A 209,850-nucleotide genomic window follows, 5' to 3' on the forward strand; every position below is an offset into this window, starting at 1 on the left:
ATCGGCATTGTTCCAGTATTGTATGCCTTTTTTTGTATTGTGTGAATATTTTCATGATCACATGACATTTACTGCGTGGTTGTATTGTAGATGATCCCGTTTTTTTTATTATTATTTTTCTTCGAATGCAGATTCATTGTCATTTTCATTTTATTATTTTGAACAAGAAAAAAACAGGGAAATTTTTTTTAAAAAAAAATTTCGTTAATAATGATGCTATAGTATTTGTATATATATATATATTATAGTTATGATGTGCGAAAAAAAATCCATTGCATTTTAGTTGATTTTCTTAGTTGTTATAGTTTGCTGAAATGCAAACAACAACATTTCTTGATCATTTTTTTTTTCTCAGGCAAAATTCTTTGAATACAACAACAACAACAACAACAACAGTTTAGTTGGTACGAAAAAAGAAAAAATTGAGGATGAGAATGTCAAAGATGTCAAATTTTTGTCAAAATTTTCATTTTCTGCTTTCATCACTCGCACACACACACACACACACATTAGGCACAAATGCATTCTATATTCATCTTTTCCGGCTTTTTGAATTCAGTTTTTTTTTCTTTTCTTAATTTCTAGTTAAAGATTGTCGAGGCTGTCAATTGTATATTAAATTTTAACATTCGTTTGTCAATTTCATTGCATACATTTTTTTCAGCTTTATTATTATAATAATAATCATCATTATCAATATCATCATCATCATCATCATCATCATTTATATTAAAATTTCCTTTTTTCCGTTTGACTTTTGTAAAAAGATTTTGCACATATTCTAAGCCAATTTTACATTCAATGTTGACTAGATTGAATTTTCGTTTTTTTTTTGGATTTTTTTTTTCGTTGCCGAACATTGATTACTATGTAATTAATTGATTTTATTTTTCCAACTCTTTACAATGGTAATTCGATTACACCCACACACACACACACACTCGGTGATGATATCCGAAACACGTAAACGTATCACATGTCAATTCAATGATAAAATTTTTTTTTGTTCCATCATTTTGAAAGGCGTTTAACAAAGCTTTAAAAAAAATTACAGACAATAATCAGCGATTTCGAAATGATTGATACAAAATATATACAGAGGACAAAAAAAAACAATGACTCTTTGCATACACACAAACACAATATATTACAACATGGATGAAAAAAAAAGAAAGCTTGGACAAATATTTGTCCAAGAAACAAAATCATCATTATGCTACCGTAGACAAAAAAAAATTGTTTCACACACACACACACACAGCAAGTAATAGTGCGAGAATATTCTACAAACAAATTTGTCGATTAATTTTTCCGCTGTTGTTGTTGTTGTTTTTATCTCATAACAATCCGAATAAATGATTGTTTGGACATGGTATTTATGGTTTTATTTTCACGTTCCTCTTTCTATTATGGTGTTGTCTTGTGTTTTGCCTTGTGTTTGTTTGCATTACTTTTTTTTTACTTTCGTACCCCCAAAAAAAAAATTGAATTCTGAATAACGGTGATCAAAAAAAAAAAAAATCATTCATTCATTAATTCATAGTTTTCGATGGAAATTAATTGTTGATTGATTATTATCATCACAATTAGAGAGAGAGAGAGAGAGGTAGAAAAGAAGAATATTCTAATTTTATACATGAAAAAAAAACACACACACACACACACAGTCGTACAAATAAAACATTTTTTGTGTTTACATAAATTTGTGAAAAAAATGGATATTTAACTTTGAAATTTTATTTTTCCATCAATTTTATATTCAATTGTGAAAAAAAAAACAAAATAAACAGTGGCATCAACAACACTTTTTCTTTCTATTCTTTCTATTAGTACTGATTAAACAATCAATTCAATTTGCATATTCGTATTTCGTATATAATGATGATGATGATGATGATGATGACAAAATGATGAAGAATTGAGACAGAATAAAAATCAAACAAAAATTCAAATGTCATCCAATGTCGTCCAAATTTTCAAAATCATCAGTATATGTCCTACAAAAAAAAATACAAAAAAATGTAAATGTAGGCGGTATAAAAAAACAAATGGGTAGAGATAAAAGATTTTTTCTTTCTTCATAGAAACACATTACTGAATTTGTTCTTTTATGGTTTATTAAAAAAGATATATCAGAGAAAACACGAAACACACACACACACACACACGCAACACAGAGAGAGAAATCTTGGGCTCAAAATTCTGCAGATGATCCAAAATTTGTTTTGATGCATTAATTTATTTTGCACCAATAAATTTTGTTTTCTTTTTTCACTATGAAAACAATTTCATGATTTAGGATGTGATGTATGTATGTATGTGTGTGTGTGTTTTAGATTTTGTTTAGTCATCACCATGATGGAACGGATCTGGTTTCTTTGTTTCTGGTTTATTTGTTGATAGTACCATTCTTTCTGTTTGTTTAGTCATTATAGAATCTATATGACACTTAATACTTTTTAAATATAATACAAATACTTGTATATGTGTGGGTGTGTGTGTGTGTATATATGCCAATCAACACCATAAACACATTTTGTGTTCATGAACAAACATGTTAAATGTATTTGTGAATTTTTGTTTGTTTCCATACTCGTTTTTTTTGTATTGTTTTCTTTTTTTTCATTCTATTGTTTTAATCTATGCACACACACATACATACATTTTTTCGTTTTACTACTAACTACTGGTTCCACCTTTATTTTATTATTTTTTTTACTGGATTTTAACAAATCCACCAAAAATAAAAAAAAATCCATATATATGATATAATGTTGACGGTAGTAATAATGATGTGTATGTGTGTGTGTGTGTGTGTGTGTTTTTTTAATTTTGAGCCTCTATGATTTTGAAAACAGAGACGTGATTCAATGATGTTACAGTATATGTATGTAAAACATTGCAATGTGATGATTTGTCTTGTCATCTTCAGATAGAATATTTAAAAAAAAAACAGAATCTCAAACACTTTTTTCTTTTTTTTTGATTAGTTTTTCGTGTATTTTAAATATCAATTTTATTTTTATTTTTATTTTTCTCATTCAACACTTTTTTTCCTACCATCAATGAAAAAAAAATAACATAATGATGAACATAATCAATCCGTAGAATGCAATGGAATGAAACATTGCTGACAGAAATAGCTTAAAGAACCCGAATAATAATGATTCAAACAAAAAAAAAGTTTATTTTTTCAAATTTAAATTCAAAAAAAAAAATTCTCATTGCATTTGAATTTGTGATTTTACTTTTGGATTTTTTTTTTTTTTGTTCATGGATAATAAAAGTGGTATTTTTGTCTGTTTCTTTTTGTTGGGTTTTTTTTCTCTCGCTGAACCTTGTGATCTACATTCAAAAAGTTAACACATGCCATGATCTTATGGCATGTTTTTATGTTGTACATGCCTGTGTGAATATATGACGTCTTTTTTCTTCTTTTTCTTCTTTTTTCGCTTACATGATGATACGCCATTTTCTTAATTCTAATAACATTTTCTTTGGAAAAACAAAAAAATAATTTGTACAATATGACATTTGATAACTTTGAAACTGATTCTGTTTTTTTTTTACATATCTCGTCATCATTTGAGAATTCTGGATTCTGAAACAAGAACAGGAAACAAAAACCCCCATTATTTTATTTTTTTTTTACTTCTTGATATAATTTAAATGTTCTTAAGATTCATATGATTCATCAAGATGTGATTCTTTTTGACTTGTACTTTATGCGGTGAAAAAAAAATTTTTTTTTTCTTTTTTCAATTGTTAAATTTGCCAGAATGTGTGTGTGTTTTTGACATAACCGACCGGTTTGTAAAGATTATCTGATGTTTTTGTTGTTGTCGTTGTTGTTGTTGTTGTTCAAAAACACATATACATTGTCACTGTTATTCCATGAATCCGTTTGTTTGTCATTGAGATTGGATGGATTTTTTTTTTGTTCCAGTTAAATTTTTACATCATTTCATGTTCTTTGATACAAAATACGAAAAACAAAACAAAACAAAAAACTTGTGATTGATCATCTGAGCCCAAATGATGGATTCTTAACATACACACACACACACACACAACTTTTTGTTCAATAACATAATAATAACAAGAATCATTGTGCCTGGTGTGTGTGTGTGTTTGTGTGTATTTTGTACCAAAATTATTATGGCTCCATTTGTGTGTGTGTGCAGGGTTTTTGTCTATTTCTCTCTCTCTTTTTTTTAGCTTAATCTGCCTGATAAGACATTCTTCACTGCAAATAGCATTTGATTCTGATTTCTCGTGTGTCTGTTTTTTTCCCCATTTTTTTTCTCGATTTCAAAGATTGAAATTTTTTTCTCTTCTTTATACTTCATTGTCGGCCATCTTAAATTATTTTTCACCGTAATTTTTCATTTATTAATTATGTTTACCCTTTACTCTATTTTGATATTTGGAACAGAAACTTTTTGTTCTCTTCATTCATTCAAAGAGAGAGAGATAGATAGAAAACTTTTCCAGAACAATTAGAATGGCACATTGTAAAGGCCATAGTGGAGGCAAATATAATCTCATTTTTCTTTTCCTTTTTTTTTGGTTACATTTCATTATCAGACCAAAAATGTTTTAACTGCTCGCGAAATAATCTAAACATGCACACACACGCACACATTTATTTGGACAATGGACAGTTTTTTTTCTTTGTCTTGTATGCATAGATTAAATTCGTTCAGACACCACCAACACCACCACCACCACCACCACCATCACTGCTAAATAAAAAAAAATTTAGGTTAGAAACAAGGCAATCTTTTTATTTGTTTCTGAGGTTTTAGCTTCACCATTCTATTTCCCTAGAGATAGATATAAATGAGCCACTGAGTGAAAACACTCATTACAAAAGAAAAAGAAAAACGATGTATAGTTTGTGAAAAGATGTTCACATTTGAAATACAATCTTTGAATGAAGAACCAAAAAAAAAAAAAAATAGAAGAAGAAGCCCAAACAATCAATCTTCGATACCATTTTCACTATCAAAAATCGATCAGCAATCGTATAGAGATTGAATTGGTCGAATGATATTGATTCGTTTGAGAAATATGTGTCTCTTTCTCTCACTGTGTGTGTGTGTGTTTGTTTCTGATTTTTATTCTGACAATTTTGTCATTGGATTTTTTTTTTCTTCTCTTTTTTCATTGAGCCATTCTCATATGAACAAAATAAAAACAGACAATTTGTATGATGGTATGTCGTCATTTGTAGAAATTTACCAATTTATATTTAGTGGTTGATTTGATTCATATATGAACGGTGATAATGAAAAAAAAACACACTAAACTTAATATCATTTTTTTTATTGTTATCCAGCTCAATTCACATTTGATACATACATTTACTGATTTGTCGATCATCAATGTATTTATTTGTAATGAATGATAATCATGTTCAATTTTGATCAAAGAAAAAAAAATCTAATTAAATAATTATATATACTGGAAGATGAGAAACAAAAAAAAATTCACCAATAATAAAGCCTAATTATTATGATAATCAGAAAAAAATAATCAAAACAAAATATTCCGAACTGAAGAAAAATCTTAGATTCTGTTCTGATACACATTCTGAAGAATATTTTGGAAAAAAAACCAAACAAACAACAGCAACAACGAATTCATTAATGATGGATACGAAAAATTCGAATGAATTGAAAATTCCAAATTCGTGCACAAGTAAATGGAAATTTGTTTTTACGTAATCCAACAAACAGCATTATGAAAAGTAGACGTCAAACAACAACAACAACAACAAAAAATGTAATGAAAACAGGAATTAATATAACGCAGCTGAAAATTGGATTTAGAGTTAGTTTAGTTACATTTGTATATGTATGTGTGTGTGTGTGTGTATCTTCCAATTGATGTGTGATGATTCTTGTTTAGATTCTATTATGGAACTCCTCTATTTCTTTCGTTCTACAGAATAAATACAATCAACATCATTATGATCATGAACATCAATATCGACAAAAAACATTGTGTGTGTGTGTGTGTGTGTGTGTGCCTCTATTCAAATACAGACACATACATGATACATGCAAATGATGATGACGAACGACAATGTCTATGATGATGATGATGATACTGATGATGATGGTTATGGATCTCAATGATTCGTGACTTGGAACAACTATCAATTTTTATCATCAACATGTTTATAAACAGAAATATACAGAGATGTATACAGGTAATTTGAATTTTTTTTTTAAATATTCCAGAGAATTCATCATTCATAGATGGCGTTTATATTATATTCTTGAAAAAAATATTCCTAATTAGGTCTAACATACAAGGCAGTGGTTTTCAACTATTTTTTTTTACACATTTGAAAATTGGTTAATAGAAAAGTTCCATGTGAAAGTCAATGTGTCATATTAAAAGAATAGTTTGTGATCCAAATAAAAACCGAATGGTTGAAAACCACTGCTACATACCATACAATAGAATATAGTATATATATCGTTCCAGGATCAAAATATTTTGAGCATACTCATCGTGGTCGTCGTCTTCTTTTTTTTCTGTTCAGTCTTGTCGTCATCAACATCAATTTTGTATGTATTCTTTTCTAACAATAGTCAAGGCTTTCCTACTTGCATTTTTTTCGTATATATTTGATCCATATACAAACTAAACTAAAACTTTCAAACCATTGAGATAATGGATATGATGATGATGATGATGAAGATGAGAATGATGACTACAAAATGATACTGAATGGTGTATTGTATTTTTACACATTTATATATACGTGTATTCTATTTGATCCATCATATATCTAATAATATTACAGATATACCATATATGAAGAATCAAAAGTAAAAGATGTATATATCAATATTAGAATGGATGGATAGCTGCATTTTGGGAAATCTCCCTATTTCCAATCCTAGCAAAAAAAAAAAAAAAAAAAATTATTCCTTTATTACTACTAATGTTGACGTTGGTGTAGCCATCATCATCTTCATTTTTTTTAATAGTAGAATATATCTATATGTTCAATTCAATTATTATATCGACCTCTTCCTTTTTTTTTGTTGAAATAATCAATTTTACTCATTCCACGTGCATATATATACATACACTGGGTATAGTGTTGTTTTCATTCAATTTTGACTATATTATCATCATCATCATCAACTGTTTTGTTGTTGTTTTGTTAATATACATTGTTTTCATTATTTTGTTCACTGATCATGTTCGTTATCTATTCAAATATATATGTAACCACTACTTTTTTTTTCATTTCATTTTATTTCTCAGTTTCCAAGATATAACTATTTTTCCTCCACAACCAATATATGACAATATAATTTTTTTTTTTTTACAAATTCTGGTACCAGAAATTCCAAAATCCAATATTTGAAATAGAATTGCGCTGGCGCTTACACACGCGTCCATGTACAAAATATATCCATCCATCCATTTATTATGATGATTTTTTTTTCTGTTGTTTCGTAATGATAGTAGAATCATATAATTTGGTGGTAGTTGGTTGATTGGTTGGTTGGCGTTTTTTTTTCGCTTACTTGCTTGTTTGCTTCATTCTTTTTTTTTTTTGTTTGGTTTCAACACACACGCTCACGCTCAGCATCATCATCATCATCATCATCATCGTCGAAAAAATAACAATAATAATAACGCGCGTGATATAAAAACCCATGAAATTTTTGAATTTACTAGGCACCAGAATCTATGGAAAGATAGATGGATAGAAAGAAGAAGCACCAACAGCATCATCGTAGCAACATTTTCAAATTCGTTTTTTTTTTGTTTTGTATGTTATCTGTGCATGTCAGACGCCAACATAACAATAAAAATTGACAAACAGTCAACAACCCATGGACCGAGAAAAAATATAAATAAAAAAGTTGTCCATTATAAAACCTATGTTTGGGTTGGTGTGTATATGTGTCGTATATATGGTCGATCGTTCGTTCGGTTTTTGTGTGTGTGTGTGTGAATATATATGTGATGTGCATGAATGAATCAAATGTTTCGATGTGGAACATAGCGCGCGTACTTTTTCATCATCATCATCATCATCATCATCATAATCATCATAATCATCATCGTCATCATCATATATTTCAAATGAATGAATAAAATGGCAACAAATAGTAGAAAATTTAATTCATCTCTTTTACAAAAAAAAAACAAACAGGCAAACAACAACTAACTATTGAATATTGAATTCGTCATCAGAATTTTCTGTCATCATTATTATCCTATTCATTATGACGCTTGTTATTTATTATTAATGCTGGTGAACATCCTCATCACAACGACAACATTTTCGTCGTCGTCGTCGTCGTCGTTGTTATTGTTGTTGTTGTTGTAGTCGTAATAATTATCGTAGCTCTTCCCGGGAAACTTATTAGAGAGAGAGAGAGTGAGAGAGAAAGCCAACCTGGAAGTTTTTTTTTCCTCTCCTCTTTCTTGATTTTGATCTTATATTGTTTGCCTCCTCATGTGGTATTCGTGTGTTTCGATTCTTGTTGATTTTTTTTTTGGTAATAATTATAACATCTTCATCTTCATCATTATCATCATCATCTTGTCTGATGTGTTTGTGGTCATTATAATTGTAACATTTTTTTTTCTTCGATGGAAATGGAAAAAATTGTTTATTTTTTGTTTTATTTCGTTCAAAATCTGACATTTTTGAACAATCGAAACAAAAAAAAAAACAGAATGATTGATTATTTTTGAAATCGATTCTCTGTGCTTTTTATTTATGTGTGTGTATATGTTGCCTGTTTTTATTCCATGTTGACCATTAAGAATGAACACATCATCTATATATGTAAGTTGAACATCGTCATCATCATCATCGTTCAAAAAAAAAAGAAAAAAAAATTGACCAATTTGATACTTGAATAAATCTTAGATCAAACTTTGCATCCAAAATTTTTTTTCCTTCGTTTTTTTCTTGTGAATGTTTGATTTGTGTGTGTGTGTGTGTGTATGGGCATCAAAACGACAAAATTGAAAAGTTTTTGGCTCTCTTTCTCTTTCTGGTGGTTGCATAAACATCATCAATAATTTTTTTCTTCTTCTTGTCGTATAAACATTTGTGAGTGTACAATTTTTTTTATTTTTTATTTTTATTCATTTTCCAATTTTTTCGCATTTTTTTTTATTTCCATGTTTGATGATGATGCCAAAATACGAAAAAAATATATGATTGATTTCAGATTATTTGATATTATAATTTAAAAAAAAATCATAGAATCATCATCATTATCATCATTAGCCAAAGTTCATGAAATGCAAAAAATTTTTTCAATTAGAAATTCTTTTTTATTCTGTTAAATCATTGGATCATTTTATTTTGTTTTTTTTTTACTCCATTATTTAGTTCATTGAATAAAATTGTATTTTTTTTTTGTTCAATATGACCAAAAAAAAACAGAAAAAGTACAAACATTGCAACTACTTTTATCTCTTCTAACTATTATTTCTCGTTAGCCGGACAATTCATTTGAAATCAATCAATTATTCACAAATGGTCACAGCCTCACAAAAAAAAAACTTGGAACAAAAAAAAACACAGCATAAAAATAAAGTATAGAATATAGAAATACATTGTGTCTGAGTGTGTGTGTGTGTGTGTGTGTGTGTGTGTGTGTGCACGCCAGGAAAACGAATAACCAAAAAAAAAAACAAAAAACAAAAAACATTAACAACAACCAAATGAATATTATCTATAAATGAAACAATGGACTATAACGATAACGAACATTGATGATGATGATGATGATAATAATGTAGAGAAGAATTTCAAACGTTTCATTTTCAACTCATTTATACTTTTTTTTTGTTTTATTCTATCCATTCACAGTTGTTTCTTTCGTTCTTTCTTTCTCTGTATTTTATTCTTATTTTTAATTCATGTACATCGGTATACCACTAATGGCAACACCGACACACACACACACACACACACACACACACACACACACACACACACACATTTACGCCTATTGATCCAGATATCATAGAATTTTTCTTTTTATTTTTCATTTCTATTATATGTTGGCGACAAATGGTGACCAAATTTTTTTTTTGTTCTCTTTTCGCTTCATTCATTCATTCATTCGTCGTTGTTCATGATTATTGATTTTTAATTAATTTTAACTTTTCATTTATTTTACTGTTTCATTTTCATTTTGAAAATTTTTTTTTTGTTTTTGCTTCTCTTCTGGTGAATTTAATTTAATGTTTATTAGTAGAAGAAAAAAAAAATTTTACACTTTGTAAATGTATGTGTATTTCTATTGTGCTAGATCAGTAAAGCTAAAGCCTGATTGATTGATTGATTGTTATGAAATAGAATATTAGTAGATTGTTGCTTTATTCTGGACATCCAATCCAATAATAATAATAATAATAATCTTCATTATATTATATGATGATTGAATTTGAATCCTGGATCATTTTTGTTTTTTTCACAATGATAATTAACAATAAAGATGTTTGTTTTGTACGGAATCAATGCCCAATGTTTACCAATATAATACATCCAGTCATATAATATTCATTGATCGGTTTTTTTTTCGGTCTCGCTTGAAGCATTCCCATTCTCCAAACATTCAGATCAGTCGCTATTTACAAATCAAGTTTGTTTTGGTTTTTGTTTTTTTTTCTTGTTCATTTTTATTCCAAGAATTTATCCATTTATTTGCCATTACCATCATGATTCTTGTATTTCATCAAGAATTTGTTGATATTGTTGTCATCGTTTTGATTTGTTCTTTGTTCATTCATATCTAGACTTTTTCAAATACAGGAGGATATGAAGAATAGACAAGAAATCCCAGGCTCAAAATTATTCTTTGTATATGAATGTGTATGTATGATGGATGTTCATCTCTGATGTAATTCTCAATCTTTCATGATTTTTTTGTTTTGTTTCAATAGCCCTTTTTGTATAATATAAGTATATTCCAGAAAATGAAAACAAAACAAAAATCCTAAAAGACAAAGTATGGCTCATTGCAATAAATTCAATACAATTGAAAGGATAGATGATAAAAGATTATTATTTTGCTTAATCGATTTTTCCTGTTTTTTTTTGTTTTGTTTTATGTCTATTTTTGTCTTTCATCATTTCTTATCTTATCTTCTTCTTCTTCTTCGTTTTTTGATGTTTGTGTGGATGTACATTTTTCGTTGTTGTTGTTATTTTTGTTGAATTTGTGTTTGATTAATATTATTATTATTTCATCATATTTCAACTAATTTCTATGAATGTATGAAACAAATCATCATTATCTTTATTTGATTGTTTGTATTTATTTTTCATTTTCGGATTTTCTTTATTCTCTCTTCATACACACACATACACACAATTCTTGTTCCATTCGCCATTTGTATTGAAATTCTTTATATTATTCTGGATAAATATTTTTTTTTTTGTTTGTGTCTAACATCAGTAATAGTTGCACAAAACATGATTATGTTTTTTTTTCTCTTTTCTTATCATATTCTTTCAGATTTTTTTTTTTTTTTTTTTTTGATCGATTACTTTGTAACAATCAACGAACAGTCATCATTCACAAGTTGTGAATCACAACTCATCAACCTTTTTTCTCGCATTCTTATATCTGAATATATATTCAGAATTTCATGGATCATTTCACAGTAAATTTTCTAAGATCATCATGATCATCATGAAGATCCATATGAACTGTGAATTCTGTTCAAGCATATCTGTTTCTATGTTCTCAATAATAATTATTCAGTTGAAAAAAATGAAGAATTTCTCACATAAACAATAATTATAAATAATGGAAAAAATTAACAACTCGTTCCATATAAACAAACTGGGCCATAAAAATACACCATTCATTCATTCATTTTTTTCTCCATTTTTCGCATTTTGTTTCGTTTCGATAGATATTTTCAAATTTCATAATTTGATTTGTTCAACATATTTGACTAGGCTAGAGATGTTTTCGAATCTTTTTTTTTCCTAGTCAACGTCATCGTCGCTGTTGTTTGTTTTTTTTATCACTATCTATCCCATTATTCTGCTTTGGCCCCGTCTTTTCATCATCACTGCCACCAAAAAAAATATCGCCTTTTTATTCCAAAAAATAAATCTAGGAAAAACCACCACATTAATACACTAGTTATGGCTAATTCAATCTTTTTTTTTTTGTTCGCCAGCTTAAATGAACGTAATTGGCCATTTCTTTTTCTGTTGCTTCAATGGGGCTCATATCAATGATGATTATAGACCTGAGCCTGGGAATTGCTTTTTGGTCATTTTGTTTATTATTTTGTTTTATTTTTTTTATTTTATTTTTATTTGATCTTCATCACATTTTATAGCTTTGTTGTTGAATTTTTCATACCATTGGCAAAAGCAGTGAAAACGAATGTGTGTGTGTGTGTGTGTGTGTGAGTGAGAAGAAATTTAATCAAATAACATCCTGAATACCGTTATCTAATATAATGTTGATGATGATGATGACTGGGTGCCATAATAATAATTGCTTTGATGACGATGATGATGATCATCATCATCATCATCATCACCCATTCCGGCCTTCCATCATCATCATAATAATCAATGTAGATATATAAAATAAATAAAAAAAAATATACACGATTGCCAGTTTGAATAATCAAAGATTTTTATTTATATTATTTTAATGTAACCGAATTTATTCAATGTTTTATGATGTATTCCTATTACTATCATGAAATCATCATCATTATCATCATTGATTTTATTCATCTTGTTTATAAATGATTATGATCATGATTATCCATGAATATCCAATAAAAAATATTTGATTTGCCTGAACAGATTACTTATTTTGATTGTCCTTTACTTATCTTCATCATCATCATCATCATCATCATTTATTGCATTGATTGAAATTTTTTGATTTATTTGTTAATTTATTTTTTTTCCGATTTTTTTCCACATTTTCATGAAATGAAAAAAGTTTTGTGTCTAGTGTGTGCTCGAATTGAATCTCAATTGATTGTCTCAATAGTAGCTATGACAATAGATCAGTAGATCATATGATGATGATGATGATGATAAAGTTGAAAATGGTTTTTCGTGTGTTTGTGTGTGTGTGTGTGTTCCAAAGTTTTTTATTTATTTTTTTTTTTCATTAGATTTGTTTTAGAATTTTGCCAAAATTTTTTTTTTCGTCCATTGTTTTTATTTTTGCCATTATAAAACAAAAACAACAACAACAGTGGACAATTTTTTTTTTGATGTTGATGTTGATATTTATCCATTACAGAGACACACACACACACACACATACTCAAAATTCCACATTTAATGATCATTACATTTATATGATACACACACACACTTTTAATGGTGAAAATAAAATAGAGAAAAAAAAATCCCAATTTCTGCTAATGTCATCAGTATTTTTTTTTATTTTTTTTGTTTCATCTTATTTCGTATTGCATTGATTCTGCAAAAATATCTATACAATGGAAATTGTGATTTTTGTTTCATAACTTTAAACTATTCATTTATGTGTGTGTGTGTGTTGTGGAATGAAATTGAAAACTTTTGGTTTGTTTTCTTTTTTTTTTTGTGTGTTGGCAATATTTTGATTCCAATATCTTTTTTGAAAATGTTGAATTTTTTCTTCATATTTTTCAAAAGACAAAACATGCAAAAATTGAATTTGAATTCACAAATTTATTCGTGATTCTTTTGTGCGATACAAACAAAAAAAAATATATTCTTTTTTCGTCCATTCACTGGAATAATAATACATTTCTCCATATATCAATGACACATTTTTTTTATATATATTTCTAAATTCTATATGTTCTATATTTTCATTCTAACCACGATCATGAATCGATTGATTGACTATCAAATTTGTTTCTATAACGTTGTGTTCTTATTTCATTGCGATCAATCAATCGATCAATCGAACAAAACAAAATAGAACCGGAATCAAACAAAAAAAAATTTTTTTCCCTTCTCATTCATTCATTTATATATACAAAATACGATTTTTTTTGAATTTTAAATTGAAATTTTTTTTTTGTTGTTGTTTGAATGATTAGCTCCATATTCATATTGATTTGTTTTTATTTTCGATATCATCATTTTGATTTCAATTTTTTTTGGAGGGTGTCTTCACCACAAAAATGATCCATTACTCTCTCTCTAGCTCTATTGAGTCGATAAAATTATTGATCACTATTCACTAGTCAATTATTTTTTTTTCATTTTTCAAATTAATGGAAAACATTTCAGAAACAGTGATCATGACTATACAGCACATTAATATATATACTAAGCAAATCAATGTATGAATGAATTTTCGTTGGTTTTTTTCCCTATTCTTTCCAAATTTTTGTCAAAAAAAAAGAAAATACCCATTATAACAAAAGTTTTGCTATTTTGACTTTTTTTTTGTATAAATGTTTTGTTCCGTTTATTCGTTTCAATTTTGAAAAGCATCTAATAATATAATAATAATGATATATATAACCATTATATTCATTATATGGCCATAACTGATCTAATTGATTATCATTATGGAAAGTGAACAACAGCAAAAAAACCAAAACCATATGCATCGACAATAATAATAAAACACATGAGATAATGTGATCAAGAGAATTTGTAGATGAGATGGAAAATAGAAAAAAAATTATTCTTCATATATATCGTGATAAAATAAATAGAAATTCATATATGATGATTCACATTCGTTATTTTTTTCCAGTCATAATTTTCCCCTTGCCATTTTTTGTCTATTTTATTATTATTATTATTCTGAATATTGCTATAAATGGATGGATATAAATGAATTAATAAACTTGAACTAAATATTGAGCATAATATTGGCCATTAATTGTCTGCTAATACTACGTAGCGTTGCTGTTTCCATCAAGAAGAAGAAGAAGAAGAAAAACTCATTCTTTTTTTTTTTTTTTGGTCTTTTTAATCATAACTCGTCATTATGATTTTTTTTGGCCATTTAATGCATTATAATGAATGAATGATACCAAAAAAATAACGAATACATACACGGTATATATATATATGAAAGGTTTACGTCATTCAAATAACAACTTGAACATGATTCATTGCATTGATTCATATATATGTATAATAATAATAAATAGGCAATGTCCATGTTGTTTTAGTAGTAGGTGTATGATAATTGTTAAATTTTTCATGTTAATGATGATGATGATTATGATTTTTATGTTTTGTTTTGTTTTGAGAAACTATAATTATAATTTTTATTTTTTCATAATTATCCATTATTAAATAATAATTATTCTCATTGAAATCCATAAGGATCATAACGTGTTCATGTTTTGTTTCGTTTTTTTTTTTTTTTTTTTTTTTTTTTGGTTCGTTTTCATGGTTACCAGGATTTTTTTTTGTTTGATATATTTTTCTAGCTGGTTAAATTTGTGTTTTGTTTTATCAAATAATGATGATGATAATTAATCTAATGAAGTAATAATTTGTTTGTTTGTTTATTTCTCATTTCAATAGGTGGTCACACATCTTTGGTTCATAAAATTTTTTTTTTGTCACCTGTTTCGTTCATTTTATTGATTGATCATATTTTTTGTTTGGATATGAAAAAAAATAAAGAAATGATGATGTTATATGAATTATGGCGATTGTTAAAAACATTTGAAACATCATCATCATCATTATCATTATTATCATTATTATTATTTATTGTAATATAAAATAACACGCACAAAAAACATTCAATTTCACGATCATCATCATTGGGATAATATTGGACAATGGTCAATATATGAAAAATTGTTGAAAAGGAAAACAAAAAATTCCATAAATCTAATATTTATTTATGAAAAAAAAGAAAGTGAGAACGGAAAGAAAAAATTCTTCCACCCAATAATCACCATTAACCATCATTATCATCATCAACAACAACAACGAAGCTGATCAATTTATTATAAATTAATAGCATCAATAATAATAAACTAGAAAATATTTTAAATATGAAAAAATCCGGTTTTTTTCGCGGTGTACTTGATGGTATACGTTCGACCGTTGGTCAACAATCATCATCATCATCATCATCTGGTGCAAAAGCACTATTGGAATCTGAAACTGAAGAAGTTTTGAAACAATCACATTTTAAAATCAATACGGTAGGTTTGAAAAAAAAAAATTTTATTATTATTTTATTCATACTGTAATGGTCAAGTGATATGTGTGTAAAGAGCTAATTGAAAGGTTGACCAAATGACAATGTACATATTATTACATAATAGCGTCACTAGCTAATCATACAAGAAAATTTTTTTTTTTTTTGTAAAACTGAATTATCAAATTTATCCATAACGAATTTAGAATTGTAATTATTATTATTAGTGTCTACTGTTAATATTAATATTTTTATATTATCCCTTGAAATAATATTTCATTTCTACACTAGATTTGTGTTAAGCTCTCATACAGAATTTTTTTTTCACAGCGAAAAAAAAATTCTGTATATATTCAGGGATTATGTTTGTATTTTTTTTGTTGTTGTTTTTGTTCCAAAAAAAATAACAGACAGATAGTTCATTTTCTTGTTACATCCATACTTGATATATTCATTCTGAATACCTACATCATCATCAGTTTTTTTTTATATAACATTAATTCTACAATGAAATCTTTATCTTTGTCCCAAAGCAATTTGTTTCTTTTCTGTTTTTTCGTTTTTGTTTTTGTTCAATTCACACGACAACAATAATAACAACAACAACAACAACAGCAATAATAATGATGAAAATATTTAGACAAAAATGACAGCTACTTCAATAATAATGATTTGATCCAGAAATGTGAAAATGCACACACACACACACACAAAAAAACTTTTTTCTCTCTCTATGTCTCACTGATCAATCTGATGGTACCTTTTCTTTTCTTTTTTTTTGTTTTTTGTTTTCGATCAATGACTGAATATCCAAACAATCAGCCTAAATACCAATTAAATGACGACATTTGTGAATTTCTAAAATGTCAGCATACTTTGCATATGGAGAAACAAATAGAAAACACATAAATGCGAACAAACACACAAACACACACACACACACACACATAGAGAGAGATAAATAGAATTTGATAAATTTAAATTCAATTCACGATTAGGACAAGTTTTGCATTTCTATTTTAAACAATTTTTTTTCTCTCTTCACAAAAAGTTTTTGTTTTTTTTTTCTATTCAAAAAAAAAAACAAAAAAAAAATATTTCACCAATTCACCAAAAAAAAAACTTTACATCTTATTTTGAACGAGAACGAAAAACGGCTATGTCATGGAGAAAAGATGTGAAAAAAAAAACGAAAATGCAAAATCCAACACAACCTGGAAGGGATTAATTTTTGCGATAAAAAAAATTTCATTTTCATCGATTTCTATTCACACTAAACTCTTAGAGATTATGTTGATGTAACAAAAATTCCAACGAAAGACATATAGAGCGAGCGAGAGAGCGAGAGAGAGAGAGAGAGTGAAACCAATAATTGGATTGGATTTAATCGGATAGAAACTATTTTCTAATTGTTCTCATTTGTTTTTTTTAAAAAAAAAAACGAATACTAATGACGGCAACCACTTACTTTGTGTGTGAAAGCAAATATGAAAAAAAACAAAATAACATGTAGAATAACATGAGAATCCCTTAAAAAAGGGAATCTTGATATCGATGTCAAATCCGTATGCGAACAAACTTTTTTTTTGAATGGTTCAAACTCACACACACACAAACAAACAAAATTTTTTTTCTTCTTCTTCTGCCATGTCAAATTCAATTAGGAAACATTTACACATGGGTGTGCGTATATATGTCATTGTTGTTATGATGATTGTCGCATCAAAAACATTTCCGGACTGTATTGGATGATTTTTTTTTTGTTCATCTCTTGACTTTGAATTGGACTAGATCTGGTGATTACTCTTCCCTCCCCTTCCCACCAGACATGGCTTAGTTTTGTTTCATTGATTTTTTTTTGTTCATCTCTTTTTAAAGTAATAGCACTTGAATTCATTCAATTTATTTTTTTTTTTTCGTTCTTTTTCAATTTCATTTATCATTTTGATCTGTATTCCATTAGAAATAATAGTAATCATCATTATTATTACCTACCATATATATATATCTTAAAGGCTGTATTTTTTTCCCCTTTGGTTCATATTGAGTCATATTGATGTAAGTAGTTGGGCGGTGCAAATTCTTTTCTACCTTTCTATTACAAGCCAAAATAAAAAAACTAATTGAAAAGAATTAGAAATAGAAATTTATTCACTGTGTGTATGTTGCTTGTTGATGATGATGATGATCGTTTTTTCAAACTTTTCACTCTCCTATTTCTTTCGTTCTTTTTTTGCTATACTTCACTTGATGTTGATGATTTAAAGTGATCTATAATTTTTTTTTGTTCTCAAAATCATAAAATTCATGTTTCTTCCTGTAATAATAATAATATAATATATATCGATAAATCGATTGATTGATTGATTGATTGATTGGTTTCTTTTTTCAAAAAAAAAAAAATTTTTTCTTTCACCATCTATTTTTCACAGAAACCAATCATCAAATTATCATATTTCAACTATTTTAACATAAATATGTTTATAGAATGAGTTGCTTGTTGTTTGAAACCTGATTTTGTCTGGTATAACGTTTTCAACCAAGTGAAAAAAAAACAAAATTCAAAACATCATCATCATCATCATCGTGGTATTAATTTCCAAAATGATACATTTCGTTTACATATTTTTCATTTTAAAATTTTTTTTCCTTCTGATTATGAATAGAAATTCTGAAGTTTATTTTTTTTATAAACATTATTTATTTCATTAAAATTCAAAACATATTTTGATCATCAAATTTTTCATATTTTTTCGCTGTGACGTGTGTGTGTGTGTGTGTGTTTGGTTTGGATATTCTGTTATTCTATTATTATGTTTATGTCTGGTATTTTTTTCCGCTATTTTTGCTTGTTTATTTTTTCTGCTGCTGCTGTTGTTGTTGTTGTTGTTGTTGTTATTGAATACTTTAAACGTACCGGATGTTTCTATTTATTTGGTAATAATAATAATAATAATAATAATCGGAATCGTTTCAGGAATATTATCAGGAAGAAATGTAGAAAAGAGAAAAAAAATTATCATTAAAATTTTTCATGCCGAGATCAAGATAGTGATGGAATATTTTGGTAGTTGAATGAAAAACCGTTTTTAACATTTATTTTTGTGAATTGTGGTGCATATCTTTTTCCAATTCACATTTTTTTTTTTTGGTTACCGTCTTCTCTCTCTCTCTTGGTTAATAATATTTCAATATTTGCAGTTCAAGAGAGAGAGAGAGAGAGAGAGAGAGAGAGAGAGAGAGAGAAAAGAAAGGAAGTAAAGAAAGAAGAAAAGTAAAAGTGAAATTCTTTCGAATTTTATTTTTCAATTCATATCTCATCATCAATTCTGGTTTTTTTTTCATCTCTACTGGTGCTTTGTACACACACACACATACATACTGTGTAACCTAGGTATGTTTGTGATAATATTCGTATGGGCTTACATTTTTTTTTCATCCTTAAAGTCTAACAAATACCAGATTCTATCATTCTCATACTGTTTGATTTTTTATTTCTTCCTCATCATCATCATCATCATCATTTTTTTCCAGTGCTACAAAGCAAACATGAATAAAAACCTTAAATAATAATAATAATAATACAATAGCGAAAACAAGCTGAGAACAAGTGATACCACACACACACAAAAGATCATGGTGATCTCAAAATAGAAATAGAAATAAATATAAAAATATGGTGAACAAATATCGATCGTATCCATTTTTTTTTTTTCGTTCCATATCTTATATGGATCATTATATCATAGATTTTGAATGATATACCAATATACTCGAAAACACACAAAATAAAAATTTAACAGAGATACAACATTTGAAGAATTTTACCATAGAATTTATTCTATTCTTTCTCTTTTTCTTTTGCTTTCAAGTTTTCCATCATCATCATCGACCATCTACGAACGAGTTTTTCTTTTTGTTGGTTTTTCAGTTTATTTATTTATTTTTTTCTTGCATTCATTTTTTTTTCATACATATTTCACAGAATTCGATCAAATCTGTTACATATATCAACAATAACCAACTACTGCTACTACTACTACCGTCACACGGAAAAAATTAGCCTCATCATTTGAAAGGGCGATTTGATGCAGCAAAAGTACGAATTTTATTTTCAAACTAATATGAAAAAAAATTTTCTCAAATTATTCTGCATCAAAATTTGGGCTACTTACGTTTTTTTCCCCCCTTTTTTTTCTCAATGCATCGATTATTGATGCTGTTTGAATGCCAAAAAAAATAACAATAAAACAAACTTATTATATCTGAGACTGACTGATATCACATGAGTCACTTAAATCATCATCATACAACATTCAAAATGATTATGATGATATTTGAAAGTGGCAAAAATAAAACAGAATGTGAACAAGTGAAAAAAATAATAATAATAATAACGAGAATTCATACTAATGGACGTGATATTTATGGTGGTATGTGTGTGTGTGTGTGTATGTCTGATGCATTATTATTAGTGATTCAATGGCATGGTATAGAATAAAATGGATATATATTCATTTTATTCTCTTTTTTTTCCATTCCAGATATATAATAAATATATTCCATTCCATCTAAATAGCTAATGATATAATAATAGAGAGAGAGAGAGAGAGGGAAAGAGAGAGAAAGAATTTGAAAGGATGCTACCAATTATGATGCCCTCGCGTACAATTAATGATGATGATTTTAATGATATTAATAAAATTGTGCATTGTGCATTGTGTGTGTGTGTGTGTGTGTGTGTGTGTGTGTGTGTGTGTGTGTGTGTGTGTGTGTGTGTGTGTGTGTGTGTGTATGTGTGTGTGTGTGTGTGTGTGTGTATTTAAAGAGTTTTTTCTGTTATCTTTTTTTTTCGTACTCGTTATGGTTTCGGTTTTTTTCCCACTCTTCTCACTCACTCATTCACTTGTTATTATTATATTCATGCATTTTATTACGTGAGCTTGCATTTTTTTTGTTTTTTGCATCACTTTAATTTTCATTTTGTTTTCAATTGTTTTCAATGTTTATATATTATATTATTGTGCATATAATGAATGATTTTCAAACACTCATAGAGAGTCAGATTCTATTTTCCGATTTGTTTTGATAATTTTGCACTATTTTTGTCACTCTCCCTATGAAGGAATATTTTGATGTTTTTGAAATAGAGAGAAAAAAAAATTTGGATAATCATTATTCAATTAACTTGGAAAAAAAATTCCAAAAATTTTATCACCAATCATTCATTGATGGGAATTTTTTTTTTCTTCTATCTCATTGCACTTTTTTTTCATGGAAAATGCTGCATTGACGAACAAGTTTTTCTTTCCTTTTTTCCCTACACTTTTTCAACTCCCAACGATTTCCTTTCAATAGTATATGCATATTTATTTTCGGGAAATTTAACTTCCGTTGATTTTTTTGTTGTTGTTGTTGTTGTCTTGACTATTAGAAATCATCACAATCTATTATGTACTTGGATCACATTAGTTAGTCAGTTGATCATTTTCATCATCGTAATCATAATTCAAATATGGACATCAATTTTTTTTTTTTGATAAATTTCTAGATTCTGGTCATATATTTCTACTCATCATGTGATCCACATCATCATCATCATCATCATTCTGTCATCATCAATGTGTTTGTTGGCAAGAAAGAAATATGGCAGTAAAAAAAAAATTTATCTTTCTATGTGTCCATTTTTTTTTTTTTTTTTTAGTTGAAACGTACAACAACAACAACAACAACAACAAAAATATACACAACTCATACAATCATATAGACAAGATACATGGTTGAGAAAACTAATCTATGATGCGTTTTATTCTGTCCACAGACACAAACGAACACACACACACACATACACACAGTATGGTTTCTATCAAACTTTCATCAAATAAAATGTTTTTCATTGATATCCACACACAACATACAACGAAAATATGGATGTATAGAGAGAAAAAAAAAATCTCATCGTTTATGTTATTGGTTCAGTGGTTCACATTCTACATATAAAAATATGTTTTCAATGATAGTCTATCAAATATGGTTTTCTTTTTTTTTGAACAACAACAACAACAACAACAATTACCACACCATTTTAGGCTATTGGTCAATAAGAGAGAGAGAGAAGAAAGAAATAATTCGCGAAATTCTTGGTTTTTTTTTACTCTTAGTTATAGCGTCAAATATTATATATATATTTGATTGTCAATACAAGAATATACTGTATATATGTGAGAATTGAAAAAAAAGATAGAATAGAAAACTTATAAGAATCATTTTTTCGGGTTGTTATGTCCAATGTTCAACCGAGTGTGTTTGGAACAAAAACAACAACAACACACATCAACCAAGGCCAAACCATACCCAAACAACAACAACAAAAAAAATCGACCCAAAAAAAAAACACCCATGTACATTATTTTCATTGCTGATCATTGCATAACAATAACACACATACACACACACACGCACACAAACTGCCATCAAGCATCATATGAGAGAGAGAAAGAGAGAGTGACAAAAATAAATAAATTCCATTACCAAGAAACTCATATGACCACCCTAAACACAAAACACAAGTGAAAATGAAATGTACATTTTAAATATGAAATAAAAATAAAAAAAAAATAGCTTCTTTATAATCACAGGATTGAGGTGTGAAACAATCAAAGTAAAATTCTTATGAGTGAGAGAGAGAAAAAAAAAGATTATCTACGTCATTTGTTATTACGGCCATCTTGATTATATTGATGATGATGATGATGATGATGACGATATCTAATATATATGCAAAATAATGAAAATAACATATAATGGAAAACAAAAATACTTGTTACATTACATATAAACAATGTATAAATAATAATTCCATTTTGTTCATTTTATTATGATGATGGTGATGATGATGTTGATGATTGTATTTTGTTCGTCCCATACTTAAACTGATAATTATGATTATGATGATGATAATGATGATGATAACTAATATAATCCAATTTCATTAATTAATCGGGTTGCATATAATTTTGGTACGCTTTTTATCCGGTTGGACACACATTTACACAAATAATGAAAAAGAATTTAGTTTGCAAAAAAAAGCTTTCTTTTTTTTCTCGTTGTTAAATGCAACTGATAACGATGATCCATACACATACACAAACACAAACACACTGGACATTATTTTCATTGAACCATCATTGATTGATCAATTTATTTTAATTTTTAATTCACAATTTATGAATTAAAGTGAAAAAAAAAATACATTGACCATTGTAATTTTGGTTGGCATTTTGGTTCTATTTTTACTACTGTTTCAATATCAATGTTCCAGTGTGTTTATGACACACATCAACACACACATACAAAAATATCCTCTGTCTGAAATCATCTGCTGTTGATGTTTACAACGACCGACTATAGTATAGTTGATTATTATCTCACAAATATAAGGGCGACAAAATAGACATTATTATTAGAATTAAATCCAAATGAATGAATGAATGAATGAAATTCTACATTTTCTTGTTGTTTCATTTAATGATTCGTAGGTTTTTATTGCCACGATGATGATTTCATTGCTTGTTTTTTATTCAATGTTCCATATATTTATGGGTTTGGAATTAGTAGAAATGTTTGTTTGTTTGTTGATTATTATTATTAGATGTGTTAAATTATTATGATGATGATAATTTAACCTTTTTTTCATCTTTGTAGGCAGCATAGATAAGATAACAGAGATTCTATTGGCTTTTTTTCAGAATTTTTCAGGTTTTTTTTTCTATCTATTATCGAGATTCTCTTGTCATCATCATCATTTTCTTATTCAAATTTTTTTTTTCAACTACTACTACTACCACTGCTACTACTAGTAAAACTGATGATGATCATCATTGTTTGATGATGATAATAATAATAATAAAGTTCACACATTCATGTGTCGTTCATTTATATTTAACTTATTTTTTTTGGAATCTAAAATATTCATTACATACAATAATAATAATAATTATGTTCGATTGTCAAAGTGGAAAATGTAAGTGAGAAAAAGCTTTTCACTATTTGACAAAATACGAATATTTTTGAATTGAATAATAATTTGAATTGCCAGAATCGTACACACACACACACACACACAACAAACTTAGACTTGGTTTTTTTTTTGGTTGAAAAAAAAAATTTTTTTTGAGAAAAAAACTTTTCCACACAAAATTCTTATATTAATGAGAAAATTTTTTTTTTTTTTTCGTCCACATTTTTTTTCAGCAATTCCACAATGACATCAATGGGAAAAAAAATGTGAACAAGAATTTAGTGATGAAATTTTTTTCAATAGAAAAAAAATTTTCATTATCACCATGATCATAATGTTTGAGGATCATCGGCATTCGTTTCGACATCATAAATTGTTATTACTTTTTCGATTCTAATCGAATCTTTGTTCCATTCATGATCAGAATTTTTTATTTGTTTTTTTTCTCTCACTTTTTCTCACTTTTTTTTTGGTCCATGACAATTCATTTGTTTCCATCACCAATTCTTGAAATGGTGACCATTTTTTTTTTGTTTTGAAAATAATACCAAAAGCTAGACATTTAGTGTACACACACACACACAATACACATAAATTTTGAAATCTTTTTTTTTATTAACGATTTTTTTTCTTATTTTGCAATAATAAAAAGAAATTCGAATCTTTATTTTTTGTTTTTATATTTATAAAAATATAAATATAAATAAAATTTGACTAAAATTGCTGTTTGCAGTAACCAATTTGGGTCATTGTTTATCTTGATTATTAATAATAACATTGCAATTTGCAATCAACAAACTATTGACCGATAATAATAATATCGATGCTTTTTTTTCACTGGACATTGAATATTTGAATATTTTGTTACTTTTTTTTTCTTATCAAATTCATTGATTATTTGTGTGTGTGTGTGTAAATACAATTTCATTCATTCATTGAATCAAATTGTATCGATGTATTGATTCTTGTAATTTATTTTCATCATCAATCGATCTATTTACAAACACTCTCTTGGCGCAGTATTCTTTTTCTAATATCAAATCAAATATATTATATTATATTCATTTAATCTTCAAATCATTCGATTCTCAATTTTCATCATCAAAATAAATATATATTGTGTTGAACATTTTTCGGTTCCATGAACATCGTCATCATCTAACAATATGTGTTGTTCATCATTTGTTTTTCTCTTGTGTTTTTTTTTCTCTATTTTTGAGTGAAAATGAGATTTTTTTTTTTTTGGAGATGGACAGAATTCCGATGAACACACACACATGTAATATATTGGCTGCAAAAACAATTAATTGTTTCAAGAATCTTCTTCTTTGTTTCTTTGTTTCTTTTTTTTTTTTTGTTTACTGCATCCGTTTGGCACCATATAGTATAGTATTATATTTATTTCTGGAATTTTGCTTATCGCATTTCATTGAATTGAAGTGAATCGAAAAAAAAATTTTTTTTTACCGTTACAATTTCAATGACAATCGCTATGTTATTAAGAATTTACTTCATAGAACCTATTCAATAATCGAAATGATGATTCGTTTTAATTTCTTCTTACCTAACTTCACTTTGTTCACTATGTTGTTGTTGTTGTTGTTGTTGAAACATCCTCAACAGTACAGAAGAAATTTCCAACCCAATGGCTCTCTGTCTGCAGACTATTTATTGTTGTCTTTGTTGTTGTTATTCTCTCTTTTGATGCATATGAGTTGATTGTTTCTAACCATAAACAATCAACAACAATGATGAAACAAAAACGTTATTGGTTGGTAATTCAAAAACATAAATGGCTAAGGCTACTTGTTTGTGTGTGTGTATGTGTGTGTTGTCGCATTTTAAGAATCTGGTTATTGTTTTAGCTGGCTTACATACATCTTATACACCCGTGTGTATATTACATGATAATAATAATTATTTCCTATGGGAAATCTTGTCTTCATGTTTTTTTTTCTGCTCATTCATTTTCTCTTATGACGCTTTTTTTCAAAGTCCTCGAGCATATTTTAGTATATTTTGGTTACCATGATTTTTGTTTTATGCTCTTCATGATTTCTTCGGAAAAAAAAACATTAACAATGCACTTTTTTTCTGCTGTGCATTGATAAAAATGGAATCAAAACCATGAAAATAAGATATGAATCTTATCATCTGATTGTTTTGTCTATTTATTTTCAATGAAAAATTTTAGCTCTAATTTTACTTTGTCAATTTCATTCAGTTCTGTCTATTTTTTTTTATTTTATTTATTTCTATATATAATTGAAATTGAAAAAAATTTGCTGAGAAAACAACAACAACAACAGCATAGCAGCAGAAAATCTCAACATTTAATTCCCATTGTCCCCAAGTTTCAAATCCAAAGTTTGAATCCCTTATGGCTTTATTTTTGTAACATTATTAGTTTCTTGATTTTATTTTACACATTTGACATTTCTTTCTATTTATTTATTTTTGGTAACTGAATTTAAGATTTTATATCACGATTTTTCTTTCATTGTCTTTCTATTTACACCCACCCACCCACGCACACACACGCACAAATTTTCTCTGAAAAAGTAAAATATTCTTTTTCTCATTCATGAATTTTCATCATATATTCAATTTTATTCTTTTCTAGAATTTCTTACAATTGTTGTTTTCGTTCTTGTTCTCGTTCTCGTTGTTGTTGTTGTTGTTGTTATTGTTGTTTTCCATGAACGAAAACGATGAATAAATGAATATAAATTTTTTATTCTATTCTGTCATTATCATCATCATCATCATTATTATTATTGATTTAAATTGTTGTATATTAAACAAATGATGACGAATAATAATGATAATAATGAAAAGAAAGAAATTTCTATTTGATTCAATGATGATAATGGTGATGGTAAATTTTTCTTTTCTTTTTGAATTTTTCTAATATTTTTCTTGTGATTTTCAATTATGAAAAGTGTTTGTGCGTGTTTGTGTGTGTGTATGTTAATTTATTGATTTTTTTTCTCGTCATCATTTATCGCTACACCACCACCACGAAACACACACACACACACAGGAATAAATGACATCGATGATGATGATGATGTTGATGACAATAAATGAATTCTACGGTATTGTAATAATAATCGATCCTAGATGTTGTTGTTGTTTTTTTTTTAACTATTTTATGTCATCAAAAAACAAAACAAAAAAAAACAACAACCAAACGAGAATATAGAAAAAAAACCAAAATCAATGTTTACTGTCAACATTGTTGTGTCATAATAGAAAAAAAAAATCATGTTTATAATCATCGATTGTGTGTTTTTCGACTTTTTTGTATATGATCATCATAATGATGATGATGATGATAAGAAAAATGTAAATTTTTTTCTCGGTCCATATAATAATAATATATTTTCGCCGGTAATTTTATTTCATTTTTTTTATTCTTTATTATTATTATCGTCATTTTCGGTTTAATTTATCCAGTTTTTTCCCTCTACTACTGTATTCGAGTGAAAGGGAGGGGTGGGGAATTTTTATTAATGATAATAAAAGCCATATAATAATGGCAACTGAAAAAAAGGGGAAGAGATAGAAGTCTAGAGGAACAAAAAAAAAACCTAAACCAAAATGATAAAATAAAACACAAGCTATATTACTACTTTGACACAAAGTTAGGACAAGACAAGACAAGACAAGACAAGATAAGATATGACAAGACAAGATGAGAAAAGAATAAAAATTTGATTTGATATATACCGTATTCATGTACGGAATGTATGAATGTATTGATCATTTTTATTATTATTATTATTATTTCTTTTCACCTATTGTTAATACTGGCAATCAATTGTATCACGTCAATGTTATATATATATATATATTTGTTTATTTGTCACATGTCAAACTAAACTGTTTTTGTTTGTTCTTGGTCATCATCAATAATCATATGATAACACATTGCCATTCTGGATGTTGGTAAAATATTTTTTTTCTTTTTTTTACTTGGAATCCCAATATGATTGCTGATTCATTTGAACGTAATTGAGATTGGATTAGATATTATATACTAAAGACTAGACTAGACATTAACGATTTCGAAAAAAATTGAAAATGTAAAAAAAAACAAACTGTAGCGTATTCGATGACTACATTTATTCAACTGAATATCAAAATGCAACTCATCCCCACTCATCTGCTCGAATCGGGGTTAATCATTAATGACGTTATGACGCCACCACATTTCTCCCCCCAACCCAAACCGGAGGACGTCAAATTATATGGAAAAGAAGAAAAAAAAAAAATAATTTTGAACAATCAAAAACAAAACAAAACAAAACAAAAAATTAATAATTTCAAAAAAAAAACAAAAAAAAAAAAAAAAAAAAAAAATAATTATGAAACCCTTCTAGGGCGGCCACGCCTACGGGGTAACCGAATCGTCACATGTTTCTCCACCACCGCAGGTTTCAATCTCTGGATACCAATAACTTCCTGGCCATGTTGAGTTTCAACTTTGAACGCTCTCGTTCCTCGATCAATGACTTTAAACGGCCCGTAGTATGGTCTTTCCAGAGCTCTTGTATTTTCTTTACGTACCCATACATATTCTGCATTAGCCAAATCAGGTGGAAGATACAAATTATCATCATTTGATGGTCTGGTTGCCATTGATCGGATATTTTTCATCTTTTCTTTTAATTTATTTATGAATTCATACTGAGACATTGAATTGATTGAATCATCGTAGTTGTTTACCAGATCAGATGGGACACTTATTTGGCATCCATATATCATTTCGGCAGCTGTAGAATCGAAATCTTCTCTATAAACAGTCCGGAGACCTAATAGAATCAGTGGTAAAGCCAATTCCCAATCATTATTGTTCACAGCCATGATTGATGCTTTCATTGATCGATGAAATCTCTCTATCATACCATTCGCCCTTGGATTGAATGCTACTGTTTGAATGTGATCCGTACCAATAAGATTTACGAATTCTTTGAACAATTGACTTTGGAATTGTAATCCACGATCGGTTGTTATTTGATCGGGTACGCCATAACGTGCTATCCAGTGTGTTAATATACATCGTGCCACCACTGGTGCAGTAATTTCTGGTAACGGTACAGCTTCAGGCCAACGTGAAAATCGATCAATCATTGTTAGAACATAACGATTTTGGTTGGAAGAATTCGGTAGAGGTCCTACAATATCAATATTAACCTGTTGGAATCGTAATTTCGGTATTTCAATTTGTTCGGGCGGCACTCGAGTATGACGTTGGATCTTGCTTGATTGGCAATCGAGACAATTCTTGGCCATCTCGCCTACCTCTTTGTTCATACTAGGCCACCAATATTTACTAGATACCAACCCTCTAGTTCGTCTAATCGACGGATGACATAACCCATGTACCATTTTGAAAACCATTGGACGACATTCAGGTGGACATACCGGTCTTACTCGTCTATCACCAACATGACACCACAATTTTACATCAGAAAATTCCAATGTTTTCAACTGATCGCGATACTCAGTTAAAATTCCATTCATAAACGACGTATTCTTGATTTGAGAATCCGCGATAGTTCGTATTGAAAATGGCTCAACGTTTTCAACTTCAATACGTGATAATGTATCGGCTACAACATTTGACGATCCAGCAATATATTGAAAATCATTCGTAAATTCTAAGATATACATCATCATACGTTGCTGAATTGATGTTCTTTTCTGATTCGTACGAACTGTCAATGCATTTATCAATGGTTTATGGTCAGTTAATACGGAAAACGACCGACCTTCTAGGACATAATCGAAATGGATAATTGATTTATACACAGCGAGCAATTCTTTATCGAATGTGCTGTAATTCCGTTGAGCGTCATTAAGTTTCTTTGAAAAGAATCCGATTGGTTGTTTGGATCCATTACGTAAAACTTGTTCAACTACACCGCCAATAGCTACATCACTTGCATCTGTTACTAATTGTAACTTGGCATTTGGATCGATACAAGCTAATTTTATCTTCTGCTTGAGAACTTCTTTAATTTCGGTGAAGTCTCGTTCTGCATTTGCATTCCACGTAAGATCATTTGAATCACAATTCTTTTCAAGATCATGTAATGATGCCATTAATCTTGCTGCGCCTGGTATGAATCTACGATAAAAATTTACCATACCTAGGAATCGTTTCAATGATTTTTTAGACATCGGCTTCGGAAATGAATCAATTACCGTTAACTTTTCTTCAAGCATACCAATACCATCGGGGGAAATTTCGTGTCCGAGATATTTTAATTTCTCTTTGATGAATACACATTTATTTTGATTGATTGTAATTCCATTGTCGTTCAATTTCTTCAAAACCTCATCGAGATCAGTAATAGCTTTCTCTATATTTTCCGAAGCTATAAGAATATCATCCAAATACACGAACACGTTTTCAAATTCACGAAAAATTGAATCAACAAATCGTTGATACGTGGCTGGCGCATTAATTAACCCGAAGGGCATACGTGTATATTCAAACAACCCCCACGGTGTCGTCATCGCCGTCTTTTTACAATCATCTTCCGCTAACGGAATCTGCCAATATGCTGTTTTCAAATCAATTGACGTGAATACTTTCTTCCCATTCAAATTGGCAGAAAAATCATGTATATGATGGATCGGATAACGATCAGGAACCGTTTTAGCGTTCAACGCTCTATAATCACCACAAATTCTCGTTGTTCCATCCTTTTTCGGTTGTATTACCATTCTACTTGCATAATTGGACGAAGATGGTCTAAGGACACCCATCTTAACCATTTGCATAATCTGCTCTTTAGCGGCAGTAGCTCTAGCTATTGAAACACGTGCTGGTCGTGCGAAAATCGGTTGATTATCCTTTAGGACAATATGATGTTCAACATTATGCTTAACATCTAACGATAAATTCGGTTTACACACATCGGGATACTTTTTCAACAATGATTTTATTCGATTATCTAAATTGTTATTTGAAACCAACGCAATATGATAAATAGCTGTTGTACGTTTTTGACCTTCAACTTCCAATTTTGTAACATTATCAATCAATTTGTTTCGCCTTATATCCGGAATAAGATCATATTTTGACAGAAAATCAGCACCAATAATCGGATAATCTGTATCAGCTACAACAAAATTAAATGAAAATGACCGTCGTAACTTTAAATCGGGTTCGTAAAACGTTTCTCCATAACTGTTAATTTTGGTACCATTCGCCGCCACAAGTTCATAATTGATTGGTTTTGAAATAATGAAATTTGATGATTTAGGCCAAATTGATATCACCGAACCAGTATCTATTAGAATCCAACGTTTAGATTTATGATCAAATACAAATAATCGAAAAACAGGCCCACCTATAGATGAAACAGGACTTGGTTCCATCTGTTCTAGTTTAAATCGTTTGATGACGATGGTACCTGTGTTGATGATGATTGTTGTGCAATTGCACTTGTTCGTTTGAATTTTCTGAATTTACATCGTTGCGGATCATCACATCTATCTGCCTTATCGTAATATCGAAAATGTGAATAACAATATCTGCCACCTGGGTTGTACTTCGGTCGGCGATAACGGGATTTATTTGAATCCGACGAACGAGATGATGATGATTTTCTCGGTCGATTCATTGAATTTACTTGTTTTTTATCATTATGACGTGTCATTAGTTCATCTGCAGATTCCACAATACGACGTATACGTTCATCAGTTAAATCCTCGTAATTAATGTTTTGAAAAATTGTGGGAGCAATGTTATCCGGTAGTAATTTCGACCAAAGAGACATAACCACTCGTTTATCCAAAATACCCTCGGCCCAATTAACCATTTGTCTGTATGCTGCCGAAGGTCGTTGACCAAAATCTAACGACGTCTTAGCCAGAATCTTGTTCATTCTTTCTCCTTCAGTTGGCTTATACGCGGATATCAATGCCGATTTCAATGCTTGCAAATGTCCAGGAACGTATGGCATAGCATGTACATATTGTACGCTAGCTAATTGATCTTTATTCAAAGCCCGAATGATATTGAAATATTTCTGCTTCTCATCAGTAATACTCTGAGCGCCAAAAGCCGCTTCACAAGATAAAAACCATCCATCAGGATCATCAACCCACAATGGTTGTAATTGTACGTTTGAATTTGTTGATTTTGACTGTCGTAAAACATTAGCCATTTCAGTCAAAGCTGATCGTAACTCGTCCGATGATGATGATGTGACACTTTGTTCTTTGCTTTTATTGACTTCTCTTCGCAATTTAAGGACTTCGCGATTCAAATTATCGATTACTTTCATCATTTCATTCATATTTGATATATCACCAATCGAATCTGGATCAGTCTTTGTTATAACGTTTTTCGAACTGCCGCTTGACATCTTTATACTTTTATTTCGATAGTTGAACTTTTTAAATATGATAATCACAAATTTAATTTTCATCCGAACGTTTAAAAAGAAAAAAAAATCAACGTCGGTGGTCACCAATATGTAGCGTATTCGATGACTACATTTATTCAACTGAATATCAAAATGCAACTCATCCCCACTCATCTGCTCGAATCGGGGTTAATCATTAATGACGTTATGACGCCACCACAAAACATTTTTATCATCATCATCATCGTCATCATCATCCATTAGAACTATGGCCATCCAGAACATTCAATGTCAATATTGTGTAATATAACTTGATTCTTTTCAGTTGAATGGTTAGTGGTTGGTATGAAGATGAAACTTTTTAATTTTCGATTAGTGCTTCCGTTGAAAAAGATCACACACACACACGAAGCATTTACTGAGTAAACAAACAAACAAACAAATTCGATTTTTTTTTCATTCAATAATTTTGACAATAAATCATTCATCAATCATTTTGGCCACAGATTAGAATAACTGGTCAAATTAAATTCTATTGAAATTTGATTGCACTGTTTCTTAAATGAATGGAAAAGTGAAATTAAAATTTGTTCAAATAGTCAAATATAAATTGCATCATTTTTTTTCTTCCATTCATTCATTCATTCATTCATCATTTTTAATCGACGATAACGATGGAATTGTATTTCAAATGATGATGAAGCGTAGACAATTTTTTTCTATAGTTTACACATATTTTCAATTTAAAATTTGAAATGAATCTGCTGAATGAATACTATAATTGAATTAATTTGGTTCCATTTTAAAATTATTCAAACAACAAAATTATACATTTTTCGTTTTGGTTATATGTTTGGTTTTCAGTTTTCGTTTTCTATTTTTTTTTTTTTCGTTCATTCATTCATTCATTCATTCATTTATCAAGATTCAAATATATTGCTTTTCATTCAACAATAACGACAACAACAACAACAACAGCAAAAAAAAAAACAAATTTAATTTTCCATTTTCTTATTTAGGCCACATTTTCAATTCATCATATATTCACTAATTCATTGCGTTTTGCTTTTTTTGTGATTGTGATTTGTAATTTTTTTTTCTCTTTACAAGAAACAAAACAAAACAAAAAAAAAATCATATTTCAAATGCAAAAAAAAAATCAAGGCCGTAATGGCAACCAAAATGCCAAAAAAAAAACTGAAAACAGAAAAAATTGATGCTATGATTATAATGGAAAAAGAATGGATGATGATGGTTGGCCTGAAAGAAGCGCACATATATGAAATGAAAAATTTTGATTATCTCAATTTATTTGCCATTCTTTCCGATCCATCTCATCACCATCAGATTCTGTGTCTGTATGTGTGTGTGTATAGCGGTTTTTTTTCTTGGTATCCCTGCAGCGATGGCAGTTTTTATTTATTGGTCTTAAACCCAAAAATATATAGTTTTTGAAACTTCATTTGTCCTAAACATTCAATCATAGAATGGAAAAAAATCTACAGAAAAAAGTTAATGTTTTTTTTCTTTTTATTTTTATTTTCATTTTTTTTTTTGAATCCCAAGAAAAGGAGGTTGACATTTTTGTTGTTGTTTGCCGAGAAACAAACAAGTAAATACATACACAGAGAGAGTGAGTAAAAGAAAAAAAAATTGAAATATTTAAGAAACAAGACAACAAAAAATAAAATATCATGGCCATGTTGTTGTTGTTGTTGTTGTTTGTTGTTGCTGTTGTTGTTGTTGTTGTTGTTGTTGTTGTTGTTGTTGTTGTGTTGTTGTTGTTGTTGTTGTTGTTGGCTATAATAACTATTAATCACAATTTATGATTAAACTTTTGGTCATAGTAGCTGTAGCTGTGTGATTTAGCAGCCAGCCAGCCAGTCAGCCAGCTCACTGTCACGAAGATGTAAAATCTACAATGTAATGATTTATATTTTTTTCGGCATTTTTTGGTTTGTCCAGTCAAAAAAAAAAAATGACTTTGACTAAACTTTTTCTCTTTTAAAAAACCAACTTTATTATTATATCGGTTTTACTAACCATGATGATGATGATGATGGAATATAAACAACAACAACAAAAGTTTTTTATTTTTTGCTGTCTGTTTTGTATTTTGTTTTCATTGAATGTATAGATTTACATACGGTAGATAAATAGATTATGACAACAGATAAAAAATGAATGATTTTTTTTTTGATATAGATGATTTTGTCATCATTGTTTTAATTTCTGTGTATGTGTAAATGTGTGATTACGTAAAAAAAAAATTTCTAGCAAACATGATTCCATCATCACATTTTTTTTTCTTTGTTTGGATCAGATTTTGGAATCGAAATTTATATATTATAATGAAATTCCTTTTCATCATCTATTTGTGTGTGTGTGTGTGTGTGTGTGTGTGCATGTAAAACAATATAACCAATGTCGATGAAAAGAGATATTGGTTATCTGTCAATCAAATTATAATAATATGATTTATTCAATAAACAACGATAACTGATAATTGTTGATATGAATTTGGAATTTCTCATCATAATGAATATACAATACAAATGCAATAAATCAATATTGATTCAATCTGGTGATAAATCTAAACGAAAACGAAATTTCTTACCATCATTGTATACAGTTGTTCAGTTTCATTAATTCATGATTAAAATTCTTGTTATTTGTACACTGTGTGTATGTGTGTGTGTGTATCTAATAGATTAAATACATGATGATGATTATGATAAAATTCTGTGGTAGAAAAAAAAATTCATTTAACAAAAACTTTATTATTTCTGATTATCTAAGTCAATAAATCAATTTGTATACACTTACACACATGCATCTAATCAATCAAATTAAATCCAATTTCATTCTCTGTAATTTAATCTTCAATTTTATTATTATTCAAGAGTAATATGATAAGATGATTTAGTAGTATTAGTAGTAGTGGTGGTGGTAGTAATTTGATTATTGAATAAAATTGAATCATTGCTATACAACATACAATTCTGACCTTTGAATGGATGTTTTTTTTCTTGTAATTTGTTTTTCTATTTTTTTCACTATTAATTTTCATGTTTAGTCTTGAATGATCGATTATAACTCTTTTTTTCATACATTCACATTGGATGCAAAAAAAAATTGCAAATCGATTTTTTTTTTAGATAGAATTTCTGTGTGTTTGTACGTGTGTGTATTCACTATTTATCAAAAACTAAACTAAACTAAATGAATGAATGAATGAAAAAAATTGAAAAACATCAACCACGATGCATGATGATGATGAACAATTTTTTTATTTTATTTTTTTCATTCTCATAATTTCTTTTGTCATTTTTTTTGTTCGTATTCCTTTTCTTTTTTTTCTTGGTTCTTCATTCTGAATGATTCTATTTTTCAATTCATTTATGCAATTTTTGTTTTGTTTTGTTTTGTTCTATTCTGTTTTTTCGCTATTAATATATCGATGAGAAATGAAAATAAAAAGAAATACTGTTTGGGGGGAGGATATCCAAATGCATGCATGTATGAATGTATTTAGTTTGATGCAAACAGAAAAGCGTACAAAATGAAAATGAAAATGAAAATGAAAAATCTACATTTTCAAACTCGTTTCTTTCATTTTTTTTTCTTCGTCATTCCATTCGTTCTTTTTTTTCATACATTCTCATTCTCAAAATCACATGATTATTTCCATACATGCCAATAAAAAAAAGTGAAGAATAAAATGAAAAATTCTGTTATTAAATAAAAATGAAATGAATGCAATAACAATTGATGATGATGATGATGATAAAAAAAAATCAAAATAATAGAAAATAATAATAATAATGGATCATAGAATCATATATGAATTCTATAATTCTATATATGCGAATTTTATTCATGTTTTTTTTCATCGATCAATTTCGTTATTGATATTTTGTTTGGACCATCCCCTCCCCCCACTCTTCCCATCAAAAATTCATCCTGTTTTTTTACTCTTTTTGTTTGGTATTCACTTTACCATTTCATGGATCATGGATTCATATTTCATCATCATCGTTATCGTCGAATGAAAATGTGATGTGGATGACATTTTTTTTTTGGCTCCCCATTCCTTCTCGTCATCATATACAAAAAAAACACCAATGTTCGAATAAACGAATATCAATTTAATTGATTTGGTTTTTTTTCTGTTTGTTTGTTTGTTGGTGTGACTGTGAGAAAAAAAAACAACACAACACAACACAATACGATTTATATACTAAGGAATTTTATTTATTTTTTTGCTGTCATCATTGCTAAAAACGCAAAGAATCAAAGAAACAATATACAAACTTTAAAATGTGGAAAAAAATTCTCTTTTTTTGACTTATGATACTCACACACGCAGACAATTATTGTTGTCATCATATGTATTCCAGGATTGTGTGTAACTGTGCCGAAAACACGAAACAATCATTTCCAAATTGAATGAAATAATACCAATGCCATCCAATTGTAATGTTTTCTCAGTGGATAATGCTATTGGTTGAAATTTTTCACTTTTCAGAATAAAAATCTAGAATACAAAGAATAAAATGACGAGTAGGGAAAAAAAATTTTATATAACCGATCTTGCTAATGATTGAATCAGAATTTGGATAGAAATGAATGAATGAATTTTCTTATTCTTATTCTTGCTTCATTTTTTTGTGTGTGTGTTTGTAGTTTATGCGGTCAAGCGATTATTGTTCGATCATTAGCTTCTCAGCTGGATTTTTTTTTTCGTTTGGTTCATTTCTGCTGAGACTATCATTATTATTATTATTATTACAACATATAATATTGTTTGCCATCATCTTGTCCATCATCATCATTTTATACATATTTGAGAAGCTTGTATCGTACAAATTTCAACTTTTTTTCCGCTTGTATATATGCTTGTTTAGAATCCCGACTGTGTGTGTGTGTGTGTGGTCACATGAATCTTGTTATTTTATTTTGTTGTTTTGATATGTTTTTCTTTATGATATGATCCATGTCAGTAGATGTGGTCAGGCCATAGAAATTGTTTGTTTTTTTTGGAAAAAAAATCTTGATAAAAATATTGTCACACTACTACCATAATATAAAATTACCATACATCATTGCTTTGGTGGGCGAAGAATTTAAAAAAAAATTCAATAGAATAAAAGGTTTTGAATCAATAATGGCCACATCATTCTTGATCACGATTGAATGATTATTCACAAAAAGATTTTTTTTGTGTGTTTACTTTGTTGAATGTATGTTTTTTTTTCTCTTACAACCAACTGGAACCAAAAAAAAAAAATATCAATTAGCAAAGCTTGAAAAGATTTTCTATGATTCCAGGACTAATTTTTTCGTTGCCACATTCATTATTTTGTTTGATATACATATACAAAATCATGTTTCACATGAAAAATCAATTCACCTGATTTTTTATAGATTGAAGTTTGGTTTTTTTTGTTACTCTCATTTTTTCATTGAGATCATAAACTTTTGCCTATTGGGCATCATCATCATCATCATCATCATCAAACAAAAAATGAAAAGAAAATAGAAAAAAATCATCATCTATCGCTTGAACCAAAAGAAAAAACTGTAATGACATTTTTTTTTCTTGCTTCAAGGTTTTTATTATCCACATAATTTAATGAATAATAATTTTCTTTCACTCCCAATTAATCATCAATTCGTTCATTTTAATTATAAACACCCAAATAACATAATGACGAAATAATAATCATAATAATAATGTCAATGGTTTTTCTCCCCATTAGACCATGACTGAATATGAATATGATAAAATTTCAATTCAATATTTTGTCTATATATAATGAGTGTATGGGTGTTTTTTGGTTAACAAAAAAAAAATCATCTTCATTTACCACCAAAAAAATAGATCTGATACTTGACATGAATTTTGAATAAATCGAAATATATGAATTCCATTTTAATATGATTTGGTTGTCGTTTTGTAGAAACATTTTTTTTTCATTGATATTGGATATTTATATATAAATCTATTAATTTCAATATTGTAACCATTAAAAATTTACTTTTGGTTCGGAAAAGATTGGAAAAAATCGAAAAAATAAACCGAAAAAAATTATTACAAATGGCCAAATGTTTGATATTCATGTATCGTTGTTGTTATATGAATATTTTCCGGTCAAATGTAATTTCTTTTCCCTTCACTCACACACACACACACACACGCAAATACAATTTACCTTTGAGAATTTCGAAATGTCAATTGGATTTTTTTCATTCATTCATTCATTGACATTTACGAATGAAACAAAAAATTATGTGATTTTTTTTCCACTACATTAAAAAAAATTGTTGATACTTAAATAGTCATGTTTTCTCTCATTTCACCAGAAAAAAAAGACAGAAATGAAATGAAAAGTCAAAATAAAATCAAAAAAAAAAAAAAATTTTTCTACTTGTTCGTGTGTTATTTATGAACGAGAAAATGAGGCCTGACATTTTTTTTTATTCTGACATTCTTTCACACATCAGGTATGAATTTCACTCACTGAAATGAATGGATGGACTTTATTATTGGTTCAAAAAAAAAACAAAATGCTGAAAATCCTTGTACACCATTTGTATGATGATATTTTTTTCCTGGTTGATGTTTTTTTTTTTTTTTTTTTTTTGTAAATTGTTTTTTTATTTCTCTCTCGCACCCATAATAACAACACTATAGTGACACTTTTTTTGGTAAGAATTTTTTTTTTAAGACAAAAAAATATGAATTTTTTTTCCAAATTCCTTTCCATTGCCCATCATCATCATCGTCATCATCATTGTAGTTAACGGATGCGGAAAAATAGCAGTTAGTTATGTTTTTTTTCTGTTTGTTTGTTTTATTTTATTTTCTGGTTTTATCTCCTTTTTTTCAAATAATGTGTGTATGTAAAATTGAATGTAACAAACCAGGTTAAAATAGAAAATATTCAACAACAACATTGATGAAATGATGCGATGAAATTTTGTTTTTTTCTGTTTTTTTTTGGTTGTTTTTATATAGATAAATGTTGTTTTTTTTCTGTATACGTAAAATGATGTTGTTTGAACATTTTCTGGTTGAATGCTCATAATCATCATCATCATGGTCGTTATGGAGAAGAAGAAAAAAATTCTGTTAACGAGAATATTAAGTAATGGTAAAGAGAGAGAGAGAGAGAGAGAGCACTGGTTAAGCATTCAAGTCTTTTTACCCATGGCCATAGCAAAAAACCGAAAAAAAATGTACAGGTGTCTCTGTTTTTTTTCGTTGGATGAAGAATAAAAAAATTTTTTCTTCGACCGGGCCCAATAAATATACAGGAAACTGTGCATGAGAAGAAACCAGAAGTTGTGATGATGGCAAAATAAAAAAAAAAAAACTTTATGCTGAAAAAGTTGCATGAATTTTCTGTTGATTTCAGATATACGTTATTTTTTTTTATTTTACATTTACAGCAAGAATAACGAATAATAATAATAAACGGTGCTAAACGCACACACACACACACACAAAAACACACGATATTTGCATACAAAATTAATTTTTTTTTCTTGTCCAAACTTGAAAATAAACAAGAAGCAGAAAAAAAATGAAATAAAAAAATCAAATACATCCTTTGTATTCTATAACTGGAACCAGACTCACACACACACACACACTTACATTGCACATAAAATTGCCAGTGTTGAAACACACGGATTATGATGATGATGGTGATGAATTCATTTTCTCACTTATTTTTTTGGTCATTTTTTTCTACATAATATTCATATATATATACAAAGCATCAGTTACTCGATTTATGAAATTATCATTATTTGTACACTTTCTTATGGTGACAAATCATCATTATTCTGTATGTAAAACAAACAAGTTTGTAAGAAATGGGATTAATTTTTATAATGAAAAAAAAATGAAGAAGAAATTATAGAGAATTCAATGAAAGGCAAAAAAATCCTTGTGTGTGTGTGTTACTATGGCGAATTTGTTAATTCATGCTTGTTCACTGTAATTTAATGAAATTGAAAAGGGTTAGCATTTTCTTACGAAATTAAATGAAAACTTAGATTAGATGAAAAAAAAAGAAAACATTCAAAGAACAAGTTGGATTTTTTTTTCCTTTTTTATTTGGAAAATGCCAAGAAATACTATAACCGACCGAATACAAGAATATATATTTTATATATATCTAGACTGAAAAAAGAGTAAAGAAAAAAAAATTTTTTCATCCATACAATTTCATTCATTAATGGTTCGTGATGATCACCATGATCACATATTTATGTTCAACAGAATTTTATTTCTTTTTTTTCTTCCATCATGATTATAATGATGATGATGAATAGTAGAATTTTCATTGTCTAGACTGGCATAAACAAACACCCACACACACACACCCATACACACGCAAGCACCCTTCTTTATCGTCATCATAATAACAGAATTATCATTAAAATGAAATTCAAATCGGAATAATCACCATGCTTTACACATCTAATTCTTATTCTATTGTTCACTAAATATTTGATATTTCTAAAATTTCGAAAAGAAATCGATTACATATTCACCATTTATCAATCGTTTTATTGAAAACTTTTTTTGTTTCGTTTATTTGTTCAAACAAGAAATCTGATATACATTACACACATATTCTATAAATAAATTCACCTACTAATCTTGTATCATCATTCTTTATTCTTCTTGTTCTTTTTTTTCCTAAATAATTTGTAGATTGTTCAACATGGTTTCCCATATCAGCCTACATCGATTGCATTCGATCCAATACAACGGTTAATTGCAATTGGATCGAAAAATGGTTCACTACGAATGTAAGTCAAAATGAAACAAACAAGAACAACAACAAAAAAAAATTTCATAGGAATGAGAAAACACACTAGTTTGATGAAAACTTTTCTTTCCAATTTGTTCAACCAAAAAAAAAAACCGAAACAAAATCTCATCTATCTATCTAATAATGTATTACCTAGAACAAAACAAAAATGATGATGATGATGAATCCAGATAAGTTCACAATGACACCACTATCACAGTATTCATCATGATTATTGATGATTCAAATTCAGTGTTTGAACTAAAAATAAAAATAAAAATAAAAAAAAAGAAAAGAAATTCCGGTTTAAAGTTTCAATAATTTATTTATCGTATTTTTCATTTTTCTCATTTTCATTTCTTATAAACACAATGATTGACATCCATCGTCCTCGTTTTTGGTGTGAATCTTATCAAATTCCAATCAAAATGAATAACAACAACAACAACAACAACAAAAGTCTGGGACGTCCAGGAGTCGACATCAGTCTTCGTCATGTAACCGAATTTGCTGTATTGCAAATCATTTTCATTATTAATGAGGTAAATTTATAATGTATAACATTTAAATTGTAAAAAAAATACTAAAATAGTGAACATGAGAGGATTCTTTTCTATAAATAGTGGTAAATCCAACAAAACGAAAAAAAATGATTGAAAGATCCATTTGGAATAATAATGATAACATGATTCCCACACACACACACACACGCACACAAACACTGGTGCGTTTTTGGGGATAAACTGAAATCCATCATGGCCAAAGATTTCGTGATTAAGAATAGAAAAAGAATAACCTCAAAAAATTGTGCATTCGTGTGTGTGTGTGTGTGTGGCCCTTGTATGAAAATATTCATATTAGTTTTTTTTTATTTGATTAGCTTTGACAAACAAAAAACAACGGCTAAGTAGTCAAAACGAATTTTCTCTTGCACAGGAAAAAAAATTTAACGAGAAAAATTAATGAATTAAACCAACAGAATAGAGAGAGAGAGAGAGAGCGAGAGAGATGATGTGCATTCCAAATATGACACACGCGATGGCCATGATATGATATCCATATAATAATGTCAGAGAATCGGTTTAATTTTTTATTATAATCATTTAACAACAACAACAAGTATAACCAATTATATTATCAGGTCAAGAATTTTTTTTTGTTTTGTTTTTGTTTTTTCATCATCATGATTCATGAAACAATGATGTTCATCTTTTCGATTCTGGAATGTTTATAAATATAAACGCTAATAATAATGATGATCGATCCATTCACATAGTACATTCGATAAAGACGCACACACACACAGATTGTTATTTTTTTTTGTCGCCTTTTTGATTGTTGATTTTAATTAACAGTGAAATTTTTTTCTCTCTTTCTCTTTTCTACATTCGTTTATAATTAATGATGATGATGATGATGATATCTATGAAATTTAGGGCCAATTAATAACCGTTTGTGCCGATGATAGTATTCATCTTTGGAATCTTCGAAATAAATCACCAGAAATTGTCCATTCACTCAAGTTTCAAAAAGAAAGGTATTATTATTATTGATATTTTGGTATTGATTTGCAAAAATTTTTCAATAATCTTTCATTTGTATATCATTAGGATTTCTTATTGCCATCTAGCATTTCAAAGTAAATGGATGTATATTGGTACAGAAAGAGGCAATGTTTATGTTGTCAATATCGACACATTTGCCATGTCTGGTTATGTTATAAATTGGAATAAAGCAATCGAAATGTTTGTTATAATAATTGCATATATATTCTTAAAAGACTGATTGATTGATTTATTGATCTTTTCACTTTTTGTTTGTTTGTTTGTTTGTTTGTCTGCATAATGATAAAGATCTCGTAAAACACATCCTGGTTCAATCATTCATCTAAGCGATTGTCCAATTGATTCAAATAAGGTAAGCACGATTATCATCATAACAAAAACAGCAAAAAATGATTGATTGATAAATAATTTATTGAATATTTGATCATCATTATCATACAAATAGCTATTAATTGGATATGAATCCGGTAGTATTGTTTTATGGGATTTACGTAATAAAAGTGCCGATTTTCGTCATAATTATCCGGAAGGAATACTATCCATTTCATGGCATAGTGAAGGTAGACAATTTATTTGTAGCCATGCTGATGGTAGTCTTAGTACATGGAACCTTAAAGCCGGTTCTAGGCCTCAATCATCAATCTTTCCACATGGTTTGTGCAAAAAAAAAAAAAAAAAAATTTCTCATTTCTAATATTCAATTATTCATTAACATTTGCTTTTTTTTATTAATGGCAAAAAAAAAAATCAGCCAAATCAGGTGATCCAAAATCCGAACTATGTTCGAAAATACCAAAAGTTGAATGGCGTACATCACGTACTGGTGATGCTTATATTATGTTTTCCGGTGGTCTTATTGTTGGCAATGGTGGTGGTGGTGGTGGTGTTGGTGGTAGTGATAGTGCCAATACTAAACAAGTATTGACTGTAATTCATGGCAAATCAACAACAGTTTTGGAAATGGAACATGATATCATTGATTTTATAACCTTGTGTGAATCGCCTTATGAAGCTGATTTTAATGATCCATATGCCATAGTTGTTTTACTTAGCAATGATCTAGTGGTAGTTAATCTTCAACAACCTGGGTTAGTTTCCAAATTGTTTTTTTTCTCTTTCTTCTTCTTTTTTTTTGTCCAACAACGTTACTATGACAATAATTTTTTTTTCAATTATTCTATTCAATTGTTTTCATGTCTATATATATACAAAAAAAAATCAACGACAGTTATCCTTGTTTTACGAATCCATATCCAATGGATTTACATGAATCACCGGTGACCTATTGTTATTATTTGGCAAATTGTCCACCTGATCTTATACATGCATTTTATACGGTTGGACAAAAATCAAACAAACGTAGTGGTATGTTGGAACGTGATTGGCCCATAAATGGTGGTGAATGGGGAAGTTCAACAGTAAGCTATCCAGAGATTATAATCACTGGGTAAGTTATTGCCTTTTTTTCATTTATCTAGAATAATAATCTAGTATAAATGATCAAAGATTATCATCATCATTTGATTTAAAATATGAACATTTTCTTTCACTATTCAATATCTAATACTATCTATCTTTACATATTTATAGTCATGCTGATGGTTCATTAAAATTCTGGGATGCATCGGCAGTAAATTTGCAAATATTATATAAACTAAAAACAGCCAAATTATTTGAAAAGCCAAGACTCATAAATAGCAGCCAAAGTTCTAATAATAATAATAATAATCAAAATAATAACAATAGCAACAATAATAATGTTGGTTCCAACAATAATAACAACAGCAACAACAACAACAATACGACAAATAATAACGGAACGTCCGAAATGGAAGATTTATTTGCCATTGAATTTCTAACATTTTCTGCTGAAAATCGTGTACTATGTGTTGCAGGAGCTTCGTCACAAGTGATTGTATTCCGTTTCAGCAAACAAGAAGCTCAATCTGAAATAACAGTTAAGTTGGTTAACATGCACACACACACACACACACACACATTCGCACAATCACAGAAAGAAAGGAAATTCCACCAATACAATTGCTTAATTCAATCAACTTGATTGTTTTTGTTGTTGTTATTTCGAAGATAACTTGGAACTTTTTTTTCGCTTCTCTAATTTCTTTTTTTTTCTTTTTTTTTTATTTCATTCTAATCAATGAATAAATGATTGGAATCAAATTCAATCTAGGTTATTGAAGTGCCAATGAATTATGATGAAATTGATCCACAATCGGATAGCGAAATTTTATCTGGTGCCTCGGCATTATTACATAAAGCCGATACACATGATCCTATGGCTTATTATCCATTAAAAGCTCGCACAGGTCATCATAAACGATTATCCGGTTTTCAGGCCGAAGTCATTTGTCTTAGTCCTTGGATTGATCGTAAAACACCGCCATATCGAATAACATCAATGAGTTATAATATGCACGCTAGTCTGTATGTATAATCATGATTGAATGAAATTATTCAATTATACATTTTTATTGCAGTTTTGCATATGGTACCGAAAATAGTTTAGTCATCATTGATCTTGTTCAAAAAAGTATCGTGTTAAATGTTTCCACTGCATCACTTTATGGTATATATATGATATTGATTTTAATTATTGTCTAATGAGATAATAATTAATTAACTAATCATTGTTGTTGTTACCAATAATTAAAAAAAAGGTACAAGTGATCCGTATCAAAGAACAAGAACAAAACGCTGTACATCTGCAGGACCACATTCAAAAGAATCAAGTGATCATAATAATGAACATCGTAATGATGTTGATCGTTGTCGTTCACCAATCACCAATGAAAATGTGAGTAATTCTTTGAACAAAAACATTTCTAGATTTACAAATGATGGATAAACAAAAAAAAAAATATTTTGCTTGCTTGATTTAATACTTGATCATTTGGAATCAAAAAAAAATGATGATGATGATGAAAATAATTATATTGACATTTATTATCATCATTAATTGATTGATGAAACAAAATTCTTAATTCTGAATATATATATCTCTTGTTAGGCATGTGCTTAACAAGAAAACTCTTTGAAAACAAAATGTAATACTTGATTCTATTCTATTCTTTTATGTCTTGTCAAAAAAAAAAGAATAAGAATAAGAATCATCATCAGCTACACGCACACACATACATACATACATAATGCATAATACAATGAAAAATATTAGAATCAAGTGAATGTGAATGAATGAACTCAATTGTATGTCCATGTATTGCTAAGATTATCATCATCATCATTATCATTGTATTCTACATTATTATTATTATTATTAATGGCTACTTGCAGCAAGTAGTTGTCAAATAATCTTAATGCAACAAAATTAGTACAACAACAATAGAATAGAACAATGATGATGATGATGATGATGATGTTTCAAAAAATATGAAACATAAATTGCGCCGAATCATTTTTTTTCCTTTCTGGATAGAATTGTTGTTGTTGTTGTTGTTACCATTATTATTATTATCATCATCATCATCATCATTGCTATTGATCGTATCGTTTTTTTTCTCTCTATTCTCTAACATTAATAGCCTAGTTTTCATTTTATTTCTATTGATGTTTTTCTTTTTCTATTCTGTCTTGAACACATGATGTTTTGATGACATTGATGTGGTTGCACATACATTTCTATATATATATTTATATATATGTGTGTGTATAAATTATATATTCCATTGTCCATTTTCACCATTCGACCAATCCATTATACAGAGAATAAGAATAGGAAGAGAAAAAAAACACGATATGCTTAACAGTTTCATTCATTCATTTATTCTTCAAGTTAACCATAGTAGATAACAAGACGGATGGTTACATAGATAAATTTAGCAAAAAAAGAAAAATAAAAAACAAATAAATGTTACTTAAATACGGGAAACAAAGAAAAAAAAATATCGTCACTAGAATTGTCAAGAAAGAAAAATGAACCTAGAAATGTATGTACGAAAAACACTAAATACTAAATATAGCAAAAAAAAAGAACAAGAATTGAATTTCTTGAAAGTCTTTCTTGACAATGTTTTTTTTTTTTTTTTTTTTTTTTGATGATAATGATGATTGGTGTTTGAATGAAGCCAAAACAAAAAAAATATAAATTTTATTACAGTAGAAGGAGTATGATTCTTCTGTGTGTGGGCGTTTTTGGTGAAACTTATAAATGCCATGTTTTGGCCAGAAAAAAAACGAATTTCTACAATTCATTTTATCATCAATATTATTCCATCATCATCATCATCATATATACATGTATTACAGTTATACACATTTACGTCTCTATACATGCAATATTTTTTTTTTTTGCATATTATTTGAATAATCAAAATGTATCAATTTCACATTTATATTTTGCCATCATATTTTTTTTTCTCTTACCCCGTTTATGTTGATTTTTTCCCCTATTTTTTTCGCAATTCAAATTTTGAAATTTATCATCGCATCACACATCACATTAATATTCTATATATTTCAATGATTTTTTATGGATGAAAATTGAAAAAATAAATGCTGAATATAAATTCAACCATTGTTTGTCAACCATAACAACGACGACAACAACGACAACAATATAACAGGACCCAAATAATGGTGAATCCATTGATTCAACAACAATTCTTGATAATAATAATAGTTATAAAGATCGTTATTGTGATGAAGAAATTGAAAATATAATTAAAGAGCTGTCTAGTCCAGAATCACGATTATCGTCTTCAGAAGATTCTAATTCTGAATCAAAATCATCATTACTTAAACAATCATTATCATTGGATACGAAATCTTTTACATGTTCATCGAAATCATCAATAGCCGATAATGATAATCTCAATGATGATGTTAATGATGATGATGATGGAATAATCCAAAATGAATTATCAAAAGAAAAAATGAAAACATCATTGGAACAATCACCAAAGATGATTAGGAAAGAAGATGATCAATTGAATGAACAATTTAAATCATCATTGGAAATGCCAAAAGCACCACCACGACGTAAACATAATAATCGAAACAAAAATATAATGGATTCTAAAAATGTTGAACAGATTAAAAATGAATCGGATTTTGATTCGAAAAACATTGATAAAAATGATGAAGATATTGATGGTGATAAACTGTCATTACATTCATCACAAAAAGAATTTTTACCTCAATCATCATCATCATCATCATCAATGTTGGTACATTCAATTTCATTAATTGAACCATCATTGTCATCATCATCATCATTTAGTGATTGTAATAATCGTACAAGACATTATGCCGGATGGGATACATTTAAAAAATATCGTAAACATAAAATTTTCGATCTCCGTAATGATGCTCATGAAACAATTCATCATGGTAGTGGAAGTTTTATCTCGTTAATCAGTGAGTCCCAACCATTTTGTTTTGTTTTGTTTTATTTTTGTTCATATTTTTTCCCACCATTATTCTGTCTAATTCTATGACTTTCAAGTCTCCATTCTATAACATAACATATATATCTTTATAACGAATCTTTACTGCTTATTAACTTTGAATTGATAATGTGAATTTTTTTTTCGTCATTGAATTTCTGTGTAACCAAGCAAGCAAATTTTATTGATATCTATCAATAATTTACAATTTTTTTGCGAAAATTTGTCTCTAATTACATTACATTATTACTTTGCTTATTTCTTTCTTTTTTCTCTTTTCCTCTTTCTCTCTCTCTTTCTTTCTATCTATTTTTTTCTGATTTTTTCTTTTGAAATCATTCCATGAAATCTTTTTTTTGTTCAAAGGATGTTTGTATGAGTCCAACGACAATAGGCGGCAATCGTAATTCAGGTTTTCATCATCATAGTTCATTATCATCATCTACGAATTTTGATGGTTCATTGGGTGCTACAGGAAGTGGTGGAAGTGGTGGATGTTCGCCGTCATCATTAGGTACGGCAACATCGACAATACTTTCATCAACATCACCATCGGCAACAGCGTCATCGTCCGCAGCTGCTGCTGCTGCAACGTCAGCCACATCAACATCATCATCGAATATATCACGTTCAAAAGCGATTCCACAATCCATAGTGAATACCGAGCTGAAACGTTCACGTTCTCAAGGTACTCGAAACAAGTTACAAATGATGCATACCATACATCAGAGTATGATGATTATGCCAGCATCAATTGCTACTGACCATCGTGGTGATCACCATCATCATACTGATGCGTCCGACAGGCTCATCAATTCGAGTAGTATAAATCATATCGGGCTTCACCATCACCATCATTTACATCATGGCGTCCAATTAGGATCAGGTGGATAGTAGTTGTTGTTGTTGTTGTTGTTGTTGTTGTACTTGTTGTTGTTGTCGATGTTGTTGTTGTTGTCGTTCTTTGTTGTCGCTCATTGATTGTTTTTTGTTTCTTTCCTTTTTTTTCCCACTTTTATATTTTGATACAATCAAATCAAATCCATTATGTAGTTGTTGAAAATCCTTTTCATTATTAGTTAGTAGTTCTGTAAATGTAGTATCAATATAGATTGATAAGTTTTTTTGAAATCGAAAAATTGATTCCATTTTTGTTTTGTTTTGTTTTTTTTTATTTTCATCCCGTTTCTTGTTTTAATCGAAATTATTATTCTATATCCATCCCTATTATGATGATCAATATCAACCTTTATTGATGGCTTAATTTCAATCCATCCACACATCTTTAGAATAGATAACATTGAATCCAATACCATGTTTTTTTTTGGAATTATAATTGTAGTTTTTTGTTCCCAGTTGCATCATATCCATTCATATTAGCAAAGCTATGTGCTAGTATTATGATCACTCTATATGTGTAGTTATTATTGCCCAAATTGTCAAAAAGAAAAAAAAACAACAACAAAACCAATTCCTCACTCAATTTTAGGATTCAAGATTTTTTTTTCTTTTTTAATAATCACAAACAATAGTATAGAATCATCATAATCCACAATAGATGCATAATAATAGAATGCAAGCTATTTAGCTAGAATATATGAATTAGATGATGATAATTTTTTATTCATAAAAAAAGCGGAGTTGACATACACACACCCACACACACACACACACATACTCATATACCATACATATATATGCATAGAATACAAAAAAAATTGAAGAAAAAACAAAGACATGAAATATTTTCGAATCAATTGTTCCTCGACATCGACATTTATTTTTATTTTTTTTTTTTTGATCAAGATTTCTTTTTTTTTCATTGGTTTTTCATCGATCATAGTTTCGTTTGATTTTATTCTTTCCTTCCTTACAAAATAAAAGCGACAAAGAGAGAATGATAATCAAACGATTAATCAATCAATATTAATTAGCTCGAATATAGTGACTACCGATTTTGATTCAGCGATTTGGTGAGCCTTTTGTTGTTGTTGTTGTTGTTGTTGTTGTTTACTTGTCGAATCATGATGATCATTTGTGTAAAATACCAAAAAAAAACGGAAACGATTCTTTAAAAAATAATTATTCAAACTTTGTCTTACGATATATTCAATTATAATTGTTGTTGTTGTTGTTGTTGCCGTTGTACTCCACATCAATTTGCCAATTTTCTATTTTGACTTTGATTCTGATTCTTTTTTTTCTGTTTTTTTTGTTTTGTTTCGTGTTTATCGATTTTGATTGTTCTTATTCATTTGTTTTTATTGTTGTTGTTGTTGTTTTGCTATTATGGTTTTTATATGGTTTCGTTTTGTTTTGTTTTTTGTTGTTGCATATATTAAGCCTGAATATAAAAACAGCCAAAAACAGACCAAAAAAAAAAAAACATTTCGTTTTGACATTACAAAATTATGAAGAATTGCCAGTGTGTGTGTGTGTGTGTGTGTGTGTGTTTTTCCCATATATTCATTTATTTATTTGTTATAATAATGAAAATTTTTTATACTGAACGGAAAAAGTCAATTTAAATTTTTAAAAGTATCCTAAAAAGCTTTTTTTTGTGATTGAGTTTGTTTGTGTCAAACAGTTTCCGAGTGAATACGATCGATATTTTAAATTTTTAACTTTTTTCCGATTTTTTTCTTTTCGTTTTGCCATTTTTTGTTGCATGTTCATTTGTTTTTTTTTCATTCCTTTTGGCCGTTGGCGTATATCCCCACGCCAATGCATATGGATGGATATAGATTTGCAAAATTTTCCAAATTCAAATTGAATTCATAAAGGCGAAGAAGAAATGAAATTCACGTGAATTTATTTTTATTTTTTTTTTTTTTTGCAAATGGCCATCATGTCCAGAATTGGACAAAAAAAAGCAAAAAAGAAAAATGACATTTTTTTCGTTTGTTAAATTTTGATCCAGAATAGAATTAATAAAAGTTATTATTTAGAAATGAAAACAATTTTTTTTCCATTTTTTCCGTTCCATTCATTCATTTATTCATCAATTCAATAATGTTGTTATAATTTATGTTAGAATAAATTCTTGTTTGTTTGTTTGTTTGATTTTATTTAATATTCTATTTCATTCTATTCTGTTCTGTTTTTTTTCCCAACTTATTCCTTTTTTTTCATCATTCTTGTCAAGCTTATTTGATTTGTTTCGTCTATATTTTTTTTCACCCATTCTCTTGTCATCATCATCATCATGTTTTTTTTTGTCCGTCATTCGGTTAGTTCGGTCAGAAAACGACCACTCATTCATATCAAACCAGAAAAAAATGTTGAAAAAAAACGTCGATTCTTTTCATGTCCAATACCATTCATTGTACCCATACAGTGCGGCTCTTTGGCCAAAAGATATTGGCTTTTTTTCCAATGAAAATTTTCTCATAAATTTTTGATATCAAGTATTTTTTATTTTCAACAAAAAAAGGAAGAAAAAAAAATAAAAATTCATTGAATTCATTGTGTGTGTGTGTAGTAAATTTGACCGACTGACCAAACCATTACGATGATGATGATGATGATGATAATGGCCAAAAAAATGGAAAATGGAAGAAAATAACTTTTTTTTTCGCTGGCTTTCCAATTCCAGTGTGAGTGTGCGTATATAGTTGTCATGAAAAAATTGCTTTGTTGCGCCTACTATTCGGTGGATGCATCTTTCATTTTTCATTAAAGTATTTTTTTTTGTCTGTTTGAAATTGACCAATGGCCCTTTTTTTCCGTAGATAGATGAAAATGTTGATGAGAATGGACGCCATTTTTTTCTAGTTTGCCCTTCATGACTAACTTTTGTTTTGTTCTTTCTATTGCAACATTGAGTTTCACATTGTGTGGAATATTGGTCAAATTTTTTTTTTGCTGGTCGATCGACGATCCATTTAAGTGTTTAGAAAGGAACAAAAAAAAAATTCTCTTTTTTGGATCCAAAATGTAAAAAAAAAAGAAAAACACAAATTCCTTCCATTCTATTCGTCATATTTGTATACATGTGAAATATAGAGAAGAATTTTCAAAATGTTTGGCATTCTGTTTTGATTGATTCCTTTCTATTTGAGTGTTTTTCGTTTTCCTAAATATATAAATTCACTTTTGACTCATATCATGCATGTAATTTTCCTACTTTTCTCCGTTGTTGAATGAATTTAATACATATATACATATGAAAGTTTGCTTGCAGTTAAACTGAAATTTTTTTTTTTGGGGAAAAATAAAAAAAAAATGAGAAAGTTTTGATGTATGCATGAAATGTGTGTGTGTGTGTGTTGTTGTTGTTGTTGTTGTTGTTTGGTGTTTGGTGTTTGGTGTTTGGTGCATAGGTGTTGGATCGAGTGTCGATTTATCGGTATTCATTCATATATGATTTTGACATATTCTTGATGTTGTTGAATTTTTTGAAAATAATAACAATAATAATAATAATAATAATAGTATTTTTTCGCATGATTTGTTATTGATCACTAAAAAGAAAAAAAAGAAAAATGTCCAATTTCTCTCTCTCTCTCTCTCTTTCTCCTTCTCGATTCTTTCTCTCTATCTCTCTCTTTTCTCTATCTTTCATTTCATTCTATTTTTCGTAACACACACACACACACACACCTACACACAACGCTTTCACATTCACACACACCTGTCCACAAGAACAAAAAAAAAATAAACATTTATCCATAATAATTCAACTATACTACTAACAAACAACTGAATAACATGAATTTGGAACAATAATAATAAAAAAAAAATTTAAAAATATTAGGAAAAATGAACTAACAACAACAACCAAAAAAAAAACACTCAGCTTTGAAAAGAATTTTCTTTTTTTTTGATTTATATATAATCAAAATTAATATTCGCTTTTTTTTATGGCTAATAACTGATCACATCACTTTGTGTGAATATATATAGATATAAATAATTTATGTGACGATGATCGATTTGCTTTGAATCTGATTGCTATTGATTTTCAGCTTTTTTTTTGCTTTTTTTTTTTGTTCTGAAATGCAACTCTTGTTGTTGTTATCGATTTTTTTTCTTTTCTTCATGTTTTGCATGGCTTTTTTTTCACACTACTATAGTAGTAGTTTTGCCTGTTAATCATCATATATTTATTATGTTTGATGTTTGAGAATTCCTAGTATATATCAAATTCTATTCCTTATTTCCATATATGTAATCTAATGAATGTCTTTTCAATGGTTGTTCTATTTAGTCAACCTATGACAAAGACAAACCAAAAAAAAAAAAATCTTTTCTCTCAAGTTCATTCCTTTTTTTCCTATTTATATATCTTTTTTTTAATGAAAAAAAATGTGTATGATGATGAATATAATAATGCTAATCAAATGTCATATATTTATTTATTATTTGATTGATTTATTTGGATTCGTGAATGTCATACATTCATTGTAGACAAAATTGAAAGCTTTACCCGATCACGAAGCTCCAGTATGTCTAGCCTGGAGAATGTTGGCAGTGAACCAGTTCAATTTTTGATATTTGCCAATACTTATGTTCTCAAAACTGGTATGTTTCGATTGGTTTTTCTGTTGTTGATAATTGATCTTGTTTACTTTTTTTGAATGATGAATTTTGTCATTTAGATACTTGTCCCAGTCCAACACTTTGGGTGGGTACAAGTTGTGGTACTGTAGTTGTCATTACATTGACAATGCCCGATAGCATGGACAATCGTGTTCTATGTTTGCAAACTGTTCTAGCAACACCTAGTCGTAAGTGTCAATCATATTTGAATCAAAGAATGATTGGAACTAATTCATTTTTTTTTTTACATTCACAATTCATTTATAGCGACCATATTTCGTTTGAAAGGTTCAATATTGAATATTGGATTTCTTGATCTAAATGGGTGTAGCCTACCATTATCTGCTGATTCATGGAAAGATAATAATAAACGAAATGAAACTTCAACACCGACAAGCACTGGTGAATCAAATAAACGTACCGGATCATTGACTATCACTCGTACAGGTAGTGGTGGTTCGGCAAGCAATCGAATGACGAAAACATCGCCCACATCTAGTACAACCGATGTACGAGATTCACATTTGGTCGTGTTAACATCGGAAAAACAAATTCGTTTGATTGTAATGCCTCAACAGATTTGTGCTCAAAAAGCTGTCATCACTGAAACATCGTTTGCTGTACGAGCTGATCTTGTATTTATTAAGAATCAAGGTTTGAATCAAAAATATTGTTTTTCTCTTATCTTAATTCATTGATGTTTTTTTTCTGCATTCATTCAAAATCATAGATGCTTATTGTTTAGCAGTATATCTGGGCACCGGCAACATTGTAGTCTATAGTTTGCCAAGTCTACGTATCTTAATTGATAATGATTTTTTACCATTAACTGATGTCAGGTATGTGAATTTAATTAATTTCTCTTGATTTTAATTTACAAATTTATTTTTCTTTTCTTTTGTTTTTTCATTTAGAATTGCACGAACAATACTTTTTAGTGTAAATGGTCATGGAATGTATCTATCATCACCATCAGAGTTGACAAAATTCACAATATTGGCATCATTCTGTGACAATTTACCCGATATGATTGGTTCAGTATATACTGGTCCAAAAGAATTACCCGAACCGCCCAAACAATCATTTTTAAAAGGTTTTTTTGGTGGCACACCGACACCATTAGATCGTGAGGAATTGTTCGGTGAAACGAATGCCGGTAAAGCGCCCAAAACAATGGCACGTTTAATACCAGGGTCAATTGAACATGCTAAATCACAATCCAGTGCTATTGGTGGTGAATTTGCTAAATTAAAAGAGGTAATATCAACAATTCTTTGTGAATTTCTTTTATTCATATTTTTTTTCTAAAAAAAAAATAGGGCCTATCCGAACGTGGTGAACGTCTTGGTAAATTAGAAGATAATACAGCTCGTATGCAAAATGAAGCTGAAGCATTCAGCAGTATGGCACATGCTGTTATGCTCAAATATCGTGATAAGAAATGGTATCAATTCTAAGAATACCACACCAAAAAAGAAAAAAAATTCTTCAATCTCTCATTTTCACTATTTATTCAACAAACGTACAACGATCAAAAAAAAATCAGCCATCATATTTATATACATTATAATCACCATATATTCATATATGGTGTATATGTAACAATCGGATAAGAATATGGATTATTTATCAACAATCTCATAAAATCATTTCATCATCATCATCATCATCATCATCAATCATCATTCAATCAATCAATCAAATGTTTTTCAAGAATAATTTAAATGATGATTTGTTATGAAGAATTTGAAAAAAAAATATTCATTCAATTTGTATTGAATTAAAGAAAAAAAATGGACAAATTAATGAATCACATGGTGTTGTGATGAAAATGTTTACAGGAAAATGAAATGAAACAAAACAAACGAACAATGATGAAGATGAATATTGGAAAATTTTGTTATTAATTTGTTAATTTTATCATCACTTTATAAATTATCGCTGTTGATGTTATCGAAAAATTTTTTTTTTCAAACAAAAATTTTAAACATTTTCTCTTCATCATATTATCTACTATTCTTGCGTTCTCTCTTGGAAAAAAATAATAATAATAATAATCTCATCTTACCATCCTATACATATGCTTATTATTATGATTTAATGTTATTTCAATACAGAAAGTATTTTATTTTATGAACAATTCAGTTACCACACACACAAATACACACATAAATACAGGACAAGATAAAAGAATTTTCAGTATTCACAAATGAAAAAACATTACACAAAAAATGGCTAGATTGTGATCATCATCGTCATCGTCATCATTATTTAAACGATTGCCATATATATTTGATTTATTTAATTAATTAGTGAAACAAACAAAAAAAATCATGTCCATATAATATTCATTTACGTCATCAACGGGATGTTTTCTTGTTGTTGTTGTTGGTGTTTGTTTGATAAAATACCAATATAACACAGCAAAACAAAGTAGTGAATAAACAAACAAACCAAAATACATTTAGGAAATATATAACTACATTGATTGATATATTTTTTTTCCTTTCTCGAAATTTCCTTTCAATAACACCAAAAAAAATTATTATTATTATTTAAATTCCATCTCATTAGCATTGTCATGACCAACGAAAAAAAAAAAATAAATAAATAACTAAGTCAATTATCATTGTGATGAATGATTGGAATTCGTCTCTTTTTCACTTCGATTTTTTTCATTCATCAATTTTTTTCTGATTTTCAGTCTTTCTTATTCTGGCCATCATCATCATCGTCATCATCATAGTGCTCATCACACACACACAATACATGAAGAAAAATAAAAATATTGAAAACAGGAAATCAAATTGCCAAAACAAATCAGAAATTTTTCCTTTTTTTCATTTTTTTTTGTTTTTCTCTTTCATCACGATTTTATACATTAAACAACATTCATTCATTCATTCATTCATACTAAATCTGGATTCATAATCTGATTGAAAACAAACCAATATAATCAAAAGTCAATGGCGAAAAAAAAATTATTATTATTATTGAAAAAAAACCAAATTTCAAACAAAAACAAAAAAATTAACAACGTAGTTTATTCAAAACAAAATTTGTGACAAAAAAAAACAAAACAAAAAACAACCATCATTATTATTCATTATGTAATGTGTAATACAAACATACTACGCAGATGCATAAACATACATTCACTTCCTAGTGACACACACACACACACAAACAACAGCAAATTATCAAATTATTTCGAAATTTGAACCAAAAACAATATATAACCTAAAATCATTCATTCGATTAATTCATTTTTTTCAATAATCAATTTCTCATCATCATTATCATCATTGATTTTCTTCGAATTCCGTTTATTCGTTTTGATTGACATCATTCATTCATTCATTCATTCAACATTGAACAATTTTGAATTTAATTTCCTTTGAATTGTTTTGCGTTCTAAAATCTGGATTTTACGTACAAATCATTTTACACATTACTAATTACATTCTCATCTCTTTGATCACATTATCGATTTTTTTTTCATTCTATAAATACAACAATCTAGCATCAAAATATACTTATATATATATAGATTATAATTATTATATATCAGAATTTGTAATCACAAAAACCAAAAATGGATCGACCGACAGACAGAATCAATCAATCAATCAATCATATATGATATTCAATCAGATAAATATTCTAATTATCATTATAAATTCATTTGATTATCAACATTGTTCGCTTTTTTTTGTCTTCAGATTTTTTTCCCATTGCTTTTTTCATTGTCGTTGCTGTTACATTAATCATGATCATCATTACCATGAACACACACACACACACACATGAATGAATTGAATTGAATTATAGCAAAAAAATAAAATAAAATAAAATGAAAATAACATTGATCAGTTAATTCAAGTGAGAATGAATTTTTTGTTTGTTTGTTTGTTTGTTCATTATTGGGTTTTTTTTCTCGTTCTTACTCAATTTATGTATTCACAATATTCAAGTACAAGGCCCATTTAAAAAAAATGATGATTATCTAGATCAAAATATGCTGTATTTCAAAGGAATAAAATTCAATTTGCCATTCAAAATTAAAGAAACAGATTATTATTATCTTGTTCTCTTGATTTTATATATATATATATAATAAACTACGATGTTCCATAACATCGTAATGATCATATATCGATAATACGTTCGCAGTCATGATTGGGAATCGGACACTATTGAAATATTTGTGGATAAAATAAAGCTTTATTGATCAAGTATACGCAGATCATAGATCCCAGATACTCGATGGATAATGATAATTTGGGATGGGTTTATATACTAGATTACAATCAATTAGAAACATTAATTAGGTTATAACATTCATTAAATCAAAGTCGAACATTCCATTTAAAATATTCAAACATCACAACTTTGATCATTAACATTCCAAAACAATCATGTTTTGGATTTCCAACGTTACATCCCCTCGCTCAAGAGGATGCTTCGGCCAATTCGGGTGTGGTTGGTATTTGGCTCTGTTGTCATAACAGCAATGATGTTTCTGGCAAATCGACAATAACCAGGTACTTTGGAAATATTGCACGGATAGGGATTAAACAGGTTGATACTTTTTTGGGGACTAAGGTTGATTCAGCATTTTTAGACGGACGACCCAGAGAAAACTACAATTCGAACAAATTTTATCATTTTTTTTCATTTTAACAATCCTTTCAATACGAGTTGAATCTTCTTCATTACATTACAATAAATCATCAAATTTGTTTCATTTTTCACATAATTTTTATACAACTTTTTTGACCAAATTTTCTCGATGCAATTAACGAAACATTTTCTTAAAAAACCAAAAAAAACAAAATAAAAACAATATCACCAACAATCAGCTAGAGGTGCATTTTGCCCAACCTCTCTATATAGCCCGGATTGAAGGTGTCCATAAAAATATCACGAACAATCACCATAGATTGAACGTGTCCGAAAAAAACGTTGAAAATTTTCGTAATTGCCATCAAGATCTTCAATAAAATCATTGCATCAATTTCACATTATTATAAAACAAAATTCTTCTTTTTTATAACTTCATGATTCATTTTTCTCGTCATATTGATTGCTTTTGAAAAACTTTGATTTTGGTCGGTATTCGACCCTCGTTGATATCACTCATATTTTCTCTGGGTTCCGGTGGAACTATTGGACGAACAAATATCGACGATCTTCTTGAGCCAAACATTTGAAATCCATTTCCCAATGGGAGCGCAAGTTCGAATCTTGCTGGCTTATAATAAACTACGATGTTCCATAACATCGTAGTGATCGTATATCGATAATACGTTCGCAGTCATGATTGGGAATCGGACACTATTGAAATATTTGTGGATAAAATAAAGCTTTATTGATCAAGTATACGCAGATCATAGATCCCAGATACTCGATGGATAATGATAATTTGGGATGGGTTTATATACTAGATTACAATCAATTAGAAACATTAATTAGGTTATAACATTCATTAAATCAAAGTCGAACATTCCATTTAAAATATTCAAACATCACAACTTTGATCATTAACATTCCAAAACAATCATGTTTTGGATTTCCAACGTTACATATATATATGTTTTATGAAACCAAAAATGGAAAATAAAACATATGAAAACATGAATTTTATATTTTTCAGAAGAAATTTTTCTGAAAAACAAATATCATATATCAGTATAAGTTTTTAATCAGTAATTATTTTTGTTGATAACAAAAACAAACTAAAAAAAAAAATGATTGATTGATTGATTGTCAAGCTATATGTGTGTTTTTACATTCTACCCATGCTATTGCTTTATTATGTTAATGATGATTGATAAAATGGGTAGCCTAAATAACAGATCAACGTAAAAACGTATTGATGTTATTTTTTGTTATTTCTAATCTATCACTCTATTGATTGATGATGACGATGATGACAACGATGATGAAGATCCAGTGATAACCCATTGATACAGTCACGTTTTTTTTTGGATATTGTTGATGATGGTGATGGTGATGATGATGATGATGATGTTGATTTCAAATAAGATGAATTCTTGTTTGAATAAAAACAAAAAATTTGTTCAAATCTAATTGCGCATGCGAATTGATATTTGTTTGTTTGTTCACAGATTTCACAATCACCATTTTATTCATTTACGTTCATACCATTATTGTAAATAATGGTATTTTGAAATATTTTAATCATCATCGTCATCATCATCATCATCGTCACCATCTTTGTTTTACTTTCATCCAACCATCCATCCATCCATCCATCCATATCATCATAATTATAAAAGAACCATTGGACGATTTCGTCAATAATTTATTTTCAAATAGCAGCAATAACAACAACACGACGACGACCATTACAACAACAACAACAACAACAACAAAAAATCAATGAAAGGAAAATCCTTCAATTTTCAGTTTTGCTGTTATTGTTGCTGTTGTTGTTCTGTTTTTTGTTTTCTTCATAATATATATATGAATGAAAATATAAAAGAAAAATGTCCAATAATATGCCAACATAATATGTGTATATTTTGATGATTAATTTCATACTTATAAATAATTTTTCTTTTTGAAAAATAAGAGAAAACTAGAAAAGATTTCTTTTTTTTATGATTATGATTTTTTCATTGTTCCAGCAACAAGTTGTAATCATCATCATCATCATCATCATCTATACACTTGAAATGCACACGAACAAACAAGAGAAATAGAAAGAGAAAAATATCATATCTGATTGGAACAAATAAAGAGATAGATAGATTTTTTTTCTCTTTTTCTCCATGATTTTTTTTTCGTTTTGTTTTCCTACATTCGTTATCATCATGATTATTAAATCGATTCAAATTGATTGATTGAAACACATAGACATATATATACAGTTTTATTTTCTTTACTTTTTTTTTATCGATAATGATGATGTTTTGATGGTCTAACATACATACAAACAAACACATGCACACATGCACACATGCAATCGATTTAATTGTGTTCCAGTGAATGAATATTTGATGTGTTCCATGTGTCATTCATAATGATGATCAATCTGAATAAATTGAAGAGCAAAAAATCTGTGATTTCATCAAATTAAATTTTAAATTTATTTACAACAAAAAAAAATTTATAAATTCTATTGCTTCATCGAAAGAAATTTAGAGAAATAGAAAAAAAAATATTGAAGCCTCGAACATACACACACACACACACACAACCAAATCAAACATTCACTTCATTTCAATTTGTTTCGTGGAATTTTCATTTGTTTTGTTCATCAATCACCGTTCGATATAGAAAGGAATTTCCAGAATAAATAAAAACAGGATATTTGCTCATAATTCCGTTTTTTCCCCTCTTCTCAATTCGATTTCAATTCATTCATTCAGAAATTGTGAATTCAACAACAACAACAACAACAACAAAAAATTTCGTTATTGACCAATCACCCACCAAGCATATTATAAATTTTTTTTTCATTTATTTGATATTAAAATTGATTTGAATGTCATTTTTTTCCTGTGCGTTTGTAGATATCTCATTGTCCAATGAAATGTCTACACAATAAGTGATTGTTTGGACATCCTTTTTTTTGTGGTTGATGACAGTTATTTTATTTTTTTTATTTTATTTCATTCTTTCTGTATTATCCCAAAAATTTGACGTTATTCATATATTCAATCGATCACATCTACAAGTTGCAGCCCTTTTTTTGCAGTGAAATTTTTTTTTCATCCGAATTGGAAAAAAACCGCCAATAAAACGGCAATAAAACGACAAATTTTTCCATTATTATTATTATTGAACAACAACAACAACAACAACAACAACAAAATTGTTCAACGAATCTTATTCAATTCTAATCAAATATTCTAATACAAAACCAGATCTACAAAACAACAAAAAAAAAATGAGAAAAACAATGCGATTAAATGGGCAAACAAATGCCCGAATTAAATCATCACGTTCAATGATTGATAATGAAAATTCAACAGGAATTTTATCCATTTTCCGTTATTATTCAAAATTTATGTTAGGTTTTTCATTATTCTCATTATCGATGAGTATTGTTCTATTATTCATTGGTACATATGCTTATTATGAAGCACATATGATTGGTACAACAACAACAACAACAACAACAACAACATCAACAACAACGTCCAATATTGATACAAACAATGAATCAAATATAAATCTACAATTTTATCGTTCCATTATGAATTTTTATGGTATAAATGAAATCAATCTATCGATGTTATATCGATTGGAATCCACTATAGCGATTGATGATCATCAAGGCAAATTACATAGCTGTAAGTATTATTTAATCAATTATTTTGTTACATTAAATTCTGAATTTTCAATTATCAATTGATATTCAATCTAAAAATAAAATAATCATCAATCAGTACATTTGGAGATTGAAAACATTTCTGAAACAATTCTATAAATAGCTAATTATTAACGATTTAATTTATGCAATTTTTGTCATTTTGTTGTTGTTTTTGTTTTATTTTTTTTTCTTTTTTTTTCTTTCATGGACAAATTTATCATTAGAATCGATGAAAAAAAAAATAAATGTACAATCTGTACAATGTTCATGTAATTGTAAATGATTTCAACGATGAAGAAGAGGTAATATGAAATGTTTTCTTCGAATGGATGAATGAATGAATGAATGATTGAATGATTAAATTGAATAGATTGATAAATGTTTATGAACCTGGGGAAATTCCTATCAAGTTCATTTTTTTTTGTTCAAATATAAAATTATTGAATCAATTTCATGTTCAGTTCAGTTTTTTTTATTGTATCACATTAATTCCTAGTCAATCCAATTCTAGCAACTACCCATGGTGTTTGTTTTTTTTTTTTTTTGATTCTTTCTACCCTCTTCACAAATAAATCAAACAAGTTATTCGTACGAACAAATAGTGGTTTGTGAAGTGGTAAAAAAAAACATTTTAACAGAATGTTTGTTTCGAAATTTTAGCATCGAAAACAAAAATTGATTTAGGAATGATATTGACCTCGGTCAGTTTTTTTTTTTGCTTTCGGATTTATTCATTTTTTTTCTTATCTTGTGTATCCCACTGTCTCTTGTGTTTTTTATTCATCATCATCATCATCATAAGCATCACACATGTTCACAAAGGTCTCTCTATGTTTTTTCATTACTTTCACTCTCTCAAATGAATGTTGTCAATCGATTGATGAGAATGACAACAACAACAACAACAACAACAACAAAAAACAACAACGAAACGATAATGAAATATTTCAAAAAAAAAAAAATTAAAATCTCGTTTTTTTCTTTGCTCTCTGTCCAAGACATTCACATGCATCCAACCATTCATTCAATACATATACACGGCACACAAAAAAAACAAATAATTAGTTTAGCATGAATTTAGTTTGAAAATACGTCAAAGAGAGAACAAAAAAAAAATGAAAGCGAGAGAGAGAATATTTTTTTTTTATAAAAAAACGACAACAACAATTATGATTATGAATCGAAAAAAGAAAGAAAAAAAAGTGCTAATAGTGGAACATTGATTATGATGATGGACAAGTGCAACCATTTGATGATGATGATGACGATAATGATAATGGATAATGAATATTGAAAGATACAGACAAATGAAGAAAATTGAAATGTAATTACGTTGGCAATGAAAATTATTATCATCATCATCATCATCAAAATATCTAAGACTGACATTCATGTCTGTAAACACATACACACATAACTCTTCCAATTTTATTTTCACAATAATAAAAATAACAATAACACTATTATTAATACTTCAACAACAACAACAACAAACAACGAAAAAAAAAATCAGACAGGCATTGAGAAAAAAAAATGCAAAGATAGTGAAAAGGAGTAAAAAAAAGGATCCAAAAGTTGAAAATGAAAATTATTGAAATTTTTGGCAATGAAAATTATTATTGCACACACACATGCATACACAAAGAGAGAGAGAGAGACAAATGTGAAGCAATGAAACTCAGTCTTGTGTATCCTTGTTTTATCGATTTTTTCTTTCTTTCTTTCTGTTCAATAAATATATTATTATATATTATATATACCGTGTTATAATGCTCAATACTGAAAACATGGATGAACAAAAATTCAACTTGAATACACAGAAACAGAAACAGTTATATGCAGGTATAAAAAAAATGAAAGAGAAATGAAATGAAATGAAATGATCTGTAAATTCATCGCCATCATCCTTGACCTGATGGTCAATTGTATTGTTTTGAATTTTCTAAGGTCTGTCTGTCTCTTTCTTTCTTTATTTCTTTTTCTCTCTTCTTTTTCAAATGTAAAAGAGAAGAAAAAAACTTTTCGGAAAAAATTTTTCAACGAAAAAGTTTTCCATTAAATTGATGGATGATGATGACCATAAATGCGACAATAATTAATTTCATAATTAATAAAATTTTAATAAAAAATCATCATCATCATCATCATCACTATCATTAAGACGCTTGTTGAATGATTGCATAAGGAAAAATAATAATTATCATGGTTGTTGTCAATCGTTTTTGAATCGATTGATTTTAATAATCAATCAAATTGATTGATCCAATATTGAAATGATTGCATATGGAAATTTTCCCATTATTTTCATAGAAATGCATAATTAACGATTGTTTTTTTTTTGTTTTTTTTTCATTTCAAACAGATCAAATTAGCATGCTATTCGTTGCTGTTATATCGATTTTAATCGAAGTTGGATTAATCTGTAGCATCATATTTGAACATTTTAAATTGAGCCTATTCTATAATATTATTATGATTGTTGGACTTTTTCATCATTTATCGACATCATCATCATCATCATCATCATCATCGTCAACATCGACAACATCATCGATTATGGTACAGAATGATAATACGGATGGCATTACATCATCAATATCATTAATATATCAGATATTATTCCTCATACTATTTCTCATATATTCATTTAGTATAAAGGCAAAAAATAAGTTTGCAAGACGTTTGTTGATCAAGAATGAAATTGAACTTAATGCCGATCAACGATTCATACAAAAAGCATAATAATAATAATAAAATAATAATAATAAATATAATTGTGATTCTGAAACAAAAACAAACAAACAAAAAAAAAACAAAAACTCAAACCACGTGTGTGTGTGTATGCATATTTCAATAATATTCATAAATATCGATAAATGGATTCGTTTGATCGGCAACGAATATCATCATCATTCATTCATTCATTATTTAGTAAAATAAATCCTCTTTCGTTTGGTGTGGGCAACCATGGAAATCGTCATTTGAACAATTGACAATTACACAAATATTTTGCACGATTCTTTCTCATTCACACACCCATACACAAAACAATTACACTAAGTCATTGATATATAAATGTTATAATAATAATAAATATTAAGTGATGATTATATATAAAATTTTTCCAGGCCGAAAAATTTTCATCATGTTTTTCTTTTTTTTTCACATTTTTGTTGTTGTTTTGATTATTTAAAATCAATCGGTCGAGATGATTGCGCCATCTCGTATCTTGTAATGATAATAATGAACATGTTAAATCAATAATAAACGGTTTTTTTTCTTTTGGGTTGATTTTTATAAATCATAAATTTTTTTTTTATTTTTATTATTTGAATTATAGAATAAAATTTTCTTTTTTCATTTCATAATGATTTGATGATTTAGAAATTCAGAAATTTTTCATCAATTTTTAATCAAAATTAGAATTTGAAAATGATACGAAACAAAAAAAAAATTGGCACCCACTTATGTGTTGTGGTGATGATGATTAATTGAAAAAATAGCAACAAACGAATGCATTTGTTTAGCATTCAATTCATATTTTTTTTCTTGATTCAAAAATAAAAATTAAAAAAATTTAACAAGTTAATTCGTTGAATTTTTTAAGAATTCAATAGAGTCCATTTTGAACAAACTAAATTCCGTTTTTTTCGCTCTCTTTCTTTCTCTGTTTTTTTTTTGTTTGTTTGATCAATTTGTTGTGTTCAATTTTTTTTCAATATTTTTGTCGACTAGAATTGATTTCAAATGATAATGATGAATTTGTTTTCACTTAGTTTTTTTTTAGTGAATCAATGAGTGTGAATGAATGAATGAATGAATGAATAATTTGTATATCAGGAAAAAATTTTGTTTTGTTTTTTGTTTTTTGTTTTTGGCAACTACTTCTTTGAGATTAATATATATGAGAATTAATATTTGACAAAATTAATAAATTTTAATATGTTGGACGTTTACGTATACCACAATATTGATTTAATGTTTTTAATCCACATGGACGTTTACAGCATTCATCAACGATACCACGTTTTGGTCTTTGTATACGATTGTGATTATTATGATTCTGTAATGATGACAATGATGATCGTGAATATGTATCTAAGAAATCGATTAAATCTTGATTTGTATTCTTATTGTTATTAATTTTATTATTATAAAATTGTGTTGATTGATGTTGTTTTTGTTGTTGTTGCTGTTGTTGTTGTTGATGTGAATATTTTAATATATTCAATATATCAAACCAGGTTAATTCGCCAAAATTATTATTATTATTATTATTATTATCATTATTAGTATTACCATTAACCATTAATAATAGATTCATATCATTGAAATCGACATCATTATCGACATTATTATCCTGTACACTATTTTTATATATTGGTTCATTTTGATGATCTTTAATTGAATAAATGTCAATTGTTTCTGTGTTAAACAAAAGAAAAAAAAATAGTAAACAGTTAATTTATTCGATTTTCATATAAAAACAAATCTTTTTTTTCAACACCATACCTTCTGCAATTGGATTAATTGATTTGGATAATCCAGATGTTCGTTTATTTGCATAATAACCTTTACAATAAAGTGCTAATGCTTTGATTAGATTTTCACCACAATAATGTTGTTTTTCTGCACCACGTGTTTCAATTTTAATTGGCATCATCGATGATGATGATAATGATGATGACGAAACAATTGGTAATAATGAATTGATTGATTCATAATTATCAAAATTTATGTTATTTTTATTCGATTTAATCATCATTGTATCTTCGGCTGTAGAATCAGATGATGATGATGAATAAATTGGAAATAAATTTTCACCATTAATTCCACCATTTTCAGCATTATTTTCATTACTTGATAATGTTGCCATGACGCCATCATTGTTGACATTGATCAAATGGCACAAACAGCCGATTATTGTCGCTACAATTGACAACATTTTTGATTTCCTATTCATTACAATTGTTGACATTTTTTTTCGTGTTCAATTTTTGAATGTCACGGGTTGCGTCAATGGTTGCTGATAAAAAAATTGGATTGTGAAGAAAGAAAATAACCTTTTTACGAAGATAAAAAAAACCGTTGCAATAACAACAACAACAACAACGACAACGTCAACAACAAAATTATTTCGCAGATGATTCGTATATAAATATTTCATTCATTTATTCAATGTTTTTTTTTTGCTTATATATCTAAACAAAAAAAAGATTGAATCAATCAATCAATCAATCATTTCAACAAAAATAGTACATTCACAATTCTTAATCACAATTAGATTCAAAAATACAAACATCAAATCAACTTGTTCGAATTATATGATTCGATTGATTTTTTTTCTTTCTTGTTGAACAGTTTTTATATGCCATGATTGTTCCATATTGCTACCGTTATCGTCAAATATCATCATCATCATCATCATCATTATGATACAGAGAATAATAATAATAACATGGACCGCCCCTACTTAAAAAAAAAGAAAATAATCGGGGTCGAAAACCGAATGAAAATGAAGAAAATCCAAAATCAAAAAAAAAGTAAATGTTTTTCATGGATTCCACTTATTTTTTCTATGTTTGGATTGTTCATTTCATTCATGTAATATATGGTAGTAGTATTTACACATGTAGACAAAAAGAATTTCGTTTGTTTGTTTTCCATTGTGAATTAAAATCATACGCAATTGGTATATCATACATGTACAAGAAGAAAAAAAAATACGAATCCATAATTCCATGTAGAAGTTGTTCATAGATGATTGTGATACTTGTTTGTTTTTAATTCAAATAAAAGAAAAACAAAAATTCTGTAGGATGGTGAAAGAATCCAAAAAAAAATCAATCCATTATCAATTTTTTTTTTCGTTTTTGTTTTGGTTTTAAATTCAATTCTAATTCATTCACAATCAATCAATTACAGATCACAGTTTTCATTTTTTTAGTATTGATTTTCAATGAGAAAAAAAATTTGCTGATCACATGAAAATTGGGCCTGTCAATTGCAATCAAAAAAATAAAAATAAAAAAAATAAAATAAAAAGATGAAATTCTTAATAAAATGAAAATAGATTGATTAGAAAAAAATCAATTTTTTTCGATTTTCTATTTTATATTTGGTTGTTGTTGTTGTTGTTGTTATTTTATTTCAAAATTTTATCACCATTTTTTTCATCATGTAACAACAACATTCCGGTGTACTCACGCACACACACACGCACACAACACGATCAATTGACATTGGATCAGAAAATTCTAGAATTTAATCCATTACAAGCGTCATTTTGTAAATGGAATCAAATCAATGATTAGTAGTAGAAAATATTATAATCTCAAAATGGAAGTTTTCATAATTGCTTTAATCCATTCTGTTTGGATTTTTTTTCATTTCTTTTCATCTTAGCGCTTGTATATTATGACCTTAGTCCAGACAAATAAGAGAATTTTTAAAATTTAATCCACCAAATCTGTTGTGGTTTTTTTGGTTGTTCTAGTTCATCTTTAAGTGGTGTGTGTGTGAACATGAAAATTATGGAATTGGCCAGAATATTCTTGATCATATGATTAGAACCAATATGATGACATTTAAGTAGTTATTTTGTCCATTTTTATATTTGAAAGCAAGAAAAATAAAATAAAATTAAAACAAAAATATTGAGCAATCATTCAATAACAAATTAATCGATTATTTGACATTCGATCTTTGTAAACAGAAAACAAAAAATTCATTTTCAATAAAATATTTTCCATCATCAACATCATTACATTCAATGCATTTAAACAACAACGTGAAAAAAAACCTGAGCAAGGACGAGTTTTTTTTTTGATTTCATTTTTCACCTTCGTTTCACTCACCATTTTTGGTCTGAATTTTTTTTTCTTTTGTTCAAAAAACAAAAAAAAAAACACCAACAACAATCGATTACCATTATCCAAAAAAAAAAAATATATAAATTGTTAAAAAATGAAAACAAAATGACAAAGAGAGTGGTACGATTTTTTTTTGTTTTTACGAACAACTCAACAACAACAACAACAACAACAACAAAACAGGTAATCCGACAACATTCAATGTCAAGCATTTTGGTTGTTTTATTTTTGGTTTTTGTTGTTGTTGTTGTTGTTGGTGTTGGTGTTTTTTTTAACAATTGATTTTTATCATTATTTATGGATTGTTTTTAGAAAAAAAACTGGAATAGAATTACAACAACAACAACAACAAAAAAAATTATAATTATCAAGGTGTTATAAACAACAACAACAACAACAACAACGACAAAAACGACAACGACAGTAATTACTAATATAATAGGTAAACCAACCGAAAAGAAAACTTTTTTCTTCATTCATTCAAACAACGTACAAACAAACGAATGAATGGAGTAAAAAAAAAGACTATTTCATCAAATTTGAAAAAAAATTAACCATTGGACATTTTTTTTTCTCCGAAAATTGGAATTGAAATATAAAATGTCATTCTCTGGTGACGATATAATGTGACGCTCTATTGGGTTTTTCTCTCCTATCCACTATGGCTTGATTTCTTTCTCTCCCTCTCTCTCTCTCTTTTTTTCCCATCAACAACAATACCTCTAAATTTAGCAATATAAATTCCATCCGGTCGGATAAAGCAAATTTTTGTTTTTATCTGAATATTTTTTTTCTTGGTTTTTCTCATTTTCATTTTTATTTTGTTTTTAATCGCTTTTTAACTTTTTTTTTGTCGTTTGTGTTCGTATGAATTTATTATGTATTAGTCTGAATGCACTTGCAAGTTATCTATTTATTCATTTTTTTTTTGTTTTTTTTTGATGAACTTAAATTCAATATAAAAATTGCTACATCTCACACGCACACATTGTACAGCATAGATAACTGTTGACATCATCATCATCATCATCGTCATCAATTATTCCGATATATAACATATCAATCGTTTATGAATTTCTGTCAATTTGTAAATTATTATTAACTTCACTAGAAATTTTTAGTTCAAAATTCATTTCAAAAGATAAAATAGAAACTAACCCGTTTAGAAATCATCATTAAAGGTCTGTATTGAATAATTTCTTTCTTTCTTTCTTTTTCAATTTTCTTCATTCCATCACCATCATCTTTTTTTTATCATCATTCGTTTGGTTTCATTCATTATTTTTATTATTTAAATAGACTATATATTAGTTATAGTTATTAGTTATTAAAAGATGCAATACAGACAAAAAAACATTGACAACATCAAATTGAGAAAATATCTATGACAAATGTTTGAAAAAAATTTTTTTTGTTTTTGTTTTTTGTTTTTCATTTTTGAACAGCAAAAAATATATATATTTCGTCTATTTCGACGTTTTCAAGTCATGTATTTTTTTTTTGTTTTTATCTAATGGTCAAATCATTCAATTGTTCAAATTAATTTTACCCATGATTCGATGTGTTGATAAATGTGGCTGATATATATTCAATTTATATAAAAACGGCCATCATCGATTTTTTTTTTTGAATATAAGACATTTCATTTCTTTTTAACCGTCATAATGTTAAAATAATGATCACTCATCTTCAGTGATTTGGTTGTTTGAAAATTTTTTTTTCATTTCGTTTAGTTTCGTTTTATTTTGACATTATCATTATCATTATATATATATTGTCTTTGTGGTCATTTTTCATCAAGTGTTTTATATATTGAAATTCATCGTCTAATTAAAATTGTCATTTCTATAGGAAAATTTAATTTATTTGTTCAATTTTAGCAAACAACAACAACGAAATAAAAATGATGCAATCATCATTGATGACAATTGACCAACAACAACAACAACAACAACGACAACAACGGCAACCGACGACGGCGATATCGATTCGAGAATTTTATAATGGAAAATCCATTTTCGTCACTGGTGGCAGTGGTTTTATTGGAAAAGTTTTGATTGAAAAATTATTAAATTCATGTCCAGATATTGAACGTATTTATCTATTAATACGTTCAAGTCGTGATGGTAAATCACCACAACAACGATTGGAAGAAGAAATCATTAAATCTAAAGTGTTTACATTACGTAATAAAACATACGATTTTACGAAACTTGTTGCCATTTGTGGTGATATGACAAAACCTCGTCTTGGTTTATCCGATATAGATTATCAAACACTTACCGATAATGTATCTATTGTATTCCATTCAGCTGCCACTGTACGTTTTCATGGGCCATTGAAAAAATTTGTAAATCAAAATGTTCTTGGCACTGAATCGGTTATGAAATTAAGTCGTGATATGAAGAAATTAAAGGTAAATTTTTTTTTTTGTTAAAATATCATTCATTTTTATAACATATATTTTATTATTTAAATTTAAAAATATTAGATTGTTGTATATGTTTCAACTGCTTATGCAAATTGTAATCTAATTGATGTGGAAGAAAAAGTTTATCCATTAGTTGATGATATTGATTCATTGATCAATAAAATAATTAATGAAGATAGTGATGAAACACCAGGTGTTGGACATCCATCATTAATGGGACGACCTAATTCCTATACGATCAGTAAAGCTATTGCCGAATGTTTGGTTGATGCAAAATATTCTGATTTACCAGTCGTTATCTGTCGTCCATCCATTGTATCACATGCATATCGTGAACCAGCCGAAGGTTGGTGTGATAGCCTTAATGGTGTTGCTGGAGCTCTTTTACTTGGTGGTCTTGGCATTGCTCGAACAATGGAAAGTGAGTATTATTTTTTTTATTGTATTATTTTCATGATTATAATCTATGACTATGTATTCCAATATAAAATATAGTGCGTTGTGATTACATTTCCGACATTATTCCAGTGGATTTTGTTGCCAATTCATTAATTGTAGTTGGCTATCATTCATGTATGTATCCAGAACAAAGATCAAAAGTGGTACATATCACTTCTGGGCATAAAAATCCAATATCATGGGCACAGATTCTTAATTATTCACGAATGGCTGCAGTAAAAACACCATCAGTCAAAATGGTTCGACCTATTGCACAAAATCCAATAAGTGCTGGTACTTTTGTTGGCCGTATGAATCATCGTTTAACAATGTTTTTTTCACACATATTGTTTGCCTATATTTTTGATTTGATATTGTTCATTTGTCGACAGAAACGTGTTATGGTTGATGTAACAAACAAAATGCATCGTGTACTTGAAGTACTTGAACATTTTACCAATCATCAATGGTTTTTTCGTAACGATAATTATAGCAAAATATTTCAATCACTTTCTGATGATGAAAAACAACGTTATCAATCTAATGTCACAGCAATTGATTGGACTAATTATTGTAATGCATTGTGGATGGGATCAAGACGTTATCTGATCAATGAAGATGATTCAACATGTAAAGATGGTATACGACGTCATAAAATATTAAAATTGACTTATGGTCTATTGAATTTTTTCATCTATACAATTATTTTAATCACATTTGGCTATATTATTGCATCGGTTATTTAACACCACCACCACCAATCAATCAATCAATTAACCAATTCTAAAAAAAATTGATCCTTCATTTATATAATCACACATATAATGGTAATTTAAATTTTCGATTCATTCATTTCAACAAAAAAAATATTCACATCGACAAATCAACTATGAGAAAACAAACAAATGAAAAATCGATTCGTTCTTATTTAAAAAAAACATTTTATTTTTATTTTATTTCTGATACATTTGGCAAGATCATATTTTTTTTTTTTTTTTTGATCACGATCTTGATTGTTATCAAATTGATTAGTATTATTATTATTATTAATCCTTTCTAGATGATTTATATTGATTTGGGGATTTATTTTTTTTTTGGCACAAACACAAGTAAAATGAATAAAATAAAGGTCAAAAAATGGGAATATAAATGTGATTATCATTAATAAGATCGATGGTTTCTACAGCTATATTTAGTTACACGGAATGACATTCACCTTTTTTTGTTTGTTTGTTTGTTTGTGTTTTCAAGTGATTCAAGTTCTATGACTTTAATAATAAATCATAATCATATTCATATATATATGCAAAATACATTGACCATTTACTGTGATTTTTTTTTTTTTTTGGTTTGTTTTCAATTTTCTGGTAGTTGAAGTTTGGTTTCTCCGAACAAAAAAAAACGAACAAACTAGTGCCGCCATCCTGTGGCAACGAAATCAAAACTATTTGTTTTATTCATTTTTTTTGTTTTGTTTTGTTTTCCAAAAATGAAATTCAAAATCATTTGTTAAATATACGAATATATTTCTAACTATAATTAAACATTCAAAATCTTTTACAATGATTACCCATCATTCAAGTGATCCGTTTGTTACTTGCTATCGGATTAAATATACAAAAAATAAAATTCAATTTGATGATTAAATCAATAAAAAATGGTCATCATCAAATATACAAACCTTTATAGGCTACCGGTTGATTTACATAGCATAATTGTTTACTATATGCATTATCCGTATTGAAATCAATTTCTTCCAAATCGTACTGAATGGAAATATGAACAAAAAAAAAAATAAATAAATATTTTTTCGATTCTTAGATTCTTGATCATCACTTAAATACCTTGAAACGTAGATCCGATATCAAACGATGATTGATAATATTCGTTGTAACCATACGATTATTTAGCTGTTGAATTGGCCGAAAATTATCCTGATGTCCATCACTTTTCAATGATGTACGTAGCTGATGTAATTGATGACCACTAATATATAATGGTTTATTCAATATGATCCATTGAACCGATTCAAAACAGGCTGGCTGTGTTAATGATCCTTCATAGGTAACAAATTGTTTTGTATCCGATAATAATTCTTTTAAATTTAATCTATTCAATTGTTGAATATCACCTAAAATCATGAACAATAAATATGTTAAATTTATCAAATTCAAAACTGAATTCATTTGATTTAATCAATGTAATAACTATGAACAATTCATTCAAAGTTTGTGAATGAATGAACAAACGGAAAAGATAACAAAAAAAATAATAATAATAAATCCGATTATCAAATCGTAGTATTCAATGGCTATCGTGATTTTTTTTCAGGATCCGAACAAATAAGAGCGAGAGAAAAAAAACAAAATGCAATCAAATTCTTATTCAACCATCATCATAATCATCATTGGTCACTTGTGTAATATAAATATATGTCGAAGGATAATTAAATCATAGTTTGATTCAACAGAATATTGTTGAATTGTTCGAATAATAATAATAATAACAATATATATTTCATGATATTATGTTTACTTAATCAACTACTTGTATTCACCAAGAATATATTTTTTTTTTTTTTTTTGGCTGGCTGGTTGCTCGGCGGTGGATTTTCTCTTTCACTCACTATCTACCACCCAATTTTTTTTCCTGATTTTGGTTTTCATTTTATTGGATCATACACACTTATACACGCATACATACATACACAATTGTTTTTTTTTTCATGATTCTCAAATGAATCTTGGAAATAACATACATAATTTTGACCAGCAAAAAAAAAAAAAAAATCTATACAGCATTTTAGTCGCCATGGAACAATGTCCGAGAAAGAGAAAAAAAAATATGAAATACAAACATACACACTACACATTCATCAATTGGATTGTCTTTTTGTATGTAGGTTTGTGGTTGCGTGTGTGTGTGTGTGTGTGTATAGAATATTCTATATTACAAAATTATTGTTGATCAAAAAAAAAAAATCAAATCAAGTACAACTAAATTCATGTTTTGTATCACAAAGATCCAAGTGAATGAAATCAAATATTTTTTTTTTTGGCTTATCTCAATGACAACACTTTATTATTTAAATGAATATCGATATATAAATAGAATGTTGAACTTGATTATGCTTTTCATAGAAATAATGAAAAAAAAAGAAAAGAAAATCATTGAATACGCATATTGTTTTGGATTTTTGGCATTATTTTTTTGTTCGGTTTCTAATATTTTCCCGATCCAGCTGTTGATGATATCCAATCGATGATCAATTCACATTACACACACACACACACACATACACAAATACACAGATGAAGCATATGGTGTATCTATCAGAAATTATTGAATTGAAAAAAAAGCAAAAATTCTTTTCTTTTCTTTCTTTCTTTTTTTGTTCATATGATATAGATGTATGGATAAATAGATAGATGAACTATTGAAAAAAAACCCCAATGGAAAATTCTTAAATTCACACACACACACACACACACACACACACACATTCATACATTCATTCATTCATTGGTTGATGTTTTCAACAGAATTCATTGAGTATTTGACAGACTATCATTTTTGATAGTCCATGTATGCTATTCATACGAGTAATTTATTAATTAATACGCTTCAATGCATCATATTCATGATGATGATGATAATGAGATAATGAGAAGAATATTCAAACATCTGTTTCATAATCAAAAAAAAAACAGTGATTGTCAATTAATTTTTTTTTCTAGTCACTTCTGATGTCGGTCTTGCACTTTTTGTTTTTCTTTTCACTATTTTCATATATTGAATAAAATAAAATAAAGAGTTAATAACGAAAACTAATCAAGTGATGAAATGATTTTTGTTCAAACTTTTGTTTTATATTGTTGTTATCTGATAAAAAATAAAAAATAAAAATATCACATACCTCTATTGCTTATATTCTTGAATGAATTAATCATAATTTTAAGTTGAGCATTTGTTGACATATTTTTTGTCATTTTAATCATAGTTGCAATGGCAACTAAACCATTTGGTGATCTTTTAGCTTCTGACCAATTTGAATATAATTGTCCATTATAACCATAGAATTGTAATTCACCAGAAAATTGTAATTGATTTATACTATGTTCAGATCCACGATTATTTTCACGACCAAAATGTAATGTTACATTTGATAATGTATATTGATAGCTAAGTGGTCCACCAGTAATTATGATTGGTTTCTTTTGATCAACTTCAATTTCAATACTACGGCCAGTATTTATTAGATTGCCATCAATATAATCACCTTTAATATATAATTCTCTTAAATATTGATCATATATAAGTAATTCAGTATCAATATCAATCGGTGATTGTCGTCGTCCTTTACTACAATGTGACCATTTTGGATTTAAACGGCCCCAAAAATCTGGACCTAATATATAACAGAAATGATAATGAAAAAAAACAAAATCATCATCATGGAATAGAATAAAAAAAAACATTTGCAATGAAATCAAATGGTCAGAAAAAATAGTTAATTTGTTTTTTATTTTTATTTCTCTCTTTCTCGATCCACAAACATACACACACACACTCATTAATATACGAATCAGAAATAGAATATTCCATTTTCATTTTTTTTGTTACAATTTTTTTTACATGCATTTGACATGAATGTCAATCATAATCATCATCATCATCATCATCATCGGTGCTCCACATACACACACACACACGAAAAAACAACAAATTCATTCGTTGAAATACAACCAAAAAAAAAAAACGAAATGAAAATGAAAATATTGTCAAGGGTCAACCTCTTCAGAAACAACAACAACAACATTTTCAATTATCGTCGAAAATAAAAATATTCTACAAGTGTAATTACATCGGGAAAAAAATCGGTTTTGGCTTTTCTGGCTCTCTCTCTCTCTCTCTCTCTCTCTCTTGCTCTCATCTTAAATAGTGTGATGGAAAATGTGAATCAAACCAGTTGACTGAAGAATGTAATTACAAACACACACACACACATAAAAATACCGCCAATATAATCAACTGAAAATGAAATGAAATTGGTTTAATCATCCCTGAAAACAAAACGGTCCAATGTTAATCTTGATTTTCATTTTTGTTTTGGTTTTATCATCATCATCATCATCATTGTAGTTGTCATTTTTATCGTATTCATTTTCTTTTATTTTTATTTTTTGTTCGATTCACAACAAAACAATAAACATTCCTTACCGTAGGAGGAAAAAAAAACTTGATGAAAATTCTTTGAAACTCATCATTATTTGTGATGGAGGGGGGAGGGAAAAAAGACACCGTTATAATAATGACACCTCTTTCGATGTCATTAAAATCGACCATGTGTGTGTGTGTGTGTGTGGATTTTGGATTTCAGCCAGAAAAAAATAATAATAATAATAATAATAATGAAGTTGGGAAAAAAAACTAATTAACACTAGTCGAAAAAGAAAAAATCTCTTCATGGTCATTGCATTTTTTCCATTTAGAATTTTTTTTTTTTTCGTTGTTGTTGTTGTTGTGCTGTTGTTGCAATGAAATAAATTAATGGAAAAAAATTCTTCAATTTTTTTAATGTTCATGAATTTGTTTTTTTTTCGTTCTCCAAATATTACATAAAAATAACCGATATTTTTATACAATGATAATTATGATACATACCTGAGATTCCTTCATATGTCCACCATGAATCCCAATCGGCCATAACCATTATTGTTGATAGTAATGATCGTTGTTGTTGTTGTTGTGGTCGATTAATGTTGATTCCATTATAAACATCATAATAATAATAATCACAATGAAAAGCGATTATTAATAAAATAAATAAATGATCAATAATTATTGATCTCATTGTATTGATAATGATTCGATATGATGATAAATTGATAATCAACATAATTATTATTGTTTGATGGAAATTTGATTTTGAATATCAAATGAAATTTTTTTTTTGAATCCGTAAATAATGAAAATATCAAAAAAAAAATCATTCAATCGTAACGTCAAATCAAATAATTGACCAAACAATTGATCTCGATGATCACGTGGTACACGTATACACACGATGCATATGACAGTTTTATTTTTCTTTTCAAATGCACCTGACAACACTTTAACTCAGAGAGAGAGAGCAAAAAACCTCCTTCTCACAATATATATGCGATTTATAATTGAAACAAACAATTGAATGAGAATTTGAATGGATGAAAAAAAAATCAATCAATAATCAAAACACACACACATACACACAAATACTTGAATCGCAAATACACAAAGAAAAATATATGGTAAAATAATTTGTCAATTGTAGAATAATTTTTTTGTGATTCTGGTCAAAATTGTTTATTTAAACAACAACAACAACAACAACAACAATTCAACGACATTTGATCGAGTGATAAGTATGTGTGTGTGTTAAAGTCAATTTGATTTTTTTTTCTGGACAATTCCATAACCAAGTTGGTTGTTGCCTTAACCATCATTACCAATATCAACATCTTTTTAGGAATTGATTCAGCAACATTTTGAACATTTGTTTTTCAATTATTAGATGCGCAGGATTCTGGCGCGCTCTTTTTTTTTGATTCTGAATTCTGTTTTCCGCGTATGTGTGTGTGGTTTCGTTCGATTTAGCTGTGGCTGTTGTGGCTAGTCTCATTTACAATTGTATTTGATTGGTTCGGTTATTTTTCCTCCTTTTTTTTTGGTTTCTACAATATGAAATAATCATTCAGTTATGGTATACAATTGGGCGTTATCATCATCATGATGGTGGTCGACAACCACCACCAAAAAAAAAAAAAAAAATGAAGAATTTCGTTTCCAGGTTCCAGTTTGACAACAAGAGAAAAAATTTTTTTTCTTGAAAATAAAAAGATTTAATTATCAGATGATAAAAAAAAATTCAGCTACAAAATAACAAATTTGTTTATTCAAACATTCAGATAGAATTCTGAACGAAAAAAAACATCAGGGTCTCGGAGAACCAGGTTAAGTTTATTTGTTTGTGTACGTGTGTGTGTGTGTGTGTGTGTGTGTGTGTGTGTGTGTGTGTGTGTGTGTGTGTGTGACAACATTGACAATAAACACATGTCAATTTTTTTTCTGGCCATATTTGTGTGTGTCATGATTTGAATGCCAAATGAATCTATTGAGAGTGGGGTTTGGAATTTGAATGTTATTTTTTTTTATCCTACTTGATTTTAAAATTTTCACTTTTTTTTCTCACTTTATTCTTCAATGTGTACATATGGTAATCCTAAGAATCCTTTGGAAATCTTGATTGGAATTTTTTTTTCCATGGTGCTAATTAGTAGAACACGATTATAATAAGCTAATAGCTAATTTTTATGAAACAATGAAAAAAAAGTTTCAATATTCAAGTGAATGGGGGGAAAAAAACAGTGAACTTTTTTTTCGTATTCCGTAACGTGATTATCATCATCATCATCATCAGGTTCTAAATATTTTTTTTTTGTTGTTGGGATTGTTGCAACTTTTTTTTTCTGCACACAAAGATCATATTAAATCTTATTGTATTGGAAATGAAATTTATTATATGATCAATGGTTGTTGGTCATTTCTAGCTATCCAACAAAACCATGAAATATAATATTCTTTCATCGTCGTCATCGTTTATATTACATATTGAACAACAACAACAACAAAAAATGCCAAAGGCGAATATAACGAATATAAAATCAGAATTCAATTATAAAACAAATTGAATAACATCAAATACAAATTGTCCATTCACATACAATATATATATATATATATATATATATGTTTTTCATTATCATCACTGAACAACATTCCTAAAGTCATTTGTATGACCAATATTGAATTGGTTAAGTGAATACATGTATATAATTCACTTTCTATTCGACTTTTTTTTCTTCATTGAAATTCCAGTATTCAAGGTTCCAGAAAAAAAAATCGATATAACTAGCTCAATTAGATGAATGATACAATATACTTTCAAAATAATTTGTATTTAATATATTGAAAAAAAAATAAAAAATGTTGATGATAAGCAATAATAATAAAAGCAAAGAATCGATATGATGATGTTGATGATGAAATCTAATATTTTCAATCATCATAATAATCAGAAAACTCATTGCCCAAGTATGTTTTATGTATGAAACATTCACACACACACATACAAAAACTATTGTTTGATGGTTTGAAACATTTTCACAATTGTGAATCATGTGTGTGTGTGCGTTGGAAATATCTACAAATATTGGCAACTTACAATCAAAATCACAAACAATAGGATCAAAAATGGAAAATATGGTCTACTGCAGTCGATTGAAAATTACCCCGGTTACAATCACAATTGTATCAATTCATTTTTATTAGCTTTTTCTATTTTTTTTTGTTGTTGTTGTTGTTGTTGTATTGTAATTATGTTGATGATGATGATTCTATTCAATATAAGAATATTCAACAAATTCAATTGTGTGTCTGTTTTTTTTCATATAAAAAAAATGAGCCATACAAAATGAAATTGAACTTTTTTCGATATTTATATATTTGGAATTAATAATTGATTGTGATCTTTGTTGAATTCGATGAACAACAACAATAATACCGTGAATTGATTTGAATTTTTTTTCTGTTTTGTTTACCGATCACTTTCTTTTTTTTTTTTTGGTTTTTTTTTAATTCCGGAATATATGACATTGGAATTGAAATTAAAAATTTTTCTCTCCTGTTCACTTTACTGTTTATATTCAGGAAAAAAAATTCGAGTTCTTGCAAACGATTAGAATTTTATGCAAATTTAGTTCCTGAAACAAACAAACAAACAAACAAACAAATGACATGCATGCAAAAAACACACACACACACACACGCGTTTTCATTTTTGAAATTCAACAGAATCCATTTTTTTTGGCAAAATTTTGGTCGATAAACTAAATTCTGCATTGATAATTTAGTTTTAAATTAAAGTTTGGTTCAAAGATTCTATATTGAAAAATTTCATAGCCATCAAATCGAATTGATTTCAATCAATGATTACAATGAAAATCTAGCTTCGTTTATATAAATAGTATTTTATTCTCAAATTAGATACAACAAAAAAGAATGCATCATTAATGCATTATCAGCATGAAAATCAGCCAAAAGTATAATTTTCATTCCGGAAACTTTTCCTCTTTCCTGTTTTCATTACATTATTATTGTTTGACTTTTTTGTTTGTTTGTTTGTTTTTATTTCTGATTTGAAAACAAAATTCAGTTTTGAAAAAAAATAACAACAAGAAATCAAAAAGAAAGAAAAAAAAATAAAACTTGAAAAGTATCTTGAAAAAGAAACAAAAAAAAAAAGAATTCAATCCATTTGAATCCACATGATGATGATGATGATGATGAATGCACAATTATTTTCAAGTGTTTTTTTTACTGGATTTTGCATTTCTACCGAACCCAAACACACACACACACATAAGATGATCGAGCATCTGTTTCTAAATATTTCCTTCCTTTTCTTTAGTTTCAGTCACTTTTTTTTTGTTATTTTTTGGTTCAACTGGTTTGAATGTCGTCAGTGTATATTTTTTTTCTGTTCATTATTCTTGAAAAAAAATTTTTTTTTCACAGTGAAACATCCCATTTTTGTTTGAAACACTTGCATACAGCCTTTGGATCATCATTACCATATAGTGGTACTGTGTGTGTGTGTGTGTGTGTGTGTGTGTGTGTGTGTGTGTGTGTGTGTGTGTGTGTGTGTGTGTGTGTGTGTGTGTGTGTGTGTGTGTGTGTGTGTGTGTGTGTGTGTGTGTGTGTGTGTGTGTGTGTGCAAATGTGTCAGTCATTCAAATTGAATTCATTTTTTTTCTCTTTTTTTTACATTGAAAACAAAAAAAAATTTGATTCGATATGGTTCATAGAATTTTACTTTTTTTTGTTATTCTTTAGCCTACATAAGTTAGAATGTTGATATTGAATATGAGATGGTCATCAAATCTGATCAGAATTTTATTCTAAAAATGCTGATTATGTAAAGATGGTCAATCGAATTCAATCAATCATCATTAATCGAATAAAAAAAATGATGATGATGATAATGATGGCCATAAAAAAAATTGAAACATGTCAATACAATATCTGCATAGTAAAAGATCGATTGATTCTTAAAATATTCATCAAAAGATTGATCAGGTGTAGTATGTATGTAATCAGAGGCGTATTTCGATACATTTCCCTTTTACTGTGTGTGTTTAGAATGTTTACTTTCAACAACAACAACAACAGCCACAGCTACAAAAATAAATCTACGTGGTCATATTTGTTACAAAATAAATAAGAAAGAGATAAGTGGATAACCATGGATCGAGACAATTTTATCGATTGTTGATTAAATTTAAAGTGAGAAAAAAAATGATAATCATAATCATAATCATAACTAATGGCAACGATGATGAAATTCTATCGATAACCATAATAAACATATATAATATATACACTACAATATTGATAAATGAAACGAGACAATTAATAAATTTTTCGGTTACAGATATGTAACATTGATCTACTACTGATATGTAATGTAAAAAACAAACTTTGATGCCAAATTAGAAAAAAAAACGAGATAAGAAAAAAAAATTATACGTAATCAAATAATAAGACATATATATTTCATTATTATTCCATTTCAATTTGATTGTAGCCATCAACCATTTCATCTATTCAGGCAAGATTCATTGTTTCAAATGATTCAAGTTGAATGAACAAATTAGTAGCAGTTATTCTCAATTATTTAATCATCAAATATAAACAATTTTCAATTTAATTGTTCAACCAATCGTTGATGGATCTATCAATTATTGATCAATTCATCGATGATGATGATGATGATGATGATTATAATAATAATGATCATTATGATTATTTAAATGATTATCATGACAATCATTGTAATAATAATATTCAAACAATTATTAATGATTTTCAATCACAATTATCATCTGATGAACAAACAAATGAATTGAAAAATATTGCCAAACACGACAAACAACGACAACAATATGATTATTTCATGAATCGAATATTAATATTACAGAAAACTTGTCAAAATCTTGCCAAAAGTAATAATTTATTACAAACAGAATGTGATCATTATTGTCGCCAATTTCGTACATATCAATTTTTATTTACACAAGAAAAACTTGTACGTCAACGGCTTTCACGATTATTGACATCAAATCAACGTGAACTTGAATATCATAAACGCTATTGTTGTCAAATTAAAAATGTTATTAATAATAATCATCATCATCATCATCATGGTGGCAAGAATTATCGACAACATTCATTATCATTGACTAAAACAAGAAAAAAACGTCAAAAAATCCGTACAACATTATCAACACAATCAACAAATACTAATCGTAATAATAATCATCTTCATATTGAACATAATCAATGGAAAAAATGTTCACAACCATTTGTTTCTGTTAAATGTAAACAACAACAACAACAAAATATTGATAATGATGATGATCAAGATAATGGCCAGAAAACATTGATTATTGATACAAATCAATCAGCAAATCATGTTGCAAATGTAGAGAAAAAATCCAATCTTGTATTATCTGATTCAATGAGAAAATGTATTAATTTTTCAAGATCATTAATAAAATTAGACGATATGAATGAAGACAGTAACAATGTGGTTATGATTGAAAATTGCAATTCAATCAACAATGATATGAAAAAAAATGAACAGGTAAAACAATTGATTATGGTTAAAAAAACACATGAATTTCATGGAATATTTTTCAACATGACAATTGAAAATGGTGTTATCATACGACAAGTTGCCAATAATAGTGAAGCATATAAAGCTGGTCTACGACAAGGTGATCGTATATTAGAAATATGTGGAATCAATATGCGTATGGCTAATTATAAATGGGCTGAAAAAATAATAAATGAATGTGAAGAAAATGAAATTCCAATCAAAATAAATTCTACGACAAATCGATATGAAACAGATATGAATTTAACAATGATAAAAAATTCCAATAATAATCGAAAATTAGTTACGAAACGAAGTACATTAATACGAAGAAATGCATTTAAGCGTAAGAATCGAATATTACATCCATATTTTGATAGAAAACAGAATGAACAATTGGCTTTGTATCAGAATCATTTTCTGAATGTAACATTACCACGTCGTATACATTTACGGCCATTGTTTGCAAATAAATTAAAACTTTGTGGAGGTAATGCTGTCGGCATATTTGTTCATACGATTGCTGAAGAATTGAAAAATTTTCTACAAATTGGTGATCAAATACTTGAATATAATAAATACGATCTAACACAAGCTACAGCTGAAGATGCAGCATTACATCTAGCTGAACCGATTGCACAAAACATTCAAACTGCTGAACTGGTGGTTTTGTTCAATATCGATGGTGAGTACTTGATCAATTGATTGATTGATGAATGATTGTAGGTAAATAATTTGTCCAATTTTAGTATTTCAACAAATTCAGGATAATCCTATTGGCGATTCATTTTATATTCGAGCTGAATTTAGTCGATCATCATGTAGTAGTTCATTACAATTTAACAAGGGCGACATCTTGTATGTGGATAGTACATTATATGATGGCAAACCATGTAAATATTGGCGTGCATGGAAACTTGATCCATTTGGACAACCAATTGAAAATGGTCATATACCAAGCAAATATAATGCCGAATGTGAAATGTTTCGACGATTATTTTGTTCGAATAATGATGATATGAAAAGTTTTCGATCAATTCGTCAGCTATTTCAAAGATTAACATCAAACAAATCTTACAATGAAAACGATACACGGCTACTTGCATCATTTTCTTATATGACAAATAATAATAATAATGTTCAAGATAAACAGATTGATGATCATAATTCATTTGAATGTATTGATAATCTTCAAGCATATCGAAGAGTTCAAATGATTGAACAGACTAAACCAAGACCGGTAATCATATTTGGTCCATATAGCCATACAATTGGTAAACGTTTGGAAATGCAATTTTCATCATTGTTTCAATTATGTCAGAAAAAAACCGAAACAATGATTATGATGGCATCGATTAAAGATTTTGAAAGAAAAAAAGATGAACATTATATTTCTTGTGCACATCGTGAAGATGGTTCAGGTGATTTTATTTCATTGACAAATATAATGGAAATTATAAATCAAGGTAAACATCCAGTCATAACAGTAACTGGTAATAGTTTGGATGAATTCCATTCACAACAAATCTATCCAATTATTATTGAACTTAATTTTCGTACGGCTAAACAAATGAAAATTGCCGTGAATAAACATTGGAATCATACTAGTAAAATATCATTACGTACAGCTAAAAATATTCATAAACATCATAGAAAATTATCTAAACAATTTGAAAATATTGAACATGTTATTCTAAATGCTGATATTAATCTGATGGCTATTATTGCAATGATTAAATTGCACGTGCTTCGTGAACAAAACAAACTTATTTGGACCGATGCATCATCATGAATCATCAATAAATTTTTCAAGGCTAAAAAAAAAAATAATCAACAAAAAAAAAATAAAAACACATTCATTTTATTAATTATGATCGACGATAGATGGCAGTGACCTGAATGAAAACAAATTCCAATTTTGATATGAATCATGATGATGATGATCAATCAATCAATAATAATTAATATCAAAATAAAAATCAAGCAAAAAAAAAAAATCAAACACACCCTAATACAATAGGCAATTGAATAAACAAGCAAACAAACAAAAAAAAGCCACGAGTTTGGCATCATCAACAATTTTATTATAATAAAAAGATTTTTTTTCGCCACCACAAATAAAAAGTTAAAATAATAATATTCACTACTACGTCTTATTTTTTATTTTATCTTTTGATTCCATTTTGTTTGCACACACTTATATCATCATCATCATCATCAATATTAAACACAACAATGTATATTGTATTGTATTTGATCATTAACATCCAAAGTTTACTAGTCGTATTATTAGTTTTGAAATTTAAAAGAAGAAAAAAAAATGTTTGCCATACGATAATTACCGCGGTTACCGGTATCGGTGCTATGCAGTGTGTGTTGTATGTTTTTGGTATTACACGGACAACCTGATCATTTATTTTTGATTTGATTTGATTCACAGATCTACACACATATATATATATATAACGGTGTGGCAACGGTATATTTTTCATTTCATTTGCTAATGTAGAAAGCTTTTTTTTTGCATTCTTGAGATAAGAGATTTTTTTTTTTTTCTTCACTATTTGCGTCCTTATTTTGTGATTTATTAGGATATGGAAAAAAAAAAAAATCCAAAAAAAAAAAAATGTTTTGACATCATTTATTGCATTCTATCATATCATCATATATTATTACCACTGATTACAAGATCAAAATCTTGGCCCCACACACACACACACACACACACACATTTTTTTCTCCCCACCCCCATATTATCTTTAAATGATCACTTGAATTTGTGTAATTTTTTTTTCCAAACAAAAAAAAAACCAAAATCTAAATTAATAATACAGATTCGATGATGATGATGATGAAAAAAAAATATTTGCAAGCTTAGTCATCATCGTATTTCTGGCCAAATTATTTTAAGTACTAATGTGATGATGTTTTAATAGGAATTGTAGCAATTCATCAACTTTTTTTTCTGGTTTCGATTGTCGTGTCCATTTTTTTTGTGTGTTTGTGTGTGTGATTCATTGATGTTTATCCCATTACGAGCATAATAATTATTATCACCATCACCATAAACTGTTATGGATTTGGATTTTCTAGTTTGTATACAAACAGAGAATGAGACTAAACTATTTGCAAAGTGCGAAAAAAAAATTAGCATAGATATGATGATGATGATGATTAATCATCATGAAATAAAAATGAAATGAATCGAAATTTTGTTTTTGTTTCCTATTGGAATCCTGGTTAATATTTGTGCCGTTATTTCTGTAATAGTTTAGTGTTTTTTTTTAAAATTCCAATTCCAATTTGATATATAGCTAATAATTGTGTGGTTGTTAATGTATATTATTATTGATGTTGTGACTGGTTGGTTAATATTGTGGTCACCATGGTGATAATTTTGAAATTAAAACAACAACAACAACAACAACAATAATAATAATCATCAATCCATCATAGCCAGTTATTTTGAAGCAAAAATTAAAAAAAAAAAATTTGAAAATTTTCATTCAAAATGATAATGATGATGATGATGATTTAAATCTCAATTCATTTATTTTTAACAAGGGATACCATATTTTATTTCCAAATAAAAAATTCTATACAATCCAATAATTGATCAGTATGTTTCATATGGCCAAAAATAGATGATTACTAAAATTCCATAACATGTCCAAACTGAAATCCGGACATATGATAATCTTAATTTGTAATAAACAGTGGCCAACGCCTCTATTTAAAAAAAAAAATAAAATAAAAAAAATTTTGTTTTTATGAGATTTAGGATTTATCAAATGATTATTATTATTATTTGGTTGTTCTGGTGATCAGATTATTATTTTTTCATTTATGTTTGTTGTCTGTATGCATGTCATATATATATATATAAATATATATATCAATATCAAAGATAGAAATAGATAAAATACTGTATACATCCTGTCAACCAATCATTGATGCAACATGAATTGGTTCCACTTTTTTGTTGCTATAATCAACAACAGAAATGATAAACATACTTAATAATGTGTGTGTGTTGTTTGATTGTGATATTTTTTTTTTTTTTTTTTTTTTTAGTTACATCGTTTACCTGCAATTTCATTATTGGTTATTATCATTGATAGTGTAGAATGGATTTTTGAATGTGATAGAAATTTTTTTTTCTTTTTTTTATTATTTTCATTCTATTTTCCGTTATTGTTTCTAACATTTTTTTTTTTTTTTTGATAACGTTATTGTTGCGTTTTTTTTCTGGTGATACTTGTAAGTGTAAATCTTATCATATCAAATTATTGCCATCTCTCATCATCATCATCATCAAAAGGGGACATTAGGGAACAACACTGCCACCCAAAAAAAAAAAAAAAAAAAAGAAATCAGCACCAGTAAAAAGCAAATATCAAAAAAAAATCCAAATTTTTTGTCCCTCAATATATTCTTTCAATTGTGTTACACACCTATTTGCGTGTGCATCGATAAAAATTTATTGAAATTGGAAATTTTTTTTCATTTTTTCTTTCTCGTATGTGTTTGTAAAAATTTTTTTTTTACATTTTTTTTCGATTGTGATGTTATAATTTCAATGATAAAAAAAATTCAAAATGATTCTATTAAACAATCACATAATTCTAGGCCCTTGCCTAGCGTTTTTTATCATCACAATATGTTTGCAATTATGTCATACACAAATAGCTAATAATGCTGGATTAAAAACTGCATCCGGCCAAAGTTCAATCAATATACAAAGTATACGAAGTGGTTCAGATTTAAATCGAGGTAAGTGTAATTCGAATTTTGAAATTTTTTTCATTATTTTAGTAGTTTTTTTTTCAAAATTGATTGTAATTAGCGCCATTGTTATTCATGTTAATATTGAACTGGTTGAACAATTTTCAATATGAAATCTTTTTTTTCTCATTTTTTTAAAAAATTTTTTTTTCAGCTCCACAATACATTCCAGGTAATCGGCGACCATTAGAACAACAGGGACCAATAACAATGGGTGATCTACAACGATTCCGTACCGAATTAATGTATCCATTTAATCAACAAGATTTTCTTGAAATTACATCCAGTAAATCTTTTCATGATCAGCCATTACAATTTCAGATGCCATTTTTTGGTTTCCGTTACACTTATGTTTGGATTCAAAGAGATGGCTATCTAGCATTCAGTCAAGGACAATTATCATATAATTTTCCTATAAAATTCCCATATGCACCGCCAAACAAACAGAGCAAAGGTCATGATCCGGCAATTATTGCACCATTTTTTGCAATGCAAGAAGTTGAACCAAGAGCTCCTCAAGGTGGTATCTATCTTCGTGTGGTTGATTTGACAAAAGAATCCAATTATACATTACGTGATCGTATATATGCTGATTTTCGTGAAGGAATGATTGGTGCTTCGAATTTTCATCCAAAATTTGCCATGATTATTACATGGCAAAATATGACTTATACAAATCGTGCTCCGGATTTTGAACGAGTCACTAACAGCTATCAGGTTGTATTGGCCACGGACGAAGTACGTACATTTGCCATGTTTAATTATGAACATATCGGATGGATCGCACCCTATTTCGAAGGTAAAAAAGGACCACCAGCTTATGTAAGTAGTTGACAAATTGATTGAACAGAATGATAATCATGTCATTTATGAATATGTTTTAGGTTGGTTTCAATGCTGGCAACAGTACTAGAACATATGAATTTGTTCCATATTCACAAAATGCACGTATTTCATATCTTCCAAGCCGAGGTTTTGGCAACAATCTTGAAGGACGATATTTTTTTCAAATTGATGAAGAAATCTGGTCTGGTGCTTGTGTAGAAAAAGAATTAGATCCTAATCTACCTAGTCGATTGCCATTATCATTTTTTCCAAAAGTCGGTAATATGCTTGGTGGTACACTGGTCAATGTAACTGGACCTTGTTACAGTCCTGAAGATATTATTGAATGTATGTTTGAAAATTGGCCAACCAAAGGTGTTTACATCGATAAAAATCGTGTCAGTTGCATTTCACCACCTGTCATGTATCATGGCTATGTTGATTTAACAGTACGAGTAAATGGCATTATTGACTTTTATGGTCGATTTTATATTCGTATGTTTTTTTTATAAATTTAATTGAAAATTTTTTTCAAACATAAAATAATACATTTGTTTCAATCCTATAGAGCCACCAGATATTGCACATGATGATATTTCTATTGTAGCCGATGGTGATCGTCAAGAAGATCCAGTAGAAATTGAAATCAAATGGAAATCCGAAAGATTAACATTGGATCCACGAGCAATTGGACAATTATCATTGTGGGGTTATCGTGAAACCGAAAAAGTCTATCCATCACTGACCTATATCGATCTATTAGTTGATGGTATCAATTTACAGGATGCTAAATATGTTTTGGATGTTCAACAATTTCGAACCCGATACAATCCATCAGTATCGGATATTACATTTGGCTTTTTAGCATTGAATATTACAAATCCAGATCAAGTTTTTGGTTTAGATCTAAGAAAATCTCCAATAATCTGGTCAAGAGCTATGCCGCTAGCATGGTATTTTAAGAAACAATGGGAAAAAGAATTTGGTTCAAATGGAAAATGGAAAACCTACATGTGTAACAAATGGTTTGATCGTGAAACATATCTTGATTATTTTGCTACAACCGTTTTCCGTTGTCCATGTACAATGCGACAAGCACAATTGGATCGTGGCCATTTTTCACCAGATCTTCAATGTAATGTTATCGATCGTAAATGTGATACATTTCATCGTGGTGCATTACATTGTGTTAAAACTGGAAGACCTTCGTAAGTATTACTTGAAGTAATGCTTAAATGTTATTCGATTTAATTTTATCTATATTCAATTATTAGTATTGGTGGGTCTGGACAAACTTGTTGTTATGATGAAACAGGTGAACTTTTACAAACAGCCGATACAATGTATGGTGGACGACCGTCACGTGCCTATGTTTATGGTAAACATCCATTCAAATCACAAATGATGATACCAGTGTTGTCGGAATATTTCCATGATGTTGTACCATTCTTTTTCTGTTGTAAATGGCAAGCTGAAGAAGATAATGCCCAAACCTGTCAAATGTATAATTATTGGCGTACATCACAAGATTGTTCTTCGTATCAACCACCATCCGTTGCATCGGTTTTTGGTGATCCACATCTAATAACATTCGATCAATTTAATTATACATTTAATGGCAAAGGTGAATATACATTAGCTCGTGTTCAAAATCCAATGTATCGATTCGGTAAGCTAGTGTTGAATGAATCATTTTTTTGAAATCAAATACTGATTTCTGAGTCCTCTTTTCAATAAACAAATTTTCCATAGAGCTACAAGGTCGTTTTGAACAACTACCATCACCGGACAATTATTCACCGATGCCTAATGCAACATTTTTAGGTGCCATTGCTGTCAAAGATAATGTATCATCAACAGTAGAATTCCGTATACGTCCATTGGCTGCAAGTTGGCGTTATCAAATGTATGTTATTGTCGATAAAGAATACGTATTTTGGTGGGATGATTCAATGCGTGTACAGAATTTCTATGGTGTTACATTATTTCAACCGGCTGGTATTAAAAATATGTCACATATTATTGCCATGTTTGATTCTGGTGCTGGTGTTGAAGTTATGGCCAACAAAGGTCGTATGACTGTTCATGTTTATGCACCATATTCATTTATGGTAAGTTTAATTACAAAAATAATGAATGTTGATAAAACTAATGATTATTGATTCTATCCAATATAGAATAGTACATCTGGTTTGCTTGGAAATTATTCTAGAGTACAGCATGATGATTTTGTACTACCTAATCAACAATATCTTCCTATTGATAGTGCATCCGAAGTATTGTATCGAGAATTATCTAGGGTGTATCGTGTACTGGAAAAAGTAACACCAAACGATATTAATCAACAGCCAACATTATTTTTTCATGATTCTGTGCCATATTCCTATTATGATGGGATAAATTTCAAACCAGAATTTAATCCACAATTACCATCATATGCAAGACATTTGGAAGCAGATATGATCAATGTTTGTACTGATTCAAGCTCTTGTCGTTATGATTTCATTACAACATTGAGTAGAGAATATGCTACATTGACCAAAGAAGAAGAAACAGCATCAGCTAACCTGGCTAAAGAAGCACAAAGAATGGGTATGTAAATCAACAAAAATAGTTGTGAATTTGAATCGATCTAATTTGTTTATATTTGGAATATTTAGAAATCCGTTGTCCAGCATTACCTAAACCATTACATGGAAGAAAATCTGAAAATCGTTATTGGCCAGGTATAATTGTACGATTTAGTTGCAATGATGGCTATCGTTTAGTTGGTTATGAAGCTCGTCGATGTAGAGAAGATGGCCTATGGTCTTGGGGTGAAGATCCAGAATGTATTAGCCATGCAGCTTATATTGGCCAAATTGCTGGCATTGGTTTTGGAATATTAGTACCAATATTGATTCTATTGATTATAATTGTATTATTTGTTGTATTAAGTCGTCGTGATAATGATCATGAAGGTACATATGATACACATGAAGATGGTGATGATGTACATATGCCTGAAGCTGATGAATTGACACCAAGCGAAAAAAATGAACATAATTCATTTGATAATGATCAACATTGATAAACAATTTAAATAAAAAATACTATCAATATCCATTCAAACATTAAAAACAAAACAAAACAAAACAAAAAATTCACATCATCATTCATCATTCATTAAATTCACCAAAAAAAAAAAAAAAAATAAATAAATAAATAATTATATCACTAAATACACCCACCAATCATAGAAATATCCATTGAAAGACAAAAAAAAACATCACCTCTACTTTCGCTCTCACATATATATTCAATTATTATTTGTAACTCACACAAGTTTTTTTATTCAAAATTTCGATTTTTTTTCTTTGAATTTTGACATCTTTTATACAATTCATTGATTGTAAAATGTATTAATAATAATAATCATTGCAACAAAACAAAAATTCCAAACATTTTTTTAAAATTTTGAAAAAAATTGAAATGAACAAAATTTTTTTTCTACTCGTTCACCATTCATGTGTGTGTGTGTGTGGGTATCCGGTAAGATTTGAATTCAAAAAATTTCAAAGAAAATCAAGGCCGACATTTTCTCCTGTGATGATGATGATGATGATGATTATGATTAAGATAGCCATAATGGTCAGGAGGTCATCATCTTCTTCATATCAAAATGATGTGTGTGTGTGTGTGTGTGTGTTGTGCGAAGAAATTAAAAAAAAAAAAAATACGACTATCAAAAACAGGATCGCTTGAAGATTTTTTTTTCTGCTGCTCCCTTATGTTGAAGATGATGATGATGATGTGATACGAGAAAATGGAAATGTTCTCGTTGTTGACGCAAGGGCGCCATCATTATTTTTAATGATTGTTTATTTATTTATTTATTTTTTTTGTTCGATCTAAAAATAAACACCATCAACGTTGGTTATTATTATGTGATGGTCATTGAAAAATATCTTTTAACAAGAAGGATTCAATGAAATGGAAATATAAAAAAAAAAAAAAATAAAGAGTCTCTTTGGTTTTATGTCTGTTGTGATGATGATGATGATGATGACTTTTATTGAATTGCGGTCATGACCTTAAAAAAAAGAATGAAACAAATGATTCAACTACACACACACACACACACAGTATCTGACCATAAAATTGGCCAAACATTGAATGGGAAAAGAAAAAAAAATCAGTTCATCGAAAAACACTGTGACCACCACCATCACCACCACCAACATGATTAATTTCGGTATTTGGATTTTTTTTTTCGTTGGCATGTGGCCACGGATATATATTCACATATATAGATAACCCTATCCCGTTTTTATTCTCCTTTATCAATTATTTCATATGATTTTATCATTAATAACAGCACATTTTATAGCTGATGACCAGTTTTTTTTCTGGTTGTTGTTGTTGTTGTTGTTGTTGACGAGAATAGGAAAAAAAAGAAGAAAATGCCATACAAGAAGAAAGGAATGGTGGAATGTTTGAATTTTTTCAATTATACAAATAACCATCATGGTTTCCTCATTGGTCAATAAGTTATCATGATTTTATTTAATCAAATTTTTTTATTTATTTATTTTTTTTTTTTTTGGTTTCACCTGGATAAGATTACATTCAAATATATAAATGTTTAATGGATAAATATTTTGTTTTTTAAATTGTTTTCATTTTGCACTGGTTTTTTTTTGTTTTGTTTGGGTAATATAATTTATATAAAACACCTGTTGATTAAATAAACACATACGGGTGTGTGTGTGTGTGTGTAAAATGAATAATTTGAAACAACAACAACAAAAAAAAAACAAAATTATTTATTATTTGTTCATGGTTTAGTTTAATTTTGTAAAATTATTTTTGATTATTTTCAATGGGTTTTTTTTGGCTCTTTTTCATTCACGATATAACGCCATCATCATCATGATCATCATGATGATGATCATATTGTATGAATAGACTAAAATAACAGGTCGCACCAGGCGATTTAGATCCGTATATGTATTCACACAAGTACACAAACCGTATAATAGCCATCAGCATGCCAACAAATCCAGAAAATGGGGAAAAAATGTTCAAATGATAAACGATTGAACCAGATCTGGTGCATACATTTATATATATATATATCTCTCTCTCTCTATACATATATGTTTCTCTTTCGTTTCTTCATTTTTTTTGGAGGTTTTTAACTCTCTAAACTCTATTACTCTCATTGACCATCATCAACTATAACTTGGTTCAATCAAGTTTATACAACGGATGAATAACCCCTTTCCCTCCCCCTATACACACACACACACAACGAAATGAACAAAAAAAATCATCTCGATGGCCATTATAAAACGCAATAACCGAACAACATTTTTATACATTCAATCATTTGGTCAACATTTGAACAACATTTCATTCACCATAGATCATCATCCAGTCATTCATTCATTTATTCATTTTATTTTATTGAATCTATATCCATATTATCGGTAATAATCGAAGATAACAACGAACAAAATAAAAAATGGCATTTCATAAAATTATATTTATTAATCCAGCTTTCATCATTGCTTCGTTGTTTATGCTCGGTAAGTTTGATTTACTTATGACATATATAAATTTTTTTTTTTGAAATGAATTTTCATCGAAAAAAAAACATCATCAAATATTTCAAAGCAAATCTTATATTTATCAGTTTTATTTGTTCGTATAAAATTTTAATTTTAGAAAAAAAAATTATAAAAACCAGTGATGAAACTTTGAAATATTTGATTGAAATGTTTTTTTAGTGAAATTTATAATTTGTTGATTTCATAATGAAATTTAAATTTGTATATTCTGGTCGATATTCGTTTATCGATTATATATAATTAATATATTATCATTATTTTCACAATTTTTTTCTCAATCAATTAATTTATGAATTTAATAAAACAAAACAAAACAAAACAAAAAATCTAGAAATGGCTCAAGCAATACAGGAATATCGTGCCTGTGAAAATTCATTCCAATGTACTACATTCTGTAACAACAAAGGATTCAATGATCGTGTATGTAAAACGGTGACCGTTGATGAAAGTCCAAACATTGATGGTACTGCGTTAGTCAATCGTCGTGTTTGCCTCTGCAGTGAATCAAGTGAGTTTGATTTATTTTATTCATTGCTTTTTTATGCATTGTTTTTGAGATTATTTGATTCATACATTTTCATCATTTATTTCAATCCAATTCATCAATCAATGATGATGAACAACATGGTGATTGGAAAAAAAATTTGCTATAGAAGAAGAAGGAGGCGGAAATTCAGCAACTGGTGAATATTTCAACTATTGGTTCTCACCTGGTCATGAATGTATCCGTAATGGTTCTGATAAACAATGTAAAGAATATTGTAAACGTATTCGTATTGATCCAGAAGTATGTCAATGCCGATTGAGTTCATGTAAATTTCCTAAAAAATACCTGAACGTACCACAAGCATTGGGACATTAATCGATTCATGAAATCATTACATTTGATCATCATCATCATCATCATCATCACCGTAAGCATCAATGATAATAAATCATCATCAATGATGAATGAATAAAGATGGCGAAAAAAAACCGACAAAAATTGGAACAATCAAAAAAAAAAAAAAAAAAAACAACAACAATACAAAACAAAATATTTATTCCGATAAAAATATTTATCCAGACAAAATTTTCAAAATCTAAATCAATTGTAATGCAACTTTTTTTTCACTAAAAATTATCATATTCAGCGACAAAAAAAAGAAAGAAAAACAAAAACTATAGGCACATACCATGAATACATTCATCAACATTTTTTATCGGCTATTTATTATAAATCATTCTTTTTAATCCACACCTGTCTTCAGCGTCATACTGAATACACACACAATTCACAATATATTTATTAGATTTTAATATAATAATAATTTTGTGTTTATTATGTTTCCAATTTATCGAATGGATTAAAAAAATAAAATGGATCGAAGAGAATTATTTAAAAAAAATTCGAATACATCTGGAATTTGAAAATCCATCACAAGATGGCAGCAATAGTGTGTTGTTGTTATATTTCATTCAAATCATCAACGGCCAATAATAGTGGTATAATTGGCAGCACAGTAGCGCTGGTTATATTTGGTTGAGAAAAAATCCGTTGAATTTTCTCTCTCTCTTTCTTTGTTATTTGAATCAAACACGCGCGCTACTACTGTTGTGATTCATGAATGACTTATAAAAAGCCAGCTGTCTGATTTGATTTTTTTTTGCTAGCGGCAAGCTACCGTGTTGTGAAACCAATGTGTGTGTGTGTGTGTGATGATAATTCAAACGAAACGAAACAAAATCAACCGAAATGAAACGAACTGCGCTCAGCCAAGCAAGCTGATATATAATCATTTCAACGATTTTTTATTTTTTGGCGCTCATTACGACGTGTTTCTATCGGCATTTTTTCTAATTGTTGTAAAGATTTCTTTGTCTGATTGATTTATTTGTCCAATTTGGTCCAAGGTCCACGGCGACGACCTTTTTTTCAACATAACAATACACGCACACACTTGTTTGATGATTACAAATGAATTGAATTCTGTTATTACTTTGGTGAAAAAAAAATTATCCGAAATCGAACATCTATTCAGCATTAATCGGATTCGATTCTTCAGTAAAACAGTAAGCTAGATTTTAATTTATAATTCATCATATGATATGATTTTAAAACTGTTTGTTGTTGCCATCATTTCATATATTTTTTATGCACATTTTCTTTTTTTTTTGTTCATTAATGGCCAATGGCCATGTCCTTTTCAATTATATTTGTCGATATATATATTTCATTATTGATCATCATCCTGTTCCTTTTTGTCGTTTATTATATAAATTTATTTCTATTCGATTGGTTGTTTTTCCTGATTAAAACTTGTCATTTTTTTCAGCTTCATTTGTCGGTCGTTGTGCGTTTCGTTCATTTTTTTTTTTTTTTTTTTTTTGTTAATCGTTTCATTCATTCATTCATTAATTAGTTATTGGTTTTTTGCTTAATTTTTTTTGTTCATCACTGTTTGATTGAATAATGTCCTAGAATTTTTGTTTACTTTTTCTCTGTATGTGCATGGTTTATTTTGAGAAAATTTCAACATTTTGCAGAATTTTTGCAAATATGATGATGGATAACGAAGTTGTCATTGATGTTGAATGGTCAAATATTGTATGATCATCTTGAATCGTTATTGATTAATATTTTTTTTTTCATTTTTCATTTAGAATATTCATTATTGAAACTAATAAACTGACAATCACATCATCATTATCTTGTGTAATTAATAATAATAATAATAATAACGAAAAAGAAAACATCATGGGTTGTACGCTTAGTACATTAGACAAAGATGCTTTGGCTAGATCCAAAGCTATTGATAAAACAATTCGTGCCGATCGTGAACGACAATCACGTGAAGTTAAATTATTATTATTGGGTGCTGGTGAATCTGGTAAAAGTACTATATTGAAACAATTAAAGTAAGTTATTTGAAAATTAATAAAAAAAAGAAATGAAATGAAAATTTTTCAATAATAAAAATCATCCACCAGAATAATTCATGAAAATGGATACAATAAAGAAGAATGTTATAAATATCGTCGTGTTATATATGCGAATGCCATACAAAGCTTGTCGGCTATATTGGATGCAATGAATTTTTTAAAAATAAATTTTACAAATACAGAATCATATCAATTAGTTGCACAATATTTTGATTATCCACAATCAAATCATATGGCACCAATTATTACAATGGAATTAGCTGTGATTATGAAAAAATTATGGCTTGATCCCGGTGTACAATCATGTTATCATCGATCACGTGAATATCAACTTAATGATTCAGCATATTAGTAAGTATAATATATATTTATCAACATGATTGTTGTTGAAACGAATGTTTTTTTTTATATTTGAAAATAAATTCCATTTTTTTTTTAATTTCAGCTATTTAAATTCATTAGATCGTTTATGTCAACCGGATTATTGTCCAACACAACAGGATGTATTACGTACACGTGTAAAAACGACCGGTATTGTTGAAATTTCATTCCGTTTTAAAGGATTATTTTTCCGGTAAATGAATGGATGAAAATTTTTTTTCTCATAAAATTTCTAATAAAAAAAAAATACACACGCTATTTATTTAGTATATTCGATGTTGGTGGTCAACGTTCTGAACGTAAAAAATGGATACATTGTTTCGAAGATGTGACAGCTGTTATATTCTGTGTTGCATTATCTGGCTATGATTTATTATTAACCGAAGATGATGAAGTTGTAAGTATTTTGAAATGATGAAATTTTAATAACTTTTTGATAATAATTTTTTTTCTCCATTCTATAGAATCGTATGCACGAAAGTCTTCGTTTATTCGATTCAATCTGTAATAATAAATGGTTTTTCGATACATCAATGATTCTGTTTTTGAATAAAAAAGATCTATTTGAACAGAAAATCAAAACATCACCATTAAATATTTGTTTTCCCGAATATACAGGTATATAATTATATGAATGGATATCAATGAATAAATTTTTCAATTTTCTCTTTTCATTTACCACCCAATCTTGCAAAAAAAAAAAAAAAAAATAGGACGAAACACATATGATGAGGCAGCCGCTTACATACAGATGAAATTTGAAACATTAAATCGTAATTCAGATACTAAAGATATTTATACACATTTTACATGTGCAACCGATACGAATAACATACAATTTGTATTCGATGCTGTCACCGATGTAATATTGAAAAATAATCTACGTGAAATTGGCCTTTATTGAATATAAATTCTATCCATTTTAATCATCATTCAATTCAAATTAACTAAATCTCATTTCTGTGAACAAATAATTTTCATTCCCTCCACACACACTCCCTGTAATGGGTAACATTTGTTCGACATTTTTTTTTTAATTTTTATTTTCGCCTGCTCAAACATTTTATATACGAAACAATAATTTATATTCTACTCACACATGAATTCTATTATGGATTCATTATCATTAATTAATTACCTTAATTCATTTACCATTATCATGTGCCATATATAACGACAAACAAATTCTCGACAATTTTTATTTTGTTTTCTTTTTTTTTTTTTTTTTGATTTTGTCATTCATTTTTATTTTATTATCATTTTTTTTTGTGAAATTAAACCAATACTAATAATGGAAAAAAATACACTGTAAAACACACACGCGAAAAAAAAACATGTTTTTATTTTTCTAATGTTTATCTGATGTATGATGGATATGATTGGATTCTGGACCAACTAGATAATCATTGCCTACATATGGTCCTAATGAAACGGATGGACTGTTTGCTTTTTGTCCATTATCACCACCACCACCACTACCACCACCATATGCAGCAACCAGAAATGCTGGCTCTTGTACATGTTGTGGTTCAGTATGATATAATGTTGGTGATGATTGATGTTGTTTATAACCTGCAGCAACTAATTGCTGTTCTTGATAAGCAGGTAATTCTTTTGTTTTAACGGGTGTTGATGAATATCCTTCGGTGGCTCCATTGGCCGGATAATAATCAACAGAAATTGGATTGGAATTCATTTTTACATATGCTGGATCACTATTTGCAGTTCCAGGTTCAGTTGTTTTAATCACAGCACGGAATCCATATTTATCGGCCACATATTCTACTTCACGTAATATACCATTCTTATCTTTATATCCATACGAACCAATTACCTGATGTGGATTGGAACTTTTTTCATGGCGCCATTGTTTATTACCATAGCCATCTATTAGTAATGGAACGAAATATTTTTTTTTTGAATTTCATTTTTATATTCATTTAATTTTGTTTTTTTGGAAGTTTCAAATTCAAATACCTTCAATATTATAACCAAAACCATATGGTTGATGTGAATAGGAATGTTTATCTTCGTGCTAAAAAAAATCATCAAATTGATTTAATTTTGTTACCACTTTAAACGAAAAAATATACCTTGACAGATTCTTTATCATAATCTTCGGCCACTTTAATATATTCATCGCTTGGTTTTGCATATTGATCCAGATTGTTATTATTGTTTGAATATTGTGCATCAATTGATTGTTTCATCAATTGTTTAGCATGATAATCATTCAATTGTAATGGTTTAAATATCACTTTTTGATGCTGTTTCTGTGCTGATGTATGTTGTTGATGTTGTTGTTGTGGTTGTTGTTGTTGTAATTGATCTTCTGGTTCAGTATCAAGATATTTAGCGTCAATTATTGATGGCCAACATAACGATATTGATAACAACAATAAATGACAATATATTGTGGACACAATTTTAATCTTTATAAATTTTAATTGAATTTGAATTTAAAATATCCAACAATGATGATGAAAACATACCTGTTTCATGATGATATTTGTTGTTAACAAAAAAAAAACACATCAATAATGCTGATGATAATCAACAACAAAGACAATATACATGTGGTTGGTGAAGAGAAAAAAAAATGAGCTCAACATTTAGCCAAAACAATCGTATTTATATATCCATTTGAATGAATATCATTTTAAGTTTTGTTCAATATAATTGCTGCTCCAAGACCAGGATTGTCAACAAATGTTAACAAAATAAATGAGAAAAATGAATGTTTAAAATAAAATAGAAATGATGATTGTAGAGTCCAATTATCCTTCCGTTTTTTGTTTTTTGCTTTTCATTTCTATCCATGTGCTTCATCTACAAATAAAATGGGTATATTTTTTTTTATTATCATCATCTCATTGTCTTGTTGATACATTTTAACTTTGCAAACAAAAATTATCGGTAAAAATTTTTTTTTGTGTGTGTGTGTGTGTCATGAGTTGATTGATTTCGAATATTTTTATCCACCATAACTAATGATAATGATACTAATTAACATTTGACTTTTATAAATAATTTGCATATATACATGTTCAGTGACAAATTTGAAACAGTTTTTATTTTATTATCAATTTTTTTTTCACATTCAGGTAAACTGGAAATTGAAAAAAACCGTTACCGTTATTTGTTGAACCGTTACCGTCTTTGTTGGTGTTGTTGATTGAAAAATTGGCCCAAAAAAAATCATATGGAAATGAAAAGAAATTTTCCTCATGTCATCATCCAATGGCAAAGCTATAGTGAAGAAAAACAATTTTTCATTTCATTTCTGAACGATATTGTGAACAAATTTTTTTTTCACTTTATTTTGTAATATTCAAAAATAGCAATCTAATGAGAAAAAAATTAGATAAAATATGTAGATAATGATAATCAGATATGAATGAGTAAAAAAAAAATGTCAAACACAAGAAGATGATTATTTGTCGTATATACCTGTAATAGTGCTGTAACACCTGTTGTTTTTCATTCATATTTTGTGATTGAATTTTTCGGAATAATTTTTTTTTTGTTTTTTTTTGCCGAAAACAAAAACAAAACAATGTTAAAATATTTGGAAAAAAACCTTATCCGAAACAATATTTCATATGTATTTTACGTCATCAGGGAAAAGAAATTAAATAAAACCCATTTTCGGTTATTTAATCATCATCATTTTTTGTTTTCATTACAAAAACGATAAACACACACATACACATACAAAGGAGCTGCTAGAACAATATATCGAGATGATATTCTCTATTTTCTGGAATTTTCATCACTACACTAGCACACACACAATAGTTCCAAGTGTTCCACATCACCATTAGAATCCAAATTATAATACCAATATATTAATAAAATTGAATGTATAGAATAAATATATACATATGAAAAATTATTGCCCTCATTCTCCTTTCATTAATGAACATTATATATAGATAGTTACAATGTAATTCAATTTTTTTGGAAATTAATTTTCCACACATCAAAAATACAAATTTCACGAATTTATTGTAAATGTACAATCATCATCATTTGCCATTATGATCATTACAACTCTGAATGAATGAATGAATACGTAACTATTGAAAGATTAAAACAAAAAAAAAAAAACAGGGAAATAAAAACTCAACATCTACGTCAGTAAAATCCCTATAGCAATATAATCGTAGAAGATTTTTTAATAATAAAAAAAAATGACAACGATTATTATGAGTGGATGAGTTAATTCTTTGAATTCAATTCTGTAAAGAGGGTGAATATGGACATTTAGTTGACAGACTTATGTTTTATGATCCATTCACTGAATTTTTTTTAACAATTTATACAATGTATAAAGGAAACAAAAAAACAGAATTTGATGGGATCAATTTTCTATCCTCTTTATACGAATTATAGTGAAGTGAAATATTCGTATTGGAATTATCGTTCATTTTCTTTATTTTGTCGTCATCACCATCATCATTTTGGATTCATACGTCACAGATACGTATCTGATATCAATTGGTATATGACGAATATTTTTTTTCCTCTTTCTGCTGATGTCAGTCGCTCTCTCTCTCTCTCTCTATTTGTGTTGATGTGTCTGAGTGAATTCATTCTAAACACGGAGCGATGAATTCACCAATTTTTCATCACTTACATTGATTGAATTATATTGTAATTGTAATATAGACCAGATTTATTTTTATCACACACACACAATGATGTAACCGCTAATAATAACCACACATCTATATATATGGGCGTTGGTGTTTATGCTATGAGTGAATCCAGAATTTTTTTTTTGTTTTGTTTTGAATCAGATTCATCGAAATAATGAGATTTACTACACCAAAGAACCGGTTATGACGTATATATTTTTATTTTGGATTTATTCTTTTAAATTTTTTTAATTCATTGTAATTTGTAAACTTTTTTTCCCCACTAATTGTCATCCAAATCCAAATTTTATGGATTTTTTTTTGTTTCATTTATTCACAAATGAAACAAATGAAATTATCAAAATAAAAGAAAAATAAATTCATATTGATGATTGATTGATCAATCATCAATATGAATATAAATTCCGGATGTTGTGGGATGAATTCTAAATCGATTAAATAAATAATATATAATATATATGTAGGTGTCACGAAAATAAAAAATAATAATAATAATAATAATAACAGAATCTTTTCATTGATTCAGATTAGAAAAGAAAAAAAAATCTTCATTTGATGTTATAAATATATCCGATTTTTGTGTATGATATTTTCCAATGAAAATATATCTAAATAAAAACACAAAATAGCATTCCTTATGGTCATCGTATATATGGATAATAAATCAGATTATTATTATTGGATGAAACATGAATTTTGATTTCAATTATAAATTTTATATATATATATATGGATATGGATTATAACCATTTATATATATTTATTTATATAATGACAGAATATAATTCAAATTGATTCAAAAAGATTTTTGCACAGATATTTGTGATGTCTGTTTGTGTAATTGGCCAACGTGGCGCCAACAACAGAGATTCCAAACAAACATTGATTACGTCATTTATTGATAATTATCAAAATCGATACACATGCGTATGAGAATTTTTCATAACATGATAACAGAACAATAAACATCTATATCCATCCATCATCATTATTGAAAACAAACAAACAGAATATCTTGTTAGTGAGAAAACCATATATTTTCCTATGTAGGTGTGTGTGTTTGTTTGTTTCTATTTTTTTTCAGATTTCTCAAACATAATTTTCAATAACAACAACAACTGATGATAATAATTTTACCCGGATAAAAATAAACAATAGAAAAATCAAACATAAAACGTTTTTGTGTTGATTGTTGAATTTATCGAGAATTTTTTTTTTTGAATCATTCTATAGAATTTACATTTTTTTTTTAAATTTTATAAAATGGAAAAAATTATCAAATTTTTATATGATGATAATAATGCCGACTCTTGCAATGATAATGATGATGATGATAGTGGTGGTGGTGGTAGCAGTGGTAGCAGTTGTGGTTGTGGTTGTGGTTGATTCAGCATCAATCACAATATATTGGTAAAATACAAGCAAATGCACACACACACGTACACAATGTAGATGTATGCAACATGCATTTACATGAATGGGTAATATTAATGATATGTAGATGTAATCAAAAAAAAAAAAAAAAAATAGTGAAATATCAAACAAAACAAAACAAAAAAAATTAAGCAGATAAAAATTGGTAGAGGTAAAGAATAAATGAAAAAAGTTTGATGAATACAAAAAAAAACGAATCGAATAGGCTACCAAACAAACAAAACAGTAATAAACGCATGCGGATTCATCATCATCAAATATTTTATTGCTGTTGGCTGTTTTTTGTGTGTATATATGTGTGGTGGTGGTGTTTTTATTCAAATTATACAATCTATACTTGTTGTTTGTCAATTCAATCAGATCAATCAATCAAATAGAACATTGCATCTATAGACATATTCAGATATTGTAACGTAAAAAAAAAAAAAGAATCATTCACATACATACACACTTAATTTTTGCCAACATTTTTCTTTGTGCCACATATATATATATATGTATAACATATACAGAAGAATTGAATTGAATTGAAATCGAATTTAATTTTGTGTGTGACATAGAGAAAGAAAATAATATTCTGATGATTCTGAAAAAAACAAATTGAAAAAAAGCCGCGATCTTTTTGTTGTTGTTGTTGTTTTTATTCAAATTATACAATCTATACTTGCATACATATACATATACATATATGTTGTCGATCATCAATTCAATCAGATCAATCAATCAAATAGAACATTGCATCTATAGATATATTCAGATATATATATTTTTTTTTCTCTCACCAAATAGAGACAACAAAATATATCCAAATGACATTTGACAATCATTTTTGATTGATATGCATACACACACACACACACGCACACATATCGATTAACAGACAAAAAAAAAGTTTTTTTTAATCATCAATTAAATTAATATATATATAACATTTCCTTTATTTTGATACATTCGTTAACTTTAAATGGGAATCCATTTCATTTGTCGATCAACTAACTTTTTTTTCATATTCCACATATTTTTTTTTCTTTGTTAATTTTTTCTATCTCATCGAAAAACAAAACAAAACAAAAAAACATCAACATAGACAACTATCATCGAAAAAAAAGTAAGTAAATTTTTTCAATTTTCTCATATAATAAACAAGTAAGCTATCAGCAACTCGAATCACTCAATTCAGCTCAATTGGTAATTTGATCCATATGTATATGAAAAAAAAACAAAACAGAATTTTTGTCTCCATCATTTGCGTGGTTGGAATTCTCTCTCTCTCTCTCTCTCTCTCTCTCTCTTGGCTTATTATGCTGAAAAACCGAATAATATGGGAATTAAATTTTTTGTCATTAATTTCAACAACAATTTTTTTTTTGTTTTGTTTTGTTTGGTTCTAGTTTCCGGCTAATTATTATTCTATCTCCATATATATAAATATAAACACTTTAATTTAAAAATCATCAAAAACATTCTTGAATTCTAAAGAAAATTCTAAGCTTATGATAAACATAAACAAATACTTAATGAATATAGAATGAAGAGCTAAAAATGGAAAAAAGTCGAAAATTCTATTGAAAAAATCGGGTCAATATTTTTTTAATTTTTACTTTGATTCGTCGTCGTCGTTGTTGTTGTTGTTGTTGCTGTTTTCGTTAATGTCATTATTTTTTCTTTTTTTTTCGTTATTTTGGTTGTTATTTTCATCGAAATCATCATTCACCCACTGAATCCTTATATATATTTTTCATATTATGAAAAAGATGATGATTCGTTATAATTCGTGTGCGTGTATGTGTATATATATGTGTGTGTGTGTATTATAACAAATTAATTTAATGATGATGATGATTGTAAACAAGCAAATACTTTTGAATAAACAGATGATATTAATTAATCGATTCATTCACCAATCTTATCATCATGTGAATGGACATCCAAAAGAGTTGTTAAATGTTTACAACAACAACAACAACAACAACAATAACAACAACAGCAACAAAAACACAGGAATTCAATTTAAATATTTATTTATTTATTGAAATGTTAAATATAAATACATTTATGATTGATATTGGTTAAAAGAATCATAATTTTTTTTACCTCTATTTTTGTTTTTGTTGTTTCTATGCTATCATCATCATCATCATCATCATCGTATATGAGTGTTTTATTCAATTGTTCTCTTTCTCTCTCACTCTCTCTGTGTGTGTGTGTGTGTGTGTTCGTGTCGCTTACGGGGATTTCCGTAATGTTTTCATTTCAACTCATTTCAGTACAATTTGAAAATAATTCAAACGCTCATTCACTCATAGACAGAGAGACAAGCTGTCAACAATTGTAATATATTTTTCAATCAAAAAAAAAATTACTTTCGTTGACAATCAGGGATTGCAATCGACTTGAATTCTATTTTATTTCATATTTATCACCAATAAAATAAATAAATAAATAATGGCGATGATGATGGAAGAAAAAAAAAGAAAAAGAATCGGGAAAGGAAATGAAATTTCATCATTTTATCAATAATAATAATGATGATGATGATGAGAAACAGAAATGCTGAAAAGAATTTTCCCGAAATTTCTATGTTTCTTTGTTGCAATACAAATAAAATCCTGAATTCAGTAGCCATGAGTAATGAAATTTGTTCTAAATTTTTTTTTTTTTTTTGTTCAATTTCGCGAATATAATTTCCCATTGATTTTGTCAAAATCCCACTATGGATGAATCACTGAATTATATGTATCAATCAATCAATCAAAAAAAAATTGATAATTTTCTATTTTATCATTGAATTTTTCTTGTTTTCATTTATCATTTTGCATCAGATTTCATGTGTGTGTGTGTGTGTGTGTGCCCCACAAAAAAGGTGAGGCTAAAAATGATTGGTCATTATATATACGATACGATACGATAAATTGATTTTTTCCACACATTTTTTTCTATATTTGATTTTCATTTCAATGGAAATGTAACGAAAAAGAAAAAAATAAATATCAAATGATTGCTCCCACAATCATTGATTGATGGAATTCACACGCACACACACACACACACAGACATATCAATTATTTATCATCAAAAATCATTATTATTATCGCTTTTGGATATATTTATATTGTTGATAGTTTAAATTGATTCAATTTTTTTTCTGTTTTGTTTTGTTTCCATTATATTCCCAGAATCATTATCATTTAGAATGAATGACCAATCAATCAAATCAATCAATCAATCAATCAATTATTCCTGGAAATGCCTGTGAAATTTGATATAGAAAAAAAATATTTATATATAAAAAAAACAAGAAATCAAAACAAAGAATAATAAACATTTTGATTAAAAAAAAATTGTTTTTTCTTCACAAAAAAACCTGTGAAATAATGATGATGATGATGATGATATGAAGCTTTTATGATGATGATGATTATGATGATTGTTTCTCATTCATATATAGAGATATCAATGGCCTGTTTGTATATATATTAATATATACCCACCTTTATTCATTTAATGTATTTTGATGATAAATATTTTCAAATTTCAGTGCACACACACACACACATTCATTTAGATAAATGTGATACAAAAATGATAATTGTTGTTTATGGATACTTGTCCAGAAATATCCTTGTACAGAAATATCAAAATAATAATAAAATGTACTGTAAAATGTACTAAAAACTAAAACTGACCATTAAAAATTTTTTTTTGTTTTCATTTTATTGATATGTGTGTGTGTGTGTGTGTGTGTGCACACCGTTCGTTCTTTTTTTCTACATTTTCCACAACAAAATAATGAATTGAGAAAAATTATTTTTGTTTTTTCGGGATTTTCCGCCATTTTTCAATCCACCATTTTTCGAGATCGAATGTATGATTTATCAATAATAATAAACATCATCATCATCATCATCGATGACAACAACAACAACGACAACAACATTTGTACTTTTAAATCAAATTTATAAATTGGAAATCGCCCAAAATACTTGTACGATTGTCAAATCCATATATCTACAAAAAAAAGAAAAAAAAATTAATTTAATTTAATTTGCGCATTTCTAGGTTCCGTTTTCGTAACCTAGTATACCTGTTGCATATGTATGGCGTCGAAAAAACCCTCATCATCATCATCATCATCATTAGCATTTATATACCTGATTAAATCCATTTTTTTTTTTTGATTCTAATGAGCACATAGCAAATTATCATTGATAGAAAAAAAACTGTTATAATCACTGCCATCACCATAATGATAATGAATATGGAAAGATACTTTGAATATCATTCAATGAAATTAAATACAATAGAAAAAAAGTTTTTTTTTTGTTTATATTTCGAAATGAAATTTCAATTTTTTTTTCCTTTTAAATGTCAATGAAAATTCTAGGTAACAATCATCATCATCGTCATCATCATCATCATCATTAATGATCGTTGTCATCATAACTATAGTTACAATGTAGTCATACGATGATGATGATGATGATGATGATGATGATGATGATTTGATTTGATTTGATTTATTGGTTGAAATGATTTGATTGAATGAAAATTCTTTTTTGTTTGTTTGTTTGTTTTTGAAAATTTATTAAACAGCAGCCCAAAATCTGAATTAATTTACTCGATTTTTTTTTGTTTTGTTTAATAATTTCCATTGTTTCTTTTATTCATTGAAATGAGAAACTTTTTATGAAAAATAATTCCCAAACGCTTTGGCATATGATATTTTTACAATGATTATTATATAGATAATCACATTACATGGTGATGATAATGACGATAATCATACACACATACACACACACACAACCATCATAATCAAATTGAATCAAAAAAGATTTATATATGTGTGTTGCTTTTTATTATTGCTGACAAATTGAAATCATCATCAGCAATGGTCATGATGATAGTTTTAATTCATTATCACCATAATTTTTTTTTTTTGCAAAGCAAATGCCACATATATAGATTGTTTGTTAAAATGAAAATATATGAATAGAGTTACAGCAATAGCCACTATCGATTGTATCGATTTTAGCGGTTTTACTGTAGCCACTTGTTGTTGCTGTTGTTGTTCATCATGTGTATATTCTCATGTGTCACACATTATATATTGTAGCAGGTTTTCGAAAATAGCCAATATATATTGGTTTTCAGTTTATCGTTTTTAATTTCAATATATTCCATAATGGAATAATGATATTGAAAACAATGTCAACATTTCAACATTTGTAGTGTTTTTTACTGAATGGTAACTAAATTGTTGTGTTTATTATTATTCCACTAGTCTTTATGTGATCACTTTTGTTCAATGGTTCGAATTTTTTGCTCCGTTTTTTTTTTGCAACAGTAATTTGCTTTAATCATCATCTTCATTTGATTTGATTTGATACAATTACCTCAAAAATTCATATCTATTACATCGTGTACCATTTTTTTTTTTTTTTTTGATCAAAAATTTATGATATTTTTTCGTACATTTAGCAAATTATTTTCTACATACATAAGAAGCAAAATTTTTAACTGGTTTGAACTTGTTCTAATATTTTGTCATTTTTTTTAATTATATTTTCTTTTTATTTCATCTTTAGGTTTGCTGCAAACCAAATATCATTGATTCTTCTTGATTATAAATATGGATTCAATGAAGGATAGCGATGCGATCGCCGAAGATGAATCATGTTCTCTCCAAATTATTCCATTTGAAAATGATTGTGAATCAACCGACAGACAATTAATTTCAATCAATCATCAAACTTTCGATTTACGTGATAAACGTTTTGGTATTTTGAATCCAAGACAAACAAAACGATTGAAGAAAATCCTTAAAAAAGAAATGTCTTTGATCGTCGATTTTGATTCCGAAACATCTTTTGACAAAAAAATAACGAATTATTGCGCCTATCCATTGCATATTTTTTTACAAATAATTGGACAACGTTTGACTGAAAACAATATTACTTATCGTGATATACGTCTTAATGGCGGTGCAGCGTCATATGTTTTAAATAATAGAAACAAAACCATTTACAATGATATTGATATCATTTTCAATGTAAATCTTCAAAATGAATCGTATTTTGAGTCGATTCGTAAAAGTATTTTTAAACTTTTATTGGACATTTGTGCACCAAACATTTTAGAGCCTGATATTCGTCTTATAAGAGAACAAGTATTAACCAAAATGGTTAAAATTTCCGACAATGATACACGTTGGTCATTATTCAGCATCAAGAACTTTAAAGGATGTACTATTGAAATCAAATTTGTTGATAAAATTCGTCGACAATATGAATTTAGTGTCGATTCTTTTCAAATTATATTGGATAATGTTTTAGATGATCCATGTATTGCTGACACAATTATCTGCGAAAGCGTTTTTGGTGACTATCACGAAGCTATATATCATCTTAATAACAAGTTTATTGTTACGAATTCTCCTGAAAAAATTCGTGGCGGTGGTTTATTCAAATATTGTTTCCTTTTAGTTCGTGATTTTAAGCCTCTGTGTCATGAAACGATGAAAAAATTAGAACCTTATATGGTATCACGATTTTTTATTGATTTCACTTATTTCGAATGTCAACGTGACAAATTATGTAATTATTTGCTCACTCATTTTGGAAACGATACCATGTCGAAATATCATTTTTTGACGATTTTCTGTTCGGTTTTGAAACGGTCATTGAAAAAAAATTTTAATCAAAAAAAGATAATAAAAAAATACATGGAAATTACGACTATTTGCTTTTGCACTTTACTTCGAGAATTTATTGATAATCATCAATTTTTCGATCAACATTTAACAAATGAAAAACCTGTTAATGGATACGATTCTGTTAATCAATGTCTTAACAAAGAGCTTGTGGTTTCAAATCAAACTACTCGTCCGATTCTCGTTACATTTGTTTTCGATAACATACAACCAAACATATCAAAGCTGAAACGGCAACAAAATCTCATAAATTTTATCAAATGTCATGATAATATTTATCCAAAATTCGGTGGATATTCATTTGCACTTTTGCCAGCCAAAATATTCCATTCAATCAATGCAAACAATCTACATTCAAAACATGAACATTTAAATCATTACATAATATCGTATAGTACATTGTATAAAATGGATCATATGTTTTATAAATTGAATAATGAAAACATTTATCAACATGAAATAGAATGTAATTCCAATCTATTTATTGATCAATGTTCTTCATTCAATTCGATACAAAATTTCATTTATGAATATCAATCCAATGAAATATTGACAAAACGTTTGCCAGATTCATTGTTTCCTGTGGATTTTTCCTATTCAAACATTACTATTGATAAATTTTCACAAATTCCATTCTCACCACCGAAAAATTATCGCTTATGTATTTTGAATAAAACGCCAATAATATACAATGAATCAATTGAATCTGGTATTATGAATAAGTCTATGATAGTCAATAACATCATCAAATCATTATCATCATCATCATCATCATCATCATCACAACATTCATCATGTGGTTCTAATGTGATTTTACATTATGATCATTCGGAAGAAACAAAAATTTCATCATATCAAAAGCGGCCATTATTGTCAATCAATTCATGGCAACAATCAATTACGATTCCATGTGATGCAATTAATTCTTCATATCCATATCAAAATGTTTGGAATGAATACCAAATCTATTCATCACCATTATCAAATCAACAACAATTAATTTCGAATACATTGTATGAGCCATCTTCATACTATGCTTATTATCAATGAACAAAAAGTCAACTCTTTATATGAGTATTTCATTATTAATCATTTTTTTCATCATCAATCTTTATTGTGATTTCATCCAACATCGACAACATTGTCATACGCACATATATACAAATATATTGATTCAATAATTACATGATTAGGTAACAACAATTTGTAATTCTCTAAACTTAAATTCCATCAATTATGTGGTTACCTCGTTTCCAATAATAATCATTATCAAATTCAATGAATTGCAGACATTTTTTTTCTCAAAATTCATCTTATTTCATCTATCTCGACCTCTGTGTTCTGATTTTTTGTTTTCGTTTATAACATTTAAACATAGTCATTCTTTATCATCATCAGCATCTTTTCATACCGGTTATTTTGTCATTCCGGTTTTTTTTCAATCCTTTCATAGCAATCAAACGAATCAATTATTCAGTCATTGTTTTTTCATGTTGAAGTTGAATTTTTTTTTAATATTTATTGTGGTTACATAACAAACAAACAAAAAAATGATAATAATAATCGATCAATTGATCAAAAATTTCAAATTTTTCTTTTTATATACTATGGATTTTTCAAACTTGTTTTGATTTTTTTTTTTAATAAAATGAAAAAAAAAAATTCTTTTTGTTGTTGTTGTTGTTGCTTTTAATTCGATTCACAGTACCGAGATGGAAGCACTGTAGTGTTGGTATTTTTTTTTTAACAAGAAACAAAAATTCTATAATATAACGATCATCATTAGAAATTGCCGAAGAGAAAAAAACGAAAGAAATATAGATATATAGAGACATTAACATTTTTGATATTCATGTCTTTTTTGTTTGGTATAAAATAAGGTTCTTTTACCTTTGGACCTATGGACCGACGATGACGACGACGACTACAACAGCAACAACCACAACTGTAAGCAGATGGTATTAAGGTGGGTGAAATTTTTTTTACATACATACGAATACCGAATAAAAACATTTGCGGCATTTTTTTTTTGTAATGTCAATTCAAACATTCGTCAGTACACACACACACACACACACAAACATGTATAAACAAACGAAACAACAAAAAAAAAAATGGCTTGAAGGCACATAGCATCTTTTTTTTTGCAGGTAAAAAGGCAACTAAGAGAATTCTTTCTTATTAGTTTTTTTTTGTTGTCGTCGTCGTTTTTCTTCATAGATGGTGATGATGGAAATTTTTACTACTTGAACATATACAACTTTTGTATTATTATTTTTTTTCTTTTTGTTTTTTTTTTGTTTATATGTTCGACACCGGCAATAAACAAAGATCATCATCATCATCGTCATTAACGTGTTAAGGTGCATTTTTTTTTGCATTCGTATACGAATACCGAATTTATATGTCTCTTATGTATATATGCCAATAAACATATCTGATGATATCTGTTCAATGTATATATGCTATTGACTTGTATGATTCATTTCATTTTTGATGTTTATTTGTCGGCTTGTTCCTATAGGATTGGAATCAAGAATGTGTGTGTGTGTATGGACCAAAGTAAAGATTTGTGGTGACCTGTTTTAAAAATATTGATTATGGATCAAAACAGTTATATATTAATACGGAAAAAAAGAGACAAATCAATTTAGCTGTCATCAAATTCGTAAAATTTTTTGTTTTCAAATACAACGACAACCAACCAACAAACAAACAGACAAATAGCAATCTAAATACATTTAGATTTATGGACAATTAGCATTACGAAAAATTGTTTGTTATCGAATTTCATGAATTCGATAACAAACCATATGTTTGTGTGTACAAATAATATATAGACTATATAGATTGTGATTGATTATAATTGATTGATTGATTGATTTGGACACGCTTCATCATTTATTATTGTAATGACGACAGTTATCGTTTCAATCACCCATTGATTACCACCGTCATTGATTTTCAGACGAAGCCATTAAAAAAAAAGTCATATGGGTCCCCCAAAAACAACAACAACAACAACAACAAAATGGCCCAATTTTTTTCAAAGAAAAAAAGGGTGTTTGTTGTTAGTTGTTTTTTTTTGCAACCCGGCAAAAAAAAAATCGTCTCCAATGTACAGATTTAACACTAAATAAGACATAACTGATAATTTCTTCAATTTATAATATATCTTGTTTTGTTGAAACTATATAATAGTTTGACCTAAATTTGGTAAATCGAAACTAAAAAAAATGGTAATCAATACCGTTATGCACGTTTTTTTTCAGCATGAGAGAGGCAGAGAGCGATATTGGATATTTTCTTTGAATTCCAAATGAAAACATTTCCAAAGAAAGAATTATTATTACTTTTTCTACAGTCTCGGTCAACATCAAAGAAATTTTTTATTTTCCACAACAACAATTCAATGAATTGAACATTGGTAACATGATCCATTAATGGCTACTGGTTGTTGATTGTGTGTTGTTATTATATGGTGGTAACAATGGTAGTGAAAAAAAATATTAGAATTTATCATGGCAATTAAATCAATGAATTGTCATTAAATGAATAAAATTAATTAATTTACATATGTACATGTAGCAATGTAGATGATGCACATGATCCGATAATCAACAAGAAGAAGAAAAAAAATAAAAATATAACAACAACAAAGAATACAATCTGATAAAAAGTTTTCTCATTTCATTACATTGAATAAAAAAAAATGAGAATAACACATAAATAAAATTAGAAATGAATGAATGAATGATAATAAAATTTCATGATTCAAGTGTCTGTTGGTGTTCAACAAACTAAACATTTGTAATTTGAAGATTTTGACTAGAATAATTTCATCACAGATTTGGTTTCCAATTCCCTCATTCACCCCGTTTATTAAGTAGAATTTATCCACATGGTTTTATCATCATCATCAACAACAACAAATTTCTAGTTCTTGGTTAACATCTAATAAGAATCTCAGCATCATTGCATTTTTTGGAATGACCAAGATATTTTATGGCCGATGAACATCCAAAGATAGCTAGCTAGCTAGAGAGAGAGAGCGAGAAAGGGAGAAAAAAAACTCAAGTAACGGTCATAACTATCTTGTTGAACTGATGTGAGTGTGTGTGTGTGTGTGTGGTCAATAAAATTTGAAATAATTTACACTTGTTACAACTGAACATGCAAAAGTTATTATCGTTTTTATTCAAAAAAAAAAAGAAAAAGAAAATTTCCCAACTAGATCTGATTGTATTGTATACAATAAAAACGAATGAATGAATAAAATCTATTTATTGATTCAAATTCTTCATTGGCTATTCTAATTCAATTTTCTTTTCTTAATAAATTCCAATTAAATGAAAACAATTTTTTTTTCATCAGATTTATTCATTGAATAAATTGAATTGAATGGCAACAGAATTGACTTTTTTGTGTTTCACAATCGAAAAAAAAAATTTGATTGTGAAACACACACACACACACACAAACACACGGACACAAATACAGATCCATATAGCGTAGGTTAATCATGATGATGATAAATATCATAAATTACACATGCACGAAGAAGAATCATAAAAAAAAATTTTTTTTTGGAAATGGAAAAAAAAAGTTTGCTGTCTTTATTTGAGAATCTGATGATAAATCTGAAAGAAAGAAAGAAAAAAACAATATATAAATTTGATGACGCAAAAATGATAAATTAATAATGACAATAAAAAAAAAAAAATTTTCTACGAATCATAATTGTTATTTGATATATGATTTTGTTTCTTATCTTTGTGTGTGTGTAATATCATCGGTTTTTTTTCAGTGTAAATCCGGATTGGAAAAAAAATTAATGATAAATAACCAACAACAGTACAATGTTCGCCTCTTTTTTTCTTTTTGGTATCATCATCATCATCATCATCATAATTATGGATCAAACCAGATGTTATCAGTGACGATGAAAAAAAAATCCATCCGCCAAAAAAAAAAAAATTGAAATTTAATTTTGACTTTTGAACATCAATAACAATGATAATAATGTTAGATTCTCCGATAAGTGTTATTCTTGATTTGAATGGAGAACAAAAAAAAATAGAGTCAATGGCGACAATAACAAGTCATAAAAAAAAATTAAATATAATTTTCATTTTTGTTTAACACTCATCATTCCATCACATATTTGATGATGGATGGTACATTTATAATGAACGAAAAAAAAAAACAAAAAATTGGGTGTCAACACAATCAGACCAGGTGCCAAAATAAAGAGCTAAATCTCAATCCATCATTATGGACAAATTGAGGATGTCACCAATCAAATCAAACGTTAATGTGCCACAAATGGTGTGCATTTTTTTTTTGTTTCGCTTGTTTACATTCATATGATGAATATAAATTTTCACCCCCCCCCCCCCTCTCTCTCTCTCTCTCTTTCTCTCTCGCTTGTTATTTCTCCACACAAGGTCTATGATCTTTATCAGATCATATACACGGTTTATAATTGCAATCCATCCACATTAACATTAATTATCTGAATGAAGAAATTTGCATGGCCATTGTAGTTGCACAACAACAACAACAACAAAAAATACGTTTAGATTTTTAATTACAGATTCATTTAAAAAAATGATCAAATTAAAAATATCTGAACATCTGTATACATATATGTGTATGTATATAGAATGCAAATGTAGACCAAAAAAAAAAAAAAACAGAAAACAGAAAACAGAAAGAAAGAAAGATAAACAGAGCACAAAATTACGGATCATTATTATATGTGTGATGAATATATTAGGTTATTAGAAAAGTACTGTCGTTTTTGTGTATAACATTTTTGAACGACTGTCACAAAAAATTGGTAAAGGTTATGACACTGTGTATGACCTCAATTTATTCTTTGATGACCATACTTTAATTCAAAAGTAAATTTTTTCCAACTTTGACCACAGGAAGTGGTGGCCAACCTCGGTATTTTGAGGCAATTTTTGAGTAAATTTTAGGCATTTTGTTTTTTGCCCGTTGTGACCCCGACGAAAGAGGAAATGGTCATCTGACCACTCAATGGAAATTCCACATGTCCTAGGAGTTAAAAAAAATTATGAGCGTAATTTTTCCGCAACTCATTTTTTCTAGAGGGCCGGTCAAAATCCGGTCGGCCGCTATCAGCCACTGTGTTATTCCGCCATAGGAAAAATATGCTTCAAAATGAAATTTTTGAAAAATTTTCATTAATTATTGCACAAAAGGTTTTCGGCTAACCAAAAAGTCAATAAAAAATTCCGGTTGACAAAAAATTCCAAATTCTTGAAAATCGCATAACCGACCATGCAATGCATGTGCTGTCAGCCACTCTGTCAATGGCATTGCCCATTGAATTTGTTAATGGGCAATACCATTGGAAATCACTCAATCAATGTTGAATCTGTTGCATATCGACATTCATGGTACCAAAACAATACGAATTCATAAACGGGAACAATTAAGAATTTCCGCCAATTCACTGGTGGTGTACCTCGGGTTTGTTTCCACCAATTTATCATCATCAATCTGTTGAGGTCGGCCAGACCTCGGTCGATCCTCCAGGTTGAAGTCGCCTTCTTGAAATCGCTGAAACCACCGTTGAATAGTACGGGTACTCACACCGTTTTCGTAAGCTTCGTTGATTTCAGCAGAAGCTCTAGTTGCCTTGACACCCCTCTTGTACCAACAAAGCATCAAATGGCGGATGTGAATATCACTTGGCCAATTTTGGCAAATTTCTTCTTTCGTTGTTGTTTGTTGCATTTTATTCATTAAATCATTAAATATCAATAATATTCAAATGATGATGATGGTGATAATGCGATTGGTAATGCACTATGTGGTATTTGAAATTAATCCGAATTTTTGATTTCCTTTTCCGGTTCATACGATATAATGTAATGAAAAAGAATTTAACGTTTTTGAAAAGTTCATATTGTATGCAGTTTATGAAATCGCCAACAGAACATTTATGCCATTGACAGAGTGGCTGACAGCACATGCATTGCATGGTCGGTTATGCGATTTTCAAGAATTTGGAATTTTTTGTCAACCGGAATTTTTTATTGACTTTTTGGTTAGCCGAAAACCTTTTGTGCAATAATTAATGAAAATTTTTCAAAAATTTCATTTTGAAGCATATTTTTCCTATGGCGGAATAACACAGTGGCTGATAGAGGCCGACCGGATTTTGACCGGCCCTCTAGAAAAAATGAGTTGCGGAAAAATTACGCTCATAATTTTTTTTAACTCCTAGGACATGTGGAATTTCCATTGAGTGGTCAGATGACCATTTCCTCTTTCGTCGGGGTCACAACGGGCAAAAAACAAAATGCCTAAAATTTACTCAAAAATTGCCTCAAAATACCGAGGTTGGCCACCACTTCCTGTGGTCAAAGTTGGAAAAAATTTACTTTTGAATTAAAGTATGGTCATCAAAGAATAAATTGAGGTCATACACAGTGTCATAACCTTTACCAATTTTTTGTGACAGTCGTTCAAAAATGTTATACACAAAAACGACAGTACTTTTCTAATAACCTAATATATATAAAAATTATTTTCGTTTAAAAACAAACGAATTATTTTCGTTATAATAATAATCTGATGATCAATATTATAATAATAAGAGGCTGATTGGATTTTTCTTCTTCATTTTTTTTGCTGGTTGTTATATTGTTCGATATATTGATTGCCAATGTGTGTTTGCAGATATTTGTATATAAATAAATGTAAAACATGTACAAATATACAAATATTGACGAAACGACCATTTCCTTCTCTCTCTCTCTCTCTCTCTCTCTCTCTCTCTCTCTCTCTCTCTCTCTCTCTCTCTCTCTCTCTCTCTCTCTCTCTCTCTCTCTCTCTCTCTCTCTCTCTCTCTCTCTTTCTCTCTTTAATTTTATTCACCATCATCACTATAGTTTGGTTTTTTTTCATTTTCATTTCATTTTATTTTGATATTCTATTAGCTTTGTATTGATGTGCGTGTCTAGTTGTGTGTGTGTGTGTGTGTGTGTGTGTGAGTGCGACTTGTAAAATTTATTTTCATTACACGTTATCTTTCGTTTTTTTTTTGGTTTATCATTCAAATTCATTAGGTATTTATGCATGTATGTTTTTTTTCTCATTATCAAATGATGTGATAATTTGTTGAAAAATTGTCTTTCATTAATGAGTTTTTTTTTGGTTACCTTTCATTCAATGATTCAGTGGTTAAATGATACCAATCGAGCATCTGTGTGTGTGTGTCAATTATATTAATTGAAATTTTAGATTAGCTGCTAAATTTAAAAAAAAAAATTCTGTGAATCAACAATATTCACCAAAAAAAAAAAAAAAAATGAGAAGGGTAGAATGATAATAGAAAAAATCATCAACATTTATGATCATTGATGTTGCCGGTCGGTCGATCGTTTGGTCGATTTGTTGGTCAAGCCAGAAACCAGAAAAAAATAGAAAAAAAAATTATTTTCATTCAATGTAGAAAAAAAATACTTTATAACCGTATCATAAAACCAAAAATTTTACGCCAACCAACTAACCAACGCCATGATCGACATCGATAATGATGATGATGATGATGATAATCATGGTGATGATGATGAACAGAATGTATGTGTGTGTGTTTATAGACAACACAAATGTAAAACTTTCAGATATGAAATGACCGTTTTTTTTTCTTACATTTCTAATTTCATAATCTGCGTATATTGTGTGTGTGTGTGTGTGTGTGTGTGATGTTTATTATTGTTCAGCTCATCATGGTAGATACATAGATGTTGCGATGTTTTTTTTTAAATTTGGCTCACTAATGGTTAATTGTTGTTGCTTTTGATGATTTCAATTGAAAACATAAAAAAAAGTGACACACATAAACGGGTGAAAAAAAAACATTTGATATCAAAGTATGATCAGTTTTTTTTTGTAATCAAATATCGAGGCTAAAAAACAAAAACAAAAACCGCAAATATTTTTTTTCTACGTTCTTTTTTTGTTTTTTTTCCTTTGCACTCTAGAATTTGATTGAATTTTTTTTTTCATTATAATTCTCAATGTAAATATTTGTGATATTGATAAATGATCAATATTCGTGAACATGACAGCAGTATTCAAGTGGAATTTTGTTGCATCAAAAATGATTGAATAATGGGATGGGATGAACAAAAAAAAAAAATTTTTTTTTTTTGGTTTTTTTTACGTAGAAAAAAAAATCATACCTACTATCATCGCTACTATCATCGGCGTCAATTTTTTTCATCGTCGTTGTCGTTGTCGTCGTCGTCGTACAAACAAATATGAGATATAACCACAATGATGGCCATAAAATTTTTTTTTTCAGAATACACACACAAACATCAGCCAACTGGATATTATAGACAAAAACGAAAAAAAAAATCCGACAATCATTGACTTTCGTTGTCTTTGGATTTGTATGGATTTTTTTTTTGTTGTTTCATTTTCTTTTCTCGTGTAAAAAAAAAATTTCTGTGTGTGTCTGTGTGTGTGTGTGTGTGTGTGCGGGTGGATTGGATAAAATAAAAATCTCAATAATAATGATAATAGGAAAATGATTGCAAAGTTGAAATTTAATGATTTATAGCACCATCATCATCATTATTATTATTACTCTTTGTTCGTTGAATGATAATTATGATAAACTGCATGTATTCTAGATTGATATTGATTATAAAAAATTTTACTATTACAATGACAATAAATTGTGGATTATTATAATTCAAATGAAAATGAAGAGAGAGAGAGAGAGAGAGAAAAAAAAACAAATCGTTTATTGATTATATTGATAAATATATGGATTATCCATTTGTTTTTGTAATTAAACAATTTTGGCAATTAGTTTTAACTTCTTCTTTTTTTTGTTATATGACAATTAAGATGAAAACAACAACAACAACCAAAAAAAAAAAAAAACTACTACACTAGAAACAGGCAGGATATAGGTAGAGAAAAATAAAAAAAAAATTCACCAGTCCAATCCAATTAACCTAATAAATATATACAGAAGAGCTATATATATGGTCATAAACCACAGAGATATATAATATAAACTACTGTCTATTTATTTTAGTGAATGAAAATGATTCGTTCAGTTTTAGAATATGTGTATATGAGTATGTACCACCATTTTTTTTTTGTTATTAATATTCAAATGATGAAATGAATTAATGTAATGGATCAGAATTCAGATATTCTTTCATATCATTTTTATCATTATTCATTCATTATATATGAAAATTGTCAATAATAATAATAATAAAAAAAGAAAAAAATCATTCTCCACCTCATTCCTACTGGCTACCTATCATAATTAATAAAAGTGTGTTTGTATTAATAATAAAACCAAAAAAAAAAAAAAATTTCTAGGTAACCAGAAAAAAATTGAAATATTTTTTTTGTTTGTTTGTTTGGGAATATCATATTTGGAATCATTTTTTTTTTTGGCTGTGAACTAAATTGTTTTATTATAATTCTTTACATTACAACAGACACACACACACACGCACACATTATTGTGGTTGTAATCAAAAAAAAAAAAAAAAAAAACCAGAAGTCAACTCACAATCTATACGTAATTTGGTATATTTTATATATATTCATTTTAAGCCACTGGACAAAATAAAAATAAAAATAAAAAAACAAACCATGTCGTATATAAATATACACCTATATATTGTGTTTTCTTTATGGCCTCAGTTTTATTTCTTTCATTCATTTTCAAATATTATTATTATTATTATTATGATAATGATGACCCTTTTGTTTTTTGTTTTTTTTTGTTTTTGCTCAGATAATTTTGTCATCAAATCCAGAAATAAAACCAAAGAAGAAAAAAGAAAAAAAAATATTCATAGATGGAATATATTTCTGATAAAAGAACAAAAAAAAATATCTCCATATTATTCCTATGAGACTAGTTACCCAATGTTTTTGTGTGTGTGTGTGTGTGCGAATGGTTGGGTTCATTATTTTCGATGCGGTTATATTTCGGATATATGATTCGATTTCTGTTTGATCTTGGTGTGTGTGTGTGTTATTATATATTCACCAAGACCATACATAGCAATTCAATATCTGTGTTTGACACCAGTGAAAAAAAAACAAGTTAAAATCATGTCACACAAAAACATCTTATATTCATTCTCCCAGATGAGCATTTTGTTTTTCGATTTCCAAAATGTTATAGAAAAATTACAGGGCCCCCCCAAAAAAAACCATCAAAATAATGATAACCAGCAAATTATCAGTTTGATTTTTTTTCTGACGTTATTGCTAAGTTTTTGATTCCCGAATGATGATGATGATAACGAGGATAATTCAAAAAAAAGATGGAAAATTTTTTCCATCATTGTTGTCGGTTGTTGTTGATTCGATTTGTCGCCAATAATAATGGAAAAAATGAATAATACAAGAAAACATGATAATTGTAATTGTCTATATTAATCCATAGAGAATATGAATGATTCAACCACCAATGATTATTATCATCATCATCATCCTGATATTGTTGTATGATGTTTTGATATGTACAAAACATTTTTGTTGTTGTTGTTGTTGTATTTCATGTGTGTGTGTGTGTTTTGTCAGGGCTGCTAATTGCTCCATAGTCATCATCATCATCGTCATCTTCATCTCAATCTCATAATCATTATTATGATGACCAGAAAAAAAAATGCTGTCGATATTAACACAAATTCAACATCTCAATGTTGATGATCAAATATTTGATTTCTTCTTTCTTCATTTATTGTTTTGTTTTTAAAAAGATCAAGACAAGAATCACAAAAGTTATGACATAATCCATTGTTTATATTATATATAAACAACAAACAAACAAAGCAAAAAAAAAAAAAAACAAAACGAAAATCTGAACTTCGTACATTTTCATCGTTATTTTTTTTGTCATTCTAATTCCTGGATGACAAACCAAGTGTTTTTTGCTGTTGTTGTTGTTGTTGTTGCAATGTTTTCAAAGAAATCTAGGCCTAAAAATTTTTCATTTTAGACGTCATCATCATCATAGACCTAATGACCTAATGTTTCAACAAAAACAAAAAATACTTTGATGACTTTGTTTTTCTTCTACATACAACCAATGTGTCACCCAGAAAAAAAAACAAGACAACATAAAAAAAAAGATATTGATCATCACCTGTCGCCAAATATTGTCGCATGTTGTTCAAAATAATAATAAAATACACGTACAATATGATGACAAAAGTCAAAAAAAAGCCACTTGGTCAATCCGTCAATCAGTCAGTCAGTCATTCAGTCAGCCAAGTTGGTTTTATTCTACTACCCTATTCGGTAGTTTGAGACTGAGGCCAAAAAGCAAAAAAAAAAATCAATCGGTCCGACTTGATGACTTATTCGTTGTCGTCATCATCATCATCATCATCATCATCTTGGATCGCGGCAATTTTTCATCTAAATTTCTTTATTTTATGATTATTTGTCTTGATACTTTCAAACAACAGCAACAAGGTTTAAACACACAAATACATTGGTTCGGCACTTTTTTAATTCTTGGGCACGCTGGGGTGTTGTTTTTAGCGGTGTGGTGGTGGTGGTGGTGGTGGTGGGATGAGGGGGTTCTGAAATGTTTACTGTTTGCATATATGTTCTAAGGTAAGTAGAAAAAAGGTGCTTATTGTTTTAAAGTAGAAAAAAAGGCAATGTATGCCAACATTGAATATTCACAAACACCGACACGCACACACACACAAACACACAGGTAAATACGAACTGTCGGTGTGTATATGTTTTCGAAAGAAAGATCAATTGAACCTAGTTTTGATTTTTTTTGTTGTTGTTCGTTTCGTTCATTTATTTCGTTGAAAGTTATCACAGCAAAGATTGAAGAATTTTAATTCTTTCAGGGCTGCTAGATTGCAGAAAAAAAGAGAAAAAGTCATCACTTTTTTTCATATATACATTGTATATTAGATAAAGTGATTCTTGATGAATTTCTCGTAGCAACAACAACAACAACAACAACAACAACAACAACGACGACAGTAAAAGAAATCAGAGAGAAAAAACATTGATCTAAATGTGATAAAAATAAATAAACAGCCATGTTTACACAATGTAAACATGCACAATTATACGAAAATGCATTTGTGGCAGTAGCTTGAATGAAAAAAAAAACAAAACAGAAAAAGAGATAGATAGAGAGAGAGAGAGAAAAAAAAACACCTTGGATAATGGATCGTTAAGAAACAAAACGAAAATGAAATGAAAAAAAACTGTTAAAATTGATTGACGAATTGAAATACACATCATTGAATCCATTATCATCATTAATATTTTAATGGATAGATTTAAAAAATAAAAAAAAGCAATTATCAGACCCGTTAGCAGCGAATAATGATGATGATGATGATTAATTTTCACTGCAACGACTTCAAATAAAAATCAAATCTCGGTTTCATTGGACATTTCATTCATTGAATGAATTAATTTTAAATTTCAAAATTTAATGATACATGAATGGCTGTGGACAATAATAATCACATAAACTTTCTTTGCAACACCAAAAAATAAAACAACGGACAAAGATTTACCGAACAAGAACAAAAAAATTCTTAATAACTGATGATGATGATGATCATAATAAAAACGGTATATACAATGGTCAATGTTTTCGGCAATTTTTATTTGGTCTTTTTTTTTATTATCGAATCGATTAAAGCTGACCCGAAACAACAACAACAACAACAACGACAGATTCTTTCGGTTTGGCTTGGTGACAAAAAAAAATGAAAAAGACACTTGACTTCGGTCATATCATATCATGCGTTTGTGTGTGTCATTAAGACACTCTACACTGATGACAATTCTGTTGTTCGTTTTTGGCCAAATATGATATGTAGAAAGGAGAGGAGGGATAACAATCTAATAGTTCTAACAGGTATTGGCTAGCATGGTCTTAAATTTCCAAGAAACTTAAGACATAAAAGTCATAAAAAATTTTCTTTTCTTTTGAAGTTTGCATTTGTTTGTTTGTTTATAATTTGAAAACAAAACAAAACAAAACAAAACAAAAAAAAATTTAACCGAGAAAATTCCTGAATATTTTTTTCTTTTTTTTGGCTTGACCTCAGTCGTATGATGATTGAAAAGTTTTCCAAAAGTTTTCATTCTCGACAAAACAAAACAAAAAAAAATTCTATCAATAAAAATTTTAAAAGCTAAAAAAAAATTCACATTATTTTATCGAAAAAAAAATAAAATAAAATAAAATTATTGATAGGCGTTTTCCTGAAAAAAAAAAATTTTTTTTTTCCATTCAATCGATTATTATGTAAGCATCATCATCCCAAACAAACAACAAGCAAATTTTTTGTTGTTTTTTTTTTTTGCAAAGAACAACAAATAACCACCACCACCACCACCAATATCAAACATGGATCATCATCATCATCATCATGTGTAAATTTCAACATTAACACCGAAAATCATCACCATCATCGACCATCTTCCTGTATGATGCTTGCAATTTTTTTTTCTTCACTTTTTCTATTAGGTTATTTTTTTTTTTAATGTTGACATTGTCGTCATACATAAACACACACACACACACACACACCAGAAATACACAAACTATTGGGATGGTTGATTTTCAGTCATATATATCCTACATGATGTTGTTGGTGTGTATATTATCGGTTACCCTGGTAATCGTACTGGATGCATCTATCGATCAATAATGATGATGATGATGATGATGAGATCGTATCCCGTAAAACATAATGTTCACTATATGTCATTATTTTTTTTTTTTTGAGCTAGATGCTGAAATTTTTTTTTTTTTTTTTTTTTTGGTTTTATTTGGAGATATTGTATAGTATGTTTGCTCTAAATTTTGTTTCGTTTTTGTGTTCATCTATAATTCACACAATGGCAACAAAAGATTATTATTTATCATCAATATTTGTTGAAACTTTTTCATTACAGAATTTTTCATTTGTTATTATCATCATAATTTCTCTCTCTCTCTCTCTCTCTCTCTCTCTCTCTCTCTCTCTCTCTCTCTCTCTCTCTCTCTCTCTCTCTCTCTCTCTCTCTCTCTCTCTCTCTCTCTCTCTCTCTCTCTCTCTCTCTATTTCTCTCTAAATTTATTAATATATCATGTTTATGGAATAAATTCATTTTCATTTCAAAATTAAAACATGTTGATGTGATGAAAAAATGGCAAATGAACGAAGAAACAAAAAAAAAAATTCCGGAAAAGATTCCCAAAAAAAAATCCATATTGCCAATATATGTGTGTGTGTGTGTGTCTACGCATCTTTTTTTTCCCAAAATATTTCTCTCATTCCCATCATTTATTTTTTTTTTTTTTTTTTTTGGTTATTCCATTCTGATAACAACAAAGTGGGACGTACCTGGCATCGATTATGTTACGCCTTCATGTATTGGTTACAATTATGTTCATAGGCGTTGATCAAAATGACTGTAGGCGGAGTATTGTATCATTTTTATCTTTAAAATAAATGATGATGATATCCTATGTTCAACAAATAAAAAAAAACGGCAATAACGTTATTGCCATTTTTTTTTTTTGGTTTTGGTTTTTTTTCTTGTTGTTGTTGTCGTTGTTGTTGTTGTATTTGTTCTACTTCTATTTATTTGTGCGTGTGTGTGTGTGTGTGTATGTGTGTGTGTGTGTGCTAGTTAACATACAATGATAACGAAAACGTCTACAAAAATAGTGAAACAAAAAGTGAAACTTGGCAAAACAGATTTTTTTTTATTTTTATTTAATACTGTTGTTGTTACTTGTTTCATTTCAACCACATACACATACACAATACACATACACACATATCCAAACATACAAACAAACATGCCACAAAAACCAAAACGAGACCATTCGAATCAATTCATTCGACCAATTTCTAATTGACAAATTGTATGATGTATATAATAATAATAATATATATCATATAGTCATCATCAACATCATCATAATAATAATAATAATTTGACAATGAGAAGTTGGTTATGTTTTCATATTTTTTTTTCCTAAGACTTGATTTTCTATTTGCTGAATCATGTGTTTGTGTTTGTATATGTGATTGACTTGTGATTTTCGATGGATTGACCATTATTTTTTTTTTGCAATTCGATTGAATTTATCAATAAAATTTTTGTTGTTGTTGTTGTTGTTGGAAAAATTAAAAAAAAATTGAAAAAAAAACAAATGGTAGTGTATAATAGTGGTCAAATATCAACGACAACGACGACGACAACAACACTAACAAATGATTTAAATATCGAACCATTGTCATTGATTAATGAACAAATCATGTTTCAGAATACACAAACAGAAACTATACAAATTAAACAAGAATCATCATTATCATCACCTGTTAATGCTATGAAAACAACAACAACAACAACACCAGCATCAGATTTATCAATTAAACATGAACCAAATTTATCGCCAAATAAAGAATGTTCAAAAAATTTAAATTTACATAAACAACCACAAACAGATGATTCATTGGTACATTATCCACATGAAACTGAAGATAATTTTTCCATTTCTGACAATAAAATTCATTCGAATTCCAATATTGTAGACATGATGACACATGGTACAAATGGATCAACATCATCAACGACATCATCTGCATTACATCATACGAATACGGATACAGAATCACCGATGATTGCATGTCAACAGTCAAATTATATTAATCGTCACCATCCTATGTATTCTACTAGTGGTACTACTAATAGTTTTTTTAATTCATCTACTAACGCCCAATATAATCATCATCATCATTCGGCATCATCAACATTAGTGATGACACCAATATCATCACCATTTTATGATGATGCGGCAACCAGTAGTACTGGTCTATCAGCAACATCGGCAATCACGATGACAGCCAGTGAGAATAATACAAGTCATTTGATGTCACAATCGGCACATCATCCTTGGCTTCAAACAATGGCCCGGAATAATCATCATCCTCATCATCATCATCATCATCATCATCAAAATCCTCATTATGCAACATATTCAGAAATGTCGGCCACAAATGATTGGCCAAATGTTCCCGCTTTTGCAACACCAAATGTAAATTCATTTACATCGGCAACGGCAAATTCTCCACTTGCAACTTACCATCAAATAGCATCATATTCAAATCAAATTGGTACGGTTTATACACATCCTCATGGTCCATACGCACATCGTAGTTCGAATAATGGATTGGATTTTTATAATTATCCTTCCTATACACATACACATCCATTTTTTCCATCACCAAGTTCAACGGGAATGACATCGGCTTCTGGTGGATCATTTCCACCATTGACCGTTGGAACGGAAGAATCACCAGTGGGTACGGCGATTTATCCAACAACAACAACATTTGGTCATATAAATTCAAGTCCAGATTCAGGTGTAACTGGTTCAAGCGATAGTAATGAATCACCAGTATCATTGAATGGATCGACAATTCATTCATTTGGCAATCAATATAGTAGAACGGATAATACAATACATTCATCAATGACGCCGATTATAAATCGATCATTACCATCAAATGGTAATGATTTATGTATTGGTTTTATTAAATCAGGATCAGATACATCACCATATCTATATTCAAATGTGGCTAATTCAGCTAACAATGCTGCTACTACTGTTATTAATGGCTATCAAACAATTAATGTTGATGATGAACAAAATGATGTTCAACAAGGAAAAAGTTTACAATCACAAACGGCTAGTAATAATGATGATGATGATGACGATGGTAATAATAACATTAATAATTCTCATCATCATCATCATCATCATAATCATCATCAACAACAACAACAACAACAACATCAAAAATCAACGATTTTAGTCAATAATATAACAACCATAGAAAATGATCATCCAAATACAAATAGCCAAACAAATAATCACAATAATAATCAAAATAGTAAACCAACATTTGAATGGATGAATAAATCAGCCAATTCAAATTCATCACCATCAAGTACAGGTAAGATAGATATAGATATAGACATTTATTAAGTTTAAAAAATTTTTTCATCATCATTTCATTAATGACGGTAATCATTACTATGCGAGAATTTCACATTGCTTGCAGAGAGAGAGAGAGAGAGTGAGAACAATTATAATGAAGCGACTGAATGGCATTTTTTTTTTTTTTGTCACAACAGCACGACAATGACCTGACGCAAGTGTAGAAAAGATAGAAAAAAAAATATCTTCACTCTTTGTTCGAAAGGCCAAAGAAAAGGTCAAATGATCGAACAAGAAAAGAGCTACAAAGATTAGACAGACAAACAAACAAAAAAAGCGCGGCAATAGAACAGAGAGAGAGAGAAAGAAAATTTTTAGAGAGTTAAAAAAATATGAATCTGAATATGAATTTTTCACTGTACTGGCGGTGAATTTTTGTTTTGTTTTTGTTCTTTTTTTTTTGGCGACAAAAACCGAAAAAAAAATTCTGCAGTTTCTTTTATTTAGCTCGCAATTGTACTTTCGATTTTTTTTTGTTTCTTTCACTGTTTCTTGTTGATTGTCATAAATTTTGATGATGATCATTGCAATTCTATGTGGGTGAATGTCGAATGTGTTGAATCGGAATCTTCATCATCATGTCAACAGTGATGGTGAAAAAGAGAAAAAAAATGATGATGACTAAAAAAATCCACTGTGCCTAGCCTATTTTGATTATGGGATAGAATCTTTTTCAGAATCGTATTTTTGATTATTGTACCCAAGGGTCATTTCATGATGATTATGTGGATTCATTTTTACATTTTCTACTACATTCTATTATGCAGAATAATAATCATCAACATACACACACATGCACAAACGAAAATCATCAATGATGATGATTCAAACCCAAAATAATAATATACATTAAAATGAATCTGAATTTTTTTTTTGCCATTTCATTGTGTTAAATTACAAAAAAAAAACAGAAAAAGAAAGAAAGAAAAAAATGAATGAAATTTTAATTGAATTTCAAACCAAAATGTGATGTGGCCATGATCAAATGATCATTTGCATACGAAAAAAAACAAACAAATGTGCAAAAAAAAAATATTCGAAAATTGAATATCACTGTCATCATCAAATGTGTGATGATGATGATGATGATGATGAGGTAGTTTATTTTCTTCCTATGATTTTTTTTCGTTGTAAAAGTTTACCTTAAAATAGCTTTTCTCTTCTTTCTTTTTTTTTGTTGTTGTTTTTTACCATTTTTGTTGTTGTTTTCCAATCGGTTTGATTGGATGCATTTCAAACACATGATGACATTGAACACGTCATTTTTGAGTGTGTGTGTGTGTGTGATATGAGTTTGTTTACATGTTTTTACTATTGGTGTTTTTCTCATCACCATTGAACAAGGAAAGCAAAAAAAAAAAAGAAAAAAGTGTCAATTTTCAAGCCAATTGGTTTGTAAAAAAAAAAATCTTTGGTTTGTGCGTGTGTGTTTATGTTTCATTACAAGTATTTTTTCAACAAAACAAAAACAAAAAAATAATTCAAGATTCACAGTGGAAAAATCTGCTTTTTCTTCTATTCATCAGCATTAAAACTGTGTTCCCGATACCCGATTGCAATCAAACACATTGGTATAAACGAATAAAGTTTATCTGAATGAATGAAAAAAAATTGATGCTAATGTATCTAGTGTTTATTACATTTGATTTGATTTGATTTAAAAAAAAATTTGAAATTCAAGAATGACCAATCCCTTCTATTGCTGCCTGTTGGTATTGTATGGCCATTTGGATAATAATAATGACGATGATGGTTGATGATGATGATGATGATCATAATCAATCTATGATGATGGCCAATAAATAAAACAACAACGATTTGACCTGTAAGGTGAAATATTTTTATGTTTTAGCGGCTTACATAAAGACATTCAACAACAGCAACAACAACAACAACATTTGACAGTGAGAAAGAAAAGAGAGAGAGAGAGAGAGAGAGAAATGTGAAGGTATAATTTTCATTTGAAAAATTCAAGCTCAATGAATTTGAATGTAAAAAAAGAATGTTGATTATATAAACAACCAATACACCTAATTTAATTGATCTCAACGATGATGATGATGATGTGAAACAAAAAATTTTTTTTTTTGTGTGCTGAAAACATCAATGATCAATTGGTCAATGTACAAACATTAAAAAGCAAAGTAAGAAAAAAAAATTTTTTTTTTTGGTCATAAATTATTTCCATTTCAGTATTATTATTATACGCGACAATTCCATCGGAATTTTCTTTCTCGCCTCATCATCATCATCATCATTCATTCAGTGAAGCGAAAAAAAAATTCCAATTTATTCCTGAAAAAAAAGTAACACTATAAAAAAAATTAGTATAAAATTTATCCAGAATTAAATGAATGAATGAATGAATGATGTATGTTTGGCTCAAGGCGAAACTCTTTTCAATTTCTCTCTTTTTTTTATTTTGATGATGATGATGATGTGGATTTTATTTCATTTATTTTTTAAGTTTTCTTTATATGCATACATTTTCTAAGATCTCATAAAAGGTGAGAGATCCGAAAATTGAGATTTTTTTTTTCTTCACTTTTGCAGAAAAAAAATAAATAAATATTCAAATATTCAAAGCTTTTCATTAAGCAAAAACAACAACAACAACAACAACAAACATTATTTGCATACAATAACAATTGGGTGCAATGCATAAACAGTGTTTGTGTGTGTGTGTGTGTGTGTGTGTATATTGCATATTCGCCCAATTGCCCTTTTTTTATGAATCCATAATATCAATATATCGATCTCAATATCCTCCTCCCCATTGCCTCCCCTTCTCAAGAAATTGTTAATACAATACAAATGATTCGATTCACTAGAATGGAAAATAAAATAATCATCATCATTGATCGACGCGTGTGTGTGATGTCCGTAAATCAGCTTATTTTTTTTATTTTTTTTTTTTTTTGAATCATCAAGAAATTTATTTCTTTCTTTTTTTTATTTTGATGATGATCATTTTGGATGAAAAAAAAACAATGATATTAATGAAGAATTTCGTTTTTTTTTTCGCTTGTCACTTTTGATTATAATGATGATGATAATGAGCACCATCATTATTATTATTGATGATCAAATTCAATTGTTTTTAATGATATTATATTTCATTAGTTTTTTTTGTACATTTTCTTTTGATACAATGTTTTTCTTGTTGTTGTTGTTGTTGTTGCTGGTAGAACAAAAAAATAAAGTTTTATTGCTTGTCACACGCACACACACACACACAAATAACTCATTGACTGGTCAAAATGTGTGATATATTCACAGGACAATGAATTAGCATCATTATCAATAATGTAAGAAATTTCTAGATATTCTAAAAACGAACCAGATTCTCTATCTAATGGTTATCCACATTAAATATATTTATTTATATATGTGATTCTGATTCAATCAATTTTAAATGGATGAAATATTTGTATGTTTTTGTGACCATTGTTGCCCATTGTGGTTTGTTGTTCAAATCATGTTTTAATCAAATAAATTGAGATGTCTAATTTTGTACATTTATATGTGTGTAAATTTATTGTTGTTGTTGTTTTTTGTCATAGTTATAGTACAACAATATTGTACCAATTGAATGACCAAAGAAGAACAAGAAAAAAAATTGTGAACAGATGTGAAGGTTATAACATTATTATAATATATATAATCGGTCAATTGAAAAGCCAAATGGTTGACAATTTGACAAATTTTTTTTTCTCTTTGGTTCAGTTTTATTTTGTCACACTATCATTTTATTTTATTTTATATAAACCAGCAAAAAAAAAGATCTACAATATTGTTATTATATTATATTTACGGATAGAAAAATCCCAAATACACGCATTAATCTCTTTTTCTATCTCTCTGTACTTGCGTGTATGTGTGTGTGTGTGTGTTTGCTTGTGATGTGCATGTCAATTTTTACCCAATTTTTTTTCGTATTTATTAGCTAATCCAAATAACAAATTTTGATTCCAATTTTTTTTTCGTATTTATATACTATATATATTGGATCAATTTTTTTTGCTAATCAATTCATTTAAATTTTTTTTTTTTGGTTATTATTTTGTTGTTGTTAACAGGAAAAACTCGAACTAAAGATAAATATCGTGTTGTTTATACAGAAAATCAACGTATAGAATTGGAAAAAGAGTTCATGTTTTCACGTTATATAACAATTAAACGGAAATCCGAATTGGCTAGCCAACTTTTATTATCTGAACGACAGGTAAGCATTATCATTTTATTTTATTTTATTTTTTGTAAATTGAACATCATAGAAACGAAATTTGAAACAAACAAACAAACAAAAAAATAAAAAAAAATAACTGGGCGATACACACATACACACGTATTATATATATGAAATGAATGAATGAACCTATATATATTATATATTGTTTTGAAACAAAAATTTGAATTATACATACAATATATAAATATGAACCAAGCAACCGAAAAAAAATAAGCCGTATAAAACACACAAAAAAACAAATGTGCACACACTACACAGAAACATAAAAAAAACCAGTATTTATCGCGTTAATCATATCATCAATCAGTATAGTTTTCAGGTTTTTTTTCTCTCTCTCTCTCTCTCCACAGTTACAGCCCACAAGGATCAAACAACACAATCGATGATGTTTGATAATGATGATGATGATGTTTGATGATGATGATGTTGGCAAACAACAACAACAACAACAACAAAAAGAACATTCATTTCATTCCATTTGAAGTGGATCATATATATAGCCAATGTATATTTTTATTTGACATGAAAAGTAGTATTTATCTCATCTCAATATATATGTTTTAAGGAGATCACATTGTTGTTATCGATTATATTTTGCCAATATAGCCAATTGTATGTGTGTGTGTTTGATGTGCTGTCAATGATTTTTTTTTTTTTTACTTTTGGAGGCCGTTCTTTATTCCATGTAGTGAAAGATGATCGTTTTGATCAAATACCAGCGCGCACACACACATTTATATATATTATTTATGATCTCTGATTGACAATTTATTATTTATTTATTTCGTTCGTTCGTTCGTTCATTCGTTTATTTCGTTCAGTCTCCAGGTCAACTGGCAAAATTTTCTTCTTTTTTTTCTTTCTTATTTATCACGTTCATCCATAGATGAACTGAATAAAATGAATGTGAATGAAAAAATGTCATTTCATAAGAACCACCTCTTAATACAAATTTTTTTTTTGTTCGCTCTTTTGACTTGATTTAGTATATAATCATAAATCAATCACACAAAAACAAAAAAAAAACATTGATATATTTACCTGATGATTGGATGATGATGTAATTAATTGTTTTTTTTGTTTTTCAAATCATCAAGGTAAAAATTTGGTTCCAAAATCGTCGTGCAAAAGATAGAAAACAATCAAGAAAAAAAGAAGAAATAGCTAAAAAGAATAAAGAAAAAACAACAGGACGAAAAAATGCAACAACAACAACATCAGTAACAACTACCGGTATTCTGGATGGATCAATTATGATGAATAATAATTTAACAACAACAGCAGCAGCAGCAGCAGCCGCCGCCGCAGCAACAACAAATATTAATGGTGATCGATATGAACCATCATCATCATCTTTGACCGGTATTGCCGGTGCATTAATTTCGGATAATAATTCTATTGTAATTGATTCACCATCACCGACAGCCATTCATGATATTAATGGTAATAATAACCTAGCCAATCATCATCACCATCTTCAACATCATCATCATCTTAGTGGTCATATAAATCCTCATTCTTATCATCATCATTCAAATCTAATGTTGGCTGCACATCATTCAGCATTACAGCAACAACAACAACAACAACAGCAACAATGTAGCCAATTTTCCGATATGAATAATCATAATTCATCAACAACAGCAACAACACCATCATTATTATCTTCATCTGAATCAACAAATTTATCTGCATTATCAACAATTAATAATGGATTGACAAACATTCAATCATTATCGATTTCCACGAAACCATCATCATCACCACCACCACCGCTACCATCATCATCATCTGCTATTCCATTATCCGCATCATCATCATCATCATCATCAATGGAAACGGCATCAATATCGACAGCAACGACAGCTGCTGTATCGACAATAACATCAACGGCAACTTTAAACAATTTGGTTGCTCATCGTCATAATTCAAATGATATTAATAATTATTCTCAACATATGTTGACAATGATGACAGGTATTGGAACACCACATCACCATCATCATCATCATCATTCTAATTCACATGTTTCATTATCATCATCATCATCATCGTCATCATCTACAACAACAACTTCATCATCATCATCATTACCACAATCTGTTCCAAATATTCATGGTCAAACAAATTCTCATCAAATTAATCATCATCATCATCATCATCATCACCATCAACATCATCAGTCATCAATCACTACTAATTAGTATGAATAAATTTCAATTACACACATACACAAATGTTATTATTAATTATTATTATCATCATATATGTAATATGTACAACATAAAAAACAACCGTATTGACTCTCTTTCTATGTAATTTTTTTTCCTTTGTTGTTTTCATTCCATTTCATACATTCGATTTAAATGTGATTCAACCAATGAACCAAATATTTATGCTATCATCTATCATCTCATTTATTCATTCATTTGATGATTCACGATTTTTAATAAACAGAAAAAATAGAAAATAGAAAATTTAACTTCAATCATCATCATCATCAACGAATTCAACAATTCAAAATTAACCCATTCGAATCAATCAATCAAAAGAGAAAAAAAAATTATTTCATTTTAAATTTAAATCATCTTTTGTCTTTGTGTGTATGTGTGTGTGTGTGTGTGTGTGTGTGTGTGTGTGTGTGTGTGTGTGTGTGTGTGTGTGTGTGTGTGTGTGTGTGTGTGGCTTACAAATAACTAATTTCATAACATTTGTTTAATTTTTTAAATTTTTTTTTCTTCACAGAAATCACTAGTTAAATTATCATTATCATCTGTTTGAATCATATTATATTAATCTATCGATCTAATATAATTTCCATCTATTCTATCTATCTATTTTTCATTTTATTATGCTATAAAATCATTCATAATGATAAATATTGTCAAATTTTTATCAAATTCTTAAACAATTCAACTTATCTATCTATAATAATATTTAAATTATTATATGATTATTAATTTATAAAATAATTGAAATAACATTTCTGTACATCATTTACTTACTATTGTATTGATTTATTATCGATTATTATTCTGTTTTATTCATTTTTTTTGACATTATTGTATTCATTGATTGATTAATTTTTTTTTCTTGATGAAAATTAAAATCTTTTTCTTTGTCTCTTGTTCTCATTATTCAAAAAAAAATTCGAATGTTTGTTTGTTTTGTTTTGATTCCGGCCGCAAGATGGCGCAACAGTATAAGCACAATTCGAATGCTTTCGAAAACGTTCGAATCGAACGTTTAGAATTTTCATTCGACATTTCGTTGGAAACATCAAAATTTTTTTTCTCATTATGGAATCTTCAAATATGAGCTATGATAATTCACAATTGTGTTATTTTCAATCCTCATTCCAATCAAATTTCAAACAAGAATTGGCTCAACATTATCATGGACACTATCAGCAATTCAGTCAAGATTCAGCTTATGATAGCAATCAATTTTCGCAACAACCATTGGATTCAGTTCAATCAATTGTTTCAAATAATTTGATTGATTTCAGTCAAAGAGTGGAAAATTATCAACGAAGATTGGATTACAATCAAATTTATCAACATATTAATTACCAACAATCATGTTTTGTTGAAAAATTTAGTCAGGATTCATCATACGGAAGTCAACAATATAATTCTCAAACAATTGACTCTATTCGTTCGTTCAATCGAGCTGATTCATACGCTCCGAATCAGATGGTCTCAATTAATTTTGAAGAATATAATAATGTCCATTATCTTCAACCGGATCAGCAACTATCCGATAATGTTACTAAACAATATTGCGATTATGTTCCAATCCAACATGAAACGGTTGGATACAACAAAGCGCCAATAAACGAGTTGTATTACATTGATCATCTCATGCAGTGTCAACCCGAATTGATCGCAAATTTTCAAAACTATTTGAAACATTCATTCCCAAAAGAGTCAAAATCAGATATTATTGAAAGATTGAAAGCGCTTAAGTTACAATTCATCCAAGTGAATACGCCTGAAAATGATTTGAACAATGATAACGATAATGATATAGAACAAAGCAGTCAGTTTTTCAACATGAGAGGCAGAATAATTGAAAAATCTGATCAATTCATTCGTAAAAATTCGCCTAAATGTCTTAGAAATGTAAGTATGATTTGTCAAATTAACATTGATTTTAATGAATTTCTAAATTCTTAGATCGTGAGATCAACAATGGATATTAAATATTCGAATGAAACCGGTGTAACATTGAACCAGACAAACAAACGCTACAAATCAATTCGATTGAGCAATCCGATACGTTTGGAACAATATTGTTGGCTGATTGATCGTTTAATTGAAAATTGTCAAAATGATCAATATAATGGCCCAAGAGATCTTTATTATCAAAATATAGGATTATTCCCGAACGTCAATCTAATTACTACATTAGTGAATGACATTTGTTGTACTGTGGGAGTAACACGGATGAATTTAAATGTAATGGTTAGTCAAAAAGGATTTGTTTTTGGTCATCTAACAATATCAAATGAAAAACAAATGATCCTATATGATTCGAATACAAAATCATCAATTCCGATTCCTGATTGCGTTCAAGATTTAAAAATTTGTCATTCTAATGCTCGATTTATACTTGTGGTTGAAAAGTATACTACTTTCACGAATTTAATTTTAAATGGCATTGCCGAACGTTTTCCATTGATCATGATTACTGGATCCGGATATCCAGATTTAAAGACCAGAAGCTTCCTTCAAAAATTATGGTTCGAATTAAAATTACCAGTATTTGCATTGATGGATGGTGATGCTTATGGTATCGATATAATATTATCATACAAATATGGTTCAATTAATTCAGCATACCAGAATCATCATCTTATTGTTCCAAGCATTCAATGGTTGGGAATAACTGCCGATGATATCAATGATTTTCAATTGAAAGGTATCAGATTTAAACGAAATGAATTGAAAAAATTTGATTCATTATTGAAACGTGAAGATGTTCGCAACAACAATATATGGGCACAGGAAATCATAAAAACAAAACAATTGGGCATTAAAGTTGAAATTCAAGATTTGGTAGATTATTCACCACGATTTTTGATTGATTGTTATCTTCCATATAAATTTTCATACGCTAAATGGTTTTGAAATAATCCAAAAACAGTATCAATTTTAAATCAAAAATAATTTAATTTTCTATCGATAAATTGTCTTTTTTTTTAAAAAAACTGATTCAAATTTGTATTTCATTTTTAACATTTCAATTAAATAAAAATTTAATAAATGAAAATAGATTCAATTTTTTGGTAAACCATTGTCAAGAAGAAGACAATTTGAATCAAATTGATTGGTAAGAATTTTTGGTCCACTACCCAAACGAGTAGAAATTATATACTTTAAATCTTCAGCATTTTGTTTACGGCTATCAATGTAATCGTTGATTTTTTGATCAATGACTATTTGATCAGTTTGATATGTGATGCCTTTAATTTCCAATTCAGTTCCATCATTTTTTTGATACATTCGACGAATCGATTTAATTAGTATTGGAGCATGATTGTCAAGACAATAAATGCATGCATTTGGACCAGCATCAAATGTATAACAGGCAACATTATGACCAAAAGAATTGTTAATAAAATGAATCAGATTTACAATGGACCAGGAAGTATCATTCATATAACGAATTGGTGGATAAGTATCCTGACAAATAGCATGAAATTGATTCGAATCTTTCATGGTGATTTCAGCAAATTTATCAAAATTTCTTTCATTAATTGCCTTCTGGATTTGATCACAATGATCAGGCACAACATTTTCGGCACGATATTTTATCAATGGACTTGTTTGACAACTAAGCTGCATACCAGATGTACTTGATGTATCTTTACGGTGATCACTGACCACACAGACAAAAATACGGATTTCTGGCCATTCATTTTCAGTAATCACTTGTCGAGCTATAGAAGTTTGATGATCATAGCCGGCAATCCATCGTACAATACCGCCATAAATTGAACGACAAGCTGAACCAGAACCTAATCGAGCTAATGATGATATAATATAAGGATCGTTGATTTCAAACAATTTACATAATGCATAACAGAGACAAGCATAACCAGCAGCTGATGATGCTAAACCAGCAGCAGTTGGAAAATTATTCCTTGAACATATACGAATATAATGATTCGATGGCCAACCAACCGTTGATTCGGCTAATTTTCGAACTGATGACAACAAAAACAACAAAAAAAAATAGAATTCAATTTCAATATCAAATAATATTCGTGGAAGAGATTACCATTTTCAATACAACGAACTAATCGTTTATTATCATCGATTTTAACTTCTACACCATTTAGCCACATACGATTGGAATCAAATTCATTGCTGAATGCAATGGAAGTTGTTGCACAAAGATGATCCATCGAAAGTGTGCCACTGATTGAATCATTTAATGGAATAATAAGATTTTCATCTTTTTTACCCCCTGAAAAGAAAAAAAATGTATACAATCATCATCATCATCATGTTTATTTTTTGTTCTTTCAAAAAATTACTTACAATATTTGATCACGGCAATGTTGACCGGTGCTTGAACAGTGATGATTTTCATTTTGTAATGTTTAGTTTTTGAACGAATGAATGTTAAATGAAAAAGAAAAATAAAAAAAAACTGAATAAGCAAAAATTTAGAAATTGAATAGAAGAAAATAGATTTATGGTTATAATTTTTGAGGTCAATATCGATTTTGATTTGTGAAATTTTTTTTTCCCCCGGTATAAAAATTACACCTACGTGTACGTGTCAATATATTGATTTAAATGTGTACATATACATATTATTGTTGAAGACGGTTAAAATTTGATTTAAAAAACTAGTTTGACCATCATTTTTGATGATGTGACGGCAACTGTTGTTGATTCATCAAAGATGGCCAATAATCGATAATAGTGAATGTATGAAACAAGAAAGATAGTATGCAAACCAAAAAAAAAACAAAAAAAACAAGTTATGAAAGATGCGGTTGAAAAGCAAACACCAAAATCATATGATTAAATAAATGGGAAAAAAGTTGATTAGCCGACGATAGATGGCAACGCTGCAGATTCGAGAATTTGATTTTTTTTATTTTAAAAGTTCGATCGATTCTTTTTCTTTTTTTTTGTTCTGGATGGTTCGGCATTTTTTTTTTTTTTTTGTTTATCGATCCAAAGTTTTCATTCTATTATTTTACACACTAGATCTAAGCAAAAACTGAAACTAAGCCACTAACGGCTTCTGCTAATCTATTTTGAAGTTGTTTGTTTGTTTGTTCGTTCGTTCGTTCGTTTGTCATTTCTCAATGATTGATGATTGAAAATATTCTTGTCCAAATATGATGATGACAGTGCGAGTGTAGAATGTAAAATAGCAAATAGAATCAGCAAATAAAAGCTAACGTCATTTGAGGACAATAATGAAGCGATAGAAAAAGAAAAACAGAAGCAACATAAATAGAATGTGAATATAAAAAAAAGTGAACGAAATGCAAAAAAAAAATCAAACCAAATTTCTAGTGAAATAAACTGCTCACCCGGAATCGGAATCACAAAGGAAAAAAAATCCTGAACATTTCGGCATGGGTGATTGTTGGTATTCGAATGTTTGTTTGTGATGTTATGTTCAATGATTATGATGATGATGATGATGATGATTATATTCCAGTTTTTTACGCCTAATTTCTGCGAAAATTAAATTCTTATTTCGATAATCAGAAAAAGCTTCTTTTTTTTATATCCACATCTTTGCCGTATTCATTCGTTATCATCGAGCTGTTACTGTTTTGTGTGCAAAATATATATAATCAATTCGGTGAACCTGGTACAATCACAAACCCTCTGCGTATCTTCATCCCCTTATGGCATGAATGAATGAATGAATGAATAAATGAAAAGAATCGAAAATTGAATTGGAGTAGAAATCATTCTACATTCGAATCGACAAACGAACAAGCACATCGTATTTTTTTTTCTTCTCACTCGCCATGTTCTATCACTAACTCAATCTCGTTTTCTTTTTTTTTTTTTTTTTTGTTCTATTTGGTCCAAAACAATTTTGCATGGCTACATCAACAACCAGCCAAATAAAACAACTATAGAGAATAAAATCTATAAATATATATCGTATAATTGAATTGCCAAATACAAAACGAATGGGAGCAAGAGAGAGAGAAAAAAAAAACAAAACAAAAATATACACCAGAAAAATAAAACTCGAAGAGTCATCGATTTTGTTTTGTTTTATATAAATGTACATTGAACATCTATGAATCGAACTAAATATAAATGAATACATGAATGAATGAATGAATGAATGACGATAAAACATGGCCAAGAGATTTAGAAGGATTCATTGATAATATTATTTGGAAAAGATGGAGAAAGAGAGAGAGAGAGAAAAAAAAAAATAGAAAGAGTGGGTGAGAGAATTCTATCACAATTCTCAATTCTATTGTTTTTTTCATGTGGATGTATTGGTTTGTTTTTCTCTCTCTTTCTCTCTACTTTACAAGTTTTCTGGAATCATTTTCATGATGATGCATTATCGAAATGGATGTGTATGCATGTTTGTTTGTTTCTTTGGCTCGAGGGATAAAATTGCCATGTTTTCTATCTATTTTCTATTTTCTATTTTTTTTAGCATTGTGTTATTTCATTTTATTTTATTTTTTTGTTTTTGTTTTTGTTTTTTTGGTTTTTGGCTGTTCACTCAAATAATTGAACATTTTATGATGAACATGTGTAAATTAATTTAGCTAATAGCATATTATATTCTGTATAATATACAAACATAAATATCTTACAGGCTTGAATTAGACATGTAAAATGTTTGTTTTTTCTCTTGTTTGTTTGCATGTGTTTGTACATATAGCCAAATCAAATGTACGATGATTCATTGATCTAAATCATGTGATGATGATGATTATCATATGACTAATATTCTTTCTAGATTATTATGACAGCCGGATAATCATTGAGAATAATGAATAAAAAAATTGTTCATCGTGCTGATCATCATTATTAGATCATCGAAATTCTGGTCCATTCTTTACATTTTTTTTTGTTTATTATTTTTTTCTTGGATTTAGTAATATTAGTGGAATTAACATTTGGCCATCACTTGTCCATCAAATTGTCAACGGTTTTTTTCATTTTTTTTCAATTCGTTGCCTGTATAGAATATTCTGCTATAAATAGCTCATAATAATGCAGAATTATACAGAATTTTTTTTTTGTTTTGTTTCTCTGTTTTCAGAAATCATTTTATTTATATTTTCATTTTACAAACCAAATAAAAAAAACGAAGAGGAAAAAATTATTCCACAGAATATATTAAACGTATTTACAGCCAATATGAAGAAGAAAAGGCTTTGTAAATATTCGAATTTAAATTTAATCCAAAATAGAATTTTGTTGTTGTTGTTGTTGTTGTTGACCAATATCTTGATGTTTTTTTTCAAAGCATTAAAGCCAATATTTCCTAGGGTGTATTTGCTAAAGCCATGGCTACACATATGATTTGACAGTTTTTTTTCTGTAATTTTTTTTTCCAGAAAAAAATAGAATCACAAATACACAACAACAACAACAACTACATTGATAAAAAATACGATGACAAACAAAATAACAAACAAAATGAAAATAAAAAAAAACAGAAAATCTAGAATCCGCAATGACAGCCTTCAGCTAGTTGTCCATTTTCGTTTTTTTAAATTTAAAAAGAGAGTGTCAGAGAGAAAAAGAGAAATATTGAATTTAATCATTTGATATTGAATTTTTATCTATTTTTAAAAAAAAGTAAATAATCGCAAACGTAATTTTGAAAACAAGATTTCATGATTGAAATTGAAATTTCAAGTAATTTTTTTTTCACTGAAAATTGATTTATCTTTATTGTCAATGTTCAATAAATCACTGATGATCAGATCTGATTTGATTGGATTTGATTTGATTTGATTTTGAAACGTGTTTGCTTGCAAGCACGTGCTCAATATTATTGAAATGTTTTCTTTTTCCGGTAATGTTGTTGTTTCAATATATTTTTTTTTCTAGAATATATACATATTCAAAGAGAACATTAGCGTCATAAGCACGTAGAATAAAATTTAATCATGAAAAAAATCAAATTCATTTCATTGCTTAATGTTCCAAAATTTTTTTATTTTTCGTAAAGGCTACAATATGTTCCATGTATTTTTTATGAAAATAAATTTGCTGTAAAAAAAAAAAAAATAAAATTACACACCAAAATAGATAGACATAACATTACAAGCGGTTGTGTTTTTCCTTTCAATTCCCTTTCAATATCTATTCGGGAAATCTAATGGTTTTTTTTTTATTCATCATCATCATAATCCTAAACAGTTCCTTTGAAACTTTCAATAACATGGTCATTTTTTTTTGGTGGTTTGATGATGATGATGAAAAAAAATATTCGAAAATTATACACCAAAAAAAAAATTTTAATGTGGTGTTCATGAACCATTTGATAGATCATTATTATTATTATTATTCAGTGTCCGAAATTTATTTTTCTAACAAAAATTCGCTGTTATATTAATGGTTATAAACTAATAATTTACAAAATATGATGATTGTTGTGTGTGGTTAAAATATTTGAAGATAATGGTAATAAAAAAAAACCATTTAAAACAAAAAAAGACAATTGATAGGTTCTGACACTAGAACCAAAAAAAAAACATTTCATTTTCATAATCATCATCATGATCATAGAATTACGGATTTATTCCCTTTTTAGAGATCATTATCTAATGATATATTTATAAAGAATAAAGAATGAAAGAACAAGAAAATGATGAAAATGAAAAGGAAATTTTTGTTTTTTTCATTTTTTTTTTATTTTATAACTTTTACGTGATGGCCATAAATAATATGTATGTTGGCTGGAATTCACTTTGGTACTGTACTGTTTCAAGTTTTTTTTTGTTGAAAATTTTCCATTTGCTACGACATTCATTCATTGTTACAAGCCAGTGTTTGTTGATCATAATGATTTATCATTGATTAATTATACACAATGAAATCACACAGAATCGTTGTCATATTTTTATTCACATTTTGTTTTTTATTTTTTTTTTGAATGAATAATTTTCAATTAAATTAAGATTAAAATGAAATTATTACATTCTTTTCTGTTGTTGTTGTTGTTGTTGTTGTTGCTACAACAGCAAGACGAAAAAAAAGAACAGAAACAACACACAATATGAAAACTGAATTGTCAGCCATTTTAAAATGGCACAATGAACAACGAGAAAAAAAAATATGAAAATTGTGATTAAATATTTTTTGGCCAATTTCATTTTTTAAACTCGAAAACGTGATAATGTTGTTGTTGTTGTTGTTGTTGATGACAAAATGAATAATTGATTATATGAATTTTTCGACCATCATTGTGCTAGTTTTATTTTTTATTTTATTTTTTTTTTTGCGAATCGTGAATCATTGTCTCATAATACATGGATTAAGTAGGTGGAAATGGAAAATTTGGATTTACGTTATAATTACTTTATTAAAAAAAACGGATTTTTTCCAGTCTTGTACACACATATAATATATGCACACAAGAGAGAGAGAGAGAAAAAAAAAACCATCCGGTTGGTGAGAATTTTTTTTCCGCTCGAATTGAAAGCCATTTATCTCACCACCGCCACCATCATGTACCAGAATAAAAAAAACAAAAACAAAAACAAACAGAGAATATGTATGTAATAAGAATTTCATTTTTTTTCTGGATATGAATCAAAATGAAATTTTATCGAGCGAAAAAACAAAATGAAAAAAAAGTAATTTGTTTTTTTGTTTGTCTTCACCATGTTATTATCATCAGAAACAAAACAAAACAAAACGAAAAAAAAATTTCATTGCATTGTCGCATAGCGTTGCTTCATTATCATTTATCTCAAAGTGATGAATTAATTTCTCTCTCTCTCTCTTTTGATTCCCAATTTCATCATCAATTTCTTAGATATAATAAATAATTATATATTTTCCATTTCAATTTCCAATTTCCATTTTCATTTTCATTTCCATTTCCATTTCCATTTGTTTTTTTTTCCATCATGATGAAGATGTTGTTTTGTTTTGTTTTGCAATGTCATTTCCGTATGTTTCGTATGGTACGAATATAGAATTATAGAATCTTGAATCATGATTGTATGTGTGTTTTTTTGGTTGTTGTTGTTGAAATGACATTGACATGAAAAGCACACACACACACACATACACATCAACATGTCTTCATAATATTATCGAAAATCGATCAAAATTTCCAAGCAATGAGTCGTTGTTGTTGTTGTTTTTTCGGTTTTTTTTACTGCTGCTGCTGCTGCTGTATTTTTTTTTCTTGTTCATTTATTTTATTTCGAAAATAAAATGAACAAGAAAAAGAAATTCTTTGATTTTCAATCAAGAAGAAAACGAACGAATTCTTTTTTTTTTGGAAATGAAAATAAAAAGTAAAAAAAATGAGAGATAAAGAGAGAGAGAGAGAGAGAGAGAGAGAGAGAGAGAGAGAGAGAGAGAGATGTATAGAAAGTAGTGAACACATTGAAGCTATGGATTTCTTTGCTTCTTTGATATTCTAAAATTTTTATATGAAGTAAAGATTCTTTACCATTCTATCGATCCATAAAATTCATCATCATCATCATCATCATCATTAGTCGTCGTCGTCGTCGCTGTTGTCGTTGTTGTTGTCGTTTTAGTTGCCGTTGTCATTTTCAAATCTCTTATGATTTTTTTTTCACTATTTTGGCTCTTCTCTTAACCATTATTCTTGTTAGCACTTCGTTTTTTTGCTGTTATTTTCTGACATACCAATAATAATAATAATATTCTTTACATTTTTTTTTCTTCTATGTCGATAATGTTTGAAGAGTTTGTTACTTTATTTCAAAATGAAACAAATAAACTGTAAAAAGTATGAATGAATAGTGAACAAAATGAACAAAATGAATGAAATGAGTCATTGAATTTTTGATTTCTTTTTTTTCAATTCTTTTCCCTTGTTATTATATAATAGACATCATTTTTTTTGTGTGTTTGAAAATAGAATAATTATTGGAAAAAAATTATTCAGATTTGGTTATTATGATTGAAAACAAACATTAACATTGACAAAAGTTTTTTTTTTGTGAATCCAATTCATCAATGTAACATGTAACAACAACAACAAGAAAATAAATGTCTTTGTTTCCGTTCACAGATTGAAACAAAAAAAAAAAAAAAAAAATACAAACAGTTGAAATAAGAATATAGAACAAAAGTAACTAAAGGCCAGAATTGAAACAAACAAACACATAAGCGAGCGAGAAAAAAATGATAAATTGACTTGATTCTTGACAAACAATCATAACAACAACAACAACAACACAACGACTACGACAATAGTGAAAACAACAAGTTAAGAATCAAAAAAAAAAAAAACTGAATCACTGAATTTGCTTGTTTGTTCCAGAATACAAATCTTTTTTTATGAAGTGAAAAAAATAATAATAATAACCGAATGATTAAAAAACATTATTATTATATTGTGGTTTTGACATTTTTTTTTTTGTTCATTGTTTCCGTTCAGTCCAAGTTTACTTTTCGCTCTCTCTCTCTCTCTCTCTTTCTCTCTTTCTCTGAAAATGTATGAAACAGCATCTGTTATGAGAAAAAAGGGGCAATGTGTTTGTGTTTATTCTCTAATTTTTTGGTACATTCCACTACATCATTATTCTTTTATATTGGCTTCAAAATAATAAAACAAAAAAAAAAACAAATTCGATTTTTCTTCTTGTTTGTCCTGTATGTGATTGAAATGATTTGCAATCTATTTCATTTCATTTTTGTTTGTTTATCTGTTTGTCTGTCTGTCTGTTCGGATAGTGGAGACCTAATAATGTGTTTTTCTTTTCTGGTCGTCTTTCTGTCTGATCAAATGTTTTTTTATTTTTATTTTTTTTATTTTATTTTTCATCATTGCATTTGTTGTCCTGGTAATTGTTGGAATAAATTTTCCCTTTTCTCAATTCGAATTGTCGTTTCACATTATTATTATTATTAAGATATAACAACAACAACAACAACAACAACAATTTCAAATACTAATACTGTCAAACTATTGTAGATTGTCTTGGTGATCAACATTTGTTTGTTTGAAGAAAAAAAAATCGCCTAATAAGCAGACAAACAAATTATTTGAAAAAGATACGGAATAGTTGAGAAAGAGAGAGAGATAAAAAAAAATCTTCAAATCATTCTATTTTTGTTTGTTTTTTTTTTGAGATAGAAAGAGAGAATTTCGCCCTATTCTTGACAATAATTTTACTATTATTGTTTGCCTAATATCAAAGATTTTTGTTCCAGACTGATATTATAAATGTATGAGATTGGTTTGTTTCTTTTGTCTGATTGTTTATTGTTTCTATTTCCATCTGCAATTCATATATATATTCCTGTCTGGAAATTGAATTTATTTATACAAATTTTCTCAATTTGAAAAGTTTTCCATTCAAGATTGATAATAATAACCATGATGATGATGATTATTGAATGGGAAATTGATAATTGATTTTCAAATCAATTTATTAACCACTTGAATGATGAAATGTATTTTTTGTTGTTGTTGTGGATTTGTTTTCTACCACAAAAAAAAGAAACTGTCGAGTGTTTTTTTTTTCATTAAAAATATAATGTTCAATAAAGCAATACAAACCACAATGTCACGGATAAAATTGTTTTTTTGGATGAATTAATGAAAAATCTTTTAATAATAAGATTCCATGCCATTCGTGCGTGTATATATAAATGTAATGTGTGTGTCTTAATATCACTATAACTGACGTGATCATCATCATAGTATAGTATTATCTAATAAAATGATAAAATGATACATCATAACAAACAACATTATCGTCAAAACATCTGAAAGCATACAAACACGCACATTATACTGACTATGATGACTAAGAATAAAAAAAACTATGATTAACCAATATGTATCCATGAATCTACAGAAATAATAATAATAATAATAATTCAAGTTTCAAAGCCCATTATTTCCATTTCGGTGGGCAATTTTTTTTTTTACTACTTTTACTGTTCTTCATCATTATTAGCGTGTTTGATGAGTGTAGGCGGCTGTAGAAAATGGAATGGGAATTAATATATGCGGATATTTTTGTTTTTGTTTTTAGACAAGTTAGACATGTTGTGAAGTAGTAATGTATTTTGTGGTTTATGATGAAAAAAAAAATTTTTTTTTTCATTCATCAAGCTATTAGTGTTCGATATCGATATTTTCATGGTATGATAAAAAAAAACTTTGAACCAACATCGACAATGATACCGATAATCAATTTGTATGAATTAATGAAGAGTTTTTTTTTCTCAAAAACATAAACATTTCATAAGTTGAGATCAAATCACTTGACTTTTTTTTTTGGGCACACCATCACTCATTCGGAATCATTTTTTTCGTACATTAATTTTAAAGTTTTTTGTTGTCGTTGTTGTTGTTGTTGTTGTTGGAAGGAGAAATCTATGAAAAAAAAGAGAGAATCATGTTTGAATTTCATTAGATTAAATTCAATAAATTACATTCTTGGGAATCGGACAAAGCGAACTTTTGCTGATTTTAATTTGAAACAAAACAAAACAAAAAAAACAACAACTTGAATTCGTTAAGCTTCCATCATTGTTAATTAGGCTATTTTGGTTGAAAACTTAAATTAAGTTACTTAATGAAAGTGATAAATGAAATGAAAAAAGCTTCATCTAATCAAGTTTTCATTTGCTATCAGATAAATAATTTCTCATTAGTGTGGTTTTTGTTTTTTTTCTCGGTTTTGTTTTGTTTCACACCATTTTTGAAACATTTTTTTTTTAAATGATAACGGCAAAACAAAAACCAACACTTTTTCAATTTGATTCCAAATGATGAATCAAATAAATCAATCCGCTCTGTTTGATTGTTTTTTTTTGCTTCATTTTTTTTTGAAAGCGAATCAAAGACTTGAAAAAAAACAATTTTACTTCTTTTTTTTGTTGGAATTCAATGGACCCAGTTTTTTTCCGTTCATCTACCATTATATCAGCATAATATCTATCTATCTATCTATCTATTTGGTATAGTAAACTCAATGCTCATGCAATGAACAAACAAACAAACGAAAAAAAAAGAATGGCTTTCAACTGAATTAAATGCAATGAAGCAAAAAAAAAAACAAAAACAAAAATTGAACATGAAAATAAAATGAAATGAAATGAAATCAACAGTAAATCAACATAAACAAATAATAAATTAGAATGTTCAAAGCTAACGATATGATACAGTGTGATTCTGTGGGAAAAAAAATGTATCAAAGTTTTTACAATAGTTTAAAAAAATGATGATGATGATGATGGTAATGATTATGAAAACTTATTTATGATGGATGTTAAACTGATGGAAATAGAAACAAAATTCTTCCATCAATGATGATAACAAGAAGAAGAAAAAAATATTGATTACATTAAACAACAAAACTACATCATTTACATGTCCAATGGTCCGAACCGTATCGTACACATACAATACACATTTGATTATGGTGAAATGGTGTACTATGCTATAGGGCTTGTTTTGCCATAAACGACGACGACAACAACAACATTATCTCAATAACATCCATTCGTTGTATACATACATAAATAAATCCACACACACACACACACAAACATTGATCTTAATTTAATTACATAATCAAACCCATAAGGTTTATATCAATAGAAATATTTTTTCTCTTTTTCTTATTTCATTTTCCAGATCATTGGATCAATTTTTATTGAATTATTATTATTATTATTATTGTTTTCCAATTGTATGGATATATATAATCAATTTTGATCATGATTTCAATTGATACAGCTACTATTTCAGTAGTTGGCTTGACAAGAAGATGCTGACAAAAACAAAAATCATTCAATACAACAATCTCCAGGATCTTGGATCAAAAAATAAAACAAAAAAAAAATCTATTTATTGTTTATAGATAAAGATATCAATAATAATGATTATGGTGAATAATCCATCATAATCATCATCATCATCGATGTAAATATTGATGATTAGAATGATGATGGTGGCATTGAAACCTGCTTATTCAAACCCAAAAACCAAAATAAATAAAAAAAAAATCCAAAATCCATTCATTGAGTGATCCATTCATTTAATATTAAACGTTTTTTTTCTGCCTACCTATTCCATAGATCTGTGTGTGTGTGTGTGTGTGTGTGTGTGTGCGTGAGAAAAACCGTTGGATTTCAACAAAAAAAAAACAACTGAAAATCTCTAAAATTTTATTCTGGAACAAACACGCACACATACACATCTAGACACAATGGTTATTTTCTTCTTTTTGCATTTATATCGGCATTATTTTTTTTTTCACTAAGTCGATCAAATAATATATATACGGACCATGGTTATAACAAACGTTGTATATGTATATACAATGTATGGTTAGAATCTTATCAAATATATAAAGGATCCTGGTTCTGGTTATTCTGGTTTCTCATTTTTTTTCATTTTCATCTTAAGTTATACACCCACACACACACACACATACATTTTTCATTGGTCCTGGTTAATTGGACTTGAGACATCACGCACACCATTTGGAACAATTTTTTTTTTCTTGACAATTGAGACGTCGCATTAGAGTCGAACATGGTGCAATTTTTTTTTCGTTAAATTCACAAACATACATAGAGAAACAAAAAAAAAAAAAAAACTGAAGCTTAATATGCAAGCCTTGCTTTTGCTTCTTGGTTCCAGCTGCTGAATTTGAGCTGTCTGTTTTTTTTATATAATATTAAACCGCCGATGGACGACCATCATCAACAAGACAAGATAGTACTAATAATAATATTGTCATCATCATCATCATCATCATCATGATTATTTGTGCACAAAATGTCGATTCTGTTCATTTAGGTTAAAATGGATTCATTTTTTTTACGGGAAGCATATCCAATAGATAGAAGGAGAGAGAGAATATCGTATATATTGGGCGTAATCTTTTTTTTCTTCTCTTCTTCATTTTTAAGATAGTAAAATTGAATGAATGAATGAATTAGGAGCATCCTCATCGGTTCCACACACACACACATACACATGTCAGCAGAACCTAGTATTTGGGCATGTGAAAAAAAATTCCAATATATAAAATGGATGAATCAACAAACGAATTATATATATATGTAATATAATTTAACATCAACTCAATGCTTCTATGGAATCCTTTTTAGATATTTTTTTTTCTCTGCTTTTCCACTCTAATTTTTTTGCTGTTTGTTTATAATGATGATACAGGAAGAAAAATGGAAGAAGAAAAAGTAGGTGAAAAAAAAGGATGAGAAATCATCATCATCATAATAATATATATATATATATATAGAAGTCATAAGCGAATATATAAATAAATAGCATTGAACCAAAACCAATAATATTACTATAGTCAGACGAATAGATGACAAAAACAACAACAACAACAAAAACGGGTAAAGATAGGTTTTCCGAATTTTCTAGATAAATGAATGAATGAATGAATGAATGAGTGGATCACAGACAAACATAAACAATTTACAAACGAAAAAAAAAATCAAAAAATTTATCGGTAAATTTCAAATTTTTTTTGTTTGTTTGTTTTGTTTCACAAAACGATTTAGAGATTTTTTTTCTCTTTCGGTCAAATTGCAATAGTTACTTTTACATCATCATTAATATATATCACATCCACATCCTCATCCTCATCATTACCAATACAGTGGTTGTAAAGCCAAAAAAAAAACAATTCATTCATTCTACCACATTCAAAGTGTATGGTTCGTATATAATAATTTTTTTTTGTTCGTTGAATAAAGAAACAAGCACGTCAAAATCGCCAATCGCAAGTCGGCAAATTTGTATTTATTCGGTTAAGGGCATCCAAACGCGATTGCGTTAGTCTGTGTGATGAAAGCGGACCAAAAAAAAAGAAAGAAAAAAAATGGATAGAGAAAGAAACCTATTTTAGTATATCGAGTCCAATATACTTTGCCTTCTGTGTTTGTGTGTGTGTGTATATTATTTTTTTCAAGTTTAAGCTTCTTCTTCTACATTTTAGGTCTCAAGTGTGCTATTACTTATGTGTTTGTGTGTGTGTGTGTGTGTGTGTATGCACATAGGACATACACCCATAAACACATACAGAATTTGAAATAGAAACAGGACAAATGAAGAGCCAAAAAGAAAAAGAAAGAAAAAAAACCCCAAGAAAACTGGTTCGGGTTCCAGGATTCTCCCATCATTCATTCATTCACTCAGGCATTTTCTCTCTCACTTTTTCTACCAATGATTGGATCTCTCTATATGTGTATTTGGCTTTTAGCGTGTGATTCTCGCAAGAGAATGAGAAAAACACATCTAGATTGTCGTCTACTACAATTTTCGTCGTCGTCGTCGTCGTTGCCGTCGTCGTCTATTTTCTTTTCTTTCATATTACCAGTATTCGTTTTTCATATTTCATTCAATGTAATGTTTATTAATATTATTATTCTACTGTATATGTATTCTATCAATTCTATTGTGAATGTGAAACAAACTCAGCATTTCTATCTCTCTCTCACTCTTTTTTTTTCATTGATTCAAGTTGTCCACAAATCTGGCCCTTGTATATATATAAATTTGTGTATGTGTGTGTGTGTGTGTGCAGTGTAAACTATGTATTCTGGATAAAAATCACAATAATAATAAATTCTCATGATAATGATGACAATTATAATGATGATGATCATATTTGGATGATGATCTATGAATGACTCTAAATGTCTACATTACAAAATATATATATGTGTGTGTGACCATTGTATGTGATGTATCAACCAGAAAACAAAACAAGAAAAAAACAAATGTTCATTATCAAACATTATCGTCATGATTTCAATGAAATTATCATCGTTTATCATTAATAAATTGTTTACGAACGAAAAAAAAGAATATTCATGATTAAAAAAAATCATACAACAACAACAACCATAACAACAACAACAATCATGATTAACAAACAACAAAAAGAAATTCATTCAAATCATCATCATATAATTATTATTTCGCATAATTAATCAATCCATTTTGTTTAGATTAGATAAAATTTATACATTGAATTTTTTTTTATCAACAACAACAACAACAACAACGACAAAAATGTTCATATAGAGAATGTACAAACCTGAATGTGAAACCATAACCAGAAAATAAAACGCACACCCAAACAAACAAAAAATCCATTGAAAAAAAAGAATATTGAAACAATGTAAATGTTGCTCTAAAATATACTTACAACTATTCGACAACAACAACAAACGGCTACAATCATTATTAGAACAATTAAGTTTATTATTATTTTTTTTCCATAATGTCTTTTGTTGTTATTGTTGTTGTTTTTTCAACATTTTTTCCGGTATCTCATTGATAATGGGCCTTTTTGTGAATGGATTATTATCCATTTTCATCATTATGGTAATCATGGACAAATGATGATATGTGATGATGACCAATCATGCTGTCATCATCATCATGTCATATGCATCAGAACAACAATTATCATAATTTATTTGAACTAATATCAACAATTCTACAATAATTGAAATGTCCAATAATAACAAAAAAAAAAAAAAACAAATGATGGACAATAAAGAATGTGTGCGTATGTGTATGTGTGTTTGTGCCTGTAAATTACAATTCGTAAATCAATTAATATCCTTCTCATCATATCATTTTTTATAATATAATAATTAAAGTGGTGAAAGATTAAAAAAAAAATAATAATTCTCAATCACACAATTACAGTGATCAGCAACGGTGTATCAAATCCGATTATATCAATAAATTCAATCGTTTTGTTTCTGTCCATTTTTTTTTTGCTTTCTCTCTCTTTCTCTTCTCTTTGAAAATTCATTCATCATCATCATTATTATTATTATTATTGTTGTTGTTGTTGTTGTTGTTGTTATTTCAAATTGTATTGTTTTTGCTTTCAGTGATTCGAGTGTGAAATAATAATTAGTGTTGTGAATTCATTTGATGAAAGTTGTTTAGCGATTAAACAGGAATTAGAAGGCCATAATTTAGTTATCCATTTCAGCAACATTTGATGAACATGTATTGATGAAAGTATTTTAATGACGACGACGTGTAAGATTAAAGTCTTTCAGCTGACGCCGTCACACGTAATAGCTGCCGTCGCTAAAGACGGTCAATATTCGTCATCAATATTGTTACATTGAAGCAGTATGAACAGATATCGGGCCATGACCTATGTGCTCGTTGTGAGCAACATAATAATGTTGGTGGCCATGTTTATTGCCGCTTTTTGGGGATTCACTTATCCAAAAATTGTTGTCGATGGCTATGAATCAGGTAAATCGGCATTTGTTGCGGCATTTATGTGCTGTTTGGCCGGTATCTGTCTTTGTGGTCTCAATTTTCAAAATTACTACCTCCTGGTCACGTATGCTGTATTACATTTGCTTATAATGCTCAATCAATTGTTCAGCTTGCTCCCATTTACTTGGACACGAATTCCTAATTATCCGCTCACCGGTAATGTTTCAACACAAGTATATGTTATGTTGGTACCGAAAATTTTTCTTGTTGCGTTTGCATTCGCATTGGCCTACAAATTGCGACGAGATGAAAAACGATACGAACTAGCACGTACCGGTGGCCTACATCAACGTTTACCATGTCATATTGTACCTAGACCAGAGCCGGGTCGCTGTCAATCAGCACCGCTCAATACCGGTTCAATGTACCATGGGGCCAACAATGGACGTACATCCGGTTATGGAACAAATGAACGTGGAGCTCCGCCATCAGTAAATACAAACGATCATTTAACAATCAGTCAACAACCGCCACCTCCTCCACCGGCCCATATGAGTACACATCCTCTACGAATGATACCGGGAACTGGTAGTCAACAGCCAGTACCACTTGGCCAAGCACCATCAGCCGTATCGGCACCAACAATACCACCGCCACCGCCTCCGTTGCCAACATCGACATCAACGTCGACAAATCAAATTATACATACACCTCCAATATATCCATTACATAGGCCAAGTGTTACCGATGTATCATCAATCAATTCACCAAGTCGTCCGAACGTCATTTCAGCATCATGTCATCGACCAATACCAGTGCCAGCAAACCAATGTCCGTCCCGTATTGGCAATCACAGTACTAGCTGTGGTGGCCTAAACGATATATCCACAATGATACATGATGAACAACAACAACAATCACATCATGATCAATTAAGCCGAACACCTGCAAGGTCGTCAGGAGTCCATTGGCGACCATCATCATCGGCATACCATCATCCACATCATCAAAGTGCTATTACAGCACAACAACAACAACAACAACAGCAACAACAACCGCAACCATCACAACAACAACAATTACCACCAACATCAATGACGCCTACAAAACAATGGTGGCAAAACACTAGTGCCAAACAACAACAATACAGTCCTTATTATCGAGACGTTTACAATCCTAATTTCTGACATATAAAAATAAAATATCCATATATATAATTGGAGCTCTTGGATTTTTTTTTTTTTTTTTTTTTTTTGAAGACAATCAGAAACACATACACACACACACACACACACACACAGAGATATAACAGAAACTATGGATAATAAACAATTTCAATAGTGATTACCAAAAAAAAAGAAAAAATAGCGAACTTATCATCATCATTATCGTCATCATTGCCATTATCATCGACATAATTTGTTTTCTTTTATTTTCTGATTGTTCCAAGAAAAAATACATTTTTAATAATTTGAATATAGAAATATAAATGAAAAAGAAAAATGGAAAATGAAAAATGAAAAAAAAATCATAATAACCAAGATTTATGTGTGTGTGTGTGTGATGAATGAAGATAAAAGAACCATCAACAAAACAAAACAAAAATTTCTTTGTAATCATAGGAGTAATTCATCATCATCATCATCATCATCATCATAATCATCATCAGAATTTTTTTTATGTTACAAACCAAAGACAACCAAGAATCAACCAGAATCCATAATCATCAATTTCAATTCATTGTCCATATCGGCAAATTTTTTTTTCTTTCAATGAATGGATGTCTGTTACATTTTTATTCAGAATAGAAATTTTGTTACCAACATCATCATGGTTACCCATCGTCATTCCTCTTAAATACATACCAGATTAACACATTGAATTTGTGTGTGTGTGTGTGTTAAAGTATTGCCAAAGATCCATTATCATGCTCATCATGCTCATCATTATCATAAAAATCATCATTTTTGTGGCAAAAAAAAACAATAACAACAACAACAGGCAAACATTGCATTGCATATTAAAAGTTATATATATAATTTATATCATTTTACGTAAAGACAGAAATAATGATGACGATGGTGACAGAAACAACATTATTCATAAATAAAACGGACAGATTAATACGTACATTAATGTTTGTTTTGTTTTGTTTTTTTTTTTGATTTTTATTTCATAATGAGAGCTCAAATTTTACCTATTCAACACACACACACAAACATACAAACAGAATAGGATTTTATTCTATTTGTATAAAAGAATAAATATTGTAATCATTTACACAAGATACTGGAATAAGAAAATTTTTTTTTCTCGCATCATCGTTTGATTATATAACTAATTCATCATTTTCATAATTATTAGCCGATATTGAACCAACCAACCAACCAACCAACCAACCAACATACATTGTAAATTTGATCTCAAACAAAAGAAAAACATTTGTGGCCAAAAAAAAAAAATTTTCAATATCAAATTTTCTTTCATTGCTGTTATCCATTTTTATCTTGTATATTTAGTTGAATAAGTAAATCACACACACACACACAAACAAATACGTACAAAACGATCAATCAATTGAATTTAATGCAAAAAAAAAATGCAGGTCAAATACAATCAATTAAACACAATTGTTGCCATCATTGTTGTTGATTAATTATGATTTAATTATGACAAAATGTCTTGGATATTTTTATCAGATATGAAAAAAACAACTTCTATTGATGATTGATTTGATGATTCCATTTTTTCATTTATTAATGATTCCATCATTCATTTATTCATTCTGATTGATTATTATGATATTTTTAATGTGACTACACCCACCAACAAACACAAATATACAACTAACATTGATATACGAATATATGAAACAAAACAAACAAACAAAAAAAAATACCCAAAATGATCTGTTATTATTATTATTATTATTAAAAAAACAACAACAACAACAACAAATTATCAATTGTAATAACCAGAATGAATGAAAAATTTTCTTCTCTTTTATTTTTTGTTTTTCATTCTACACAAACAAACACACAGGCGCCTCTATTCAATTGATCGTTGTACAGGAGAGAGAAAAAAAAGCTGAAAAAAAATCTTTTATTCAGATCAATAATAATTATCGCCCATTATCATCATCATAAATTCTGTAAATAACAGTATATCGTTGTCGTTGTTATATGAATGAAAAGATCTTACTTTCTTCTTACTTTCTTCTCTTTTTTTTTGCTTCGTTTGGTCTTTAATTTATACAAACCATAGAACATGATGATTATGATGATGATGATGATATACAAAAAAAAATTATAATGAAACAAATATGAATGTTATCATTATTATATATGATGAATATAAATGATAATGATGATCGATAATGATAATGATAATAAAGACAAAAATAAAAACAATACAATGTCAACTGAAGAATATATTGTTGTTGTTGTTGTTGTTGTTGTTGTGATGTTTATTATCATTATTATATATATTATTTATTATTATTATCAAAATGGAATCAAATAATTAATTAAAAAAAGAAAGAAAGAAGAAAAAATTTTAGCTGTTATTCTGGTGTTTGATTTGATTGTGTCTGTTTATTTCGCTTGATTATTATTATTCATGTAGCCAAACAGGTAAATCATTATTTTTAATTACTGTAAATGAATCGACAATTGTACCTTGCTATATTGTGATCATTATGATTTAATTAATTTGATGTTATAAAACACATTGTATACATACCTGATCATCGGATATTTGTTCAATATAAATATGTGTACGATTAATTATATGGAATTTTGTATAACCATAATCAACAATACGTTTAGCACTCCATGGCTGTGGTGAACGAAATAAATCTAAACGTTCTTTACAACCAGCTGATCCAGTTATTAGATGTATTGGTGCTTGTGCATTATAATATGGATTATTTGGATCAACAGTACCATTATGGACGATTGTATTGTAAACAGGCCACATACGTTCATAGCTATGTTCATGTGCCCAAATTTCTATATCGACACCATATTTATAGAATAAATCTTCCAATCCTAAACCAATATATGGCCATCCTTTTCGTATCTAATTTCAGAATAGAAAACAGAATTGGTTTGAAAGAAAATTAAAATCAAACAAAAAAAACAAATAAACATACGATTGATTCGAATCTTGTACAATCATCATAATTATCATTGCCACAATACATTGGCCGATGACCGAATGTTATAATCCATGGTTGTTTATGGCGATTTTCATTTGCATTGATCAATGTTTTTTCCAACCATTCATATTGACGAAACATTTGTGTGAAACCATATTCAATGAAGAAATAGAATTCAGTTGAAAATGATATGAATTTAATTGGTCCAACATTGAATGTATAATAATGATTATTGATATTACTATCGATCATATCGTACATTGTGAAACGATTGATGTAATTGGAAAAATTACTATTCAAATGATAAAGAAATCACAATCAGTAATGAATGTTATAAGAATGAATAGATATCAAAATGAATCCAAAAAAAACTGACTAATTTTGTTCATGATTGCCAGGACAAGTTTGATATGGTACTCTGGATGCAATCGGTTCAATTCGTCTCATGAAAGCATCACCTACATATGAATCATTCTATTTATTATTTTCATTATTCATTTTGTTATCTATTAATGGATTATATGAGAGAGTAACGTACTGAATCCAAATCATAGGCAAAATCACCTTTTGTTTGAGAGATTAGAAAAAAAGGATATTATTATTGGATGGAATCATTCATATATCAACTTACCAACATGTATTATCATATCAATATTATTATCATCAATTTCTTTCTGTATACGTGGTATTGATTGGCCATTTTCTAAGCCTAAATCTCCAAAAATTAATATACGAGCATTCCAATCATTGTATGGATTAGGACTTTTAAAATTATACAATAACGATGAAAGTGTTTGAAATCCATTTGATCCATAACATTGATAATCTAAAAATGAAACAACAACAAAAAAAATGTTAATTAATAAAAAATGATAATGAAAATTATTTCATTGTCATATAAATACCACTGACAATAACGAATGGAAGGTTTTAAATTCGACAATCGAACACGATGAATATAATGTTTTCGATGTTTAGGACCACCATCAATAAATACATTACAATCACCAAATGCAAATCGATTCAATTGATTCGAATCGATACCATATTTAACCATTGTTTGATTACATGATGAATACGTTGTCCATGTAATAATAATGTCACTGGTATTGGCTTAAAATTTCAAATTGAATTCATTTGTAAAAAAAAATGGTAAAAATATAATAATAATAATAAAGAATTTTTATTATTACAATTTCCAAAACACACACCAAATTATAAGTCGTATATATAATAATAATACAAACAAAACAAACAAAATGTTAATGATCATCCATGGATGATGATTTAGTGTCAAACAATACTAACGTCCTAAAGAAATGTGTATCTGTTGTGGTCGACCATTTTCATTATCATTGTTTGATGGTTCCATAAAACCATTATGAAAATTGTAACAAAAACATAATGAAAAGAATGAAATAGTAGAAACAATAAAACGTTGTTTATAATCATATATCATTTGTGCGTGTGTTTTGTTGACAATCAAACTATTATATGTAAATATAAACTAAAAAAAAAATCAAATTGATTTTTATTATTGAAAATCATCAATTATATAGCTGCTGAATCAAATGATGATGATGAATTTTAATATATAAGAAAATTCATCTGATGTTCCAAATAAATTGTTACAATTCAAGTGCAAAAATTGAATTACAAAGAAAAAAAGAAAGAAAGAGAGAGAAAACATTTTGTTGTCTGTGTGTCTGTTTTTGTTTTGTTGAAAATTACGTCTTAATTTTATTTTATTTATTATTTTGTCGTCATCATCATCATCATCATAAAGAAAAAAAAATCAATGATTATTGATCATTTTATTGTGATAAAATAAAATTATATATCATATCATATATATGTATGTAGCATTTAATGTGTTATGATGATTAATAAAAAACAGTAAAACATGCCAAAAAAGAGATTAAGTGAATCATTAATTAATTAATTAATTAATTCATTCATTCATTCATTGTTGATGAGAAAAAAAAGAGATATTTTTTTGTTTTGTTTTGTTTAATCATTCATCTACATGTGCAAAATATGTACGAACTTTATCCGTAATAATCTGACGACATATTGGACATGTATTTAATTGTGATGCACATTTCATACAAGCCATTTGATGTCCACATGGTAGAAATACAACTTGTATCATTTTATCATAACATATCAAACATATTAGACTAGAGTGATTGTTTTTGCTATTTTTGTTACAAAGTAACGATAATGATGATGATAATGATGATTCTCGTTCAGATTTTGGTGATAAAATATCTTCACAATCAGAATTTGAGCTAGAATAATCGCTATCGCTCGATTCTGGTAAACAGAATATGGATGAATTTCGTAATGGTGAATCAATGCCATTATCATCAATGTTAATATCATCTTGACTTGAAGCTTGTAGAACATTCATTCGTGATAAATAATAAAACAATTTGTTGCAATCAAGAAAAAAGAAAAATTTATCCAAATATTCTTGATAAGTTTGCTGTGTATGTTTAGGTTGTCCCAATCGGCTTAATATTCGTCGTGCAGCTTGTTTCATGGCTGTAAAATTTTCAAAAGATATTTTACGTAAACAATTTATATCATAAGCTTTTGATTCATAAGGTGTTTCCATTTTCGAGCGCATTTCAATTATCTGTTTTTTGAATTTGACGAATTCTAAATAATCAGCTCCCATAATACTGATAATGAATGGACATTCAGGAAAAAACAATGCATGCTCTTCCATTGGATTTTCTTCGGGTTTCCAGTTTATTAGATTACCGCCACAATGGTAGCAACGTGTACGATCTCCTTTTCCAGTGAAAAAGAATCCAGCATCAATAAACAATTTTTTGTCAGGTTTACCGGTTGTAGGCCAATTTTCATGTGAAAAGGTCATTTCTCGTTTGTTCTTTTCAATAAATGGCGGAAATTTAGGCGTCATTGATTTATTATAATTAATTTTGATTGGTTCTTGTCCGGGATCATTATCGATATAGAAATTTGACACTTTTGATGAATCATTACAGTTGATATCGGGATCTGATTCGATCGGAACATTGCCGACAGGTTTGCCTTGCACGAATTGACAATTAGGAAAATGACGTCGATGTTCTTCCATAGCCAAATCTCCTAATAAGGTATAAATTGATTTATTGATTTTTTTATCATCGAAAATAATACACATACCTTCTTCCCAATTGCGAACTTTTCCACGACAAAATGCACAACAAACACTATCATCTTTATAATAGAAAAATCCAGCTTTTGCCAATGAAGCAGGTGAAATTATATCCATTTTGGGCCATTGATGATCATATAGAATATAGGTAACCATTCTTAAACGTTCAAATCTCATTAATTTGTAGAAATTATCCAAAGAAAATCTATCATAATTAAAATCTGAATCAGTTGATGATGGTGATGATGATGATTCCCCATTATTGGATGATGATCCAGCATCAGTTGTATCACTTCTGTTACCATTTGATGTTATTTGTTGTTGATGTCGATTTTTTGAGCCAATAGATTGAATTGGATGTTGAACACATGTTCCAGAATTCATGGTTTTGCTATTGAAAATAGAATCATATGAAATTATTGATGCCAAAACATCCATTGTGGATAATAAAAATCAAAAATTCAATGAAATCAACAAAAAAAAATAACCAAAATTTTAAAACATAATATAATTTAATTAATGGCTCATTCAAAGAAAAATCAAAATAGAAAGTTCAAACCACAACTTTTATATATATTATTAATATTAAACAAAAAAAATTGTCTTACAATTGGTAGATGCAATTCTTATCTTAATCTTGAAATCATGGAATTTTTTTTAGAAAAAAAAATTTTTTGATAACAACAAAAAAAATCGAAATAAGTCAAAAAAGAAAATAACAACAAAATTACGCTGCTCGTTTGTGGTGTGGTCGTTCTACTCATTGCTAAGTAGAAAAAAAAACGTTGAAAATACTACTACAACAATTGTATCCTTTTTCTCTCACCCATTCTTTTTCATACCACTACTTCAGTTTTTTTTTCATTTTGAGCATCAAACAAAAAAAGACAAGATTTATCGAAACACAATACCAAAAATCACGCATGCGTACAAAAAAAAATTGGAATCCATCATCATCACGTGCCCTAAAAAAAATATATTCAAAAAATGATGATGTGAATATTTCGAAAAGGTTAAAAAAAAACTAAATCAAATTCAAAATTGGAAAAATTAAAAAAAAAAATTCCATCCATTTCCATTTAATTTTCATAAAAATAAAACTCATCATAAATTATCATTATGTGATATCAATTATTTGATAAATTTTTTCCTAAAATTTCAATTACTCTTGAGTCTATAGAGATGAGAGTGTTTGATTTCGATTTTTTTTTATCTGATTAAGGTAATATATACGTGTAATTAATTAAAATTATGGCAATAACAAAGAGAAATATTTTGTTTTTTTTTTGAACATAAAAATCTTCTAATGAACAAATCAGTGTATTCGTGCAATGAATGTGTGTGTGTGTGTGTATTGCAAATTGCATTGTATTGAATTAACCGGATGAACAATAATCATATATATCAATTTCAATTAATTAATTAATTATTATTATGGCAGATCAAGAAGTTCATGTTCTTCATAAAGTTTTTGTGTTGCTTTGAATACCTGTTCGGTAATATTAGCCATATAGGACATATTATCATTTACTTTTTTTGCACCACCATTTGGATAACGGCCACCATAAACACGTTCAACAAGATTACGACGATATGGTAATGAAATGGTTGCAATTTGTACAGATTTCCTTACATACCAAGGATGATATTTGGCTAATGTTTGATTATATGCATAACGTGCAGCTGAAACTGTACTAGCATCATCCTCTAATTTAGTTACTTCCATTAAAAATGTTGATATAAATTCTAATGCACGATGTAAACGTAATAATGTACGTGAACCGGAAGGCCGTTTTTGGTCAATTAATAAATTTTGATTACGTTCAAATTCGATCATTAAAGCGATTGTACGATAATTGCTACCATGGTTATCATCATTTGCATATGATTCTAAAATTTCAATCTTTGAATGTACATCTTTGGTTACAAATGTGAATAATGCTCCAAACATATTGAAGAATCTGGATTATGGATAAAAAAAAGATTACATTATTATCTACTATTAATGATTAATGATAACAATAATATCGACATACTTGATCAATTCACTGTATGCTTTTAGATAAAGGCATAAATCAATCTCAGATTTATCCTTAATGGAACGTCTAAATGAATCACAGACAAGTCTCATATCCAATGGTGATATCGATGGATCATGATCAAATTCAATACTCAATTCATCATTTGGACAATCATAATCACTATTTGGTCCATTTTGGCTATTTTCACTATCCAATGATTTATCATCTAAATCCATTCTGAAAATTGTGAATTAATTGAAAAAAAAATTCAAATTGAATTAGAAAAAATATGATATTTATTAAAAATTATAATTTTACCTTGAAAATAAAAACAATTTGGTTCAGTCAAAGTATTAAGATATAATTTGGAGGAAAATAAATGGATGGATGGATGAATGGATGGATGGATGGATGGAAAGCCAAAGAGAGACAATGTGATAAATTTATAATTTAAAACCTAGATACAATATAATGATGATAAGGCTTGATATAAAACAAAAACGATCCTGGAAGATAAAATTGAGAAATTTCTGTCTTTCAATAATAACCTCTAATCGATGAACAAATAGTTGGTTATTACGGGATTTATGTTTTGGTCTTATGTTATCGAATCAATTTTTTTTTCGCTAAAATCATGTTTATTGAATCAATAAAAAAATATTTCGATAATTTTTTTTTCTTCTTCGGTTTTTGTATATAAAATTTGTCTACATGACAATTACCGGCATGCATACACATACACACACATGTGAAATTGTAATGTCAGTGTGATTCGGAAATGACAAAAAAAATAGAATATGTATATGCACCAGATCAATTTACACCACACAATATGGTTTTTGTCGTTGTTGTTGTTGTTGCTTTGCCAATGTTCATTCAACTTGTGATGGCAGGATTTACAACAAACAAACAAAAAAAAATGAACAATACTGAATAGAGTAAAAGTCGGGTTAAAAACTGTTTATTTTAGTTTTTCTTCATTTTTTTGTTGTTGTTGTTGTTGTTGGTGTCGATTTCAATGATGATGTTATAATCACGATTGATATTCGATTATGGCGTAATTTCTTCTTTACTTTTATTTCTTCTTTTTTTCTGTCTATTTCTCTTTTTTTTTCTCTATCTTGCTATGAAAACTTGTTGACATTCAAATGATGATGATGATGATTGACCTTGGTTCATTTGTTTGTTTTCAAAATGGAAAGTTTAATTTGGTTCGAAGCTTGTATGATGATGATGATAATGCTGATGGCCATGGATGGATTTGATTTTGCAATCAATATAATGTTGAAAAAATGACAACGATGAGTTGATATATATATGAATGATGATGAAAAATGTTTAAATTTTCATTTCTTTTTTTCTTACAGCCATTAATAATAATCAATCAATGAGTTTTTTTTTATTGAAAAAAAATCCTATCAACAAACAATAATTGATCATCAATATGAGAAAGTATTACTTTGATAAATTTATTTTGGCTATATATTTATTTTTGGTGATGGAAAAAAATGACGTGTTTGTTTCACACACACACATGAATTCGAATATATTCATGAATTTGATAATTTCTAGAATGGTTGAATGTGTGATTTTTATGAAAGAATTTCTTGATAATAAATTTTAAAAAAATTGACGACTTATTTTTTTAGAAATAAACGATATGTGACAATAATAATGGGTAGGGATGGGTTTTCAAAACCACCTGGAGGAAACAATAATAATAATAATAATGATGATGATTATTATTAGAACTGGGAGCAAATATAACATATATAAATTGTTATCTCATATCGATCATCATCATCATCGTTATTATATTGGCAAAATAATGATTATGATGATGATGATGATGATGATGATGATCATTTGGTTGTTGTTGTCGTTATTGTCTCGTGTAGTGGTGGCAAAGCAATTCTATTCATATTTTATATGAGCAGAAATATAAAATTTTAATCATCATGTATGGATGTATGGATTGGACAGCATCAACAGCAACAACAACAACACAGACCAACAAAAGGAAGAAGAATAAGCATAAAGAAAGAAACATGTCCATATATAAATCGAATTTGAATATGTGTGCTTCTGCCTTTTTTTTTATTACTTTCTCTCTGTACACACACACACACACTACGATTCTAGCGCCATCGAATATTGGTATCGAAAACAACAATTTGAAAAAAAATTCCCATTTTTTACAATTCATTTTGATGAAAACAGAAATCGTTCCAAATTACGATGTGTGTGTGTGTGTGTAAAATTGATATATTTCATTTATTATTATTATTTTGCTTCATTTTGATATAGATATGTGAAAATTAATTTTAAAATTTCAATCAAAATATTCAATTTGTATAAATTGTAATCGACGTTTTCGTTTCTGTGATGATCGTGTCCGATGTTTATGTTGATTAGATTCATCATCATGTGGAATAATACAATGCAATGGATATAATGATGAAAATAATCCGGGAAATGATTCAATAACAAATTCAAATAATGAAAGGTAATCAAATTTTGTTAAACTATAAAGATCATTGTATTTATAATAATCTTGTATCATTTGTAATGATTCAAATGTTAAATCGGTGGTCATTTGTGTACAAATAAAATTATGATCACATTGATATAGCCATAAATGATCATCATGAAATTTTTTCATCGTAATATGATGATGATGATTGTTGTTGTTGTTGTTGCTGTTATCGTTTTCGTTTATTAATGTATATCGTTTATCGATCGAATAGGCATTATATCGATTTTCATCCATTTCATCGTTTTTATTCAAAAATCGATCAATATTGGTCTGATATAAATCATCATTCGATAATGTTTCTAATATTTTTGATTGTTTATCCAATGATTTTTCTGTATTCATAAATATTTTATTCATATAATGTTGATAATATGTTTTGAGATTCGTTTCCAATGATTGACTTTGATGATGATTATGAATTTGTTTGTGTGGAAACCAAAAATCCAATTGATTGATCATCTTTCTTAAATCATTCGATTCGAATAAAATTCCATAAAAATCACCATTATGATTAGTTAGTTTATTATCGATAGATTCCATATTAAAAATCTGATCCAAATGTTCAATAATCAATTCAAATCGAACAGGACGTAATTGTATTATGTGGAAAAAATTTTGTTCATTACATAAAAATGATGGCTGCAAATCCGATGTAATTACTATCGGTTTTCGTGAATATCGTATGATTGTTTTCAATGATCGCCATAATTCGTTTAATGATTTATTTTCATAAATAATTGCATCAATATCATCGAATAGAATTAATGATTTAGAAAAACCGTTAAAAATTTGTTCATGATTATTTTGCCATGTTGAATTATCAATCAGATATGATTGTGATGATTCATATAATTCATTTTGCAATGATTTCGGTGTCAAATGTTTAATGGTTGCATTGTATTCAAGTATATTGTATCCACAATCTTTGGCTACAGCATAAACCATTGATGTTTTACCGATACCATTCGATCCAAATATATAAAAACATTTACCAACACAATCAACATCATCGTCATCGTCTTCGTCATCATATTTATCATCATTATTGAATTTCATGTCCCAATTTTCAAGCCAATTTTTAAACGTTTTAATTTCATTCGTTTGTCCAATCATATTATCGATAGTTTTTGGTCGATATTTTTGTGTCCAAATGTTCATATCATCAATTGTTGATGATTGTATTACCGGATCAACATTTGTTGCAGTTTCATTATTGATTTTTCTTGTTGATTTTCGAATTACAACTTGTTGCTTCTTTTTTCTTTTCGGTTTTGTTGCCGGTGGTGGTTCATTTTCATCATCATCAATTACTTCAGTACTTGAAGAATGAATATCAATTTCTGTTAAATTATCGTCATCAATATCTGTTGTTGAATCATCATAATCAGCTATAATTTTTGGCGGTGATTTTGTTTTAGTTTTCACGTTTTTTCCATTTTTTCGATATTCAGACAAATTATTTTCATTTTTATTGTTGCTACTGTTGTATAAAACATTAGAACGTTTTATGAAATAGTCGGTTATTTTATTTGATGACATTTTCTATCAATAACCGGAATGGTAAAATAATGATGAAACTATCAAAGAGAACAAAAAACAATGAGTACAAAATCAAATGTTCAAAACAAACAACAAATGAGTTTACGCGCTATAAACAAAAAAAAAATAGCGCGTCTATTGGGACACATCCCTGCACAATGAATCGAAATAGTATAAGCTTATTTTTTTTCACAGAATTGACAAAAGAAAAAAAAACATTCAAAATTCTTGAGAATTCTCGTGAGAATAGAATAGAATAAAATTGATTAAATTCTCTTTTATTTTCTTTCATTTTTTTTCACCATCATCAACATATTTGAAGATTTTGTCAACGACGAATCTTATTTTTATTCATTATTATTGAAAGCAACAATAATAATAATAAATAAAATCAAAATTTAAATCGATTTTTGTTGGGTAAGAAATGACGCCAAGAGCTTAACGCTTTAAGAGATTTTTAAATAACGGCGCCAAGGCAACGCGTGGTCCGACGAAGCTCTAGTTATTGCATATGATTTCAATTATTCATAAACTAATCGTTGTGAAACTTTTTTTTTTGCCTGGTTTTTTTTCTCTTGAATTATTCTGTTCATTTCAAGTTTCTCTCTCTCTCTCTCTTTCTTTCTTTCGTTGTAATGAATCTTGTACAATGATGAGAATATTGGTCTCCATTATTGAGAATATGAGTTTTTTTCACTGGTTTTTTTTCCATTATTTTCGATCTTTATCCAGATCAAAGATGATAATGATGACCACAAGAAATGTATACACAAATATTGGTTGTTCTTTTTCTCATTACTCCCCCTTTATCTCTTTTTTTGGATTTTGTTTTGTTCTTGTTTCATCATATTGTATTGCATTCAATGATAAGCAAAATCAGACAATCAACAAAACGAGAGAAAAAAAATTAAATGAAACAAAGTGACAGATGACCATTCTATTCATTCTGTTATTCTTTGTTTCATTCTATTTATTTTTTTTTTAGTTTAGTTTAGTTTTTCGTTTTCGGAATGTCATTCCGATATATAATTAACATTATACAAAAGAAAAAACGAATAGACCATTAATGAAACAATTGTTCGCGTGTGTGTGTGGCGTTAATGGTTGAAATGGAATTTGTAGATCATCATCATCATATTTGTGTAATTACAAATGATATCATCATGACCTAAACCACCATTTGCCTGAAAAAAATGACAATTCATTTTACCAATCCTAAATGTACACATATATAAAAAAACATTTCATATAGCAAAATTATTCTCTCTTTATTTCAATGTGTGCGACCAAAGAAGAAAATAGAGAAAAAAAGGACCACCACCACACCATAATATTGAATTTTTTTCTCAAAAATCAACTCATACACACATTATTAAATAATATCGGCGGCAGTGTAAATAATTTCATTTCAGATTGTCTCACTATGGCAGAGAATGGAATGGTAAAAAAAAACTGAAAATTTTGTTGATTTTCTCACCGATCTACTTAAAATCTAAACCACATCACCCACCAAAAAAAATAAATAATCCTGTCATCATACATCATTCACACACACACACACACACTCAAAAAAGATTATTGAAAATGAAAAACGAAAATTCCGGTTCATTTCAATTTTTTTCTTTTTTTCATTCTTTGGTCTCCACTCATCCATTTTGTTCCATTTTTTCAATAACTTGCATGAATAGAATAACTAGACAGACATACAGACAGTCAGACAGACAGACAGAGAGAGACACAATTTATTTCATACTTGAAACGAATAAAATAAAACAAAACAAAGAATATGAAACAAAGAATCCAGATGAATAGATGTGATACTATTTTATACTATTCTCTATAAATTCAGTAAATTCTCTCTCCTTTTCTCTCATTTTTTTACACCGAAAAAAAATAAATAAATAAAATATATTCGCTTATTTATTCTGTTGATTTGTATAAACTTCATGAAAGGGTAAAATAAAATTTAAAAACAAAACGAAAAATGAAAAATGAAAATTCTTTGCTCATAATTTATCATCATTGGAATGGAATGAAAATGAAAAAAATTATACAATACCGGCTGTCTATGCTTTCATGAATATTTGATTGTAATTTAAAAATTTGAATTGATAAAAAAAAAATTTTTTTTTTTTGAAAAATTCTTGAAAATTGTTCAAAATGAATTTCAGAATCAAATACAAATATTCAGTAGAAAAAAAGTGTACAAAGTTCTTCGTATATATATTCTTATTGGATGTGATAGAAATGAATTCAACGGCTATATATAAATGAATCCATGGTAGAAATCACATATATATCAGTATGAACAGAATGCTTGAAGGACAAGAAAAAATACTTATGGACCGTATTGCCTATATTCTATTCTTTTTCTTTTAGTATAAATGGTATATATACGATTATATTTTTGCTGTGTATATATATGATTTGGTAAAGCCAGAAGAATCGGTAGAATTTTTTTTCCTTGTTGTTTCCTTGCCGAAACCTTGTTTTTGTCTATGTGTGTGTGTGTGTGTGTTTGTCTGAAGTAAAATTCTTTTTTTTTCTATTATTTCTATACACGTTTCCTTGAATTTGTTTATGGGAGTGTGTGTGTTTGTTGCCTATTTGCAATTGGTACTTTATCTATTTTTTTTTCTTCGAAAAATTCATAAAAAATTTTTTTTCTTTCATTGATTCTTCAAGCGTACACGCATATTCTTTATTCTCTATTCAATACTCAATTCAATTCAATGTTCAATCATTTTATACATTTTTTTTGATCGTTTCATCATCATCATCATCATCATCATTATCATTGGTTGTTATTGATTCGAAATAGATAAGGGGCGCCCGGCATTTTATTCTATTCACTTTGCTATATATTTTTTTTTCATCAAATTTTGTTAAAGAAAAAATAGATTTTCTTTCATTCTACATTATTTTACTTATTTAGTAATGGAACTAATGAAACTAAAGAAATTGTAAAAATGCAAGATGAAAATGGGCAGATAAATTCACTGATATTGAGGCTTTATGTTGCTTAATAGTTGAGATCATTTATTATTATTATTATCATTATTATTATTTGGTTTTTTTCTCAATTGTTCTCATACGCACTCACACACACACACACAAAAATTGGAACCGTATGTACGCATGCGAATATAATCATCATCATCATTATTATTATTATTATTATGGAATTAGAAATGACGGAACCACCACCTAATTGCCAAATTACGTCATGTCTCCGTTTTATTTTTTTTCTATAGAATCCAAATGTATACTAAAACATTATTATTATTATCATCATAATAACCAACAATAGACGATTATGGCGACATTCAGTGGCCAACAATGAATTATAAATGGAATTGCGCACTATAATAAAAAAAAATAGGAAGAATAATGAAAAAAAAAACAGAAAAAAAATTCTAACAATCATGGCCGCCACTACCATTATTATTATTATTATTATTATTAATATGGATCGATGGATTCTATTTTTTATATATAGTAAAATGAATATATATGATAATTCTGTGCGTGTGTGTGTCGATTTTTGAACAAAAAAAAATTTTTATTTTTTATTTTTCTTTCTTGCTTCTTCCTTCTTCTTATCTATTGTATAGTGTTGTTGATACTGAAAGCGAGAGACCATTTTTCGTCAAATATTTGATTGCGATACGCATGCGAATCTCATATATCGTATGGAACAATATTCTTAATTCTGTTTCATATAGATAGATGGATAGATGAATAGGAAAAAAACCCAGCAAAAATAAAAAAAAATTTTCATTATGACGACATACCGCTGCTCCAAAGCTGTTCACCGTTTGAAAAAAAACTATGGCCCAAAAAAAAAAAAAAAAATTCAGATAGAATCAACAAAAGGAGAGAGTGAATGAACAAAAAAAAAATGGAAATTCGTTGTTATGAAATAATGTCCTAGCCAAAAATTTGAATCAAATTCGACAATGACAACGATGAAAAGAATGAATAAATAGAATAATATAATAGAATAAAAATTGTCAACCATCAACGTACCAATAAAACTATTTGCGCTACGATATTGTTACGGTGAAGTGGAATAAAAATAGGAATCCGACCACTTTCATTCAAGAATCCATGTGATATGATCATCAGTGTGACGGTGATGCTGCTGCTGGTGATGGTGTTGGTGGTAGTAGTACTGATGAGATGGTCATGATCATCATTATTTAGTTGGCGCCTAAGCTGTTCACTATTTGTGTAATAGTTTCGACGTTTTTAGATATATGTCCTTTTTCTTTCTTTTTTTCTAATTCTTGATTCGACCATTTTTTTTTTCATTTCATTTCACTCACTATAATACAATCAGAAAAAACATATACACACAAACACCATCATTATCGAAAAGTTTTTTTGACTATGAATGTTGTTAGTATATGGCGTTTCTGTGATACAGTTTAGTGATGAAACTGATAATATCTATGTAATGTTTGTTTTTGTGTGTGTTTGTGTGTATGTGTGTGCATGTGTGTTTCAGGTTTTCCAAAAAGAATTTTTCACTTTCATCTCATTTCTCGTTGAATTATAACTGTATGTGTTAGTGTGTGTGTGTGTATGTGTTAGTGTGTTTGTTGGATTGAGAATGACTTGAATAAACTTGATTCCATGATTTGTGAGAATGAGAAGAAAAAAAAAACAAAACAAAAAACAAAAGAAATAATGAAACCTCAAACAAGCAACAAAACAAAAACAAAACAAAAAAAAGAAATATATTCATTTCGTTAATCTGACTGTGAAGAAATGATGATGATGAATTTTAATATCCATATATGGTGTTGGTGATTATTCAACAACAACGATTAGAGAGGAAAAAAAATTTTGTATTCTGTGCAACCTTTGACCCTTCAACAGCAACAACAACAACAACATCTTCAATCATTATTATTTAATCAAACTTGAAATTTAAATTTGAAATTTTTTTTTTAATAGTCTTTGATTACAACGAAATATGAGAAAATGTCCCATTAAAATGCCTTATTGTTCCATAATTATGATTTCCGTCGTTTTTCGTCGTTTTTGTGATTTATAATTTTTAATATATGTAAATTAATGGGACAATTTGTGGTTTAATATAGTTCTCTATTTGTGTTGTTTGTGAGTTTGTTTTTTTTTTGTTAAATGTGTGAATATTTCCATGTGTCTTGTGTGTCATTCAGAAATTGGATTCAGAATCGACAGAATAAAATAAAAAAAAAAGAAGAAAAGAAAATCATTTTTCCTGATTATTTTGAGTATTAGAAATTTTGTTGAAAATCAAGTGAAAAAAATAAAGAAATCTATCAAATCTATTATAGCTCAAATTGTTTTTCGTTTGTTCATTCATTCATTTTTTTTGTTGTGTTTATGTTTGTTTTGATTTACAAATAAAAATTTGCCAAGTTCTAGCTTCATTTTCATCATTATCATCATCATCATCATCATTATCACAGTTAACATCTCATAATTATCCCAGAAAATAGAAAATTCTTCATTCTATAGCAATCCTTTTTCTATTCATTTCTCAATTATTAGATTTTAGTAAAAAAAAACACACACACAAAAAACGTTTCTATTATAAGCGTTTAGTTTAATTAGATAATGGGAAATGAAGAAAGTCAATTTCAGAATAATCCACAACAACATCAATATCAACAAAATCAAGCTAGATTGAATTCTAGCTTTTTAAATTCTATTGGTGGTGGTGGAAACGATAATTTTCAACATTTGCAACACCAACAACAACAACAACAACAACAATCGAGCAATATGAATGTTTTATCATCAATGACATCAAATCTGGCTCAAAAAGCTGCCGGTAATGCCAATCAAACTGGATCAATGTTCAATTCAATTGGACAATTATCAACATCATTTCCAAATAGTATTAAACCAATGAATCAATTAATTAATCAATTTCATCCAGGATCATTTCCTGGTATTGGCGGTATTGGACCTAGATCTACTGGACCAGGACCACCGACAACAAATACGATGACAAATTCTATGCCCAATAATACCTCATCATCATTAGGATCTAATGTAGCAACAGCAACAAATATGACAGCTAATACAACAATAGCAAAATCTCCAATACCTTCACAAGTGCCCGAAGTTGATCTAAGTGGTTTGACTGAAGAGGAAAAACAAATGATACAATCTGTAATGGCTAGAGCTCAACAGGATACACAAAGTTCAATGCCACATACACCACAGGCTCCAGTATCAGCATCATCATCAAAAATATCGTCAACAGCAACAACAACCACAACACAACAATTGTCATCATCATCATCAGCAGCAGCGACATCAACGGCAATGCATCAACAACAACAACATCATCATTCACATCCACAAACTTCATCAATAATGCCATATTCTAATGAGTAAGTATATCATAAAATATTGAATCATTGAAATTCTATTTTGATCATTTACGTATCATGAGTCAATGTACGAATCAAATTCTAAGAATTACTTTGAACAACAAAAAAAATAACAACAAAAAAATTTTGTTTTTTGTTATTGAAATAGGAAACAAATTAACGAACAATTCTTTAAACCATTATACATTTATTTTATTTCTAAATCAGCCATTTATAATTTTAGAAATTCTGGACCAAGATGACGTCAATTTTCATGTTTTTTTTCATTTCATAAAAAAAACAAAATCTGGATTCTTGTTCATCTTGATAAATTGTTTGCAAATATATAAGTATTATTTTGGTTTGAGAGACTAGTATATATGCGTGTGTGTATGCATAAAAAAAACAAGAATCCAAATGTAACATTTAAAATTATCATTGTATCACTATTTTATATTTATTTGATGAATTGAATGAATAAATTTTATCAACAATCTAGAAAATTGTTTCAAATTCTCGAATTTCTTGCCCAACAATAGTGATGATGATGATGATGTCTGTTTGTTCAAATTCATTGTAATATATAGTGTATAAAACAACAATAGGCAATCAACATACAATTGTCTTGTCTTGTTGAGCAAAAAAAAAAAATCATCAATTTCATCTCATTACTTTGATTTATTCATCTATTTTGTTTTTTTTTATATTTTTCAACACACGATAACAAATTTCATTTTATATTCTTTCACTATACATTATTGCATCATTTTGTATGATTACATAATAAAATAAGGGGAGATGAAATTCTGATGAAAATTATTTGAGCCTTCAACAACAACAACCAGAGTGCCGATGTGGTGAAACAAACAACAACGAATACAAGTAAAAAAAAAAAAAAAGTTTGCAAATACAAAATGGGTATTGTAATTCCATTAATGTAATTCGACCAACTTTTTTCTATTTATTTTTTTCTGTGTTTGTGTCTATGTGCGTTCGTGTGTGTGTGTGTTTTCAATACCTATGATGATGACGATGACGACGATGATGATCCAATATTATTTCTCATTTACAATTCTATTATTAGAGATTGTGAGAAAGACGAAGATAGAAAAAAAAAGAGGGAAAGAGAAAAAAATTGAAATGAAATAAAATGAATTGTCAATTCAAAACAAAACCAAACCAAAAAAAAAAACCCGTCTCAATCATTTTGGGTTTCAAATCAGTGAGAAAAAAAATTGTGAATTGAAAAATTTATAAATTTTCTACGCCCTCCATTTTTCATTATATATATATCGATTTTTTTTTGTTTCATTTCAAATTTTCAAATTCACAAATTTTTTTCTCTCTTTTATTTGATTGAAATGAATTATATTGTCTTTTCACTTTCTTTTGTGTGTGTGTGTGTGTGTGTATGTATGTTTTATGGTTAGTCACCGTATATATTAATGTCTATATTCTATTGATTTTTTATGTTGATGCTGAAAAATTCTAATATCATCCTATTCACTATTTATTTTAGATACATGTCTATTTCTTTATCTTTATTTCTATACATCTTTATGTGTTTTATCTTTACTTGTACTTGATTGGAATAATGAAAATAAATTAGCAAAATGACTCAGGTGTTCACGAATTTTGTCAATGTTTTTCTTTTTTTTTTCTTCTTCTTCTTCTATTTTATCACAATCTCATTCAATTCGATGTCATTGTCATAAGTACAAAAGTATTATGTATGTGAAATGTAAAAAGCACTTGTCTCTGTCTGTGTATGAATGAATTAAAGCCAGTATAGAATTCAAAAATAGAAAGTAAAAGAAACAAAAAAAAAAATTCTGCCCACAAACCAATGAAAAAGTAATGATAATATCATCTACACAAACAAGAATAAAAAAAAGTTCGTTTATGGGTATATAACTGTGTGTGTGTGTATATGCGGGAGGGGATGGGGGATAGTAAAGGAGAAACAAGAAAAGAAAAGAAAGAACAATAAAAAAAAAGTTGATGAAAAATGAGTATTTTTTTCCATTATTCTATTCATTTGATTATATAACGAAAAAAAAATTCATGCATTTTCCAATTTAAACATCAAAAAAAAATGTTGGATGTAATATTGTTCGAATTAACTGTTGTTTGTATTTGTAATGTGTACACAAATCTACACAAATCGATAATACGATTGCATTTGAAATTTTAGTGTGTGTGTGTGTGTGTGTGGGCGGATGTATGGATGATATTTCGTTTTTGAATGTTAATAATAATAAGGTATTATTATTTGTATAAAATTCATCGAAAAAAGGATTTTCATTTTATCCATTACTCTTTATTTTAATCTCATTGCAAATACCCACTATGAATAGGGCTGTTTGTTCCTGTTATTTTATTTATTTATTTATTTATTTTTTTTGCTTTTGCTGATTGAATGCTTTCAACATTATCATCATCATCGTCATAGTCTTGGAACCAAAATGAAACTTGCACTCACACCGTTATTGTGTGTCCTTGGTTCATATATACTAGATTCGTCCTATGTTACGATATTTTTTTTTTTTTTTACCAATGTTTGATTCGGCTTCGGCAAGTTTTATGCTCTTGATACACAAACAAAAACACACAAACACACACACACACACATACGTACATACATAGTGAGCATTTTAGTCTGATCTCACTTCTTTTAGATTGTAAATTCTGTGCTCTGAATCCTTGATTCTGACCTAGTTTTTTGTTTTATATACCATACGTTTAAAGAATCGAGAGCAATGGGCTTTATATTATATACATACACTGACAAATAGATAGATTGACACAGAAATGAATTTTTGGTTGCCTGGTTGGTTCAGCTGAATATATTTTAGTATATTATATTGATATCGATATAATTTTTATTTTCAACATATAGAACATATATATACTAAAAAATTATTATGAAATGAGATAAAATTGATCTCAATGACTTCATCATTGTTGTGGTCAAATATTTTTTTCCAAATAATATATTATTATTATAAAATAATGAATGCTGAATGAGAAATGAAAATTCTTGTGAAAAATAATTAATCAGAATCCATTCTGATCAATATGAATCAAAGACAAATTTCAACATAATAAACACATTGGACATTATGAAAAATGAAAATTTTTCTAAAAAAAAAACATCAAAATAAAATTTAAATTAAATAGAAATTTGTCTGCAAAATGATCTCATTGTTATTGTTATCATGTTTGTTAGGGTTACGTTTTTCAGAATTTGATAATATCTAGTTTCTAAATGTTTGTTCATTTATTTATGATGTGAGATTTTTTTTTTCTCGTTTGTTTGTTTGTTATTGTTTTTTTTGTCTGCGTGTGTGTCTGTGTCTCATTTTTTTTTCATTTTATTATCATTGCGTATAAATTTCACAAAGTTGAATTTTTTTTTTTGTTGTTGCCCTTTCTCTTTTGTCTATTCCATGGCTTTATTAGTTTGTCTTTTTTTTCCATTTGACAAGTTTTGAAACGTAGTGATAGAGAAAATTGTTTCAAATTGCTGTCGTCTATATGATATGACATTCATTTATCATGCAGAAAAAAAAATTAATTTGATTCAAATTCATATATATGTGAAAACATTTGAATTTTAGTCACATTTAGTCTTGGAAAAATCTGTTGTATTTTTGTTTTTGTTGTTCTTGTTGTTGAAATGAGAAATTTGATTTTTCATTTTTAATGAAAAAAAAAATTTTCTTCAATTACAGAATGCAAAAACAACAACAACAATTATCAAGAAATGGACAACAATTTGGTTCACAGCAACAACAACAACACCCACAACCACAACCACAACCACAATCAAATTCTCAACAACAATTTAACATGATGGCTACAAATTCGATGCCAATAACATCAACATCATCGATTACAATGGCAACAACTGGATCGTATCAGGAACAACAACAACAACAAAGACAAATGGGTGGTGGTGGTGGTGGTAGTGGTGGCACTGGACAACAACAACCAAACAGTAATACAATGATGATGATTACATCCTGTTCAATATGCCATAGAGATATAGAACAAAATTTATTGATCAAATGTAGTGATTGTTTTAAAATGTTTTGCCAACAATGTGGACAACAAGATTCAAATAGACAGGTATTTATTTATTTATTTATTTATTTATTTATTTTCTTCATTTAAATTGTATGAAAAAAATAAATTAAATTTAAACTTTTTCAATTTTTCATTTGAAAATAGATACGATGTTGTATTGAATGTTATAAAAGACGACAAATGTTACCGCCTAGTCTAGTGCCTCCACCATCAGTATCATCAACAACATTATCATCATCAACAACATCGAATTTAAATTCATCAAATTTAAATCAACAACAACAAATACAACCGTATTCAAATCAAATTATGCCACAAACATCAACAGCTACAACGAATATGAATTCATTCGAACAACAAGCAATTATTCAACAACAATTAAATTCACAAAATATTCCATCATCTATGGCTCAAGATAATAGTTATTATCAACAACAACAACAACAGCCAGGTTTAGGACCACAACAACAGCAACAACAACAAAAGCAGCCAAATATTTACAATAATCAAAATGATGGTACAATTAATCAACAATCTAGCTCAACAATGATGAATATGGCTGGTAATAATAATCAAATGATTGGGCAGCCATCCTTAATAAAACAACCAACAACAACAATGATGCCAAATACTTCGATTCAATCTATACCAAATGCACAACAACAACAACAACAACAACAACCATTCATACAAACACATGCAAATATGAATTATACAAATCAACAGGCGACAAATGTAACAAATCAACAAACACAATTACAACAAACAGGAATTCATGGACAACAACAATTTATGGATCCAACAAATAGAACAAATTTATTATATAATCCAGATGGAACCATACAACAGTCTCATCAGCAATCATCAATGAATCAGAATCAAGCACTTATGCAGCAACAACAGCAGCCACAATCGATGATTCAACAGAATACATCATCATTAACAAATCAAAATTGCCTAAATCAGTCTTCCGAAATGATTGATGTATATGGTCAACCGATTGTCAATCGGTCTATTCAAGGTCCACAACAACAACAAAATTTTTCAATGGGACCACAACAAATTTCAGCAACAACAGCAACAACAACAACAACAGCAACAACAACAAAACCAATGCATCAGCAGCATGTTCATCAATTAATTACTACCGGAACTGGTAGTATGATGACAGATACGATGAATTCATTATCACAACAGCAGCTACAGCAGCTGCAGCAACAGCAACCAACACAATTAACAATGATGGTTCAACAAAATGGTAAGTGTAAATGACGAATTTCATTTTCATTTCATTTTTTTTTTCGTTCATGTTCTAGTTTGTTGTTTAAATTTAAAAAAAAAAAATTTTTTTCTCGTAGAAATTTTAGTCCATCTTAATAGTGAGATAGAATTTACAAAGCATTAAAACAAAGAAATTTTTTTTTCATTTTTCGATTGCTATATATAACCGAATATATTATCGTTGCAGTTTTATTCCGTTTCATTTTATTTCATTTCATTTCATTTCATTTTTTTTCTCGTAATCATCAGAATTATATATAATTACGCTTTTGATTGCTTTTTTTTTAGTTTTCGTTTTCAATAATTTTTTTCTTTTCTTCACTGGCTTTTTTTTCCCATTTAGCAATGAGAAAAAAAACAAACGAACAAACCGTAGTACAATTTGCAATCAACTTCATAGATGTAGAATATAAATATATTATATTAATTGATTAATTACGTTGTATATGTGTAATGATTTGTTGAGCATATAGAAAAAAAAATGTTTTTTTTTCCATTGAAATTCTTTTTTTCAGCTTGTGTGTGCGTGTGCGTTTGTGTTTGCGTTTACGTTTACGTTCGTACGTAAGTCTGTGCAATCGTGTGTTCTAATTAATTTGAATCAAATTAGATTGTACAAATTTTTTCTTTTGATCATTTACAATTACATCCAGTAGCAATTCCATTATTTCCATGGTCAATAATTTTTCAGTATAAAATTCTTTTTCATGTTTTTTTTTGATGAAAACACATTTGTATTTGTGATTCTGTGTCTCTGTGTCTGACTATCTGTGCATATCATATCACATGATCGATAATGAAAATTTTGTGAAAAAGAAATTCTGGATGAGAATTAGACAAACAAAAAATAGATAAAATTCCATAATATAACATGAGATAATTAACAATATTATATATAGTATATACATTACTAATCAGCACAATAGGAAAAAAAACATAACACCATTCATTATTCATTTGATAATCTTTTACACATGAAAAAATTTTTTTTTCATTTTGTTTCACCCATAAAAAATGGCTTTCTATTCACACAATTTTATTTGAGAAAATATTTGCACCTGCTGATGTGTGTGTCTCTGTGTGTGTGAGTTTGCTCATATATGTCTTTTTTTCGGTGTTTGAATGCAAGAATCGAAATCTTTTTTTTTCTCTTTCTCCCAAAAACAAAATGTCAGAATCATAATTATCTTGTCGAATAATTTTTATTATTCCATTATATTCTTTATATATTCTATCTCTGTCTCTTTTTTTTCTGTCCAATCCAATTACAATAATTAGCATATGAATCTGGTCAATCATCAAACGATAACAACAATATTAATAATAATAATAACAATGACAGCAACAATAATACTAATAATAATAATAATAATTTAAATGAACTTGATGAATATGGTTATTTAAATTTTGAAATCGATGAAGAATATGAAAGACAAGGTGAGTATGATGACGACGATGATGAATTCGATGAAGATGAAGAGGATGATGATGATGATGATTATAATATGGTTATGATAATGAGCCAACAACAACAACAACAACAGCAACCATTCGGGAATATGTTTGGAAATAAATTTCATCAACGGCCATTATCTGGCCGTAATCGTATAGAATTCAATAATAATAGTAATAATCGTAATAGTGGAGGTAATGTAACAACAATAGCTTCTCTATCTAGAGGTATAAATCATCAAAAAATATCACCATTTCATCATCAATATTCACAATATCATTGTGGTGGTAGTATGATGAATAATCAAGTTTATACAATACCAGAAGAAGATGAAGAACAACTTGATCAACAATCACAACATGATGTTGATAATCGATTGAGTCCATTCAATGATTCATCATCACCATCATCGCCACAATCTCAACAACAACAGCAAGAACAACAACAGCAGCAACAACAACAACAACAACGTAGTCCAAAAACATTGTCCACATTAAGTCCAAATCAACGTGTTCATCAACAACAAGATAGAAGACAAAGTATAAGTATAATGAGTGGTCTAGTTGGTGGTATAACAAATCGATTTCAAAATCAACGAACAAATATTATAAATAATGATTTACAACAGAAAACTTCGTCGTCATCATTACCATACAAAGGTCGTAATAATCGTTCCAATTCTGAGCCATTTTTAATATTGAATGATTCAATGATGTTTCGAAAACGAGGTAATTCAACAATAAATCTTTCAGCAACAAAAAAAATCAATCAATCAATCAATATTTTTTGCACTTCACAATCACATTCCATTTGTTTTTACGAATGCTGTTAATCAGCAATTGTAAAAAAAAGAAAGAATTCATTTGAGGAAAAAATTAATAACAAAAACAAGACAAATGCTACCACCAAAAATGAAATGAAATGAAACCCAAATCAATCGTTCCGGACATGTGCCTTCGTTCAATTCTTAAACTCCAAATATCTCTCTCCAATATTCATTTTCACAACCGCTTCCAAATATTCCAAATATTCTCATTCCTGTTATAATGTTCTAAATCTCTTCCAAAAAAAAAATCAAAAATTTTTGCTCTTTCTCTCTCTATATATATTTGTTGTCTGTCCTCTCTATATCGCTATATGTCAAATTTTGCTATTTTGCTTTCTCCATTCACCTTTTCAATCTGTTCCATTCGATCATGATGATGATGAAATTGATGATGAAAATTCACCATATTAAATCCTCGTTGAATATATCTCTCTGTGTCTGTTTTATCCATTATCAATATATTTTTCATCCATTCCCGATTGTTGCTTGTTGTTGTCGTTTCTAATGGCATTTACCATCCAGAATTGGAATTTTTTTTTTTTTTTTTTTTGGTTTTTGGTTTTTTTTCTCTCAAAATTCCTAAATCTTACTTATTATATATAAATCCAATTTGATTATTGTCCTAAATGACTTTTGATGTTTTTTTCATTATTACATACGTGTTTTTTGTGTTGTGTGTGTGTTTGGCGTGGGTGTGTGTGTGTGTGTGTTTTTATTCACAAAACCTAAAATATCAACCTGAAATTTATTATTATTATAATATCTAGCACAACAACAACAACAATAATAATAACTATATATCAATAGTGTAGATTTCGATAATTGAATTTTTATCTGTTTGTTTGTTTCTTATTTATTATATATGTTATTTAATTTTAATGATGTTGTAATCATTTCCGTTTGGAATTAATGTCTGTATATTTTATTTGTGTGCGTGTGTGTGTGTGTGGGTGGGTGGAAGTAATGAGCGTCTGTTTATTATTCTTTATATATACAGAATTATTTTTCTCAATTCTTTTACTATCGTGTGATTTGTAATATAAATTCGTATGTGTGTGTGTGTGAGAGAGAGAAAAAGTGCCCATTTTAGAAACTAAATTGCAAATTTTTTTCTTTCTTCATATTCTCAATTCAAATCAATTCATTCGACTAACAGTAGAATAAGAATAAATATGATAAACAGCTTATAATAATAACAAGTCCTAGTTGTTGTGAATGAAACATGCAAAAACAAAACAAAACAAACATATGTGTGTGAAATGCAAATGTGTGAATATTAGGAATTTAATGCTAACCTCTAATCTAATATTATATAACTAAATATAATACATGATGCATCTTGATTTTCATTTTTGTTGCATGTTTTTGTTTTGTTGCATGTTGTTGAAAAACACGTAAAATGTAATGTTGATGTGATGTGATGTGATGTTTTTTTTTGTTCTGAATCAAAATCTTTTTCATTGATTTTTTGATTGATTAATCTGAAAAAAAATTTTTTTCTTTCTCGCTCCTATCATTGTTGTATGATCACATTTGATACCTTCATCTTTTTCTTTTTCTTTTTCTTGTAAACGACATCCATTTTATTATTGATTATTATTTTGTTCGCTAATTTATTGTTCATTTTTTTCCATACAATTTTCCTTTTATTCTCTATCTCCTCCATTTATATTTTATATATATATTTTATTTCCATAAAAAATATCCATGTGAATGAATGAAAAAAACACGCTGAATCAATATCAATATATAATAAAAATATGAACTAAACAAAATCAAAGTTCCGGGAACTCAAGCAGGTAATCAGCAGCAGCAACAACAACAACAACAACAACAACAACAACAGCCACAACAGCAAACATTTGATATGAACAATCCATCAATGTCGATGATGATAACATCACAGCAATCAAAACAACAAGATCAACAAAATATGGCTAATATGAGTCTTAAAATGAATTCTCAACAACAACAACAACAACATCCACCGCAATCAAATATGTCGATAATGGGAACACAAATGGATGATACACAACAACAGCAACAACAATTGTTGAATAATTTCAATCGTATGGATATGGATCAATCTACAATGTATCTATTGCAACAAGATATATCGATGGCGAATCCATTGCTATCACAACAACAACAACAGCAACATTCAAATCAAATGTCAATGATGGCTGGTATGAATCCAGCAATACAATCACAATCAGGATTTTCTCACCAACATGATCAGAAAATGGACAGTCGATTTATGAATAAAACAATGTTTCAATCACAACAACAACAGCCTAATTTGATGCAATCGATGAATAATAGTTTTACTGGTTGTAGTAATCAAACTACTGATCCATTTATGCAACAAAATTCAAATCGACAAATTTCACAACAAAAACAACAATATCAACAATCATCTATAGGACAAATAAATCAGAATTCAACTGGAACCGGTAGCAATGTAACATATGGCATGTCATCATCATTAAATGCTGGCGGCCAACAACAAATAAATCAGCAAAATGAATTGTTTGGTTCAATGTCCAAATCAATGATTAATAATCAATCACAGCAGCAGGAACTACCACTGCCATTATCATCATCATCAATGATCAATAGTACAATGCATCGTTCAATGCCCTTATACAATATGGCTGGCCAATTACAGCAACAACCACCGAAAATTGTCGATAATAATAATAGTGGACAAATAGATTTTCATCATTCTCTTATTTCATCATCCGCACAACAACAACATCATGGAATAACGATGAATCGTTTGAATCAATCGACAACACAATCTAGAGAGTATCAACAACAGAATCATCAATTAAAACAACAGCAAATGGCAGCAACATCATTGGATCAACAACAAGGAGGATGGCAACATTCTACAGAATTATCTCCCATTTTAGATGTTTCACCATCGATCGAAGCTGCTGAAGCTCAGGAAATTCTTGAAAGACGTCGTAATACAGTATGTGATTTTGTCATAATTTTTTTTTAAATATATTAGCATTTATATTCAATTTTTCATGATATTGATCCAATATAATACTAATACTAATATATAATGATAATCTAATGATAAACAGTTTCAAACAACTGCTCGAAATACAACCACCAATCTAAGAAATGATATGACCAGTATTAGCGGAATGATTGATGACTTTAATCGAGCGATCGAAACATTAAGTTTGAATCAAAGCGGCAGCAGAATCGACATCAACAACAGTATTGGTAGTAGTGGTAATAATAAAAATAATCAAACTAGAATCGATGGTGGCACGAATAAACAACTGAACAAATTTAGCTTGTCATCATCATCATATCAGAGCTCAAACAGTAATAATAATAATAATAAATCAATGTTGACAAGAAGAGCTAGTACCGGAACAGCTGAAATGAATTATGATCAATATCATCCAATTATTGGTAGTGGAAAACAGAATCGTATTATACCGAACATTTCTTTGACAAACAATGCTGATGATATGAAAAAAATTGATTCAACATTGACCCGTACATCATCAGTGTCAACAACAACAACAACAACAACAACAACGACAACGACAACGACAACAAGCAAAACGGGAATAAACACAACTGGAAATATTCTGAATACATCTACCGACTTGGAATCACTAAAACAACAGAAAACATTATTGGCAACAAATACACAGATCGAACAACATTTACAGAAACAGCAACAAATCCTAATACAACAACAGCAGCAATTTTTGCAAATTCAGCTAGAACAACAACGATTACAGAATCAATTACAAGAAAAGAAGGCTCAATTGGAACGACAACAACAGCATAAAACAAACAATGATAATGTTAATGCCAATAATCTAGGTCAAAAAAATAATTATAATAATAATGATAAAATGGTAACAAAATTAAGTGATAAAAATCGTGAAATTGCCGTTAATACTGATGATCAATTGGTCAATAATAATAATAATCATCACCATCATCATCATCATCGTGGACAAACATCGATAGCTACAAAACAAACAACATTATTGTCAAAAAAAGATAAACAAGTTTCGACTATTTCAACACCACCTCCATCATCAAACGTAACGATTCAGCAACAATCATCGGCCATTGTAAATGTTCGGGCATTAGGTCCAATGGATCAATCATTAATTGATCAACGTGATACATCTCGATATCATCAACATCAACAACAACAACAAAGAATTACATCTTCATCAATACAATCATCATCATCATCATCATTGCATCGTCGTTTGCCACATCCAACTGGTGATGATATACTAAATCAACAGCAACAACAGCAATATGGCCAAACAAGTCGACCATCATCATCGATTACTACAACAAGCATATCGCAGCGTTCTGGTTCTCCTAAAATGACTACTCGTAAAATTAATCCAAATACTAGGATTACATCATCATCGGTTACATATCGTCCTACCAATGTGGCCATCAGTAGTACAGCAGCAGCAAATGTAAACACAAGCAAAAATACATCCGTTTCAAATGTTAGTTCCATATTGGCACAGAAAAAAGAATCATTTGTTGCTAATAAAGCATCAAAATTGTTTGGTTTACCTATCGGATGTGGAATACCCGCGTCTACATCAGCTAATGAACGGACTGCATTCAACACTTTAGGCTATTTAGATTTGGATACTAAAAATGTTTCATTTGAAATGAGTACAAGTGGTAAAAATAAACGACGAAAACTTCCAGAAGTGCCAAAAGATGAAGAACCAATATCCTCAATGATTAACACGAAAAAACTTATTAAGGAAAAATTAAGTGGTAAGTACTATTGTTTCACTGATATTATTTGCATGAATCTAACAATGATAATAGGACGAAATCCATTGGCACGTAGTGCACCACCACTAAAATCATCATCATCATTAGATAGTTCATTCGGTATTGGCCTATTAGGTGATTCGATCGGTAGTTGTGGTGGTGGTGGTGGTGGTCAATCAATAGCACCACCACCTAGACCACAATCACCATATTCATCAAATTCGGATATAACTCATTTTCTTGCCTCAACATATGGACGTCATCATTTATTGAAAAGTCCTACAAATACCGATATTGCCAAAGTGACTAATAAACAATATAGATCTGCATCCGAACATAATGCATCCAAATATGAACATCATCATCATCATGGTAGTAAAATAATGACATCGGCCAATTTTGCTAATGAAATCAAAAATATTCAACAAAAAATTCTTGAAGAATTGAAAACTGGAGAATTAGCTAATTCATCGAATTTTCTGTTGAATAATAAAAAATCTAATTCAACGAAAATTAATAATTTAACTGGTGTCAATACGATTGGTTCTGATTATCAAAGTTATCGAAGTTTATTAGACAATAGCTTATTGGATAATAATAGTCCTACGGCAGGATATATTCGTAATTATCATCTGTCAAGAAATATGAACAACTGGCGTAATACCTTGAATATGACAAATCGATATAATCGTAGCCATTATCCAGGTGCTGGTGTAAAGAATAATATTTTTAAATCATATGAATATGAATCATTGAATCCTGTTCGTTATGGTGATGATAAATATCGTCTTACACGTCCAATGTCATCAATTTTGTTTCATGAAAATTCTGCATCAGCTAACACAGCAAACGCCAGCTTTAGAGATCCATTATTACATGGAAATCAACGTACATTACAGGATCTATCGCCATTACGATTTTCTCAATTGGTAAGAATTTTTTTTCCCAATTATTCAATTTATTAATTTGATTCAATTTTTATTTGACAGTCTAAACATCATTCTAAGTATGACCGACTGAATTCATTATATCGCAAATATGATTTGGCTACGACTACCAGCCATTTACCATTCGATATGAATCGTTATGGCCAGAATCGTGATCTATACGGAATCAATGATGGTATTAATAATCGTGATTTAAAAAATTCATATACCTCACGTTCATGGCATCCATCTCCATATGTTTCAGACGTATCAGATGATGAAGATTTTGATCAGGATCTTAGTGTTGAAGAAAAAACAGCTAAAGTTCGTGCTGAAATCAAACGACGTCGTCAACGTTTAGCCGATTCTGATCGTCTATATAGACATTATTCATTTGATGATTATAATTTTCTCAATAATGAACGTTCATTATTAGATGATCCACTTGATTCATCATTCAACTATCTAATTTCACAATCATCCGATCATTCTCATCATCATCATCATCACCAGCCTTTCTGTTATGATAAATACACTGGTTTAAATAATTATTCATTACTTGAATCTAAAGAAAAATATTACAGTGATGAGTATGTTTATTTTTTAAATTGATTTTTTTTTTTTTTTGCTTAATGATTTCAACATTTCAATCGTAAATCATTTCCAATTTTTTTTGATCAATGGTCAGCCTTAATGCCAATTCACATAGTAATCATAAGGCTGGTCATTATTATAGTTCCTATCCTGATTATTCATTATCTTCATCAGTATCAAGACATCATCAACAGAATCGTATGTATGATTCTCGATTAACTAATACCGGATATGGTCAACATGATGGTAATATAAACTGTATTGTATGATATTATTTACTGTTTGTTAATTATTACATTTGGCTTATATACATCCATCAACAAATGACTAGATTTAAATTATCATCATATGAATCCATATGGCGCATCATCGATGCCATTATTGACTGAACCACAACAACCAGTAAATTATCGTACAAGAAAAACAATGGATGATTTTGGTATCAATAATGGTTAGTTTTTTGTTCAAAATATATAAAACAAAACTTTTATTCATATATATATTCATTTTAAATAGGCTATCGTAATACTGGATATGATAATACACATGTTAATGAATCGTATAATTATATGCGAAGTTCGCCAAAAAAAACTCAAGTATTCCGGTGATATTCATTAAATCATATGGGCCAAATCGATTAATATTATCGTTTCTGTGATCTATCTTGTTTTACTCTATTCTTCTCTTCTATCTCTGATATTATATTATTATTATTGAAATTAGTTCGCGCCAAATTCCACACGTAATCCAAAATATCCATTTCCGATCAAACGAATATTGTTGACACAAGATCCAAAAATACGTTCAATGGATGGTGAGTAAAAATTATGATTTTGTCATTTATTTTTTTTTATAATAAAAAAAAAATTATTTATTAATATAAATAACCCAATATATTTGTGTCAATATAAGTGTTATATAACCACAAAAAAAACCTTTTACTTGCATGTTTTTGTTTTTGATTGTTTTGATTGTTTTGAATTTGATTCATTTAGTCTAGACTCTAGAGTTTAGTTTCAGTTTCATCTTTAAATATTCATATTCATATCAAATGAATTAATAAGTAGTTTAGACTTTGATTTTAGCTTTTTCTTTCTAAAAAAAAATTAATTCCATAGCTATTTTTGTTTGTTTGTTTGAGAGAGTTGCTTTTTGAACAACGAAAAAAAACTAGAATGTTTCTTATTCTTTATAATTTATCATTATTATTTCAATCTCTCTCTGTCTGTCTGTCTGTCTGTCTGTCTGTCTATCTATCTATCTATCTGTTTGTTGTCTGTTCTGTTGATTTATCCAATTATCCAATCCTTTCACAGTCCTCAATTATTAGAATGAAAAAAAATAAATAAATAAACAGAATTTACAATACAAAAACCAAAAAAAAAAAAAAAAAAAAAAAACAAAACAAAAAATAGATACTCGAACAAATTCAAACAAACTTATTTGATTCTCATGATTCGTTCTCTTCTCTCCACCAATCAAAACAAAAAAAAATCGAATAAAAATGAATTGAAAAAAAAACATTTAACGACAACTTTCAATATGGCGATATCCAATTATATAATAATATATAATGATGATGAATATGAATTCAAAACCAAACAACATGTAAACCAAAAATGAATCATTTGTGTTTTTATTGTCGATTGATTTGTTTTTCTATGTTCGTGGTTTTTACAAAAAAAAACAAATTCTTTGATCAAAATGAAAACAAAACAATTAACATTAGGCGATGGTCTTGGATTAAAAGTAATCGGTGGAAGAGATATACCCGGTACTAATATGATTGGAGCTTATATTGTGAAAATTCATCCAAATCTATCAATGAATGGAGAGATACGTGAAGGTAATTCTTATTTTTTTTCTTTTAATTTTTATCAAATGATTATTCTACATTTTGAATTATACAGGAATGCAAGTAATCGAATGGAATGGAATACCATTGACTGGTATTTCACATGATGAAGTATCACGTATTATTGCCAATCAAATTGGCGATGAAATCGAGGTCGTCATCCGTACTGATATTAATCTATTACAAGATCAATATGGCCATTATAATAATAGTAGTAATAGTAATATGGCCCCAGGTCCTCATCCTGGTTATTATGGACCACAGAGTTATGGTTATGGACCACCACTACCACCACCTGATAGTGGTTATGGTCCACCACCTGGTCCGTCGCTACCATCAACTTCACATCCTTCTTGTTATCCAAACACTGGTTATGGTCAGCCACAATCGATGAATATTCATCAAAATACGAAACCACCGCCATTATCATCATCACAACCACAAGTGATTCTTCAACACAATCATCCAGTGGATGAAAACTATCCAACGGTCTTTGATCAATATGGAAATCGTGTTCCACCGCCACTACCACCACCTTCTGTGCTTCCGATTTCTACTGGACCACCGTTACCGCTTCAAACAGTTACACATCCTCATTCAAATATAATTGGTGGTGTACCAATGGCAGGACCGCCACATCATCAACAACAACATCCGATACCACCGCCACCACCACCAATGCAACCACCACAAGGAACAATGATACCACCACAGTCATCAATGCATCATCCACCACCACCACCATCACGCCCATATTGATTCAAATCATTGATAAATTGAAAATTATAAAGAACCAAATTTAATTTTAAACCAAAAAAAAACCTTAGATTTTACGTCAAGTGCTTTATACCTATCTTTATCTTTTTCATTTATATTCTAGTCATCATGAATTGTTTTTTTTTTTGGAATTCTTATAGAATTTTCTTTTTTTTCTTTTTCTTTACTTTTGCCTGATTCGTGATGCTATTCATTATTATTGTTGTTTTGTTGTTTGATTCAGAATATTTTTTCCTTATTATTCATATAACGATTCTCTTATTTTTTTTTCTTGAATTTTAAAAAAATTTATGTATCATAAGTAACACATTGAAAAAACATACAAAAAAGAAATCTGAATCATCACTATTATTATCATTATTGTCATCATCTTCATTATATATCATTATTATTGTTGTTGTCATGATGATTTTAAAAATCACCAATTCTTTATTGATTGAATATTTTTTTTTGTTCATTGTCTAGAGTCTAGACACTTCATAGTCATTATCATTTTTTTTGATTGAGAATAGCCAGGTGTTTATTCATTATTATATCACTATATATAGATTATATATTCCATTAAATTTAATGTATTTTTTATCGATAAAACACACACTCACACACACACACACACATCGATATACTGCTACACTAACAGAAAAAATTGTTTTCATAATTCAATTTTCTTTTTCACATTCTCTCTCTATATAAATGTTTCATTCTTTACTCTGCTGTTATAAAACTGGAATTCCAATGTTGTGTTTTTTCTTTTTTTTTTTCTCTCACTTTGAATTTGTGCTTATGTTTTCTCTACAAAAATATCCATGTCAATTATTGTGTCAGTGATCTAATTTATTCTTTGATTGATGAAATTTTTTTTTCTTTATCATTTCTGTTTTCGTAAATTTTGTTGTTTCCATCATCATCATCATCATCATCGTTGATCATAATTAATTCAAATTATGATGATGATGATAATAATAATTCTTATTCCATTGTGGCTTGATATTTTTATGAGATGAAAAATTTTTTTTTGTTTGTTTGTTTCGTTGATATAAATCATTTTTGTTTTCAGAAAAATACAAACACACACACACACACACACAAACATTATTGATAAATTATTATTATTATTATTCAAAAAAATCTATAAATTATCATTTACAAATTCATTTAATAAATAAACAAAATATAATTCACGTCCCACTTCCCGACAGTTATTTTCTTTGTCTCTCTCTCTCTCTCTCTCTCTCTCTTGTTCTCTATTTCTCAATTTATCATAATCGTTTCAATGTTATATTTTCCTATATATATGAAAAAAAAATTCGATAATAATAATATTGATTATATTGATTGATATTATGAAACAAAGTGACAAAATCAATTTTTTTCTTCTTTATTCATTTGCATGTGGCCATTTTTTATATTATTATTATTATTATGTGAGTTTGGCCAGAGTATGACAACTTGTTGAATTTTATCATTCAACATGGCAAAAAAAAAATTGTTCAAATTGTGGCCGCCAGCATATAAATGGTACCTGAGAATAAATAATGGATAACACAACGCTCAATTCTGGTTTTCTTTGGTCAATAGTAGCGCTGTTTATGTATGTACGTGTGTGTGTGTGTCTGTGTGGCTATGCTACGACGATTACTATCGGATCGATGGTGGTGGTGGTTGTGTGTGTGTGTGTGTTATAGCCGTTGTAACAATGGTTATCACATATTTTTTTTTCCTTTATTTATGTTATATTTTAGCCATGACCAACAAATGTGATAGCGCAACAATGTAGCCGATCTTGAGCAAGAATGTTTACCTTGTCTTTGTTTGTAAGTTTATCTGCAGAGTTTAAGTGTATGTGTCAAACGTATGTATACCGGCTTTCGATCTTATTGACTCGACAATATGTGATTATTTGACATTCCAAAGAAATGATCTGATTCGATCGATCGATATACCATAAATATTTCCAAAAATGACTGTCAAATTGGATAAAATGCTGTATGTGTTTATTTAATTGGTTTCTTTTTAATTTACGGTAAAAAAAAATTTTGATATTTGTTTCCTAGATATTTTCGTTTGGTTCGTACATGTCCGGTGATTGGTATAGTTACAATTTTATCCATTTGTTTCAGCCTATTCGCTTTCATTGTATATCGTGATTCATTACCAGTGTTTGATGATCCAACCATTGGTTTTGAAGCTCGCAATACTGATCTATCTAATCGTATCAATACATGGCGTTTATTAATCGAAAGTACATCATGGAATGGTGCATTAAGTTTATATCCAAAATCATTGATATCCAACAACACTGGCAATGATTTTGTAAAAGAATCTATATACATCCGACGAGCAAATGCCACTGGACGAATAAAATCAAAAAAACAAAATCGCAATAAAGTAAAGCGAAAAAATAAATCCAAAAAAAGCAATCAAACAAATTTACCGAATCCGTTTGAATCAAAAAATCATTATTCAAATTCCTTTTTATGTGGCAAAATTGTTGGAGATTATGTACAGATTGTTGTCGAAACTAATGACGGAAGTAATCTTTTGGATCTAAAATCAATTAAAAATTTGTGCCTACTTGATCAACGTATTTTACGTATGGACAATGACAATGATCAGAATTTTTCATTCAATAATTCCACAATATTCGGTGAATATTGTGAATCAAAAAACTTTGATAAATGTTGTCCAAGTTGGTCGATAGTGAATTTTCTTATGATCTATGTTAACAAAACTAATTGTGATGATCTTATCGACGAAGATGTGGAAAAATTTGTCAAATATTTGGATGTTTGTTCACCATTCTATGCTGGACATTATCTAAATGATGACTGTTCAAATGATGAACCATGTCCAAATACACCATCGGAATGTTTTCAATATGAAAATCTTGTGTTCAACGTATTTCATTATCTCGTTGATTATCGTTTTATGAATATGGATAAAAAAATTTTAAATCACAATAAATTGATTGAAACTACAATGAATTATTCCGTAACGCAATTACCATTATTAACATCAACAAGTATTATATTGCCTATTGCAAAAAGCAGTAAATTAATGGCCTATTACGAGAACATAACAAAAAGTTTAAAAACATTTTCTCATTCAACGATGAAAAATAATGATCCATTTTCGACATTGAATCTAATTCAATTGTTTCGACCATCATCATCATCGTCAACATCAAGTCATTTATCATTTGGTAATGTCGGTGTTGTTGCTGCCGATTTGGGATTAAAATATACATTATTCAATAAATCACTCATATCGGATTTATTATTACCTTCGTTGGCTGGCCTAATCATTTTGATTTCATTATTAATATTCACTCGTTCCACATTGTTAACTGTGATGACATTGTTCACTAATTTAGCATCACTTTCCAGTGCTTATTTTATTTATACATTTGTATTGGATATTAATTTCTTTCCATTTCTAAATCTATTGTCATTGATCATTCTTGTCGGTAAGTATTTAAATTTTGACTGATGACTTGATGGAAAATTCTTTTTTTCCTTTTTTTCATAATATAGCAATTGGATCTGATAATGCTTTGATCTATTGTAAAACATGGTCATGTGCATCACATCATCGTAATAGTCGTGGTTCAAATTGGTTAGTAACTCGCCGTCAGACACCAAATTACGAGGCCGAATTAAGTCAAACATTGAATCATGTATTAATGTCATCGTTTTGTGCAAGTTTTACTACATGTGGTGCATTTTTTGCTGGTTATTTTTCCGATATTACTTCATTGAAATGTTTCAGGTTTGATCAGAACAGAAATTTTTTGTTTTATTCAATTTCATTTTAAACTTATTCATCATTTGATTTTTTTTTTTTTGGCAGTATTTTTTCTGGATTAGCGATAATTACGAATTTTTTCATCACAGCCATCGTTTTTCCATCGGCCATTGTCATTTCCGATCATATCATTGAAATTCAACAAATAATGATTGGCAAATATTTTCCATGTAAATTGATTGCTAAAGTTCATTGGCCTGATTGTTTTAAATTTATATTTGATAAAATCATCTTGAAACTTATCTTCAATTATTATTATTTATTGACGTTCATACTCACTTTGATCTCAATTTTATCGGCCATTGTCGTGCTTTATGAACCAGGATTACAACTTCCGACTAGCCAAGAATTTCAGATTTTCTATTCTAATCATTTGTTTGAACGTTATAATTTTGTATATCGTAACATGTTTTGGTTTTCTCGTATTGATACTAAAGCCAAAACTAGTGATGTTGTTTCATCTGATGATTTGGATAATCAGAAACAACAAACAGGATTAACACAATCCGATTTTGTATTACCAATACGAGTAGTGTTTGGTATTCTGCCTGAAGATAATGGAAACTTTTTGGATCCTTTTGATCGAGGAAAATTACGATTCGATAACGATTTCAATATTTCTTCACAACGTTCTCAAGTTTGGCTTTTGGAATTTTGTCGTGAATTACGATCACAACCGTTTTACAAACCGACACTTGGTCCTTTGCTAACCAATTGTTTCATTGAAACCTTACAATCATGGATGTCAAAACGAAAATGTTCGGAAATTGTCGGCAATGATGTTCTGGATCATTTTCCATGTTGTGAATTAACAAAATTTCCTTATGAACCTTATGTATTCAATTATTGTTCAGCTGAATTGATTGATCGTTTACATCGTACACCGAATTTTATATTCAACACACATCAAGCTGGACCACGTTTCGATAGCAAAAACGGTTCATTTCGAGCATTGGTAATTGAATATGATTCCATTTATGATGGATTCTCCACATCATTTGAAACCATTGATCGTGTTTGGCAAGAATTAAATTCCTGGGTACAAGAACGATTGGATTTGGCACCAAATGAACTTAAAAACGGTTGGTTCATCACAAACAATATGGAATTCTATGCCCTACAACATTCATTGTCCACTGGTGTGATTAAATCATTATTTATATCCGTATTGTTTGCATTCATCACATTAGTGTTCACCACAATGCATTTACGTCTCAGTATTATTTCGATCATAACAATTACATTTATAATATTTTCATCGATAGCCACTTTAGTTTTACTTGGATGGAAATTGAATATAATCGAAAGTATTGTCATTTCATTAACAATTGGTCTATCCATCGATGCTACCCTCCACTATACGATTGCCTACAAGATGCTTACCAAATTTCAGGTAATCCTCTTTATTCTGTTTTGTAGCCTAATTTAAATTTAAATTTTCTTAATAGGATAATCGATTGCTTGGAATTCAAATGACTATTGCAAGAATTGGCAGTCCGGTTGCAATGGGATCAATTACAACATTCATTGCAGGAGCAATTATGCTTTTATCCAATGTTTTAGCATACATACAAATCGGTACATTCCTGATGGTTATATCATTTTCAAGTTTTATCTTTTCTACATTATTCCATATGGTTAGTATAAAAAATTATCATTATAAAATATCTATCTATATCTATATCTATATTGTTTCCACCCCCCATAGAGTTCACTTATCATATTTGGCTGTACAAAATCAGTAACCGGATCATCAAATTGTTTATCATCATTTGATTCATTTAGAAAATGGATCCTTAAACAAAAATTATCATCAAATAATGGAAACACATCGTTAACATTGAAAAAATTCAATAATAATAATAACAACAACAACAACAATAATAATAACAACAGTAACAGTATAAGTAATTTATTTGTTACTGAATCACCGTCAACAACAACAACAACAACTTTACCACGTTCAAGTACGAACAGTGTCTGTTTACGTGTAACATCAATATAGATAGAATATATTTTTTTGATGCAAATTTTATTCAGTAAAAAAAAAGATATGAGTTGAAAATATTTTTTTCGAACAAAAAAACAAATCGTTGATGTTGATTGAAATTATTTTTTTTGTGGTCAATATAAAGAAAATAAAGTTTTTTTTTTGGAAAAAAATATCAGTTATTATATCATTATTAATAGCCATATTTATATTTATATCAATTTGGTTTTGTTTTCAATGTTGGATTACTGTCAAATAATTTTGCTGCAATCAAAAACATTAATAAGCCGAATATTATGAAAAAAAATTTCAAAATTCGATCAATCATTGCATCTTGCCAACGTTTATCCTCAATACAACGATGATATGGTGTACGTGAAAATGTTACCATTGAATATAAGGGTGTCCAAATCTTTGGAAATAAACGATGCATCATATTATCAAATGTTTTACGTATAAGAAATGATCGTTTGTTAACTAAATCACGCATTTCAACATAATTGTACATTGCTAAATCAATAATAGCATGACAATTATCAACTCTTTTTTCAGTGAAAATATCCAACACTGAATCCAGTTTATCATTTCCATGTTGTTCAATTAGCTCATCAAGTTCAATACAATCTTCAAAGCCACAATTCATTCCTTGACCATAGAATGGTACCATAGCATGTGCTGCATCGCCCATCAATAAAACTTTGTCTTCATAATTATATGGTTTACATTTGATCGATATTAATGGTGATGGCTTTGTGCTAAAAAATGTTTGAATTAAACCATCTCTGATGATGAATAATCAAAAAAAAAAAAAATTAAAGAAAGAAAGAAACAATAAAACCAAACAAACAATTATTACAGATAATCAATGAAATGTCTTTTCAATACGGTTGCTTACTTGGTTAGCAATGGAATTGAATCAGAAAAATATTTTTCAAAAAAATTCAACAATTTTGTTTCATCGGTGAGCCGTTCAAATATTTTGAATTGCATGAACAATGTTACGGTGAATGATCGATCAAGATTTGGTAAGGCGATCATCATGAATTCGCCTCTAGGCCAAATGTGCAGATGATTCGGTTCCATTGCATAGTCACCTGATTTAGTGGGTGGTATACACAATTCGAGGTAACCATGTTCAATATATTTTTGGCTATAATCCAACAATAACAATTTAATCATATGACGTCTGACAGCCGAATAGGCACCATCACACCCCAATATAATGTCCGAATTGCTTTCTACCTGTTTTGAATGTTGATGAGGTGATTGTTGTTGTTTTCCTTGTTTGTCATTGAAAGCATTATCGTTGTCAACATTATTATTATTATTGTCAATCATTGCTTGAAATGTCAGATGTCCTTGTTTGAGATTTGCTTGTAATAATTTATGTTCAAAATGTATATGTACATTTTCATATTTTTCCGCTTTACTTAATAATAATTCATTCAAAAATCTTCGACTAACCGATAATATATATTGATCTGGTCTAGTACCGTATGGTATGATTCTTTTTTGGCCATTTAAATCATGTATCATACGTGAATACATTTTGATTGAATATTTTTCCATTATCTCTTTCTCTAAACCTAATGAACGTAATGCACTTCTACCTCTTTCTGAGAGAGCCAAATTTATTGATTTTCCAACCACATGTTCAGATTTACGTGGATCATTACGCATCTCATACAGATCTACCTATAGATTATTCAATCAATGATGATTATATTATAAAATATTACAATCATCAGGGAAAAAAAATACGATGAAACAAACAACTCACCTGATAACCGCGTCTTGCTAGAAAACATGAAATCATTGATCCAACCTATGTTCAAAGAAACATGTGTTCGAATTTGTGTGTGTGTGTGTGTGTGTTTATGTGATCGATAATAATAATAATAATTATTATTACTATTAATAATTCTAAAATTATTAATTTCAATTAATTCAACGTACCAGGCCACCTCCTACAACGGCAACACGTACATGATTTTTACGTTGTCCATTTTGATAATTATGATGATGTTGATGATCTTGATGATTTTTATCGGCAACAATTATTCCATTGCCATTAGTTATTTTTTTATCATTAATTATTGTTGTTGATTCATAATGATGATTGTTATTATTAACAATGTATTCATTATCTGGTAACATAATGCTATTCATAATCAATAAAATGAATGAATAAAGAAAAGGAAAATTCAAAAAACAAAAAAATTAAAAATTATCGATTTCACTATGCAATAATATATACATGGATATGAAAAGGAAAAAAACCATTGATCTAAATTGTGTAATTGTGTATGTGTGTGTCTGTGGTATTTGTATGAATGAACATTTCCAACATCATCATTTTTTTTATATTGTCATCATAATGATGATGATAATAAATTTCAATTATAATTTCATCTTTAAACGTATTTTTTTTATGGTTTGTTTGTTTTGTTTCTTGATTCATTCTTGTAATTATCATTATTATTATTATATTTACATTAATATTCTTGTTTTCAAAATCTATAAATAGAAACTTTCTCTTTCTCTCTCTCGTATTTTTTTTTACTTTTTCATTGACAGCAATAATCTGATGGATCAGTCATAAAAATCATAAACATAATAATAATAATAATAATGTTCATATATTAAGCCATAAAATACATAATTATTCATATATATATGGGGATCCACCAAATAATAAGCTAATATTATATTTCTATGATAATGATAGCTATTTAATCAATCAATTTTTATCAATATATTTATTATGTTGATGATGATGATGATGATGTTTTTATTTTGGCTAGTACACAAGTTCACGAACATTGATCAATGAAACAAAGGTATCTATCACGTCTATATATTTTTTGTTTTTCTTCTATTTTCAATATATTTTCATCGATGATGGTGTTTGAAAATGTTGGCAATTTAATGATTTTGTTGTTGATGAATGAAATGATTATGATGATTGACGTGATCTGGTTAGTTTATCATGTCTTTCTAAAGTCTACTTAAATATATCTATCATCAAAATGATTATTCGATTCCTTGTTTCGTTTTTTTTTCAGTGTATGAAATAGAAAAATACCAATTATATTCCTCTAAAATTTGATTGATTTCATCAATGTGGCCAAAAAAAACTCATATAAATTCAATGTAGTTGTTGAGAAATTTTATCAATGTATCAAATAGCTGTATGCTGTATGCAGCGATTTTTTTTGTTTGTTTGTCTCATTCTTCAAAATAAATAAATATCGGAAAAAATGGCCATTAATAATGACCCTTGAACATTATGAAAATTGTAAAAAGAGAGAGAGAGAAAAACTGATGAACAAAATTTTCACCACTTTTCTTTCTTATTCTAGATTGTATACACAATTGAATGAATATTTAATAATGACACACATTGATGATTGAATGCATCGATAAAATTCTTGAGGTATGTTTCCTCTATATCTACATCATACATTAGCATAGAAAAAAAATGACTCTACGGCTAATGATGATTTAAAAAACAGATTGTTTTGTGTTGTTTTCTTGAAAATTCTTTTTAAATTTGATATTAAAAATTTAAATTTTGAATCAAAGAAAAAAAAATTTCAAACTTACCCAAAATGAAAAATGAGTAGAATTGCTTATGAATGAAAAACTTGTTGGTTTTATACCAAAAAACACCAAACATTAAACGAACACGTTTGTTCCAGAGAAAATAAAAATGAAAAAAAGTTTTGGATAAAGAATTAAAAACAAAAAAAAACAATTCCGATTTTGAAATCTTTTAATTTGATTTGTGAAAATTATTTAAACATTGATAATGGACAAAATAAATGTGATAATAATGATTGTGGTTGCTGCTATTTTATTATGTGGTTGTTTGTCATTTACCATTAAATGATTCAAATGATGTACGAATGAGGCCTTTTTATATGTTTTTTTTTCTTTCTTTTTTTCTTCTGGATTTTTTTTTTGCACATTCACTATATGTATATATATATAAAATAACTATATCCAATTCGTCCAATACTATTCAACATTGAATAATAATCTTGTCCTGGACGATGGTGACGACGACAACCTACTAAACACAACCTACTACCACCATCCAATTGATGATTGCTTCAAATGATCAATACACACACACACACACACACATACAAATAAACATTGGATAAAGTGATATACAGTTAGAATGTACTGATCAAAGTTACAAAAAGTGTGTGTGTGTGTGTGTGTGGATCATGAACATCATGAGATTTTCAACACACACACACACACACAAACATAATACTAAATGGCAAGTCCAATTCATTGCATTCCGCATCACATATATACATCAATAATGTTATAATAAAAAAAGCTCTATATTTATTTAATTTTTGTTTTCTAGTTGAAATCTTTATTATTTGATAGATTTTGATCCATGTCTCTTTTTTTTTGAATGGATGGATGATGGGCCAAATGGAAAACAAAAATATTTGAACTTGAAAAATTGAATGTTGTTTATTCGTTGGTTGGCTGGCTGGTTTGTATGGTTATTTTTTTTTCTTGGTTTGGTTATTTACAACATTGATGATGATAATCTTCAACTTTCATCATCATCATTTTTTTTTTTTTTGCTAAAATAAAGAGTGAAAAATAAATTGTCATCCATTATTGTATCATCTGACATAATAATGATGACAATTTTTTTTTCTTTTCAACATTTCATGGAATAAATCCATACGGCATTGGAATGATTTGTTTCAACTAAAAAAAAAAAAAATTAAATTTCTATCGAGACATTGAGATTATTATTATTTTTTCATTTGGTAAAGTTTGGATTTTGGACCATATACAATTCACATCCGTTCATATAACACGCCATGATGATGATTTTCACGTGGACATTAATTCATCAATGATATGAAGGACAAAATTTAATAAATAGAGAGAGAGAGCGACTGAGAGAGAGAAAGAGAACGAAAAAATCCCATTATTAATTATCAATTGTTGATGAATATACAAAAAAAAAATAAATATGGCGTGAATGAATTTGTGACAAACACAAAATTGATTGACAAACATGAAATTTGAGACAACAACGACAACAACAACAAAAAAAAAAATTAGAATATCCTCATGAATTGATCATGATGACGATGATCAATATCAATGTCAACCATCAATTTTGATCAATAATATCGATCAACTTAAATGGCCAATCATCATAATCATCATCATCATCATCATCATAAATATTATCATACATCAATTTTGTTTTGAGCATCATGTGTTTTTATTTTCAGAGAAATCATAAGCTTTTTTTTAATGGTCATTTCCGTTTAATTGAAAGTATAATGAAAGAAAATTTTTCATGATCAAATTGATTGATTTATTGATTGAAAATCTTAAATACTTTTTTTGTTTGTTTTCTACAACAGATTTGACCTAAAAAAAAGTGAAATTTAGCTAAACAAGATCCATATTTATATGTGATCAATATTCACAGTGACAATATTATTTGATCGACAGTGACATTTCATTTTTTTTTTTTTTTTTTTTGAAAAAAAAATGAAATGAAATAAATCCATTACAACTACCTAAGTCGATTTTTTTTGTTGGATTTTAATCAATATCACCAAATCAATATAATCATCAGCCAATGTTAAAATATGATTTCATAATTTATTAGGCAATATTATTTGATCGATCATTAGATTGATTTCATTTCATTTTTTTTTTTTTTTTTTTTTTTTTTTTTTGATTTCTATGCTTGATTATTGATTATCTCTCTCTCTCTCTCTCTCTCTAGAGAAAAAAATTTTCAACCAAAATCCTTTTGCAACAATTTTTCACAAACGAATGAAAAATAAAAATTATCTATAAATGACATGGACGATGAAATGTTCACATATGTGAGCAGATTTGATGATTTTTTCATTTTTTTTTTTGATTCCACAGTTAATAATGTCGACAATAGATGGCAGTTGGTTATTTTTTTTTTGTTTTTGTTTTGGCATCAATATTGCTGTCATCTCACAGTTGTTGTTTTGATAAATTGAAAAATTATATATTTTGCAACCACAAATTATTCACAAATGTTTTTATGGCTTTAATTAAACTACTATACTATATATGTTTTTATTTATTAATCATTTTATTTTCATTATTAGGTGATTTTATTCTTAAATTACCACGACCAAATACATTGTTTATGTATTTGGTGGCAATAACCGATACATTGATACATGGTATACATGCATTCTTCACATGGTTAATGTTAACAATGCTAAAAATTCGTACAAATAATAATCCATTATATTTCTGTGATACAACATTGATTGTTCATGATATTCTGATTACGATGATAATTTCAATATCAATCGATTTTGATCATATAATTGTAGCAAAATCTTTTTCCATACAAGTAAGAATGATGATTTTTTAATTTTATATATAATTATAAATAATGATATTTTTCATCTCTTTTTCATTAATCAGGAGATTCATAAATTGACTGGACGACCATTTTTACACAATACTACAGCATTAATCACTATGGCAATATTGTTCATTTATTTACCTGTTAATAAAGATGATGATATCGATCAACATACAATATCATATTTTAATCGTTTTGGTTGGCTTTTATTTAATGCTACGATTGCTCATCATATTCGTGATGGTTTACGACATGGTCTTAATCTTTATCCATTTCCATCTACGAATTCTATACCTTTGGTCACTTATTATGTAATTTTATTCCTATTTCCAATTATCATTCATTGGTATAGTCAATGTAAAAATGTTGATTTTGGCTATTCATATCGTTCATCATCGAGGATAATGGAAGAAATTTCTGTATAATTTTTTTTTTGTTTCACCGCCAATAGATGGTAATAGTGCATGTGTACATGAATCATTTTTTCACATTTTTTGAAGTTTAATTACCGAACATACATAACATTCAATACACATGATGATATAAATGACATTCATGACACATTTGTTTCAAATATCGGCATCGTTCAAGAGAAGAAAAAAAAACAACAAAAGGTCAACAAAATTCTTTTTCGATGACCTTTTTATCCATGATCCCAATTTGCTAATAACTGTTTAACTGTTAATCATTATAGCAATCAAATTGCTACAATGTTGAAATAGAGCAAAACATATTCGACAATGAAATGATCAAATATATTACATTTTTTATATATATGGAAAGAGGGTTTGATTTTGAGAGGAAAAAAAAGAACACACGTAAGGGAAGTTTGTAATTCATCATGGGTATTATGTGAAACACTTATCATCATCACCATCACATATGGGCGAATCTATTATGAATTAATCTATAATTGCTCTTAAAACCATCGTCATCATATGCTAAACAAATATTATGTACCTTATCTAGGGAAAACAAAAATGTTGTTCATGTTTGATCCAATCTGTCGTTTTTTTTTGAATCATCATATAGCTACATATGTTCATGTAACATTTACAAACATCCATTCATTCATTCATTCATTCATCCATCCATCCATCCATCCATCCATCATCAAACAATTAGTTCCAATTTTTTTTTCGTTCCTATTCTTTTCTTTTACTACAAAATGATCTATATATTTTTTTTTTTAGTGAACCAACTTTTCCATTTCTTCTTTTTGTTGTTGTTGTTGTTGTTGCTGTTGGTTTATGATATATTTACACTGAAAAAAAATGAATGTGTATGTTTTAATCATCAATTGTCAAGAGCCCATATACACATACACACACATATATACAAGCTATAGATGAAACAAAATATTTGTGATATATACGACGAATACACAACGAATTGAATCAACATAAACACATACACACACACACAATGATGATGATGATGATGATGATGAACCAATTTGATTTCCTTGGGTAAACATACGAATTATTGTTGTTATGCTTACAACAAAAAAAAAAAAATTTTTTCTCTTGCTTCTCAGGAGATTGATTAAATATTGATTGCTTAGATATTTCATATTTCTAGCTGAATTTTTTTTTTTTTTTGTTAAATAATTATATTCGCTGTTGTTGTTGTTGTTGTTTTTCAATAATTTACCTATGTTTCATCTATGAATTGCCAGAGAGAAAAAAAAACAAACCGACAAATCAACAGCATAAATCATTTTTTTTTCGTTCATCTGATCTCATCTTTAGGCAATGAAAATGTTTTTCTCTTTCTCTTTTGCTTTGATCATTCAATCTAATCAATCAATCGATCATTGGATCAATCAATCGAATATTTTGATGTTGTAATATATCGATCATCGAATATAAGGAAAAAAAAAGAAAACTTCACAAGAAATGTGAATTTGATCAGATATTAATCGATCGATTGAACATTTTGATTTTTTTTTTTTTTCTTTCTCATCAACTCTAATTCATCATTGCCAATCGTGTATTGATTCTTTTTTTTTTGAATTGGCCGAATAATATTGTTTGCTATTGATGGTTTTCTTTATTTTGCAATCGATGATTTTTTTTAAAATGATGATGATGACCTGATGGTGATCACCAGGTCATCATCATAAACTTAGCAACAAAATCATCGTCACCTGTTTGATTTCGAATTTTTTTTCTTTTTTTTTTTTTTTTGTTTGATATCGCAGGTGTTTATGTGTTTCTATGTCATAGGTCACCAAAGCTATTGTAATTATAATGATGTAAGACCGCTTGTGGTGACGGTGAAAATAAAAGCCAATGAAAAAAAAAACATTTTTTTCTGGCTTTTTTTTCTATCAATACCTACAATACTAACACATCATCATCATCAGAAGAAGAAGAAGAGAAAAAATTTTTGTTTCAGAATTTCAAATATTCGTTATTAAATCTGCGAAAAAAAAAGATTTTTTTTTTCAATTTCTTTTACATCCATCCATTCATTCATTCATTTCCATTATAATAATAATAATTTAATCACACTAAATGCCACACACACAAACAAAAATGTTTTTATCTTACAGTGTAGTAAAAGAAAATTCGAAATTCAAATCTAAATGGAACTTTAATAGCTTTTGTATATATGATTTCTATCTCTCTTTCTCTCTCTCTCTCTCTCTCTCTCTCTCTCTCTCTCTCTCTCTCTCTCTCTCTCTCTCTCTCTCTCTCTCTCTCTCTCTCTCTCTCTCTCTCTCTCTCTCTCTCTCTCTCTTTCTTTTCCGCTTCACTGTTATATTATATATAGTCCGATTTGGATGAACAAAATGGATCAATCATCATTATAATCATCATCATCATTATCATACACGGTATATTGGTTTGTGTTTTGGGAAATCAAACTAACTAAAAAAAAAGAAAAAAAAATTGTTAAATTTTCAAAGCAATTTGTTGTCAATCACTTTTTATTAATAACATTCTTGTACAGTTTAATAATCTATAAAGAAAATCGTTTGGAAAAAAAAAAACGAAATTCTTAATCCATGCCACTATATATGTAGTATTGCAATCATATTTTTCTCTACTGTTTCACAGTGGATCGTTTCTTATAATAATCTCTTGAGAATTTTTTTTTTCGTTCTGTTTTTGCTTTGTATTTGTGACTTTAACAATTTTCAAAATAGAAAAAATCATCATCATGAATCTTGATCATTTGGAATTTTTTTTTTGTTCACTAGAAATTCTATTTTTCTTTTAAAATTCTCATCATCATTTTTTTCTTTCCAGTGAGTAATGCAAGTTTTTGATGATAATGTCTTTTTTTTGTTGTTTCTTCTATCGATCGATCAATCTTATATTGTATATAGATATAGATAGATTTATATGTTCGAATGTTCCATAAGAGAATGAAGACAAATAATTTGAATTTGATTCACGTCCAAACTACATCATCATCATCATCATCATCATATTTATACCAAAGTGGTGTCTCCTTAAGTTTTTTTTTTTTTTGTTCTTTGCCTATTTACATTACATTCAATCAAATCAATAAAAAAATCAAAACAAAACGAAAAGTTTACATTCTTCCTTTTCAATCATTTCAATCCGAATATTAAAAAAAAATCCTTTTGGGTTTAGGTCAATAATTTTCAATTACTATTCAAACAAACAAAAAAAGAAAACAAACCATTGATCTTTATAATAACTAATTCCTGTGCAACAAAAAAAATATCCAAGACAAATTAACTACAAATTTTGAAAAACCAATAAAACAAAAAATGAAAAACGAACAAAATATTAGTTAGTTTCGTGGTCAATTGTTATATTAAAAAAACTGAAAAGCTATGATCCAACACCAAACAAACAAAATTGGTTATTGTTTGATAATGTTGTCTGAAATCATGGTTAATTCACCAGAAAACAAAATGAAGAAGAAGAAAAAAGAATGGAAAAAATTAAGTATTTCTTTGCTTCTGATTTTTTTTCTCTCTCTCTCTCTCTCTCTTCAACTTATTTATTTATAATGCTTTGACATTGTTTTGTGTGAATAAACTCAAAACAATTTATTAGCGTACATGATTCTTTGATTCATTCTAAGGATAAAATGACTAGCGCGGCAAGTGCCAAAGAGCTATTTGGTGATTGTGGTGTTTTTGTTGTTGTTGTTGTTGTTTTTTTTTTTTTTTTTTGATTGTGTGGTGATGGTAAGGAGAGAAACAGAACGAGATGATGATGAAACTAGCAATTTTGTTCGAATTTATTTTTCCATTCGAAACACATACATATTCACACAGAACACATATGTGATCATTTACTTTTTTTTCTGCTTCTAGATTGATATTAGCTTGCGCGATAATATCATCAAACGATTTTTTTTTAATTTTTGGTGCCGTTCGGCATTTTCAAATTTTCTTTTATTCGTTCTTTTTTTTTTGTTGACTGCTTTGGTCGGTCGATGGGTTGGTTGGTTGGTTGGCTGGTTCGTTGGATAAGGGGCTCATATCAAAAATGGTCCCATCACACACAAGCTGGTGTGGTATGATGATGATGATGATGGCGACGAAAACAACGACGGCGGCAACGTCGGTATAGACATGTCGATACAAAGAAAGAAGAAAAAAGATCCATATATTCACTATATGAATCAAAGTAAAAATTATCGTTACTAACTTGCCACGCAACTGATGATGATTGCTGCTGTTGATCAATAATGATGATGATGATGATGATGATTTTGGTGTCCATAGAAATAGAAGCTATGATTATCATCATGAACATCATCATGAAAACCATCACCAAACACCCATAATCATCATAAATCGGAACAACAATAACGAAAAAAAGAAAAATAAAGAATGAAGAAAATGAATGAGAAAAACATAGGCAAGCAATACACTAGTGATCAGATCCTTTTCATCATCATCATCATGATGGTGATGAAACGTGTTTCAATGTGTATTGATCCATTTCAAAAGAAGCGAAATAAACAATCTTTTCTCCTATCTTTCTTATTGCAGAGTTGATTAAATCAAAAAAAAAAAAAAACATGAAATAAAAATTTCCGACCAATAATAATAATAATAACAACAACAAAAACATCGAAATATAAATTTTTTTGTTGTTGCTGTTGTTGTTGTAGTTGTTCATACACGTTAATTATTACATTTCTAGCGCGCTTTTTCTTCATTTAAGTGTGTGTGTGTGTGATAAGTATATATACATGCGTGTGTGATTCTATAATCACCTGAAGCACACTTACAGACACACATATATAAACATTGATCAGAACACCTTTTGTGTTTGAAAAAAATGTTGATGTTTAATAAATGATTATGTGACACACGATGTATGATTATGATGATGATGATGATGATGCTGCTGCTGCTGACCATATGTGATTACATCATCATCATCATCACTATCATTATTTAACAACCTGGAAAAAAAATATAAAGTGAAGACAGACTAATTTGAGACCATTTAGCAGTGTTTAGTAACAAAATTTTTTTTCCTCTTTTTCTTCTTCACCAACTAACCAACCACCAATCATTTAGTAAAATAAAATGAAAAAAAAATGAAAAGTGAATGTAGGTAGATAATAATAATCTTTAGAGATATAACAACGAGAAAAAAAAATTCATGGCATTCATTTGGTTACCATTTCTTGATGCACACACACACACACACACACACTGATTTGTACAAAGATTGAAAAAAAAATTCAGCTTAGTGTGTTGTTGTTGATGGTTTTTGTTTTTTTTTCATTTGTAAAAAAAAAATGGATAAATTCATTCGACACATCATCATTATCGTTTTTCTCGATACAGGAATCATGGTGGTAGTGAATCATCATCAACTACCATGTTATATAATTCATGATAAAAAATAAAAACTATATACTTAAATGGCAAAGAACAAAAAAAAAATCCTGTGTGTGAGTATAAATTCGGGTGTAACTTTTGGATAATTTTTGTTTTTTTTTCACATCGGTATATCCAATATTTATACTGGACTTTGATTTATGTGTTTATATTGGTGTGTATGTGTGTGTATGTGTGTGCGTTTTGTATTGATCACTTTCACCCGAAATAAAAAGGTGTAAACATGGAAAATTTTCCATGTTGCTGTGTAATTGTTGTTGTTGTTGTTGTTGATCGAATGTTTTGATATATAAATATATACAAAACACACAAAGATATGTAATTTAACCAAAATTTTTTTTTTCTTCTTAAATTAAAAAGAAATTGATGATTTGTTATTTGAGTTTTTATTTTATATTTTTAAATTTTTTTTTCTTCTTTAAATAAAATCAAAAAGACCCTGATGTTTATTTTTTTGTAAATGTAGATTTTATTTGTTTGTTTTTTTTCAACTTTCTCCCGTGTG

General features: G+C 28.4%; 23 protein-coding genes across 37 annotated transcripts; 14 read left to right on the forward strand and 9 right to left on the reverse strand.

Moving 5' to 3' along the window:
* The first annotated feature begins 7,985 nt into the window (after nucleotides 1-7,985).
* Tomosyn (syntaxin-binding protein tomosyn) lies at nucleotides 7,986-56,555 on the forward strand. 3 transcript variants are annotated; one of them, XM_075731006.1, is made up of 21 exons: nucleotides 7,986-9,103; nucleotides 15,545-16,179; nucleotides 41,314-41,411; nucleotides 41,874-41,955; nucleotides 42,850-42,950; nucleotides 43,024-43,158; nucleotides 43,267-43,330; nucleotides 43,424-43,631; nucleotides 43,730-44,066; nucleotides 44,207-44,425; nucleotides 44,569-44,935; nucleotides 45,170-45,423; nucleotides 45,477-45,565; nucleotides 45,657-45,793; nucleotides 47,580-48,372; nucleotides 53,811-53,924; nucleotides 54,002-54,130; nucleotides 54,210-54,596; nucleotides 54,673-54,781; nucleotides 54,857-55,199; nucleotides 55,262-56,555. In XM_075731006.1, the coding sequence occupies exons 2-21, from the start codon at nucleotides 16,027-16,029 to the stop codon at nucleotides 55,397-55,399; spliced, it is 4,257 nt and encodes a 1,418-aa protein (XP_075587121.1). In that variant the 5' UTR covers nucleotides 7,986-9,103; nucleotides 15,545-16,026; the 3' UTR covers nucleotides 55,400-56,555. The 3 variants fall into 3 exon arrangements, with proteins under 3 accessions (XP_075587121.1, XP_075587122.1, XP_075587123.1); XM_075731007.1 differs by lacking the exon at nucleotides 47,580-48,372 and adding an exon at nucleotides 48,768-49,287; XM_075731008.1 differs by lacking the exon at nucleotides 47,580-48,372 and adding an exon at nucleotides 48,768-49,089.
* On the reverse strand, nucleotides 31,596-32,756 carry LOC142597530 (uncharacterized). The gene has a single exon (XM_075731009.1). It carries the CDS (start codon nucleotides 32,754-32,756, stop codon nucleotides 31,596-31,598), a length of 1,161 nt encoding a protein of 386 aa, XP_075587124.1.
* Nucleotides 56,556-60,129: 3,574 nt separating the features above from the next.
* LOC124498822 (uncharacterized) lies at nucleotides 60,130-65,408 on the forward strand. Its single transcript, XM_047062644.2, has 2 exons — nucleotides 60,130-62,266; nucleotides 64,649-65,408. Exons 1-2 carry the CDS (start codon nucleotides 61,861-61,863, stop codon nucleotides 65,026-65,028), a joined length of 786 nt encoding a protein of 261 aa, XP_046918600.1. The 5' UTR covers nucleotides 60,130-61,860; the 3' UTR covers nucleotides 65,029-65,408.
* Nucleotides 65,409-65,685: 277 nt separating this feature from the next.
* On the reverse strand, nucleotides 65,686-67,532 carry Ilp5 (Insulin-like peptide 5). The gene is made up of 2 exons (XM_075731012.1): nucleotides 66,799-67,532; nucleotides 65,686-66,711 (listed from the first exon to the last, which is right to left on the reverse strand). Exons 1-2 carry the CDS (start codon nucleotides 67,262-67,264, stop codon nucleotides 66,224-66,226), a joined length of 954 nt encoding a protein of 317 aa, XP_075587127.1. The 5' UTR covers nucleotides 67,265-67,532; the 3' UTR covers nucleotides 65,686-66,223.
* Nucleotides 67,533-69,987: 2,455 nt separating this feature from the next.
* LOC124498802 (fatty acyl-CoA reductase 1) lies at nucleotides 69,988-73,165 on the forward strand. The gene is made up of 4 exons (XM_075731010.1): nucleotides 69,988-70,339; nucleotides 71,010-71,574; nucleotides 71,650-72,010; nucleotides 72,085-73,165. The coding sequence occupies exons 2-4, from the start codon at nucleotides 71,062-71,064 to the stop codon at nucleotides 72,771-72,773; spliced, it is 1,563 nt and encodes a 520-aa protein (XP_075587125.1). The 5' UTR covers nucleotides 69,988-70,339; nucleotides 71,010-71,061; the 3' UTR covers nucleotides 72,774-73,165.
* Nucleotides 73,166-73,500: 335 nt separating this feature from the next.
* LOC124499130 (carbonic anhydrase-related protein 10) lies at nucleotides 73,501-78,513 on the reverse strand. The gene is made up of 5 exons (XM_047063001.2): nucleotides 77,692-78,513; nucleotides 75,944-76,435; nucleotides 73,872-74,158; nucleotides 73,709-73,793; nucleotides 73,501-73,627 (listed from the first exon to the last, which is right to left on the reverse strand). Exons 1-5 carry the CDS (start codon nucleotides 77,924-77,926, stop codon nucleotides 73,605-73,607), a joined length of 1,122 nt encoding a protein of 373 aa, XP_046918957.2. The 5' UTR covers nucleotides 77,927-78,513; the 3' UTR covers nucleotides 73,501-73,604.
* A 4,071-nt stretch (nucleotides 78,514-82,584) lies between these two features.
* LOC124499121 (disks large homolog 5) lies at nucleotides 82,585-85,925 on the forward strand. Its single transcript, XM_075731013.1, has 2 exons — nucleotides 82,585-84,467; nucleotides 84,532-85,925. The coding sequence occupies exons 1-2, from the start codon at nucleotides 82,853-82,855 to the stop codon at nucleotides 85,572-85,574; spliced, it is 2,658 nt and encodes an 885-aa protein (XP_075587128.1). The 5' UTR covers nucleotides 82,585-82,852; the 3' UTR covers nucleotides 85,575-85,925.
* A 1,766-nt stretch (nucleotides 85,926-87,691) lies between these two features.
* LOC124498784 (protein mesh) lies at nucleotides 87,692-92,826 on the forward strand. Its single transcript, XM_047062590.2, has 8 exons — nucleotides 87,692-88,555; nucleotides 88,722-89,389; nucleotides 89,452-89,887; nucleotides 89,961-90,600; nucleotides 90,667-91,061; nucleotides 91,145-91,503; nucleotides 91,570-91,984; nucleotides 92,053-92,826. The coding sequence occupies exons 1-8, from the start codon at nucleotides 88,381-88,383 to the stop codon at nucleotides 92,460-92,462; spliced, it is 3,498 nt and encodes a 1,165-aa protein (XP_046918546.1). The 5' UTR covers nucleotides 87,692-88,380; the 3' UTR covers nucleotides 92,463-92,826.
* Nucleotides 92,827-94,736: 1,910 nt separating this feature from the next.
* LOC124498832 (uncharacterized) lies at nucleotides 94,737-96,392 on the forward strand. 2 transcript variants are annotated; one of them, XM_047062658.2, is made up of 3 exons: nucleotides 94,737-94,962; nucleotides 95,336-95,512; nucleotides 95,658-96,392. In XM_047062658.2, exons 1-3 carry the CDS (start codon nucleotides 94,899-94,901, stop codon nucleotides 95,864-95,866), a joined length of 450 nt encoding a protein of 149 aa, XP_046918614.1. In that variant the 5' UTR covers nucleotides 94,737-94,898; the 3' UTR covers nucleotides 95,867-96,392. The 2 variants fall into 2 exon arrangements, with proteins under 2 accessions (XP_046918614.1, XP_075587600.1); XM_075731485.1 differs by having other exon boundaries at nucleotides 94,738-94,962; nucleotides 95,661-96,392.
* Nucleotides 96,393-96,707: 315 nt separating this feature from the next.
* Galphai (G protein alpha i subunit) lies at nucleotides 96,708-99,609 on the forward strand. Its single transcript, XM_047062637.2, has 7 exons — nucleotides 96,708-97,056; nucleotides 97,648-97,902; nucleotides 97,975-98,277; nucleotides 98,372-98,500; nucleotides 98,575-98,704; nucleotides 98,772-98,925; nucleotides 99,021-99,609. The coding sequence occupies exons 2-7, from the start codon at nucleotides 97,742-97,744 to the stop codon at nucleotides 99,209-99,211; spliced, it is 1,068 nt and encodes a 355-aa protein (XP_046918593.2). The 5' UTR covers nucleotides 96,708-97,056; nucleotides 97,648-97,741; the 3' UTR covers nucleotides 99,212-99,609.
* Nucleotides 99,610-99,651: 42 nt separating this feature from the next.
* On the reverse strand, nucleotides 99,652-101,003 carry LOC124499120 (uncharacterized). 2 transcript variants are annotated; one of them, XM_075731484.1, is made up of 4 exons: nucleotides 100,800-101,003; nucleotides 100,407-100,739; nucleotides 100,285-100,342; nucleotides 99,652-100,194 (listed from the first exon to the last, which is right to left on the reverse strand). In XM_075731484.1, exons 1-4 carry the CDS (start codon nucleotides 100,806-100,808, stop codon nucleotides 99,656-99,658), a joined length of 939 nt encoding a protein of 312 aa, XP_075587599.1. In that variant the 5' UTR covers nucleotides 100,809-101,003; the 3' UTR covers nucleotides 99,652-99,655. The 2 variants fall into 2 exon arrangements, with proteins under 2 accessions (XP_075587599.1, XP_075587598.1); XM_075731483.1 differs by having other exon boundaries at nucleotides 100,401-100,739.
* A 3,882-nt stretch (nucleotides 101,004-104,885) lies between these two features.
* Nucleotides 104,886-112,776, forward strand: LOC124498792 (uncharacterized). 5 transcript variants are annotated; one of them, XM_075731014.1, is made up of 3 exons: nucleotides 104,886-105,510; nucleotides 109,884-109,925; nucleotides 109,991-112,776. In XM_075731014.1, exon 3 carries the CDS (start codon nucleotides 110,035-110,037, stop codon nucleotides 112,162-112,164), a length of 2,130 nt encoding a protein of 709 aa, XP_075587129.1. In that variant the 5' UTR covers nucleotides 104,886-105,510; nucleotides 109,884-109,925; nucleotides 109,991-110,034; the 3' UTR covers nucleotides 112,165-112,776. The 5 variants fall into 5 exon arrangements, with proteins under 5 accessions (XP_075587129.1, XP_046918563.2, XP_046918564.2 ...); XM_047062605.2 differs by lacking the exon at nucleotides 104,886-105,510 and adding an exon at nucleotides 109,400-109,650; XM_047062607.2 differs by lacking the exon at nucleotides 109,884-109,925 and having other exon boundaries at nucleotides 104,896-105,510.
* A 14,163-nt stretch (nucleotides 112,777-126,939) lies between these two features.
* On the forward strand, nucleotides 126,940-135,856 carry LOC124499119 (uncharacterized). 2 transcript variants are annotated; one of them, XM_075731481.1, is made up of 4 exons: nucleotides 126,970-127,139; nucleotides 127,460-129,152; nucleotides 133,276-133,421; nucleotides 134,546-135,856. In XM_075731481.1, the coding sequence occupies exons 2-4, from the start codon at nucleotides 127,523-127,525 to the stop codon at nucleotides 135,650-135,652; spliced, it is 2,883 nt and encodes a 960-aa protein (XP_075587596.1). In that variant the 5' UTR covers nucleotides 126,970-127,139; nucleotides 127,460-127,522; the 3' UTR covers nucleotides 135,653-135,856. The 2 variants fall into 2 exon arrangements, with proteins under 2 accessions (XP_046918942.2, XP_075587596.1); XM_047062986.2 differs by having other exon boundaries at nucleotides 126,940-129,152.
* A 2,026-nt stretch (nucleotides 135,857-137,882) lies between these two features.
* Nucleotides 137,883-138,580, forward strand: mei-W68 (meiotic W68). Its single transcript, XM_047062654.2, has one exon. The coding sequence runs from the start codon at nucleotides 137,897-137,899 to the stop codon at nucleotides 138,578-138,580; it is 684 nt and encodes a 227-aa protein (XP_046918610.2). The 5' UTR covers nucleotides 137,883-137,896.
* A 22-nt stretch (nucleotides 138,581-138,602) lies between these two features.
* Nucleotides 138,603-140,486, reverse strand: Mvd (mevalonate diphosphate decarboxylase). Its single transcript, XM_075731482.1, has 4 exons — nucleotides 140,232-140,486; nucleotides 139,997-140,108; nucleotides 139,734-139,922; nucleotides 138,603-139,659 (listed from the first exon to the last, which is right to left on the reverse strand). Exons 2-4 carry the CDS (start codon nucleotides 140,046-140,048, stop codon nucleotides 138,728-138,730), a joined length of 1,173 nt encoding a protein of 390 aa, XP_075587597.1. The 5' UTR covers nucleotides 140,049-140,108; nucleotides 140,232-140,486; the 3' UTR covers nucleotides 138,603-138,727.
* Nucleotides 140,487-153,218: 12,732 nt separating this feature from the next.
* Nucleotides 153,219-157,809, forward strand: LOC124498811 (uncharacterized). Its single transcript, XM_047062632.2, has one exon. It carries the CDS (start codon nucleotides 154,793-154,795, stop codon nucleotides 156,071-156,073), a length of 1,281 nt encoding a protein of 426 aa, XP_046918588.2. The 5' UTR covers nucleotides 153,219-154,792; the 3' UTR covers nucleotides 156,074-157,809.
* Nucleotides 157,810-158,330: 521 nt separating this feature from the next.
* On the reverse strand, nucleotides 158,331-160,504 carry LOC124498809 (acid phosphatase type 7-like). 2 transcript variants are annotated; one of them, XM_075731282.1, is made up of 8 exons: nucleotides 160,354-160,504; nucleotides 159,958-160,158; nucleotides 159,677-159,871; nucleotides 159,584-159,609; nucleotides 159,422-159,519; nucleotides 159,040-159,337; nucleotides 158,628-158,966; nucleotides 158,331-158,567 (listed from the first exon to the last, which is right to left on the reverse strand). In XM_075731282.1, the coding sequence occupies exons 1-8, from the start codon at nucleotides 160,502-160,504 to the stop codon at nucleotides 158,499-158,501; spliced, it is 1,377 nt and encodes a 458-aa protein (XP_075587397.1). In that variant the 3' UTR covers nucleotides 158,331-158,498. The 2 variants fall into 2 exon arrangements, with proteins under 2 accessions (XP_075587397.1, XP_075587398.1); XM_075731283.1 differs by having other exon boundaries at nucleotides 160,257-160,386.
* LOC124498803 (putative inhibitor of apoptosis) lies at nucleotides 160,210-162,981 on the reverse strand. Of its 2 annotated transcripts, XM_047062624.2 has the most exons (3): nucleotides 162,823-162,981; nucleotides 162,223-162,605; nucleotides 160,210-162,165 (listed from the first exon to the last, which is right to left on the reverse strand). In XM_047062624.2, exons 2-3 carry the CDS (start codon nucleotides 162,596-162,598, stop codon nucleotides 161,060-161,062), a joined length of 1,482 nt encoding a protein of 493 aa, XP_046918580.1. In that variant the 5' UTR covers nucleotides 162,599-162,605; nucleotides 162,823-162,981; the 3' UTR covers nucleotides 160,210-161,059. The 2 variants fall into 2 exon arrangements, with proteins under 2 accessions (XP_046918580.1, XP_046918579.1); XM_047062623.2 differs by lacking the exon at nucleotides 162,823-162,981 and having other exon boundaries at nucleotides 162,223-162,778.
* A 296-nt stretch (nucleotides 162,982-163,277) lies between these two features.
* Nucleotides 163,278-166,137, reverse strand: LOC124498823 (ceramide-1-phosphate transfer protein). Of its 2 annotated transcripts, XM_075731285.1 has the most exons (4): nucleotides 165,045-166,131; nucleotides 164,554-164,692; nucleotides 164,251-164,472; nucleotides 163,278-164,175 (listed from the first exon to the last, which is right to left on the reverse strand). In XM_075731285.1, the coding sequence occupies exons 3-4, from the start codon at nucleotides 164,469-164,471 to the stop codon at nucleotides 163,647-163,649; spliced, it is 750 nt and encodes a 249-aa protein (XP_075587400.1). In that variant the 5' UTR covers nucleotide 164,472; nucleotides 164,554-164,692; nucleotides 165,045-166,131; the 3' UTR covers nucleotides 163,278-163,646. The 2 variants fall into 2 exon arrangements, with proteins under 2 accessions (XP_075587400.1, XP_075587399.1); XM_075731284.1 differs by having other exon boundaries at nucleotides 164,554-166,137.
* Nucleotides 166,138-172,383: 6,246 nt separating this feature from the next.
* On the forward strand, nucleotides 172,384-192,635 carry LOC124498777 (uncharacterized). 3 transcript variants are annotated; one of them, XM_075731552.1, is made up of 14 exons: nucleotides 172,384-174,705; nucleotides 178,419-178,815; nucleotides 178,918-180,031; nucleotides 181,333-182,235; nucleotides 184,115-185,310; nucleotides 185,429-187,130; nucleotides 187,185-188,059; nucleotides 188,120-188,646; nucleotides 188,745-188,896; nucleotides 188,982-189,101; nucleotides 189,167-189,246; nucleotides 189,374-189,464; nucleotides 190,380-190,496; nucleotides 190,561-192,635. In XM_075731552.1, the coding sequence occupies exons 1-14, from the start codon at nucleotides 173,921-173,923 to the stop codon at nucleotides 191,262-191,264; spliced, it is 8,763 nt and encodes a 2,920-aa protein (XP_075587667.1). In that variant the 5' UTR covers nucleotides 172,384-173,920; the 3' UTR covers nucleotides 191,265-192,635. The 3 variants fall into 3 exon arrangements, with proteins under 3 accessions (XP_075587667.1, XP_075587668.1, XP_046918531.2); XM_075731553.1 differs by lacking the exon at nucleotides 181,333-182,235 and having other exon boundaries at nucleotides 178,918-180,037; XM_047062575.2 differs by lacking the exon at nucleotides 181,333-182,235.
* A 402-nt stretch (nucleotides 192,636-193,037) lies between these two features.
* Nucleotides 193,038-197,249, forward strand: disp (RND transporter family member dispatched). The gene is made up of 6 exons (XM_075731286.1): nucleotides 193,038-193,268; nucleotides 193,337-194,748; nucleotides 194,816-195,050; nucleotides 195,132-196,479; nucleotides 196,535-196,723; nucleotides 196,795-197,249. Exons 1-6 carry the CDS (start codon nucleotides 193,243-193,245, stop codon nucleotides 197,089-197,091), a joined length of 3,507 nt encoding a protein of 1,168 aa, XP_075587401.1. The 5' UTR covers nucleotides 193,038-193,242; the 3' UTR covers nucleotides 197,092-197,249.
* On the reverse strand, nucleotides 197,100-201,006 carry cn (Kynurenine 3-monooxygenase cn). Its single transcript, XM_047062620.2, has 5 exons — nucleotides 200,683-201,006; nucleotides 199,033-199,237; nucleotides 198,857-198,901; nucleotides 197,972-198,771; nucleotides 197,100-197,858 (listed from the first exon to the last, which is right to left on the reverse strand). The coding sequence occupies exons 2-5, from the start codon at nucleotides 199,231-199,233 to the stop codon at nucleotides 197,294-197,296; spliced, it is 1,611 nt and encodes a 536-aa protein (XP_046918576.1). The 5' UTR covers nucleotides 199,234-199,237; nucleotides 200,683-201,006; the 3' UTR covers nucleotides 197,100-197,293.
* Nucleotides 201,007-203,095: 2,089 nt separating this feature from the next.
* On the forward strand, nucleotides 203,096-204,929 carry LOC124498821 (transmembrane protein 267). Its single transcript, XM_047062643.2, has 2 exons — nucleotides 203,096-203,479; nucleotides 203,554-204,929. The coding sequence occupies exons 1-2, from the start codon at nucleotides 203,159-203,161 to the stop codon at nucleotides 203,917-203,919; spliced, it is 687 nt and encodes a 228-aa protein (XP_046918599.2). The 5' UTR covers nucleotides 203,096-203,158; the 3' UTR covers nucleotides 203,920-204,929.
* The last annotated feature ends 4,921 nt before the right edge of the window (nucleotides 204,930-209,850 follow it).

The sequence above is a fragment of the Dermatophagoides farinae genome, chromosome 5 (assembly GCF_024713945.1).
Source record: "Dermatophagoides farinae isolate YC_2012a chromosome 5, ASM2471394v1, whole genome shotgun sequence".
Lineage (NCBI taxonomy): Eukaryota > Metazoa > Arthropoda > Arachnida > Sarcoptiformes > Pyroglyphidae > Dermatophagoides > Dermatophagoides farinae.

Excerpts from the sequence above, each read along its gene's own strand:
- LOC124498823 (XM_075731284.1), bottom strand. The coding sequence starts at position 164,471 with ATGGATTTAGATGATAAATCATTGGATAGTGAAAATAGCCAAAATGGA. Across the intron at positions 164,176-164,250 it reads GCATACAGTGAATTGATCAA|ATTCTTCAATATGTTTGGAG; the intron begins GTATGTCGATAT and ends TCCATAATCCAG.
- LOC124498811 (XM_047062632.2), top strand. The coding sequence starts at position 154,793 with ATGAACAGATATCGGGCCATGACCTATGTGCTCGTTGTGAGCAACATA.
- LOC124498821 (XM_047062643.2), top strand. The coding sequence starts at position 203,159 with ATGGCTTTAATTAAACTACTATACTATATATGTTTTTATTTATTAATC. Across the intron at positions 203,480-203,553 it reads CAAAATCTTTTTCCATACAA|GAGATTCATAAATTGACTGG; the intron begins GTAAGAATGATG and ends TTCATTAATCAG.
- LOC124498822 (XM_047062644.2), top strand. The coding sequence starts at position 61,861 with ATGAGAAAAACAATGCGATTAAATGGGCAAACAAATGCCCGAATTAAA. Across the intron at positions 62,267-64,648 it reads TCAAGGCAAATTACATAGCT|ATCAAATTAGCATGCTATTC; the intron begins GTAAGTATTATT and ends CATTTCAAACAG.
- Mvd (XM_075731482.1), bottom strand. The coding sequence starts at position 140,048 with ATGAAAATCATCACTGTTCAAGCACCGGTCAACATTGCCGTGATCAAA. Across the intron at positions 139,923-139,996 it reads CATTGCCGTGATCAAATATT|GGGGTAAAAAAGATGAAAAT; the intron begins GTAAGTAATTTT and ends TTTTCTTTTCAG. Across the intron at positions 139,660-139,733 it reads AGTTCGTTGTATTGAAAATG|TTCGAAAATTAGCCGAATCA; the intron begins GTAATCTCTTCC and ends TGTTGTCATCAG.
- LOC124498784 (XM_047062590.2), top strand. The coding sequence starts at position 88,381 with ATGATTCTATTAAACAATCACATAATTCTAGGCCCTTGCCTAGCGTTT. Across the intron at positions 90,601-90,666 it reads GTTAAAACTGGAAGACCTTC|TATTGGTGGGTCTGGACAAA; the intron begins GTAAGTATTACT and ends TTCAATTATTAG. Across the intron at positions 91,504-91,569 it reads ATGCACCATATTCATTTATG|AATAGTACATCTGGTTTGCT; the intron begins GTAAGTTTAATT and ends TATCCAATATAG.
- Galphai (XM_047062637.2), top strand. The coding sequence starts at position 97,742 with ATGGGTTGTACGCTTAGTACATTAGACAAAGATGCTTTGGCTAGATCC. Across the intron at positions 98,501-98,574 it reads TTTAAAGGATTATTTTTCCG|TATATTCGATGTTGGTGGTC; the intron begins GTAAATGAATGG and ends CTATTTATTTAG. Across the intron at positions 98,926-99,020 it reads TTGTTTTCCCGAATATACAG|GACGAAACACATATGATGAG; the intron begins GTATATAATTAT and ends AAAAAAAAATAG.
- LOC124498803 (XM_047062623.2), bottom strand. The coding sequence starts at position 162,652 with ATGGATGTTTTGGCATCAATAATTTCATATGATTCTATTTTCAATAGC. Across the intron at positions 162,166-162,222 it reads AGTTCGCAATTGGGAAGAAG|GAGATTTGGCTATGGAAGAA; the intron begins GTATGTGTATTA and ends ATACCTTATTAG.
- LOC124499130 (XM_047063001.2), bottom strand. The coding sequence starts at position 77,926 with ATGTTGATTATCAATTTATCATCATATCGAATCATTATCAATACAATG. Across the intron at positions 73,794-73,871 it reads TATCGGATCTACGTTTCAAG|TACGATTTGGAAGAAATTGA; the intron begins GTATTTAAGTGA and ends ATTTCCATTCAG. Across the intron at positions 73,628-73,708 it reads TCAACCGGTAGCCTATAAAG|CAAGTAACAAACGGATCACT; the intron begins GTTTGTATATTT and ends TTAATCCGATAG.
- disp (XM_075731286.1), top strand. The coding sequence starts at position 193,243 with ATGACTGTCAAATTGGATAAAATGCT. Across the intron at positions 193,269-193,336 it reads GTCAAATTGGATAAAATGCT|ATATTTTCGTTTGGTTCGTA; the intron begins GTATGTGTTTAT and ends TTTGTTTCCTAG. Across the intron at positions 196,724-196,794 it reads TTTCTACATTATTCCATATG|AGTTCACTTATCATATTTGG; the intron begins GTTAGTATAAAA and ends CACCCCCCATAG.
- mei-W68 (XM_047062654.2), top strand. The coding sequence starts at position 137,897 with ATGAATTTAAATGTAATGGTTAGTCAAAAAGGATTTGTTTTTGGTCAT.
- Tomosyn (XM_075731006.1), top strand. The coding sequence starts at position 16,027 with ATGAAAAAATCCGGTTTTTTTCGCGGTGTACTTGATGGTATACGTTCG. Across the intron at positions 43,159-43,266 it reads TGGAATAAAGCAATCGAAAT|ATCTCGTAAAACACATCCTG; the intron begins GTTTGTTATAAT and ends ATAATGATAAAG. Across the intron at positions 43,331-43,423 it reads GTCCAATTGATTCAAATAAG|CTATTAATTGGATATGAATC; the intron begins GTAAGCACGATT and ends TCATACAAATAG.
- LOC142597530 (XM_075731009.1), bottom strand. The coding sequence starts at position 32,756 with ATGAGTGGGGATGAGTTGCATTTTGATATTCAGTTGAATAAATGTAGT.
- LOC124498777 (XM_075731552.1), top strand. The coding sequence starts at position 173,921 with ATGGGAAATGAAGAAAGTCAATTTCAGAATAATCCACAACAACATCAA. Across the intron at positions 188,060-188,119 it reads CATTACGATTTTCTCAATTG|TCTAAACATCATTCTAAGTA; the intron begins GTAAGAATTTTT and ends TTTATTTGACAG. Across the intron at positions 189,102-189,166 it reads TGATTTTGGTATCAATAATG|GCTATCGTAATACTGGATAT; the intron begins GTTAGTTTTTTG and ends CATTTTAAATAG.
- LOC124499119 (XM_047062986.2), top strand. The coding sequence starts at position 127,346 with ATGGTAGTGTATAATAGTGGTCAAATATCAACGACAACGACGACGACA. Across the intron at positions 129,153-133,275 it reads TTCATCACCATCAAGTACAG|GAAAAACTCGAACTAAAGAT; the intron begins GTAAGATAGATA and ends TGTTGTTAACAG. Across the intron at positions 133,422-134,545 it reads TTTTATTATCTGAACGACAG|GTAAAAATTTGGTTCCAAAA; the intron begins GTAAGCATTATC and ends CAAATCATCAAG.
- cn (XM_047062620.2), bottom strand. The coding sequence starts at position 199,233 with ATGTTACCAGATAATGAATACATTGTTAATAATAACAATCATCATTAT. Across the intron at positions 198,772-198,856 it reads TAGCAAGACGCGGTTATCAG|GTAGATCTGTATGAGATGCG; the intron begins GTGAGTTGTTTG and ends AATAATCTATAG. Across the intron at positions 197,859-197,971 it reads TCAATTCCATTGCTAACCAA|AGATGGTTTAATTCAAACAT; the intron begins GTAAGCAACCGT and ends ATTCATCATCAG.
- LOC124498832 (XM_047062658.2), top strand. The coding sequence starts at position 94,899 with ATGGCATTTCATAAAATTATATTTATTAATCCAGCTTTCATCATTGCT. Across the intron at positions 94,963-95,335 it reads TGCTTCGTTGTTTATGCTCG|AAATGGCTCAAGCAATACAG; the intron begins GTAAGTTTGATT and ends CAAAAAATCTAG. Across the intron at positions 95,513-95,657 it reads TTGCCTCTGCAGTGAATCAA|AAGAAGAAGGAGGCGGAAAT; the intron begins GTGAGTTTGATT and ends AATTTGCTATAG.
- Ilp5 (XM_075731012.1), bottom strand. The coding sequence starts at position 67,264 with ATGTCAACAATTGTAATGAATAGGAAATCAAAAATGTTGTCAATTGTA. Across the intron at positions 66,712-66,798 it reads AATTAATCCAATTGCAGAAG|AAACAATTGACATTTATTCA; the intron begins GTATGGTGTTGA and ends TGTTTAACACAG.
- LOC124499120 (XM_075731483.1), bottom strand. Across the intron at positions 100,343-100,400 it reads ATGATAAAGAATCTGTCAAG|CACGAAGATAAACATTCCTA; the intron begins GTATATTTTTTC and ends GATTTTTTTTAG. Across the intron at positions 100,195-100,284 it reads TTTTGGTTATAATATTGAAG|ATGGCTATGGTAATAAACAA; the intron begins GTATTTGAATTT and ends CATTACTAATAG.
- LOC124498792 (XM_075731014.1), top strand. The coding sequence starts at position 110,035 with ATGGATTCAATGAAGGATAGCGATGCGATCGCCGAAGATGAATCATGT.
- LOC124498809 (XM_075731282.1), bottom strand. The coding sequence starts at position 160,504 with ATGATATATGATTATAAACAACGTTTTATTGTTTCTACTATTTCATTC. Across the intron at positions 160,159-160,353 it reads GATACACATTTCTTTAGGAC|CCAATACCAGTGACATTATT; the intron begins GTTAGTATTGTT and ends TGAAATTTTAAG. Across the intron at positions 158,568-158,627 it reads AACAAATATCCGATGATCAG|CAAGGTACAATTGTCGATTC; the intron begins GTATGTATACAA and ends ATCACAATATAG.
- LOC124499121 (XM_075731013.1), top strand. The coding sequence starts at position 82,853 with ATGGATCTATCAATTATTGATCAATTCATCGATGATGATGATGATGAT. Across the intron at positions 84,468-84,531 it reads GGTTTTGTTCAATATCGATG|TATTTCAACAAATTCAGGAT; the intron begins GTGAGTACTTGA and ends GTCCAATTTTAG.
- LOC124498802 (XM_075731010.1), top strand. The coding sequence starts at position 71,062 with ATGATGCAATCATCATTGATGACAATTGACCAACAACAACAACAACAA. Across the intron at positions 71,575-71,649 it reads GTGATATGAAGAAATTAAAG|ATTGTTGTATATGTTTCAAC; the intron begins GTAAATTTTTTT and ends TAAAAATATTAG. Across the intron at positions 72,011-72,084 it reads CATTGCTCGAACAATGGAAA|TGCGTTGTGATTACATTTCC; the intron begins GTGAGTATTATT and ends TATAAAATATAG.